This window comes from Amia ocellicauda, chromosome 22, assembly GCF_036373705.1.
Source record: "Amia ocellicauda isolate fAmiCal2 chromosome 22, fAmiCal2.hap1, whole genome shotgun sequence".
Classification (NCBI taxonomy): Eukaryota; Metazoa; Chordata; class Actinopteri; order Amiiformes; family Amiidae; genus Amia; species Amia ocellicauda.
This window is the reverse complement of record NC_089871.1, coordinates 14174749-14402452: the sequence shown is the minus strand read 5'-3', so window position 1 is coordinate 14402452 and position 227704 is coordinate 14174749. Positions and strand designations below refer to the sequence as shown.

The 227704-nt window shown below is 41.1% G+C and overlaps 7 protein-coding genes and 3 non-coding genes across 28 annotated transcripts; 4 read left to right on the top strand and 6 right to left on the bottom strand.

The window, feature by feature from the left end:
• Positions 1-7798: 7798 nt before the first annotated feature.
• Positions 7799-19723, bottom strand: safb (scaffold attachment factor B). Of its 7 annotated transcripts, none has more exons than XM_066696356.1 (22): positions 19430-19723; positions 18398-18485; positions 18019-18083; positions 17473-17757; positions 16949-17023; positions 16782-16809; positions 15372-15834; positions 14892-14938; positions 13687-13799; positions 13026-13175; positions 12774-12874; positions 12521-12579; positions 12074-12150; positions 11623-11768; positions 10921-11223; positions 10665-10799; positions 10001-10180; positions 9442-9484; positions 9260-9348; positions 9029-9084; positions 8645-8699; positions 7799-8435 (listed from the first exon to the last, which is right to left on the bottom strand). In XM_066696356.1, the coding sequence occupies exons 1-22, from the start codon at positions 19595-19597 to the stop codon at positions 8318-8320; spliced, it is 2844 nt and encodes a 947-aa protein (XP_066552453.1). In that variant the 5' UTR covers positions 19598-19723; the 3' UTR covers positions 7799-8317. The 7 variants fall into 7 exon arrangements, with proteins under 7 accessions (XP_066552453.1, XP_066552454.1, XP_066552455.1 ...); XM_066696357.1 differs by having other exon boundaries at positions 12074-12144; XM_066696358.1 differs by having other exon boundaries at positions 17473-17700.
• Positions 8772-8904, bottom strand: LOC136718627 (small nucleolar RNA SNORA42/SNORA80 family). Its single transcript, XR_010805299.1, has one exon. It is a non-coding gene; the product is annotated as a small nucleolar RNA SNORA42/SNORA80 family (small nucleolar RNA).
• LOC136718626 (small nucleolar RNA SNORA42/SNORA80 family) lies at positions 11341-11474 on the bottom strand. Its single transcript, XR_010805298.1, has one exon. It is a non-coding gene; the product is annotated as a small nucleolar RNA SNORA42/SNORA80 family (small nucleolar RNA).
• LOC136718625 (small nucleolar RNA SNORA42/SNORA80 family) lies at positions 13457-13592 on the bottom strand. The gene has a single exon (XR_010805297.1). It is a non-coding gene; the product is annotated as a small nucleolar RNA SNORA42/SNORA80 family (small nucleolar RNA).
• A 1438-nt stretch (positions 19724-21161) lies between the features above and the next one.
• Positions 21162-31963, top strand: cherp (calcium homeostasis endoplasmic reticulum protein). 3 transcript variants are annotated; one of them, XM_066695513.1, is made up of 19 exons: positions 21162-21307; positions 22289-22462; positions 23095-23133; positions 24845-25008; positions 25120-25257; positions 25422-25573; positions 25714-25825; positions 25934-26023; positions 26155-26359; positions 26879-27057; positions 27249-27666; positions 28659-28897; positions 29268-29401; positions 29601-29687; positions 29809-29967; positions 30371-30487; positions 30746-30840; positions 30928-31113; positions 31383-31963. In XM_066695513.1, the coding sequence occupies exons 1-19, from the start codon at positions 21283-21285 to the stop codon at positions 31418-31420; spliced, it is 2751 nt and encodes a 916-aa protein (XP_066551610.1). In that variant the 5' UTR covers positions 21162-21282; the 3' UTR covers positions 31421-31963. The 3 variants fall into 3 exon arrangements, with proteins under 3 accessions (XP_066551610.1, XP_066551609.1, XP_066551611.1); XM_066695512.1 differs by having other exon boundaries at positions 21163-21307; positions 29806-29967; XM_066695514.1 differs by lacking the exon at positions 23095-23133 and having other exon boundaries at positions 21163-21307; positions 29806-29967.
• Positions 31964-32082: 119 nt separating this feature from the next.
• c22h19orf44 (chromosome 22 C19orf44 homolog) lies at positions 32083-39695 on the bottom strand. Of its 3 annotated transcripts, none has more exons than XM_066695517.1 (10): positions 39593-39695; positions 37539-37661; positions 37041-37166; positions 36085-36681; positions 35332-35704; positions 35011-35102; positions 34402-34921; positions 33940-34029; positions 33630-33796; positions 32083-32473 (listed from the first exon to the last, which is right to left on the bottom strand). In XM_066695517.1, exons 3-10 carry the CDS (start codon positions 37146-37148, stop codon positions 32384-32386), a joined length of 2037 nt encoding a protein of 678 aa, XP_066551614.1. In that variant the 5' UTR covers positions 37149-37166; positions 37539-37661; positions 39593-39695; the 3' UTR covers positions 32083-32383. The 3 variants fall into 3 exon arrangements, with proteins under 3 accessions (XP_066551614.1, XP_066551612.1, XP_066551613.1); XM_066695515.1 differs by having other exon boundaries at positions 37041-37162; XM_066695516.1 differs by lacking the exon at positions 39593-39695 and adding an exon at positions 38238-39192 and having other exon boundaries at positions 37041-37162.
• Positions 39696-39776: 81 nt separating this feature from the next.
• On the top strand, positions 39777-45870 carry LOC136717937 (calreticulin). Its single transcript, XM_066695518.1, has 9 exons — positions 39777-39936; positions 41358-41459; positions 41998-42201; positions 42530-42624; positions 42949-43158; positions 43417-43530; positions 43788-43931; positions 44042-44134; positions 44420-45870. The coding sequence occupies exons 1-9, from the start codon at positions 39846-39848 to the stop codon at positions 44624-44626; spliced, it is 1260 nt and encodes a 419-aa protein (XP_066551615.1). The 5' UTR covers positions 39777-39845; the 3' UTR covers positions 44627-45870.
• Positions 45871-47102: 1232 nt separating this feature from the next.
• On the top strand, positions 47103-59426 carry rad23ab (RAD23 homolog A, nucleotide excision repair protein b). The gene is made up of 10 exons (XM_066695411.1): positions 47103-47330; positions 49790-49871; positions 50095-50174; positions 50481-50848; positions 51154-51200; positions 51405-51532; positions 52149-52260; positions 54008-54156; positions 54552-54695; positions 54888-59426. Exons 1-10 carry the CDS (start codon positions 47262-47264, stop codon positions 54999-55001), a joined length of 1293 nt encoding a protein of 430 aa, XP_066551508.1. The 5' UTR covers positions 47103-47261; the 3' UTR covers positions 55002-59426.
• Positions 59427-79862: 20436 nt separating this feature from the next.
• On the top strand, positions 79863-124197 carry eps15l1a (epidermal growth factor receptor pathway substrate 15-like 1a). Of its 9 annotated transcripts, none has more exons than XM_066696018.1 (25): positions 79863-79920; positions 87098-87139; positions 88792-88881; positions 89405-89452; positions 89542-89637; positions 90299-90364; positions 90788-90913; positions 91422-91481; positions 91619-91882; positions 93339-93496; positions 93709-93865; positions 94283-94345; positions 95997-96082; positions 100973-101005; positions 101178-101250; positions 101399-101560; positions 101760-101957; positions 104045-104209; positions 105571-105640; positions 107163-107302; positions 107968-108028; positions 109810-109892; positions 110586-110724; positions 115936-116141; positions 121372-124197. In XM_066696018.1, the coding sequence occupies exons 1-25, from the start codon at positions 79894-79896 to the stop codon at positions 121516-121518; spliced, it is 2760 nt and encodes a 919-aa protein (XP_066552115.1). In that variant the 5' UTR covers positions 79863-79893; the 3' UTR covers positions 121519-124197. The 9 variants fall into 9 exon arrangements, with proteins under 9 accessions (XP_066552115.1, XP_066552114.1, XP_066552120.1 ...); XM_066696017.1 differs by having other exon boundaries at positions 105571-105661; XM_066696023.1 differs by having other exon boundaries at positions 105571-105661; positions 115936-116034; positions 121372-121515.
• Positions 124198-130539: 6342 nt separating this feature from the next.
• klf2a (Kruppel like factor 2a) lies at positions 130540-133460 on the bottom strand. Its single transcript, XM_066695745.1, has 3 exons — positions 133010-133460; positions 131806-132748; positions 130540-131519 (listed from the first exon to the last, which is right to left on the bottom strand). The coding sequence occupies exons 1-3, from the start codon at positions 133079-133081 to the stop codon at positions 131344-131346; spliced, it is 1191 nt and encodes a 396-aa protein (XP_066551842.1). The 5' UTR covers positions 133082-133460; the 3' UTR covers positions 130540-131343.
• Between the last annotated feature and the right edge of the window lie 94244 nt (positions 133461-227704).

Below are 227704 nucleotides of genomic sequence, written 5' to 3'. Positions count from 1 at the left end.
CAATGATCATGAGAACGTTGAGGAATCACCCCAGAACTACACGGGAGGATCTTGTTAACGATCTCAAGGCAGCTGGGACCATAGTCACCAAGAAAACAATTGGTAACACAGTACGCCGTGAAGGACTGAAATCCTGCATCGCCCGCAAGGTCCCCCTGCTCAAGAAAGCACATGTACAGGCCCGTCTGAAGTTTGCCAATGAACATCTGAATGGTTCAGAGGAGAACTGGGTGAAAGTGTTGTGGTCAGATGAGACCAAAATTGAGCTCTTTGGCATCAACTCAACTGTTTGGAGGAGGAGGAATGACCCCAAGAACACCATCCCCACCGTCAAACATGGAGGTGGAAACATTATGCTTTGAGGGTGTTTTTCTGCTAAGGGGACAGGACAACTGCACCGCATCAAAGGGACGATGGACGGGGCCATGTACCGTCAAATCTTGGGTGAGAACCCAAAACACACAGCCAAGGCAACAAAGGAGTGGCTCAAGAAGAAGCACATTAAGGTCCTGGAGTGGCCTAGCCAGTCTCCAGACCTTAATCCCATTGAAAATCTGTGGAGGGAGCTGAAGGTTCGAGTTGCCAAACGTCAGCCTCGAAACCTTAATGACTTGGAGAGGATCTGCAAAGAGGAGTGGGACAAAATCCCTCCTGAGATGTGTGCAAACCTGTTGGCCAACTACAAGAAACGTCTGACATCTGTGATTGCCAACAAGGGTTTTGCCACCAAGTACTAAGTCGAAGGGGTCAAATACTTATTTCCCTTATTAACATGCAAATCAATGTATAACTTTTTTGAAATGCATTTTTCTGCATTTTTTTGTCGTTATTCTGTCTCTCACTGTTAAAATACACCTACCATTAAAATTATAGACTGATCATTTCTTTGTCAGTGGGCAAACGTACAAAATCAGCAGGGTATCAAATACTTTTTTCCCTCACTGTAACTGACAATGTCTTTCCCGTAACAAACTCATAGGGTAGGAGAACATTACTGAAGCACCTCATAATCAGCACACATAAGAACATAACCATCTGTTGCTTCAACTGTGTCTGTAACTTTCCTTCCCTTTGCTGATATTTTTATACATCTAATTCCACCACTTTCTAGTTGACAATAGTTTTTATCTACAATGTCCCTAGTGAGAAAGGGGAAATAAACTCATCATGTAGGGCTACTGGGGCCCTATCAGTATGTAATTGGCCATATCAGTAGCTCCAATGAGTCACAGAAGGGGCATGTGAGAAACACGGCTCTGGTGTCATTCCTAAAGCTCAGATTCTCTTTCTTTTTTGCACCGGTCGTCACTTTGCGCTCCTCCTGTCAAACGGTGCAGGCGAGGTGCAGATCTCGTCGACTGTAATGTTTTCTCAAGGTTATGACTCCTGAATTCTTTCCACACGCCGCTGCCTTCCCCACGACACCCGCCAACGCCTGATTGGCCGATCGGGACGGCCTGATCTGAAAGAGGGTGGGGCCAGCAAACATCACAGACCACCCTCCCAGGATCTGAGGAGGTTACTTTAGGGCATTGTCTGACAGGCCCAAGCCCCATACATTAAGAGTTCTGGGAGGGGCCTCCCAGACATCCCCTGGCCCTCTCCCCGAATTCAGCCCACAACACACCGTCTATAATGTCTTCAGCCCCTGCTAGCACTGAGACAAACCCAGAAGGCCAGGCCACCCCACAAATGCACTGGCTCTCAACAGCTGGCTTTCAAAACGCTTCCATATGGCTGGCGTATCTTTAATAAGTAAGACGAAAACCATTTCCATTTATATCTATATGATTCTGGTCATTTTGAAAATGTTTTTGGTTTGGATAACCAAGCTCCGACTGTAATCTGATATGTTAATTTGCAACAGTACATTCAGGGCACAGCGCTCCAGTCTTGGCTTTGCTCTACAAGCTTCCAGTTAGGGTGGCACATTAACTTTCAGAAGGAAAAAAAAACATTCTGTGTTGATGTCTTGCTATTTAATGACAATCAAGACAACCCAAATTACTGTAGGAAAATCAACAGTAACATCTGTGTACTAAAATTAACCAGTTTGATTCAGAACGTTAGAATGTTCCTTCTTAGCTTGTAACAAAAATAAAAATACAGTAGTTAATCGAAAACACTTCTCGACTTCTGCAATAATCACTGCTGATGACAGCTGCTTGGTGTAGAAATGCACAAGTGTTATTGTGTAAAATTGTAATGCTGTCCTATTCGTGTTGTGTGCTTTAATTTGGATACTTGGGTGTGGGTATTCCTCCAGAGCAAGATAGACCCTTATCATGTACTGATCAGCCGTGTTTACATTCCCTTGGCAGTTTATAAAGGGAACTCCCAACTTAAGACGTTCGTCACATAATTACCGTGGTATTTCACTTTCATGCTTAGCTCAGTGTGAGAGATCTTTACTCCATGCAAAACTCAAGCATTTTGCAGACAGCTCAACCATAGTGGTAACATTTTGTTTATTTCAGTTCGGTACAAAGGGGAAAACAGTCACGGATTTCCAAAATGTTTCAGAATTACAAAAGATTAGTCTGGGAACCACCTCACCCTTCACCCATCATTGACATCTAACCTTTTGAGCTGTAAAAATGCATTCAATACCTTCTTATTGAAAGGGCTTTTTTTCCACATAAATGCAGTTCCATTTACTCCCCAGCCAAGGTTAATTAACCCCTACAGCAACAGAAGTCCATCTATGTCTCCAGCACAAGTATTCCTTGATGTAGTGGGATATGCAGAACCAGATTTGTCATTATTCAATGGGGGTGGCTATTGAATCAAAGCACTGTATCCTATTGCGCATTGAATTATATGCGTAGTCGCTCTGAAGAATGGTGTCGCTCACTTCTCATCATAACTGCAGAAGACCTAACTCTGCGGAGCATTTCCAAACATGGCCACACAGCGCCACCTGCCTGTGGATCTCAGCCTCTCCAGTGAGGAGGCTGCGGATCTCACTGACCGCCTCTCAGTGAAGTTTGGGTTCATGTGATGTTAGTGGTCACTTCTTTTCTTGTTTAGGTTGATCCGATGCAAAGATTTCAAAAGCATCAAATCAAATTGCTCTGGTACAAGGCAATCAATGCCCGCCACTTGCCTAATGTGTAATGGTCGCGGTTAGAAAACCTTGAAATTGAAAGTGGTTACGGATGCTACTGTGTTTCTGTTTTTGGAAAATGAAAAAATAAAGAAAAAATCTGGGCGTCCTGTATATCACATATCAAAAAGTGCCCTTTTTTTTTTTAAAGAAAATATGATTGGCTTTAAACTAACATTGCAACAATAACCAGGAAACATGATAATTAGACACAAATGCATCGCCTCCCCCACATGGTTTGGTTTTGATGAGATTGAATTTTTAATATTTTAAAGGAAAAAAGTGAAACCTTGTAAAAGAAAAAAAAAATGTAATTCATAACAAAACCAGGGGTAGAAATGTCCTGAAAATGCTGTGTGATTGGGAAAGAAAGGGAAAGTTATATCCACAGGTTTCTTGAGTTTAAATCAACTGACTGTTCAGATAGCAAGGTCTAAGCTACTGCCAGGCCTTGGGAGGCACCACAAAGACACAATAACGCAACTGCAAAGATTGCACACTGCCAAACCCTTCCCAAAACAATATTCACATACCGTTTAGCCCCAGACAACAGTGAAAGCATGAGGTGATGTTTTATGGCTTTTACTAAACAGCAATCCAGATTTTTTATGACACTTTTTGTTCATCAGACACACACAGACGACACACAATTGGTAATTCAGACAACATCGGAAATTAGTTTGGATGGCACCAGATGAAGTTCCACAGCAAATCAAGTTATACTACAGCCTAGCCCTGCACTGAAAAACTGGCCCGGTCAAAAGCATGTGGGCGAGTGATAATTATCTGCATGTGACACATCGGTTGAAGGGGGAACAGCGATCCCACAATGCACTTCAAATCTCAATGCTAGTCCTCTGCCTGCGGTAGCTCAGACACACCTCCTAAGACCGTTGTTTTACAAAAGCCACGACAATGTTGTGAAAACTATTATCTGCAGTATCCATAACACAAAATATGCAACTGGGAGGAAGGAGGCTTTGTTATGATAAGAAAGTACAAGGACAACCACTCACATGGACTCCCAGCTCCCTGCAACAAACTTGCGATAAAGCATTTCTCAGAGAAGCTTCAAGGCTGCCATACCAAAGCAGGGTCTCCACATTGCTTTAAGAGGGAGGAAGGCAGAGCAAGAAAGGCAAAGGAGGACAAGGCCTCCCCCACTCTCTAGACAAAGAGCTGGGGCCCACACTAGCAGAGCAAACTAGCAAGATAAGAGTATATCTTTTATCATAAAACACACAATCAGCCAGCACCTCCTCTGAACAACGGCCAAACCAGAGCCGTGAGCTTCAGAAGCTGTAGTTGATATTTAAACTTTCAAAAAGACAGGGAATCGAGGCAAAGCTACGGCTTTCTTTTTGCTGGGTCAGCGCTCAAGGAGGCCAACTCCCCTAAAGCACTTGGGCCCAGATGTGAGAAACTCATAGATCCCTGCATGCCTATCATTCCAGTCAGACACCAACGCCTCGTCAGCTCACACCCTAATGGGCGAAGCGGGTCTATGTTTAAAATGCACGCACTGTTTCTCATGATGTTTCAGTCGGACATGCAGTGATTTCGTGCCCCAGAGCCCCAAACACTCCCTAAGCCGCCCCTGTCAGGAGTTTCAGTTCCCTTCACGTCCTTCTCCCCACCCAGTAAAGGCATGAATAGACAATAGCTGAATGCATGACACAGGAAAGCGACCTGTGGCCACTGACTCAAACCCTGCACTGTGCATGGTCTTAACTTAAACTCAATTTATATAATTGCACACATTCTGCATGATAGTTATGTCTATTTCTGTCTACATATTTCCCAACTCTGTTAAAAGTAACATGTAGTTTGATTTTGCAATGCATTGAAAGATGTGCTTTGTACATTCAGCAGGCCACTACTTCAACATTATTCATATAATTATTGTTATTATTTACTTCTTTTCATGTTCAGTATAATTGAAAAGAAGTGAAAATAAAAAAGTAAAGTAAGTAGATAAGGGTGATTCTTCAAGTCCCAAAGCAATATTTGATTAATAATGCAAAAATGCAAATGACTGTCACAACAAAGCACATGGATATGATGGAAAATATTTTAAATTATGGAGTTATGTTTATTATGTCATTACCAATCACGTCATAACAGAAGTGTATACGAAATATACAGTAAGCCATATATACATGATAAAAACCACCAGGTAAATATTAAGGTAAGATTATAAAAAATGAGGAACTTTTTATATATATATATAAACGGCTATTATTTAAAAACAAAACGAATTTCTTAGAAAACAAATAAGTGCCATCTTTAATATTATTATTTAAAGCAGTAGGCCTATCGCTTATATTTGCAAATAAATTAAGTTTCACTCGTTATTACATTAATTTTAACTTAATTTAAAATGTATAGACTTTTGCAATTGGGATGGTAATGACGTTTTTCACATCGACTTCCTGAAAATTGTTTAAAACGTATACATTCTAAAAGTTATACATCACTCCTGTCCATAGAATCATTTTTCTAATAACTGTAGCCAAATATTTCAAAGGATATATTGTATTTTGAACCACTTTGTTTTGTAAGCATTATGTTTTCAAATTAAATGCATAAACACGTACTTTAAACGACATACTTACACAGATTCTTTCCCAATTAAAGGTGAACATAAAAGCTACCACAAACATCTCGCCATGGACAGACGGCGGAGTTAATAGCAGCAGCGCCATCTGCTGGAAAGGAAAGGGATGGACTGTGATGTGATTTCCAGAATCGAAATTGTCAAAATGATTCCAAATAAATCCTGCTCCAAGATCATAAGGGTCAGGGTAAAATCGATAAAGATGTATAATTTAATGTATAAAATCTGATACTTTCCCTGTTTGATTTATTCATATAGTCCCTTTTAATAGGCCTGTTTTTTAATCAGCTTGGAAAGTCAAGGGAACTTTTAAATGAAAACTACGAACCATTTTAGTTCCAATTTATTAGCATAGTTTACAATTGAGAGACTCTCAAGAGCATCAGAAGGATGTGGGACCACCATAGCAATCCCGGGAATGCAGCCGTGACAAATATAACTCCTCAGCTGACTGGCAGCCCGAGGGCGAACACAAACACTAACGTATCCCAGCCCTGTGGATGGCACTCTGTCATCTGGAAGTGTCCATGTTGACATGTGAACCTCAGGAACCCAACCAGGAATAGATCCTTGACATCAGAACCACGGCTCACTTTTCCCGTGACCTCATCGGACGACTTGCCTCCCAAGAGTCCCCGCGCAGAGGAGAGGAAGACATTCCTGCTAGGATATGTCCTTCACCTGGAAACACATGGACCTCAAAGGGGGGACATCCAAACCTCTGCATTAAGAGTCCAAATATAATAATCACATGAAGCATTGTAAATGAGTAGGAGTCAAGACAAACAAGGATCACGCGTGTTAAGATACTGGTAACATTTAAACTCAGTCCTCACTCCCGCAGCTACGTGGACAGAGGTCAGAGGTCAAAAGAGATGCACGGCTTTGTCTTGATGCACATTTTCAATTGGCTGATTTGAAAGATCAAAGGTCATTCGAGAGATATTCTCAAAAGCTTTCAGGTGTGACTCTTGTAAACACTTTCACAGTTGGCCCAAGTATTACTGCTACTGTTCACTATATCTAGAATAAAGGGCTGGCAGTAGAAATGTCTCTGGGCACACAGTAGCCATATCTCTGTCCATCACATTCTCAAGAGCATCGTTAGTCTTGCCTCTGCTGCTCTGCTTTATCACTGGCAGCAACAGGAGGGTGATGGACGTCTCCCAGCAGCATTTCACATCTTGCGCTTTTGCCAATTGGCCTCCCGTGGCTTTCAACCTCACATTCCTTCCCTTTCCACACTCGACATTGGACTTAATCTGTGCGATGTGGTTCACTGGAGGCACAGATTGAGCAACGTCTGGACTTCCATGGAGATCGGGTCAGGGTCAGGGTCATTATGAAATCTGTCCCAAGTAGGACTATTGTAATGGATAGTCGTGTAAGTGAAGGCCGTACTGAGTATTTGTGAAGGTCAAAGGTCTTAAATGAACTCTACAGCGTATGGTCAACAATCATAAAACTGCTTCACTTACACAATGTACAAGTATTTGAATACATGCAGCTACCCGATAGCTACAATATATACAGGAAACTTGAGTACTCAGCTAGTGAGGAAACTTAAGAAACGCTTTCAATTTTGCATGTAGAAGAGATTTTTCCCCCCCAACTTCTGTAGGAGTTTTTCATTATTAAATCATTGTACAAAAGTATAGACTTGATTGGGTGCCAAGTATGACGCACTGTGGTGAGTAAAGAAACTGCACTTTTGTAAGCAACCTGGCACAGATACTGTGGTTTTCAACTACCAACATTTTGAAGGAATGAATATATTTAGATTATTGTTCTCTCAGTGATCAATTAAATCTGAGAAAACTATGAACTTAATGCAATGTGAACAAAAAAATGCATATAACCATCTAAAGCAAATTAACGGTTTTGTAATTGAGCATGAAATACCAAACTCATGTGTAATACTTCTTGGGTAAATTATGAAAATATCTATACAGGAAAAATAAAAAAACACCAAATGTTTTAATGTGTCTGGTAATCATATATGGTCATTAGGTACAGGGTATATTCCTTTGATTAATTCCAGTTTCAAACTGAGCACTGCAATACCATTTGAAACAGACGTTACAAGTCTCAAATTTATTGAAATACAACCAAAAATGTATTGTCTCATTAAGTCCATAAAAGTCCAAAAACAATATTAACCAATAGCCATGGGCCGCAGCAAATTCCATTCACAATTAAATATTACAGAACATCTGACCAGGAATTCCAACACTCATTGTACACTTTTATCGCATAAAAGACATGAAAATAGAAAAGAAAAAATATACAAGAAGTGGACAGTTTTCACACCGACTTGTTTTTCCATTTACTTTTAAAACAAAGGACATTTGGAATGGCAGTTGACATAAAAAAAAAAAAAAAAAGGGATGCTAAGGTGACGTTTAAAACCCAAGATCTAATGTGTGGTTGTGTTTAGAAAGTGGATCTTTGAGTGAAACCAAGGGTAGGAGGGGGGAAAAAACTAAACAAGTCACAGTTGAGTTCACAATGCTCTCAAAGCTTTATATACGCAGCAGAAGGTTAAAACAAAACTATTGTCACGAACACGTTCCTAAGAGGAGGGAAAAAAGAAGCTAATAGCGCCGACCAAATGCGCCACCTTGCATGCCGCCACTGGGCATCATCTGGTTCTGTCGATTCAAGGCTCCGGAGAGAGACTGGGACGTTCCTCCTTGCATGTAGCCCCCTCGACTGCAGGGAGGGAAGAAAAATCATGAAATCAAGTATCTGCATGGGTCAGCAAACCACCTTTCATTGTAGATTAGATTGACACTCAGATGTCATCAGCTTTGAAAACTATACACCTGTGTAAATTAAGAGCAGCAATCTTTTGTATCCATTTTCTAATCTTACAAGATCTCTTTAATTGTAAACCGTTAAGAGAGTCAAACAAATGTTACCTTTGCATTCCTCCTCTGGCCATGTGACCCTGGCCCTGCATCCCTCGGTCTCCACCTGAAAGGTAACGAAGGGGCGCGTCAGGCAAAATAAATGAGACGAAAGAATGACGAAAGCCGAAACTAGGTGTTGTGTTGTACTCACTTCAGTGAATCAAGCTCACATGAGAAAAGCCTGTCAATGGTTCGGAGTACTTTAATTTAGCATGTCGTACACTATGAGGGGACCATGTGGGGGGGTCCCATCATAAATCAAGTCATGCCGATACAAAGCGGGTACAGACTTAACGTCAGTGTAGGGATGTGCAAAATTTTGCCAGAGAACACCAAAACGCTTCCATTTAAGACCACCGACTCGAGGTTTAGAACTGGAATGTAGACTCTTACCTTGCCAGCCTCGCTCCCCCTCCATTTTTCGGCCGTGGTCCCACTCACGCCCGTCTCTGAAGGGAGGAGAAGAGCAGAGTTCCCATTGGACAACACTGTAGGGTTGTACAGCCCTCAAGCAACGAATATTCATACAATCTCTTGACCTATTTCTATGGGCTCAAGTTGTGGAGTGCTAGAAAAGCCTCTCTCACACCGAGCAGGACTGTACAAACACCGAGCAAGTCTCACCTGGATGGATTCAGGCCCCGCTTGTCGTATCCCCCACTCCAACTGTCGCGAGCCTCCCTGCTGTGCCGGTCGCTGCGATCCGAGAAGTGCTGTTTTGAGACAGAGGAAATGAGAATGATGAATTCAAAGTGGCAAATACATTTCAGTTTAAATATTTTCATTGGACTAGGAAATCCGTTTACCTGTCCATCACGCTCTCCCATTATTCCCCTGGAGCCTTCCCTCCTACAAGACAAAGTTCAACCATTCAGCACGACTGTCACACCATTTAAAACGTACACAAAACCAGGAAAAATAACTAAGATGGAACCCCTCCTCTAACCCCTCAAGCTAAGGGCATGTGAAAGATCCTTAACACAGATGCTCTTCCTGCTCCCATCCTGAATTTTCCACACCTTGAAACTGCATGAAACTGAGAGACTTTTAATGACACTGCAGATATCACAAACTCTGTAAACATGGTACTAAATACTTCTGCCACAAAAAACCTGGCCTAGCAGGAAAAGGACTGTTAGAAGGTGGGGTTAAAATAAAATTCACCTCACAAACATTAAAACAGAAGTCTATCCTTATCCCCGACTACAGGTCATCATGACCACACATTCCAATACATTTCTCAGCCTGTGTTGGTTTCAGACTCGTTTATCAGTTTGGTCTCCACGAGGGATCTAGACTGATGCCCCGTAACTGGCTGGCAGAAGCCAAGGCAGCTTTAGGTTTTGCTCTTTAAGATGTCCATACCCAACAGCTGCTGTGCCTGGTCTGCGTTCTGCTTTCCAGTCAGCCCGCTTGTTGGCTTTCTCATCGCCCAGCTTTGCTACTTCGGCAGGCCTCCTCTCCGGAGCGCCCTCGGTTTCCTTTGAAATCTGTTCAGCTCGGAGCAGAAACCCATTGCCCGAGAAGTTCGCTGTCTTGGCATTTCTGTCAGAGGTGAGGGGCAAACAGACTTTAAACCAACTTCACGTTCCCCCAAGTGCGATTCAAGCGTTTACAATGCCACAAGCAGGTGTCTACTAATCCTTAAGGCGAAGGGGGGGGGGGGGGGCAAGAGTGGTGAGGGGGTGTAGTTACAAGTTAGTGGAGTTACAAGTTAGTGGAAAATTCAGAATGTCGGAGTCCAGGACATCAGCGTGAAATTGACCAATTCCTGACCTCTCTAGCATTTTGGGGGGGTTTAAAACCTTATTCTTGTAAATGAGCATATCAGCTAAAAATTTTGCTGGAAGCAAAAGTACAGCATACGTGTTGCCTGCTAGGCTCTTACAGAGGTCTAGATGCAGCATGACTTACACAGCACTATCCTGGGAGAGTCTGGGTTCCCATCTATTTCCCCAACTAGAATCCCCTATTGTTTCTTCCTGTTTTGAGATGGCGGAAGCTCATTTTGCATTTTCGCTACACTCACCGGTCCATTAGCAGGTCGTCCTGGTAGCGCCCGCGGTCCCGGTGGTCGAAGTCTTGGTAGCGTTCTTGCCGGCCAATATCCGAGCGTCCATAACGCTCATCCAGGGCGATCCTCTTGTCCGGCCAGTCGTCTCGCCTGCAGGGGATTCACACAGTTCACCACAATGCCAGCTCCCATCAAGCCTAAACCTAGAATCATCATCTCTAGAATAGGCATTCAGGCTTACTTTAACTCAGAAGAGACGGTGTGTGTTTACCTGCCGTCCAGGTCGTAGGGCCTCTTGAGGGGCCGGCGCTCCTGCTCAAAGCGCAGCTGCTCCTGCTGCCGCCGTAGCTCCTCCCTCTCCCTCTGGATGCGCTCCTGCTCGCGCCGGCGCTCGTACTCCACGCGCAGCCGCTCACGCTCCAGGTTCTCGCGCTCCATGCGGTCCCGGTCCAGCCGCTGCTTCTCCAGCTCCAGCCAGCCGCGCTGCCGCATCAGCCGGTCCCTCTCTTCCTTCTCGCGGAACAGGCGGATGCGCTCCCTCTCCCGGCGGCTGTCTCGCTCCCGGTCCCTCTCGCTGCAGCACAAGAGCACACGACGAGGGCAATGATCAACACCAATCCCAGAAAACACGATCTCCCTGCGTAGGAATTGCCAGCGCTAGCCGCCACACTCAGGTTGCAGGAAAGGCATTTAGTGTTCGACTCACTTCAGCGAATAAGCCTACACGCAAGGCCACACAATGGTTCGGAGTCAAGAGTTTCCTTTAGCATGGAGTACACTATGAGAGGGTCACGGGGAGGACCTACCATAAATCCAAAGCCATGCAAACTTCGAGAAAAAAAATCCCTTAAACACACTACAAATGATAAGGAACCATCGATTGTGGTCAGACTGACAAGACAAAACCCTGAAGGGGGAATTTCTGGATGAGGCCTCTGGGGAAGGCCAGGGGGTAATTCTGGATGAGCCGTACCCAGAGTGCCTGCGCCGCTCCACCTCCCGGATCTCGCGCTCCCGCTGCCTCTGCCGTTCGCGCTCACGCTGCTCTTTGATCTGGTCGAAAGACAGGATGTCCTTCTTCTCCTTGCTCTCAGATTTGCGATCCCGGCTCTTGCTGCTCTGAATTACAGAAGAAAAAAACACCAGAAATGATTAAGTGCTCCACCTTTTAACGGAGATAGAAGCAACAGTGCTATGAAGCTATTAAAATGCCAAAGACCGATATTTCAGTCCTGTGACCCGAATAAACCATTTACACAGATCTGAGATTTTCAAAACTTCCAGATAATGGACTTCCAAGGACGGAAGACAGACAAATGAAACAGGACTATTTCCTCTCAGTGACAATTCCCTTAAGTACTACTGAGCATAACAATGGTTAAGAAAGCGTCAGTGTTTACTCATGATGATAAAACTCCACTTACTCGCTCTTTACTCTTGGTTTTCACGCTGATGACGGGCTCACCCTTAGACTTATCCATCACCACTGTCCTCTCTGTGTCTTGCCATGGAAAAAAAATAAAAGGCACTGAAGGTATTCATGCACATGCTTTACACACTTCCCAAAAATGAGGGAAATGTCACAGTATTGGGGCAAATGAACTTGTAGGACCCACATCAGTGTACAAAGCCTACGTACAGAGGCCAGACAATGGTTTGGAGTACATTCATATAGCATGGAGGACACCGAGAGAGAATAATGGGACATGTTCCCTCCTCAATACTCAGCCATGCAGTCTAAATGACTCGCATTAATTCACACCCCCACAAATAAAGCAATGTTAAGGGTGTCCAATTTAAATAGTAAAGAAATTCAGTCTGCAGCACAGACACTATGAATCCCGTGAGGTCACGATTTATTCCGGGCTTACCTTTCCCGTCTTTTCCGGCTTCCCCCTCCTCGGGCTTTTCCTCCTTGATGGCATCAGATCTGTAGGAATTCAAATTAACATATGAAGTTGTGAGGAGGTACCATACCCTAGTTTGTGCCGTTTTAATGGGATGTCAAAGAAAGGAGAAAATCACAGCCTCTTGCAATATGGATATTACACCTTAATATCACAATCAAAGCTCGCATTGGCACACAAAGCAGCTCATTTCAGGTAGCTCGATTGGGTCACTCACTTTTCTGATTTGGAGTCGGAAGAATGCCGCCGGTCGTTGCTGCCGGGCTTCTTAGCTTCGGGTTTTTCGGCTGGTTTCTTGCCAGCTGGTTCATTCTTCGCCTGAAATTACAGATGTTAAAATAACCTTCACGCAGTAGATTTGTTAAGGCAGTAAAAATTGAAAACGACCAATGACAGGGAGACTATTTTTTTCAATTTTGAGGAGAGCAACGATTTCAAACAAAATGGATTGTGTGTGGACATGACTGACCCTCTCGACAGAGATCATTCGTCCGTGCAGCTCGGTCCTGTGCAGGTGACTGATGCACTTGGTTGCTTCATCGGTTGAGGACATGGTAACGAATCCATAGCAGCGAGCTCCCGGACTGCGCGCGTTGGTCACCACTTTAGCTCCAACCACCTAAACAGAGAGTACCACCCATGAAATGGAGGGCAGCACACTTAATGTAATCACTTTACAATGTGAGGTGCAGTTGTGCCCTTGAGCAAGGTACTGTACCTAGACTGCTCCAGGAAAAACAGAGCTGTAGAACTGGAAAATCGTATATATATACAAATAACGGGATAAATAATAAGTCACCCTGGATATGGCAAGGAGAATTTTAAATTTTTAAGAAAACTAGGACAAGTGCTCAATTTTCCATCAGTATAAAGTGAAGTGAAGAAAACGTACACCCTGACATCTGTGCTGCTCACTTCAGCGACGAGACCTACAGGAACGAAGGCCGGTCAATGGTTCGGAGCAGACTTTACTCTGGCATGGGGTACACTATGAGAGGACGATGTGTAGCATCCTGTCATAAATCCAAAACCATGCCTTTCCAGTTCCTCTAGAGTCTCAAACTAAAAGCAACTAGACTGACAGTCTCAAGTACATTTTCAGTGTTTTTTTAAAGACTGGACAAACTGACCTTGCCATATTTGCTGAAGAGGTTCTTCAGGTCTGTCGCTCTGGTGGTGGAAGACAGGCCACTAACCCACAAGTTCCTCCCACTGCTCGCTGGGATGCTGCCACTGGCTGGGGCTTTGATAAAGGGAAATCCATCGTTAGGTTGTAACTCAATGACCTTCAGAGCGAAGGCCAAACACACTGAATTCACTTTACAACTTCTTGCTGCTCCTTTTGAGATGTAGAGATTTCACGTTGCAGGTATACTAGCATTACAGTTTAATATACAGTTAGAAGTATGTATCCCGATGTATGTGTTACTATACTGATGGAACAGTAATTCAACGAAGCACAAAAGGAATCATGCTACATTTTGGACATACCAATTGAGACACAGAAATTCAGCAAAAGCAGACAGAATTCACTTAAAGGAGTCAGTTTGCTTCTACAGAAGTTGGGTAATCAGTATCACTGTTTGGAAATGAAATCAGTGAATGGATAACTGGAAAAAACCCAAGTAATCCAAATTCAGCAAAACCTGTATGATTCAATGAGAAACTCTAGATATTATAATGTGTAAAGTGACATCAATCCCAGGCATTTCTTTAAGAACTACACTTTAATGTGCATCTTCTGGAAATGGGTTTAGACAGTCAGTGGAGCTACAATTGAAAAATGAATCCATCCAGGAAGAATTAGGTCAGATTCCTGCTGATTATCAGGCACACATGAGCACCAGGGGGACAGTCTTATCTAGTGCAATTCTACTGTGTACAACCATTATTTTCAATGGTTTTTCTGCTTATGACTGCTTTTCGGCTTATGATGGCTACCATGGAAGCGCAAAAGTAGATGACATGACATGGACGATCTCTGGCAAAAAAACAAATGTTAGTTGTGTAAGCAAAGCAGGGTAATAAATAAGCCTACTGATCTAATAACCCAATGGACTTAAATCACAAAAGTCACAGAAAAGGTTTGCTAGTAGTTTAAATGGAAACTGTCAGGGAGGCAGACAGGCCTAGGTAACATTGAAGGTCAGTTTCACAGCATTTCATACAAGATCACAAGGAAATCTCTTGGGACATTCACTTTGCAATACACAAACAAAATGATCAAACATGCTTCGAAGTAGCAGTCAGGAAATACAGAAGTGGATGGAAGAATGAAACCACTAATTACATGATACTACAGGAATAATTAAACAAACGTTTAAAAAAATCTTACCTTTTTCATCCTTTGATTCAGGCTTACTACCTTTTTCCTCATCCGAACTAAAGAGAAAAAATCAGTTGTCAGATATTTATTTCTCTCTTCCCTTTTTCTTCTTGCAGTGGGTAGGCCTGAGAGTCACTCATCCACATTATCAATACCTACCTCGAGGACAAGATCTGAAATGTATACTATGAATGCACACTGAATGTTCCGGGCTACAACAAATAAAGGACACTTAACAGCAGATCTCGCACATAACATTCGTGGGGCTATTTAGCAGCCTTTAAAGATGGCCAAACAGACTTCCAATTACATTACTATAATAAAATAAAAATAAAATAAACAAATAAAAAAGGGGGAGGGGCATGAATATTTGGAGAAAGAGACAGATGCGTCAACCAATTAGAGACGACCTAACTGCACCAAACTGTTAACAAAAGGAGCCAATGTAACAAAGATAGCGATTGTTCTAGTAGACAGAAAACAACAAACCTCTTTGTCTGATCATCGCCCTCAACAGTAGAGGACTCTTTCGTTGCCGTCGTATCAGCTGCGTTCTCTTCAGTCTTCTTGGCTTCTTCCTCACCCTCCCCAACCTCCGCTTTTGACTCCTTTTCTGACTCAATCGCGCTTTCGGATTGTTCCGCGCCCTGTGCGTTTAAATTCGCGGCCTGATTACACCCGTTTTCGGTGTCCGTTTCATCTTCTTTGACATTCGAATCGTTTGTGTCCTTGGATTCGGCGTCAGTTTGCTTCGCTTCGCTCTTTTCCATGTCACTAGCGCTTTCGCTCTCCAAATTGAGGGCTTCCTCGGGTTTAACGGTGACCGACACATTGTCCTCCTCCTGGGGTTTTTCAGAGCCCTCGATGGCAGGGGACTCTTGCGCAGAAGGCTGCTCCTGTGGCTCTTCTTTAAGCGGCTCAGTTTTACAAGACCCGGCTACTTTCTCATTTTCTACGGATTTAACAGGAATAGAATGGCACACAGTTTAATCACTTCTGAAACACAGCAATCATAAATGTGGAACTTGCAAGGCTGCAACAGGACGTGAACCTTTCTTTAGATTAAACCAGAGACTGGAAAAAAACAACAACCCAAAGAGACAAAGAAAAGAAAAAAAAAAAACAAGCAACTACTTTTAAAAACCCTACTCAAATATCGACCATTTTCTCATTTCACCTGATGCAGGGCAGAGAGGACAAAGTCTGAGCTGAAGAAAGCCAAATGCCCGGGGATGCGGTCCAGTGAGGTTGAGCATCTTCATGTGATTTCCGCAGATGAGATTTAAAGTGTCCGTGACGTTGCAACGATTTTTGATTGTTTTTTGTGGTTTGTTAATTAGGAAATTCAGAATTCCTCTGCAGTTGGCAAACAGGCAGTTAAGAGTTCAATAGGGATATCTCCAAGTTGTACACTACAAAAACTGAGTCCTAAAATGGAGCTTTGGCGCATTTCCTTGAACCGTTTCCAATGAAGGGCTCCAATCTTCTCAACTTGTCAGTCTTCATTTGTGGCAACCTAAAAACACTGCACAGTATCTGCAACAACTAAGTGAAGACCTCATTTTAAACACTAGTCCTGCTGTGCAAATTACTGACCCTGTGTTCGATTTAACTCACAAGTTGAAAAGGTTTTGCAACAGCAAAATCAGGATTGAAAAGCGTGGAGGAGCCACTACATATAAAGAAGCCAATTCATTCAGATTGCTGAAGGCAGACAAGTGCCAGTTTAGAGAGATGTTTCCAACACAGAGACAGTAATTCTCTTTGGATTTCCAGTCTCTATCGGGCAACAACCACTCAAGAGCATGAACACTCAAGTCAAGCAAATGCCTAATAACGAATTATAAACTGTGGGAAGAGTGGAAGTTAGTTTTTTTTTTTTTTTCCTTTCAACAGTACCTGTTTCCTCTTTAAGGTCTTCGGATTCCTGAAAAAGAAAGAAAAAGTTTAGATGGGGCAACTGAAGCACGTCAAGATACATCATTTGTCAAATATATGCTGTACAGACAGTAAATTCAGTATAGCTTTCACTGTTACATTAAAAAAAAAAAGAGCTGTAAGTATACCTGGTTACATTCGTCCACTTGGAGATCGTCGTCTTTTGAGACAGTGCCAACAGTTTCAGTCTCCATATTCTGATCCTAAAATTAATTAAATTAGGTTACATTTCCCCCCAAAATGACAACCTCACATTTTCAGATTTCAGATTAAATCCACAGCACCCAGGGGAACGGCAACAAGCAAAAACCTGGCAACGTTGTGTAAGGATAAGCATATGGATGTATGGCTATTTTATATTGTACCGATTGTATTTACTGCACTTAGTTATGCTTTGAAAATGTTTCTTGAGAAGACTAAGTCCCCGTGGGTAAGGATGTCTGCCAAGAAATAACACTGTAGGTCTCAATTCACAAACTCTACACCACTATAACAGTACTGTGATTTTCCGTTTTATACATCAAAAAATATATCATTTCAAAAACATCATGCCTGAATCTTGCCCTTGACGAAACTCTGTATTTGCAGCTCAATGTGAGCAAAAGTGGAAAATAAAGTATGGAATTAAGGAATTAGTATAGGCTGGTCTCACCTCCTCCGTCTTAATGTCGGGTTTCAAAGCCAGGTCTGCATCTTCATGTGAAAAGCTCTCCGGCAAGTCTTCGGTGTCATCTTCGTTAGAGAGCGAGTCCAGAACCTCGTCAGCGTCGTACTCGTCACAGTCCGCCGGGATGCCGTTATCAATCTCCGCCTCGTCCAAGACGCTCATGTCCATAATGTCCATCTCCTGCAGGCTGTCCAGGTTGACCTCCAGGTCATCCTGGAAACAAGAGGTGGTATGCTCTTCTTGATTTCCCAGATCACATGGTTCCCTTAACTAAGAATCAATAAAATGATTCTTAATAAAATCTATATTGTTGTACAGGGTATTACAGTAACTATAAAGCACAAGCCAGCCTGGTTACTGTGAACTGAGCTGTGGAAGTCAGATATAGTGGATTTCTTACATGAAAAGGGGTCTTCATACATCTCTAATGTAGGATATACTAGTGCTTTGTGAAACACCCAGATCTTACAGTTGTTAAGCATTTCTCATGTTCTCTACAGTCTTTGATGAGTCAGAGGCTTGCAATCTCACCTGTCCATCTCCCGAATCTTCTTCAATTGTACTGTCTTCAAGTCCGTCTGTCTCCTGACGTTTTCCTAAGTGGGGGGAGAATGTAAATATTTCATACAGGGGGAAACAAAAACAAAAATAAAAACAGGTACACTTACAGTGTTACTAGGAAATGCAGGTAAACCAGTTTGTTATCTTGGAACTAGTGTAGATGGAAACCCAAATAAAAGCATTTCCCAATAGAGAATAACTCAACAGTCGTCAGACTTCTGGCAATCTGGCTTTTTAATAACTTGGAAATGTTTTACGTGAGATTACAACATGCTGCAGTAATTTAAGACCAGGCAATGCTAGGCCACAGAGAAGGGCTCGGATAGTAGTCAATCGCAACCCTACGCACCTTTAGTAGCCCGCTTTGGTGTCTTCTTCGGAGCTGCGTCTAGTGTGATCACTATTTCATCTGGGTTCCCACCTTCTTCTTCAATCGCCTATGAGGAAAAGAAAACAGTCTTACACTGCCTGGTGCATTTAAAGAACTCACATTTTTATATACTGTTGGATGCACATGGGTTTGTTAACTGGCACATCAAAGCATCTTATATTGAGACTCCACACTTAAAAGCGAATTAAATGCAACACTTGGACTAACTATACAAACCTCTTGAAAAAATGCAAAGGCTGTATGTTGAAAATACCACCGGAGTCTATTAGTCCCACTGCATCAATAATGTACTGTACTCATCTACCCACGACTAGAATTAAACTGCTGCCTGAAGCACTATGGACTATTTCGTCCTTCAACCTGCATTTACTTAACACTTCGAGGAGACGGATCAGATCATGTAACAGGATGTCTGACTGCATATTCATCATAATTACATAACCAGCAGAAGAAAAATCCCATCAAAGATTGATTATATGTACACTAACACATCGATGTCGGACACATCCCGCCAATGCACAGCATTTTAAAACGGCCAGGCGTCAACTTCCAGTTTCGATTAATCCGATCCCAGCACTGAAGACAAACAAAATGAAACCGTGTTTTTCAAATCGCGTTTGAAGTACGAGCCACACGGAGGCGCGGAAGTGATTTATCTTCCATTACAAAAAATAAAGTCAGAGAATATGCTAATAACGCCTATAAAACCTGGCTGAACAACTGATCGACGCAGTGCAAACCAATGAAGCATTTCGTTTTAACAATGCATGAAGATCTTAATACCCAAAGGACGCTTACGTAAAATCAGGCTTATGACTGATGCCTATTTTGTTCATATTAAATCCAGTCCTTATTTCCCTTTAGATCCTACGAAACACAATGAATTTAAATACAGCGATTTCAATAAAAAAAAAACGCAGATGCATATTTATTAGGCCAGCAGTGCGCTTTATGCGAACATCCGGACACGGCCTAGCGCCCCGCCGTTACCTTTTTGAGCCTCTCGGACAGCATGCTCTTGTTGCCCGTGGAGTCGAGGTTGCGTTTCTTCAGCTCGGCCTTCAGGTCGATCACCCTCAGCTCGGACAGCTTGCGCACCCCGGCACCCTCCGGGATTTCCACAGACACCGGTTCTGCGGCCGACGAGCTTTCAGCCATTCTGGGTGTGAAGGAAACAACTAGGTATGCAACGAAATGAAATCAAACGTTTGAGGTCGTTATCCCGCACTGAAACGCGCCACCCCGGACAAAATGGCGATCTCTGAAGACTCCGGGAGAGAATGAGAATAGGAGGTTCTGCACATGCGCACATCGGTAAGCCCGTTGCGGATAGAGTCTGCGCAGTGGAGAGGTTCCCGCCTGTGCGGCGTGTGTACAAAAAAATAAAAATGTGTATGGTACAATTCCACATTTAAACAGGGGATTACGATTTACTCATTTAACAAATTGCTTGCCTATTCTCCACACGCCTGTCTGCAAAGATATATAACAATAAAGCTACAAAATACCCAACAGTTGCATTGGCTAAAGAGCCGGAGTTGTCGAGCTGTCCTACTTGTCGAAAAATACTACCGGACGGAGCCTTTGCCGTTTTTTTAATGAGAGAAATCAGTAGTCATTATGGTGTAATTTAGTGGCAGTTAATGGTATAATAACGCACTGTGTTATCATTTTATGGTTAAATTAAACCTTGTCAAAACATCCTACCTGCAGTATGGTATTGGGTAGCACAATTTGATAAGCAGACCAACCATAGTCTATGCAAGCTTTGACATTGATTATTTATAGGCCTATCCTTTCTTAGATGCATGTTTGATCAAATCACAGAACAGCATAGTTACATGAAAAACACATGTATTCAAACACATAAAGAACTTTAAATACATTTTGAACAAGTGTATGTTGGCTGGTTGTCACAATTGACACATTCAAAATGTCACCCCTCAGTGAAAATAGTTTGTAAATCTGCCTCGTTTAACAACGTCAAACATGAGGACGAATCAATTCCATTATAGACATTACTGCAGCAAGTTATCAGTGTTTATATAGACCTATCGCTAGTGCATAGCAATAACGGTATAACTAAGTAAGACCTAAACGTGTACTGGTTCTTGGCTACTTGGACAACCCGAACCAAAACAACTAAATAACAATGACATAAGTTAAATATCATGCTTTTGCAATTATAAATATATGCCTTAAAAATTAAGTTTAAATATATTAACCGTTTAACAAAAACAAATGCAGCAATCCAATGCAGTCCAGGCAGCACTCCAAAATCCTAACAAAAATTACGCAAATACCATGTACGCATGCGCATTAGCATTAAGAAGGAAAACTTGACGGGTAGGATGTTTCGACTGAAAACCGGCACACAATGCATTAAACCTGGAATCAAAAGTCTTTTCCTAGCCTTTACCTGGACATGCAGTAAATGACCCCCTATAGAAAGTGCTATGTTAGTATGATTACTTTAGTTCATAACGAGGGGCTTCCTGCTAATTCTGTACATTATTAAGACCAATTATAAAATATGCAAACCAAACAAGGCTGTACAAATGCGATGTTAAGGTCTTTAATTAAGAACCATTTCAAATTCCAGTTAATTACACTCTAATTTAATGATGGTGTTGTACTGCAGACGTCTCTGGAATCAGATCGACCACCCAGACAGAGACACCTCCGCGTCGCCAGGGGGCAGGACCACATTTCCTCTCCTTTTCAGGACCCGTCGCTCGATGACGTGTTTCCGCTGTGCTGTGCGGCCAGTGTTCGTGCGGTTGGTCGTTCAACTTCGGTCAATCTTGTGAGGAAACTGTCTCTAAATCGTGGCTTCTGTAGCCATGGACATGCCAGCGCCACCCGAGGGTAAGCATTAGCTACATTCATGTATTTAGATGGTCTTCTTGTGCTTATGTTGTGCCATGCGTGTTGTTTGCGCCTGATTTGGAAAGCAGGGCATGGGCCCCACGCCATCCTCCGATCACTGTGTTGACTGACACAAATGAATGGTGCTAACGTGATCAACTGCATACTCTCGTTTAAAACGGGTCACAAATGTGGCTAATTAACGGTGAGACGTGCTGAAACGTACTTCTCTTTGCTTTAAAAAAAAAAAAAAAACATAATGGCGCTGCCATCTCTACACACTTTCCCTCTGAAGATCGTCTGCCACTTGACACATTCGCAGTTGGCAGCAATTGTTTGTCTTGCATTTGCATGAGGGATCGGTGTCATGTCGTACGGGACAGTCAAATGCCAAAACATTTCACATAAAGCGTCCAATCAAAACGCCTGTGAACTGGTCTTCCTTCTGCAACTGAACTGATCATACAGTGGACATAGTCCTCAAGACAAATGGATCAGTTTTGAAAAAGGAATGGCTTTATTCTGTGCACTACTTACCTGTACCTGTACGTGTTTGAATGTATTAAAGACAGGCATGGTTATCTGTTATGACTAACCTACTGAAAGTTAGCACATACCTATTTCAAAGAATAATATGCACATCAAATGTTTGTTAAATATTATGCATGTCTGGTATTTATTTTGCATGCACGTGTTATATATACGTTTTCCTTGGTATGGCTGAAGCTTATGGCAATCATCTATCTATCTATCTGTCTGTCTATCTATATAGTACATTTGTGTTTAATTTATGGAAGCAGTAAAAAAAAAATATAGCAGTGTAAGTTATGTTTACTATAGGCCTTAAGTTAGCTTGTATAAGCCCATGATGAATGCTAAAGAAAGAATGGACACAGGGTGGATTTTGTTGGCATCCGTGAAAATAAATATCCACTGCTGTTTCTTCATTACCTTATGGTCTTTTCTTTTGTCTTTTTACAGACCAAGAGCTCCGCAATGTCATCGATAAATTGGCTCAGTTTGTGGCCCGAAATGGGCCGGAGTTTGAGAAGATGACAATGGAGAAGCAGAAAGAGAACCCCAAGTTCTCGTTCCTGTTTGGTGGGGACTTCTTCAGCTACTACAAGTACAAGCTGGCCATAGAGCAGCAACAGCGTAAGTTACTGAATGCCTAAGCTGTGCCACGTGTAACTCTTGCTACATGCCGTCTAACAGTGAAAGAATCTGTCTTGGTGCGCATTGGCTTGATTAACGAGATCTGTTTGTGTTTTGTCCAGGTTCACTTTCTGATTGTGATTTGTTTGTGTTTTAAAAGGTGAATACAGTATAGCAGGATTCCCTCCCTTCCCATCCATGAGGATAAATAACATTATTCTCTCTTTTTCAGTCAGCAAAATTGCTATTATAAATTGTGGCCTCAACCATCTCAGTTGGATGTACAATAATGCTGCATTTTATAAAGATGTTTCTCTATCAATCTTAATTGTACATGTCACTTTCACCAGCTTGATTGCCTGACGCATGTAGATTATCCAACCTATTAGTGGCAGACATGATCTAGGGTATTCGGAGATTGTTATTGCATCCCTCTTCCTCAGTGGCAAGCTGCAGAACACAGAGACCACCTCGGCAACTGCTCATTTTCTGTGCTCTCGGGTGTGTGCTTCTAGAGAACGGGAAAGGCAAACTTGCTGTCCACTAAGTTTGCCATCACGGTCTGTTCAACTGAAGAAAAACGAATCATCCCAGCAGTGTATTGTATTAAAGGTGTCCTTCTTTCCTTATAGATTCTACCACACACGAATGTGAGGAGTATAAATTGAAAGGTATTTATTAGAATGTTCCTCAGCAGTTCTATAATGAGCCAAGAGAACACAAACCTGCTCTTTTTAATCTTCATTTTTGGCATGACTGAAGCGCCCAGGCTGGACTGTGTTTCTATTCTCCTCTTTATTTGAGCTTTACGTTTCATTTTTATTTTTCTTACAGCCTAGGCAAGGGCTCTGACTCCTGATAGGCCAAGGGTATAATAAGCTAGCAGGGCTCTTTGGTAGGTTGGATTTCTCAGGAAAAGAGATCACATCAGTTTTCATAGGCCAACACTGAAATCGGTTTTAAGTGCCCTGCTTGGGAGCATGACTGCTAAAATGGACTTGCCGCCACCAGAGAGAAGGCTGTCCGTTTCAGGGCTTGTGTTAAAGTAAAAGCTAAAACTGTAGGAAATGTAGGCCTATCTGCCCTTTCCCAGTCCAATTTGTCTTTTGTCAAATGCAATTTGTGGAGTCTTTGTAACTTTTTGAATCACAAAATTGATTTCCTGTGAAATATTCTAGTGTTTTCAAGACACACACCCCACTCCCAGGACATAACATGGCTTTGATACAATTAATGAAACTTTTAGATCCAGGAATTTGGGCTGTATGAGGATATTTAGTGACCGCTAGATTTATTTTCATGATTTATGTTCAAAATCCATTGTTGTTGCTAGTGTTGCTAGACTATTTGCTCATGTGTTTTTTTTTTTGTTTTGTTTTTTTAAATCCCCAAAGATCATAACATCTGTTCAGTTATGCTGTTTTTCCACATGCATGCTTTGAGTTGTATTGTTCTGTCTCTAGATACAGTGCATTATACAGTGCTGTTTAAGCTGAGAAAATAGGTAACGATTCGCTTCGTCAGTTTGTCAGCAACAAGCCCCCCCCGAAAACCTTTAAAACATTAACCCAGAATACCTGATCTAATTTTAGTTTTTACATGTAGGTTTTGTAGCTAAAGCTGGCTTAGGAAGGTAATGATTAGTTACTACCATTTACATAGTTTAGATTATTGTATTCATTAGTTAAATGGCTCCAACCTATGATTTTTTTTTTTTTGGTTAACCTTGTTATGTGAGGAGAGCTGTGTATCAAGGGCTTATGTTGATGAGATTGACAGAATCAGGTTACTTTATTTCCTCTGTCCTAGAATAGAAGTTGCATTGAAGTTACATGTAAGAATATGCATTTTTGATGTTTTTTTGAGAGCTAGGCTATATCCTGAAATGACTGAACTTGCTCGGTGCAGTTTGTATTGTGTTTATCATCTGATTTAGCCTAAAGTGTCAGGAAGACATGTTTTCTGATTTTAAAAACTCCTGCTTATGTTGCCTGTGGAAAAATACTAGTGCTTTCCATCATTTGCATAGGTTTTTGTTTTTTTCTCTCCCCTGCACTCATTTTGGTTTGCAAATTGTGAGTTTTCTTTTTTGCTCTCCAATCCTTGTACAAGAGCCAGTGCAAGAGAGAACCAAGTTTTGAAAGAATTAATATGTGAAGACTAATGCAACAAGTGAGATAAAATGCTTGCACCTATATGTAATACATATAAGAGAGAGGGGATTTGATATTTCCATCTATAGACAAGTAGAGGGTGGGGGTTATGTCTTTCAGATGGTTTCTGTCCCTTGCGCTGGCAGGTTAAGGTTTCCTCTCGATGTTGTCTGTGTTGGGAAGCTTGTGAAGATGATGCACCATGATGTTGTTCCTTGTTTTTTTCCAGTGCTCTGTAAACAGCCAGGACAGGAAGTCCCTGATGCTCCTCCACCACTGAGCATCCTGCCACCTCCCCCCATCGCCCCGGCCACACCCTCTGTAGAGGAGCTCGTCCAGCAGAGCCAGTGGAACCTTCAGCAGCAAGAGCAGCACTTGCACAGCCTCCGCCAGGTGGGTCTACAGCACGAGCAGCAGTTTACTGTCAATAGACATGTTTATAAAGCAGTGGCCGCCAGTTCTCTCCGAGTATGAGGCCAACGTTGTGCTCATGGTCACTTCTAGGAGCAGGTGACGGCCGCCATCGCCCTGGCCATGGAGCAGCAGACTCAGAAGCTGCTGGTGGAGACTCAGCTGGACATGGGCGAGTTCGACAACTTGCTGCAGCCGATCATCGACACCTGCACGAAGGACGCCATTTCGGTGAGTTAGGGATGCTTTTCGTGGGAGATTATCTGAGAACTTTTTAGGCTTGTGTATTCCTCTAGGGGGATTTTTTGAAGCGAAATTGTATCTGTCTTCATATGTCTTGGAAATTAGATAGTCGCTCCCGTCCGCTTCATCTTTGCCCCTGTGTTTGACTGCAGGCCGGGAAGAACTGGATGTTTAACAATGCCAAGACGCCCCCGCACTGTGAGCTGATGGCAGGGCATCTGCGCAACCGCATCACAGCCGAAGGGGCTCATTTTGAGCTGTGCCTGCACCTCATCTATCTCATCAACGATGTCCTACACCACTGGTGAGTACAGGAGGCCAGGCCCAGGGTGTAGACTGGTGGAATGGAAGTCTTTAGAGTGCTCTTGAAGGCAGTGAATTTTATTATAGTAAATCTTCAAAACAATTGGTATGATCAGCTCACAGGAAACTTTTATTCTGCAGTCAGAGGAAACAACAAAGGGATCTTCTCGCAGCTCTGCAGAAAGTGGTGGTCCCCATCTATTGCACCAGTTTTTTAGCTGTGGAGGAGGACAAGCAGCAGAAAATTGCCAGAGTAAGTTGGTTCCTCCTTTCATTATGCGGCTCAAATGTGCAGTAGATCTGCAGGAAAGCGCCACCGGCTCTTGACTAACCCCAGTGTCGTTCCTCATGTCTAATCCAGCTGCTGCAGCTCTGGGAAAAGAATGGGTACTTCGATGAAGCCACCATCCAGCAGCTCCAGAGTCCGGCCCTGGGGCTGGGCCAGTATCAGGTGAGTGAAGGCCCTGCGATGCCTGCTTTCATATAGTCTGACTCGCAAGTCGATCCAGTGATTTTCCTGTAGACTAGAACCATCCTCTGTTGCGAGCGCTAAACAGTTCTCTCGCCTCTCCTCCGGTCAAGGCGTCGCTCATTACAGAGTATGCCGCAGTGGTGCAGCCCGTCCAGCTGGCCTTTCAGCAGCAGATTCAGACTCTGAAGACTCAGCATGAAGAGTTTGTTGCCAGTCTGAAGCAGCAGCAGACGGCAGCGGCGGCGGCACAGCTGGTGCCACCGGAGGCCGACTTGAAGCCAGCTACCCCAGGGACAGCTGTGACCTCCCAGCCTGGTGAGATAAATACACACACACGGCTGTAACTGAGTTATTTATTTACCCTTTAGAATTGTTTTGGTATTTTAACTGTATTTGGTTTAAGGTTACAAAAATTGGTGACTTGTTTTTATAAAATTTGTGCTATTGTATTTCTTCTGCTATGCCCTAGATGTCCTCCTAATTTATCGTAATTGAATTCCTAATGATAAAAAAAAAAAAAAAAAAACGCTTTGGCTAATTAGAAAAATAAGAACCAATTATGTTGAGTATAAATGGTAATTGAATAAATTGATGCATTAAAAGAAACCTGGAGAGACCTCAACATTGGGTCAAAAACATCTGAATCAAAAAGCATGTACTAAATAATTAATGTGTTGGGAGGGATGAAGTGCAGCCTTAGAAATGGGTTGCATAAAATGCAGGGCCCTACACATAAATTGGAGAAGACTGCATGTCCTACAGATTTGTGGATTTGCATGCTAGTACCTGTCAGTGAGTTAAAGCAGTTTCCTCTTTGCTGGTTGAATTGTGTAGGGGATGTCAAGGCGGCCCTGTCTGTCCCTCCCCCAGGGGAGTATGACACGGCCCAGCCTGGAGCTCAGGACCCCCTGGGCGGGGCCGCACCGCGAGGACCCGGAGACCCCATCCCCCCCGGCAAGCCAAACTGGTTTGACCCACAGCACAACCTCTCCGCGTGGCCCCAGCAACAGCCGGTAAGGGACTCCCTTGTCATGATATGGACAGAGCTCCTCAGTTCATGGTGTTTTGAGAATAACGTCACACATATTGCCTAACCTACATCAAGCATAGGAACAAATCACCCCAGAGTATGAAAATTACTCTCTTGTCAGAAGCCTATAACATTACTCTGTTATCTTACTTATCTGTTTCTATACATCAACAGCCTCCGTTTGACCCTACCCAGGGCCCCCCGCCGTGCCCGCCCTGGAACAGCCACGAGGGCATGTGGAACGAGCAGCGGGACCCGAGCTGGAGCGGCCAGCGGGAGAGCGGGCCCTGGAGCGGCCAGCCCGAGCCCCCCGCATGGAGCGGCCAGTACGAGGCGCCCTGGAGCAGCGCGCCCGAGCAGCCGCCCTGGGGTCAGAGGGAGCCTCCCTTCCGAATGCAGCGCCCCCCGCACTTCCGAGGCCCATTCCCTCCCCACCAGCAGCCCCCCCAGTTTAACCAGCCCCCCCATCCGCATAACTTTAACCGCTTCCCACCGCGCTTCATGCAAGACGATTTCCCACCGCGCCATCACTTTGAGCGGCCCCCCTACCCGCCTCATCGCTTTGACTACCCACAGGGAGACTTCCCTGGAGGTAAGAGACCCGGCCTGCCCTGGGCTGCCACCACCATCACTCACTGGTTATTGTTTTGCTGTTATGTGTCTTTTGAGTAAACGTGCAGACCTTTTCAGTTCTCAAAAATGATTAAGCCTTTAGTCAATGTAGAGATTAGTTTTTTGTACTTTGTATCATTATTTATTTCTTGGCAGACACCCTTATCCAGGGCAATTTTACAGGCTACACAAGCATTACAAAAGTGCAGTTAAGTACAGTTAATTAAAAAAAAAAAAAAAAATACAAATCACACATCCTAGTTGAAAGGTAAAGAGGCATAAGAGAAATCACAGTACACAACAGATCTAACAATGTATAAGTAAGCAGAAATATAATGAAATCATTATAAAAAGTGTAAATGTTACAGGAGTGCTGATGAGCTCTGGAGAATAAGCTGCTGTATTGCAGTTACAGTCTGAACCAATGTCTTGAGTCATCGCCTGACTTGTGGAAACTATACTTTCATGGGAACTGTTACACAGGCTTTATGGTTTTAATGTAGTGAAAGCTTTTTATTAAAAAAAATATATATTTTTTTCCTCATAATTTTGTCTTCTACCACTTGTCTTCTTCCATCCTGTGGTACCGCACAGCTTTTTAATTTAATTATTCCACCGAGTATTTTGCAAAGGAAAAGACTTGATGACTTTAAGGGATCAAATCCCAAATTGGGCTCAAAGCCACTTGCCTTGCTGCACCTGCAGATTTGGTTTAAAAGCAGTGTTGTTTTTATAAGTGGAAAAATAATCGCAAAAACAATAATTTGCAAAAATGGAAACCATCGGGGCCATCTCTGACCTGCCACCTACAGAAAGCATGTAGATACGCCTGCCTTTCCTTGCACAGGGTAATTAACTCGGGACAAAATCAAGATGGAAAATGCAATGCTGGGGAAGTAAACTAATCCCCATCACCTGAAATTTAACTAAGCATCCTTGTTTTTTGTGTTTTATTTTCCCCCACCTCCCTAGATCTGGGTCCTCCTCACCACCACCCTGGTCACAGAATCCCACCCCCTGGGATGGGAGAACACCCTCCTTGGGGAGGTCCCCAGCACCCAGACTTCGGCCCCCCACCCCACGGCTTTAACGGCCAGCCCCCACACATGAGGCGGCAGGGCCCCTCCCACGTCAACCATGACGACCCCAGCCTGGTCCCCAATGTCCCGTACTTTGACCTTCCCGCTGGACTGATGGCCCCTCTGGTCAAAGTAAGTGACCCTCCTCTAGGCATGTTGGGAAATTGGTTGTGTTTCGCCAGATTTCTTCCTCCTGCCTCTGCATTGTACTCTGGTTAGATCTACACCTGTGTTATACATCTCAGCTCTGGAGAAATTAAGTTGTTTTTAAAGGATGACTTTTTTTAGGTGAACTCTTCCCATGGCAGATCTGAAGAGGAAGGATCATATAACTTCAGTTCCTCTTATCCCATCTAAGGAGTGACTTATAGATTCATTCAGAGGTTTAATTAATACACAGCCAAGGAAGGAGACGAAATCACATAAATACAGTTGAGGAAAAAGGGATTCACGGCACACAACTCTCTCATTTTAAGTCTTTTCTTATTTTTAAATGTTTCAGCTTGAAGACCACGACTACAAGCCTTTGGATCCCAAAGACATCCGCCTCCCGCCCCCAATGCCCCCCAGCGATAGACTTTTGGCAGCCGTCGAGGCCTTCTACAGCCCCCCCTCTCATGACAGACCAAGGAACAGGTAACTCTTAAACCCACCATTTGCATTCTGGGTAGAGAGGCATATCGAAACAGCCTGCAGGCTCAAACACTAGCTAGTTTAACTTCCCATTCATCAGTACAAATCTTAAAATCTTATTCTCAATATCAAAATAGTATTGCAACTCTGCCTGCTTCCATTCTCCTGCATACTAATAAGTGTGTGTGTGCCTTTCCTGCAGCGAGGGCTGGGAGCAGAATGGACTGTATGAGTTTTTCAGAGCTAAAATGAGAGCCCGGAGGAAAAAGGGCCAGGAGAAACGGAACAGGTGAGCAACCCAGAGATGGACAAGATGGACGGCTCATACTAGAGTGAACTTGTCCACTGTTGTGTTTGTTGGAGAGGTATTTGTGTGCGTTTGGTGACTGTCTTGCTCAACCCCCCAGCAGTGCCCGGGGCAGCCGCTCCCACAGTCGCTCTCGGAGTCGGGAAAGGTCCTCCTCGCGCTCCAGCTCCAGATCCTCCAAATCGTCGCGCTCCTCTTCCGCCACGGGCTCCCACTCGCGCTCTCGGTCCCGCTCCCGCTCTTACTCCCGCTCCCACTCCAGGTAACGTCCGTCGTTGAAGGCAGTTTCTGTGAATCAATCCGTGCAGGTTTGCACAGCTGTGTTTGAGGAGACATAGTTAATCAAGGCTAGGGCTGTAGCTGTGGTCCTTGGATCATTTGACCTGACCCTTCAAATAATAAGACAAGTCTTTTTTTTTTGGCACACAGTTCAGAAGTGAGACGTGCACCTTTTTTCACTTTTCATTTTGAGCTTAAGGAATTTATTTTACCTACTGGTCTTTATCTAACTGAATACATGGGATAATGGTACAGTTATTACATTTAAAACCAGAAAGCATTTGGCCCCCCCATGAGTTCCTGTTGTTCCAGCTGTTTCCATTGAGCCGATAATGTCTGTCAAGCTGTAACGCTCCCGCTGTCCGTCTGTGATTTCCCCCCTCCAGGAGCAGGAGTGGCTCTCGTTCTTCCCGAAGCCGATCCCGTTCCAGATCCCGCTCCCGCTCTCGCTCCTACTCCCCCGACAAGAAACGCCGCAGCAAATCCAGGAGTCCCACTCCCCCGTAAGTGTGCACCCCCTGAGCCCCACTTTGTCTGTGGCTTCCATCCCAGAAAGCATCTTATTGAAAATCCATTCTGTGATTCTTCAGAGCCACATTTATTCATGCAGATACTAGTGCTCTCTAAGCTTTTGAGGTGGCAAAATGTGAGGCTGTTTTTTGAGGTGTAATCTGTAAAATGGGAAGTGAACACTAGCAGTCTTTGGCTTTTGCGTAGCGGTGTGTGAGCGTTTATCTTGACATCACTTTCCCCTGGCACAGCTCCACCTCCGGGCTGGGCGCTGCCCCAGCGCCGCTGCCAACCGAGCCGAGACTGGGTGAGGAGAACAAGGGACACCAGATGCTCATGAAGATGGGTGAGTGTCAGAGTGTGACTTTCATCACAATCTGTAGCCTGAGTGTCTCTTCAGTATCATGCATTGTGACCATTTGGTGGATTGCAGGCTGGAGTGGCTCTGGCGGGCTGGGGGTCAAGGAGCAGGGCATCCAGGACCCTATCAAAGGAGGAGAAATTCGGGACAAGTGGGACCAGTACAAGGGAGTGGGAGTGTCCCTAGATGACCCGTATGAGAACTACCGCAGAAACAAGAGCTACTCCTTCATCGCCCGAATGAAGGCAAGGGAGGAGGGTAAGAGCCTGGAGTTTTTCACTTTTAAATTCTTGGCAAATGGATTTACAACCCTGAGATGAGTTTTAAGACATTGGAGATGTAGGCTAAGAAGCCGCTTCCCGGGCTTAGTGCAGATGGACCCTGGGCTGCAAACATTCATTTTAGCCATTTCAGCATAGTTTCCTCTAGGGATGCTTTGGTTTGGAGCACCATTACATATGTGTGAAACTGATGTTTCATTCTCAAGACTGCATTGATGCTAAGGGTCCCGTTTTGTTTCCTTACAGTCAACCGGGAACCCCAGGAGCCACCTGCCCCAGAGTAGCCAGGCCCCAGCATCCCACACCTCTCCTGGATCCCAGCGGATTAGCTTCCTGAAACAGTCATTTTTGTATTGGACACTGAAGATCCAGATCCCTCCTCCCATGTCTGAGAATGAGAGCACCACAATGTGAACAGTCCCACCACCGAATACATCCGTTCCTCAGACTGCAGAATGGAAAAGGCTTCTTTATATAGATGGATTGGGTTTGGTTTTATTTGTTTTTAAAATCAGATCAGCCAGATTGTGAACTGGTTATAACAATGTACAGTACCTTTTCTAGCAATGTGATTATTATGTTTTTCCTTTTTGTATTCATTTTTTTTAAGTTTCACCTTAAAAACGACATGATCTAGATTAGAGATGGGCGTTTTGTTTTTGTTTTTTAAGGGGAACAAAAAGCTGTATTGGAATAAGCAAAGCCGTACAATTATCCATTTCTGTGCGTAGATTTTTTTCATTCAAAACTGTTGTGAAGTGCACTGTTTGACATTTTCCTAAGTGTGGTGTCACTGTAGTTACTGACCATAAAGGTAACTTCTCAAACGGCCTGAGTTTTGGTTAATTTTATACTGTGCCTCATGATGTACTATACATTTTAATAAGCGAGGAGGAGACTGGGGTATTACTCTACACAGGAACCACATTCAGTAAATAGTCGAGTCGAGTGATACTTGTGTTGTTTATTTGAAAAGTATATAAAAATAAATGTAAACACTTAAAAAATAGATTGACATTCATGCTTAAACACATTTTAATTTATGTACGTCTCCTGCAATCCTATTCCCAAGTTCCACTGTCTCATCTACTCTGTAAACGCAAGACCCAAGGACAGTCCAAAGATAAAAAATGTATTGGAATTGAATAGTCTTTTGCAAATGGGTGTTGGAAGATGTCACATTTTATGGCCAGGGTCCTGTTTTTCAAGCCCTTGCAAGGTGTCCTGTCCGCAGCCCTTCCCTCCGGTCAGATGTAGTGGTACTCCCTCATCTCCTGCAGGACTTCTTCCAGGGCCTGCTCCATGGTCAGTGGGGGGGACTTGCAGCGACGTATGAACTAGTAAAACAAAGACTTGCAATGAGGCCTGTACACTTCACTGCCTGTTCATTCTTAAAAGATAATAAAACAATCCCTCCTTAGAAGAATTTTACAAGGAGGTTTCCATTAAGTCTAACGGGGTAGGTAAAGTAATGTTTTCTTTATCTTTAATGCCACTAGTTACTGCATATTATTAATTTAAGTAAAACACAACTGTTCATTTTTTTAAAGTCATTATAGGCAGACATGTAAGTGAGGGATTGCAGCCAAATCCGTGTTTACAATGATTTCTAATCCAGGCACTTCGGGCAGGTGGACTGTTTGTTCAGGTAATGCTGGGACCAGTCCACCAGCATTCAGTCAATCCAATTTAAGGGAGTCCACCTTATCCCAGATATGTGTTTAAAGGGAGGGTTTGATCTGTGTGGTTTGTTACAAAGAGTGCTCTTTGCCTTCACAAACACTACTCCAGTTCATCACAACAGTTTCTCACTGGGAAGTACAGTCCTCATTATACAGGGTGTTTTTTTTTTCCCGATCATTTGTTTGGTAATGTAATAGAAGCCATTGTTTGCCCTCTAAAGCTGTTCAGATGTTATTGTAAGCTCTTTATACTGTGAGCATCACTATTAACAGTGAAGTGGCATATTCCTCCACCAACAATGATTTATTTTTTGATGCATTTCAAATTTAAATCTGGCCTGCAAGACTTGTTTTCTGTGTAGGTTATATCTTTGTGTAATGGTTTTGGAAGAGACTAGCTTTTTTTTATAATGTTGTTCAACTGATGAAGAGGAAGTTAGTGTTTCAGAAGCAAGTTGGCATCACATAACCACTCTGGGGTATTCTATTGTGCAACTCTTATAGATTTCTGCTGGAACATTGTCATCTCATTCCTATAGTCTTTCCATGTTTTTCCTGCAGTAATGTAGCTTGGCATTCCATCTAAACGAGAGATCTGCAACTATTTCAAAGCATCAATTTGGCAATTTATTTTAATAAATCACTATTGGGGAAAAAAAAAAAAAAAATCCAAACCATTTTCTCCAAAAGCAATTACCACAAAGGTTTACATTCAACCCGTTTAGGACCAAACATGCTGTAAATCGCAAAGTCAACATTAGCTGTCAAAGTGTTTGGCAATCTGATTTGAAAATTGGGATTACACAATTACCTCTTTGGTGTCCTGTAGCGTTGTGTAGTGGTAGTCTTCTGGGCCAAGGGACTGCACTAGTGAGGTGTGGAGGTGCCTGGTTGAATCCACAAATTGCCGCGTGAGGGCCAGCTGTTGTCTCAGCATGTCATTCAGCGCAAACACGGCAGGACTGTACGCAGTGAGGGCTGAGGAAACACGCAGAGCAAGCAGCAAGATGTTCAAGCCTATTCACCACTCGGCTCTCTCCAAAAATTATTAAAACTATTATAGGAAAACAACACTACATAATTCCATTAGGAAATTAAACCAGTATCTGGGGACACATTACCTTCCACCGCATCTGCACTGACAACATGGCTGGCGATAGGAGTGGGATCCATGTAAGATGCTCCTAATGAGGGGCCCAAAGCCGCCATTCCTAAAAAATAAAATTAAAATACAATAACCAATTACATCACAGTCCGTAGGGAAAATTCATAACCTCATTCTATTTTAAGTGACTCCATTATGGGTGGGATATGCAGTCTTGTATTATGTGCCAAATTCTCTATTGAATTGTATTGGTCTTATTTTGCTATCTGAAATAGAACTATGCTTTCAAACTCTTGAATTGGAAAATGCTCACAATTAAGGTACATTTCCCCAGCCTCATAAAGCACCAGATTAATATCTGTTGATTGGATTTGACTTTTTTTTTTTTTTTTTTTATCTCAAACACTTGTGAAATAAAGCATTGTTGAAGATCATTTTTTGTATTAGTACTTTCAAAACGCTATCAAAAATGGCACACCATGAGACCAGCTGTAGGAAAGCCCGTCTGCATGCGTCTGGACAGCGGCCTCCCTCACAGACTTGCTCTTGGGGGGTTCGGGGGTTCGGGTGCGGTCAGATGTTCCAGAGAGCGAAGAGGACAATCTTAAGTACGAATCACGGCTGCTGTAGTGAATGTCTTTTGACCTGTCCGTGTCGGACCAGGAAGAGTAAGATACCGATCTGTCCCTTTCCACTCGGGACTCAGACCCACTCCCAGAGTCCCGAGTCCGGTTCCTGCGCCGTGGTTTTTCGGAAACGTCCTCCTGGACTTCGCTTGCAACAGATGTGTCTCCAAGACGCTCCGATACGTCACTGCTACTCTTTTCCGTCTCGGTCTTGATCTCGCTCTCGAAGTCGCTCTCATACACGACAGCTTGCTCCACGGGCTGAATTTCTTCCACGCTCAGGAGCTCCCCTGCTAGGTCCACGATCCCTGTGTGAGAGAATTCCTCCACCTCTTCTGGACTGGCAGCTCCCCTTCTTCGACTTCTTTTTGTCTGACGAGCACAAAGGTAAAGGTTTATGGGTAAATCTTTAATTGCCAAAAGCTTTGCGATAGGAGATGCACCACAAAATGCTGAATTACCTCTTTGTCTTTCCCTTCCGTCTTTGGTTCTGCAAATTCTCCTAAAGTAGCTGGAACTAGATCATCTAAATTCATGATATTTAGCTTGAAATCTGAGGGGAAAAAAATAGAGATACAAGATTCACATTTTTTCATTTGAAAGCACAGATTTCAAATCCTCAAAAGACATATAACCAAAGCACCAATTTGTTAAAAGATTTTTTTCAAATCATTCCTACTGTTCTGCAAGGAACGCCTCTATGTAAATAACAAGAAAAGTAAAATTCTGCTTGGCAGCTACAGAAGATTGGGCAGTCACTGACCCCCCGCCCCGGGTCTCACCATCTGATCCTTCGCTCTTCTCACTGATCACGTCCTCGGAGTCCGGCACATCAGGGAAGAGCTCCTCCAGGGATCGGACATCACTCCGGGCGGAGAGAGACGACAAGGAGCGCCTCAGGAACTTGGATCTGGGCGAGGCGGTCCGCCGAGGAGAGGGGCCGCTGGGAGGTGTGGGGGAGGGCGAGGAGATGAAGGAAGCGGCCCTGACAGGAGAGTAAAGGGCTAAGCGAGAGGAGCTCGGCCGGGCCTGGGCTTGGCGCAGGGATCCCTGACTGGGAGGAGAGGGGGAACGGGACAGGCCTGCAAAGGGTGTCCTTCTGCTGGGGGAGGGAGGAGATGCCAGTTTGGCCCTTCCATCGCTCTTCAGGAAAGACTAGAAGGAGGAGGAGGAATCAGTCATCAGTTTCATCTAGGTGACATCACTGAGAGATCCCTACAGGTCTGCTATCATGTCTGTCTTCAGAAATTCCTCCCTACCCCATAATTTTCAAAGAACAAAGGACCCAAGCACTTTTTCCAGAAAAAAATTAAATACTAGATAGCTCAGCTTCACTAACATGAAAGAAAAGCCTTTAGGACTGCCCCGTTTTTTATTCAAATCAGTTTCTTTTTTTTTTAAAGAATGCTAGACATGTCCCCAGGATTGATGAAGATTTTGAGTGTCGATTAACCATTTTATTTCCATTTCAACAAGCCAAACCAAGCTGGCCAGGTTACATGGTAGGGTGGGGAGGACTGAAAGGGCGGAGGTACCTTTCTGACAGGCGGGGGGCTGTCCAATGAGCCTCCTAGGAGCTTCCTCATATCTTCCTCGTCACTGTCCAGACTGACACGTTTACTGGAGAACCTGGACTGGGAGGTGCAGGGAGCCTTGGTGAGCTTGGTCTCCACTTTGGGGCTGTCCGAAGCAGGCGTTTTCTTCTTCAGAAACCGCTGCCCCCCCGTGCTGAGGTCACTGCTGGACTGGACAGAAACGGGAGGGTCATCTGAAGCCAGCACATCTCTGTCTGTGTGCAGGCCCTCTCTGGCCAGCTTTTTGCTCATGATGCGGTTCTCTATGAGTGCCAGCCTGCTCAGCACCGCACTCTGGGCGGACACAGACCTGTTTCCATCTGGTCTCCCATAACCCAAGGTCTTGCTCAATGTTGGCGACTGACTGCTCTTCACAGACTGGGGGACTTTCTTTAAAAACCTGCTCCCCATGGCTGGCCTCTCAGCAGTCAGAGAGACGGCCACGTTCTCCTTGGTTTCGCTCTCGGCGTCCTCCGTGGAGATGTCGCTCAGGTCCTGGAAGGGGGTCTGTCTGCCTTTTAAAGTGTTTGTTCTTTTTGTAAGCACCTCCATGTAATCCTGGGTTGTCAAAAATAAAAAAATAATTTGTTTGCATTTAAATTTAGTTATATTCAATTCTAATGACCTGGGAAGTCTGCACAGTTGATTTGATCTTCTTTAAAGAAGGTTTTACCACCTTAAAGCTTTTAAGAACATACATTTAACAACAGTCCTGCTATTTTGCTATATATACTGGGAGGATCTTGCCAATAACTCTAGGACTCAATCCCCGTCCGTCCACATATTCACCAGGCAGGTAGGTCAGTAGGCCTTGGCAATCCCAATAAGAATGGATAGTGATGTATCCCACCGGTGGACTGACACAATCATTATGTATACGTGTGTGTGTCGTGTTTATCTGGGCTGTTATTAAATACCTGGAGCTCAGCCTTGGTATCGTTGGCCACACCGGACACTCTTTGACCTGACAGCTGCGCCTGCGCCCTGGACAGAGCCGAGCTCCTCGCCGCTCCTCGCTTCCACATTTTCGTCAACAGACCTGCCTCGACAACAACATTATAACATTCATGTTACGCTTTATTTCTATTTGTAAAATTACAATATTTTCATAAGCATAACCCAAAGAGCGTCTAACGCGCGAAATTACGGTAATTTGAGAGGTTTGTACTACAGTAGTCGGTAATGCAAATCTCATGTTATGTGCAACTGTGATAACACTTGAACGCCTGTGCAGAAATGACCTTATGCATTCAAATCTACAATTATAAATAGATTGTGTCGGTGTATATTGTTATAGAAAGCTATGTGTGAATGTATTCATGTTCTCTACTGCATTACAACAACATTTCGAACTGACTTTATCGAGCTATAAAAAAATAATAATAATAAAAACGTCTCGGCACATCTTCACTCACCTTCCCAAAACCAACCTAAAGAAACACAATCATATTAACTCGGAAAAACAGCGTCTCTCCGTTTCCAGGGGAAGAGCGTCCATCTCGCCCAGTGTAATGACATCATCACGCTGCGACCGTGTCCTACGGGATAACGGACCATATAAATGATTTAACAACAAACAATTGTATCTATACTTGAAAATTCAATGTTGCTATTGTAAATTGTTGCGTTGTAGTTTCCCATGCTTATAAACATTTGCAAATGTATGATTTCCCGTGTATAGAAACTACACTCGAGTTCTTGTTGCGAAGAGTTCCACAGATCTGCAGACTTCCACCGATTCCATTGGGGGAGCAGCGCAGATCTGCGTACATCTGCGCAACAAGAACGCGGCCTGCAATCCTGCGCGTCGCTAATGAAATACGTAGCTAGAAAGCAGACGGAGACGTGCAAAACAAAACGGAAGCATATGAGAATTGTGGTCGATCTGGTTTCGAGATAGATTCAAAGACTTTTGTCTCAAAGTTTCCATATTGTTTAATCGATATCGATTAACACTAATCTTTCATGTTGTATATACCTTATCTAAATGAGACAGAGTTGGCTATTGAAGCTTCAGAAATGGTGCTGGGAAAACTATTATTATTTTATTTAATGTATAGTCCTATCTAAACCCAAACTGAAAAACAGCAGTATGGCATTAGCAATATACTCACCATCACCACAGACAAACAAATCGATACTATTCCACGTCTGCCATATTATTGTTATTATTCTCTATTTACAGTCCATTGCCAATGTATAATAGACTGATTTGATTGCAGGTTCATGCAGAATAAAAATAAGAGCACGAAAGCGGCAGTAGTTTGTTTGTTTGGCGGTATTTTTTGCATAGAGCATTTGCATCTTTAAAAAACCCTTAAGTGTTTATTTTAATGTATTTATTTTAAAATGTAAATAACATTTGATCATACAAATAATGCACACTAATCGAGCACTAAGTAAGGAGCTTGGGCAATTGATGTAATTCATTAGAAGTCCCTAAAATAATTATTAACCTATAGGAATAGTTTGGCAAAGATGACTCAGCGACGAATCCACAATATCCTCTCATTTGCAGGTTCAGGTCGGTCCCTATACTACACAAACAAAGTCAAACCACTTACTTGTTTTTTGAAGTTACACCATAGACCACTATATTCATGTATATTTTCTATGCTTTTTATGCGTCTTTCTGTTTAAAACTTCCTATAAGAGCTAAACAGCATTTCACAATGGTGATCATAATTATACAATGTTTAAGATGCGTTGAATGCTATTTAACTGTTAAACTGCACATGAGAGATATCACAATCCTTTTTTTGAAGTTGTATGCAAGTTACATTGAATTAATAGTGTTCTTTGATGTTCATCTTCAAAGGCTGCACAATAAGTGACTGACAAAGGCAGCTATCATTACAGTTGTAAATGAGTCTGTCATAATCATGTGGCATGTGTTTCTGACTGCACAAACTATTGACACACCGGGTTAAAATGTATCTCAGTGGCAATTCTTTGTTGGTTTTGGTTAACCGGATTTATCTGTTGTTGTTTCTTACCAATTAAAATAAATGGTAAAAATCGACCATTCACAATGTGTACATTTTCCACCACATTTTACTACTTTGTTCTGGGATCAATACTTTTGCTGATATAGGTCCACAATGTATATAAATTGAAGACAAAGTTTAAAGCACTAATATTTGCATCTAAAAACATCTAATAATATATATATATATACATGTTTGTGAATGCATGTGCATTATATAATGGATATAAAAGTATACAAATAAAAAATGACTATTTTATCATGATTGCTAGCATCGCATCAAGATCTCACGCAGCTTTAAATGGACTGATTTAAAATTTGCTTTGAAAATATAGTGATAAAATAATGTTCTTTTTTTATCACAGTGCACCGTTTCAATCTGAACGGTTTGCAGTTTTTTCATTTGTTTTATATCAGAAAACACAACAAAGTGCATTAACTTAGGTCGCAATTTAAACAGGAAACACTTCTCTGTCTTCTCACTTTTTACCGTTACAGGTTTCAGGACTGCCTGCGGTTTCAAACATGGCCGCCCTCTGTCTCAGCGTGGTGTAATCCGAGCACTTCCGAGGAAGAACTCGTGGTCTCCGCTCATTGGCCAGGGCCCGGGCCAATCAGAGACGGCCATCTGTTCGGAATAGCAGTGAGAAATTCCCAGATTACGCGCAGTATAAACCGGGGCAGATCCGAGGGGCTGGCAGACACGGAGCTGACCTGGGCATCGAGAGGGGCAAACATGCGCTCAACCGCGGTACTGTTCTCGCTGTGTGTGGCGGCACTCACCGTCAATGCCACGGTTTATTTCAAAGAGCAGTTCCTCGATGGAGGTAAGGGCATCAGAAGTGTAATCATGATTGTGGTTTGAAAATGAAACCGTTTCAGCCATTGTCGATTTTCTTTTCTACTTCTTGTGAAAATCGCCATATAAATACTATGCATTCAAATTGCACTCTTAATAGATCCGTAATAATGTAGACTTGTGCTGATCTGTACGTGTTTAAGTTGGATTGAATGCCAGTGCAATGATTCGCCCGGTTAGAACTTTATTGCAATGTGAAAATGAAAGCTAGATTTGCCACAATGCAGTAGCACGTATTTCTGAATTATATATCTATATATTTCACCGTGTTTAACCCGACTATCCGGCAGCAGATTTGTGTATTTTTCATTTGTGTCGTCTGTGCTGGCCTTGCTCCAAAAATAATACGTTATTTTTTGTCAGGTTTTGCGTTTATCTTAATGTGAATAAAATGCATGCATGTTGGTATTGTTAAAGGTCATAATTAAGCATTATTCGACACATGCAGACCTATATTATAATGTATAACGAACCATGTGACCAACAGCGTCCAAATGAGGAAATGAATATATTTCTGGGGAGAAAAATAGTCTTCCTCGGCTGCACTATAATGAGCTAATATTTAGTCCCCAAAACCCCTTCATTGGCGACTTCGGTCGAGTTACAGTTTGCGAGGGGGGAGAAAAATGCATCCGCCTCGCTGTCCAATTTTCTCGCCCATTTCAAACTGAAACTTCGCTTAAAAGTGAAAGGCGAACAGCAACCCGTCAGCCGTTTCTTTTTCCATGTACATTTTCACTTGTCCTGCCCATGTCGATTATCCGCGGCGCACTTTGCCTCCATATTTCCACTGTTTTAATCCGAAAAGATGGTTAAAAAACGCCGCCCGAGGTAAGAGCCAGTCGAGGCCAGATTGGCGACCCACAATGCAAACTGTGTAAAAGATCATTGAGCTCCTTGTCGCCGCTGTCCACACGCTTTGTGGAAATGATGAAATGCTCAAAATGGTGTTTGATCTGGAAGGTGCAAAGTTGAATTGAAATCGACTACAATTATGTAATGTCGATGGTATCATCCCCTCACTGTCAGCGCTACACGACAGAGGAAACGCAGAGGTGGGGCCTGCATTTTTTTTTTTTGTCTTCCTTCTTGCTATGAGGTTGAGGATTTATTTCCTCCCCCATAGCATACATAGTTTTTTCATTGGCGGCATAAAACGGTTCAAACAGTAGTCTGTGCACGCCTTTTAGCAACCAATCAATCCTTAAATGTGTAAAAGCTCTTGACAAGCATCTGCATGGACTGTACAATTCCAAAAACAGGAGCAACTGAAAGCATTATATACAACTCAAGTGAACCAGTCCACCATTGCAGAACAGGTTTTAAAAATAATCCAGTGGTAATGGTGTCTAGTAATTACCGAGTGTCTTTGTTGCTTTTCCTTGGCAGATGCTTGGAAGAGCCGCTGGACTGAATCGAAGCACAAAACCGACTATGGCGAGTGGAAGCTGACCGCCGGGAAATTCTATGGAGACGCAGAGAAGGATAAAGGTGAGTGACACCCGGAAAACCTCCCTTTCTTTAAGCCTGTTACCTGAGCCGCTGGACCACCGTTGTCTGTGGTCTAATGTTCGTTCAGAGTACTGATTTCAATTGTGTTCCTCCAAGCACTTGCACAGCGTGTTTTGTGTTGTGAAAGGGGCGTAGAACTGCTTTTGGACATTTGACCCTATCTATCTCTTAATTATAATGCCAGCAGTACTTCAGCTCTAGATGTTCAAAGCCTTTCAAACCATAGCAGGTCCAATAATTCTTGCAAATATTTTGAAAATCAGAATTTGGGAACTGGGAAAAGTAGACTTACAGGTGTGTGTGTGTGTGTGTGTATATATATATAATATCTTTTTTTTTTTTTTTTCCATGTATTCAGTGATCCAGCTGAAATTGATAAGGATGTTCAGTTTTTTTTTTTTTTTTTTACAGTATTTTGTAATAAGCAAGTAATTGTGGCTGTTGCCAGACCCAACCAGAAATGGGCCCAGATTGGCACCAGAATGCATCCGTTGATGCCCATGCGGTGTATTTGCAGGTCTTCAGACAAGCCAGGATGCCCGCTTCTACGCGCTCTCCTCCCGGTTTGATGCCTTCAGCAACGAGGGGAAACCGTTGGTGATCCAGTTCACCGTGAAGCACGAGCAGAAGATCGACTGCGGCGGCGGCTACGTCAAGGTGTTCCCGGCTGACCTGGAGCAGGCGGAGATGCACGGAGACTCGCAGTACTACATCATGTTCGGTCAGTCTATGCGCCCGTGTGGCCAACATGCTTTCCACCACTGTTGGTGCCAAAAAAAAAAAAGGAAGCTGGAGGTCAATTTAGCCTGGTGCACAATTTAACACAAATTAAGTGTCGTTTAAGAAGGAAGCGGTTCAGTTCTATTCCTTTTTTTTTCCGTATAGATAAGATTAAAGAAAAATGGTTACTCAATCAAGCTCCTGCAGTCATGGTGAAAACCTCACACTTGCATGAATCATATTGAAATTGTAAATTTTGAATGAGATGTTTGGGGGAACTAGTGGCGATGTCAGTCCTGTTCTCCATTATTTATTTTTCATTTTTACAGGGCCCGATATCTGTGGCTACAGCACCAAGAAGGTCCATGTCATCTTCAATTACAAGGGCAAAAATCACCTCATCAAGAAAGAAATCAAGTGCAAGGTACATTTAAGTGTCCTTTTCCAACATGAAACAGTCACAGATACGCACAGTTAATGACCTGCAGATTTCTGTCTTGGTCTTCCGGGGGCTTCTGCACTGCGTCTCCACATTCCTCTCTTGATTTTTGCTGTATGACTGTGTCTATGGAAACCAAGTCTGAGCAAACCCACCAAGCATCTCTCCGGGGAAATTAGTTTGTCAGGATAAACCAAATCCTAGTGAAGATGCTAGGATGAAGAAGATCAAAGTGATGAGGTGCTCTTAAAATGAGTCTCCTGTTTTAACTGGTTTGTTTTTGTTGCCGCATCTTCTTGCGTCTCTCAGGACGATGAGCTGACGCACCTGTACACTCTGATCCTGCGGCCAGACCAGACGTACGAGGTGAAGATCGACAACGAGAAGGTGGAGTCTGGCACCCTGGAGGAGGACTGGGACTTCCTGCCCGCCAAGATGATCAAGGACCCCGAAGCCAAGAAGCCCGAGGACTGGGACGACCGGGCCAAGATTGATGACCCTGAGGACACCAAGCCTGAGGTGAGTCTCCAGCAGCAGGTCCAAACCCCTGGGTATGATCATGGTCTCCTTGTTTTGAGGGGTTGTTTTTTGGGATTGAAAACCTCTGATCCTATAGTGGGAGGCTGTGTTGAAGCAGGCACATGTGTGCAAACCTAACAATTTCCTGTTCCTTCTGCTCAGACCATTCCACCCACCTGCCATCTGAGGGAACTGCACTGGTACACCAAATACTTCTGTGAGGCGTTTTGAGTGCTGACCTTTTGTTTCTGTCTTTAGGATTGGGAAAAGCCAGAGAACATCCCCGACCCCGATGCCAAGAAGCCTGAAGATTGGGACGAGGAGATGGATGGAGAGTGGGAGCCCCCAATGATCCCCAACCCTGAGTACAAGGTAAACCCTGAAGCATTGCTGGTCCAACAGGAAAATGTGAAGATGTGAAGGCACAGGGTCCTCTGCTCTTTAGGAAAGAATGTGCACCACAAATTGCGCTGTTGGTTTCAAAACATCGAAGAGGAGGCAGCTCAGTACATCTCCCTGGTTTGGTTGCCAGGAAGCTTATTGCAAAATATTGAAAGTCTACATGGTGTTCTATAGCCAGTGCTAAGAGTAATGCTCTTATTAAATGGCTTTTTTCATTCTTCTTGAAGGGCGAGTGGAAACCAAAACAGATTGAGAATCCCAACTTCAAGGGAGTCTGGGTTCACCCCGAAATCGACAACCCTGAATACACCCCCGACTCCAACATCTACAAGTTCGACAACATCGGGGTGCTGGGACTTGATCTGTGGCAGGTGTGTTCAAACGTAGCATTGCAGTTCTTTTAATCGTGGGAGTTGGGAGTCTGTATGTACGTTCAGTTCATGTTAACTTTTTTTTTTATTTTTTGCTTTTTAACTCTTAGGTGAAATCGGGTACCATCTTTGACAACTTCCTGATCGCCGATGATGAAAAGGAAGCCGAGGAGTTTGGAAATGAAAGCTGGGGAGAAACTAAGGTCAGCCATTCCTTTAGAATGAGTCAGTCTGAGAATAAATTATGGTGGATCTTTCAGTCAAATCGGAGGATTAGATTTGTATTGATTATGTTTATAAAGCTTTTCACTGCTGGATATTTAAATACCAATTTGCATGTCTTGGGAGTGCAGTGTCTTCTGTATAAAATAGAGTAGACAGGATATACCTCAGATAAGTGGTTCTATTTATTTGTTTGGCTGCATATAGTGCACAAAAGGTTGCAGGAGTGGCTTCTTTATATAATGTATGTATATTTGATTTGGCAGGAAGCTGAGAAGAAAATGAAGGACAAACTGGACGAGGAGGAGAGGAAGCAGAGAGAGGAGGAGGAGAAGACCAAAAAAGACAAGGAACCAGAGGAAGAGGAGGACGAGGAAGACGATGAGGAAGAAGATGGGAAGGAGGAGGACGAGGTAGAGGGGGATGAAGACGATGGGTCGGATAACGAGACCCCAAGCAAAGACGAACTCTAAACTGTCCGGCAGGCCTCCACTCAGGGGACGGCTGCTGTGCACCTCCACTGGGAATCACACGGGAGTTCAACCCCCACCCTCTGCTGCACTCTTTCCCTCCTTCTCTAATTAGAATTTGTATAATTGACAAACTGCCCTAGCTTTTTTTTTTTTTTTTTTTTTTTTTTTTTTTTTAATTTAATTTTATGATTTTTATTTTGTTCCCCTAAGTGTAGTACACAACATTTTGGTGAGGTAACCAGGAATGGAGGGGTGGGGGAGTGGGGGACCCTCCACTTTACAAACTCGCCTCTTTGTAAAGCGCCCCCATCTGGTCCAGGCCCCAAAGCCAGAGAGGTCAGGGGTCAGGAGTACCCAGCCTCTCTGAGAGTGGCACCTGCTTCCTTGTGCCACAGTCACTGTGCCCTGCCACACCGCCTAGCCTGTCCAGACACCCTGGTGCTTCACTGTGCTGTCTTCAGTGAAGACTTGGGCTGCAGGCTGTTGTTCCCCCTTATAGACCAAACCAATCGACAACCACAACAAAAGTTTTCCAAAGCATCTGAAAGTTTGGAATTTCTCCTTGCACGTCTGGGTTATTCATTTAATTAGTTTTCCATTTTGATCCAAAAAAACTGCCAACAATTGCCTTTTAAGGCTTGTGTACATGCAAAAAAAAAAAAAAAAAAGCCCCTATAACAAGTGCGATTGGAGGAACTGTAATACAGGGACAGATTGCCCTTAGGATCAAGAGAACCCCAATGGTGCGCACAACCTGTCCCGAATGTACGCAGCTGCCGTGTTAGGAAATGGCATTAGGAGGGTGGGTTATAAAAAAATGATTAAAACAAAAATGTTTTTAAGAGGGTTATAGAAAAAAAAAAACCAACTAAAGGACCACATTCATGAATCCTGTTTGTATCTGTAAATTACTGGTTTATGTTTAAGGGCCTCGTCTTCAAATTTAAGAGATTATACTAAAGTGTGGATTATAAAACGTTTTGTTTTTTTTGATACAATGATCCCAAACTTTTGTCTTTTTCATTTTATTTTTTTTATTTTATGTGAGATGATTGTAACCCTTGTTCTGGAGGACTGTGAATCCTAAGCCATCAGTTTTACAGCTGGCTAAAATGGAAAATGTATACTTTTGATACACCCAACTGTGTAGAGGTAAAGGAAGAAGAAAAAAAAAAAAAGGCATTCTTAAAGTCAGAGTGCCACTAATTTAAAGTTTTGGATTAAAGTGAAACTGTTTATGAAGACCCATGAGACTGCTTGGTTTTATTTGTAAATGCATTCCTTTTGTTGCCTATTTAAAACTACAAATAGTGTATATTTTTAAATTACATTTGTTACAGCACTGAAACCTGTTCATACTGCAAATCAGATAGGTCCTGAATATATAAATCAGTTATAGCACACTGGTATCATAAAACATGTATAAGGCCTTTATGCACTAGTGAAATCAAGAGTCATGTGCACATGGTTTATGTATGTCCGTTGTTTGTATAGCCATAGTGGAAGTGCATAGTGTATGTTTCCAACCTTTACATAGTTAATATTTGATATATTTGTGCTTCTAATTTGAGTTCTTTGTATTTTGGAGGAGGGTAAGTGTCTTATTGTGTGATCAAGGGAGAAAATGTTTAATCCCTGTTGTAATTTTATTTTGGGGGAAGATTGTTTAAGTAGAGAAGGATGTCACAGGCACGGGAATACTTGAACCACATTCACTGTTGGATTCGATGTAAATACTAGTCCATTACAGACGAGGTTGACAAAATAGTGGTACGATATTTGTTCCGTTTTGTTTAGATTAACCGTGATTTGAAGTTTTCTGCAGCCAGAATGTTACGAACTCCAAAGCTTTATGAAATAAAAATCTAAAAATTAAAACTGTTCCTTATTCTTTTAAAGTAGACTGTACAAAGATATAAAACAGTGTATGGTAGATTTTTTAAATTTTTATCTATTCAATGCTTTTTGGACAAGACCAGCCCAGATCAGCTAGACCATATCTTTAAGGTATAAACCAGCAAAACAAATTACCCTAAATTGTATTTGGTATGAGAAAACTGACAGATTTGGGTCAACCATCAGATTCAAACCATACACTCTTAAAATGGATACTTGATAAAATGATGAAGGGTTGGGGAAGAGTTATTTATTTTATGTTTTGGAAAGGACTTGACACAAATGTCAGACCCATACATTTCTGGAGTCACTTCTACAAAGGGGGTCAATTGTCAGGTATGTCTGTGTATAGGCATGGGACATGGGGCAATATATGATATGGGGTAGTATGTGATGTCCCGGAGCAGCTTGGGTCGCACATAAATAAGATGTGCGGTTGCATGTATTGATACACATATGTACATGTGTTCTGCAGCCATTACCACTTCCACTACAAGCCGTAAAGTGTGACACGGGCTTTAAAAGAAAGAAGGGAGGGGGGAACTAGGCTACTATTTATTTCAGTGAACGGTCTGTGTTCATGTCTTGTCTCGACCAGCAAGTAGATGGCGTCTGACTGCGGTTCCCAGTCCACCAGTTAGAAAGCTGAGTCACAGAACTGGCGAGTTGGTAACGGTGGCCGTGAAGGAGCTGGGTATTTCGGGAGAACTTGTATCGATAATTGCCATTGCCCGGGAAGATGTTGACGATCACGCTGAAAACGCTCCAGCAGCAGACCTTTAAGATCGAGATCGACCCGGAGCTGACGGTGAGTCACCGCCGCCAGAACCCCGGGAAAAGGGGCCGGAGGCCGGGAGAGCGGGCTGGGAAAAGCGGGGCTCGTCGCGGCCTAGGCGTGGGCAAAGTGATGGTTGAACGCTGCAGAATTAGGTATAGGTTTTATCCTGTCGAGCAATGGGGGTTGCAAATAATAGGCTTTCTATTCGTGTAATACACGTCGAGGGGTGTTTGTTGGTTGGTTTTATGCATGAATGACGGTGCAATATCTCCTGATAATCTGGAGAAGTGCCTTTTCGCCTCCAACTAAAAATACATCTCTGTGCAGAACAGGTATAGTGTGTTTTCAAGTTTCTACTTTCAACACAAAATAACAACACAATCTGCGCACATCATGCACGTTATTGGTAAATCACAAGATGTCATGCATGTTACTATTAATATTGTTATGATGTTATGTAATATTACATCTTAAAAAAACGTGCTTACACAGTTGTATTGTTTGCTGAGGGCCATACAGATCACAAAAGTAAATGGTTTGGGTCGTCATGGGTATGTTGTCACTGATTAAAACTCCCATAAAAATGGACAGAAAAGCTAGTCATTGAATAACACGTGTTACAGTATGTCAAGTACACACATGCCCTTAATTCTAAACTTTGCCAATTTTGAAGTTTCTTTTAAAAAACAAATCACCATTAATTTGCCATGAGTATATATTTTCATGTAGTTAATCTTCCCACAATCTTCAGTAACCTCCATTCTCGATATAGGTCCCCTATAGGGGCTGCAGAAGGTTTCAGCTACAGTGTTGTACTATAATAACCATCTTTTTGCTTTGTCTGAAGCTCTTGGTTATAGATTATCTGAAGAAAAGAAACAGCTGTCAGGTGCCAGTGACCTTTCTGACCGAGAGCAACAGCTACACACACCTCCAGTCTGTGCAACACTTACACAAAAGTGTTTCCCACTGTCAGCTGCAAAGACCCTGCTTATATTGTGATTTTTATTTTACTTTTAGCTCCTTTTCCCTCACAATTAAATTAGGAAATATGCTGAAAACATATGGATTCACAGAAACCCTAATCCAGAGGAACAGGATTTGGAGAATGTTTTCCAACCTTAGTTATTGTCGTACTCCGTGCAATGCTGTGTTATGTTCACAGGTTTGAACAGCCTCTTTATTGGTTTAGGGGAAGTGCAAACGTGTCTTAAAACCTGGAAATATATTTAATACATTATTGGTCTTTAAATAAACCTACTCTGTGAGCAGGTGTACAGTAGACACCCACACTGAGATCCCTGACTACAGATACAGAGAAATACCCAGCATGCTGTTTGTTTTTCATGCGTGATCGGAGCCCTGTTGTTTGGGCTCCCCTCTTCGTAGGGACTTTTTACTGCAGCTGTTAGAGCTTTATTATTGAATATTACTTGAGATAATTATTTATGATACTGTTCTTTTGGTAGGTGAGAGTGCATTGAGGTGTTTTGGCAGATGAAGACGCTGTTATAAGTATTGATTTTGTTTACAACATGATCAATATTATGGAAGTGGGGATCAGTTTCAAAATTGCTCAGGATAAAGTACCAGTGAATGTGCAATATGGATAAGAAGTTGAGGTCAAGGTTGAGGCGATGGTAGCTGTCATCTGTGATTTTGGTCTTTGATATAATAATTTTTGGTGCTGAATTTGTTCTGTTCTGCACTGTAATCGTAATTCTGCATTGATTTTGGCTAGGAATGTATTGTAATCAAGTGATGTATGATTCTGTACTGTGATGCTGTAATTCAGTCATGCATTGTATTACTGTTCTGCTGGTCATGTAAGCTGATTAACTGTTATTATTCACATGACATTTCACTGGAATATTATTCAGAATTTATTTAAATGATTAAATGATAGGGGCACCGTTGTTGTTTGTTTTTTTGGCGGGACACCTTTTCCAGAAAATAAGGTAGTTGTTGTCAAACACATCTGGTAATCGTATACTCCAGCCAGTGTTTGAAGAGCGCACCAAGTAATAAAATGAAACTCTGACATGTTTCCAGTCTTGAATTGCTTTATTTTTTTCTGCGGGAGGTGCTTGAGAAAATCACTTCATAATTTGGTGTAGATTAGTTTACACTGAGTGTACCTCCTGGTGTATTGGCTTAGCTGGGCATAAATAAGCCATAACAAGTATATATGACACTTGAGGGCAGCAAGTCTAGACTAAGGCCTGGCTCGAATCCAGGTCTCATTGGTAACATAAGCAACAGCCTAAAACCAGTCACAGCAAGTGAGCAAAACAACTACATATAAAACTCATAGGGCACGATATAAACATCACACTCCTGGCAAAGCCATTCTCAGCCTGTGGGCATGTTTTAGTTTGTGTTTTGGAATCTGGTGGAGTCTAGATTTCCCAATATGAAGAGTATTTGATTTGTGGCTATCTGGGTTTTGAATGGTGTTGAGCAGCACTCTTATTTTCGGTCCCTTTCAGGTAAAAGCGTTGAAGGAGAAGATAGAGGCAGAGAAAGGATGCGATGGTTATCCGGCCTCTGGACAGAAGCTCATCTATGCAGGTGAAGCAAATGCTCTCTCTCTCAGAATCCAGGAAGCTCTCCCTTCTTCTGTCCTCAGAACATCTGTCCTTTGTAAATGTTTTGCTTATGAAACGTTGGTGGTGGTTTTTAGTTCGGCGCATATGTTGGAGATTCCCCAGTGTCTTACTTTGAGTGAAATCCCTGCTTTTTAGCAGACTGAGGGATGCTCCACATGAAACTCCTTTTTCTGTGCTTATTTTAGGTAAAATCTTAAATGATGACATACCTTTAAAAGACTACAAGATAGACGAGAAGAACTTCGTGGTAGTCATGGTTACAAAGGTAAGGTCCATGGAAACTGAAACTACTTTTCATGTCTTATTAATAACAAAACGCATTTTATAAGGTTTATTTATCAGAGAAATTACTGAATTCGTGTTTTATCATGAAGTCACCTCTGTGTTCAGTGTTCTTGGGGCTGTGTGGGTAAACGGGAGATTAAATTCAATAAGCGTTGTGGGGTCGGCATTTTCACCAGCAGTTTGCCCCACTTTGAGAAATTCGGATGCTGACTGACATCGCAAACTTGTACAACTACTTGTTTATCTGTTTTAGCTCATGATTTTGCTTTTCTCCTCTCCTCTGCAGCCAAAACCAACCTCCCCTCCACAGCCCTCCAGTCAACCCGCCCCACCCCCTGCTGTTGTGAGTGTGCCGCCGCCGGCTGCTGCTGCTGCTGCTGCCCCCCCTGTCGCTACCCCTGCCCCTGCCCCAGCTCCAGCCCCAGCCCCAGCCACCGCCCCCACACCTGCCCCTGCCCCCACACCTGCACCTGCCCCCGCCCCTTCAGAAGAATGCCCGCCTCCCAAGCCAGTTCCCCCGCCTGCAGCCCCCGTCACCAGCACAGACACAGCAGAGGCAGTGTCCGCCCCCCCCGACACCCAGACCGAAGAGAAACCGCGAGAGGAGCCCAAGGAGGAGCCTGCTGCTGCCCCCGCCACCCCCACTTCCTCCAGGTACTCGAGTCCTGCCCATTCACACCAGCCCAGTTTGGTCGTGTTCGTCTGTTTGTAATCTTACATGCTCTAGTTTGAGACCATCTGTGAAAGGTACGGAGCTTGTGGTCAACGGTGTAGCAGTGCACCTTCATTGATGGGTCCATTCCTTTTTCTCTTTCCTTACCGTTTGTTCATGGAAAGTAAGAGGGTCATGGTCCACGTTTCCATCACAGTGTGTCATGTATCTCTGGTATCTCTCATGTATTGGTAGCAGCTTGATCTCTCTCCTTACTCTGGTTTTGATGTGTTCTCTCTTCCTCCAGCATTGCGGAAGATCTGAGCCTTTTAGAAGAAGCAGCGTCTATATTAGGTAAGACGTGAACATCCTTATCAATGCTATTGTGTTAACCAGCATATCTGGCCAGAGATGATGGTGGTGGATCTACTTCAGTCCCCCTTGCTTTAGTTTTTTGTGCATTTTGTGTGCAAATCTAATGCGCCGTATTGTTATGAGAGCCTGTGGTTTTGATCTCGGCCTTTGATTTTTCCTGTTTTACTCTTCCCTCGTGTTCAGTTACAGGACAAGCGTATGAGAATCTGGTGACTGAGATCATGTCTATGGGCTATGAGAGAGAGCAGGTCATCGCGGCACTACGGGCCAGTTACAATAACCCAGACAGAGCAGTGGAGTACCTTCTCACAGTAAGGGTTTCTCTTGATATTAACGCTTGTAGATTCAGCTCTGCTGGGGGGTGGGGAGCTCGTCTTTGGCTGTTTTGCTGGCTTGCAAAAGTAAGAAGAAAGCTGTCCCCAGAGGTCAATGCGATTCAGTGTCCATGAATATGAAGTTAAAACAAACAAAAAAAGAACTCATGGTTATTTTAGTCCTATCAATTCCACATAAAAGCTCATAATAGGATGCATTTTTTTTTTAGTTGCATGCGCTGTCATCTATAATATTTTAGACAGCCACATCTCTGTTGATGTAAGGATGGTTTTCGGTAGCAGCATTCATGACATTTTGCTGACCTATATCAATTTGCAATGCCTCTGGAGTTGAGCAGGCGGCTTGCAGCTTGAAGCCTTGTTGTAACCTACAGAGTCAGATGCAGTCTAAGATTTTGGGCAGCGAAACATTTAAAAGCACCCCTTTAACATTTACCAAGTGGCATGTTGTTGGTTTTGAACTCTTTCCATACTTCAGTGCATCGTTCAATCCAGTGCCTTGCCATAGTTGAAGCTTTGAAGGGGGCTGGAGAAAGTGTGTTTCTCCTGCCATGAAATGAAGACACAATTTGTTTTTGTCTCTGTTCTGCAGGGCATTCCTGCCGAACCTGACCTCCCCCCTGGAGAAGTAGTGCGGCCCCCTCCCGCCACGAACCCCACCCCCCAGCCTGCAGAGAGAGCCCAGCCTGGCCCTGCAGCCAGTGGTGAGAGCCTTGCATATAGCTTTTACGTCTCCTATTATCATTTTTTGAATTGTTTAATCACCTGGAGCCGATTATAAGTCATTTTAATGATAGACACCTCCGGGGACGGTCATCTCCCCCTGCTGGAGCCCAAGTCCAAGATCTTTTAATCCTTTTATGAATGATTGCCTTTTAAAATGACTTTTAAAAATGAATTTTAACTGTTTTTAAAGATTTAGTTGTTTTTAAAATACCAGTTGTTTGGGTTTTTTTTGGTTTAGTTTTGTTCTATTTTTTTGTCAAATACATTGACCGTTTTGGATTTAATTTTAAATGCATTGGACCGTTTTGGTTTGTTTTTTATTTTTACCTGTTTTAATTGTTTCTTTATTTTGTCCAGTGCATTTTCAGTTATTTTCAATGTATTTGACCCTTTCGTTGGTAGCATTTTTTGCTTTAATCACGTTTGTTTTGTTGTTTTGTGCACTTGTTTATTTGAAGTTCATTTATTTTGTTTACGTTAAATCACAAAGATTTTAATTTTTTTTAAGTGATTTTAAGAATTGATTTTTAACATTTTTAATCATGAGTATTAAAATTTGTTTGAATGTTTTTTATTGTAATGTAAAATACTTTTACCAATAAAATAGTATTTAATGATAGACACCCAGTTAAGACAGTTGCATAAAACAGTCTTTCCTTAAGACTAGTCTTACTAATGCCTCGTTTTCACTGGCTTAAGCGTCCCTGCCAGACCTGTCTTCCTGCCTTTTAAAAACAAAGATGGATAACAACACTACGAGCGATGGAACCTGACGTGGAAAGGACTTTTGTGGCTATTTTATTCTTTCTGCTTTACATAATTGCAGACCGCTTAATAAATACACATTTCTTTTAAGAAATATTAGGAAGCGCTAAATGTGTATAGACATTTATTCAGACAAGCATTAACGTTACCGTAAGGGACATTTTCCATGTGCAACAATAATAATGTATAGTTGCTATTTATTATTATTATTGTAAGCATCAAAATACGTGCTTGTAGATATGCCTTTTAAATGGCACAACTTGACTCCCTTAACTTATTACTCTTAAGTAACAGCAGCTACAATATAGCAGGTTATAATTTAACCTGTGCACATTTTAGTCATGGTGTTTATGGAATTTGAGTTGAACAAATTAATGCATTTATTAAACCAGTCCTTAATGTTTAGATTAAGATCAGAACTGCTGCTTTATTTATTAATTTAATTATCTTCTAAATGGGCAAATGTTAACTATATCGAACTCACAGCCTGAAACGCCCTCCAGTTGTTCATAAAATAATAAAATAAATTTAATAAAATCGGTTTTTAAACTTGTCACTGCACACTGTCACTGTCCTGTAAAATCTGTGTTCGGCAAGTTTTTAATACACTCGGATATTAATTGGGACCTCCCTCAACTTAAACGAACCACAGAAGTTATTCAAATCTTTGGGGAGGAGTCTCTGTTTTGGGGAATTGCCGGTGGTCGGGAGAGTGGTCTCAAATTAAGACTTTAAGAGTCTGATATAGTTTTGTGCAGTTTGCCCCAGTATGTGATTGTACAGGTGCAATTGTAGGTGGCTGTCACTGAGCGAGGTGCTTCCATATCAGATACAGAAAACAACAGTGAAGTCTTAGTCTGTTAGGATGTAGTGGGCCTCCATAGATGGGCAGGGCTCTGATCTTGGTGTGCTGACCGTGATCATACAGTTCCTTTGGCTTTACCTTGTGTTTCGAATCAGGCACTGCAGTGTCGTCCTCTGGTAACCCTCTGGAGTTCCTCAGGAACCAGCCGCAGTTCCAGCAGATGCGTCAGATCATCCAGCAGAACCCGGCGCTCCTTCCCGCACTCCTCCAGCAGCTGGGCCGGGACAACCCACAGCTGCTCCAGGTCTGTGAGCTGGGCTTAGATATGGCAGGCCGTCCCCAAATACAGTTCTGCAATCATGCAGTGGCCCTGTTCCAGAAAGTTCAATAGATGGCAATGTTTTGTGGCTGTGGACATTCCTAATGCATCTTCAGTATTTCCTCTGCTTTGGTGTTTTTATGGATTACATTTGGAAAGGCATGTGTTCAGCTATTTTTTGTTTCAATTAACTAAGTCAAATATCGAAAAAACAAACCCTGAACTCACCATGGCAATTAAAATAGTCATATATATTCATATCCATACATTCTATACATTATTTTGCTGTATTACTGGCCCATGGGAAGTTTCAGTGAACTGTCATTGTGTGCACTAAAACCTGGGTGTTTTGCTAATTTTGTTTAAAATGTGCTTTACAGCAAATAACCCAGCACCAGGAGCGGTTTGTTCAGATGCTAAATGAGCCACTAGGAGAGGTAGGAGGGGAGGGTGCTGAGGGTCAAGGGGCACCGCAGACAAACTACATCCAGGTCACACCACAGGAGAAAGAGGCCATCGAGAGGGTGAGTATCTGAAAGACCGAGGACAATTCTTTTCTTTCTGTGGAAACTAATTTGGAACCTGCGATTTGTGATTTTGAATTCTTGACTTTCACAAATGAGGATAGGTATAGGTATAGGTAGCCTGGCCTGCTTTTCCAGCACAGTGTTGGTAAACTGTCATGTTTCCCTTTTTTCTTTTCCGTTTCCTTGCAGTTGAAAGCCCTGGGTTTTCCAGAAGGACTAGTTATTCAAGCCTACTTTGCCTGTGAGAAAAATGAAAACCTGGCCGCCAACTTCCTCCTGCAGCAGAACTTCGATGATGAGTAAAGACGCTCAGCAGGGAGAGAGCGAGGGAGAGTGGGAGGGGGAGCGTGCGTGAGGCCCTATGGGGACTGGGAATATCGCAGGGTCCCAGGAATGCTTTTTTTTTTTTGTTTCTTTTTTTTTTGTTCCCCGGACAAAGCCATGATGTGAAGTTCTTGAGCGAACGGCGCCAGCTCACTGTTTGAGTAATCTTGAATCACCGCGCTTCTGCATCGACGCTGCCATTCCTGCTGCTCCTGCTTTCACTCTAGGTTTACGGTGTGGCGATTTTTTTTCCTTCATTTTATTCGATCTATTTCGCATTTGCTTTCTCGATCGACTTATTCGTTTTTTTTTTTAATTGATTAATTTAGTTTTCTTGCCCCCCCCCCCATTCCAGCTGTTACCTGTTCTGAGAGAAAGAGGGGGGGAAGAAAACGCAAACATGACAATCAGATTCCGTACGAACATCACAGCTCCCGTGTGGCCGTAGTTTTTTCATGCCACCGATTATCCAATTGAAGCTACTGCTGTGTTAGTCCAGGCTCACTTAGTTGGCCGTTACCCTACAAAGAATGCCATGTATATGCAAAACCTCTTATCTGTATCATTGAGGCAAAAATAGTCAAACTCATTGAAGCCGTACATGCTTTTTTATCAGCATATCTACCCTAGACAGGAGCGATTTCTTATTTTTTTTAAAAGCTCTGCGTAACCCTACAGATACCTCCTCTTCCCCTTTTGCTAAAGCAATGGAAAAGGCAACAGCGCTTTCTGGAGTATTCCTGCTGATCCTATTGCAAATAAATGATGAAGTGAAGTATATGATATATTAGGCTTGATCTCTTCTAATGAAAATGTATTGCAGCTGTGCGAAAAGGGATCCGTTGTGTGCATGTGTGTCCATCTGACCAGGTGCGTAGCTGCAGGCCTACAGTATGAACTTTTGTGTGTCATCCGGCTAGTACTTAAACTGTTAATCTCCCCCCCCCCCACAAGAATATGAAGAGTTTTCTGATATCTGCGGGTTTCGGCTGGAGATTCTCTTTCCAGAAACGGAAAAGAAACCAAGCTCTCGATTTATTAACTGACTTGAGCCTTAAGCTGTATTGAAGTATGCATTTACCTTCTAGAAAAAAGCTTTTAGAAAAACTGTGCTTTTTCTATTCATGGATAGTATTGTCTAGGCTAATGTACACTACTTTTACCGTAATTTATTTACAACGGCACAACGTTTGTATGTGTTTGATGTGGATCCGTATTCTCCCCTCCAATGCAAATAGGTACACTACTTTTTTTTTTTTTTTTTAAGTGATAGTGGGTATTAAATGGCCTCCTCGTAATGAATCACCCAGCTGCTCGTACAGTATGAAGTATCTAGTGTTTGTGCATTTGACTTACAGAAATGTTACATTTATCTGAAATGTTTTTTTTTTTTATTACTATTATTTAATTTTTGTTTCTGATAAAAAAAAAAAAATGAAGCCACTAGGTAAAACCTTAATTGTATATCAATTTCACTGGCAGCTGTTATAAGGGAAATTGATTAAAAAAAAGTGAAGTCACGCTGTGGTTAAAATAAGCACAGATAGCATAAACTAAATATACAGACAACTGCTTTAGGGGAACTGCATAGATAATGTTTCACTTTTTAGACAACTACGATGCTGTGATTTTTGTTTAGGCTTGATGTTTAATTTCATTCTTTTGACTAGGTAATGGACTTCTCTCGTTCACTTTCTGAAGTCTGTTGTCATTTCTGTCTAGCCCTTTAGAGAGAGAGAGTAGGATTTGTCTGCATTATAACTCCTGTATAGATGCAGTCAAACCCTCGAGCATATAGGTCTCTCTACCTGTGGGAATCTTAACTTTATTTTAATTGTGTCACCAGTCCGATCTCTTTGAAAATGGTCTATATCTTGGGTTTGACTGTATTTTGCTGTCTGAAGGTTACTTCTGTGCTACAAGTACATGCATGCTCTTTTAAACTGATTATTCATCTGTGCTTTATACATTTTCAGGTCAAATTGAATGAATTTCACTTCCACAGTATTTAATAAGCAATTGCAAAGAAAAAAAAAATCTGCTGTATCGAAACAGGATTGCTGATGGGCAGAAAGACCAGAGATTTGTGTATTTTTAAACTGTGAAAGCAAGCCCCTTATAAACAGTGCTACTTTAACCTGTCTGCGTTGAAGCTGTTAATTGGGCTGAAACCCCTTGATTTATTGTAACTTGTCCATTGAATGTAACCAAAGAAAGTGCAACAGTGTAGAACATATCTGTCGTATACAATAGGAATCACATTTAATTCACATGAGCTATGTTTTAATGTATGTAAAAGGACTTTTCCATTTGTCTCCGTTTAGATTTTCAGTTGCCATGAGATTTTTTTCTTCTCATAACCAGTTTTTATGTATGTTTATTTATTGGACTTAGGCATCTATCCCTGGATTTTCAGTGCTGGAAGAGTGAAAAATCATAGTTGTGGCCGATAGGAAACCCGTTGGTGGGTGTTTTTCTTTCCTATTGAAAAGTGATTCGGTGAATTTGAGCATTTTGCCCCGTAGGCAGCGGACATCTCAATCAGCTGATGCAGCACATTGAGCTATCCCTGTCCTAAAATACACATCTTTAAAATAATCGTTCTAGAGTTGAGAGATTGTTCATCTTTCACTTTTGCTTTCTTTCGTTTATGTGCATTTGCCTCCAAAGAAATGTTTGAAATTAGGTGTTTTTTTTTGTTTTTTTTTTCACCTCCTTAAAAGCTTAATGCATCTTTCCGTGTGCAGTTCAAGTGACCTGCAGAAAAAACAACACTTGCACACCTTCACAGCAGATTTATGTGTACGTTGAAGACCTTTTAAGATATGCAGGCCTCACAAGGTTTGCTTTCAAAAACACAGCCTTGTTGATGCGTTCTGTTCATTCACACGTTTACGAAGCATCTTCCAGGTCAAGTATCATCTTTCCTCCCCCTCTGGTCTAATTGAAGTGTTGCTTTCATGTTTCATCAACATTCACCCTTTTAAGAAAGTGTCACTGATGTTTCCTAGGCAGTTTATGAAATATTCCAGTTGCAACAGATTTGCTTTTCTCTCATCATCAGCCACATGCATCACTGATCTTTGTTGCTTGCAATTAGGAGAACTGTAATTAGAATCCCCAGTAAACGTTTCCAAGGTTACAGATTGAACAGCATTGTTTGAGCGCTGCTGTATTTCTCTTCTTTATTTTGTTTCTTGCTTGTCCTGTCCTGCCTGTCCTGTGAGATTCTGTTGTTTCTCCTCAGATGATTTCCCATAAGTAACTATTAAAATGTGTGATTTGTTTCCTTCTCTCCTTTAAGAGCACGTATACATGATCACACTGAAGTGTCTTTCGACCTTGTCATCTAGTTACCACAAATCCTGTGGATTTTAAGTTACCTTATTTTATTGTTTTCATGTGTGTGTGTGCGTGTGTGTGTGTGTATAGGACAAGGCTACAATCTGATGCATACACATGTAAAAGACCAAAGGGACGAATTTGAGTTTTACACCAACCAAAGGGATCAGCTGTCTGCAATGGAAATGTCAACATTGAAGCGACGCTTAAGTTTCCCCCTAAATATTTCCTGTCCTTCAGTTCTGAAAGAGAACCCTTGCAATGGAAATTCTAAGCAGAAACAATTTTCCAGAAACGTGCATAACTTGTATACATGTAATTGGACACACAAGTCATTTGAATACATTTAAAGTCGACACGAAATGCACCTCTGTATTAGTGTAAACGTTTAAACATTGATTCTTTTTGTTTACTCCCTAGGTTACAGTAAAATAAGCTACAGTTCTTTTTTGAATGAGAACAATAAGGGAGATATATGTATGGTTCACTAATTATGCACTTAACAGTGCCATTAGATGTTAACAGCATAAATGTATTCGGCCTAATGATCTTGGCAGAGATACAAAAGCTTGTGAGATTGTCAGCAAAAGGAGAAAAAGTGACTACCACGCCATCGCATTATTAAGGGTGGCATTCTTACCCATAATGAATGACTCCGTCCCCCCCAGAGCTGCTGTAATATAGTGTGTTAATGATATTGAATTTTGCTGTTACAAAGATGGGACTTTAATTGTGAGAGTGCTGTCCTGGGAGTTGCATGTTTTAAGTTTGCTAGTGTTCTGTCTGTCCGAGCTGCAGCGTGCTGTGCAAACCATTCACATACTGCAGTGGGGGTGGTTTATTTGTTTTGGATTTTTTAATTTAATTTTATTAGGTTTCTTTATTTTAAGGTTTGAATTTTATGATTTGTCCTTTTTTTTTCTGCCTTTCTGGAAAAACACATCAAGTTCAGTTTTAGCCTTAACAGCATCACTTCTTCAAGGCTCGGTTTGCTGAATGGTTCTGGGATTCATCGATTTCAGCATTATGTAAAATAAATAGCTTTTACAAAGCTTTGAAAAAGATTCTGGTGTCTTTTCTTCCTCCTGGGCTCTTGGGGTGTTGGAAAGCTCTTGTCCAGTTGAACTATGAGGATTTACTATTCAGACTAAACTTTTAACAGGGGTTCTGAACCGAGTTTGTCTCCCACTGTTTTGTTTTGTTCTTTGTTAAAATCACAGATTTTAAAAATTTTAAGTGATTTTAAGGATTGATATTTTAATGATTTTAATCACAAGTATTAAAAAAAATTGAATTGTTTTTATTTATGAAATGAAAAATACTAAATTCAATAAAATAGTATTTGTCTCCCACTGTTTAAAGATGTGCAATTATAATTTTCATAGAGGGATATTTACTTCAGATTTCCACAAGGGCGCGCTCTGGATCAGATTGCAATGTAAATGCATTGTAAATGAAATATGAATCCTCAAATAGATTTTCATTGTTGGATTTTTAAAATTTAATACAACTGTTTAACTGATTTAACAGCATAACTGTAAAAATGCAATTATCTTATTTTCTCTAACTTTATTACAAAAACATAATCTTAATTCGTAGTCCCCTATGTGAAACAGTGAAATATAAGACTATGTAATAAGGCTTTATCAATAAAAATATGAATTAAATATGTCTTGTACATATGTTTGTTAATCATATTTATGTCCATAATAAGTAAGAAAACTTATAGAGAAGAACTCAAAGACAGAAAGTGTCCACATATTCTTATTAGTCATTCTCTTGGGCTTTTATGGTATTCTTTGCAGGAGTGACCAAACAATGCCTGTGAACAGTTGCTTATTACTAGTCCCCAACCCCACCCCCATAATCAGGGCCGTGGGGAGATGGTGCGGGGCCCACGCTGAATCTGCCCTGCGGGGCCCTACGCATTTTGGGTACGTTTAGTGTCATCGCTATTGCCAGCAGAGCATAACCCATGTTAACCAATGAAAAACTAAATCACTGCCATCAGACTGACTTTTATAGTTTTTCTCAATTGCTTGAGCACATTTCACCAGACAGAATGAACTTTTTCAAAACAATTTCAAAACAAACGGGCAGCCCAAACTGAAACACGTTTGGACAAAATGACACAGATCCTTTGCAAAATGCATTCAGACTCTCAAAACAGCAAATAGGCCTACATGCCACAAAAAGACAAAACCATATCATTTGTCATCTAATGAAAACACACACTGCAAACTGCTGTTATACATAAAACACTGAATTGTCAATATCCCATCTTTATCTAAAGCCTAGATTAAAATAGAATGGTATAGAACAGCAGCAGCCCCTCCATTTGATCAAATGAATGAATGAATAATACTAATACAACTTTATATGTACAGCATGAGTGGGGTGGGAGAAAAGTAGCTTAACACAAGAAGTCAGTTGTAATGCAGTTGTTTTAGCGACAGATTATACATATAGCAACATAGTGGAAACAATAGCTTATACTCGGGCTGAATCATCATGCATTTAATTAATAAATGTGTCTTATACATTTTTTAATACATAAATGCGTCTTACATATTACAGGGTGTAATCTGACACCTGCTGCCTTCCAGGGCTGACAGAGTCTTTGGATTGGCTAGATATTTGTAGAGTTGCGGTTTGTGATTGGGTAAAAAACATCAGATCTCTAGGGCTGATGCCCACAGTAATGTCCTTTCCATTGGTCAATACCATGCCCATGTTCTGCATTTGTGCATTGCAATGCCAACGCCAGGAAGTACGCGATGTAAACAAAAGGCATCACACATCAGTTCCCTCTGAATTAACACTTAGTAAGAGATGCCCCAATTTTGGGTGGATCTGCCCAATTCGACTTGAGAATAAAGATAAAATAAACATTTATCAATTTGTTAACGTTTAAAATGTAAACTAGTAACATCCCTATTAGCAGGACAATATTGATGTTGTGTTATCTGTCTTCCATCCCTGCCCCCCCTAACTGTCCTGCCTTCGAGAAAATCCTTTCTGCAGGTACAGACGCAATGACTCCCATGTATGTCTTGGCAAGCTTGCTTAGAGAGGGGAATGAAGTGGCTGAAGTGGCTGAAGTCTGGTTCACCGACTGCATTTAAGTGATGAGTTGCCCTTTCATGGGTTCAAAATTTGCTATGTCGCGGAACCCAAGGTTTTTAAATCTTGTGCTGTGGTGAAAGAAAGCTACTATAGCACTGCGTCTCTGCTGGATGTGAAGTAAATCAGAAAGAGCCTTAATGGAGTCTTTTACCACTAAATTTAAAGTGTGTGCAAACCGTGGATAATGTGCCCAACCTGCTTGGCGCACCGCAGCAACCATATTGGCACCATTATCTGTGACTACAGCCTGAACTTTGTCAGTTATGTCCCATTCATCAGTTATTGTTTTTAATTCTGAGCAAATGTTGTCAGCACTGTGTTGTCCTGCAAAACTACAGGTATCTAGGATATACGCTTGCATTTGCCAGTTCTCATCACTAACATGTCATGACACAGTTAAATACGCCTCTGTGGCTCTTGATGTCCACATGTCTGTTGTGAGTACAACACTGTTTGCACCATCCAGAGATTGCTTCACTTTTGAGTGGCATTCTCCATACATTGCTGCTACTTTCCCTTCCTTTAAACTTTTCCTACTTGGAATCTTGTAGTGTGGATCAAGTGTCCCTCATCCTCATCTTCAACCACAGAGAGAGGTTGAAGACCCTTTACAATCATTTCTGCAAGGGTTCTTGTAATATCCAGAGCTCTTGGGGAATCACCTAGGTGAAATAACAAAATAATTAGGTCTATAGCATATGACTGTCAGGCCTGCAGTTTTCAACCTCACCACTAGATGTCCTGTGCTCCAGCTTTTCAGTTATTTTCCTGATTCTCCTAATCATTCAATCAAATCACCTCACCTGACCCTTATTTCCCTCCTCTTTAGCCCTTGTATTTAACCCCCCTGTCTCCCCATCTAGTTCCCTTATGACTACTTTTCTGAGCATTCTACTGTGTTAGTTATTTCTGTGTTTCGACCTTGCCTGGCTTTTTGACTTTGTATTTTGGATTCTCTACGTCGCTCTGTTACTCCATTTGATCGACCTCTAGTCTGCCTCTCTGATTACGAGTTCTGGATCTCCCCGTTAATCTAGTCTGCCAAACTCCTAGCCCTGTCCCTGTTTTCCCTTCTCCCCCGATAGCCCTGCATTTGGATCCTAACTTCAGCATGAATGATGTGACAATGACAGAGCTGAGCTATATTTTAGGTTTGAGGTATATTTTTTTCAATTACATTAAAATAAGTAATTTAGATAAGTTTCAGTGGGCTGAAAATATTATTTGAATATCTGAATATAGTCTATTTAATCAGTCTACTGGATATTCCTTGCCTCTCTGAAAAAACTGTGTCGGGGGTCTGTCTGAGGCATTTCCCTCCCGTCTTTTCTGTTGCAGCTCAGAGTTCTCTTTCTCGTGGGTTTTCATACATTTAAACAAATTGGTGGTGCTGCCACAGTAGCAAACAACCTTCCTACATACACCAATCAGCCATGACACTATGACCACTGACAGGTAAAGTGTATAACACTGATAATCTCGTTATCATGGCACCTGTCAGTGGATGGGATATATTAGGCAGTGAACATTTGAAAAGTTGATGTGTTAGAAGCAGGAAAAATGGGCAAGCGTAAGGATCTGAGCGACTTTGACAAGGGACAAATTGTGATGGCTAGACGACTGGGTCAGAGCATCTCCAAAACTGCAGCTCTTGTGGGATGTTCCTGTTCTGCAGAGGTCAGTACTTATCAAAAGTGGTCCAAGGAAGGAAAAACGGTGAACCGGCGACAGGGTCATGGGCGGCCAAGGCTCATTGATGACGTGGGGAGCGAAGGCTGGCCCTTGTGGTCCGATCCAACAGAAGAGCTACTGAAGCTCAAATTGCTGAAAAAGTGAATGCTGGTTCTGATAGAAAGGTATCAGAACACACAGTGCATCGCAGTTGGTTGTGTATGGGGCTGCGTAGCCGCAGACCAGTCAGGGTGCCCATGCTGACCCCTGTCCACTGCCGAAAGCGCCTACAATGGGCATGTGAGCATCAGAACTGGACCACGGAGCAATGGAGGCCTGGTCTGATGAATCACGAGTTCAAGGTGTTGACTTGGCCTCCAAATTCCCCAGATCTCAATCCAATCGAGCATCTGTGGGATGTGCTGGACAAACAAGTCCGATCCAAGGAGGCCCCACCTCGCAACTTACAGGACTTAAAGGATCTGCTACTAACGTCTTGGTGCCAGATACCACAGCACACCTTCAGCAAAAGGGGGACCTACACAATATTAGGCAGGTGGTCATAATGTTACAGCTGATTGGTGTACATCACAGTTTGCGATGTTTTCATTTACAGCTGTAAAATTAGCTCCATACGATGCTCCTCTTTCGTTCAGCCATGGCATTCATGCATTCAATTAATGTAGGCCTATGTGTCGGATTGGCGGTTGGTGCTTAAAAAAAAAAATCGCCCCTTCTTCCCTGCCTACATGTCGACCGGTCCACCGGGATTTCTCTCATCAACCATCAGCTACTTCACAATGGCACAATAAACACTAACTATGAGCATCAATATGACTGCTTTAATCTGCTGGATATGGGTTCTCCAGGATTAGTGAGGTACTGTGTCAAAGACTTACTGAATAAAAGAGTTTAATCCAACAATCTTCCATTTTATTCTCTGATCTAAAACATATGCTTTTAAAACATGTCAAAAAGCACACGGGCCCCACTGTGGGTTCCGTCTCCTCCAGGGCAGAGTCTGTATGAGGGTTACTAGAGAGCACGTCCCCCTCCCGAGTCTACCGCTCACTGTCCTGCTGGGAGAGGAGACTGAGAACTGAGAACCTCCTCCAGAGGGCCGACGTGGCTGGAGCCCAGATTCCGAAAGCCCGAAATTGACTTTAAAATATCTTCAAAAACAATTACAATTGAGGCTTATGTAAAAAATGTCCTGTATCCATCAATGTTGTCCACCCACCCACCCACAACGCATGACATTTGGGTTGCAAATGAAAGTCTGAAAATGAGGTAATTGATGGCAGGGCCTCTGCCAGTTGGACATACTGACATTTACAGAGCTTGTATAGGCGAGTCCAATCTAGATCTAGATCTAGGAGTGTGTCACTGTATACAGAAGTATATCAGTACGGAGCGTATGTGCCACGGGGTGAATTATGTCCCTTACCACATCTCACCCACCAGGAAAATTACTCAGGCACCACCTTCACACAGCACAGCAACGAGAAAGCAGCTGGGATCCACGAGAGGAAGCGCTGAATGAGCATCCTTCTAGAGGCGTCCTTGGCTGTGGTCGGTGCCTCCCCAGCCCCTGAAACACGAGAGACACACGTCATTGTCTTTCCCCCTCCACAGCCTCCCAGAGACCTTCCTGCTACTGTGGCTTCTGGATTGTGTTCAAAGCTCCAGTGTTGCAGTAAACTATGGGAACAACCATTTCTACACCTGAGAAACACATTTACAAATGGTCCTCATGAAAACAATACAACCCACTGGACAGTTCAACATGCTTCCCACTGAGAGACTCGTCAGATCGTACCTGCAGGGAGATCCTTAGGCTCCTCCCTTCTGGCCTGGCCTGCTTCCCCTGACTGTGGTGGCAGATCCTGTGTGCAGACAGGGTACAGGTGGATATGAGAGTTATCTATACTCTGGGAAATATAATTCATATCAATAGAAAAAAGAGAAGGGCCCAGAAGTGGCACAACCTTAGAAACCAGTCGAGGTCATGATATAAAACTATCCGATTTTATGCATTGGATTCTGTTGAACAGGTAGTTCTGAAACCAGGCAGAAGAGTCAAAGGCCAATGCTCGAATCGAGTGATCCAGTCTCAAAAGCCTTTGACAGCACAAGTTTTTTATCCAGACCTGTAGTAATGTCATTCAAAAAATTTAAAACTGCTGTAACACCCATGACCAGCACAGAAACCTGACTGAGTGTCGGTAAAAATGTTACTTTCTAGAAAGAAACTGAACTTATACACAACTGATTCCATAATCTTAGAAAGGCAGGTAAAATGGAGATCAGTCGCAACCAATCTAACTGGAGTAAACCAGCCATGCTTTCTGTCCATCACTCATTAATTCCTGTTCAGCTAAGTGATGGGATAACAATCCATCCTTCGGCTCTATGAGTGTATTTGTTCATGCAGCTGTACGTACCTCAGTGGGCCTCACAGACAGGCTAGCAGGTGGCTGCTCCTGTCTCCTTGTTGCCGGGCTCCTGGGGCTCAGCAGGTGTGACAGAGGCGGGGCGCAGTGGCAGGGTGGGTATTTGGATGAGCAGCATCACGCAGCCCTCACAGCCCTGCAGGCAACAGCCCTGCAAGCAACATTGTGGACTGGTTCAGCCTTAAGTTCTGTATGATACTCCCTCAGCTGGTCGTAGACCATGTCTCTGTCCGGCCATCTCTGGACAACCTGGAGAACCTGTCTCAATATCTTGTGCCCCAGCCTCTCCCGCCTTCATTCTAATATGTCCATCAAATATAATGTGTTAAAGTAAACTCAGTGTAATTGAATATAATTCAGTTAACATGATATGGTGAAACAAATTTCATGTAAATGAATTGTGTATCTTCCAAGTGATATTATCATGTCTTCTTTACCTGACTAATTCCTTAATAACTAACATTATTTGTTTGATTAGATTACTCAAATATATTATGGACAAGGTTCTACATGATCTATTAATGTAAACACAACATGATATTCTTCTCTTGTCTACAGTAGTGTTTGGTTTTACAAATAAAAGAATAGGGAAAGATACATACATCAAGAGATGAAAAAGTATATGAAAAAGGAGTGTGACCAAGGGACAAGACATAATTTGTATCATTGAAGAATGCAAAATGCATTTCTGTTGCACAAATGTAAATGTTTATTCAAACAGTTCCAACTGTTTCAACCTGTTAACTCTGTCAGAAAACAAAATCCAGAAGGAAAGTTCAAAACAAGAGTTGTCCAAACAATTAATGGATGCCCTCTCTAATGCATTTTGATAATTGAAAATAGTCAAAATTAGGTCATTAAGTTTCATATAGAACTTACTGACAAATAATGTCAGTATTGTAATGAAAGTATGTGTACGGTATTTATGCATGTCCACAAGTGTGTCTGCTCAAAATGACATACAAATAGTACACACAATTACAACAATACAACTCCATATTTGAACATGCTCACTTTGTTGCAGGAGTTTTGTAAACAATCTAACGAGTTGAACATAAATCAAAACATACTGTGTCCCTCTGTATCAGTCTGAGACCAAAACAGCTCACTGAAACAGCCTGTTTTTAAATGCAAGAGCTTTGTCAGAAAGTTTGTCCCCATTTAGTTTAATCAAAATCTTCTGAAGGACTTCAAAGGTGTAGCGGAGCTCAGTAGAGTAACTGAGGTTCATGGCATACATCAGGCCGAACAGCATAGCGACAGCAAATGCCACATTTCCCAGATCCTGCAGCACCGACGCCTTCGAGGACAATCCCAGTGTCCTCTGGGTCCTCACTCGCAGCGTGGTCTTTGATAACATAGATCCCAGAGGGACAACATTTAGTATAGTATGTTTTATTCTTGAAGCACTGGAGCATGAGGAGATGAAATATATAGATATAGATCAAGACTGGAGTCTGTAGAAGTGTCAACCAAATAAAGAAACACTGGAAATGTTTGAAGACCGCCCATTACAAGGCTGAAAGTCAAAATTAAAGAGGATCCAACCAAGTTTTCCATTCTATTATATCATAAATCTATTCCGATTACATTTGAGACATGTAAACACATGGACACTTATCACTGTATTTAGCATTCATGTAAACAAGCCAGGAGTCTTTATTCGGAATAATTAAATTTGGAATAAAAAATATTGTACATGTAAGCGCAGCTAATGATAGAATGGAATAAGTTGGGAGTGGAGAGTATACAGTAATAGAATAGTTAGTGATAGAAAATAATGGTGGCATGGAATAAGAAAGGAGGAGAACTTCAATGCATTAACATACCACATATCCTCTAATGAGGTTTTCTGGGTCTTCACCCATATATACGCATGATGCGCTCGTCCAACATCTGCGTTGCCATTCTAAGAAAAAATAAACATTTATTTAGGTCTCATTTCACCACTTTTTGAAGTCAACTATTGGTGTAGACCCACATATGAATGAATATATTTTTAAGCATCAGCCATAGGTGCCGTGATTGATTTGAGTTTTCTGCCCAGCTGTCCTCCTCTTTTTTGGAACAACTTCATTAGGTTATCCGAGTGAATCTCAAGTTGAGAAAGAAATTTGGACTGGAGCAGGATTGTGGTGATTACTCAGCATTGACCTGAAAATAGAAATTAAACAAACAAATTTGATTCAAACACTACAGACAGAAAAACAGACTTGGAGAGGACACCCTCACATAAGCAGCAAACCAGAAGGTTCCCTATAGGGAGACATAACTAAGCAAAGAAAGGCAGAAAGGAACATAAACATGCACTGGCAACAAGTTAGGATAAGCATACAGAACAGGATAATGACTTATACCATAAGGCATAATAGCCAATGTATTACAATTTACACTGGCTTCTACCTTCACCAACAACAAATCCTGGATAACAGACTCAACAGATCAACAAAAAGATAAGCATGGCTAACTTACCTCACTGATTTCAAAGAGTGCAGGCCATCTTGCCATGAAGTCCTCTACCATGGGTGCATCACGGACCACTGCATGTCTCCTGTATGCGAACGTCTCCATTTTGATCTTCACTGCCTCTCTGTTGTCCCTCCTCTTCACATCAGACAGTAGAGGTTTCCGCATGTCCTCGAGGCTCTCATCAGTTTCTCCTGAGGGATACGTGGGGCAAAAGTTCACTTCTGCTCTCTTGGCTTCTTAACACCATAGGCTGCACTTGACTTCCATGCAGGTTTGTGTTTCAAGGAGTTTATGGTCACATCTGGACATCCCAGTGTTCTCAGGTGAGTGCGGTAGTTTGACAGTTTTTATTTCAAACTGGTTTTCCATCTGCTGTATCTGGTGATGGAACACGGCCCAGTCAAACATGGACGCTTTTCGATAAGACTCTGTGCATCGTTTTCAGATCTATTTTCTATTGCTTGGGCTGGCATGCAAATGAACTGATATTCAAGTAGTATGGGTTGAACATACTGAACCTCTTATTGGATTTGCCATTTCAAAGTCACCATGCGGACTGATCCAATGATGTAGTCAGCCAGTGGATAACGGACTGCCAGTTCACCGAGTGACACTAGAGTGACATCTTGTGGGAGCTGGACTAAGTTCAAAGCCTCTATAATGTTCTCTGTACCAACCACACAGTTCCTTGGCAATGAAGAACACACTCTCATGCAAAATGCAGATTTGGACAATTTCACCAAAATCTGGTAATCAACCTGCAGATTTATGGGTAACTATAATACCCTTCCTGTAGGTTATGCCCTTACTTGTCACACACTGGGCAAGATGAACCTCAGGCGTGTCAGGGTACTTCTGCCTAATGGCTTGAGCGATTTCCTTTTTGAGTAAATCTACTGGGAGAGTGGAGACAGTTGAGACCTCAAGTTTAGACATGCTAAGATATGGAAAGCTCAGTTGGTAAGCAATATCATCTGATGCTTGAAGGCTAAGGAAAGAGGCTATTGTTTGTCCATAGCACTACAAGAGGACCAAAAAACCTAGTCATCTGGCGGTAGTGTTCCAGATAATGGTGCTTTGGTAGAAGCCTAATGCCAGGGAACAACTCTTTGTATCTATGCCTGTGCTCAATTATTTTGCTTTCTAGATAAGAAATACACTCATCACTATGCACAGGGGTAACAACAAGCTCAATTATGTCCTTCAGGTCCATAAGTATAAGCCATGCTGGCTCGTCTTCAGGTACAAGGGGACCAATCAAAAATGGCAAGAACCTTAGCAAGCACCAGTTTTCATGAGCGTTCCCACTAGGGTTGCAAATTTGAAGAATTTTCCTTAATCGACCATTGACATCGTTAAAGATCAATCAATTGATTAATCTTATTAAAAAGTGGGGGGTTTTTCCTATGGCAGAAATTCTCCAATGTGTGTTTTTTCCTCAATAAAATCTTTATTTTAACAAGACATGGACATATTTGACACCATGTAGATATACACTCACCTAAAGGATTATTAGGAACACCTGTTCAATTTCTCATTAATGCAATTATCTAATCAACCAATCACATGGCAGTTGCTTCAATGCATTTAGGGGTGTGGTCCTGGTCAAGACAATCTCCTGAACTCCAAAATGAATGTCTGAATGGGAAAGAAAGGTGATTTAAGCAATTTTGAGCGTGGCATGGTTGTTGGTGCCAGACGGGCCGGTCTTAGTATTTCACAATCTGCTCAGTTACTGGGATTTTCACGCACAACCATTTCTAGGGTTTACAAAGAATGGTGTGAAAAGGGAAAAACATCCAGTATGCGGCAGTCCTGTGGGCGAAAATGCCTTGTTGATGCTAGAGGTCAGAGGAGAATGGGCCGACTGATTCAAGCTGATAGAAGAGCAACTTTGACTGAAATAACCACTCGTTACAACCGAGGTATGCAGCAAAGCATTTGTGAAGCCACAACACGTACAACCTTGAGGCGGATGGGCTACAACAGCAGAAGACCCCACCGGGTACCACTCATCTCCACTACAAATAGGAAAAAAAGGCTACAATTTGCACAAGCTCACCAAAATTGGACAGACTGGAAAAATGTTGCCTGGTCTGATGAGTCTCGATTTCTGTCGAGACATTCAGATGGTAGAGTCAGAATTTGGCGTAAACAGAATGAGAACATGGATCCATCATGCCTTGTTACCACTGTGCAGGCTGGTGGTGGTGGTGTAATGGTGTGGGGGATGTTTTCTTGGCACACTTTAGGCCCCTTAGTGCCAATTGGGCATCGTTTAAATGCCACGGCCTACCTGAGCATTGTTTCTGACCATGTCCATCCCTTTATGACCACCATGTACCCATCCTCTGATGGCTACTTCCAGCAGGATAATGCACCATGTCACAAAGGTCGAATCATTTCAAATTGGTTTCTTGAACATGACAATGAGTTCACTGTACTAAACTGGCCCCCACAGTCACCAGATCTCAACCCAATAGAGCATCTTTGGGATGTGGTGGAACGGGAGCTTCGTGCCCTGGATGTGCATCCCACAAATCTCCATCAACTGCAAGATGCTATCCTATCAATATGGGCCAACATTTCTAAAGAATGCTTTCAGCACCTTGTTGAATCAATGCCACGTAGAATTAAGGCAGTTCTGAAGGCGAAAGGGGGTCAAACACAGTATTAGTATGGTGTTCCTAATAATCCTTTAGGTGAGTGTATAATATATAATATATATATATATATATATATATATATATATATATATATATATATATATATACATACATACATACACACACACACACACACACACACACACTTCGGATAATAACTCCTTTATTTATTTTCACATTAACCTTGTGTTCTGGTATCGGGATAGTGCTCCCTGATAGGCTTATTCTCAATATAAAGTGCAAGTAAATAAATAAAAACTCTGTAGCTATCTGAAAATATATGTGGTTCATTGCGGTTTACTTTAGCGCTCAATAGAAAAAGACAAGGTTTAATTATGATGGTGTTCAGCTAAAGCAGGAATTAACCCTAAACAAATAATGTTGGGGCACCAGGCGAATATGCGTCAGCGCTGTTTAAAATCGTAATTAGCTCCACCCCCACGTTACAGACTTCTGCTCTCACCTGACCATGGGCAGTACAGTAAGTAATAAACATCAACTTTTGCATCTGAGCCTGGGACACAACAGACCATGAGACCAAGTAACAAATGTAAGTACACAAATGTTATGGTTTATTAGCTATTAAGGGAAGTATAAAAAACACCCCACCAGTAAACCTATATAGCCATTTCAATAAATCCAATGACGAGGATGGAAGGGCCACAGTACCAGATTTAAATTTGCCTATGCATTAGCAATAGGAAAATATATAACCATACCATAACCCAAAAACAAGGAAAAGAAAGAAAAATAATCAAGAGATTGTAAATATATAACCTATGTAGGCCTACATAGTATGTAAATGAATGGCAGTATAGATCTATCTAAAACAAAAAAAAAGACAAGGTGGAAGACTAAGATGACATTTAAACAAAACTAAGAGCAGAAAATAACGTTAAACTCACCCCCTAAATCTTCCCTAAGCCAGCAAAAACCAAAATCGAGAACATATGCAATAAAAACTATACACAAAGTACGGAGACCAAACATGGGTCGGCAGTACGAAAGCAGCAAAACAGCAAAACTAACACTCCAGTGCCATGCTGCAAAAAAGTATTTAACCAAACCAGAAAAAAGGCAAACAAAAACAAAACATGCTGAGTAGACTACACCAAAAAACTCAGCCGGCCTCTTCCTAGGCAATGAACGTTGCAACGATCACATTGGAAAACAATGCAAGTCACTGCTACCAAAAAACACCAGCCTTCAGCCCATTTGGGGAAAACTCAGCATACTTCCAAAACATAGTCCCACACAGCATCACAGTCCAGAACAGCTTCCAGCAAAACTTGACCTGTATCCAATCCCAAAAAACAGGTCCTCCGTGCTGCCATCAGGAAAGTTATATGGGTTTGGTTAAACAAATAAATAAAGCCCAAACAATAAATCAAAAACACCACCTTCACTTCCAGCTTCCTGGTCAATAATCCACCTACACACATATAACTTCTCGGTTCAGCACCCCAAGCAAGAAAGGAGACTCATTACAACAATCCACACTCACTTTTATCCTTTTATCCCAGTGAACAAAGACCTCTAGTGGTGGGAGTACCCCCTAACACCCACACACAAATTAAATGCAGTCACAATACATAAAACAAATCAATAAGAACAGCAGCACAGTCAATGATTAATACCTAAAATAATAGTGCACTCAGGTTTCAGAAAATAACATACCCAGATGGGACAGTTCCCCCTTCTACACTACCTCTACAGAGCACTCCAAGACTAATAGGTTAGTGCAGACATACACAGTGTTCAGATGTTTGCTTTTGCATTCACAGTGGCATTTGTAGGACTGTCATGATTCATTGAGTAATTTGATTACAAAAAACCCTCAATTCGAATTGCCTGCCTCCGATATTAAGAGCAAGCAAATCCTCAAGAGATGAAACTTGAGCATCAGTGTAACAACCTCTGGGACAAGGATGGTGGATCCAATTGCAGGCTCACTATTTAGATGGGAGAAAGGCAAACAATCCAACAAGGGGGAAACGAAAGGCACAAACAAGGACAGTCCAGGGGTCAGTCAATTGGGTAAACCGGCTAGACAGGGAGTTCCAAGAGAGGTAGTCGGAACAAGAAGGCAAAGGTCAAAACACAGGCCGCTACAAAGATAGGACTAATGCTCAGAAATGACTCAAGAGAATGCAAGACTTTAGGAAGTATCTGAGCAACAGAGGGGAATATATACTGTGTAGAGGGAGGCAGCCCCTGTTTGTGAGTGCTGGACCAATGGGAAGAGGAGGAGGATGGAACAAGTGCACATGGTTGAGAGGAATGTTAATTGGATGATTGATCATGGTGCTGGGGAAATGAGAGAGACAGGGTTTAGTATTCAGGTAAGGATGAGCTCTGGTGGTGAACTGATGTAGAGTGAAGTGAAGCTGTGAGAATTAGCTTCCTAAGGAGAATATTATATATATCTATATCTATATCTATATCTATATATATATATATATATATATATATATATATATATACACACACATTATATTATTTATACAAACAATTTCATACTATAATGTCAAACAGGTTGTTTTCTTGTTCCCTGTGCATTGCAACCGACATAAGGATACATTATTCAAATTGTATTGCTATTACTGTTGTAGCAGATGCTTTTATCCAAGAGAATTTACTTCCAAATGTAGAATTACACAATGCATTGAAAGAATAAACCAGACCATTGTACAAACGTGCATTTAAAAATATTATGAACAGATTAATTTGAAATTTGAATGTATTACTAAAGACTGCACAATGCCATAACAGTAATCTACAAGAAGAGTGAATTAGTAGTATCCATTTCTGTATTAATAAATTCATTGCAAATAGCAAAACAGCCATGTAAAATACTTACATTAGGAGAGAAATCCTGTTCGGGTAGCTGGGATTTGCAGATCTGTCAAATGCTGCTCATCCAACGTGCATATAGATACTGCACACTTCTCTTCAGTGGGATAGATAGAGCAGGGGGGGAAATTGAATAAATATAAAAGCATCTTCAAATGCACTTATTTTTGTTGTTGTCGTTATTACTACCAGTAATATTTAATCATAACAACAATATTAATAAATGTACATTGCTTACTTTGCATTGATTACAATCGCATGAGTGTGCCGATCTTTCTACTTTCTACTCCATTACTAGTGTGTATTTCTTATTTAAACTTAGCGGTTTTCTTGTGTCAGTTCTGTAATTAGGGTTTAAAAGGGGATTCTGACATTTAGGTTGAAATAAACTAGAATCGTCTTTATCTGTACCTTCACCCCCTCGCACCCCCTCGTCATAGACCTCTGCCCCCCCAAAAAAAAGAAACGCTGTTATAACCGTCTACAATACTGAACAATGTACCCAAATAAAAGTTTACAATAATAAAACATTTGCTTTATTCAGTTTTATCGGTCTCAGAAACAGTAAAGTGTTCAAAACATCCCTCATCTGACACCCTTAAAAGCGCGCTCATTTAGTGAGCACTTCACCACGCCGCCATTTTCCCCAACTCCCCTGAGCGACGGGCTTGACCATTGCTGTTAGGACAATTTTAAAGCAAAATTAAACATTCAAAAACAATCAATGCTAAGGAAAATATGTAGAAGGCAGAAGTCTGCAAAATACAACGTCGACTTACGTAATCACGTGGGTTGACAGCTGACTGTCGCTGAAACAGACTGCACTGCGGACATGCCACAGACTGCGCGTCGTGTGAGGTTGTTCCCCCTTCAACCGGTTGCAACGTTATAACCAGCAGGATCCACCATAACTATGATCACCACCTTCCCTCAGACAACTCCGCCCTCAGGCTCGTCCGATTTGCCAACACTTCTCACGTGTCACGGAATCGAGTCATGTGATTCACAAACGCCATTTCGTGCCCATCATGACAACAATTTTGTGGACCGAATGTAAAACGTACTTTGCCTTCAGTGGACAGAATGAACACAAGAGTATGCGTTATGTCCGCAAAATGTTGTAAGGAAAAATACATTTCGTGCACAAAATGTAAAAGTTGCATTTCATTTCGTGGACGAACTGAAACCCCTCTTTCATCATTCCGTCCACGAAATGAATTACAGATATTTACATTTAGTGGGACGAAATGTGTATTTCGTGCACAAAATAGCTTTCGTGCACGAAATGATGTATGTTTTTTTCCTCTAGCATTGGGGTGGTTGTCCGTATCTGACATCCCGTCATCAGCTCCGCTGGACTTACTCCAGTAGCACTGATGGGGGTGACCCAATAGCACATCAGACTGCTGACTTGTTATAGTAGATAGGTGAGCTATTTCTGTGTCTCTGGAGTAATAGTCCACTAATATAAGATATTTTTGGCCTTCCAGCTCACACAGGTCTGCCCTGATCTTTTGCCATGGACCTTTTGGTAAGGGTGTTGTCATTACTGTCTCTTTCCTTTGTGTAGGTTTCTTCTCTTCACAAAAGTTGCATGCCATTACTGTCCTAGCGATGTCAGCACTGATGCCCGGCCACCATACGGACATCTTGGCTCGTTCCCGGCTCTGGTGACCATCACGAATCTGCTGTAGAATGTCCCCTTGATGTGAAGCTGGGATGACGATCCTGTCTTGATACAGCAGGAGGCCATCTGAATCTGATAGATGTGCTCTTGCTGTATAATATCCATGTAGTGTATATGGTATCTGTGCCATTTTCTTAGGCCAGCCATTGCGAACAAAGTCAATAACCATCTGGAGTTCTGCGTCATTCCGAGTTGCCTCTCCGATGTCATCCAGCCTGCATGCAGACACAGGTCTGCTCCTCTCCACAGCACATATGCTTTGACGTCTTCCTCTGTGTCTCAGGTGTTCTCATCCATCAGAGGGTTGAAGGCCTGGTCCTGGGAGTCTCCCCACATCCACTCTGCTCTTTTTTCAACAGTTCAGTGAGCACAGATGACAGGCCAGGTAAATATTTTCCCAGGTAATTCACCATTCCAAGCATCTGGCAAAGCTCAGTAATGTTTGTTGGACTAGGTAGCTTGGTGATTGCTTTCACTTTATTATTGTCTGGCTTAATTCCATCTTTTCTGATGCTTTTACTAAAATACAAAATCTCTGATTTCCAAAAGTGGCACTTTTCTTTATTCTGCTTTAATCCTGATTTTGTATTACAGCACTCAAACGTTTGTCATGAGTTTCTTTGAATGACTGCATTCATTTCAGTTCCTCCTCCACTTTTGGTAGAATTGGAAAAGGGACCCAGCGTGGTGTTGTGAGTGTGTAGGGTATTGCATCAGCCCTCAATTCAATTTTCACAGGCTCGCAGTTCAATAGCCCTATATCTCCAAACACATCTGTGTTTATTTCATCAGCTTTATAGACTAGACCCATCTTGCATGCAACAGTTCTGCTGAGTAGGTTATTTGCATAAGGTGCTTGAATCACGTGTATCCAAAATTTGTACTTCTGTCCCTTCCATTCACTTTCTGCTAGAAATGTTCCAATGCACTCCAGTCCAGCTGGACTACGAACATCAGTTCTTGATTCAGACAGCTGGGGGTGCTGTAGCATGTCCTGTGACACCACTGTAGTGTCTGCTCCTGTATCAATCTTAAACTTAGCCAATGTGCCATTAACTGGAAGCTTTACATGCCATGCATCATCAGAATCTGACTGTTTTGTTAATGTCCCTAAAAAGAATGCCCCTTGTATTCCCTCATCACTAACAGCAGTCAGCTCTTTCACCATTTTTGTTCTACATGCAATTTCGAAATGTTACATTTTGTTACATTTCCTGCACCTTTCATTTCGTGCTGGGCATGTCTCTGTTGTGCTTGATTGCACCGTGTGCAATTTCCTTGCCTTGTTTCTCTGTTTTTGTAGTTGAACTGCTTACTCTGGCCGCCTGCATTCGGTCTAGAATATTAGGAGTGCTGTTTGATCTCATCCACTTCTTTTTCACCTCTCATGTCTGCATGCTGTTTTTTAATTTTTTCTGACTGACGAGCGATCTGAATTCACCTTCTTTTGTGTCAAGTCAGGCTCCAACTGTAACTTTTGTGAAACATCACTGTCCATGATGCCGATTACTAGTCTGTCGCGTATCTGTTTGTCTTTTGTTCCCCCAAACTCGCAGTGTTCTGCAAGCTAGTAAAGATTCCTCACAAACGATTCCACCATTTCTCCCCCTTTTTAAACTTGTTGATGGAGACTTGCATGCACATGTATTACGTTGCGCTTAGGCACAGCAAGCTTAGTGAGAACAACACTGTAGTTAAACACATCCCCTTCCTCAAAGGTGAAAGCATTGTAAATTGCCTCTGCATCTCTCCTCATTGCATATAATAAGGAATCCACCTGCACTTCACGGCTCTCTTTGTCGAGTTTCATTGCAACTCGATAGTGTGAGAACCTCTGTCTCCATATTGGCCATGCTGACAGCTGGGAGAAACCGAATGGCTCCAGTGGGTTGAATTTCAACATATTTTCTGTTTCATTTTAAGGAAGATTGTGAGTTCTTCAATTCTGACACTATGTCGTGTGAGACACCAGGACGCAGTGGGCTGCAGTTCGAACACTTAATTTGTAAATCACAAGCAGGGTGCAACAGTCAGTCCACAGAGTAGCTCTCTCGGCCATTCACTCATTATCCTAAACAACGCCCTTCTGGCTGCGTAAGCTACATTGCATATCCAATCAATCATTGATAGAGCAGACATCACGGCACTGACCATCATATAGCATGATTATATGGTGACCTCCTGTTAGTATTAGACTGTTTCAGAGAACAGATGAAAGCCCCAGGACATACAGTACAACAGCCCCAAGGGCCCATTAACACTCCAGGACCCGGGGAGTCTATCAATAATATAGCAATCCAGGCGGCATTGGCTCAGCAAAACGTTTTTGTGGACACAAAGCAGATGAGAATACTATAGGATACTGTATGAATATGTTTCTTTATTATATGAATTATTATTCCATGGTTAACACCACACAATACATACATGTATTCTTGCTTTACAGTAACTACAAAATGAGGGCTGGGCTGTGGTGTCCTAAGTCTCACTTTCCATTCCTTGGAGAGAAGGTGGGCGGTGGTTATTTCCCTGAAGATTTAAGAGAGGGGCAACAGAAAAGCACCCCCCACTTCCAGATTGCTGGGGGCTTTTAAGTGAAAATAAATCAGTACTCTGTGCCCTGACAGAAATCCACTAATGGTTGCAAAGTCATATGAGCCTCATTTTAACAGACGATATAAGTCTCAGGCAATCAGTGTGTTTGAGTGATGGATGTGGATAAGGCCACAACCCGGTGAGGATTCCAGTAGATAAGTTACCTCTGGGAATATGTTGCATTGCATGAATAATTATATTAATATTGTTATGATTTTAGTAGTAGTTTGCATGTCACAAAATGTACTCTTGCATTATTATGATTAAAATTAATGATTCCTTTCCGACAATTATTATATTACATGTGAATAATAAGGATGTATAATAAGCTTATTTAGCTGAAACTATCACTAACTAAGCAATCATATAAAATGAATGTTGGCTGTGTGCTAGCACACTGTGTTGTCCACTACAACACTTCTTTAGACTCCTAGGACACTATTTTAGTCGCATATGTCCCTTTTCTTCCCCGTATGACATTATTTGTTCAGGTAAGACATTTGTTAGTCCAGTATGGCATTTTATTGTTCCTGAGTGATAATGTTTAGTGATATATGAAAAAAATGTTTTTTGGTTACCATTTGTTGGTTGCATATGTCAATTTTTGGTGGCATATGGCATTTTATGGCAGGCCTGCACTTGCTGCCTTTTCCTTATTGGCTTATATTCGTATAATTACAACAATAGCTTAATGTGTCTCAGGGACCACTTCCCAGGTGTGGGGGTGGGGGGAAAATATAATACATAATGCTGTAGTATCACTGCTTCTGATGTATATATGTAAGTATGCATACATATATAGCTCTGGAAAAAAATCTGAAATCAATGTTAAGTGGTCTCTTATTTTTTTCCAGAGCTGTATAGGTATAATTACATACTATCATGGACACTACTACACTTATTTCCATATATAACCTTCCATACAATATGACAATCATGCAAAATGTACTGTCAAATGCAGACAATGTACAATGTTCTGAGGTAAATTCTAGTTCTGGAAGAAGTAATGCATGAGAAAGACCTAGGAGTCTATGTGAACTCATCACTTTTATCATCCAAACAATATGGGAAAGTAATAAAAAAGGCAAACAATGCTAGAGTATATTGTCAAAAGTGTAGAATTGAGAACAAGGGCAGTGATGTTCAGACTGTACAATGCACTAGTTAGAGCTCATCTGGATACTGTGGACAGTTCTGGGCTCCACACTTCAAGAAAGATATCGCTGCTCTAGAGGCAGTTCAGAGGAGAGCAACCAGACTTATTCCAGGTCTGAAGGGAATGTCCTACTGAGAGACTGAGGAACTGAACCTTTTCACCCTGGAACAGAGGAGACTACGTGGGGACTTGATCCAAGTCTTCAAAATCATGAAAGGCATCGACCACATCAAACCAGAGGAGCTTTTCCAGATCAGCAGGGACACACGCACCCGGGACACAAATGGAAATTGGGCTTCAAGGCATTCAAGACAGAAAACAGGAGACGCTTCTTCACACAGAGAGGCATCACAATCTGAACAAACTCCCCAGCGATGTGACTGAAGAGGCAACTTGGGAGCAACATTCAAAAATAGACTGGAGAGGATCCTTGGATCACTTAATGGACACCAAACGAGCACGATGGGGGGAAAGGCCTCCTCTCGATTGTAAACTTTCTCATGTTCTTCTTGATATTTCCCCGTTAATAGGATATAGATGTCGTATATAAGTGCTAGAGGTGAACCATACCCATACCCAGCATGTCAATATATCTACAACAACCACAGGAGCACAAACGGGAAGGCACTGTGCGGCGATTCCCAGCTTCATCTCTCTGCTGTGCTCGGAAGTGCATGTTGGTGGCTGCAATACAGTTACCGCCTGCTTTGCATTTAAACAAAACTGGCATTTGACAGAAGCGGGCAGCAGTCTGCCAGCCCCACGCGCGCTCTCGGACGCGTGCCCGCGCTCAGCCACGGGCAGGCGCGCCGCCGCAGACAGGCAGTGCGCGCTCCCGCAGCAACAGGGGAAGATGGCGGCGCTCACGGCTCTCACTCAGGTACGGTGTCTCCGGTCCCTGTTTTTATCGGTCGGCAGCCGGGAGATTGGCGACGGAAGGGGGCGAGGGGAAGGCCAGACCGTCCGTGGCTGTCGGCGAGGCGATCGCGGTGAATCCCCGGCACGCAGGGGCGTTTTCTGCACACGTACGGGGGGCGAGAGGGCAAGGCCTACTGGGACATCACAGCGTCTGATCGTGTATGAAAATGTTTCAGAAACGCGAAAGAAATCCGTGTGGCGGTGGGGCAGATCGCGTAAGGTGACAGGCGACGCCGAAACGAGGTCTTTTGATGAGTATATCAATACGCAGTGCTGTTGGCATGTGGGCTGATGTGTTGAGCCAGTGTTAGATCAGGCACCCAAACTGTCAGATGCATTTGGACCATTTTTGCTCTGGTTTGAACCATGAATGAACGCAAAGGTGGTCGTGTCTTGAAGTGAAGCCCCTAACAGTATGGCCAGGTTTGGTGCACCCGGCTCCTCCATATTATATTTCTTCATATGTGTGTCTGTGGACACCATCCGCGGAGGTATGTGCCATAAGCTGCCATCCACCACAATGTGGGCATATTGTTGAGACCCGTGTAGCCACAACTTTGGTGTGGGCGTAGATCTGGCACCTTCTCCTTGCCAGCTTGCACCTGTTTACGATAGTAACAGGATATTTGCTGAAGTTGCATGGATGTATTGTAACATTTTGGGCTGGCTTTGGAGCTCATCTTTCTAGTATGCAAAAAGATCACCAGTCCGGCTAGGTTCAGAGATGGTCTGTTCTTGTTTCGATGTTGTGAGTCCCTGGATCCAGCTGTTGCAAAGCATGGAAACTATTTGTGGTGTTACTGTTACACAATACAGACTGTCAAAATGCGGCAGCCCCCAGGTCTCAGTTTGTGTATGTGTGTTTAGATGCACATCCAAAATGCAGAAGTGGCTCATTTGTATGTCATAAGATAACAGGGCAATGCATCTTCATTTCATACAAGGTACTTTTCTTTTCTAGTTATACTGTACCTACAATGTGGGAGCTCATTTCTAATGCCCTATTGTTTCAGGTTGGCTTATTTGGGTTGCTGGAGCAATGTTATGGTAGTTTTAAGATGACAGGTTTACTAACTCCTATGTTTATCCGGTTTCAGGAAGTATAACTTTTGGCGACGTGCATGATCACGCTTGGTGGTGTTGGTCAATGCCATGCTTTGAATGTATTCTGAAAGGGTCAGGTCCTGCTATCAACCTTTCACTGAATATCTGGCCTAGTGATGTGTGTAACTTTTTTGATGGCTTTTGCAGTACCCGAAATTGTGTCTTCTGTGACTATTATTCCCTGGATTAAATCAGAATCGTATACTCTGTTTCTTTGCTGCCAGGGTTTACAGTTCAGTTTTTCAAGTAGTGTGTCTCCTGTTCTTATCACTACAAAAAACAAGTAAAAGGACCATTATTGTTGTGGTAACAACTATAATTACAGGTTTAATGAATACATGATAATTTCAGGCATGGCTTTTAGATCCCATTCAAATAGAAGGCCTCTTTGGTACAGTATGTGAGACAGAAAAGAGAAAACATAATGCATTATTATTTAAAACACACTGGAAGATCCAACTGTCAGAATATACTTTACATTTTTTATTTATTTTCCATTCCTGGCAAACATGTATCCTATTAACCCCCAGATAATGTTAAATGTTCAGGAGATCAGGACAGCTATTGAAGACAAATACATATCCACATTTAAGATTAATGTAATTTCCAGTGCCTTGTTTATATCATAGATAGCCTGCAGATCCTTTAAATGTCTGAAGTGACTTTGAAGAATCGTTGAAGCTTAAGATTAGGTCATGATGGGCATTTGAAACAGTTAAGTGAATAACCTCTTCAGACCTTGTGGTAGAATAGAAGTCAGCAGACTCTGTGGTTGTTGGCTACACCGTGAGGGGGGTGGACCTCTGCTTTAATACTCCTTAATTCCCCGTCTAGTCTCAGCAAAAATATTTTGTAGAAATGACTCTGATCCCGATAGATCACAGTGGCTAGTGCATGCATGAAGAGCAAGGCCTGTGAAGACATTATGGTAATAGAACAGTAACTGAATTTAATCTCAGGCGAATTCCAGCTTTAAAACATGGACTTTGCACTGTTTGAAAGCCTATTAAATCAGCCACTGGGTTTTGTTTTCTTGAAATTTCAATAAAATGAACCAAAAAATAAATAAAATGTGTGACTGAATGAATGCTCTCTGTATTCAGATGAATCTGTTTTTATCTGAACAATAATTTTATTCATTCCCACTAAAGATGGGTTGTTTATTTTACAACAGCCGGCAAGAAAATCCGGCGCACACATACAAGTAAGAGACACTTTAATTACAGTGTAATTTCGTGTGGCAAAATGTACTTAGGGCTTATTTGAATGTAGATTTTAAGAAAAAAAGCTTCGACTGAGTGGCAAAGATGAGCATTAGAAGGAGGGTTTGATCTAGCTTATGGTATTTAGGAAGCCTCTTTTAGATTAAGCTATGTGAGGGGGCTTCAAGATTGTTGGTGGAAGCTGCCAGTCACTTTAGGTACCCAACAGAAGCATGGGATGGCCTTCTCTCATAGCCCTTTTGAAGATATCTGAATAGGTTGGTTCGTTATTTTGAGGAGACAAATCGATTTAAAATCGATTGTTCCAAGTTGCCAAACAATGAACATCCATTTCATATTTGACACTGCTGTTCAGAAGATCTGGCAAAGAACAAGGTCCGTTCCGCCAGCAGCTGCAACGCAGGGAAATCTGGTGCAAATCCAAGCAGCTTTTTGTCAACTAAAATGCCAAATGACCCCGGAGCAGTTGACCTCCCTCAAACAATTCAATCTGGTAATGGACTAATCGGTTCAAGGAGCACCAGTAACAGGATGTAAGACGGTACTTTTCCAAATGCACCTGATCCGGTGGGCAATGTGGTTACTTAAGACATGAACTGCTGGGAGATGGGAAGGCAGCAGGTTGGGGCGTGGGGGGGTGCCACCATTATGTGCTCTGATCACATCCCTTATGATTTCCCGCGGCACAAATGAAGTCAGCGTTTCTGAAATGCAGCCAAGATTACACAAATGTGCGGAAATGTATAATCTCTGAAACTGCGCCAGAGAAATTGACCTAGGGATTTTACAGAAAGGCTTAATAAAACGTGCTATATACTACAGCATGCCATCAGACACAAAGGATGTGTATGTTCTGTGGATTATCAGGGGGATGGAGGGGTGGGCATGCCCTTTGAACCCAATGAACAGTGTAGTTAAGTTGTGGCACTGTACAGTCTGAGATTGGACTGAATGCTCTTTTATGTCTTGAATTGCAATTGTCAGAAAGTTAAGCTTTACTGTGGCGGTTAAATAAATAGGCTGACAGTAAAGAATTGCCACAGTCTGTGTTATCGGAGTGCTGCCGAATACTCTCTAATGAGTGTGACCGTGTATGATCTTTTTAGGTGGCAACAAAGCTGGCACTGATAACAGATACAGTGCAATCTCATTTTGTACATACCTGAAGAGAGAGCAGTTGTGAAATGATTTTGCTTTCCGAATAAGACGCTAACCCAAACTTCACTGCCCATTTTCATGTGTAATTGACCTGTCCTAAAAGTAGAATTGTGGTATAAATCAGTACCCATGTATTTACCTTTTGTTACATTTATATAGTGTTATCTTCTGCAGCTGATTGCTTAGATACATTTTTCCAGCAGCATCCATTGTTTTTGGCCAAAAGATTGACATGTGTAACATACTGGAATAACTTGAATAACCATAATGCAACTGGGTAGGACTGACTTCCTCATTCTTTAAAGGATTATTACTCCTGCATTAAGCCAGCCATGCAAGATTAGATGGTGAGTCAGTGTAACATTCTCAAGTCAGTGGTTTAATAGTTTTTACAGCTGTCTGAAATCAAATTTAGCCCATGAAATTGGACAAAATGCATGGTTTCACAAGGGGGACATCAGGCAGGGCATATTACGATATTAGGGTGAATTTAAGGTGAAAGTAAATCACTTGTTTCCACAAAAATGGCAGGAGAGAAGGTTTAAAGCTGGTTGCAAATCACAAATCAAGTTTTGCATAATCACCTTACTGTTCAGCCAATAAGCATGTGTCTGTCCAAGCTCCAGAACAACATTTAATGTTTCCTGATTTGGGACAGGAAATCCCACTCGGGTGGTGCTGAAGTGTTTCTGTGAGACGGGGAAATGATAAGAAGGTGGAAATATCATGGTTTCATTTTGAAATGGTTTATTTAGCTGGTAGACTTCCTGCACATTTACAGTTGCATCGAAAGGCCTGTGATTTGGTCTGTTTGGGGTGAAATTGTTGTCTTTGTCTTGATGATATAGCTGTAGGTGTAAGCAGCCGGTCTTGTGAAACATCCTAAACTGTGTGCAGTCAGAAGTCCTCCAATGTGAATTGTCTCAGGGGAAATGGGTGGGGCGGCAGGAATTGAACAGGCAGTTTTTTCCCTTCATGGATAGATGCTTCCATGCCATTACTTTGATGCAGTCTTGGGGTTTTGCAAATGGGTTTCCAATTTGTATTGTTACTGGTAGAACTCTTTGCAGAGAAGTGAAGGATAAAAATAAAAAATCTCCTTCTGGTTTTGCATATATAACCATAAAGAGCTATTAAAAGCCTGATTTTAGAAGCTGATGCCCGGTGTGGGCGTTAGCCTCGCGTGAGTGATGCTGTCTGAAGTGCTAATGTCCTCAGACCCATTTGTATTGCCTGCTGCAGCGCCGATGTTCCCACATCACTGTAAAACAAGTCTCCGTGAGTCACAATTGTCTGCCAGTTCAAATTAATGCTGTAGTACTATTGATTTTTGCGTTATGCCTGTAAAGCCTGCAGTCAACGTGCTGTGATGCCTTTGGGTTTTTCCTCCCCTCATCTAATTTCTTATGCTTATCTCGTTAAGTTGAAACATTATCTGGCGGTTAAATTGCATTCCGGGAGATTGCTTAACCAATAGGAAATTATTCCTTGACATGCAAAGCTCACAGACAGATGTGCAGGAAGCAGAAGCGCTTGTGAGGAATCCATTTTCAAGAGAAATATGCATTGTTCTTTCAAAGGGGTTCTTTTTCTTCCCAGGCATGTCTACATGGATTCATTTTGAGCCCATATGCATTAAAGATCCCAAAATGCTATCAAGTTGCCCATGGGGGGGGGGGGAAGGGTAGAATCAAATCAATCTCAAGACAGGGAGATCCTAGCACTGCTTTTGTTGCTGGGAAAAGCATATTTCCGGTCAGTTTACCGAGTGAAACAGTGAATGGTTATTTCTAGGTTACTTTTAGGAACACAAAGACTCAAAGTGTACAAAGCAGTCTGTTCAAATAGACACGCACACACTTCTTGTTCTGTAATGTTATATAGGTCAGCTTATGTAGTTCCCCTCTGTTCTGGTGTCAGGTCCCTGATAATATTGCATCCCATCTCCATTAGCTCAGCCAGTTTTAGCGATGTGCTATACTTGTCTTTCCTGTTTCACCCGATTCACGAAACAGTTGCCTGGCTATATTGGAGGTTTTTCACAGCAGGTGACTGTTTTTAATTGGTTTTATACCTGAATCTAAACAATTACACTGTATGAAAATAATGAAATCACTCCAATAAATGTTATCCTTTTACCACATGCATTTAATAATCTTGGAATACTCTGATTTCTGTTTAATTGAATCCAGAAAGCATTACAGTTGGTTATTTGCAGTATTTCATGAGGCCGTGTGCAGTGGCTCAGATTGGACTGGTTAAGGAAAACCTTGGGAAACCCTCAAACACGCACCCCCCCAGTATCTTGCCAATCTTCTTTCTTGCTGCGCTGTGCTTGTCAAGTCGAATTGTATTGAACAGTACCCACCCTGTGTGAAAATCCCTACAGTTGACCCTACCGCGTTCCCAGAGCAAGGCTTAGCCAACTAAGCTGTGGTGTTCAATGGGATCCCTTGGCTTCTTGTCGGGCTTTGAGCCTTTTGTTCAGCCCTGTAATGTTAAAGCAATTATCATCATATTTGGGTAAACATGTTGACATGAATCTAGAGACGCACAATCAAAGAGAGGGCAGCACGTCCAAAAAAAAACAAAAACACTGAGGGTCTCGCGAGTGTGGAGTGCCCCCAAATGCATAAGCACCCTGACAGGAATCTGTTGTAATTGGTTTTCTCTGAAGGGGAGGCTTTGATTATTTTAATTGTGTGCCTCTTTTGGAAGGGAACAATGGATTCCTCTCAGTCTCTCCTTATGGCTGTAAAATGGCATTGCAGTGCTGCAGTCTGTGTCGGACAAATCTGTGCTTTAACCCCTGGAGTGGTCTGATGCTTCAGGAGCAAAACTGCAGGGGAAAAAAAAAATCTGGAAATGAGTGTTTGGGCGGCTTGCTGTTGGAAATAATGATTGAGACACGAGTTTCAGTCAATCAGCTTTATTTATTGCAACTTATTTACATCTTACATTAGAAACTCTTTATCTTGACCCAGAATGTAGGAGTTGCTCAGCACCAGGCTTCAAGGTCTTGTTCCCACCAAATGGGGGGATTGCACTTAAACGGTGTGCTTTTTGCACGTAAACTCACACGCACAGAAGAACAGCAATGGTATATAATTATAAAAAAAACAATGATTATAGAAATATTAATGTAATTAAAATGGATAAGAGGATCAGAATCGTTCAGCTGACCTCAGTGTTGTGTGATAAGACAGTGGCAGCTGGCAGCTGTCGTTTGCCATCTCTTGCTTTCTTATCAAGTTTGTGGCAAGTGTCTGAGATATCCGCCACGTGTCTCTCACCCTCATTAGGCCTGTACCATATTCTTGCCTAGGGACTGGAAATAATACCTTCATCTGCGATTGTGCTTCAGTGGCCATGTTTGTTTTGAGCTTGAAGATGCTCCCACAGTATCGTCAGTCAGCGAGGTGGAAAAGATTGATTCTGACAATATAAACATGGTCTTAATAATTCCCTCTATTTCCTGCTTTTATTCATTGTTTGAATACTTAGTGGCCAGTTGAGCTTTACATTAAATGGTTGAAAATTATAAAAAGGAGAAATCATAACGCATTGTGTATCTCAATCCCAACTGAACTTTCTTGTGTGTTTTTCTCTTTCCTCAAGCTTGAGAATTAATTGTTTTATTTATGTTTTTTTCAGCTTTCAAGTGGGAACCCTGTCTATGAGAACTATTACAGACAGGTAAGGTCATGAAGAGTTTCTCTATTTTATCAGGTTGCAATATGTTCAATATGTGCTTCTCAAGTCTTAAGAGGAACAAGGACATATGATCATATTACTCCTGTGTTGGCCTCTTTGCATTGGCTACCTGTGTGTTTTAGAGTAAAATGTAAGATTCTTCTTCCTTTTAAAGCATTGCATGGATTAGCCCCCAGTTATATTTCTGAATTGTTGCACCCTTACACTCCTTCACGGTGTTTGTTCTCAGGTGATAATGGTTTGCTATCCCCTCCCAACACTAGACGTGCTACTTTGCGAGATAGGGATTTTTATTCCATTGCTCCAAAGTTGTGGAATGACCGTCCAATTCATAATTAGACTGTGTACTTCTGTCAATGTATTTAAGACGTGACTGAAAACATATTATGCACTCGCTTTTCCTGCTTGCTAGTAATTAGGTGTGGTTTTGCTCTTTTATTTTACTTTACTTTATGTATTTGTTGTGTGTGTTGGTATTTAATGTGTTTACATTTTATTGTTTAATTGTAAAGTGCTTTCTGATGTCTTCAACATGAAATGCACTATGCAAAATAAAGGTTATCATTATTAATTGACCTTTTGTTAAAGGTGAATCATGTTCAAAAGTGAAACTGCTAAAAAGTAACGTAGGAGCAAAAGTTCTCAAGGTTTAGCTGCGTTTTGAAGTTCTAGCTAGTGCACATCAGAGTTGAAGAGTGCTTATGTTAGGGGCTTGCGAATTAGGCAGTATAAGACTGCAGCAAAAGACGTTCAGCCCAGCGACAGTGTCAACGCACAGCTGGAGCAGTTAATCTGGGTGGTACGTTTCTGTAGATTTGTCTTCTTTATCTTCTGACTAGCAAAAGGCAGTAGCAGCAGGTATCTGCCAGAGATTCAGGGCCAATAGGGCCGAGTCATCAGCCGCCTCAGGACTGGGAGGAAGATGCACGAGCAGTCTTTATTCCCCCAGACGTATTAATTATAGTCCACGTGGTGGAGAACTGACGGGGACATTGCCCAAAGCTGCGTGGCAAACCCATCACTCCACACGCCTTTTGTTGAAAACTGGCTATCCCTTTCTTATTCAGATCAGCTGCAAATATGTGTCCCTATATGTGCTCTCCTAAAAAGCGACAAAACTGCATGCTTGTAAAACCACTGGGACATATTTTCATGCGCAAGGTATGCGGTTAAGACTCATCATCGTCTCAGAATGATCATTGTGAACAGTTGAGAATAGTTTTCTATATAAAACATTTTGAAAGATGTGATGGTAAAGTTTAATTAGGCATACAGATGAAGGTAGAAATGGCCTTTCGGTTACATATGGTTGTTCAGAGAGAATAATTTTGAGTAATATAGCTTACTTATGGACTGAAATAAAATTTAGCAATCGAATTAGGGTTATATTTTGCTCCGCGCTAACGTTAGGGTTGCTTTTCTACTGACTTTACTGAAACGTTTGTAGATTTGTATCAGCCTAGCTACGGTGTTGCCCAGGGTTGGGATTCAGGCTGCTGTTTGGTCTTAAAATGGGACGGGTTACCTCAATGTCCTGCAGATGACAACGGCTGTTTTTTAAATCAACATTTGTCCTTGTTTGCAGTCTTTGTAGCAGACTGCCGTCATCTGTGTTCGCTTGTTTGTCCTTGCAGGTTGATCCAGGCCACACAGGGAGGGTGGGCCCCACGGAAGCTGCTTTGTTTTTAAAGAAATCCGGTCTCCCTGACACAACCTTGGGAAAGGTGGGTGAAGTGCCCTCCACAGGTAACAGCTGCAGGCTGGTACAGAGCACACAGATCTCAGGCTCTGGTGAGGCCTTGTCACTGGTCTACTGAGATTCAACCCTGCATTCATATTTTATGCGGTCTTCTGTTTCCTTTTAGTTTTTTTCTTTTGATTCTCATCAAACTCAAAGGCCTAAAGTAATTTTACTTAATCTCAAACTAAAAAAAACATAATAATCTGATTTAGCATTCATGGCCCTAGCAAATTCAAAAGCTAAAGTATGAGGGCCAGTCAGTCACACACTTTTCTCACACAGCCAGCTGGATGCCATTAATGCTTGTACGTGAGAATTGCTGCCTTTTTAGAAATACATTTTTGTTCACAGTACCTGACACAGAATCTGACTTGCTTCATTGAGGCACATGTGTTACATCTTATATATTTGTATTTATGCAAATCTTGTCTGTAAGTATAGTTTACATATGTATGGCAGACTATTTAAAAAAATGTTTTTGCTCTTTTTCCCCCTCTCTCCCCAAGATCTGGGATTTGGCCGACCCAGAAGGAAAAGGCTTCTTGGACAAGCAGGTAGTGTAAATCATTTTCGGCTTCTGATATTTGTGTGTGGTGATGTGTGGGGGGGAATGTCCTGAACTCTTCTTTCTGTTTTCTTTCAGGGTTTTTATGTTGCTTTAAGACTGGTCGCATGTGCACAAAGCGGCAATGACGTGAGCCTTGCCAGCTTAAACCTCACCGTCCCACCCCCCAAATTTGTAAGTTGTTGCGCTACTTCCTCAGACTGTGTGTGTGTCAGTCTAATCCTTTAACTTCCAATACATACCAGGTTGTCTTCTTGTACTTGAACCCTTTTGACTTAAAGGACAAAAATCCCTGTAGAATGTTTAATGTTCAGCTTCCAGAAGAGAAAGGGTTGATTCTTCACCGAGTTGAGCTGTTAGACAGCAGAGCAATCACCTCCTTCATAGATTAATGAATCATGAAGGAAACGCATCATTGCTGTGCCTGACAGAGCTCAGATGCTTTTACATCCAAATGTAATATTTCCCACAGTTCCTTTGCCAAACCCTTCTTTATTGGATTGACCTCTGTGCAATCTGTGCATCCAAAAACATAAAAATATGAAAGATTGAGGAAGGAATGTGGTCGATGGCAAAACCTTTCTCCTCTGTTCCTCACTTATAACACTAATGAACTCTTCTTACCTCATAGCTACTTTTATGGTTTCTTTTTTATGTGCTCTTTGGGAAATATGCATGAAATAAATGAGTGTTGGTAAGCATAAGCAGAAAAATATATGCAAAATGTCCTGTGCTGAATTCCCAGGAATGGTGTGCTTTGACTTTACTTGACCTCACTCCCTCTGCTGTTGACGCCACTGGTAATTGACCCGTTTATCTCTGGGTTTATTTGCAGAAGGATACCAGCAGTCCCTCACTCAGCACAGCATCATCATCAGGGGAGTCCCACTGGGCAGTGAGGGTAAGCGAACCCCATTCTTCCGTGAATGTGGCCATTTTGTCCCGTCAGCAACCTGGACGCCATTTTGGAGCTCTTATTAAACCCTCTAATGAACTCCGATCTATAATAAACTCTGACCTTTAACGAAACGGTGATACATAATGAAAGTAAGATGATGACGCAAGTAGAAAAATATTTTCTGTAGCTGGTTTCTTTTGACCTCTGATATCCCTATAGAAAATGCGCCAATGTTTTCTGTAACAGTTTTCAGTATAATTTTATCTGATGAATATACAGGAAATTAGTACATCGATAACATGACAGAGATAGATATTGTATGCTTTTAGTCCTTTCTCTTAAGTGTATTGTCCTCTCTAGGAATGTCGATTTCCTTTCTTGGGGTCATTGTTCTGATGGTCCCTTTTATTATTATTTTTCTTATAGCCGGAAGAAAAGGGGAAATTTGATGGGATTTTTGAAAGCTTAGCACCGGTCAACGGTCTTTTATCTGGAGAAAATGTGAAACCAGTTCTAATAAACTCCAAGCTACCTCTCGATGTCTTAGGAAGGGTAAGGATACTTTTTACATTTTACGTATTCATCTTTTTAAACCCTCTGCATAATATGGGTGTTGCATTGATTTGCTATATTTTGTTCCCCTCTACACTTCATTTATAGCCAAACCCGGTGAATTTTAGTGTGTGGGGTGGTCGGCATATATTCACTAGTTGAACAGAAATAACCTCTATAACCTCTAGGCGTCGGAAATCTGTACAATTGTAAGGCTTTTTTTGCCGCAGCGGAAGGTTTATCTGAGTACAGGCAACGTGTGACCCCTCCCAGACAGCTCAATGTGACTAATAAATCTCCGATACTGCAGCTCTTCCCGTTACGGGCCATTTACTGTTCAGATGGCTTTAGCAGTATTGCAAGTCATCTCCACGATAACGAGTTTTACATTCACAGGGCTGTACGTACTTGTGTGAAAACATACAGGAAAATCATGAAAGCTAACATAATTAAGCCATATTCATGCATTTAATTACATTTTTGTATTTATTTTCCCCTCCTCCTCTAGGTTTGGGATCTTAGTGACATTGACAAAGATGGACACTTGGACAAGGACGAGTTTGCTGTGGTAAGTTTTGATTTTATCCGAGAGCCCACTATGCTCACCGGAAATTTGAGACAATCCCCCTGAAAATGGTGGAAAATAAACTACCAGCCTTGTTTTTCTTCCGTCTTTTTGAATTTCGTTTTCCGCGGTACTTCCAGGCAATGCACCTGGTCTATCGAGCTCTGGAGAAGGAGCCCGTACCATCTGTGTTGCCCTCCTCCCTCATCCCCCCCTCCAAGAGGAAGAAGTCGGGCAGCGCTCTCCCGGGCTCCATCGCCGTCCTTCCCGGCGTGGTTCCCGTACTCCCCGCCAGCCCACCACCGCCGAAAGACAGTCTGCGCTCCACTCCCTCACACGGCAGCATGAACTCCCTCAACAGCGCCGGCAGCCTGTCGCCCAAACACACGCTCAAGTCCGCCCAGGTAGGCTTCGATTTGCCCCACGTCACGCCTCCAGGAAGCAGAGTTGGAGGTCTTCCCTAACACCATCTGGGTTCTTGCAGTGTTTCTGTTGGATGCTGTCATTCTCTCGAGTGCGTACAGTGTTTATCAGCCCATCTTTCTCCTCAACAGAGGTTTTGTTTGTTTTGTTATTTAATAATTGTTTCCCTAACTCCCATGACTCACGTAAAAGGACTGAAACACTTAAAAGCAATGATTGATCCAAACTCAAATCAGTTATCTCTGCCTTAAATGGGTTCATGTTTTGAGTGCTTTAATGGAAAATGTTTGATAGATTACAATTTGAGTCCTCATATTTGTGTGTGTGTGTGTATATTCATTCCCCCCCCCCACCCGGATTCGTTTCCTGTAGCGTATTTAAGCTCTTTGTCTCCTAAAGCCCTGCTTGAATTCAGGCCAAGCAATGAACTATTGAGCTCGAGCACAATTAGAAATGTTTACATGATAACCGCCCAGCTGTAGAGAGAAGCTGGAATTTCTCCTGGGTTTGTGTGTGACTTCATAGCAGCTGTAATATTTGAGTTTTCAGTTTAAGCTTGATAATGTTCCCTTTTTGTATTCCAAAGGTACTCTGATCTGGACTATAGCTAATTTAAAGCTAATTTAAACTGGCTTTAGCCATTGCATAAGTTAATGCAATGCATCTCAACCAGTAGTATATAAGCTGATAACTAATGTTGCATGACAATTTGTTCTGAGAGAAATTTTGGTGGGATTTGAAAAAGGGGAAGTGACATGCTTATTTGTACACTTTGAAGTTCTCCGTTCTGTTTGTTTTTCTAAACCTGTATTTCTGGCCGTCTTGGTTGTGAATATTTTGATTCAATTTCTTATATGAAAAGCTTTTCTCGCATGTCCACATTCTTGAGAAAAACATTGAAAGTGAACTTGATGACTCAAGGGGCCTGCCCATCTAACTACTTAAATCCCAATTCAACCTTTATTTAACCAGTTAAGCCCTTTGAGAACAAGGCGAAGAGGCGGCATAAATACAGCCGTCAACAAATACACAGCAATTAAAAACATCACAACAGAAACGTGTAGCAGAAAATAAATCTAAAATATGGAGTGGCTATTCTGAGTCCAGTTCTCTGTACCTGGGCTCTCTTTGAAAGCTCAACTTGAGAGCTTGACAGATTGCTGTGTTTAGTTCTTCTTGGTCTCATGGGGGATTTAATGTCTTGAGAAAATTTTCCCTTTGCCTCATGGTAAACAATGTGACAACATTAAAACCGAAAGCTGGTGATTCAGTCCTGGAAAATGAAACTCCTCCAGAGATGCAGAAGAGCGCACCGCAAGCATCACAAACATTTCATGTCAGACAATAGGTCAGTCTGCTCTGTGGTACCAAAACACAATTAAGTGTTATTGCTGTACATTTTCAACCATTTGCTGCTTCTCTCATGTCGTTGTTTAGCCAACAGTGAACTGGGTGGTGCCGGTTGCTGACCGAGGAAGGTATGACGACATCTTCCTAAAAACGGACGCAGACTTGGACGGTTTTGTCAGTGGCCACGAAGTCAAAGACATCTTCATGCACTCAGGGCTTCCTCAGAACCTTCTGGCACACATATGGTAAATCAAGAAAGAAGACTTCAATCACATTCAAGAGCCACTGAATGGTTTATATAAAATGTATTGTAACACAGAGATGAGTTGGAGGTGAAGATTAAATTGCAAATCCCATATCCCCGTTTTCATTGTGTGCCCCTCCCCTGGAAGATGTACTTTGCCATCCAGATGAAGTCAACTTTAAACCCTTCCTCTTTCTTGTTGTTTCTAACCAGGGCCTTGGCTGATACCAGGCAAATGGGGAAGCTGACAAGGGAACAGTTTGGTTTGGCCATGTACCTCATCCAGCAGAAAGTCAGCAAAGGGATTGACCCCCCCCAGGTCTTGACCCCAGACATGATCCCTCCTTCAGAGAGAGCCACGCCCGTTTCCGTGAGTGTCCGCTGTCGTCTCTAGACTCTGCTATTTTTCCTTATCCGTGTAGCAACACGTTCACATTTAACAGTCATGAGATAAAACACATGTATAGAATGTTTAACTATATTTTCAACAGTCTATAAACTTGACCCCTGATACAGTCCATATAAACCACAGAAATATGCTTTTGATGAGCGGATTAGAAGCTATAAGTATTTTTCCTCTATGAGGGAAGGGAAGTAGATCTTCAGGGCACTTTCTGAGCATGTGCATGTGAGCAGCAGTACAGAACTGACACCTTGACCTCATTCTTCCTGTGATAACTGCAGCCATCTTGGAAATGTCCAGCCTGGTTTTCTTTTGCCCTCTGGGGTTGTCTTGTCTCGCATTTCTTCTCAATGCTTGTTCCATACCACCTTTCTCTCTTTGTAGAGTCTTTCAGGGTATATGACTCCCGTAGGATCGGAAATCGCTGCGCTTTCTGAAATGCGTCGTGTGAGTAACTACTTCTGACCTGTTTCACTGTGTGGGGCTGTCCTCCCTGCCTTGCTGTCATGTCCCTGTTTTGTTGTGTTGTTCCTTTTCTTGCACATCCACTCCTCCATTTTTTTGCACTTGACTAAAATGCATCCTTTGGCTGAATAGTTGTGCATTCCCTCTCTGTTTCTTAGATACATTTTTTAAATCTGCCGAGTCTTTACTAATGAAAGCATGTCTCCATATGTTTTTTTGGCCTGAATTCCTGAACACAAACGCATTGATTCATTTTTTTGGTTAAAAATAGAAAAGTGTTGCCCCCCCAATCCTCAGTTCTTACACTACAGAGAGCCACTGTCCATGCTTGCAATATGGGGTCTTGTAAGTTGTGTAAAAGTTTAAGTTAGTGTTTGTTTAAACTTACGAACAGTGTTTTACACTTTGCAGACTATGGTCTTTATGTCTGCCAAAGGACCACAGGTATTGTTTAAACCCTAACGCTCCCTGCTGTATTTTCCCTCGTGAATATCCGGTGTTATTTTATTTCCATTCATAGTGAACTGTGAATGTGTTGTCTTTGTCAACGTTCTTCTATATGGAACTCTTTCTATATTTCTATATTATATATCATTTTGTATTTTAATTTAATTTTCCACAGTCTTAGCCAAGTGGAAAAACCCCAGAAATGCAAACAAAACATTAAGTTGCAAAACTAGCATTTAAAACTGTGACTACATTCATGTCCGAGTAACAATAATTTACAATGAGCTCCACCCTATCAAAAGCACTTGGTTTGTTGAATTCCCCTGCAGTTTTTTAAGCAGGGATTTCCATAACATCTGACTTCAGATTCATGTTGCCTTGAAAATGTAACGAAAAACTTGTTCTTTTTTTGTTTACTATGTGAGGCGAATGCAATACTGCCCTCTGCTGGACATTCCAAGCACTGAACATGAACTGGTGTCAGCAAATATAAGCTTTAAGCGAATTTTATTTAATATAATTCCATGTGGCATCCATATGGAAATCATCTGTGATTGTAGCTACGTTTCCTGTTTGGTAATTAACCTGAACAGAGGGAAATTTTATTTTGAAATGTTTAAAGATATTTCTGCACAGTTTCAATCGTTTACACGGTCAAATGTATTCTGAAATAAATCCCTGAACTTCGGTGAGTACGTGATCTGACTTGTCTTTGGAAGACCCTATGATCCTCAGTGCACGTGATTTTAAATTTTTATAAAAATGTTATGTATTTTGTTTTCTCAACGCTGCTGATGTTTTTATTACAAACCTCTATCAGGCAATTATGTTCGAGTTATGGGTATGTAATTCAACGTCCACAAATGCTTTCGATGGTTTGCAAAAGACGCGTGCTGTCCGAGGCGAAAAGCATTTGTGAAGCACCCGGTGCTGTGAAAAGTGCTGTGACCCTATTTTTTTCATTTCTGTTTTTTCTTCCGTGGAGGTGACAACAACAAAAAAAACACAATTGCTGGTGCTGTGGAGTTATGTTTTCCCTTCGTGGTTGTTCTCTCTTCCCCTTGTTCCCGCATTGCTGTGTGGTAATGCGCCTGCTGTGTAATTCTGCTGCACAACACGTTTGCCTTCCGAAGTCCACTGTTTTGTGGGCTTTTGATAACTTCAGACCCCTTTTGTCTTCCTACAGGACAGCACGAGTTCGGTTGGTTCGGGGGAATTTACTGGAATTAAGGAACTGGATGATATAGGCCAGGAAATCGCTCAGCTACAGAGGTAACTCCTAAGCACATGTCTTCTCTGCAGCCGTGTCTAAAAAGACAAACGTGAAAGGAGTGAGGTCATCTATTGTTGGAAAAGGAATACAGGCAGCCCTCGACTTACAGCATTTTGACTTACGGCATATCGCACTCATGGTTTACATCCATGTTACTATTTACAGCACTTGTTCCTCACACTTACATCATGACAGTATCTCAGACGGTGCACAAATGTAAATATAGTCAGTCTACTTCCTGTGGCTGGTTGTACTAAAACTAGTTAAGAAAAAGCATCCGATCCCCAATCCCCGATCGGCTAACCGTGCCCCTGAGCCGGATCAACAATCAATCCTGACTTGTAAAGATAGAGGAAGTGAACCTGCTTTGCTTTATCTGAACTAGACAAAAAAAAATCCAAATGTTTTAAGCAATCTATTTTTCAACTGGCGGTTTCAGCAAGTTGTGTGTGACATTATTGACGATGATAAATCCACAGACGGTGATCAATCTTTCTTGAATTAATCATTTTATCTGCTATCTGCCAGCAACCACATAGAAGGAAAAAAAAAAAGCTAGTATGAAAACACTATGTGAATAAAAAACTATTCTATACGAATGAATTGCTACTAAGTAATGTTCAGGCCCCTGCAACATATACCAGGTAACCATAAATAGTCTCCAGCACTGGGTTGGGGGGATTTACAATAGGGTAAAGCAGACAAAGTGATAGACAAGACATCCTTCTTAAACATTATGCAATCGTTTACATACATATGCTCTATCTATATTCATTTTCCCGGGACGTAACCTGCTGTAAGTGTGAGGACTGCCTGGGGTTTGTTTCTTTCCTCTCTCCTCTTTGTTGTACGCTGATGTTGGCTCCATTTCCCCAGCTCCTTGTGTTTCAGGTTTCGTGTCATTCCACTGTCCACAAACATGTGGGGTAGTTAAACTGCTAATGTTACGCATACTTCTCGTTATACTTCTCCCACTTTTGAGGGACGCAGACGTCAGAATTTATCCTCTGATCACACTTGCTCTGTTTAAGACACGGCTTAAAACATGTGCTCTGACTGGGAGAAGACACTGTAATTATACACGATGACTAGTCCAGTACAGGAAGCATGGGGCTGCCGATATGCTTGGATCGCTAGTTTTCCAGGGGCTAGAGGCTTTGCAGAGTTATCCTCAGCTCTCGTTCTCCAAACAGTTGGGATTTACTCATTGCGTATAAATATCCTGTAGGACTCTCTTGTGGTTCTGATAGAACCAGTTGTCGAGGAGAGAAAAGACCCACGCACATTTCTTGAAAATTAGTAATTTGTTTTGTAATGACCACAGGAAATACAGTGCGATCATGTTAGAAATACAGAAAATCAACCTCCCTTGGTTCAAATAAAAACATAAAATAAAATAAGATTAAATGCAAGCAGTACAGTCCCAGCTTTTGAGAGTGTTGGTTTTAACTGTCAAGGGAGTTGCTTCAGCATTGTATTTGCAATGTTTGGAGAGAAACATCTTTAAGCTTTGCTTTAGAAGTAAAACATACTACCTGCCTGTCATTGAGTTCTTTGACATGCCATTTTAATGAATAACCTGCTTTGTTCTTTCAATTTTTTGTTGTTCTAACGCCTCTGTAAGGAAATGTTGGCATGGTTTTAACACTAGAAGCGCCGACATTTCGAACTACCTACAAGCACCATAGCCAGTCATTGTAACCGATAGCTCTTTAACAGCTGCAATATGACAATCAAAGGCAAACCATCATATAAAACTCATAAATTTTATTCATGAACTTCAAATCCAACATTTGCATAGCACAAATGTAGTATTTAACTTGAAATATGATCATAAAACATTAATATTATTGCTATAAATAACAACACACTTTTTTTTTAAATGCGCACACTGCAGTCAAAACATTAATAACTATAGTCTACAATAAGCAAAAATCTCAAAAACGGCAAATAATAAGATAATGAAACAAGTGTAAACGTAAATATTGAAATAATTCTCAAAAGCAATATTTTATAGTTTAAAAATAACTATTGCATTTATCAAAACATAATTGTCCACTAAAGTAAACATTTTCAACACTGTGTAAACTTTGTTTTCAACATACAGTGCTTGTATTCACTGTAGTTTTGTATTTCAATAAACTATTTACTATATATTTATCCTGCATACCTGACAGCTCGGCACAGTCCACACAGGACACGTTTCTGCACTTTCCCTGCATGAACTCGTACTTCACACTGAATTTTTACAGCCTCTCCAGGTGAATACTTTTGCTCCATGAATATATACCATCGCAATAAATGCTCCTCTGTTGATAATGTCTGTGAATCATTATTTTGCGTGCGATGTGTCTGCGTTGTTGCTCTCTGTACTGTGGAGTAGCAATCGCGTATTGATCAGTGGAGTAAAAGCACTCGGTGCCATTTGGACCTGCGTTTCACTCACAATGTTTTCACAGCACTGGCACAAACCCACGAATGATCTGTCATTGCCAGTATCAATGATGCCCCTGAGCCAGTCATGTTCATATACACGGCATTTCCAAAACGAACTATGTTTCAAATCTATGTGTATTTACGGATAATCACTGTGTCGGCTCAATCTGAATACAGCTGTAAGAAAACACCTGTAATGCTGTACAATGTGTGTGTTTTTCAAACACATGAAAGACTGTAGACAGGTAGAGATCGCCACTGGAGCACCAGACTGACTCTGTTGTAAAGGGCAGGCAGGATTTTGTGTTATATTTGAGTAATTATGTATTTAAATGACCGGTCAAAATAACCCGATTTTGGCTATTCTAGGTAAATGTGTTTATAACTTATTTATTTTCACTTTTATCCAGCTAAAACACGGTAGGCATGTTTAATACATATATTTAGGAAAAGTCACGAATGGGTATGTGTGTTGTATTTAGGAACACAGAGTAATTCAAATTTTAATAACCAAATCGGTCAAATTGACCGGCTCGGCGCTGCTAGTGTTAAGTGGGGGAAAAAATCCCCAACACAAAAAACCCCCCTACCAGAAAAAATCTGTGAATGTTTCTGTCATATTCTCAAGGATGCGAAGAATAAAATATGGCAGAGTTGCAAGCGCATTGCGATATTTATTCTCCTCGTGCGTCCGCCCGCTCCAAACCTTACTGAGCACTTTGCAAGAGCCGATGTCATATTTTACCTTTGCTGAAATGAGATGCTTTTCACGGGGCGACCTTACATATCAATCAAAGCTGGTTTGGTTCACAAGGTAGATTTATCAAAGTGATAGCCCTGTATAGTTCTAGAAGCTTAATCGTTTAACGCCTAATGTTGGGTGACACTTTTTAAAGCACCTTTTAGATGGGTTTCATGCACCTCTGTGCCGGGACCATATCATATGGCGGCTCTGGGCAATGTTCTTGCCACGTGTCTACACTCGGAGAACCTGTTGGTGTTCATGCTTCAAAAACTTCTGCTGTGTATCTGGTGTCGATGCCTCGGCTCAGTCCTCTACTTCCATATTTTCAGTGTCGGATGTAATATTTCCATGCCATTCCATTCCATTTGCTGCCGGCCAGGTGTCATTGTGGGTGTCCGCAGGTTGATTTGTGTCACAGGATACGTTGCCTATTGTTCTGTTTACTCCGCTTAATCTTCACTAGGGCCTGGAAGCATATGCGGGAAATGTTTTCAAATTGTGCGGAACTCTACTTAAATTCTGCAGAAAATCTTACAAATTATTATATCGGGTTTATTGTTCATTGTTTATTGGTTATTGCCAGTTAGATTTGAAGTGTTTTAACAGCGTTAACTGGTCAATGACAATAGGTACTAAAATGTAATCGCCATTTTTATAGAAATCTCATGGATATTAACAAATGCGATCGCTGGTATTTTGCCGGATATGTAATTTTTGATGGCATCACCTTCGCTGTGCTTCTTTTTTCCAAGTGATTTGAGAGACCGAGGTCATCTGATACATGAGTGGTAATGTGGTAGAATCCACTGTTTTATGGATTCATTTAATTGTGATTATATTACTTTATTATGTAATGATATTACTTTTGTTATTTTTGTGATATAGATGGTAATACTGTCAGTTTGTGCATCATTTTAATTAATTTCAACCTCTGTGAATTTGACTATTTGTTGATTTTCTGCGCGTTTTCCTCAAAACTCTGTAGTTGCTCGTGCCATCATGGCCCTAATCATCACATTCTCCTTAAGCCATTGGTCTCGCAAAGCACAGCTCATTAATTAACTTCCTCACCTCGTTGCCTTCCTGACCACTAGATGTCACCATAGTCTAGTGCTGTACTCTCATTTCAAATCACTCCCATAATGTAAGAGATCTCCATTGGTCAGAACTGTGACCTAATGGGAGCTGTGGCCCCTCCTTAGCTTGCATTTATTTTTATTTTCTCCCACATCTGTTTCTTTCAGTGCACCTCTTTGGACAAACTTACTGTTATGCCTACTACTACATTTACATTATATTCCCTTGATAATTCAATCATTTATTACTTTCCATTGATCTCTAGTATGTATCCAATCTGGTTCTTCCCTATTATTATTATTTTTTTTATTTTTATTTTTTTTTTAATTTAGATTGCTGATGTGAATTTGCCAAGTGTTTTTCAACTGGTTTATGCCTTTTAAAGGGTTGTGATTTATATGTTGGGAACATGATAGAAAGCTCTTCATAAAATGCACACTTTAAAAGGAAAAGAAGGTAAAAGTGGATTTTTCCGTAGGTCGAAGTTAAAGGGACGAATTGTTCTCTATTTACTGCTGCACCGTTGGTTTCCCTCAGCTGAAATGATTTGTGACCTTTTTCCCTTTCCTTTTCTGTGTGTATTTTATAAATCTGTCTCTTGTTTTCACCACTTGCTCCCATGCTGCCATAGCACAATTGCTTTTACACACTGGAATACTCTCAGGTAACATCTCTTACTGGCTGTCACCCTCTTAAGACGTAATTTATGAATGTGTATTAAAATGCTGTCCTTGTTGACATTCTGTGGGATTTTTTGTGTGGAGTTTTGGTGGGGTTTGTCTTTTTTGATGGATTGTTTTTTATTGGCTGAAGTCTGTGTGTTTCTTTCTCTGCAGGGAGAAATATGTGCTAGAGCAGGACATCAGGGACAAGGAGGATGCTATCAGACAGAAAACTAATGAGGTTCAGGTGAGGCACACTGCCAAAGAGAGTTTTGTTTGTGGTGTTCAATTTAATTTGAAATATACACTTGTAATCGAAGACCTCAGAGTTCAGTCTCTATTAAACACAGGTCTTTCTACCAATTTTAAACGCACCAACTTCTATGTTGTGGCAGGAGATGCAGAATGATCTGGACCGCGAGAGCTGCAGTCTACAGGAGCTGGAGTCTCAGAAGCAGGACGCCCAGGACCGGCTAGAGGAGATGGACCAGCAGAAGGCCAAGCTGGAAGACATGCTGAACGACGTGAGGCAGAAGTGCCATGAAGAGTCTCAGATGGTGAGGGGCTCTTGACCAAAAGCATTCGTTGGCATTGTTCAGATTGCTGAACCCCTTCAAAGAATCGCTGCGATTAAAAGCGGACATCAAACGTGCCACGACATCTGGCCAAAGCAGTTGTTGGCCAACTTTTCTTATTGTGTGCTCAGTGTGTGTCGTCTGACCTCTCCCTGGCTTTGCCCCCCTGCCTCTCCTCCAGATCTCCTCGTTACAAACGCAGATCCACTCCCAGGAGTCGGACGTTAAGAGCCAGGAGGAGGAGCTGAGCCGGGCCAAGGGGGACCTGAACCGCCTGCAGCAGGAGGAGACGCAGTTAGAGCAGAGCATCCAGGCTGGGAAGGTCCAGCTGGAGACCATCATCAAGTCCCTGAAGTCCACACAGGATGATATCAACCAGGTAAACCCAAGTCTTGGACCACCAGGGCGCCCAACATAAGGGTAAACCGAATAAGTTTCCATTGAGTAGAACTGTGTTCTTATGTACGGTTGTTTTGAAGATACTCTCACAACAAACAACATACAAAAAACAACACAGGATATAGATATTAATGTTACACTTGAGTTTCCACATTGTGTGTAGATGTTCAAGCTGGGCCTTCAGTGTGGCTCTACTTTAAAAAGTTACTTCAGATGGAGGTGATAGCTACATGGCTTTAATGGCTAGTGATTCTTCAAATCTGTGGTTCTCCTCTGGTTGTTCATGCCTGCCGATTATTTGCATTGTTCTATCAAGTTTTGCAAACGAAACAAGCATGAAAGCTTCAAATCAGTTCTGTGGCAGAGGTTTCCTCCAGAGCTATAAAAAAGCTCACTGCCGTTTGTGGTTGACAGCAGAACCCCACCCCAAGCTTCAAGAGAGGTGTAAACATTGTGGTTTAGGAGTAGCGCGTACCTGCTAAGCTGCTTCAACAGGACACGAGACACTGCGATCGCAATAGCGCCCTGAACAACAGAGGTGTTTGTGAAGTCAAGAAAACAAATCGTGGCAAATTCTAGCTGTGCCTGAACCTGATTGAGTTCAAGGGAAACGGCAAGCGTTCAAGACGAGTGTTTTTGTTTGTTGACGAGCCTTTTGATTCTCTCTGAACTTTCGATTTTGCTCTTCTTATCTGGGAGAATTCAAAAACAAATTAGCCTTAATTGTAGAATATGGTTGTGGTCATTATGGGAGTGTAAGATTGAGTTCACTTCAGATAATGTCTAAGTCTTTTTTGATTAATGTTTTAAAACAAACCCAGTTAGTATTTCGGTGCTCTTTAAGAGAAACAATCCAAACAAAACAACAATTAAAACCCACTGACTGTAATTTTATGAAACTACCACTAGAGGGCTGTGTAATTTTGTCAAAGCTGTAGGTGTGTCGATTTAAAGGTATTAAAGGGACTGTTGACACCCTGAGTATCTATTCCTCTGGAGAGCATGAAAGACAAACAGCTGAGAAACCCAGAATGGTTCATCATTTCTATACGGATACCTCTAAACTGTTAAAAAACAAAAACTGACATTTTAACACAGATACATAATTTCAATATGTGCGAAAGAGAAAAACAAAACCATAAAATTAGATTTCACCTTAATTGATTTCCCCCTTGTTAGACATCTTTGCATTTCCTTTCCCCCTCCGCTGTATTCCACTTTTTAAACACACACACTTCCCAGCACCCCCCATGCTACATTAACACTGAGAGACTTTCATTCACACTGGGCAGGGTGTGTCAGTTTCTCTTTGAGTGATTTCGCAGCTTCCTCCGCTTTTCTCATCCTGCTCGGGACATCCTGCTTAATTTCACACGGTCGGTATGAACCTGACGCACCGTGTGAGCCTCACGCAGCTTTTTTCGAAACCCAATTTGTAGAATCCTAATGCCAGGTCTGCTCGGGCAATAGGACCCAGTCGGGGAAATGAAATAGGAGTGGCTGAAGGTATCTTGACTGTAAAATCTCTTTCTGGAGCAAACGATGCCCTTGGCTGCTAATAAGTACTATGTTGTTTAATTTTGGTGCCTTTTTTGAGTGCCTTGTTTTTGAAAGTGGATGAAAGTAAATGAAGCAGCTCTTCACAAAAAAAAAATATATATACTAGTATTCTGTGCATTGAAGTACATGCGTATAGACTGAAAGTTCTGATTTCTGTCTGCGTTGGAGGACAGCACCAGACTTAACACTTTGGTTGGGAGGGACCTCTCACACTGGCTGTGCCATTCATGCCGGGAACGTGCCAGACTTGTAATATTCGTAGTTGAAGCGCTTTCACAGATTTACGAAAACGAGAAACTCTGGCATTGATTCCAACACTGCTTCTACAGACCTATTATTATCAAATCAATCCAATCATGAGTGACAAGCATTGCCCAACCATCCATGGTGTTTTCTTGCTACCTCTCCAATGTAGTTGTTATTATCATTTATATTGAATATTTAGTTTCCTCTGACAGCTGGTCTCTGGGACTCTAAATTGCTCATAAGCTGTTTTGAATTGCTCAGGCTCGGAGTAAACTCTCCCAGATCCAGGAGAACCAGCAGGAGGTGACGAAGAGCATCGATCAGTACAACAGTGCACTGAACGGCACGCACGGCGGCAGCATGACCAACCTCGCCGACATGAGCGAGGGATTCCCGGAGAGGGAGAACGGGGGATTCGGCGCCATGGTAAGGAGGCTGAGGGCGCACGGGGGCCCGGCTGGCATCACAACCTTTATCCAGTCCGCCCTCGTGCCAGTCCCAAACCAGGTTCTGAGGCATCTACCTGCCATCATGTCTGGGGATCTGGTGACCGGCTTGCGGGGGGCGTATTTAGATTCATTGTGGGTTTGGTCTCAGATTTGATGCTTTATTTTGACTCTACACTTTTGACTACACTTTCACTGCATGTTTTTGTAGGCAATATGTTTAAGGCAGGGTTTTTTTCTCAGTGGGGAGAAAGGGAAAATATTTGGGGTGAATCTTAAAGTGTTCTAAGGTTAAGGTTGCTTTTAATCGAACAAACAAACTTTTACTTTAGATTCTGTCTGGTTGTTTTTCCACCTTCTACATATATGGGTGCAATGCAATACATCTGAAAATGAGTACATATCTTTTGAGTGATTTGGCCATAACTTTGAGTTGCTTAACTGTTATTGATTCCACTATCAATCATCAGATAGCAAGTACACAGATAATGATTTTGAGCACGATGTTCTAATGCCTGGAAAATGCTGTACTTTTATTTCTCCATTTCTTGTTTTGTGTTACCCATGCCTTTAATTTATTCCTGATAAATTATGACACTATATTTACAGTTTAAATTAGACCTTTTAATTTGCATTGCTTAGTTATCTTTCCAAAATAAAGAAAAATAAGCATCTTTATAATATTTTACATAATTCCACCTACAGTGCTTGAATTTCATGTATTTGTATTGAAAGTAATGGTAAGGTCAATAGAGTGTGTATGCATGTACATGTACATCCCATTTGGAATTCTCCTACAACCTCCTAATTGAAATCAAAATGACACCGATAAAAATTAAATCTAGGCATTTAAAAAGAGAGAGAGCGACGATTTAAACAATTACAAAATAAACTGATCATTAAAAACAATTTGAGCAAATGCAACACTTCTCCCTTTCTTGGAACACTATCTGTTTGTGGTTGTCAGTTCTTTTTCCGGCATTTTTGAAAACAAAAGTTGAGGTCAAGATAAATGCTCAGATCAAGCTAAAATTGTGTTTCCAAGCATCAATTGCTTAATAAAATGTCTTCAAGAGCTGGTTTTGCACAGAGAGGGATTCGCTGGTCAATCGGTGAAACTTAAGCTTGTGTTTTTTATTTATTTTTCTTATTTTACTTGCTCCGTTAACACCTTTAATACCTCACTGTGCTCAAATTGACCAGTAGTGTGCACCTGTCTCCCCTGCAGGTTGTGAGAATAAGCATTAAACTAAAGAAGTAGGTTTCCCAGAGCTGTAGTGAATGTTGATGCTTAACTTGGCCGATGGGTGAGGGAGAGTGACGAGCTGTCTCTTTTTGTAGGAGGATCCGTTCAAGGCCAAGGCAGATCCCTTTCATTCAGAGGACCCTTTTAAAACAGACCCATTTAAAGGTGCAGATCCTTTTAAAGGCAGTAAGTACGCTTTACTAACCACTGCAGCGTCCGCAGTCCCCGGGGAACCCGCCTGTCCTCCCAGAGACCCGTCTCCAGTGGCCTGCATCGCCTTCCACCTGCTCACAGGTCCTCCGCCTTTACTTTTGCTTTTATGCCTTGCCTTTCTTTCACTCTCCCTTCTTCTATCCCCTTTGGGTTTGCATCTCCTCCTTTCCGCTGGGTTTTTCTTTTTCCCCCGATTTTGTTTTTGCTTCTTACAGTCCAGTTCAGCCCCCCGCTCGGTCATACTCTGTTGCACCCTATTGCATTTTCATCACTAATGTCACCCTTGCATTATTTTGACACCCACCAAATTACTATTACAGCGATTAGTGTGATTCCTAGAAAACCAAATTTGCATATCTGTATCTCTATATCTCTTTGTATATACAAGTCTTTCAAAATTTCAGTGAAAGTGTTGTGGATTGCAGCTGTAGTATTATTTTTGTGGCTTTCATGGTAAGCTCCCATTTCCTTTTTTGGAAACATGCTGACCCCCTGCCCGTCGTTTTCCCTGTTTCTGATAACTTTTCAATTTGCACCTAATACGTTGTATTGTCCGATCTAATTCCATGTTTTTTGTGCTCATTTTCTGAGGGGTTTTGTGTTTCCTTGATGATTTTAATCATCACTGACTCACAACAGAAATCTGTTTTGCGATGCGATCTGTAGCATTGTTCATTGAAGCATGTTTATTGATCTATTTATTTGTACGAACCCTCACCCTTCCCCATCCCATTTTAAGTTCCACCTGAGCTGAAATAGTTACTGATGACTATTTTTATTTCTTCCCCCACCCAACTTGGCTTCTCTTCATTAGGTGACCCTTTCCAAAACGACCCTTTTGCAAAGCAGCCACCTCCTACTACAGGTATTGATAGCCGATTTGTAGAAAAAGTATTACGATACAAACTAATACTAATAAACAAATGTTACAGACCCCCCAAAAATTAAACATGCTTCAAAATGATTGAGATGCAGACTCATTCATTTATAGTCTTAATAGGAATCCATGGATTTTTAAATTAAAGTCTTAAATGCTTTAAATGCACAACTCTTCTTGTTGCCCATGAAACTTTCTAACATGTTGCATTCTGGGAAATCTGTGTTTGGTTTTCTTTTGTGAGTATTTTCTTCAACTGCCTGTGTTTATAAAAGTAATTGGATTCAAATAACAGTTGGAAGAAAGACTCATTTTTATATTGGAAAGTCAAAGTGGTCAACTTATTGGATAAAGCACCATTTTGTTCCAGAATTTAAAAACCACGCACCTATTTACTCCCAGAGCAGTTGCATATAATCGGCACTGAGCAAAGAAATCACTCGTTCTCTACACGGAATGGTGTGAACCAAATAACGTGCAAAAGGTCTTGACAACACCCACAGCTTTTGACTCACTCCTTGGCATGGATTTCCAGTTTCCAACGTCGGTGAACACCTTTGCCGGTGAGGAAAGTAAGCTACTGTTTCCTACACTCAGATCCTTTCGGCGGAGATCCTTTCAAAGAGAGCGATCCCTTCAAGAACTCATCGTCGGACGATTTCTTCAAGAAAACGCCCAAGGCAGACCCCTTCACCTCCTCCGATATTTTCAGTAAAGGCGCCACGTTGCCCGCGAAGGTAGTGTAGCAATTACTGGCCCCTCCTGCAGGCTAACGTTTGGGTCCTTTCTTCCTTTATGGACAGCCTGCTTTGATGATGGACTGTCCCTCACAGTGCTTCAGTTATTAATTAATTGACTTATTTGTATTATTTTAATTATTTAATCCCAGACACCCTTACCCAGACTTATAGTGCAGTACTGTGAATAACATTAAGGTGGAAAGGAATATTACGTGTAGGAATAAGCATGACACAATGAGGAAAATACAAGCAGATGCCATTGATGAAAACTGGATAAGATCAGTAAATGCAATAATTACATTTTCCCTTGATTTAATACCAAGCATCTCTGAGTAATAGACAGAAGAAGCTGTCAGGTATTAAATGGAGAGGGTGGACAAACTTTAAACTGTGTTTCATGAAGGGTGCACATCTCAGATCTTTAGCCAAAGTGATGTTTTAGGGACGTCTGTTCTGGCATCTGGTAAAATTGTCTCTGATTCACTTACTCAAACTGATAGTTTCTTATTGAGATCAGGGGGGAATTTCAGAATGACATTTTATTCAATTGGTGTTTGAAGGAACTGAACTCCCCACAGAAAGTAAAATCTGTAAAATGTAAGAACGTGGCATCAGTGGAGAATGTTCACCTTTTTTCTTGCTTCTCTTTTTTCCTCCCCCAGTCTGGTCACTTCGGCAGCAGTGATCCTTTTGTATCTACAAGCCCAAAACCCAAAGGACCAGGTATGGCAGGTCAAGTTCTTGATAATGTCCACATCATGTTCCACTGCACCTTCAGTATATATATTCATAGACACGGTGATGCTTTCTAATGTCGTCCGTGTTCATATTACAGCACCGTAGTTTCTAATTGTGTCGGTCAGATGTCCACCATTTGAGCGCAATGAGAAAAATCGGATTGAGGCAGAATTAAGACGACACCTCTGCTGAGACGTAATGTTTTCCAGCTGTCTTTTGATTTATCGTAAAAAAACGCAAAAAAAACTTCCTTTTCAATTGTTCTTCGTGGTTACATTGACATGCAGTGTGAATTTCTCATAGCCATCGCAAAAAATACTCACACGTTACGGAAAGAGTGATTTTGAATCTGCGGGTTGACCGATACCATACAAACGCAGAGTTTCGTGGACGTAAGTGTTAAGTAACTGTTACAGAATGTACCAGACCCAAAATTTAGAGTCTTCTGAGATTCAGAATGTGGGGTTTCTTTGCTGCAGGGCTACAGGAAGCTTTAAAAAAAAAAAAAGCGAATAAAGTGACATTTTATGAGATTTTTTTTTTTTTTCATGAAATCTGATCAGTTCACATTAGGATAGGGCTTTCTTCCTTCATTGTGTAATTCCTCCTGTCTCTTCACCATGTTTGTGAGCACCCATCCACCCACAAAGAATGATTTGTAATTATCCAGGGCTTCCCTTACATTAATTACAGACCATTTCGTATTAGCAATTAGTGGTTTTCTCTTAAGTTCTCATTTTATGTGGGTTACACATTTCTGTATTATTCCTATATTTGAATCGCAAATTCTATATATAGTGGCTCTTCATCCTAAAATATCCCCTGGTCTAAAAATAGCCAGTGAAAACAAGTGGAATACTGTGGCTAAATATAGCAGGAGTTAGTTTGGACGTGGCGGCCGAAGTACAACGTGAGCGCCCGGATCCCGTACTGTGAAGCCATTCTCAACCGAGTGTTTGTTCACTCGTGCTGAGCTGGAATACTTCTGTTTTCCAGGAAATTACTTTAGTTCATAGGAAACACATTGCTTCATGCAACACTGAAACTTCATACCTAGTGAGAGCACAAGAGCAGCTGTGTTCCCCTTCACTGCGGGTTACCAAACAGCCCTGTCTTGTGTTTACTTTCCTCTTGCATAAATAACAGCAAAAAGAGAGATGCTTTATATTCAAGGCTATTTTAGAGTTTAATACTCCAGACCTCCATTCTTATTACTACAAGCAACCTGCGTCACAGTACTGTATTTGATACACATTTGTTGAATAAAATTAAGTTAGATAAACACCCCGCATGGAATGGCTAATTACTCCAGTATGCTGCATTGAGTTGTCAGCTTTAACCCTTTGACTTCTCAATGTGTGAGGCAGACATACGAGAACCAGACTGTATGGTTGCCGAAGCGGGCGTTTAAAAGAAAACTGTTGCCAATCTACAGGCCTACACACACGCATGTTGGCTTATGTAGTTCTGTGTGTGTGTGTATTATAGATAAGATATCGGTTGTTTTCCAGGTTGGGCTGATTTAACACGAACGTAATTGCTTTGGTTAGCCAAATTCATATTAAGTGCTTGAACTTTTAAAAAGACATATAAACTAGCTCTTCTTTGTATGATTGTTTGTTGTTCGAATGTATATCCGTTATACCAAGCTTAAAAACCTAAAGAGGCATCCTACAGCTTTTTAAATCATGAAAAACAGCTAAATAAATGTTGATTTTCACAGTGTACGCTTTCTAAGCATCGCATTGTTTCGTATTCCCATGCAGACCTCTTTGGCACATTGGACCCTTTTGGAAGCGGCTCCTTTGGAAGCAACAGCGGGTTTGCAGACTTCAGCCAAATGTCAAAGGTAACCGGGGACTCCTTTCCGCCGCGAGGGACATTTTGCACGATCATGCTTTTGCTGTGATGCGTTCCTTAAAAGCTGAACTCCTCCATATGCAGATTTGATTCTCGTATCACTGCTGCAGCTGGAATTTCCCTACCTTATTCGATAGTCTATTCTGCTTGATGTGGGTGGTGGGGTGTGAGAGAGTCTTCATAACCTTCAGCTCAAAACATATCGACCCTGCCCCTACCAGCCATTTAAATTGATTTTATTAAATTGTTGATTTTCCTGTTATCGGTATCATTGTCTAATTTGAACACCATTAAGCCATATTTGGAGAGAGATGGACACACAACATGGGTCCTATCTCTGTCCCTGTCTGAAGTGTACAAATGTGGACACGTGGACCTCTCACTCAATCTGGCGTTTCACTTCGTCGGTGGTTACCCATAAAGATGTGTTGCAAAGCGTGGGAATCAAGTGTTGCTCTATTTTAAAGCAAATGGGAGTTTTCTTTTTATGTAGACCGCTTGTTCGGGTGGGGTTTTATGCAAGCTTTTTTGTCAGATCACTAATCTTTCATCTCCAATATTGTTGTGACTCAGTAAAGCACTCTGCGCTTAAGCCTGTGAAGATTTTTTTAAGCTCTGACACAGCAACAGTCAGAAGTAATAATTACCAAAAAATTTTTTTTTGTAATGTCTGCTTTGGCAGAGCCCAACGCCTCACGCGGATCCGTTTAAATCATCTCTCGGGGGGCAGGGGTTCTCGGAGGACCCCTTCAGAGGAAAGCTGGACACCCCTGCACTGCCGCCCAAGAAAAACGTGCCTCCACGACCGAAACCTCCCAGTGGTAAGTTGTGCTTCCTGTGGGAGAGGGGGGTCACTTGCTTTTATCTCCAGGTTGACCAGGACTCGAGTTGTGTAAGTTCAAATTGGATGTTGTAGAAGAAAAGCAGTGAGATCCAAACCTTAAAATGTTTCTGTTTATTCACGTATTGAACTCTGTTTATTGATTTCTCAATCGAATACTAAAAATGAAGCTTGTGTGAAAAGGGTTCGGTGTCCTGTGTGGAGGCCGTTGGGTTTAGGGAGCCTTTTTAAATGGGAGTAAAGGGGGATTGAGAGGAAATTGGACATCCCCAGCCTAGCAGAGACTTAAGAAAAGCAGCCTGGTAGTCTAGAGATCTTTTATTTCAGGGAAATCGTGTTCAAAACATCCCGTACCCATTGTATTTATCATACAAGACTTGTGTTTTTATCACATCACAGCTTTTTTTGGCGACAACTTAAACAGCTCAAAAAAGGCAGAACAAGTCTTTAGTTTCTTAATTGAGAAATGTGTGCTACAAATTTCATTTTGACGTAGGGTACCTCACTGATTCCACATTGCAGAATTTTTTCCCCCTAAAAAAAAGAACAATTTGAAACTTGTTGAAAAGCTTAATCTGAGGGCACTTCGTTGTCATCTTCACTGCCCCCTGTGTTCCACAGTTGGCAGTGCATCTCAGTCTCCTCGTGTTAAGTGAATTCATTTTGTTTTGCCCCCCGACTGTCCATTTCTCACCTCGAATACGTCTCAGTTTTGGTAGCACACCAGTAATTTCCTGCATGGCGTCTCAATTCCTTACCTTTGTGTTTGTTGTAGTTGTGTACAGGACGGCACAGAGTAAGTACAATGCATTTGCACCAGCGCTCCTGCAACTAGGTAGCTCATGAGCAGGTGTTATAATTTAACATATTCTAACTGCTGTAGGCATGTTTGCTAATGTGTGTGCCCTCCTCTGTTCTCTTTAGCTAGGTGAGTGTATTTCATTGTGTATTTCAACCTGTTGGGGAACTGTTTTCAAATTCTATTATAGACTGTCCATTTTTCACATCTGCAAATATTCTGAGGTCGTGTTGGTGCTGACCTCTTTCCTGTTTACAAGTCAGAGATGTGGTTTTATGTAAGAGGGTGTCTTGCTAAAGGGTAAAGAGATTTTATCTAGGTGCCTGTTTGGTGAGCTGAAGTGTGAATATTTCCACAACCATTGAATAAGTAACAATTTTACTTAAACAAGCTTTTTAATTTCATCCCTGCCATCCACCTTGAGTGCCACAGTGGTGCCGAACACAGTTTAGTGTCAAACCTGTTCATACGTTTTGCCGACATTGTCTTGTGAGAAAGCATTGTCTTAGACCCATGAAGTCTATCAACACGCGTTACCGCATCATGTATGTGCCCACTAGTAGAAGGCACTGGTGCATAAACCTATGGAAACATTAGTTGAGGGCAGCTCGGTCAAATGTAACGTCACACCGGCGCCCTTATGGTTTAGCGGTTTATTGGATGAAGTAACCCTGTTGTGCAGGTGAAATATTGTGCACCTCATCTCCTGATGGCAGCTTCCAGTTTCCATACTTTGGATCGACCTGTTGAATAGGTGTTTAATCTGACTTGCTGTGTTTGGCAGCCCTCTGCTTACCACAGTGCTTTGGGGCCGCATTGCTTTGCGGAGGAGGCTGTGGTTCACTGCAGGACTCTTTAGTTAGTGACTGTGCACCCTTGGGGATTGTCAAATGCTTGGTTTTATTGGAAGCATTTTGCAGGGTATACTGGCTAGTTGGTGACTTGGTATTTGAATGGGACGTTTGCTGTGAATTGTGTTCAGGGCTGTCATAGCATGTGACATAGCTATTTTGATTCAAACAGTTTTTAACATTCTCTCTCAGTGCTCGTTAGCCCCTATAGCACTTTTCTTCTCTCTCAGTGCTTTGTTTTTTTGTTTGGTGGTGGTGGTTGTTTTTTGTTTTTTTGTTTTTAACAGAAGTGTCCCAACTCAGGAAACTCAGATAAGATTCTCATGATTCAAAGGTCTCCGTGCGCGTGAATAAACAACGGCTCGTCTTCTCACCAGCCCAGGTCTCAGCATTGTCCCTTATGAGAAGTTGAAGGTGGGCCCTGTTTGCTGTGAACATGGGCACTATGACGAGAGTAATGATTATATGACTCCGGAAACGCCGTGGGTGTCGATTCTGTTTTATGAGCTGCACTTTATGTGTGCTGTGGTACTCTAATATTGGGATGTGCAGCATTTTCTCCACCCTTACCCACTTCCTCTCTAGAGCTGCTCTGATCAACAGTGTGACTTTTTCAAACACCGCTATCAGCTAAATTCGGTAAATGTGCCCTGATCTTGACCACACTCAACCTTTTCAACTTGTTCGTAAAATATGCCAACAACGTTCTTTCACCTTTTCACCTTTCCACGGAAAAAAAAAACATGAGAAGCAACTCAAGTGCCTTTGCGCCCCGTGCCTATTATTATTGCAATTCTTTGCTTTTTCTATCCTCAGTGGCATATCACACCTTTTTATGCATTTACATTCCCAAAAAGCCAATAGTACATGCCGTCCTTTAAAAACTAAAATTATAATTAATGCAATGGATATCAAAGTGCTTTTGTGTGTTATCATGCTTTCCATGAGCTTTATGGTTGAGGAGGTATGTTTATAGACTAGTAGTAAAGAGTGTGATTTTTTTTTTTAATGTTTACTTATATTTAATATTTTAAACTGTGTAGTATAAACTTTTTGTGGTAATTATTTTTTTAATCTGAATACTGTATACTGTTTTACACTATATTAATAGTTTATTATTATTCTGATATGTTATTATTTGATGTTGATACTGTGAATGGTCCATTGGTGTATGCCACTCCAACCCTGACCTGCTTTTAATTCAGATTTTCCTTCGATGTCCTTGTTAAAGCTAAGGTCCTCATTTGTTTAGTCCTGAGCAATAGAGATTTGGGCACACATACCTTTTGTGCATAAAGTGGATATGTCTACCCCACTAATATATGAATATGCTGCTGTTGTGGGTGCCAGTATTGCAAAGACTGTACATGGTAGGGAACATAAATAAATAGCTGATGGTACTGTTCCTTTGCCCTTAACAGAAAGAGAAAAACTGATTTCCTGGCCGATTAGTGCTGCTGTGAAATGCAAATCTAGTCTCTGGTTGCACGTGTATAAATAACATGTCAATTTATGAAGTGGTTAACACCTTTTCTGATAAGTGAAGACCAACTTTAACTTTCCCACGCTTGCCTATAGATGCCATCTTCTTCTTTTCGTTTACTTTCACACAGTGCATCTTGAAATTTTCCTCTGCAGGGGAAACATGACAGTTCACTGATGCCTTCATGAGCTCGGTACAAATGTAAACAGGTGTGGTCTCTTGAGGTTGAAACTCATTCTGATTCTCAGCTCAATCTAGACCCTGGGGTTAGATCCTTCCATAGTGGAAAACATCTCTTGGTGATAATAAACATATGATCACTTTTTGTTTTTGTTTTTAAGCAGGTGTTGGAAAAGAACAGGGTCAAATATTTGATTTCTGTTAACAGATTTGAAAACTCCATGTGCATTGTATGCTAGAGCATGCAATATAGTTTAGAGTGGATTTGAAAAATAAAATGACTCTGTTAGCTTCCAGTATGATCTTAATTTGTATTCCTATTATGCTTTATGATGTATCCTAACATGATTTCTTTACGTACAGTTTTGTTTTGGCACATCCCTTTAAAAAAAAATAAAATAAAACAAAACAAAAAAAAAATAATAATAATAAACCAGGATCTTCCTTGCCTATACTATATATAAGCCTGTGATTGTATTGTTAATAAAAGTGTGGGCGCATGACTGCTGTTTTCAGATCATTGATCCTTTGTGGTGTTTGGTGTAAAATCTTGTTTTTGCTGAAATTGAACTTCACCGTGTGGTTTTGGTGCACCACTAGCGTAGCTGCAGAAACTGATGTGGTTTTTAGGAGGAACAGGAGTGTAAATGACTTCACATTAAAGTGGTATCTTGTGTGCCTACTAGAAACACCAGAAACACGTGCATCAGTACCACTGGTTAGATAAACAAGAGGTCAGGGCTGGAATCTCAACTGGGCCCTGTCAGGTACCCAAGGGAGGTAATCCTGCCGTCTCCTTGCTTGGAGATCAGCACACTGCATAGGAGCAGGGGGTATTTTGGTGCATCTGGTCTTCTCCTTGGCCAACCAGGTGATCCAGCCTGCTATCAGAAACTTCTGTCACTGTGTGGTCAGCATCACCATCAAGGTGGAAGCCACTTTGATACAGATCTCACCCTCATTTCCAGTAAACGGAAGCAACCAGTGCGATAAGCCAGCCATCAAAAATGGTGTTAAAAGTGAACATCTCCTGCAGTTGCTTGATTTAACAAATGGCTTCAAAAGGGGTGTCGAGAACAACAAACAAACAACAATGGTTTCAATTTCGCATAGAGCGCCTTTCTAAGAAAACAATCTATAGACCATGAGCATCCTTAGCTAGGAAGAAAAATAAGTCACTAAAGGTGTACTGGTCAAGGAACTGAAGTATTGCTCCTGCCTTCTTCAGATTTCTTGTCAGGAAGAGCCCATCTGAAGTGTCTTGTCAAAATGATGCATGCATGTAAATAGTCTTAGGCTACTGTTTACTTGCTGCTTCTAGGCTCGATAGATGCATGATGCACGGTCTTTTCTAAAGTGTGAATAGCATTTCAACATCACTAACAGGAAGGCTATGCATGGTGTTGTTGAGTATTATTATATATTTCTTAGATGCCCTCATGCAGAGTGACTTACAGTTGTTACATACAGTTACCCATTTATACAGCTGGGTTTGTACTGGAGGATTCTGGGTACAGTGCCTTGCTCAAGGGTACAACAGCAGTGTCCCCCACCTGCAGTCCAGAGGCTTAACCCCTATGCCACACTTCCACCCTTTATCTTGGTATATCACAGGAGAAGCCTATTTATACCTATGAACTATCAGCCAGGTGGGAATCTGGGTGAACGAACTAGAACTCTTTCAGTACTGTTTTTATTCTGGTTAAAACAAAAATCTTGTTCTTCTGTAAACTGAATTGTCTTTCCACTCACCTCTCATTGCCTGGATTTTTTTGACGGGTGGTGGGTGGGGGGGAAACCAGCAATCTGTGCTCCCACGGGCTGTCGAAGGGCATCTCTTTTTGGGGAAATAATCTTTCTTCTCTCTAAACCTTTTAGGTAAGAGTACTCCAGTAAACCTGCCTGGGTCTGGGGACTCGTCCAAGCTGAGCGATCCTTTCCAGCCGTTTGGCGCTGACGCCAGCGACCCGTTTCAAAGTAAAAAGGGGTTGGGAGACCCGTTTAGCGGCAAAGATCCTTTTGCTCCTTCCTCCTCAAGTAAAGCTTCTAAAGACTCTTCCTTGGGTTTTGCAGACTTCAGCTCTGTAAGTTGAGTTCAGTGATACTCTCTCTGTCCAGTCCACCCTTCTGCTTTCTGCTTATAGTGATCATGACTTTGACTGAAGGACCTATAGCAGAATGCACCACCAGCTTCTGTACCTCTTTGCTGCGCCTCATTGTGGCCACCTTCATGCTAGAGACATTGCTGTTAGTGAAGAACCCATTCTTCTCAATCCTCCCCACATCAAACCTGGTCACCAATCCAAACGGCTTTGGTCCGGTGGGCCCAATGGCAAGAGTCAGCTTTTTTGACTTGGGATGTGATGTCATAACTCATGTCTCAGTCAGTGAGACCCCAGCTTAATTTGGGTGGTCCTGCATTCTCTCAAAATATAGTTACATTAAAAGAGACTTTATTTCCCCAAAGACTTTTGCAGAGCAGTGTATTTGCGTATATTAATTAATGATATCCCTGTTTGATTTCCTTTTATTTCAAAAAGGGGGAAAACAAATTGCTTTAAACATTTACATTTCCGTAATGCTTTCATACACAGTGCTGTGCAGAAGTCTTAAACTTAATTTGTTCGAAGACTTCTGCACAATAGGGTGTGTGAAATATATATATAATTTTTTTATTATATATTTTTAAGCAGCAGCTGTTATTTATGCTTCTTGGTAACACAGGTAAAACTGCAGTAATTGAATGCAACCCACAGTAATAAGTCTGTGGCTTCATATACCAGACTTGAAAGACCTGCCTGTACCTCAGATGAATGCAGGAAGATATTTTCACGCACCACATGTTGCGTGTGTGAAGGGCTTTGATACAAACGCTGCACTGGGCAGTAGAGCTTGCTTGTCATTGGATCCGCTCCTCGGCTGAAGGTTAATTTGGCACATTTGGCATGTTTTTGGGGGGATGGAATATTAAACCAATAGTCCAAAAGTTGTGAAGCAATTTCTGCTTCGTCGGTCTATTCTAATGGTGGGATTGTCGCTATCCTTCGACCGTTTCCAACAGTTTGCGGGTGCTTAAAGGACAGTGTCAAACAACCAGGCTGCTCTTATGGGCTCTCTTTCAAAACCAAGCAGGGGGGCTGGCTCTTACTTTTCAAATCCTCCAAGACGGATGATGGATGATTAAGCTAAATTGCCCTAACTTGAGTATCACTATCACCATTCCCCCTTCATCCCCCTCCTCCACTAAGGCCACTGTTAGAATGACCTGCCTGCATCACATAAGGATGAGATCAGAAATCCTCACATCTGGCCGCTGGAGAGACTAAGCTTTGGACAATGGGATGTCAGGGTTTTAATCTCCCTTGGCTTCTCTCCATTATCAAACTTTTCCCCTCCCAAAATGTGGTTCTTTTCCTACTTTGTGAGTCAGAGCTCACATAAAGTCCCGGTGCCTGTTCACAATCACGTCCACAGCCTCTACAGTAGTCCTGTTGGGCCTGTGCTTTGTGTATGTGTGCATTTGTATTTTGTTATTTATTTATTTAGTCTAGAAATTAAAACTATTTTTCCATTGACTTGGTAACTGAAAAAGGTACAGAAGCTCTTCTAGGACCACACCAAAGACTCCCCTGCCGTCTGAGTGTAGGCGTATGCAAAGTCAAAAGGGTTTCCAGACCAGATTTTGAGCGACCATAACTATGTGGGGAGAAAAAATAGAAATGTTGACGTCCCTGACAAACCAATGAGGATTAAACCAGAGTTGAATGGGTCTTTTCCATTGGCATTCCTGTAGTGCCATTGAGCTATTAAAGGAATTCCACTGTCACTATGAAATAAAATATTCCATAGAAACTAAAATTACCTTTTGGTTTTCTGAAGGCCGTTCCCTAAATTGTTTATTCAGTGGAAGCCTAGTCTTTGCTCACAGACGTTGTCTTTTAATGGACCGTGAGTGGCTATGGAAAAATATGTAGGCCTCTTGGAAGTTCCCCTCTTTGCAACAGAATCTGGGCGGAGAAATTCCTACTGCTTGCGTCCCGTGACCTGGGCAGCTTCGATGACACTGTCTGCGTGGTTTTGAGGACGGTCCAAAAGCCAGCAGCCTTTGGTTTGGTTTACATTGGTAGCAGCAGTATCACTACTCAGCTCTCAGTCCTGAGTTCACAGAGCATGTAATTGGTGTGCATTCCAGTATCATCTAAAGCAGACCCATTTGTTTCTTCTTATGTTCTGTATCAGTGGTCTTATTTGCCCCCTCCCCCCCCCACACCCCACCTGACTTTCTGATGTATTCATTGCATGGCATTGAGGGATTGGTGCTTGCTTTACCATTTCTGACTCTATGCTTTAATGTAGGTCAGGAAGGAGGGAAGGTGTTAAAAAATCTAATAAAATCATGTGTTGGGGGGGATTAAAAAACGGAAAGTACATGATAAGGGATTGACCAATCGAAATTGAAGTCAGTTTTCCATCTGATAAACATTTTAACATGGCCTCGTCCTTGCTTAGTGATAAGATTAATAATTGCCTTGGAGCATTGGAAATTTCGAAAAAGCAATGATCGTGCACTTGAAAGAAACTGACTTGATTGGAAAAATGGAATGGAATGAGCGGATGATGAAGAAGATGATGATTTAATCAGATATTCTTTCAATTCCTCTTGTTGACGCCTCCAAAAGCACTCCTACGATTTAATGACTAAAGACATTCCATTGTATACTTGAAAGGAGAGTTTATTACCTGCCTTTTGCTTAATGCATGGACATTATACTCCAGTTGACATCGCAACTATCGACTGAAACATAAAAGCCTCAGATAATAGAGGGACACTCCGAGGGACTCGGCGTGAGCGAAGCCTTTTGGTTTTAACAGACTGTGGCAGTTTGCCCGGGCCGGGGGACTGTGCCACAGACATTCCAGGATGGTTAAGCAAATCCTTCACAATTTGCATCAGTGGCCGGTGGATGTGGTTGCATGTAGTTGTGCTGTGTGCCTAGTTGTGTGTCATGTGCCCTAGAGGCGTGTGTAGACTCCCTGTCAATGTCTCATGTTACATCCGATTGCCATTCTGTTCCCGCTGCATGCCATCATTGCATTTTGTCTATTTTATTTTATTTTTCTGCATTCCAAAACAAAATCAGATCGGTTTGTGTTTTGTTTTGTGCCATAGTGATTTGTTTCCTCTCGTGCTAGATGTTCAGGGGATGGTGTGTGGGAATTGTAGTTGTTTTTTTGTTTTTGTTTTTTTTTACTTTTTTTTTTCCCAGGCAATGAAAATGTGAAGGTAAGATTATATCAATATGTGATGGTGCATCTTCTTATTCCTGTTGTTATATTTGTGTTAGTTTTGATCTAGCATGGAGATCCTGTGTACTGAAAAGCTACTGAATGTGCATTAAAACAGTGAAAGCAACCAGCTCATTCAAAAAGAAAATCACGATTCAGTCTTTTATAAGCAGACGTTTGAGTTGATGCCCATACACACCAGACAGAGAAGCAAAACAACAAATGTTCTTTAGAGAAACAATTTCTAAAATATAAATGACAAATAACACATTTCGTTTAGCCCTGTGACATTTACTCTACAGCTCTATAATACATGGAGTTGCAAAGTGGTTTGTGGCTACAACTTTAATAGTACAGCTATTCTTTATTAACTAGGTCACATGCACGTGTGCTTTTCATATGCACCGAAACTGAAGAAAGTAATAAAGCGGGTCTTGAACAGCTTCTAGAAAGAATCATGTCTCAAAGGTATTATACAGTTCTCACATAGTTATACCCAGATCATGTCTTGAATATGCACCAATTCACCATTCATATGTAATGAGAATGAATGAATGAATGAACCCTCCTTTAAAAAATACAAATAATTTATAAACAAAACAAAACAACAACAACAACCAGTACACTTTTGCATGAATGTTTTTTGTCCCGTCATTGAAACTCAACTGCATGACGTTTTCGACACAGTGAATTCTGAACTCTGAAATGGAGTTGGTTTTCTAACGCCTGATCTGGTGTTGAAAGTGCTACAAAATGTACGATTACGGCCTTGACTGCGTTGCCAACTAGTGATTTTTTTTGTTTGTTCTGTCTTTACTTTTAATTCCCTAAAAAGTTTTGAGGCACTTGAATCACTCTTAATTAACAATCAAGACCATTTCAAATCTCCAAGTGCATGTGGAACTTACGGTCAATGTATTAGTTTTGTGTAATTTGCAAGGTAAAACAAATTATATAGATATTTATAGATATTTTCACACTTCCCTTTTTTTTTTTTTTGTTGTGTCGCTTCATTTTCTCATAGGGATTTTTTTTTCTTCTTCGGTGTAAAGTGAACTATTTATTTTTATCGTTTTAAGTTTGTTTTTAGCCATGCATGTGTATTCAAATTTTAACCTAGCCCTCTATATGTATATCCTTTTCAATTCGTTTTCGTTTTGGAAGCACGTGTATTCAAATTGAAACCTCCTTTCGCATAGCATTGCTTTTTAAACGGGGCTTAAACAACCGATTTATTGCTCTATTTTCCACCACTTTCAAAAGAGAAATATAAAAAGACGTGTTCGAGAGCACACAGATTGGACTGGTGCCTCTCACTGTCCTTCTTAAGCAGTGACCTAGTCCTATTTTGTAATATTGAATGACACTAACTATATTAATTTAAGTCTTTGCACTTTATGTTCAAATGTAATCGGACTGTAAAGCATCCTTTAACAGCATCTGAAACCTGTCAGACTTATTTCACATCCAGCACTTAACTATGCAGATGTTGGCTGCCTGATATAATCTTTTGATTGGCCGTTCTTTCCATCCAGTGGAAAGTGTAAAAAGCTGTACTTTATGTGGACTGTGCCTAACAAATGCTGGATTTCATATAGACAGATAAAAGAATCCGAAATAATACATATCCCTCGGATCAAAATCCCAGATGGGCTTGCTTGTGATTTATAAAAGTCAGCAGGGACCTTTAAATCCCGAAGAAAGCAACTAAAAAAAATTAAAATAAATGGCCAGTGTTTTTATTGCCGCAGTATTAGTATTAGGATGATTTATTTATGACATTTGTGTTTATCTTTTTGTCCCTATTGACTTCAATCGCCCAGCTGGCTTGTTGCTTGGCTACCACGAAGGGTTCAGCAGTTCACTGTGTTGTGGTGTGTTTTGTTGCTGCGGAGGACTCAGCTGCCACACCAGTGGGGGCCAGGACCTTTGTGTGCGTGTGTCGTCTGTGTCTCTATGGATGGATGAGGGTCCTGGGGTGGGAGGGGGTAAGTGGTGTCTAAAGTGGCAGTGTCTCCTCTCCCCCAGTTTGGAAATGAGGCGCAGCAGTTGGAGTGGGCGAAGCGCGAGAGCGAGCGGGCGGAGAGGGATCGCCTGGAGCGTCTGCGGAGACAGGAGCAAGAGGACCTGGAGCTCGCCATCGCGCTCAGCAAGGCCGAGATGTCCAACGCATGAGCCCCGCTCGGCCGCCGCACTGGAGCCAACGCATCAATGTGTAAAAAACCTCACAAAACAACTCTAATACACACAACTATCAGACTGAATGTCAAGAATTCAACAGAACACTGAGTTGGAAGAGAAAGGAGAATCATGAATGGGTCTGTTTTACGATGTATATCGGGTGGGTGGGGTGTGGGGGTCCTCTGTGGGTTGTGAATGAAGTGATGCACTGTAAATGCACTGTATAAAACTGTACCATAGTTGCTGACGTTGAAGGCCGATTAATTTAAAATAAACTCCGACTCATGCTTCAGAAATGGGGCCTCAGCTTAGGGGCTGGGAGACCCCCTTCTCACTGTAGCTCACGGTTAGTGTTAAGGGTAGGAGGGGAATGCTTTTACATATTTGCAAGATTCGACATTAACAAAACTTATGACTGTAAGAGAGGTCTTTTGTTGTAATTGTTCGTGGAAACCCCCACCCCGAAAACCTCTGTCTGTGTGAAAGTCTTGACGACCGTGGCGACTCACACCAGCATCTGCGGCGGGTTTGTGATGGGCACCTGAGATCAGCCTACTGCGCCCGTCTTTGAGATCAGGGGGTGGGGTGGGGTGGGGGGGATGAGAAAGAGGAAGTGTGAGGACTGCTACAACTTTTACTTGTTTGGGGTTTTTCTTCAAAGAATCGAATGTGTTGTAGTCATTGAGGTACGTCGAAAAAGAGACGTTTTTCTTTGCGTGCGAAGCTGGGATGGACTGGTTTAGTTTTGCTGCTTGGCGACTACGCTGTGGTGGAACCAAGCCGTGGATTGGGGTTATCTAGTTTGTCCCATACTTTGAAAGCCAAGAAAACAACGAAAAACCTTCTAAATTGCAACATGAATAGAGAAAAATATTGTTTTAAAAAAAAAAAATTAAACGGATTTAATTATTCTGACATGCTCTGAATATCTTTCACAGATGTGCAGCTACTGAAATCTCAGCGTACCCTTTTCAGTTTTTTGTCGATGCATAGCCTGCTGTTCATTGGCATCTCATTGGCTCGACACGCACGCATCTGGGGTTGGTATCGCATCCTCGACAGTGCAGTGCAGCGCGCACAGGACTCTGGACAACAATCTGACAGGAGTTTCCTCTGATTGGATGAGATTACAGATACAAAGATAGATCATTTTTAAGCAAATAAATTTGAATCTTGGTATCCAAATACTGGAATTCTGTTTCTGGGAGCGGGAAGGGACAAATCGCACAGCATTTAGAGACACCGTTCATTTTAAAACCTCTTGCCTTCCTCGTTGGTACTAGTTAGTCAGATAATTATATAATAACGTCTCATTTCTGTGGGGGTGTTCCATGTTTTAATATTGAGTATAATACCTGTAGCTAGTTTCCTTTCACTTTGGCCCTTATTATAGGTAGTTACTGGAAAAATGAGCTTTTAAAGTCATCACAGTAAAAGAAAAATAAATACACTGTGTGCGCCCTTTTATTACACCTGTGAAATCTTCATTCATTGTCATATAATTTTCCTAGCAGCGTCCAGTTTGTCTATCCAAATCCAAAGTCTGTAAAGGACTGAGCTGCCGGGTCACTTGAATTTGTATTTTTTTTGGTTTATTTCTTAGGTACAAGTAGGCGTTGAGTTGAGTTGGCATTTCCTCTCCCCCCCCCCCGACCTCTGACAATCTTTCAACCATTTGGTTACTTACCAGTTTCCTTTTGGTCTCTGTCTTTTAAAACAGGTTATCTTTTTCAGGCTGCTATACGTAATCGACTTTTGCTGTTTCTCCACTCACCGATGTATTTCTTGGTGATTTTGTGGTGTTTTAATCACAAGGAACCACTTACGAATACCAGCACACTCCATGGTGCGTTTTGTTGTGTGTTTTTTATGTGTTTTTGTGTGTGTGTGTGTGTCAGTATTGCATTGCAGTCTGTGAGATCCTCCTCGCATTGCATATCCGATCACTGTTCTGATCGACATTTATAAAACATTGTCACATAAACTGGAAAACGTCACTGTTGCTCTCCAAATGCAAGTCTTTCATCTTTTCTCTGCATTTCACTTTTCTCTTTTTAATATGTATTTAAATGGGTTTTGATTTCAGTTCTCACAAAACGCCTCTGAACACTGCTGGGATTTTCCCTGTCATTACAAGTTTTTGATTCCTCCCCCCTCTCCTCTATAGTACAGTACAGCAGTCTTTTTTCACTGCTGGTGTTCACAATCATTGATTTTTATTTATTTCTTGTCCACTTTGTTTTGTTTTTTAAGTCCTGTTTTAACAGAAACTGAAAAAGTTTTGTCACTGCCAAACGAATTCTGCTTCACTTAAAACAATAAAAATATCATTATATATTATTTTTTTCATCCTGATGGGGGTTTGACAGCATTTTTAATCTAAAGCCTGTAGCATTCCTACCCTCCCTCCTGACCTGCCTTTGACTTTTTCCTCTCGGTAGATAAGCGAACAAATGGAAAAGCCAAACTGTCATAGTGAAAATGCATTAAGGTGTATGCAAATTATGTACATTACGGTCTGTTATATTTGTCCTATAAAAAAAAAAAAAAGATAATAAGAACTAACTTAAAACATTTACGGTTGAGATAAAAGGCTAGAATTTCTTTGGAATTTTAATCCTCTGTACATGGTTATTGTTTAATATAATTAAAGTTAAGGTAACATTCCAGGTACCATTTGTCTGTCTTTTATTTTTGTTTTGCAGGGGACACTCTTGGGCTCCTTTCTTTTCAATGCATTACGAGTTTAAGGATGTCATGCTTATGGGTATAGAAAACATGCATCTGTAGGTTTTCTGCTGTTTTCACCTACTTCACTTTATTTCCCACTACAATAACAGGTTTTGTAGCTGTGTAGCAGCTTGTAGTCTTGTAGTGCCTAGTTTAGATCACCCCCAGTTTTCCCTTTTTTTATTTTCATCTCCATCTGTAATTTCTTGTAGCGATTGAACCCTTATTTATGCATGTACTTCTTTTTTATAGAGGATCGGCAGTATTAATACACCTCAACAGTTGTCAGCGCTTAGGAAGGGTACTATACTTCTGAAACCAGCGTAGAAAGGATTGCAGGTACCAATTTTGTGGGGGGATAAACAGTTACTTAGTAATTTCTGTTTTATTCTTACATCCGGTACTAGGTTTAAAGCGCATTCATGCAGACTGAAGCCAGGGGGTTTAAATCAGAAGTAACATCAAATAGATGGTCAGAGTAAATGGTCGTGTTTGTTTTTTGTGTGCCAGTTATTTTCCTAGTTAAAGAAAACTCTTTTCTGTGGTGGCCGTTTACAACTTGCCTTAAATACGTGAATGACGTGCAAAAACAAATAACAAGCAACAGAAATGTGTTCCTTGGATGAAAATAGCCTTCCGTGTCACAGGTAAAGTGAAGTTCAGTCTAATCTGTAGAAAACGGTGCTTGTAAATATATTGGATGACATTTTTATTTTAAACAAGACATTCATTGATAATCTCCAGCTTGGTGGAGGCAGCCAAAACCAGACTTAAAAAAATGTGCTATAAATTACAGTATTTGGGGTTTCAAGGATACAGCTGCAAGTGCGAAAATAATTTTGTGTCAACAGAGCACTCATCTCTTTGCATGCTGCAAAACCAAAGTAATCCTGAGTGTTGGTATGTTAATTACCCTCGTCTGAAATAACAGGAAATTCCAAGGTAAGATTATTATTATTTTTTTTTATTTACTTTATGTTAATGGAAACATGAAGTGAAACTACTATTGCTGCAAAGAAGGAATATGGGTTAAAATGACTATGTAACCAGACCACTGAGTGGATTCTCTATTCCACAGTTATAGATTGCAGAAAAAAATCATATTTTCTATTCATATTTAATACACAATCAATCTCACCCTGCATAGCAGTGCAAACGGCAGGCTGAGCACTGTGTATTTAATCAGCTGTGTGAGGGGGTGTAACCTTACTCTGAATAATGGTACCCCGGGGATATTGTGGTACATTGGAATAAAAAAAAAAAAATCTGTTTCTAAAATGAACCGTACAGGAGGAATGTGGGCTAAAATAGTCCAGATGGGCTCCTTCCCCCTACTGACACACAAATAAGAGTTTCCATTAGTTAAAATATTATCTTAATACAATCTTTCTCTTGTGTTGTTTTAAATAATGCCTGAAAATAAACATTGAACATGCGGTATGAAACAGATCTGCTGTTTCTTGCTTCACACCCTGATTGCTATCTGTATCTGTGCGGCTGTGCAGGATGGTGTCTTTTGTGACTTGCACAGAGCCCTGCCGGATTAATAAAAAGGGGCCTTGATGCAGAGGTACTTAAAGTAAAAAACACAGTGCACAAAATGGAGCAGACACAAACACCCCAGGAGCTGGGCAGAGCGGCCTCTGCAAAGGGCGTCTGCTAAGAAATAAATAATAATAAAGTGGACGGATGGAAAGATTTGTAAAAAGCTTATTTATACTGCAGGCATGAGAGTTAAAATGGGACAGTGCTTGCTAAATTGGGTGTGCTTTTTTTTTTTTTTTTATATATATATATATATAGTTAGACTGTACAAAACAGGGACTTTTGTATTCAGAAAAAGCACCCTATATGGTTTGAGTGCTTCAAAGTGCCAGCAAAGCATTTCCAGTTACTGTACTGTCGACAGAAGTCATGCGACACTACTGGGGAAACCAACACAACCATGTCCCATTTGTTTTGCAAAAGTACGCATTAACATACATGTGTAATATAATGTGGACCATTTTATCTCTTGTGGATGTGAAATACCAGCCTTGTTAATGGTGATAAGTCATCATATTTGGTTTGTGTATGATTTTGAAATATGTGTAGTAGATAATTATGCAGCTCAGAAACCGTTGGTCCTAAATGAGGTTGACTTCAGCGGTCCTAATTTTATAGCAGAGCTTTTGACTTCAAGACTCCTCCTTATAAGTCTGATGTACCTGATTTCGATGCATCCGTTTTGCATTTCCAAAAATGCCATTGGGAGCTCCGAACACAACAGACATAACCAGCTGCATTCCCAGACCTCGATTAGCACTATTCTTGGACGTCCTTGTCTAAAACGCCATCGGGTAGTCCACACACAATGAGTGGGATTGAGAAAACCAGCCCACAGTGTGCGTATTCAAAACCCCGAAGAGAAAGACAGGAGTGGGAGAGAACTGCTTTAATTTTGGGGTTTCAAAGGAGGGGTTTGGTGATTTAATTTAAAAAAGCGAATTAAAGACAGCTTTGCCTATTTAGACTAAAGCTCTTGTGTAGGACCGTCTTGCCATAAGTGCCTGAAAGGAAGTGCCCTTTGTGAATCGGTGACGGTTTTGTTTCTCACAGCTTCTGAAGTTATTCCAGTAGATGGCATACTTATCCTGCAACATTCCCACACTTATCACAGAGAAAGAAGCCGCTGCCTGTTTGCTCAGCGTATTCTTTGCAGATACTGCTTTTAAGGCAATATTTCTGTGGTTTGTCCCTTTCACAGTTGCTGTTTTATTTGCAAGCATTCCTCACAATCTGAACTCGGGGCTTCTATCACAAATGTTTGCAGACAAGGTTGTCACGGAACCAAAGCCCAGACAATACTGTAAATGCTAATCACATACATGTTCATGTTTTGGCAGAAGGCTGTGATTGCACACGTAACAGCGTTATCCCGATCTTTCGTTTAATGACTTCTGTGGATATGGGATTTTTAACTAATTATTATTATTATTTATTTATTTTACAATTGCACGTTTCAAACAAATCAAACCGTAGATCTGTAATTGCTTATGGCTGTGGTGTACATCCTGGCGGAGGGACAGATGTATATTTATAGCCTTCCTGATCTACTTGTGATATGGATGTGTCCCCACAAATACACGAAAGCTCTTTGAACTAGTTGTGTTAATGTTTCCTATGGAGAGATTGTTTGCCATCTAGGCCTTTAGCGTTCCGTATAAAAATGTTTTATAAGGTTCCTCCAGGTACATTCCTAAGCAGACGATCATAAAGGAGAAAGCATTGTCTCCACTTCTGACTAACCCTGCCAATCTTTACCACGTTGTTTCAAATCATCTACTTTTAATATCTCCATCTCCAGACCATTATAAATGCACTTCTGCGTTCTGTTATCCTGGAAACATCTGTTCAATGACTTTGATTGACAGGTTTGCTGATAATCTCAAAGGAAGGGGTGCTGGTGCAATTATATTAAAACTCTCTGGCATGGGTGTGTCAGGAGCAGAGTAATCCGTAACGAATTTATATCTCGAGAGTTGGATTGTGTAATTCACACTCTTGCAAAAAGTATTGGGACAAGGTATACATTACAACAGACGATGTTCATTTTGCTTTCAGGAGTGTCTGCTTTAAATTATTTTCATGGATAGCTGAAAATCCCATCAATGCTGGCAGTACAATCTCACAATGCTTACAAGTGGTTGTGCAATGCTTCACAAATATACAAATTTAAACTCATGACATCACACAGCAGAGGAGTCTTGTCCGGTTACTTCTAGTAGTAAAGTGTGTGTATATATGCATATAAAAAATTGGTTTTATTCAGCACACTTGATTTAATGCCTGATGTAAAGTAGACTTGTGGACTAAAGTAAATGTGGAAGCAGAATTAAATTTAAAGTGCATCTGCTTGCCTTCACATATTTAATTTTCAAACATGGTGGAAATGTATAGAAAGATCATCTTTAGGAAATGGATTCATGACTCTTACGTTCTAGAGAAGGCGTAAGCAATGAACACACTGCTTAATAAGAACAGAAAGGCTTGAGTCTGTGGAAATGAAAGCACAATAGTGTTTTGACTAAGCGCAGAAGTGAACAGAATTGATTTTCAAATGGCGGGGGAAAGAATGCTTTTTACGCTCCTGACGTGTCTAACGTCTTCTGACTTGCAGTAATTTCTGCAAGTGCGAAAACTTTCATGCTTCACGGTCCTAAAAATAGACTCCACTTTCATCTTTTCTGTGAAGTTAAAGACGCCACTGGTAGGAGGCCATTGGCTGAAACTGCCCTTGATATTGCGAGTAGTTTGATAAGGGAGGGTGTAATCAAAATATCCTCGTACAAAAAATATGGTAGGGTTATACATTCGTTAGCAAAAGGATGATGCTCTTTGCAGATGCATGTAAACAAAAACAAATGGGAAAGTGTGCTGCAGCTCAACAAAAAGAGCACACTGCTATTTAAGTGCTTAGCATAAATTAAAATCTTCTTGACAGCCATACGGGAGTTGAACAGAGGTGCAGACTCAGCAGGACTCAACAAATGTGCATTACTTAATCGAAAAGAAAACGAGAAAACTGGCAGTTGAAGGGATTGTAGAAACAGTTTGCAGTTCATTAGTAATACTTAAGTGTAAATGCATAATCTTAGGGTGTTCGAGAACAAAGCAGAATAGAAAGAGGAAGTGGACATATTATTAAACACTAAAAGAGAACATTTGTGGATTTTTTTTTAATAAAAAATAATATGTCAAATGTAATGGATTTATTTTTAACTTTAGAATTCTAAAGTGTAACTGCATTCTGTAGAGCTAAAAATACATGTTGCACATGCTCGGATATCTGTGCCTGTTATTGTTCAAGTTCCCTTTCCCTGACCTGTGCAGTAAAAGTTGTAATTGTAAGAAGAGAAAAAAAAAAGGGGGAAAAAAGTGAAATGAGAAAGTTTGTCTTTTCAGTTCAGTGCCCTTTTCTATTAATAGTGGTTTGTGCTTGAGTAGCTGTGCATTTTGGTGCATGATCAAACAGCCTACAGTATGCAATTTCTTATTTAAATGTATTCTAGTGCTCGTTTCGACACATTAAGAGAAAATTAAACAATTAGCCACAGCTTGCACCGGAGGGGGATTTATTAAGAAGTCAGCAGTATCTATTGCTCTCTTGTGACCTAAATAGATCACCTTCTTCCACTTAAAAAAATTGCAAATGACAGCTCTGCTCTGTGGAGGGCAGGAGATTTATAATAACTATCTCTTCTATAAATGTGTTCAGTGTTGGAACTTATTTAGATACTTGATAGTTTTGTGCGTGTGTGTTTTTTTACTTTTGTGATGCTTCGCAGTTCCAATGCATGTACAGGAAATGGTCTAAAATAAGTGAAGACCTGCTTTAAAAGATAGTCACAATGAAAATGTGCCTCGATTCTGTGGTAAAAAGATCCATCACTGGAGGACACAGTTGTACTGTAAATTGAACAGTCTTGCGTATCAGACTGCTCTGTGGTGTGTTGACCCGTTCAATCGTCTTTTTTTTATTGTTCTTTTTTCTTCGTGTGTGTGTTAAAGCAGCCCTGTAAAGATCTGGTCCCACAGCGTGCTTATTTTAGCCTAGAAAATTCTGGACTGCTTGGAAGACTTTCAAAAGATCTCCCATAAAATCAGAACTGCTGAAGTCAACCTAATCCGTGGCTGAACATGGCGAGCTCGGTCTTCATCTGCGTCACCAGAGCGTTTAATAAACATACGATCTCGACTATTTCGTAATCACTGGATTCTCTCTTCAAGCCGAACCCCTTCCTTCCCCCCAACCCAAACTCATTTCATCACTTTTTTCGTTGTATCTTTTCGAATGGAAGCTGGGCACTTGTTTGCTGAAGTGTGGTATACCCCTGTGTCCAGACGTATCTAAATTGAGTCTCTGTAATTATGTAAATGTAATGTTTATATTTATAGGCACAAGCCACAGGCTACTGGCAGTGGCATTCCAGCAGCTGGAAGACATTACAGACTAAATCATAATGCTAACTCCACAAGCTTGATCTGGGTTTAAAATAGTAGCTTGTGCCCCTGCCTTAACAACAGGTCTGCTAATGGCCCAGGATTCCTATATATTAGGATGGTATCAAGTTCTGTCTCCTCTTTATAGCTAAAATATAGAACATAATTTTCCAATCTACATCAAAGCTAGCTTTAAGAAGAAGCAAGCTGTAGTTTAGTGAGCTGTGTGTATGGGGGGGTAAAAAAAAACACCTAGAAAAGTTCATTATACTGATATTAAGAAAAGCAGGAGTCACCAAGAGATATCATTCAAATTAGTTTAATATTTACATTAAAATAAAATATTTACAATATACAATATGTACATTCTTTATATAATTTGCATTAAAAAAAAAAAGTTTCTATTTACAAGACATCTAGCCCTGTATCAATAGTGTAACTTGAAGCTGGAACAGACAACATTATTGCACCTTTAAGACACAACAGGTTTGAATAGAAAACTTCTTTTAGAAGACTGAAAGACCCTGACTTCATATGGCATTCAAGATACATATATAAAAAATATTACACATTCAATTTGTGCCACTTAGGGCAGAAGGCAGTTTTAAGAACAAAACATTGTCTATTTTAAGCTTATTTCTTGTGCAGTTTACAGTTATATCAAATATAAACTTGTCAATTTTACCCCATAGACAGTATGGCATTCATAAAATACAGACATGGTATAGAAAGGCACTATCGTGGCTAATAAAATATATCACTTTTTAATATATGTCATTTAAATGTTTAGGTCTAGTTCCAGTTGCGTCAGAGGTGGGAGGAAGGCCAGCCTGGCAGATCAAGTTGTTTGCACAAATCAAACATTTCAGTAATGCTCTACATAAAAATAAAAAACCAAACTTCGCATTTCTGTTTTTTTTTTTTTTTGCCTTACTAAGTAGTACCAGCTACATTTAAAAGAAAATATTTATATATAAATTTGTACAGTCGCTCATTTTTTTTTTTTTTTCAATTTTTTTTAATAACCATTAAATAGCAGATAATATATTTGATGTTAAAAGAAAGTCCAGATTTTGCATAGTCCGTCCACAGCGGCCGTGCCCGGCTCTACATGTGGCGCTTCATGTGCAGCGCCAGGTGGTCGGAGCGGGAGAAGGCGCGCTCGCACAGGTGGCACTGGAAGGGCCGGTGCCCGGTGTGCTTGCGGAAGTGGCGGGTCAGCTCGTCGGAGCGGGCGAACTTCCAGCCGCAGCCGTCCCAGCTGCAGTGGTAGGGCTTCTCACCTGCACACACCCAGGAAAGGGGACAACAACACGTTAGTATTCATGTATATGTACTTGTCTGTGTCCATTCATTTCATAAAGCGCCCTGGCAGAAAGGCTACTAAGGGGATGCACTGTTCGGCAGTGGTAGTAGTGCAGTAGTAAATCAAATTCAACAATTAAATAACCCTCGCCAAAACAATGCGTAAACACACTTTTCCTATGGAAAGAACCGCCGCGCACGACAACAACAGCAGCCGCCGAAAAACAAACCAACCCCAAAGCCACATCAAAGCCCGGCGCTTACCCGTGTGAGTGCGGTGGTGCGCCTTCAGATGCGAGCTCTTGGTGTAGGTCTTCCCGCAGCCCGCGTACGTGCAGGTGTGGGTGGCCGTGCGCTTCCTCGGCCACGACCGGCGACCCCTCTTGGGTTTGGCGTCCAGCAACTCCAGGGGGGACGACGGCGGGGTCAGGAGCACCCGCTGCGCGGACGGAGCCAGGCTGAGCGCCTCCTCGTAGCGGCCGTACGGGTGCGCACCGGGGTAGGACAGCTGCAGCGGCGGCGGCGGCGGCGGCTGCGCGGGGTGGGAGTGCGGGTAGCCCGGGCCCGAGTGGAAGCCCTGCTGGAAGCTCATGGAGTGGCACAGCTGGCTCTGACACTCGGCGGCCATCAGGTCGTCCGGGCTGAGCGGCGGGGTCATGTTGCCGGCCGCCTGCGGGGAGTTGGCCAGTCGCGGCTGCTCGAAAGACATCATGCACGACACGTTGCCCTCTTGTTTGATTTTGGGGCAGCTCTGCGGGACCATGCCCATGACCGGCCCGTACCCGTCCATGCTGGGCTCGACTTTGATCTCTGCATAGTCCTGAGTCGGGAAAGCCGAGGAGGTGACCATGAAGCGGCCCTGGATGCTGTTGGGCACGCTGTGTGGCAGGCAGTAGCTGTCCACTTCGGATCTGAGCAGTTCTGCCATGAGACTGGAGGAGTACGGGGGAGGCGGGCTGTTCTGTTCCTGCAGTGGGTAGGCGGCCGAGGGGTTCCCCGTCTGGTACATGTTGGCCGACTCTGCAGATGCCATGGGGTACTCCGCGTTCATGCCATCGGAGCCGGTCGTGTTGGACAGAATAAACTCCAGATCCAGGAAATTGCTGAGATCCTCGTCGTCTCGCCTTACTAAGCAACTGTCCATGTTAAGTGTATCAACCACGGAGCAGCTGGAGTGCCCGGGCTTGTCCATCTCACTTTTCCACCTCTGCACCAAGACAGGAGAATAACTCGTTAGACAACTTGCAAATCACATACATCATAAATAGAGAACATTACAATGCACTGGATTATAATTATAATCTGACATTACTCCACTAAAACAAATGGAAAAAAAAAAATCACACTAATAGTCAAAGACAGTGCAGCTGCTATCACCACAAAGCAATACTTTGAATTTCTCAATCACATGCTGCGGAGGAGGAGAAGAAAACAAAAAACTGCTGAAAAGTTGAAAAGTCATACTCACGTTTTCCCAACTTTTTTCCCTGTGGCTGGCAAACGTTGAAATGGAAGGTAAAATGGTGGCACTTAAGGCCATTTCCAAACGTCGTTAAGGCAAAGAAATGTTTCTGTAAAAAAACAAACAAACAAAAAAAAACCTCTCTGTCTATGTGTATATAAAAGTGTATAAATAGATGAACTTGGTCCACTGCACTCCTCTGGAGACTCAGTCTGAAATAGTCAGGCAGCTCGTCCTCTGCTATCTGAAGTAGTGTTTCAAAGTCATGTGCAACTTTGATTGGTAGGAGATCCTACCTTATAAATATTGCTGCTGAAAAGCTGGACCAATTGTACGCAGCGGAGGAAACACGTTCAGGATGGAGGTAGCGCACCAATCGTCCTAAATTTAGCCGGGGTATATAAGGGAGCTTTTCAGTGCCGGCTTCCGTCTGCTCGACTGCTCTCCGGCGCTCCGGCGCGGCTCTTAAACCTGCTGGATCCTCCCTCTCGATGCCATAGAAACCCGTTTAACAAGTCTAACATGACGCAGAAGACCTGCCCCTTTCTTACAAAAAAACACGCACTTTGGCAAAGCAATAGATCTACACTACTGTGAGCACCAGCCACGGGTTATATAAGAAACTTCACAAAGTGTGCGCCCCCAGAATAGAAACATGTTACCAATGTGCGTGTGTTTATATAGAAAGTCTGTTTCAATGTTGCATTCCCCCCTAGGATAACATCGATCTGATAATAGGATACTATTCTGTGACTTCATAATGATATACAGGATCAACATGATTTGTGCGCGCATATTAACTGGATCTATATGGTATGGTATGTACAGGAGTGCCGTGCGTTTTTGGATTGATTGGTGTTCAAATAATTAGTTTTTGCGTCAAAACGCTTGGAAAGTTGTGTAAAGCTAACTACAAATATGCACTTCAGGTTATAAGAGAGTGGGAGAATAGCATACATGCGTTGCCCGGTTCATATGTTAACGTTACGCGTTCCAGAAACGCTTGGAGTTACTGGTTTAAAAGCGTCCAAATGAGGGCAAACGGGTTTAGTTATAATGTGCCTCAACACATCAGAAGCATTTATCCAGTATGGTTTAAAAAAAAAGAGTTTTTATAGCTGCATGGCCCCATTAACGAAACACGGTTGTGAAAGTGCTCGTAATGTTTACAAAAGTTTATTCACAAACTTCCAGGACTGCATTTCCCAGATAGTAGCGCTGATTGGCAAGACACCAAGAGCCAAGTTTCCTTGACGTCAAAGAGGCTGGGATGTTAAAAGGGAAGAGAGTTGTTTTGGTGCAAAACACTGGTAACTAATGAAATAAAAAGCAATGTATAAAAAGTGCATCTTTCGTTCTCAGACTATGTATTTACAGAATGGACCATCTTTACAGTCTGGTCGTGCATATTTAACGGGTCTTTTTATATATATATATATATATATATATTTTTTTTTTTTTAAGTCTACTTGTCTGGTGTTTTTTTAAAGACGAGCCGATCTTGGAGAAAAACGCATGGTTGTGCAGTTGTAATAAAAGTAGTCGTAACAGTGACTTGGGTCAAGCATGTCAGCATGTTGATTTGTTCATGCGTTTCTTTTTGTTCAGTTCCACCTGTGCCAAACTCCGGCGCTTCGCTCACAGCCGTTGATTTGCGCATCCTCATTACGCAAAGAGGCACAGCAGGTATTTCAAAACGATGCCCAGCCAACAGGCGCCAGGTACTCGGGGACCCTTTCAGGGCTTCAAACGCCACCTAAAAGACTTTGCTATTTAAGCATTAAAACCCCGTTTTGCAGCGCCATTCAGGTGCTAATAACGGGTCTGAATGGACGGGAGGGGAGGTGGGGGGCGCCTGCATTGTTCCAGGTAGCATTCACATTGGGATCGGGAGATTATTGCAGAGACAGTATCGACGACAGCCACAGAGAAAGAGCCGCTGGATTTCAGCACATTGTTTTCTCCTGCGCATGTCATTATAGATTCACGACTCCGGACACTTTGTGAGATCTGTGATACTAGTTAAGTATGTTAAGTGTTAATCACTTACTTAATGACCCCCCCACACACACACACACACACACACACCATTTTAATTTAATTATCACATGCATTTGGAAATTAAGATACATACAGTATAACATTAGTTTTAAAATACTTAGCAAGGAAAGGGTTAATGTATGCACGTCCAATACTATGCTCCAAAACTTGTGACTGTGAACTCCAGGAGGGGGCAAAACATTTTAGTTTCAGTGTTCATTGTGTCATTTAGTGTATTATGAAAAATTTGGTAATATGCTTGTGATTGTGATATTTCTTCTCCAGTTGGAATGATCTCTTAAGGTCTGTATCTGTCTGCATCTATAATTAACATCTGCTAAGGATAAAATGTGCATTGCGCCCACATGAAGACATATTTGACTTCTGTATGCCTTGTAATGGATATGTTTATTTTTTATGAAATGCAATTTGCCCATTGACAAAGCGTTGAGTTACATATGGCCACTTGAAAAAAAACAAAAAAAACCACTATGCCATCTTCTGTCAGTAAACCCCAGTTTTTGCAGATGATGCCGAAGCAGCAGTGCACAATATGACCAGAAGGGTCCGTTTGCATACATTTTACATTGGCAAAGACAATATGGACTCTAATAAGACAACATTCAAATGTGTATGCTTGTGTAAAAAAAAAAAAAAAGAGAAACTCCAGATCTAACATCTATATTTAAGTGAAAAGCAAAGCAACATTCTCTGTGACGCACCTTTCCAATTGTCCTTCTCCACTTTATACATTCAGCATTACATTACTCAAATACCAATGGAGAATGCAGGCTATGGAACAACACATTTTTGTAAACCATGCTGTACGTGATTAGTGTCAGTTTTCTCTTTTTAATCCACATAGTGCTTGTGGCTCTTGTGGCTTCCTTTTTCCCATTATTGGGTGTCTTGATAGGAACCAAAAGGCCAGTGTAGTGCAGATAATCTTAATTATGCTAACTAACTAATACCTAACACTAACACAAAAGAAAAACCAATATTGCTTCCGTTTAAGACTAACCAGTAGTTTTGTAGCATTTCATTATGAAAAATGTCAAACACAAGACCTTGGGTTAGGGTTAGAGTCCCGACCAAATGTAACATTTCATTATGGTTAGGCTAGTTAGGCTAGGTCTGCTTTTCTGCTGACTTTACTGGATCTGGGGTGGATTTGTATGGGCTGAGCTTGTATTTCTTATGTTAGGGTCCAGGCTGCTGTTGGGCCTAAGATGAGGGTAGGTAACCTATTCATGTAGGTAATACAATTGTTTATAGTGTCACATTTCTCCTTTCAGCACTACATTGCTGCCTCACAGTTCAGAATAAAGATTGTGACCATTTTTCAGGTTTTTCAAGTGAATATTTAGTGTACAACTTAACTTCACTTAACTTTAAATATTTTGTGGCCGTTTTTATATAATTCCACCAGGAACGTATTGAATGTATTATTATTGTATTTATTATTAACATGTTATTATTTGTGTGAAATCTCTATAACTCTGTGGCACATCTGTTTATGCCTGATGATACACCAATGTATCACAGCACACTGGCTGAGAAACACTGCCCTGAATTGTTTCCATTGAACCTCTTCTGTTGCCATTTTCATATACAGAAATTCCCCTGTTGTTATATAAATGGAAAATTAATGTACAAAAATAGCAGCTTAGAATGATTACTACTACATTAATAATACTGTCCTCACTTTCTTCCAAATAGAGTAGAGCTGACTTTTAAGGTTTCATTTTAATGTGTGATTGTAGACGTAAGAAAATTAGTTATTTTTTAAATGCAGTATTATTATTATACACTAGATTGGCTATAATGGCTTTCAGTGTTTACTGACGCTCTGGGTTTGCCATGAATAAGCAGGGATAGAAAATACCTAAGATTTTTGCTTTACAATTTCCAACGGCTGTTCTGGCACAGCTACGCAATGCGCCTTCCTCACCATTAAATTGTGCAATGAAAGTGGAAAAGGAATTTTCCGCTGTAATTATCGTACCTCAGATGTATCATTAATGTTTGTGAGCAAGTATACTGGTTGCTAATACAAAAAAAAACACACAAACCTATAGAAAAGGAAAGGAGTGTTATTTTACATGCTGTACTTCACAGCTCATTCTGCCCTGCAGCCAATATACACTGTACATATTAATTAGCCGCCGCCTTAAAAGCCTTGCATGTTTTTGAGGCTTTGAAAATGTTGTACCTGTCGGAGTCAGGAGTTATGAGTTGTGAGGTTTTACACTGTTGCTTTACTGTGTTCGGTGCATTACTCCGCTGTGGGTTGATTGAGGTGGGAATTGCGTAGAGTTCACTTAGAACAGGATTTAGTACAATTTCTTGTTTTATTGCTCATCTGTGTGACAGAGAGAAGCAGAGCACAGTTTTTTGTTTTTAACCCTTCACTATTCCCTGAAATGTGCTGCCAAGGGAAAGGTGTCTGGGAAAGCCCTGGGGTGTCATGAATGTAAGTCTCGCTTATCTTCAGATCTGTGTCTTGGTTAAAAAGCTGTCGGGGAGTCGAATCTTCTAGACATAGACACGAGCAGAATGTTCTGTAGTAAAAAAATAAATTGCATCAGAGGTTACCTAAGGTTTACTGTTATGTATAAATCACTTTATACTTATTTTACCTGTATAACTAAGTGCTCATGATTGGTGGAACAATTCTTCTAATTATTGATGTCACTGAAAAATATGACTAGTGTTGAATAGTGTTCTCTGATTCCTGTGATTGAGTAACTACAGAAAGCTCTGGTTTTAAAACAGTTAGATGCTTTTTTAAACATAAGACTTACAGACGAGTGACAAAGGAGAAACCAACATAAAGCGTCTCAGTTAGGCATTGGGCACCACGAGCCACCAGAACAGCTTCAGTGCTCTTGGCACAGATTCTACGAGTCTCTGAACTCTACTGGAGGGATGAACACCATTCTTCCAAAAGATATTCCCTCATTTGGGGTTTTGATGATGGTGGTGGAGAGCGTTGTCTAACACGTCGGTCCAAAATCTCCCATAGGTGTTCAACTGGGTTGGGATCTGGTGACTGCGAAGGCCATAGCATATGATTCGCATCATTTTCATCAAACCATTCAGTGACCCCTCATGCCCCATGGATGGGGGCATTGTCATCCAGGAAGAGACCCAAGTGGACCCAAACCATGCCAGGAAAATGGCCACCACAGCATAACAGAGTCTCCGGACCCCCTCACTGTAAGGAATCCAGCAGTCAGGCCTGTCCCGTTCTCTTGGTGTCTCCACACATGCACTCGCCCACTTGCTGGGCCTGTTCAGCATTTTTATACATGCCACAGAGCATGATGGGATGTTAATTGCTTAATTGTATCATGCAGTACACCTCTTTGGAGGCATCTGCATGTGTTATGTTCCTCCACTCATTTATTCAAGTTTTTCCTTTAATTTGTCACCCATCTGTATGTGATCACACACTTGATTGGCTGTTCACAGATCTTTGTCCAAAGTGTTCCATCTTGGATAGCTTGAACCTTCCCAAATCGGTCTCGTACTCAATCTTTTTTATTTTCAGCTCAGATTAAATATATTACTGACGGATAATGTAAGATGTTTAGCTACTCAAGGTGGATTTCAGTCACTGATTTGGATCTGAACTATAATCACAGTGATTACTTGTTTGTGTTTTTCCCTTTTCTCTGTGGACAGTAGTGTGGAGTAGTGGTTAGGTCTCTGGACTCTGGAGCACAGTGTCGTGTACCGTTGAGCAAGGTCCTTTATCTAGATTGCTCCAGTAAATGTCCAGCTATATAAATGGGTAAATGTAAAAAATAATGTGATATCTTAAAACATTTGTAAGTCACCCTGGATAAGGGTGTCTGCTAAGAAATCAGGTAATAATAATAATAACAAAGAGATGCCACTCATCTGATTTCCAAGAGGAAAGGAAGTATGGCCAGATAAAGCAGAGCTATTGGCAAATCTGAACCCATGACCTGTACTGCAGGGCTTCTCTTATTCTATTAGTGAGAGTTTGTTGAGGCCTCAGAAATTAGCTCAACTTCCGCTAAGAAAATGATTCAGCAGTATAAAACCATGACAGACTTTCCACTTGACAGCTGCTTGTCCAGTCTGTGCGGATCAGTTTTTTTATGTTTAAAAAAAAAAAAAAAAAAAACCATAAGTGTCTTTAATTTCCAACTTGTGTAAGTGCGCCTATTGCAGCATTTACATCAGATAGTAACTGATAAGTTCCAAATGTGAAATTGAAATGAGCTATTACATAATCCCAAGATCATCAAGTCTTCAGTGTGTTTGGGAAAGAAAACGACTGCTGACATGGGAGTTGGATGAATTTCTGTAGTGCGTGTTAAAGTATCCGTTTTGGGATTTAAATCCTAGTGCAAGGTGTACGTTTCTATGGGGTTTCGGTATTGTGGAAACTACTCCTGATAAACATGCTTTAATAATGACTACTGTCCTGTGATTCAATGGTCACATCTTCGTGTCAGTGCAGCGTGTGGACTGCAATGGCAGTGAACATTTTTAGACCTGACTCAAAGTAAATACTGTGATTTCTTGCCACATTACTGTTTTTCCCGTAAAATTATATTTCTTGATTGCGTATAATTATTTTCAAGCAATTATAACACTTTCCAAAGCAGAAGCAGAAGTTTGTGACGGAAGGGTTTTAGCTGACGTTTTTGCATTCAGTATTTTACTACGCTGTCGATGAATGTACTGTTCAGGGGGGAAGAAAAATCTTGCATAGCCACCTTAAAAAAACAAAACAAAAATTCTGGCACATCAATTCTTATTCTTCCTGAAAGTTGTACACAGAGATAGCATTAGCCTCACTGGTTTATTTCCTGTTTGGTATACAGAAAGCAATACAACTCAAACATCTGAATGAGAGAAAAGAAATTTGTGTATGGCATGTCCACACTGTATACCATCAGACTGGAAGCAAAGGACACATTTCTGTTCAAACCGACAATGTTGCAGTTCAGACTCAGTTCATATAGAGCTGATTCAAAGATCCCGTTCTGTGTCACCCCTCCACTTCTCCTTTATTAGCAAGGAAATATGAGGTTGTAATAAAACTTCACTGTGGTTCTCCCACAATACTGAATAACTCTTTACTGTGGTGCAATAGTTGGTTAGATTGTGCATCTTATTGTCCACCTATTATCACACAGGCTTCCAAAATTTAGATTTTATATTGATATGCATCTGTTTTAGTTGCCCTGTTGACCTTTTTACTGCAACTTCCCTTTCATTTCTGCGTAAAACACAAAGCAAAAACGGAATTAGAGATTTCAACTGAGTGTAAATTGCCCCTTTTGAAATCTCTAATCTCTAACATCAGTAGAAGATTGTGATCTGATTACAGGGAGATTTCTGATCCTAGCCTTAAACTAGAAATAAAAAATTATAAATGTGAGCTTTGCAACTAAGACGACATTTTTGCTGTACTGATCATATTTGTATTTGCTATAGAAACTATAAGATTGAAAATAAGCTTCACAGTTAAGACCAAGATGGCCCGTATGAACTATATATGTAAGTAAATTAAATGTGTAATATATGTAGCCTACATTTTTATTTTCTTAACAGAAATTTAGATTCAACATTAAAATGTACTGTGTTTGGCCTAAGTTGACACATTTAGATTTTGACACAAACTATACCTCACTGCATGTAAGTATACATTATAATATATACAAAAATATAAGTTGGCCAACCCCCCTTAATCAGTATTATAAGAAAAAAAAAAACGAACAATCACAGCAGTTTACGTTTGATCCCTCTTGGCTCTGTTTTCCTTGGTGAGTCAGATACTTGGTGTATGGTGACTGTGTAGTGCAGTGATGTCATGTAACTTATCATTATAATCTCGAGGGACTCCATTTTCAATCCAATTTTGGTGTGAGCGATAAAAATACTTGGTGAACTATCACCAAAGTGAACATTTGTCTGTCCTGACAAACCAGAATAGTTTGGCTGAAAATACTAAAAACACACCAGAGCAGTGTTTAAATGTGGCCTGTCATCATTCTGAACTTTCTGGGAACACCTTGTGAATCGCCGCCTTACACAGTTTGGTGGCTTTTTGGAGCCTCTTGTCCAAATTGCGTAGTTGTTTACTATGTGAATTTAACACCTTTCTCAGTTCATGTCCAATTATGAATAACTACAGAAGTAAAGTGATTTCATTTTCTAAGGTACCGCATCACCATTGTACAACTTGGCAATTGAAGACTTCTTTTTCACTATTTCCACTAATCTTCAATGTTATTATTATTATTATTATTATTATTATTATTATTATTATTATTATTTTTATTTCTTGGCAGACGCCCTTATCCAAGTGCAAACAAAGTGCAAAAATACAGAGAAGTACAAGGCATCAATCATTACAAATTCAATTTATAATTCTGAATGATGCAAACCCATTACAGAGAAGGGGCACATCCGCTGTCATAACTATCTGCATTTGTCTTTTACCGTCTCCTACCGTAATTGACTCCATCTTTCGCAGCACGTGTTCAAACTGAGCCAGTCGTTTCTTTGCTGATGTTTGAGCCGGTTTGTGCTCAGGAGCCGTCGGTTTGAGATAAATAGTTCTGAGTATTTTGGGATCGGTGTAATAATTCCCTAGACTGGACTGTGGGGGTGAGGGGGTCACTGTGATTTTGATGGGTTTAACAGCCAAAGAGCCTAAAACACACAGAGTTCTGTGTTGTATCTATTCAGGGTTTTTGCTTGCGTTCTCCAGGTAGACAACACTAAAGGGACAACAGAAGCTGCTCAGTCTATGTAAAAGACCCGTCATTGTTAATGCCTTAAGACAACTTAATCAAGCAAACCTGTATGAATAGTTCAAGTTTGATTCCTTTACGTAGAATTGTGCCATAATTATAAATCAAACTGCATCAAACTACCTCTGCCCAGAATCCATGCATTATTCATAAATGGGGGAGTACAATTCACAATCGGATGGTTCACGCTTGTTGAATGAAGACATGCATTTCTTGGTATTCGTTTTCTAATAGGTTCTCTTAAAAAAGAAATAGAGAAGAAATAATATTAACAATCTCACAATAATATAAACAATCCAATGCTCACAATACATGTGAATGTAGTTCGAGGGCCGCCCCCAGAGCATGGCGTGTATCATCAAAAAGGACATGCTACATGCACTTTAGCACCATTTTAGGCAGGCGCCAGATCTGAGGACTAAGGCTTGATGGATCTGCACAATTGAGGCCTGTGTGTCAGTCAGTCAGTGCTGGTGATTGGGAAATCTTAATTTTCAGTATTTTTAATGACATGGACAAACCTGTTACCTGACCAGTAACTGACCTTAAAGTAAAATGACTGGTTATAGTGCATAACTGACAGCTTAGACTGCACAAACAAAAGTGAAGGCCCTCTTACTCTAGAGAGACAGTACGCCGAATCTACCGAGTGACCATTTCTCTTGGAAATGGTGGGAAATGATCATAACCTCAGCAAGGGGATGGGATGAGGTTTCACACTCCAAACAGAAGAGTTCTTCGTTCTGCTGTATGTGCTATAAACAGCTTTTCCCCCCCTTCCAAATAATGATCTTTATGGTACTGTTGTTGTTGTTTCCAGGGTTGTGTAACTTAAACAGTTTCCTATTCCTTTCTAGGAAATAGTGCAATGGACACTATTTACAGACTGTTTAAAGACACTGTCAATCTGAAGTAGGCTTCAAAACTCAAAGTACAATCATCAGAGAAATGCACAATGAACCACGGTCTTGTATTTTTAAATTCCAAGACACTTGTCAACAATATGTAAATAGATGGCAGGACTCCCACTAGTTGCATGCACAATGATGTTAAACTGACATTTAAACTCCAGATGCTATCGAAATGCCACCTAAAAATATCTCCTCATTGTTTGATATCAAAAATAAATGATTCTGCCTTCTATGACCGAAGTTCACCTTCTATTCCCCTGCAGCACAATTTACATTGTCTCCATTTCAATTAAGAGTCTGCTCTTGGCTTTTGTTGAATAACACATTGTACCCTCTGCAGTGTGGTTATGTCACCGTGCAGATTTTTTATGGCTTTCCGTCATTGTGAAGGCCAAAGTAAATGTTTAAAACGGGAGAAAACGAATTACAGCACAAAAGACATTCCAGTGTTGGTTACAACCATCTCCGCTGTAATCATTAAGGGTTTGATGGTTGCACAGCCTGGCCAGACACACTAAGTTGTGTATTCCAGTCACATGGCAAGGACTTTCAGTAAGTTTACAATGCCTCCACACACGAAATACACCTGATTTAGGACTGACCAAAGAACACAACTCCCGGTTAAAATCCTAGAGCAGAATCAACATACGCTTCCCCTATGGTGGCCACAACACTGTTTAATACACTAATGATGGCCTTCACATTTAAACATGACAGCAACAGAGAGAGCTCCCAACCAATGGATGTATAAGAATATATATTTCACCACCCTGGTTTTCATCATCCAATATGAAATGCTTGCCAAAGACTAAGCGAAATATGGAAAAAAACAAGCTTTAAATAACTGTAAAATGCTTTGTACTTTGTTCTAAACCAAATTGGAGATTGTGTCAAGTCCAATTAACAGCAGAGTGTTAAGCCTGGTTTTTAATTAGTCATGTGCAGGGGCTCAATGAAGCTGCAGAGAACGTTTCAAAAACGTTTGAAAACTTTCTCACATTTCTATTTACAAACAGGAAAAAACAACCCCTGTGAAAGGCTTTCATATACCAGACACTATTTTAATATTGAATATCAGAAAGACATCATTATAGCCCTGTTCAGCTAAACGTTTGGTTGCTGATACACTTTCATGTTTAACATTGTTTTTTCTTCAACAAATCAATGCCATACACTTTCTTTAGAACAGTTTCCATGTAATCAGTGAAAGAATTAAACAATTTTGTGGGAATAAAAAAAGTTATTTGATCTGATGCTTAACGTACAGCTTTTCTCAAGTCTCCAAAATCCCCTATAAAGTGTCTCCAAAATATGATTAAGATCAAGCAGCTCCAGCCCCTCATTTATTTACAGGCCTTTTTTGATGAAATCGCATGTTTTGTACATTTGGTAAAGGAGTTATCATAATATGCCGTTCCCCCCTGTCCCCCATTCTTGAAAGTCAATGCCTGTTTTGTATGAGGTAGTGCAGCAAGAGGCATATTTTGTGCTTGAGTTAAGCTTGTTGGAAACACCTGCTCGCTCTGGAAGACTCGAAGCCAGTCGCGGCCGCCTGTGTGTGTGTGAGAGCGAGCGAGCGCGAGAGCGGGACGGAGAGAGAGAGAGAGACCCTGCCAGAGCCTGTGTGAGTGAGAGTTTGAGAGTGAGTGGGATTCTGCTCCGGCCTTTTATACCGGGGTTATTTTTAACCACGGTCTCCTTGCTTATTACAGCGTTTCCTCTCTCGGCCGCTCAGGAAGAGCATTTGGCTCCATTTCCTGCTCACACGCGGCCTGATTCAAAGGGAATCGGGGAATGATACAGCTGAGACTGCCAGGCTCCATGAAAAAAAACACAAGAAACCAGGGGTAAAAGAGGAAAAAAAAAGAAAAATCCAAAAGAAAAAGCCTGGCGCGTGTCCAGGTCCTGACAAAATGGGTTTCAAAGACCTGGGCCTCTTCCAGACCTTGTATGCGCGCACCTCAAATATCACTGAGGAGACCAGACTGAAATAGCTCTGTTAATAGGCAAACTGCCTGTGTTTACATTTTTGCTTGGGGAATCGGTAGCACGGAGGAGCGTCCTGTTGCCCAGTATCACGCGCCCTTGTGGAGGCGCACAAGAGGTTCCCTGGCGAAAGACCACTGCAGGACGACACAGAGGCCTAGTGATTTTTAATCAAAGCGACTGAATAAAACATCAACAAAGCTTTTACTCATGTCAGCCTCTTATGTAATTAAGTGTACTGTCAACTGTAATTGTTTCTCTCTTTATCTGATTGACATATCTGTAATGTGTGTGTGCGAGAGGAGGTATCTGTTTTAGTATTTATATATATATATATATATATATATATACACTCACCTAAAGGATTATTAGGAACACCTGTTCAATTTCTCATTAATGCAATTATCTAACCAACCAATCACATGGCAGTTGCTTCAATGCATTTAGGGGTGTGGTCCTGGTCAAGACAATCTCCTGAACTCCAAACTGAATGTCTGAATGGGAAAGAAAGGTGATTTAAGCAATTCTGAGCGTGGCATGGTTGTTGGTGCCAGACGGGCCGGTCTGAGTATTTCACAATCTGCTCAGTTACTGGGATTTTCACGCACAACCATTTCTAGGGTTTACAAAGAATGGTGTGAAAAGGGAAAAACATCCAGTATGCGGCAGTCCTGTGGGGGAAAATGCCTTGTTGATGCTAGAGGTCAGAGGAGAATGGGCCGACTGATTCAAGCTGATAGAAGAGCAACTTTGACTGAAATAACCACTCGTTACAACCGAGGTATGCAGCAAAGCATTTGTGAAGCCACAACACGTACAACCTTGAGGCGGATGGGCTACAACAGCAGAAGACCCCACCGGGTACCACTCATCTCCACTACAAATAGGAAAAAGAGGCTACAATTTGCACAAGCTCACCAAAATTGGACAGTTGAAGACTGGAAAAATGTTGCCTGGTCTGATGAGTCTCGATTTCTGTTGAGACATTCAGATGGTAGAGTCAGAATTTGGCGTAAACAGAATGAGAACATGGATCCATCATGCCTTGTTACCACTGTGCAGGCTGGTGGTGGTGGTGTAATGGTGTGGGGGATGTTTTCTTGGCACACTTTAGGCCCCTTAGTGCCAATTGGGCATCGTTTAAATGCCACGGCCTACCTGAGCATTGTTTCTGACCATGTCCATCCCTTTATGACAACCATGTACCCATCCTCTGATGGCTACTTCCAGCAGGATAATGCACCATGTCACAAAGGTCGAATCATTTCAAATTGGTTTCTTGAACATGACAATGAGTTCACTGTACTAAACTGGCCCCCACAGTCACCAGATCTCAACCTAATAGAGCATCTTTGGGATGTGGTGGAACGGGAGCTTCGTGCCCTGGATGTGCATCCCACAAATCTCCATCAACTGCAAGATGCTCTCCTATCAATATGGGCCAACATTTCTAAAGAATGCTTTCAGCACCTTGTTGAATCAATGCCATGTAGAATTAAGGCAGTTCTGAAGGCGAAAGGGGGTCAAACACAGTATTAGTATGGTGTTCCTAATAATCCTTTAGGTGAGTGTACATTGAATATATACACACATATAAAATGTTTAATTTTAGTTGCCAAGTAAGTGTACAGTTCCCCCGATTTTATTACTTTAGTTGGTACCCTTTTCTGCAATTAGAAATTTACATCAACAACTCGGACTTTGAAAACGAAAATAATACACCTTGAAATGTTAATTTAAGACTCCTTCTGCATTAAGCAATGATTTCTCTCTGTTTGAAAGCTCATTAGTCCAAGAGAAAAGGTGTTAATTAATGCTCTGGAGCAAGAGACCATTTGAAAACAACCAGCATGAAAAATGCAAAAAATCCCCACATAGTATTTTCTGTAATTACCCAGGCTTTTGACTTTTTAATACCTTACAGCCTGAACACAGATAATAATGCATGTTTAGAAAAGTACCCTCTATTTAAACCTTGCCCACCAATTAAATGCAAAAAAGCAAAGAAATGTTAGTTAACAGCTGATAAACCGTAAGGCAACGTGGCCAATTAAGAGTGTTTCTTAAAAGTCTCTGAGGAGGACGTTTGCGTATCAGATTCAGTTCTTTAAAGAGTTATTCATCTTTCCTTTTGCCTTGTGGAATAATGGCTACCTTACACCTGCCTGGTGGCCTTTCCAATTAGCAGCATAATGTAAATACCCGAGCACTATCACTTCAGATACTGCTAGGCCATTCATTAGTTAAGTAAACAGGGCACGATTCAGAACACAGTCGATTGGGCTTTGGGAATTTTCTGATCAAACCCACGGTGGAGTCATGAATAATCTATGAAAGGAAGAGAAGAGTTTATCTTTTTCCATTGCCAACACGTCCCTCGAAGGGATGATTTCACGGCATGTTCAGCACATCTTATTCAGCCATAGCTGCGATCGCTTCCTGTGACATAGTAGCCCACCAATACACAACAGATGAAATTGAATTGGGTTAAATCTTGGTTTTAGTGTCTGCTGTTGAATATTACATTCTTTTTTTTTTTTTTTTTAATACAATTCTTTATCTTCTTTAACTTCAGTATTACTATATCAATTTAACTTTTTTTTGGCTTGTTATTTAACATTCTATTGCTATGTGTTATGGACTCCCTCCACACTTTATAAACAAAGTACTGTACTTATTCAAGATTGACATACTCTAATGAGTGCATGTGGATCTAATTGGCACAGTAATTCACAGGGGAAAAGGCAATTTATTAGCTGTTAACACCAGAAATCAAGCAGGTCATGTTGTAGCAGGGACACGTGTTGTAGTGCTGGCTGTTAAAATGTTTTCATACTACAGAGGTTATAGTCACCTTTCAGTTAATTAATGTAAATGTAAGGAGGCTTACACTGGAATATTTTCCGAGTTGCTCATCAACAATGTGACATGTTGAATGAACTTTAGTTCTCAGTTTCTCAGTATTTTCTGGGAAATCCTGCCTCAAACTCTTGAAGGGAAACTGTATCTTGGAATGGTAATACTGTGGGAGATTCCCTCTACCTTACAGTAGGACCCTCGTGTTTTTGGGGGGGAAGAAAAAGAGAAAAGAGCTTTATCTTTGGTCAGCGTGACACAAAACAGGCGTGTTACACACCACATAAGCACGAGAAATCTCGACCTGGCGAAAATGCATGTATGTATTTATAGATTTGTTGTTGTTTATATCCACATTTCGTCTGCACAAACAATTTCCCAGGGTGGGAGGGGGAGTAAAAAACTGCAAAAAACAAAAGACAAAACCTTCAGAATGGGAAATTATAAGCCTGAGTTGAAATGGCTTTGGAGTCAAACCTGGCAGCGATAGTATAATTTTAACATTCTAAATTTTCTTCGTTATAAGTCTCGAAACCACAGGATTGCGGGATCGTCTGCCAAAAACAGTCCGTCCTTTTTATTTGGGATCGGGAATTACAGAGCAAGTCGTTACAATGCAGAGTTAAGTTTCTAAAGCAGGGGCAGGCCACAGAATTTTTATATACAACTGTGACCACAAACTTGCACACACTCGAACATGCTGCCGTAAACTGTGCCAGCTGTAAAAATATTATATCTTCGGCTGAAACACAGGTTCTTTTTTATTTCCACTTTGAAGTTTATCGTACGATTTCTGCTTGTAATGCGCTATGTAGTTTATACTCCGAAAAAAAAAAAAGTAGGTGTTACTAAACCACAAATTAAGAAAGCATTCCTCAGTGTAGAGGTGAAGGAATGTTCCAGTCTTTTTCTTGTGTGTTTTTTTTCTCTACCCTACCTGCACATTATTTTTCTTTGCACAAGCCCCAATCCCAAAAATATATTCTTTTAACAGCCTACCAGTTTTGAAAGCATTTTTTTTTTCATCTTCCCTGTTGTAATTCCCTCACAAACAAATATGTATACTTTAGGAGATTTCAATGGTGTCTCTAAGGAATACAGTTGTTCCTATTTCCTTGACCTGAAGGACGAATTGTGTGTGGTGGCCAGTTACCCAAGGCTACCTATAGAAATATAAGGCTGCTTTCTCAGTGGAGTGGGTTTCCTGACTGTACTTAAAGGCACCTTGTTCATGCATTCATTTGGCCATTTCATATTTGACAATAATTCCATATTACCTTGAGTGGTTGTTTTCTCTCAGGTTTCCTTTGTGGGAGAGCGGTGTGAAGCTTTGGTAGTCGTAACGTGATCACATGACCAGTGACTGAGTTAGTCTGAGGGAGAGAGGGGCAAGAAGGGAAAACACCTGTGACAGAGCACATGAGAGGAACTTAAGTAAAATGTCATGGTCAGTAAGTTACAGATTAACAACCAAACAAATCGTACTTCTGCTACCCACATGTGAACAAGAGAGGGTGGTGAGTGTCTTGTCATCTCATTTTGTAGACAGGTCCTCTTTTCCCCTGGCAAGCATAGAGGCTGGAAAAGGCTGAGGCCTGGAACACTGGGCTCACAATGAGAGATTTCCACCTTGGCCCAGTGTCGGCTCACTACACGTCACCATGAAGACTCGTCTCCACATCGCTGCACAGTGTTAGAAGTCTCTGTTTAGGAGCAGGTGAAATCCCAATAGCAATGAAATACAAACCAATATATAAATAAAACAAACGGCCACTGCTGTTTTTTTTCCATTTTTGCCCCAGTGTTTGGAATGTGCTGGCCTTGTAAAAAATAACAAGCTATGCAAAAACTAAGAATACTTGATTTGTGTTCCATCTAGCCCTATTAAACCTACAAGCATTGTGCAGGGGTAAGTTCTTTTCTTTATTATTGTGAAGCATTTTTAAGAGATGGGGGATATGGTGTCAGTCTGCTAGTCCGAAAAGGAGTCTCTCTGGTCATCTGTGTGGATGTGAGTTTTGTCGTAGGTGAGAACATTTCTGTGAATGAGGGTTCTTCGTTTGTGTGACATCATTAAAGCCTCTGACTGCTCTTGAAAGACTGCAGTTTTTAGGCTGCCGTGTGGATTTAGACAAAATCCCTCGCAACTGTGGGCGCCTTGATTCGGTGCCTGCGGTGAATTCCCCACGTCTCGCACAGATTGTAGGCCTAGTGCAGTGCGACGACTCTTAGTCCTTCTAATGGGAGCCAGTTGGCCAAGAAGACACGCTGGCAGACCCGTGCGCGTCGCCGAGTCTGTTTGATGAGCGCACTTCCCCTGCCACGGCAGAGAGCTCCCGTCAGCAGGACCGCGGACGGCAGACTTGGCCGGCCAGCTGGCCCGCATTGTGTCGAGGCCGCAGTCGTGTCAGAGGTGTCTTCCTTCCAAGTTGAACCCACGTCCTGTGCACATTGGAGATCCCGTTTGAGATGACAGAAGAGACATTAACCTTGGTTCCCTGCCCGTATATCAGATTTATTTGAAAAAGGAGGAAAAGTGTCGGAGTGCTCGGCATATCCTTTGTCATCGATTCAAAGAACACGAACGTGACCAGGATTTCTCTCACACCTTTCCACTTCATAGGAATGGAAATACTACAACCTAATGCCAGTAAAAACAGAAAACTTTCCATATATCAGCGTAACTCTGCTGGCATTCCTTAGAATCCATTCAAAGCGCTTTTTTTTTATTTAACCTTTATTTAACCAGCAGGTCCCTGCATTCTTTAGAATATACTCCCCTTTAAAAACCTAAAATGCTTATCGGAAAAAAACTTCTAAGTGAGTTCCAGTAATTCTGCAGTGATTATGCACAAGGAGACCCGTGATTTCCTTTTGGATGTGGTCTGGATGACATTGCCGCCTGTCCGCACTGTCATCCTTCAAGGCTAGCATTCATTATATCGGATCACACATATCTATCATACAAATTGTCTATCAAAGTCTCCCACTCCTTTCCAAAGAAGGCCCTTTGCTTTATTATGTCTGCATTGCCATGTGTTGTTGTAATGTACAGTGCATGTGCTCCCACTCATTATTAAAAATATCCTCAGTTGTTATATATTGCTCTGAGTTCGAGCCCCACCCCCTCTGACACAGCCGGCACGTACCAGCCAGATGATTGGCCAAGTGATTAGCAAGCCTCCAAGCGTACTCCACGTACAGACTTTGTGGTTAGTGACATGAAGAGGAGATGGTTGACTGCGTTACAGCTGTGACTCCTACACTGTATTACTCAAGGGTCAGGGAAGCTTCCCCACCCAAGGCCAGATCATACAGTGTTGCTAAAGAGAGGCCTGTGTCTGGGGGTTTCTTTATTCACTATGCTGCCGAGTAAGTGTACTAATGTCTGTGGAGCTGCATGTCTTCAGATGAGGAAATGCTACAACTTGTTGAATCACACTTATTCTTGGGTTGGGTTAAAAGTTTAGTGACCTTTTGCCTTCAGTTTCTCTATTATTGTTTAATAGATGACACCCTTAGCCAGGTGACTGATAGTCACAGAGTGTACACATTAAAAAACAAAAAACAAACATAGTACAGTAAGAAAATAAATAAATACAAATAATGATTTAGTCTTGGTTCTTCTAATAGCTCTGGAGATTTGATCATGCAGGCATCTCTCCCTTAATTGTGTGACTGGGTGATTAAAGCACTGTTACAAGCTCAGCCACTTATAATGATTTCTGAGAATACATATCTTGCATCTTTGTAGATGCAGGAAGTTTTGTAAAGTTTCTGCCTGCAACTGACTTTTTTTGGTTATCCTACCCAGTTAAGTTTCAGGTTGATACAACATAGGTGTTAATATGGGTGTTACTTATACTGTCCATGGACTAAGCATCAGATTTATTTTTTTGGTTTCATGTCCGTTAGGTTCCCTTTATAATCCAGATGCATACATTTCATCATACTTTTATCATTATTCATACTGTGTATCAACAATTTAGTTAAAAGCACTTCCCTCACAAAATCTAGTAACTGGAACGTGAACTGTTGGTGGTGTGAGGAAAGGTCCGACTCCCAGAATAGTTCAAAAACATTGTTTGGGATCCAATATCTCAATCTTTTCTCTAAATGTTTTTTCATAGTACAGTGATGTGCTTTGTCTTTTTACTGCGCCAAGAGGAAGGAATTCTTATTTGGTGTGAATTACAACTTATTTATGAAAAACAGACGTAACTGCCAATGTACTGCATTATAATACACCATTTAGTAATGTCTTTTTACAAGAAAAAACATCTAGAACTACAATTGAACATCTACAATTTGACTTGTTTATGAAACCCAAACAGTACACTGAATGAAAACAATTTGAATATTGGTAATTCACTCTGCCATGCCTGCAAGATGCCAATACATTAAAAAAAATAAACAAATGGCTCTTTAATCATGTGACTTTATTAGTTTTGCAGGGGGCTTTTGTTGAGATGTTAAAAATGTGTGTGAATGTGTGTCCTGGTGTAATTGAATGTGTCTTTATTTGACGATGTAGCGCCTGGCTTTGATCCTGCAGCTCACACAATGTAAGAATTAAGCCCGTCCTCTTATCCTCCGTCTGACAATACACACGTCTATGGACTGTTAATGGAGTCATGGTGACAAAACTCTGCAGACAATGATCCTGGCAGGCCTGATCTGACCCAGGTGTGCTTTGCAAAGTGCTGTGAGCTGAATAGATACTCTAATACCTCACATATGTCTGTGGCCTCCTTGATCTGATAATGCAACTTCTTGTTTTAGCTTTAGCTTACAGGAGCACTGCGTTTTTAGGTAGCAAACTCATGTATATAGGGCCCAAATGGTGTTTAATAGCAGTCTGCACAGGGACAGACACCTAAGCATAAAACCTTTTGGTATCAAACTGTAGTGTATTGTAGTTCACAATGACTAGAATCTTTTTTTTTTGGTCGGGGGGGGGGCTTAAAAAGTTAAAAAATGTTTTATGGACGTTGGAAAGGAAGCTCAGCAAAATGCCATAAAAGGAAAATCTTCAACAAACAGTGGCAGGTTGTGTAATTTGTTCCTTGGCAGGTGTGAGTTACGTTAGAAAATGGTCGTGACAGGAGAAATCTGACAGTTTCTGCTGATTTCAATTTAGTAATTCTGAGGTTAGAGTCTGGTTGGGCTGTGCCGCAGGCCGCGTGCCGGCAGTGTTATGGTTGTAGGGGAGTGGCCCCCGAATGCGCAAACCTGGCAAATATCAACAGGATTTCTTTCTAGCGACGGTTGTGGAGCCGCGATCTCAGGTGCTGCTGCTTCGTAAATCCTTTCTCTAAACCTGTGTTTTTCATTTTGAGTCTGAACCCCAGATATGCTTGCGGTCTCCTCTCAATCAGATAAATCAACCTCCTGTTTCATTGGTTCACACTTTCTGTATTAGTGTTCGAAAGTAGTTTCAATTCAACGTATCTTTAGCCTTGGCGATTTGCACAAGTGACAGGAAGCTGGGTTTGTTAACCACAGTTTTTTTTCATTCTTTTTTTATGCACAAACTTTAAGTACCTGCTTCAGTGGTTTACATCAGATAGCGTAAGCGATCCTTGAAAATCCCCCACATCTTCTTCATAGTAATAATGGTCAAGTGGTTTTGATTTAGAGATGTGCTGATATCAATCATGAATTAACTGATACCTTGCACTGCTGTATATTACCAGGAACTTTATATTACATTACTCTGAAAACCCAGAACAGTTCAGTACAGTGTTTTGTTTAGCAGAGTTAATGAAAATGAACAATAATTTTGGAATTTTGTGTGGTTATTAAAGGACTATTATTCAAGATATAGGATTTCAGAGAAAAATTGTGCATGTAATCTCTCACCAGTTCAGGCACAGATTTTGCACTATACAATAACTTTAATAATTTTCCGACGTAGGCAGTGAGCTGGATCCAATCGCCATGCACAGTGAACACCTCACAATTCACTGGTATAGGACTAGGGAATTTGCGAAGCCTCGTTTTATGGGGTAGTCCTCTCACAGTCAAAACGAGAGAGCTATGGGGCAGATGTACAGGGGGTGGGCAGCTGTCTAGGAAATGTACTAAGCTTCGGCCTAAGCTGCTTGTATCGTCTGTTATTGTTTTGGAACATTGGCATATGGAAAAAAGGCTGAGTATAATAACAAAATGAAGCAAAAAAAGCAAAAGGGCAAGTCCAGTTTTATCTGCATGACACAGATAGTAAATCGAATTTTTTAAAAACAAGCCTTTTTTTGTACTCGGTATTCAGAGGAAATGGAAACTACGGGTCTTCTCTTGTGAGGTGGAACTTCATAGCAGCCAGAAGTTGCTGCCTGACATGAAAAGTCACACTCAGCCTGGGAGCAAGGCAGCGTTTGATCGGACTGGAATGAAAATGCTGACTCTGTTGAACACACGTTTGCACAATGAGTGTTCTGAGAATCACAGACTTGCACTGGGTTTCATCATCTTTTTCTTTTTCCTTTTTTCTTTTTCTTTTTCTTTCTTGTTCAAGACTCTCAAATGATCCTCGGGAATCCTCCTCACATCATGCTCGTTTGGTGTCCATTTCCCATTCCAAGCTCTACTAATCCAATTAAAGCAATAACAGTTGAGTTTCACATATATATATTATTATTATATTATTATTATTACCATATTATTAAGAGCATTTTAAACAGTAAAATCACACAGTGCAGCCACTCTGAACATATCAGTTTCCATCTGTGAATTTGCTCTGTGACTTTGATACTTTGCTCACAGCCACGGCTCTGTGTTGTCTTCAGCAGCTATCAAACACATCAGACAACAAACATACGGCAGGAAACACCTCCTGCGTGAATCTAAGCTTTTTAAGCAAATAACCCTTAGGCTTATTACACACAACTTTAAAAACTTTTCAGGATGTGAATGATGTAAAATGATAAGGACCGCTGATCAACGTGCAGTGATGTATAGAATGACGTCTTTATCAGAAACAACCTGTTTGCGCTTTAAACGTTTTGACTGAAGTTAGAAATCAGAAGACAGTTGCATATAGGGAAATGGAGACTTTAAATAGAAAAGTAGTTTTTTGACATTGTTTTCAAAAAGTTGAACTGAAATAGCAGACTAAAACTAAAACCGAAACACAAATAAAGCTACTTCAAAAGCTATTACAGTTTGCAGTGGATCTAGGTTGCTATTGGTAAAAAAAAAAACAATAACCAAAAAACAAATCACAAACCACACTGTTTTTAAAATGCTTTAACTCAACTAAGGGGGGTTTTAATGGCTGTCTTCTTTGGGCACCCCTGGACAGCCTTCATGAAGCTTTCAGAAACCCTCACCTGCATCTGCCCCTGGGGGGGGGTTCAGTCCCAAAAGCCCTTTAATGGACAATGTGTCAGCTGAGCTCAGGCCTGGACCGGGTAACCTGTTATTCCTGTGGACAGATGATCTCAGTGTGTTCATATTGACACTCTTATTTGCGTTTGTTTGGTTAAAGGTGGGTTAAGATTCAAAGTGGTCTTTATCTGACACCTCATCTAACCGTCGCCTGATTTAATACATTGATTTAGTCTTTCCTTAAAGCTCCAGGCACTAAGGTAGAGGAAAACTTACACCCCCTCCACTCCCTTGCCCCGTCGGTTAAAATCTCACTGTGTCGACTCACTCACTCACTTTGTTTGGTTGTGTTTCTTTACAACTCGCTAGGTCAACTTAAAACACTACTGTCCGTTTGTTTTGGTTTTGTTCTCTTCTTTTCATCCCATCCGAAATGAACGCACTCTCAAGAGAAAGCAGAGGTTCAAAGTCAAATCCCCCCCTTGTCAAAGACACCAGACTCAATAAGATATATACACCTAAGTTTCCATGGTCGTGCTTTGATTCAGGTTTGTTTCTATACATGCTGGCCTTGTCATGGCTTTCTGAAATGCCTGCCTTTTTGTGGCCTCGTTTCCCTTCGTCTTGATCACAGACAGCCTGCTTTATTAGTACAGTAATTACAAATGAGATTGTGAGGGGAGGGGTCTCAGCTGTCATCCTACAGTGTGGTAGAACTGAGGGATCTAGATTTCATTCAGTCCCATATTACAGCTCTTTCACTTCCTGATTGAAAGACTTCAAACACACACGCATGCTCATGTTCTTTAATAATCTGGGTCTTCTCTTTTATCTGTGGCACATCAGCCTCTTCCTGAACGGTGCCGTCTGTCCTGGCGTGGAGATTAGGGTTGTAATTTAGTGTCTGGGTGAAAAAAGAAAAAAAAGAAAAGCAGTGGTAGAAAATAATATTGTGTTAATGGTCTTCTGCTAAGTGCCTAGGAATGCTGCACATGCTGGGGCTTTAAGAGGTGGTAATTTTGAAATGAGGAAGGAGCATCATTAAGTTAAACATCCTTGCGCTGAAGGTCTGGTTGAGTGTTCTTGAGAAAAGGGGGGAAATCTGAAAATGATGAGCGTTACCGACCAACTTACATTTATAGATTGAGAAATAATATTTTTAGTGAAAAAAACAACAATTTGTACATGTTGAGATTCTCACTGTATCTTTTTCTCATCTTGATTGGTGCATCATGAGAACAGATTTAGGAGTCTGAGAGGTCACATGACCCTGTTTTACAGAATGAAATGTTCTTACATGTCCCACTGAGCTTTTCTATTTTTACCAATCTTTGTATCACTCTTGAAGGAAAGTGCAATTCTGAAGGGTGATTTTCTCTCCCGTCTTCCATTGAGCACATCTAATGAGCAACTGAGTGCGTCACACACACACACAGACACACACACAGACACTCTCACTCACACACACACACACACACACACACACACACACACAGACACACACACAGACACACACACAGACACTCTCACTCACACACACACACACACACACACAGACACTCTCACTCACACACACACACACACACACACACACACACACACACACACACACAGACACACACACAGACACTCTCACTCACACACACACACACACACACACACACACACACAGACACACACACAGACACTCTCACTTACACACACACACACACACACACACACACAGACATTTCTCACACAGTCACACACACATACACGGTAGGATCTGAAAGTGCTCAATTTAAACAAACTAGAAATTCTTATCAACAAATTAAGTGGGAATTATATTTTAAAGCATGTAATGGAAAAATCATTCTCTCCCGTCTTCAATTGAGTACATCTAATGAGCAACTGAGTGTGTCACACACACACACACACACACACACACACACACAGAGACACTCTCACTCACACACACACACACACAGACACTCTCTCTCACACACACACACACACACACACACACAGACACTCTCACTCACACACACACACACACACACATAAACACACACACACACACATACATGCAGACAGACACTCTCTCACACACACACACACACACACACACACAGACACTCTCAATCACACACACACACACACACACACACACATACATGCAGACAGACACTCTCTCACACACACACACACACACACACACACAGACACACACACACACACAGACACTCTCACTCACACACACACACACACACACACACACACACACACACACACAGACATTCTCACACAGTCACTCACACATACACGGTAGGATCTGAAAGTGCTCAATGAAAACAAACTAGAAATTCTTATCAACAAATGAAGTGGGACTTATATTTAAAGTATGTAAAGGAGAAATCATTGCTATTAAGCACCCCCACTCTACACAACACGCACACACAAACCGTACACACTCACACAAAATGGATTGTTCTAACGTGTGTACAGGGCCACTCTGTCAAGGTTCGCCCCTTGTGTTAGCAGAGCCCGGGCTTATGTGTTAAGCCTTGTCTGGTGCTCTGTTATCTTGATCAATCTTATGCAGCTGGCCTCGTGCTTTCCACTGTTGATCTAATGTGATTCAATTGCTTGGCGGGCCCTCGCTCTATTTATATGGGCTCTGGTTACTCCCACTGGAGACTCGCAAGCGCTTTGTGACATCACCAAACTGCGGCAGGGCTCTGTGTCTTTTATTCATTACGCAGTGATGTCAGGACCCGATCGATGTTATGATATAATCATGGTATGTCGTCCTGGCATCGTGTCTGTGTCTTTTACAGACCAACTCCTATCTCTTAGTCACGCAGCGTGTGCTTTAAAACGTGAATTTCGTGGTGCCAAACAGACCAGCTGTCCTTGTTCCCGTCTGGTTCTGTGTTTTGCGTTCGGTTTGGCCAGCGTGGATGTTAAGGCAAAAAAAAACTTCAAGCTGGGCTTCCCAATTTGATGACGACAGAGGGAAATCGTACACAGATCTCCGAATGTCCAGAGACCTGTATCACACCTGAGACCTCCCGCCTACCCCACTCTACAGGTGCCTTGTTAACTCTATAGAGTCCTAACCTGTATCAGAGATCTCCACACTTTACGTTGTATATAATAAACCGTGGTTGTGTAGTACGACTTTATTAAACACACAAGGACAGACACCACTTTATGGGACGTCAGCTCCACTCAGTAACACTGTAAGTCTTGTCATAAACAAAGCTTCATGGCGTTTACATATCTCTATGCATTTTTAACGGCATATTGGGGGGACACAAAAGCATGTTCAATCTCAGGCTGTGTACCCCAGCATGCTAGTGTAGATAAACACACTCTGAGGTAAATGTGTTCGTGGTTTCCCCTCATAGCTGTATATTTTCCTGAGCTACAGCAGGTTTGAATAGCTTTATCTGATTGCTGACAGATTGTTTAGTCTTTCTAAGCAGCTCTGTGATTGTCACCCCCTCCCACCAAGCAAAACATATATGTTTTTAAAGTGGCATATGAATAAAATTAATAATCAGTTCTAAAGAAAACTACTCCACTTGTTGCAGTGCTAATGTGCTTTATTTAAATGTAACCTGAAGGTTTGTGTTTTTTTTAAGCAGTCCCCTTAGTGTTTGATTTCATGTCATAGTACTTTTTAGTGATGCACTGAGGAACTTTATTTATGGTTTGTTTTTTGTAAAACCATGATCATCAGGAAAGTGAACAGTGAATGGATCATCATGTTTTTTCTGTGATTTAAAATGCGAAAAGGAAGACTATACCAAGACTGCAGAATTAAAAGATGATGACTTTTTCATTCATTTACCATATATAGTATTCTGTCCTCTGCAGTACTACTCCTTGTCAACAGCAGCACATACCAACCTGCATACTTTTGTGCTTTCTTTGAAAAACGAGAGAGAGGAAAAAAAAAACAGAACAGTGCTTTCTTTTAATCTGTGTACAACAACCACTTCCTTCTCTGTGCAACCCTGCATATTCATCTTATGTGTGGCAGTTTTTTTTTCTCTCTTTTATGTATGTTTTAGTGTTTGACTGATCACTTGAGTTTGTACCAGTAAGTTACAGAAGCTCACACCTTACCCCATTATGAGTAATCAATTAGTCTTAGTCGGGTAACAGGCTGTTTGGTTGTTTAAATATGTAACTTACGTTTCACCACCAACAGAATCGGGATAGAATGAAGAAATTACTAAAAAAGCAACTTGCTTCACTTAGTGGTTCACTGTTTTTTTCTTCTAGAGAGATATATATCATCAGACAAAAAGTTTCTATTATTTGAGTCGGCAAAAAAAGTGTATAAAGGAATATATACTTTGTCATTAAAAAGTTTTGTGTTTTAGGCTTTGGTTGTATGTGTGTGGAGCATTATTAATAGTGAAGGAAGTAGGTGGCATTGAGGTGAATGATTCAACTGTGGCAATACTGAAAACCATCTCTGTGGTGAAGAGAGAAAAAACAACACTATCATGCAGAAGTGAGTTTTAGCTAAACTGGGTTAAAAAAATCCCCTTACAATTTGATGAAAAAACATAAAATAAAGTCTTCACATTGGAACCTCCTTTGAAAGAAAAGTCTTGTCATTGCCACAGAAATTCTAGCTGCAATTCACAAAAGTCCTCTTTTGCATAATAAAATGGACATCCTCCAATTGGCCAATGGCACATTTTAAAACAAGTCATTGGCTAAAATCAGATCAGACCCAAGATTAAGACTCCAGTGTTACTGAAATGAGCAATCAGATTCATCGGTTCTTCATTTTATAATTCTGGATTTATTTTCATCCGCTCTAATCTGATGAGAAAAAACACAAGGCAAGTGCAGATGCTTCAAGCTTAATTAGCCATTCTGTTCAGATTGATTTACTGATCATTTGAAATGCTTGCAAGTGTCAATGCACGTAAAATAAAAAAAACTCTAGTAAGTGGAAAAAAAAGTTGAGAGAAGTGCCAGAAGTGCCTCTTAGGACACATGATGTTTCACCTTTTACCTGGTTCGAATGAACACAGAAATCGCGACCTCTGTGGCCACGCTTCCTCAGCAGGCCTGCTCTCGGTGTGGCTCTCCACAGAGCCACAGACCTGCAGAGGTTTGGAGATCAGTTAAAACAAGCTGCTGAGGTTAAAAACAAGAGCCTTTTCTCGGTAAACATGCTCTGTTATTTCAGTGCATCTGTGGCCGGCCACCACTTTCCTGCAACAGGCCTGCACCCAGTGTGGCTCTCCACAGACCCTGCAGAGGTGAGGAGATAAGTTAGGGCAGGTCCCTGAGGTTAAAAACAAGATCTGTAGGGGGGGGGCAAAAAAAAAGAAGTACAGAATGTTGTTTTGCAAGAGAATGATGAGCTGCATTAAAGCACAGCAAGGACAACAACATCAAAGGCACCGCATAACAGCAACAACATCAGCAAAATTAGATCCGGACTGGTCATTGTTCTTCAAAAAGAAACAGAACGAAACCCTAATTTTCTAATTCTACAGTTGTGTTTGGGGGAAATACAGACTTATTTTCTTCACTGCTGACTGTGTGTTAGAGCTGGCACACATCCAGCGACATCAGGTGATGGATAGTTATCTTTAGTTGTTCCAGTGCTGAAACTGAGATGATAGATAAAATGAGAATTGGTAAATTGGTAAATGTGAATGTGCTACCAACAAGAGTGCAGCAGCAATGACAATGGGGCACTGCAAAAAAGAAAAAAAAAGACCACTTCCTGTTCAAGTCATGCACTTATGAAACAGTTTTGATACCCCCATGGCATTTACTTGCTAAGATGATAAATGGTGTTACATTGTGGCACAGACTTTGTTAAAGTAATGGCCACAATAAATAAACAGAGCACTTTTTCTTCTGATTTCTTCTAATTTCCTAACTGGGAAAAGGGAATTGCCTCAGTCCAGGTTTCTGAAGACAGCCTGCTGAAAATTACCAGATGAAATGGTGCATTACTTGCGGAAATGTTGTGGAAATTTTAATAACTGCTAATAATGGAGAATTTAATTATGCTTCATTGCTTAGTGTTTATATAGCAAAGCATGGTCTCATATGCTGCATTTGAAATGTTGGTGAGGTATATATTTGTATTTTTAATTGTGTTTATAGTATATTGATGAGACTTAATTTGGGCAGCTAGGAAGCTTAAATGCTGTCAGATGTCTTGAGTGTTTTTGGTTCCTATTTTTGGCAAATAGGCTTTGTGGCACCATGGGCTTTGTGCATCTGTCTGTTGAGGTGTGTGCGGGCCTGGTGCTCCTTGTGCCTGCTGCCACAGGTGTGGTAGAGTTGACAAAAATACCAAACATATACTCCATTATTGTAACCCCTGTTTCACAGATGGTAAGAACAAGCAGTGAACCATGCAGGGATGTGGTTTGGCTCATGTCACATGAAAACAAAACCTTGCACAAGTTCAGAAAAAGATGTGGTGCCAGCTCTCCACACCACCATCAAACCTCGGCTCTCCCCCTTTCTACAGCATCTACCTTATTTTGAAAACGTTTGTTGCTTGCTTTAAAGGGCGTAAGTGGAAGGTCTCCACTCCACTCCACTCCACTAATTCGGCTGATACGGTCCTCCTAGCTCCAGTTGTAGAGTGTGAATGTAATGCCAACACCCTGTTTAGTATTTCAAATATGTTGCAGAGCACTAATCATATTTTTTCCCCCCTGATGTGTATAACCTTCACTCACATGCCTGCAGTTGGCCTTGCCCTATTTTTCATGTGCCGAGTGTATTCTCTGCTGGGGGCATGGTTCGCTTCTCTGCTGTGCCTTTTGGACCCTTACCAGAAGAAATGATGAATGCAAAGAAAAGCCCAACTCAAAAACGAGCTTCGGTTTATTATCATTGTTCACATGCCATGATGTCATAGGGATCAGGAAAGCCACAAGAGCCTGTATATTTTTTGTCTTTCTTCTGGAGGGGGTCACAGGGCAAAGAAGAGAGGGAAACCCACCTCCCCATACTGAAGACACAGTGCATGAAACAAAAAACACAGAGAGATAGACTTCAGTGCTTTAATGTAATAAACTGCTGGTTATGAAAAGACAAATTACAGGTAAGTTTCTTAAATAGCTGAAACTGGTTGTAATTTTTGAAAACCTCCTACGTGCTTTTGGATGATTCATTCACACCTCACCACTCACTCACTCTGCTGAGCAACTTGTGTGATGTTGTTTGTACTGTGCATTGAATAATTGCATTTTATACTTTATTGGTAATAAAGGTGTAACTACAGAACTATCAGTGTTTTAGAAAGCCCTGAAGGAATCAGGTACAAATAAATGAACCAAGAGCTGTACATTTGAAGTCCAAAGTGTCAGGTATGTGGCATCCTAGCTATAGCTATAGGGCCGGACTTGATGACGGCTGTAAAGTGAGACTTTCGTCAGAATTGCCCCCATTGTGGGAGTTGTACTTGTAATAGGCCTGTGGGCAATTCTCCCAATAACCAACTGTGCGTTCAGCGGGCTACAGCAGGACAAACGGGTTTCTCTTTCCCTCCGACTAGTCCAGCTCGTCCAAGGGGTTGTGGCCGTGGGCTTTTATGCTCTCCTCAGTCAAAGTCTCCATTGAGTCCACTCTCTCCAGACTATGCTGTGAATTTCCTGTATAACAACATGCAGGGAGAAGCCTTTGTTTCCAGAATAAGACCTTTCTTCAAAAACCATTGACCATTGTGCTCAGGTTTCCCCCCAGCCTTTTATCTTCTAGGAAAACACATGCAAAACGTCTCATGAACACCACTGTGGGATAGAATGTAAAGCTCCCCCTGCCACTCTCTGTTTCTTGCAGGCTCTTAGATGTCAGATCAGACCTCATGAGTTCTTCCATAGGTTTCTGGGAGTTTAATAAGTGGTGAATGTTAAATAGATCACTTTAAAGATGAAGGTCAGTTGCAGGAATACAGGCTGAGCTGTGGGGATTGCCTCAACGCTGCATTTAGTATGGCTCGCCCCCATTGGTTGCACATCTGCAGCATATTAGACGAGGGCTGTTCTGGACCCTGGAGCCTCATTGCATGATGAAATTTTTGTTCATTCCCAGTGTGGGGTTCTGATTGGACTCCTGACAGGGAGGGTGTGCTGGCCAGCTCAGCTCTGTTGCAATGAAAGCTGTGTAGTAAAGGCAGATGCTCAGGGCTTCCTCTCATTCTAAACATCTGCCTTAGCACAAAAAAAAGACCTGTTTATGTCTAATTGCTTCATCTTTTTGTTTTCATTTCCTTTTTATTTTTTGCATTGTTTCTGCATGAAAGAAAACACAACACAACCACAAACTTGATCCTTTTTAACACCTATAAAGACTGCTTGCGTTTCTATTTGTTCTGTTGTAGATTGTTGCACTTGTTTGATTTTTTTTCTTTCTTTCTTTGCAGATTTCTGTGGCAGCCACAAGTTCATGGGACCCCTACAGGTTTGCTAAATTTTCATCTGAATTTCTCTATACCAGCTATCAATATTTAATATAACTTTCCTGCAACAGAAACAAGTTGCTGGGAAACTCTCAAAAGTCTCAAGCCCATCGTAGCATTTCATTGTGCATTGCACCAACAAGAAAATAAAACTGTTTCATTTAAACCTACTTTATCTGTACATTTTCAATCAATTGTGCTATTTCTGTATGCTTTTGAGCACCCAAAAAAATATGAATGGGGTCATACAGTTGTAACATCCTCTGGTGTGCAGGAGCTGTATAACAATTTCCCCAGTGTGTTGTTTTTTGTGACACAGAGAGTTACATCCTTATCTCACATCAGGAGATGGCGGAAGAGATAGAAACCAATGTTTTCAAGCTCTGCTTTACAGGCTTGATGTTTTTGCCAACTGACGCACTGATAAAATAGCACCATTCTCGGAAATCTAGTTAAATTCACAAAACGAGAGAGAGAGAGGGGGGGGGGGGGAGGAGAGGGAGAGGGAGAGGGGGAGGGGGAGGGGGAGGGGGAGGGGGGTTGAGGCTGGAGGTAACCATGCATTGCTAGTTGGAGGTGTCATGTTGATATAAGTGCTCTGTGTGCGCACCACATAGGTAATCCACACCTGCCACAACCCAGCAAGCGCGCTCATCCTCCCCTTAAAATGTACATTAGAGACAGTAGTTTTTATCAAGGCGAACATAGCTCTGGTAAGCTCCGCACCATGTTTTTTATTCAGTTTATTTCAGATTATCTCCAGAGGTGTTATAAAATGCAGCTGTGGTTAATAAAAAAAAAAGACACATTGACAAACACACCTTTCTCTGCATTACTAGTTTATATTAATGTATTTGAGGTCAGGACACTAAGCTTTAACCTCATGTGCATGCTTTGTCTCCTATCTGAGCAGAGAAGACTCTCACCTAAAGCTCATTTGTGTCTCTGTTCCAGCTCTAGTGCACCGTACGCTTTTAAAACCATCCCAGGTGCAAGCGATGTTTTGGTATATTGGTTCCCCTTACGGAAACTTCCAATGGAGACATTTGGTTGACAGTATACTAATGAACCTGCAGATTGTTTGTGTAATAACAAACTACTCTCAGGAAAAACTAAAGATTTATTTGAAGCAATAAGGTAATGACGCATGCTTTTTCACATAATTACTGGTAGTGGGGCATGAATGATGCAAGACTTTCGCACATACATGTAGATTTGCAAACTTCCGGACTGATTTATTCTTCTCGCTTTCTGATGGTGTCTGTTTTTGCTGTCATTCGCCTAATTCATTAACTGTGCATGAGCCCCCCCCAGAAAAAAACAAAGATCCCCAATAACAGGTGTATTTCCGAGTGGATAAATGAAAATAAAGTTGGGACTGGCCATTTAAGTTAATTTGATTTTACGATGCCATTTAAATTGTTGGACTTTCATTACTGTGCACTCACATAAACAGATGTTTATGTATCATCTTCAGTGTTTACAAAGAACAAATCTCCACACCTAGTGAATAAGGTGCTGACAGCCTACTAATGTGCACCAATCAAAGCCTCACTCAAATGCAGATTTCACCCTCAATTAAACATTCAAATGAACCCTAATTACCCCCCATTGCTGTCTCTGTGCTCTCGGCTGAACTGGAACAGAGGATGTTCCTCCAACTGGGCAATTTAGTCTTGGGGTCTAACTTCACTAAACTTAACCTGTGAATGATTATTACAACAACATTTCTAATCAAAAATCCTATGAAGTTAACAGTTACACTTCTCTGTCAGAAAATTGCTCGCTCCCATTACCCCCATCATCCTCACTTGTTACTCTGGGATCTGTAAATGATGCCCCTGTGAGCTTTCCTATGGGCAGACACCAATACCCTGTAGAATAGACTGGAGACAGCAGTCACTTATTGACACGGGGAGCCAACAGATCCCAGACATGATCGACATGTCTTATCCCAGGGAAATGTATCCAATATTAAACACCTGTTGGAATCTCATCCCTGTCAATGCTCTCAAATTAATTCAATGGGAATGGCGGTAGAAAGTGACCTTGACTAGCAGGGAAGTGTAAGGAGTGAGAAGCCACAGCGTGAGAGAAATGTTGGCTCTTCTACAGGGACAATGGACCAGGTCTCATAGACACTGGAGGAGCAGCAGTAGAAATGCCACAGTGTCAGGTGGAGGCTTGTAACATAAAGGACTCTGTTGTGGACCAAGGGCCAGATGTTAGAAAAAACAGGAACAGTTGCAGACGGGAACAAATTTGGTTTCCGGAAAAATGTATAATTTATTCATGATCACTTGTTATGAAACACTGACAAAAGGAATTAAGTTTCTAACACAAATTCAGTCCAGGATAGAAACAAAAACAAGAAAAGAACAAAAGAAACCCACAAGCAGGATAACTAATGCCACAGAGCTACCTAGGCTCAGGTCCACCTTTACATTCAACATAGGCATTCTGACTAACAGATTGACTAACTCCTTGGTCCAGCTTTTCTACTGTTGTCAGCTTAGCCCCACCCCTTGGACCTAACCATTAGAAAATAGGGGTGGCAAAAAGAAAGATTAAATCATACAACCCCAAACATACATTTCCAAAATAAGTTTACATAAACATAACAAACTTATAATTTAAAATTATATTCAATTGAAAACAAATCTAAACATAATAATCCAAGGAAATAACACTCCACACAATAACCTTAACCCCCTCCCCATGTTAACGATAAGGTGACGTAAGTCTCTAAAGTCCTTTACCAAGATGGCCTCTGTAACCTTCCCCTACTTTCCCCAAGATGGCCGCTCCACTACCCCACCTCAGGTAAGCCATTGTTTGTCTGGAAGGTTTTTCAAACATCTTAACAGAGGGATGGGCCTACTCCATCACAGACTATATATCATTCAGGATCATTAGCAATTTATACTTTTCTTCGACTGCTAATCCGCTGTGAAAATTTCATGCGTTACATGAAAGCACTTTTCTCTCTTCTATCCCCTGTGAAGGTGGCCGTGGGTACGGTATAATCACGAATACATCAGGCATGACCATATCTGTACACGGAGCTCAGTTTTTGATGTGAAGCTCTGTTTAAGGCCAGGTGCCTTTCATTTAGAGAATGAGGAAGTCTTATTAAAATGCAAATGCAGAAAAAGCCCTTTTCTGGGCCTGGTTGCCATGGAAAAAACAAATGCATATTTTGCAAGAGTTTGCTAACACTAATAAATCAGTGTTTTCATACAAGATTCTAGAATCATTACTAACAGTGTGCCAAGTTTGTATTATTAAATCAGTGGGAGAGAAAAACAAAAAGCTATAAGGTTGGCTAAATCCTTTTTTCTTATCAAAATTTCTAACCTTAGGAAACTCCTGACTTTCTTACGAGTGCCCAGAGCAGAGGGAGTCACACCTGGTGGTTTTCTAGGCCTCTCCCAAATCAACAATCACTGAAAAGCTTGAACACATGGGTAATTCTGACCAATTAAGATAAATAATTGAATAATTTAAGTTTGGATAAAACAGACAGTAGACACTAGGTTTGGGCAGCTATGCTGGAGGAGTTAGAGGCGTGATTTCCACAAGCAGAAGTATGAGATGTCAAGTGTTGACAAAGCAGATAGTGGAGTGTACAGGTCAGGACCATGCAGAGACTCATGGTATCTATAACAATGGAACATATTCCAGGAACCTGCGATCAGTACGCAACGTTCATCTGAAATGCAGTTCAACACACTCCCATAAGGGGATACAGAGGGACACAGAGGTGATGCATGCTGCAACAGCTGTAATTCATCAGCACTGCTCACTTCAAAGTGTGAACCACTTGTCTTTAACAGGAGAGTTGGGGGGGTTATTGTTTTGTTAACGTTATTCATAATAGTGTCTAATTCCAGTGCTCTCCATCCAGCCGTCACACTTGAGTAATGGAGACGTAGAAATAAAATAAGATTGTAGAGAGACCTGAATTGCTTTTCTTTTAAATCTAAAATGTATGTATTATTTGGCCTTTGTCCAAGATAACTTGCATTCACCACAGCTATGGTATTAACTTAAGGGAAATGTAAAGCTTTGCACAGGGCAAAGTTACATATTGTACAGTGGTTTAAAAATGTCACACAGTGGAATAGGTAAGGTAAATCAAAATACAGTTTGAGATGCAGAAACTACAAATTAGCTTAAGGATTGCAATAGAATATCTCGGAGCACATAAACAGAGAGGTCTGTAATTGGTCAAATTATGTAAAAGGTAAAACGGTGTTCTTCTTTCGTCACTGTCTCTGAGACGGAAATGGAGCCGAGTGAAAATAAACCCTCATGTTCTGCCAACGTTCCTTTTCTGTCCTAAGAACTATACTTGGTCCATTATCTGCCACTATAGTTGTGCGACAGCTGGCAATTTCAGAACCTCCTACGTAAAGTATAATAAAACCCCTTTGCAAACATCCAGGAAGATATATTTGGATTTTTTTCCTTCCTCAAGAGTTTTTATATATATATATATTTGTTATTTTATTTTATGGAAACTGCTTTGTTTTTGCTGGTGGGCGGTAAGCCACGGGGGCACAGTACAAGTGAAAGTTATTGTTCTGAAAGATTCTTACATAATGACTTTAACATCTGTCGTGTCCCTCAAAAGCTAGACCTCTAGATACAGTGTTTTCATCCACAGCTTCAGAAGAGAAATCATTTAAAACACAGAATACTTCATGGAACAAGATAATCATTACGGCTGATATACAAATACAAATATACATATATAAATATACTTTTTAAAGTTTTAAATATATTGTAAATAGTCATGGGTATAATAATGGATCATTAATCAGTATGAAAGCCTAACACAAATTGATGCAGACTTTATTTATAGGTATTATTATTATTTGTTTTATTTCTTTATTTCAGATTCCCTTAACCAGCGTGACTAACAGATTACTATTGAAATTAGAATACAATAATGTTTATAGTATTTTGTTTGGAATATAAAACTATGAGTTTTATTTGGTTGTTTGCTACAGCAGGGTCTCAAATGATTAGTTTCGCTCCTTTTCTTGCAATGTGCGCCAGGTTTCTGACTGAACTCTTTCCTGCCATTCTGAGCTCCTTTGTTTGAGTTCTACTGCAGCTAATTAGGGAATTTGTCTGAAATCCTATTGTACTCTCGTACTCTCGTAATCTATCTGTAGTATTTTTGGCAGAGCCGTGGTGCTTTCCACTTGAGATTTGAATGACAAGGCAGGCCAAAAAAAAAAAAAAAAATGGATTTCCCGCTGATAGAGTATAATTGCTGCTGTTGTGACATCCAGTAGGAGCAGGATAAAGCGTTTTCTAAGATGTTTGGCAGTTTTTAATCTCCATCACCCAGGTGCTGAAAGACTGCTGTTTACACAAAGAAAGATGTACTGCAAGCAAGCCTAATATCTTGTGAATTAACAAAATTGGATTAAATTCAAACATTTAAATAAATATACACACTCCCCCCCACCCCCTCTTTATTCTGAAGTTTTATCTTGTAGCAGGCTGTCTGCAGCTAGCTCTGATAACACACGTAACACAACTTGTTACAGGCTCTGAAATACAGTCCAAAAGGTCATGCTTAGCACAGTTTCAGACCAGAACGCTCTACTGGAAGGAGATCTGGAGGCTTGTGGTGTATATATCTATTACCAAGGTCTCCGCTATACCCTGCAAACAAACCATGCCCCCACCAGTTTGACATTATTGTCCTGAAAACCGCAAGATACAGGGCTTTTAATTCATTTTCTTTTTTTTTCTTTTTTTTTAAGATGAATCACCCTTGGATTTACTCGACTGAACTTGTTATTCTCAGAGTTTGGGGTTGCCCATGATGGCCTAAACATTTAACGCAACTCTTATGAATCCCCTTCTATAGTAAGTGGGCTTGTTTTTTCTTTTCCTCACAGACTTTTGAAAGTCAACTCCCCTTCCTGAAACATCAAATGCACACTGCTGGGGACACCCCACCACAACGTCTTTTTATGCCCAGTGATATGCGCTTGGAGGGGGCGATACATGACGTTCTGTTTTTTTCGTCATGCATTGTTGGTCTGACGGTCATGGCTCACCTTTTCATTGAAATGTGTGCAATAGTCTGACCAGGGGTTCTGTCATGCTTCCGCGATTTGAGAACACCCTTGCAGGTCTAATCATGGACTTAAAGGACTTCCAGCAAAAGAAAGATCTTAGTTTCTGCTGACTGGCTGATGATGTATTGTCCTCTGAGGTCTTTAAAAACTCTAGGGTTCCCTTCAAAGCTGTGGACCAGGTCCTTTATTTTGTGAGCAGATGCACAATGTACCCCCCCATCCTCTCCGATCACCTGTCCTGGTCTCTGGTTTGTTTCTGAGGTTCACAGCTCTCTCTCCTCACATGGTTTCCACGCTCGCCCTGCCTGAACTTCCACTAATAGCGGTCTCCTGTCTTTCAACAGACACAGAAATCATGTCTTTAAATGCACATGGCTTGCTGCAGTGAAAATATTTACCAGTTTATTTCTTGTAGTCTTGTACTACACCATTGTTTACTTGATATGTCAAAGCTTCGTGTGGTAGGATGATACTATAATCAAAGGATGGCAAACAACATTAAACTTTAAAGTATAGTTATTGTAAAACCTCTCTGAGGACAGACAAATAGCACTTGTGCTTGTCTTGATGTAATGCTCTCCAAAATAAACTTCAGCCCAGTCTGCGATCTGCTTTATTATCATGCAAAATGTACATAGTGAGGGGATCACGATCTCTCTATGATGATTATCAATTAATTTTGTGGTTTTTGGTCAAGTGAATCAAACAAGTCCTCTCTAAGTGTTTTAGGGATTATGAAATTTGATAAACTTTACTTGAGGCGAAACAAAACCAAATAATTATTTTTATCTCCGAAAACATTCAAATTCTATGCTCGTCCAGTTTTATCAAGAGAACTGCAGACATCTGCCTGCATTACAACCAAAACCACAGACATGGGACCATAAAATAGCACTTTATATATGTCTTGTTTAATCTAGAAATTATGATTAATGCATCTTTTTATTACAATATTAATGCTCTGGATATCATAAACAAGTATTTAATCTATATTAAATGTGCCCAAAAACTGATCTGAAGGCTGCTAAGTGCAGATTGACGGATTTTGTTTATATTCACAAGAAACACAGATCGAATAGAACCTCAGTCATTTGTGTGTGAGATCAAACTGACATACTCCAAAAGGCACAGCATAGATTATTAGTTTTGGCATTACTTTTATGGTAGCATCTGCAATTAGGTAAATTAAACTGTGATAAGAGATATCGGACAAAAAAAGCTAGCCCTCCATTACAATCAAATGTTCTTGCAAACGGAAAAACAGTTTTCTTCCAGTATAAAGATGAATGATTTACATCTTGGCAGTTTCTTCACTTTTGTCACGGACTGGATCAACAAGAGTTTGGACTAGAGACAAACTTCACATAGTATGAATACTCTCAATACTGTCTGTTTCATAGCAGTAGATTTGCCAGTAGCCATTTAGTATGGAAACACATAGCTGATGCTTTATATAAGTTGGCTGTATGGATTTCATTTATCAGTTAACATCGAGTCTTTTGCAATCGATTGCTGGGGGTTTCCATCACTGCAGTTGTGCTGGCCTTTGCTAAATAGTCAGTGACCCAGAAATGTGTACAGAGGGCAACAAGGAAGGGGAAAATTTGGAGTCAAAACATCATGGTTTTGATTCTTAGCAAATGTGCTGTCAGTGTGAATGGTGCGTGTCTGTGACTGCTTCTGGAGTGGCTCTACTTCCCTTTATACCCCCGCTTAAAATATCCAAGCTCCCATTGGCTGAGAAAAAGTTCTCAGAGAATCGGACCAGGCCAATTAGAGAGCAGCACTTCCTGCACTGTGAAAGATGTTTCCTGTTGATAGTAAGCGCTGAGGGACAACATATTGCAAGGCTGCCAATGTTTTCATGACCTTTGGCGGCCTCTCGGAAACGTTGACGGCGATAAAAACTGTGCAGCGCAGACCGGCACATGGCCTACACTGCTGTGTGAGAATAAATGTTTGGATCGGAAAGTAAACACAGGGACCAGCGCATTTGTCTGCTGCACGTGTAGCCAGCACTCCACAGAGTCCAGGCTGACCCTTATTAGTTGTTGTTGTTGTAGTCTTCCAGTAGAGCCTTTTGTTTCTTGCACTTCTTGGCATTGTGAAACTCTCAGATCTACCAACACCATCGATCCCCACAGCTGTAGACAAATACATTAAGTGTGAGTCTTCCCTTGGAACTGGGCCTAAGAGAGAATAACTCTCTCCCTCCATTGTCAGATTCCTTTGCCTGCTTATCCACGTTGGTATTTGCCTATACCTTTGTGCACAGAGACAAAGGTCTTGGCTCCTAGTTGAAAATACTGTTAGTATTCTTTTCTATTATTGTTCTTTCTTTTGGAAAAACTTTTGAAGAACAATGTATCTGAACTAGAGATCCTTTCAGTAAACCTTGATTCAAATCCTGTAGTTGCTTCAAGTGAAACCTGATTGTTTTCTTCTTTCACTGATGGAGTTGAAATACAGTTCCTTTTGACCATAGAGAAAATGCTTCCAGGCCAGTAGTTTTTAGTGTATTTTCTTAAATAATCAAATCTGTTTCAATGTGTGATTTCTACAAAGCCAAAGCTGGAGAATGCAGAAAAGAAAAAACCCAGGTCACAAGAAAATGGCTTGTGATCTTATCTTCTGTAGTGTGTTAGCATGACGTATTCTAGTGTTGGTTATAACACCTTATAAGTTGCAAGGCAGAGAGAGACGTTTTGGAGTGGAGGATTGGGGGGGGTGGCTTTTGATACTTGCTCCTTGCTCTAGTGACTGTTTTGGAAGAAGCCTGACAAACATGCTTTGTTTTGTGTGGTACAGTTATAGTTCTGTGGGAAGCTGTGTTCATACTATATTTTCAAGACGAAATCGCCCATGAATGTGCCTACAACATGGGACTGCTCTGACAACATGCATGCTTTAATTGCAGGCCCCTCCAAAGTGTTTACTTTCATGTTTCCTAGGTATTTGTCAAGTCAAAACAATGACGCAAAAAATAATATAAACTGCATTTCATGGATCTCTCGGAGCATGGGGTTTATGTTGGGACTTACTTGCGTCTCTGTTTGTCACACAGTCATAAACACATCTGGCCAACGCTACGGCCTCTGTCTCGATCTTTTTATATTAAAGCAGCATTAGCCAAGGAGGTGGATAGTGTTCTTGAACTGGGCGGCCATTGCAGTGGTGTACAGAACCAGACACAAGGCCTCCGAAAGTTTGTATATTGACCAAACAATCTCCATATCTCCTTCAGACTGTATTGAAATCCTTTTAATTGAACTGGCCTATGCAAATGTAGTGTAATTGATACAGATAAACACCCTTGACATACATCAATAAATCTTGTGAGTCACATACTTTCCAAATGTGTATAACTGTCAAGCTTTTTTAAATTCCCTTTAGGATGTCTTGCTGTTAACAGCTTTGTGTTGAGAATGCACTGGAATTAAAAGAAGAAAAAAAAATGCAATGTAGTAATTTGAATCTGTCTGAAGGACTTGGCTTTCCTCATTGATCTCAGGGAGTAAGTGCTGTTTACCCCAAGATAAGTACAGCGATATCCTGGCAGCTGGCAGCATCTACAGACACTGTTTCAAGGAATGTGTGCCGTCGGGAGGGAAAGTGTAACCAGCTGAAATCAGCATATTATTTGCAGGGGTGGGATTTAAAAATTCAGACTGTAATGCAGATCTACAAATCCTATGCACAGAAAAAAAACTTGGCTCGCAAAGTTCGGTCTTGCAACTGGTGTGTTTGTCCAAGAGAACACTGGGAAATTTGTCACTTGCAGAACCCAGAGTGGAATCATGCTGCTGGCTTTGTGAAAAGACACCCACCTGTCAGCTACAGATCATACTGACTATTTATAAGTCATCAGACGACTGTCATTTATGTCAGCTAAAGGCTTCTGAAAAGGGTCTATATTTTCTAAGCGTTTACTTCGTTGCTTTAGACGTTCCCCTGCATCAGAAGGCAGGTTTCTCCTGGGTCAAAAGAATCAGACCCTTTTATGAATATTCTTCACACCTTTGATTTCAGGGTTTTGTCCTGTATTTTAGTTTTGGTGGGAGGAAAGGGTACAAAAGTATAAAGTCCATTTTCAAACTTGTTATATGACATATGACAATAAACTGAATGGATGATATTTTTGACATATATGGCCTAACAATGTTTTAAACTAATGAAGCATCTCCGTCTCTCGCACCGCACACACCTTCCCAAGCCTCACCTCAGCACCGGTGCCCAATGTGCTGGCTGCAAAACTATGAAAGGAATTCAGTTAACGGAGACGGAGAGGGAGCTGCGAACAGATTTCTCCTGAAACCCGAACTCTGCAGGAAGCCCAGGCATCAGGAAGCTCTGGAATTCGGTTTCCTTTCTGCTCCGGAGTGGCCCAGACGGCCCTGAAGAGAACGCAGGCTTCGACACAAGGACCCCAGTGTTGTGAAGTCTCAATTAATCCAAACAGTGGCTTTCGACTGTTTGGAAAGAAAGAGGGGGTTGCATAAAGGTACATTTCATAGAGTTTTTATTAAGAGAAACTGTAACACCTTCAGACACAATCATGAGAGAGGAGGCCCTTGTTTACGAAGCGCACAGTTGTTTTAGGATTTTAGTTTCACCCTAGAATCTGTTTAATCGAGCTGTGTTCAGGTTTTTTTTGGTTTCTTTAATAAACTCTTTCAATGTGAAAGGTGGTTGACTTACAAATGTATATTTAATTTAGTGTCCGTCTCAAGCACTGATGAGAAAAAGCCTAAATACAAATTAATGGATAACCACTGATTGAAACAAACAAAAAACTATATTCCAATCGTTGTCTCTGCAGTCCACATTATTGGACGCCACCAGTGCATCACATGCTGATTGGGAGGCCGGCAGGGTCTCTGACATGTGGTTACAGGGAGGGCTCAGTGACCTACGATTGCCCTCACACCCGGGCTTCACTTGATTCTAGTGATTCATAATGACCCGCTTCCCCTAAACACCAGAGAGCTGGAACTCAATGCTCATCAGATCCTTCCTATAAGAGATCCTGTCTGCACACATTCTCTGTGCAAAACATTGATTTGCAAAGGATTATTAGAAGCCATGGAGTCCGATGTATAGATCCCACTGATTGATCAAATTATCCAGTATTATTATAATTAGCATGATATCCTGTTTTTTTCTTACATTCTATCTTAGTATGAGGAAATGCAGCAGTGTCACTCCAGAAAAGTATAGTGATGTTGACTGTATGTGGAAAAGCCAGGCCAGATCTCTGTGATTGACAAACACCAGAAACCGTGTCTAGTTTGCCTCCATAATGTCGGTTGATGTGTGTGTTTTCGCTGGATGTGTCCCATAGTGATATGTGGAAATGTGGTTTGGAAGTTTGAGTCATGGATTTCATGGAGCTTTTGACCTAAGTTTGTCAACTTCAAAATGACTCCGTTTCAGTTCTCCAATTTTCAAATTTTCAATTTTATGTTTATCTATATGCCTACAATAATCTTTAACAAATTAAAACAATTAAAAGTGGTCTGATAGCGTTTTAATATTAATATTTACATTTAACATTTTATTTTTGTACTTTGTCAAATGAATGTACTAAATATATCAGCAGCGGGGTATATTACTAATGCACAGAATTGTGTGTGTGTTGTAAATGGGCATTTGGAGGTGTGAAATCCCCCCCTCCTCCTCTGGAGTCTGGACCTTGACTATACCTTGACCAAGAAAATTGAACCCGACCAAAAATAATTGACTAACCATGACCTAGATGATACAAATGATGTGTTTGTGTTATCACCAATGGTTTATTGTGAAGTAATATGGAGACCCCATATGACATTTGCAGTTAGGAGTATTCTGAGTGCCATCATTTTTCATTGACACATCTCTTTGCCAAACCCGGAAGCCATCAATGGCAAATTGCAAGGTGTTCTGTTCTGGCACCTGCCTGGAAGCAGAAGATTGAGACCTTGCTGGGCTGAACGGGGACTCAGTTAGCTCGGGCATAGCCAACGTTCTGGTGTTATTGTTATTTAAAACTGCTCCAGCTCAATGTAAGGACCGAAGACACCCCATTCCTGAGAAATGAATGTGCGCTCTTGTTCCAAATATAGTGTTGGTCAGCACCAAGCGTTGACATTGCTGCTCTGGGCTTTTTAATGAGTACTTTGATCAGAGCTGGGACTGTAGTTTCTATTTGCGCGGCCAACACAGAGAAACCTCAGGGCTGCACCAGTCTTCCCAGGGCCCCACTGTCTTCTGGTTGCAAATAATGATGACTAAAGAACCAAAGCCCCTGACTGACTAGGAGATGTTAAAACCAAACAGGAAGGACATTTTAGATTTGGAATTCCATACACCAACCACAGAGTGCTTTCTCTCTCTCTCTCTCTCTCTCTCTCTCTCTCTCTCTCTCTCTCTCTCTCTCTCTCTCTCTCTTTCTCTCTTTCGTCTTTCATTTGCTCTCTCCACTTTATGCTTACTTCACATATTGTCCCTGCTCCTTTCGGGTGTTCTGCTGCAGTCATCAGTTTAGGATTACCAAAGTGGTTCTCTATCTTTATAAGAATCATCATTCTCCTGTGATTGCTTATAATTTACTACCAGGGTCTGTTCCAATTCCCCTGTTCAGACCCATTCCAAATTCCGATTCCAATTCTTTCCGCCATTAGGCTTTACTGGAACTGGAATTGAATTCACAAAGGAATTACAAACAGAGTTGGAGTGGAAAACAGTAACTGACCCCACCCTGTTTACTACCTTGACTAAGTTTATTGATTACCTCTTTCCCAGACACTTTTTACCATTACAATACCAGACTATTTAAAACATTTTCTATTCCACATTGCTTTGGCGTTACTTTCGAATTCAGGATCCTTATCCGGACAGATGGACTGAAACAGGTCACCTGGAAAGAAAACAACGGGAAAGTCTGATTTGCAGGATCTGTAATATCACTCCATATGCACTGGTAATGGATTACAGCTGAACTCTTACCTCACCGTGGCTCAGTTACTACACTAGAGCCTTGAGGATGAGCGAACGATGTTATGAAACACATCCATTAAATGGCGTGATCTTTCTTTCCCTCTGAGTTGAGTAGCATCTCCCTGGAGTGTGATATCAGGTCTGAATATGTTTTAAAAATGCTCTTAAAATGAGAGGCACAACACATGAAAGACTATCCGAGCTGAATGAATTGAAATGTGCAATTGTCCCTACACAACCATCTTTGAGCATGTGATGTCTTCTCTTTGTTTTCCACAAGAAGTGAACAGCAGCCAAACAATGCCTGAGCTGATTGTGACAGACCTGCAGATTGTTGAAAATCTTTGTTTGAAGTAGAATGGGGTTTCCTTCACAAGTATGTATAGACAAACATTTTTCTTTTCCTTTTTTCTCTGTAGGCCGACAATGGCTGATTGCTCTACCGCTGTTTTGGCCCTACATTACAGCATTGTGAAGGCATTTTAGTGGAGGACTTCATGCGTGTTAAACAAAGAGCGATGAAGTAATATCCTCTCGAAGGCCGGCGAACGTGTGATCTGTGTTTACAGTTTGTGACGGTGCAGCTTTCTCTTAAGAGGAACACAAGAACAAAATATGTATATAGTGTAACCCGGTTGATGTCACCTTGGCTTTTATAGCCCACATTTTTCATGTTAAATTAAATCTGTGTATATGATGTAGAAACCCTCTTACTGTCATGTTTTCTGTCAAAGCTTCTTGTTAAAATGAACCCATAAGACTGTTTTGATCCTCCTAACCTAAGGTCCCCTAATGTGTGGCATAACTACTGTAGAGGTCATTTTCAGTTATTATTTTCCAACATTACAAATGTTATGCAATTACTAAAATATATATATTTAACAATGGAATTGTATTTTTGTTTTACTTTCATGTAAAATACATGTCTGTAGATATACACACCATCAAAACATTATTTTCATTCAATTTGGTTTCCTCTCACTTGCCATAGAAAAACATGAAACCCTATTTATGTCATAACCTCTTTGATGTCAACAGTTGTGCCTGCAAGGCAAGGGTGACAATACCCGGGGTGCTCTGTATCCCGACACAATAATCTTAATCTGCAATTATTTGGCAACGAGCATCTAAAACTCATGAGCAATATATACAATACAATATATAAAACAAGATTACTGTAGATATCTGTAGATATTCTTAATTGTGGATGTCAAATATTGTATTCTTTCCCTGAAATAGAATACATGACATTTTTCATGTCTGCTCTACAGGTAGGTTTGTAAATATTAGACCCTTATATACCTGAATATCAGCGTGAGTGGTCTTGCAAATGTAGTGCTTATTTGCCTTGGATTTTTTTTTTTTTTTTAATTTAAGTTTCCCATCTGGATATTAATCTTGCTTTAAAAAGGGCAGCATTGTGTACAATGTACAGTATAGTGAAAGAAAACAGCCTATCGCTCGGTAAATACATCTCTTAAATATTGACCTGTGCCCAGCTGATAGCATGGTTTATAGATTAGGATATTAATCTTTATAATCCTTGCTGAGTAAATGGCTGCTTTTTGTGCTCAAAGGAATTCCTACACAGCTGGGACAAATACATTTATCTCCATTCAAATATCCTCCCAGGAATCTGTGTGGAAAGTGCTGTGAAATATTGAGTGGGCCCAGAATCAATCTGTTGTCCCATTCAGAGCTGCAGGGGCAGAAATATCTGGAGGCGAACCCGAAACCTAGTTTCAAATACAGAGTTTGCATTTGGGTGACTTACATTTGTAGGGTAAATAGATGGATAAGATATGTCTGCTTAGGAGTGGGCTCAGTAAAGAAAGAAAGGTCACAGTTATGCTATTAAAGATGTATGATTGATGTATACTTCATTTTTGTTTTGTATACAATAAGTATTTTACTGCCCCATAGTAAGAGAAAAGAGGAGTGGGAGTGGGGTGGTACTTCCCAGCGCAAACTTATCTTCCTAATGTTCAAGATATTATTGTATTGGATATGTGTCCCTGAACTCAGCCTGCAAGGAATTGACAGGTACTTGCAGTACTGGAGAACACCGTGTACAGTACAATAGGTTTCAGTGCCCTATCTTGGGGGCAGCGTGGGTTTAAATGTTGGGTGGCCTTGTCATGTGTTCAAAGGAATCCCATTGTATTTTTCTTGCGAGCTACACACCAGGCATGTGTCTAATGCATCAAAGAATAAGTCGCAAGAAGAGACAGGAGCCAACTGCTTATATAACTTGCATCTTCTGAATTCCTGAAACTGGTACGGCAAAATTAAAACGATCCTGCGGTTAACTGGATCTCACTTGTTGCTTTCATTTCAACAATGCTAAACGGGTTGTTCTTTCAAAATATGCTTGGCACCTGTTGCTAGACAAGTTCAGAGACTTGCGGCTCACACTGTCTGTTCCAGTATTTAATTTATAGTTGACAGGGAGTACTAACACTGCTTTGGGCGCTTTTTTGTGTGTTACGCACCACGGTTTGATGCAGGCTTGTCCCATGTGAACATAAAGGCTGTGGGCCATTCGGTTTCTTTACGACCTGGTCTGCCTTCAAAGGAAAATGTGGAGGGACTTGATGGGACATGAAAACACGTCATCGCTGTAATGGGTCAAATAGAAGAAAGGTTGCCTTGACTTGATTGCCTAGCAGATAGAAAAGATTGAACTCTGTGTTCCCCCCTCAATGTTATCATCAATATATTAAAATACTGTTCAATTACCAAAAGTGGTGAGCCAAAGTAAACCCATAGCCCTTATAATTACAGACTTTCTGATGAGAAGCACTCGGTGTACTGAAACCTGATGTTCTACTTCCAGTTGTCTCAAGCGTCCTTGACTTCTGTGCCATACACTACAGATGCCTATCATTTACCCACGATTCCCTGCTGATGTCATATTATAAAGCGGGAAGAATGCAAACACAAAAGGAGGTTAGGTATGTGGTAGCGTGTGACATAGGAAGGTGTTCTGATTCGTTTCTCTTTTTAAATGATTTTAACAAATTTAATAAATAAACAGTGAAAAAACAACTGTGTCAGTGGCAGCGCGTTATCTTTTCATCCAAACAGAGCTTTCGCCAAAGGGCAAAATCCATTGCATCACCGGCCCAGATGTCTAAGTAATCATAAATTGCACTTACACAGACAGTTTTGTACCCAGGTGATATCGTATCATTCAGTACATCTCACACCTCAGATGTTTCATTAAAGAACCAAACTATTTTTTTATTAAGCTAGACAACCTTGGGTGGGAAGTGCTAACCGAAGACCACACAATGTGAGTGTAGCACTGTGGACCACAGACACTGGAGCAGTTTCCAGAATTAAATGTCCTTGACTTCGAAATAGGACCTCTCTGAAAGTTGATGAAACATGAAGCAAACAAGTTTAGCTGACAGGATTATATTTATTTATTTTATTTATGACCCCATATATTTGTATACTTTAATTCACCACTTCTATTCACAGTATTTGTTTTTGTTAAGATTCACTTATCATACCTGCATCATTTTCAAATGGCTAATTAATTAAAGTATTAAATAATCATTAACCAAATGGTACCTATAACTGTCAAACTGGAGGCTTCCAAAAATAGATTGTCAGATTAAATGTTTTATGTTTTGTTTTGGTGCCCCTATGATTTGAGCTCCTACAGTTCGGCTTGCGGCTGTCGAGAATATCTGTCAGTCAGCGGTTTCTGGATACACACGCAATTGATTCCTACAGATCATCAGTATAGTTGTAACAAATACAATCTGATCTCCGGAGAGATTCCAGCTCTCACATAGACCACATTTTTCCCCTGTTTGATTACAGTACTCTAACACATGAGCAGGTGTATGGAGTCTAATCTACTGAAAACTTCCCAGGTGCGTGCTTGGATAACATGTGAGGTTAAAAAAAGAAAACGCATAAAAACAGAAAGAGAGAAAAAAAGAAAGAATGGCAGAGGAAGGCAGTGCCAGATCTCTGCATTCATAAGAGCAATTCTATTGGCCCATTGTGCGGTAAAGGCTGGAGTCACAAACACATTCCTTTGAAAATTCGATGGGAACTTCTGGAAGAAACGTCTCTTGTGTTTATAGAGTGATTCACTCGCTGCATAGGTACATATTTGCAAAGGGCTCATAATCAAAACAGTACAGGGGTTCATTGAAGAACAGGTGGCCAAGCAGGATCTTCTGCACACACTTCTTTTGCTAGGGTGGAAAAGTACCGTGGAAACAGTGCAGTCGTGCACATGTGTGGTGCCACAGCGCAAACTCATCACCTGTGGAGTGCAAAGTTCCTGTCCAACTCTCAGCAGGAATCACCAGAGCCAAAAGTGCAAGTTTTAAAGAGATAAACTGCAGGTCAGGGTGAACAGGCGAAGAGCACACAGCATTGAAAAGCACTATTAAAATAGCAATTACAGAAAGATAACGACGCTCCACTATCTCCCATACAGCGTGGGGGGCCTTATACTATTACTGATGCTCTAGTACAAATAATACTACTAACAACTGGTACTAAATTTGCATTTAAATGGTGATTTGTATGACCGAGGGTTACAGATCACGGACGTAGGAGGGGAATCACTTCAGCCCCAGCTGTGAGCCTGTGGATTAGCTCTAATTTGTAAATTTTGCTTGTTTCTCATTAACATAATTGATTGACGCTTTGGCACGTACCTGCAAAGCTCTTGAGCAGGAGAGAATGTCCCGTAATCTTTAAGGATGCTGTCATTGGTTACAAACCTCTCTGGCCCCGCCCCTGACTCAACAGGTTGTCCCTATCCTCTGTAATACTGACTCAGAAGTCTGACGTTGTTCATAAAGTGAACTGGAATCAAATCCTAAAATGGCTGAGATTGGCTGAGGAGATTTTCTTCCTCAGTCCGCCATAGCCACTCCAAACATTTATGCCATCACATCATAGCAAAGTCAGTAGTATGTGGATGCATGCTGGTTTTTCTGTTTTTATTGTATTTTATAGATATAATATGTGGGTATTAAAACTGTATCCACATAGGATTCAGTTAAATACTTGCGCAAAAATGTTTTTTGAAGCTGTTTTCCTCCACTATAACATTATTGTGACAGGTGGAGGTATTCATTAGGTGCACACCGACGCACAAGCTTGGTGACAAGATAGAAAACAACTAATGATACAAAGCATAAACACAGCCTGCTGGCGTTCTCAGAGGGACTAAAGCCATGTGTGATTATTTTTCTAAACCCTGGGCCAATGTACACACAAATCGTCGTATGGCCTTCTGCTGAAAATTGCAAGAACCTCCTTCAGAGAAATCCTCCTATATCTCCCCCAAGCCTTAGTTACCAGGAGCTCTTCTTTGACAGTTTTTTTTCCATTTTTTGCAAGGTTTTGAAAATTCTGTGTCAGTAAATAAATATAATAAACAAAAATGTGAACAAAAAAAGCACTTGGCCCCCAGTACACCAACTGAGGACAGATTTCTAATATTTTGCTAGGCTTAAAGATGTTTTTATTGATTATTTTTTTCAAGCCTCGCATGCACGTTCGATTGTGACACAAATCACAAACAATCAGGGGAAGCCCAAGAACAGCATTATGTAAATACCTGTGAGATTTGTTCCCTGTGGTTTGACTCTGGGCAGGATGTCATACCAGATGTGAAGTTTGTCAGCTCTGTGTTGGTGTACAAATGAGTTTAAATCACACCTGATGGTCGGGTAACGGCAACATGTACCGATATGACACCTCCACGTGAGGCTAAACGGGCCGATTTGTACGTTTGCAGGGAAACGCGATGTTGGAAATCAGGTTTCGTTTTTCTACCGCCAAGCTGTTATGTTCTGTCTTCAGGGTGTTGTTGTTGTTTTTTTTTAAGATGTTTTTTTTGTTTGTAGCTTCTTTTTAATCTGCTCAAACACCTGTCAGTAATGCATAAGTGTTATTCAGCGAAATGTATGAACTAAAGCAAAACTAAACATCTTCTAAAACACCTCTGGTGATGTAACAATCATAGCAAATGTATTCTCGCCCGGGTGCGGATAAAGACTGCTGAGATTGACTAAAACACATAAATTCTTTGTGCACCCTTCCTTGAGTGACTGATACGTTACATCATAAATAAGAGAGTGCCAAGGGACATTGTAAAGTCACGTATTTCAGAACTGGTGGCGCCGTTCCCCCCCCCCCACTACCCCGAATCTGGGGCAAAGGTTCCCGAAAGGTACGTGTGCCTCTGCAGAGTGCCGTTCCTTGTGGGGCTGAGTTGGCAGTTTTTATCAGCTGGCTTGTGTGTAGGCGAGTGGCGCTGGGTGAGTTGTATCGTGACCCAGCTTGACACAAGTCAACCACCCTAGAGCGCCTGCAGGTGCCACAGATCGCGGGCACTGAGGTTTATCTGCTGCTCATCCACCGCTCCACTGGGTCTCTCGTTTGATTCCCGTCTTTGTATATACAACACTAAAGAGATAAGAAGATAAATAAATACTGCTAGCGTGACTCTGCCCAAGGATTCCTCTTTATCAGTTTGAGCTGCTTTATTGCCCCATAATGACCTGTAGGCATGTTTCTCCGTTTCCTAGGAAATAAGCAAGGTTATCATTGGAATGTAGACATTTTAATAGTGAGTCGTGGAGTCCCGGAAAATATAGCTTTATAGTTATACATGTTGCTACAGCTGTTTGGGTAGCATACCTGTCATTTTTCTTTCCATATTTAGCACCATAATGTTTGTATGTTTGTTTTGGTCTAGTTTTATCACCGTAAAAGGTTCAAGTCTATCTCTTTCCGCTTTCAAACTGTCTGTTTTGCCCTTTGACCCCTTCCAACAGAACGACTGAATAAAAACAACCGGAGAGAACGTGTTTTGGTTCCATATTATTGCCACGTACTGGGACCGCCGATGAGGTCACGTGCCAAACTATGCTTAAAATGTGCTTGAAGGAAATGTTTACAGAAGGAGAGTGATTTCAGATCCCTACCATAGCCTTGTTCACTATGGAAGGAGGAATGCCTGGTATGATACTTAAAACAGCTGTAATGACCCTTAGGGAGGTATAACATAACAACAAATCCTTATATGACAGTTACTGTACTGCCTACAACTAAAATGTAACCAAAAGATTGATTTAACTTAAGGTTTATTGTCCATCTGAGCACAATGCATTTAGTTTTAATCAAATATCATAAATACTTCTACAATACATTACAAATGGGCCATTGCAAATCACTAATGCTTTATTAAGAATTTTTGTGTTGTTATCTGTTTGGGTGGGGTCCTATCATAATGACTGCTGATTCATTCTGCTAATTTAGTTCAGGTCAATGTTTGAATTGCACTAATGATTTGATTTGGAAACACAAAATAGGATGTCAGTTTAATGAGTTTCTGTCACTGTTCTCAGATTCAGTCAGCATTCTCAGCTTGTTAGAAAACACCACAGGAGAGAGACACAACAGGGCCGTCCAGAAAAGTAAAAACATTGATCTGATTATGATTCAGCAAAAGGCTGTTTCAGTCATTTCTATAAGAAACTAGAAAAAGAATCTGCCAGACAGCTGTTGTGAACAGACTTGTTTCATTAAGTTACATTCATTAAATGATGAGCTGCGGATGTATTTATTTTCAAAGCTTTATTCAACAGGGAGTGAAGCACACAAATCCAGATGCATTCTGTTAATTCACCTTAGAATCAGTGATTTAAATCAAGTAAAAAGTGTAATAGAGAAATGGCAGAGTAAAAAAGAAAACCCCCTAGTTATATACACTCACCTAAAGGATTATTAGGAACACCATACTAATACTGTGTTTGACCCCCTTTCGCCTTCAGAACTGCCTTAATTCTACGTGGCATTGATTCAACAAGGTGCTGAAAGCATTCTTTAGAAATGTTGGCCCATATTGATAGGATAGCATCTTGCAGTTGATGGAGATTTGTGGGATGCACATCCAGGGCACGAAGCTCCCGTTCCACCACATCCCAAAGATGCTCTATTGGGTTGAGATCTGGTGACTGTGGGGGCCAGTCTAGTACAGTGAACTCATTGTCATGCTCAAGAAACCAATTTGAAATGATTCGACCTTTGTGACATGGTGCATTATCCTGCTGGAAGTAGCCATCAGAGGATGGGTACATGGTGGTCATAAAGGGATGGACATGGTCAGAAACAATGCTCAGGTAGGCCGTGGCATTTAAACGATGCCCAATTGGCACTAAGGGGCCTAAAGTGTGCCAAGAAAACATCCCCCACACCATTACACCACCACCACCAGCCTGCACAGTGGTAACAAGGCATGATGGATCCATGTTCTCATTCTGTTTACGCCAAATTCTGACTCTCCCATCTGAATGTCTCAACAGAAATCGAGACTCATCAGACCAGGCAACATTTTTCCAGTCTTCAACTGTCCAATTTTGGTGAGCTTGTGCAAATTGTAGCCTCTTTTTCCTATTTGTAGTGGAGATGAGTGGTACCCGGTGGGGTCTTCTGCTGTTGTAGCCCATCCGCCTCAAGGTTGTACGTGTTGTGGCTTCACAAATGCTTTGCTGCATACCTCGGTTGTAACGAGTGGTTATTTCAGTCAAAGTTGCTCTTCTATCAGCTTGAATCAGTCGGCCCATTCTCCTCTGACCTCTAGCATCAACAAGGCATTTTCGCCCACAGGACTGCCGCATACTGGATGTTTTTCCCTTTTCACACCATTCTTTGTAAACCCTAGAAATGGTTGTGCGTGAAAATCCCAGTAACTGAGCAGATTATGAAATACTCAGACCGGCCCGTCTGGCACCAACAACCATGCCACGCTCAAAATTGCTTAAATCACCTTTCTTTCCCATTCAGACATTCAGTTTGGAGTTCAGGAGATTGTCTTGACCAGGACCACACCCCTAAATGCATTGAAGCAACTGCCATTGAATTGGTTGGTTAGATAATTGCATTAATGAGAAATTGAACAGGTGTTCCTAATAATCCTTTAGGTGAGTGTATATAATGACTAGGTTGTGGAATTCCAGAGATATCACTACAATTGTAAAAAAAAAAAAGGCGGATTATTTATCTTATTTTATTATTCTCTGTTGATTTTTATAGGGCTTTGCAGTTTCAACCAGGGATTTAACTCCCACCTCAGAGCACGCCCATCTCTGGACTTGACTGCAATGTGAGTATAAAAGCATTACAGATGTTCCTAAACTGTCTGCCATAAAGGCTTGGCAGAGATATTCCCAACGATCACTGGAGATTTAAAAAACAAAGGATAACCCAAAATCTGTGTAAGCAATTGAAATATTTCGAGTCATTTACATGCATTGGTAAGAATTAGAAGTCCTTCCCCAAAGAAAGAGAAACAAAGTCAATAAAAGGCCTGACAGACATTGCCCTCAGGTGACACTTAAAGCCAGGTATATACTTAAGTGTCTGGCAGAGTGTGAGAGGAATTCGGAGGGATCAAAAGGGCACAGTGACCTTTCACCTCTCGCGAGGCCTGTACCCTGGGGGCGGGAGAAAGCAGGTAACATCGGAAGGATGACATCACAATGCATAACAACCACCTTCCAGGCGGCGCGTTTCTAACGACCATATCGAAAATGGTTCTTGTTTATTTTTTTTTGTTTATGACATGCGTGGAAAAAAACACATTACAATCTCTATTTACTATCTTTTATGTCATATCGATGTGCTATACTTTATCAAGCATTAGTGTATCAGACAAATTAGACAGCCTCCTCTGGTCTGTGGGCCAGACAGCGGGGTGGACAGTGCCAGGCGAGTTCATGTGGTCAGACGATAGGCACATATTACATAAACAAAACCCAGAAAGGCATTTTCTTGGGGGATTGTTTGAGGAGACTTGGGCAGTGTATCACATGAATTTATTTATCAGCCACAGGGTGTTTTTGTGTATCATCTCTGCATTTCCATTTCCGTTTACATCTCCGAGAAGCATTTTTCCAAGTAACATATCAAACATACGCATCCAGCAGTCTGCATGTAGTGTAATGAACTGGAACTAGAAAGTACTTTAGCTCCCCTGTATCTTTCCTCACATGGTTCAGTGTCGATCTTTGCCCAAGTCTTTTTGTTTTTCTTGCACGTCCCTTACCTCATATCATGAGGATGGAATCCCAACTGTAAAATTCAGAGCCTGTCATTACAGTTCAGTAAATAACCCAGGGGGGGAGATGGATGCAAGGGGGTCATGTCCAGGTTACAGAGGCGATTGTGCAGTCTCTGTGTTTGTGTTGCATCAACAACAATGAAGGGTTAGGAGTCCAAACTCCCAGAGGACCCAGACGCCGAAACGTTTAATGAGCTTCAAAAAGGCTACTCTTTACCAAAACGGCAAACATTTACAGTTGTAAACAGCATTTCATGACAAATTACAGCTTATGCAAAGACTACAGGCTTTGAGACGGCAATGCGCAAGAGAAAAGAGAAACCGCAGAGATGAGTGAGGAGTTTCGGGTAGGTATGAGAATGCAGGGGGTGGGGGGTGTCAAGGAAGAAAAGCTGCAGACTTTACAGGGTATATTAATACGTTTTGTGTTTGAATCGCATTCCACAGCTGTTTTTGCACACACAAACTCACAGCGTTTGTGTGTTGTAGGTGCCACGAAAGGGCCCGTGCTTCCATGTCTGGCAGCTTTGTTTGTGTGTCAGTCAGCCGCCCCAGTTTCTCATTCAGACATCAGGAGTGTTTTCATAGAAGCGATGTTGATGTGTGGGCTTAAAAAACTCAGGGCAAGGAAAATATGTTTTCTTTGTGAAAGGTGTATTGGAAGACTGCTTATTTAGGACGGCACGCTACAGGCCCTGAGCTGGGAATTTGCTGTTGGAGATGGGGACGTGGGGGTTACCTTTTCATCTCTTCAGAGGTCAAGTTCACCTTATATCCAAAGTGAGGATCAGTTCAAAACGTCCTCTTAACCACAAATGGATACCCAATACAGAATACTGGCAATTATCTTGAGCATATTGAAGAATTTAGTTAATCCTGTGATAAAAGGAATCACGAATGTAATGTTATATATTGACATACCAGGTTTCTTTTTTTGTTGCGGTTGTTTACGAAGAGATGCTGCCTCGATTGTAAATATGTAAATGTGTGCCTTTGATTATTATTGAAAACCCCTCGTGTTGACAATGGTCAACTTGTCTTTCTAGATTTGCTAGTTTGAGGATATCCTGTTTCACAGAACACAATACAGGGCAATCTGAGCCGTTTACACACGCTGAAGTGTTTTCAAACATGCAGTTTGGTTACTGTACTTGGATTTTAACCAGGGCAGTTTCTTTGACTTGGATTTGCGCAGCAGGAATTCTCGAAGGTTTGGGATGTCGAAATGGCTTTGATATTGTCAGATCAAGAGGTCACCAGCGATGGCGCAGGCAAGAATATTTCAGAGGGTGGAGTTGTTGCTGTCATTATTTCAGAAGTTTATTGAATGCTAAGGTCTGAGTTTTGTTCAGTTTGAATACGTTCAAATACTTTAATTTTTAATTTGTATCTGGCCAGCAAATTAAAAAGTATAAACAGTTTACCATGGCAAACGCAGTGCTTCACTTATTATTGGCAATATTAAACTTCCTTTTTTTTCTTTTTACTCCGAAACACTTGCAGTTTTGAGATAAGAACGCTTATCAGGTTGGTGGATAATTCCCTTCCAGTGCTTTATATTGGAGAAACCTATGTTTTCTACAAAAACTGCACATTACCCGAGAATGACCTTTTTATAATACAGTTAGCTGACAGGAGTGTTTTTCAGTGGTTGTAAAGTAAAGAGAACACAATAAAAGATGAAACTTTTCTCTTTTTCTTCTTCTTATTTGTCCTGCCAGTTTATAAGAATACTGCTGTCAGTAATGCACTGCAGTCACCTTTGTTACACTCGTAAAACTACCATTCAGCTACTATACCGATATATTGGGGGATTCTGATAATAAACCTGTTATTATTTGCAAGCCTTCAGCTGCTTCAAGTCAGTTTGAGCCGTGGGAAACACTAGTAAAATACTGTGGTAAAAATAATTAAAATGCACGCTTTCTGTACAGTTTTGTAAATCCGTACATTTTCTTCCATAAATCCGCAAAACCTCAGGCTGAGCTCTAAGAGAGACTGGTGCAGAGAGAATTTTTCAACTTTTCAACATATATAACATATATAATAGAATTGCCACTGCACAACAAGTCGAAGTCTTACGGCAGAATAATCAGATAATGTGGTCAGTGGTTCCTTACTCGATTAAATGTGGTGCGAAACTACAACACATGGATTAAGTTCCTCTTTGCTGTCTGTTAAATTAGTAGTAAGTAGTACTAGTAGGTAGTTATCTAGGATTTCATATGCCGTAATATATTTTTTGGTTTGTTTTTGTAATGTTTGATTGGTTGTTGTTCAGCTTGATCCCAACTACACAAAAAAGGCCTACTCAAAGTGACATCATAGGAACCAACTGTTGTGTTGTAACACTTCTGGTTAAGACGCTGTACAAATACTGTACATATTGTACACAAGCTGCAATGCATACCTACCCTGAGTTGAGCTGGAGTCTCCAGGAATTAGAGATTCATATCTAGAAATTGCTAGTCTGAACCCTGACCCTATTCTCTCTATTCCTCTCCTTATGTTTAAGGCTTCGGCGCAGGCTTCAGTTTTGGGTTAGGCCAGCATTATGGATAGATTCTACTGCACACTTCTATATTCGGATGAGGGTTGCAAGTTTTTTCATTTTATTCTTTTTTTTTTTGACCAGGTTAACTGAATTACAAACTTGGTATGGCTTAAAATTTTGGTCTCGGTGAGGGTTTGGGTTTCCAGTTCCTTCAGGGTCATTCCTTATATTAATTATGTCATTATGTCAAAAGTTCCCAACCACATTACTCCAGAGTTGGCAAACCTAGTGACACTTAAAGTAGCTAATATGTAACTGCATACAGGTTATGGCCTGCATGTCTTCAGCGGTTAAAATGTACTATAAGTTGGGCCTGGTATTGTCACAGCAAATTTTATATTTGACATCCTTGGCTAGGGTACAAAACAGGCAGCAAAGGAGTCTCTTTCAGATTCCTTTCAAAAGAGCATTTTAAACACCCTCTGTGGTAGGAATTACATGTTCTTTTATGTTTTCTTCCTCTGTGAGCTACTAGCCACAGAAGAACAAGATCACTGAATGGGACCCTCTTATAATGTTTTTTTCCCCTTTTAAAGTAGTGCTAGCACACACTGTTTTACTTATGGATAATGTACCCGCCTGCAAAGATTAATATCCCCGGCTGCAGTTCATTCTTCATCCCGAATGTGAGGAGATCAATGGCTGTAGTGTGCCAGTGCAGGTTTATTGAGGAGTATAAGCTGTTATTTGTGTTTTCGTGCTTGGTGTTTGTTCAGCATAATGGCAGCTCTCTCCGCAGGGCTGTCAGTGGGCCTTATTGACACCCCTCTGTGGATTGATTGGCTTTTCAAGGAAATCCTCTTGGTGAACGAGGGTGAATATTTGCTGTTGAAATACTGTATTCACTGGGAATGACAGAAAAGCTGATAGGAGAAGAAAGAGCTGTGTGTTTTCTCTGCTCTTGTTCGCTACACCTGAGCTTTTGTATTATGAGCCAGACAGGCCCTTCAGAATTGCAGTGTTTGCCTTCTGCTGAACATATTTACCTTTACTTATTTATTTTTAATTTATAGATATATACATATATGAATTCAAACTCTACAGAAACCACAATCACAGTGGAGCAAATTATTTCACTATCAGGAGTGTTAGCTTTTCACTCCCTGTCACTGTCGTTGTTTTTCTGCCTGTTGTATTTTTTTTCCCCTGAATCAGTACATAGAAATAGACGATGGGAGTCTAATAATATCTCATGCACTGGGATTTAGGAACTGCAATCTGTAGAGGTGAGAAAGGGTGGCTACAGTTACCACGATCTCTACTGCGTTGTGCGTTTCAGGTGTCAGTGGGACAATAGAGATTTCTGAAGGCCATTGTGTTGTGTGCAGAAATGTGAACAGTATACATACATACACAAATACACGCATATATATAGACACTTAAAATAAATGCTGTTTTGACTGCATGATTGATTTACTATTTTATTGGTTAGTAACAGGTGCAGCAATAGTATCATGACAACTATAACTCTACTGCAGGAGATATTTGATCCTGGTCTCTTGTATTTATGAAACAAAGTCCTGATCTGAAACTGCTCCCAGCTCCCAGAAGAAAGCCGAGATGTACACACATCTCACACCAGACTGCCTGGCTTCTTCATCCCTGCTTCAGTTAAAGCCCATTATGATGTAATGAATTAACTTCACAGCGCCTACCTGCTGGGAGCCGTAGGAGGCCCCGAGGTTGCACAATGGAAAGCTCCACCTGAGAATGGAGACCTAATGCAAGGAGAGAAAGGAGAGACGTTCAGAACAATGCACCGGGAGAAGAGAATCCAAGGACATGCTTTTCATTGAGATTTACTACCATTCACTTGCCAGGTACAGACCATTCCTGTTCTCTCCCGGGGAGCTAACAGGAACAACATGTTTGGCATGTTTGTATTTTTTTTTTATTTTTAAAAACAATAAAAACAGGCCTGAAAATATGACTTCTTTCTCCAAGTGTCAACCGTCCCATAAACCTACTCAAAACGGAAATAATTGAATGGTAAATATTTCACATTTCACATGTTTCTGAATTGAAAGGCTGAGTTGCATGAAATGTGTTGGAGGGGATTGCGTGTAGTGAGAACATATCTATTTCCGCGACCGCGCTCAGAGTCCCAATGCTGTGACTAGCTGTCTAGCCGGTTTCAGTAGTTTTTATTTGCCGTGGGGATGGCTGCATTTAACAGAATTGCTGGAAAGAGGGTAATTATAATAATGTGAAAGGGGGATACGGTGTGTTTTGACTCAGCCACGGAGTAAACATTCACCAAACAACTGGTCTGTAGCAAAGACACTCATTTCAGTTTGATCAAGTTTTTCTTCTTTTTTTTTCCTCTCTCTTTTTCTTTTTTTTTACAGTTTCAACCTTGGTGGGCTCTGGAATTGAAGCCCTCTTTTAAAGTCAGGTGTAGACACACATATGTAATTATATGCTTAATACAATATCAAGTTACAGTCCCAACGCACTGTCTTTAAAGTGTGGCCAATTTTAGGGGGAAATTGAATTCCAGTGGCTATTACATTTTTATTTTTGCTTCCAAATAACAAAAAGGGGTAGTGGTGGGGGGGGGATTAAAGTCATACCAAACCACCAGAGACAGGCAGGATGTACCTGGTTGAAATGAAAGGCATTTCAGACGGGGGGGACAGAATGAACAATTCACTGTTATTCCACTGTCTGTTAGTCTTGTGTTGTTCTGCAACTGTTACAAGCATACCACAATGAAATAAATGCCTGAAATATCATTTAAACAGAGAGCATCCATCTCTTGCTCTTTAAAAGTCAATGTGTGTTGTTCACTTGGAAAAAAAACCTCCTCTGAGGTTAAAGTGGCAATCAAATTACTTTTACTCCACATCCTGGAATTCATATTTTGAATGTTTTTTAAGTACATCTTTTTTTGAAGTGTATATTATAGCTAAAGAGAGTGTAATACACTACTAGGATTCCTTTCTCGTTGCCGAATTGTTTAAATTCTGCGTGGTAGAGGCTATTTATGTAAGAGAGTCCTTGGCCATTGACACACATGGCCCCCTATTCTCTCTCTGTCTGCTCTAGCTTAACCCTGCATTTCAAAGACATACTTTACAGTGCATCACATTAAATGGTGGTGTATTTAATTCAGGCAATCCGATCCTAAACCTAAATTGAGCTAAGCATTTCAGAGTCCATTATGGGCTATAAGTAGCTCATTGTGTATTATGTCAGCAGGGGGACAAACATAGTGACTGTACAGTTGACACAGGCAGTTAACACAACTAGAGCTCTGACAGGAATCAGAATATATCACTCAAAATATATCACATCTGTATATTAGATGCATTTACTTCAAATCAAAGTGTACTAATGGCCAAATACAGTATTATTGTAAAAAAACGAATAGATTTGTTATGAATTTGTGTGACAAGACTTTTGTGTCATCTAGCCTTTGAGTCAGTCTTTCCTTCTCTGTCCCCTCCACTTAGCACAGCTGAGTGTTTTAATTAATCAAGGCTCTTGGCAGTCCCATTGCAGATGTTGTAAATACTAAAGTCTGCTTTCAACAGCCAGACGTATCACACAATGCAGCCGGTAGCGGTGGTCCCAACTTCCTCATAAAGAGGCACAGATCAGATAAAATCACATATCAAAGACAAGCATAAATATGGTTAGATTTCGTAGAGTGAAGTAAAGAGAAACTATTTCTGCATTGTCCATTTCCGTTTTCATCATGGGCTGCTATATTTAACGTGGGGGGGGGGGTTCTGGTATTAATAGATTTCTGAGATAAAGATGTGTGCATTGTTTTGTTCTTACTGGAACAGATCAGTGTTTTTTTTCTTCTCTTTGGTTGTGTAGCCAATCCACGCAGCGATATTATAACAACAATGCCTGCTGATGGAGGGACTGCATTTTGCAAGCCCCCATCACGAGGACAATACTGGGACAGCTTATCTGAGGAGAGAACCCAGGGCAGGGTACCAGCAGCAGAGCAGGACACAGAATATTTAGTTGAAAACCCAAAAAAACTTTACAGTGAATACAAAATGAATCGACAGAGATTATTCCCATACCTCCTTCCAAACGAAAAGACAGACGTTAATAATCTTACTTCACGGTCTCAGCTCCTCTCTTCCATTGGAGTATTTGTGTGTGTGAGTGATTCCCATAGACAGACAACATTTTCTTGATCATTTTGAAACAGGTGTTTTTCTGTCATCACATCTAGTCACTTGGCAGGCTTGGAAACCAGACCTGAAGTTGCTTTGATCTGACAGGTCTGCTGACGTTTATTTCGGTGAAGTCATGTGTTGGACGCAACAGCAGCGACTCTGCGCCTCTGGGTGAGGCCCTCATCAGTTTGTACTCCCCCAGGTCTGAGCTTCTTCATTGTTACTATTTCGTAGAGGCCTCTATCCAAGGCTCCTTACAAGGTTTACAATGTATTTGATAAACAATACTATATTGTCAGCATTACACAATATAACACAATACATTCTCTAAGAAAAGAGCAGTAATACTTCAATTCATTTACTGGTATTAGTGTAATTTCCACTTAAATGTCCCTGAACTCTGGGTGCTACTGTTTCACAACATGCAGTCCTAAAATGTGTAAAAAAACAACTACTTGCAAAGGCTAACACAACCACCTGAATTTACAGAAGGAATACTAGCTCTGATAAAGAGGAAGAGAGTTATTTTCGAATGAGGTCTTGATTATACAGCACTTTGGAGAAGAGTAATAGAATGACTCTGCTTGAAAGTGTGGCAGAAGAGGCGCAAAAGATTTGTATTCGGCGTGAAGCAGGAGTCACATGACCTCTTGTGCTGCAGGGGCCGATCTGGCTTGTGTCCAGGATTGTGTACCCGGCCTAAAGGCAAGCGTGGTCGGTTGGTGAACTGCAGCACTACACAAACAAAAACCACACACCTGCTCCACCCCCACCCCCAGACACCTCGTTTTTCAAATGCCTGCTTTCCCGGTTATGTCTCGTGTAAGGATATGGATATAGGATGACCAGAGTCTAATTAGTGTGGAAATTCAGTGTATTACCATATGTTCCTTTTTCCACATTTGTATTTTACTGTTGTATATCAGCGCCGGTTCGGTTCAGAAATGTGTCCTTCAGCAGAATGGCTATCCCCACGGTCACTCAGCGAGCCGGCGGACACAGAGAGAGATGTATTTTTACGATGCCCTCATTCCCATATCAAAACTCTCCCCCAGAGCTATATTTGCCATTTGCACTTGTATTTTCCTGCAAAATCCAGTCTTGCTTGTAGAAGACAGAGCTCTGACCTTGGGTTCATAAGATTGCAAGCTGGCAATAACTTAATTTGCCCCACCCCCTCTCCGTCCCAACCGTCAATCCTTTGTTGTTTTATTTTTGTAAATATAAATGATGTCATGTTTTAATTTCCATATCAGTTTGGCTCATTTCAGTGCATAGACTAAGTGTCCTGCAGCTGGAATGAAATATTTGAAACTTCGGAAAAGTTTGAAGGTTTGATTTTTGCCATATGATAGATAGATGTGTTCACAATAGTGAGGCAAAGCCCACAGGGACACCGTTGAAGGTGCTCATGTAATTGAACTAGTAGTCTTTCAGGATTATGAATCTGAATGTCCTGCATGGTGCCCATTGACTGCGCCCATTGTATTACATGGGAATGAGGACACCAGGAAACCTATCCCCTTTTCAGATTAATTTGTCATAGATGATGCAATAGCAGATACATGCCAGGTTGTGTGCTATTGGAAGCTTATCATACTATTGCGCCACAGTATTAACACGGCAGGGAATTAGAGAATTTCAAAGAGAAAAAAAAAATCAAAGTGAATCAGCAACATTCCAACGCATCCCAGAAAAACACAGCAAGACTTTAATGATATTTAATTAAGAAAGAATACCCAAAGAGGGTCTGTCAACATATGACAGCTTTACATCACAACATGGCTGCAGTCCAAATATTGGCTTTTTTGTGGCTTTGTGGAGTTTTGTTGTATATCACAAGATCTGAAGGATCTCTACCTAGCTGCGCTGTGTGCAGTATCATATTAATCGTAATTATAATAATAAGAGGAAGAGAGCTCACGGTACAAACACAGCAGAAGACAGTCATTACATGTGGCAATTATTAGATTCTCTGCCTGCTTATCAATTAATGCTAATTGATATGTCATTAAAGTATGGGTTCCCCTCCAATTAAAGATTGAAATGGAAGTGGTTTTAGTGATTATAACATTAAAGGGAAATTGCTGACAGTTATAATAACAGCCCGTGTTTCTTACCAACTCTTAATCTAAGTGTGACGTAGACTATGTAAGATGCATTGATAGGATTGGTTAACAAAGCTTATGTGATTTTCATTAAACAGAGTCCTTAAACAAAATGGCAACAGTCGTTATCTGGCTAGTAATGTTGTATGATTTAATATTTGAAATCCTATTTGTAATTAGTAATTAAGAGAAAGACGTTTTGAAGAAAGCATTTTCAGAGCACCTTCATTAGCAGTTGGAATCCACTATTGCAATGCTTCGTTGCTTCAGGCTGAATTGATAAGCAGGACAATCACTGTATGAATTAATATACACCTGTAAATAATATTTGTGTATGTCTGCCAGAATGCAAATGTATGGAATTGCGACTTCAATAAAAAATCTTGGCAAAACCCGGGCCTACATGATGATTTTGGCACCATCAGCAAATCTGTTTGATGAATCTATAATTAAGTCATTTATATAATGAACTGGCTGATTGCCGGGATTGTCCTATCTAAAATAAATGCACGGTCATTCCAAACGTCCCGAAATCTGTATGTTCTAGGAATCCCCTAAACATGGTACACAGAAGACCTGGCTCAAACCTATTCACAAAGATCCACAAACAACGTGAAATGCATGAACCGGCATCTCAAACATTAAGAAAAACTGGCAGATTCAATGCTCTTATCGGTATGCACGTCCATTCGTGTGAAGATCCACTTGGCATTTACAAGACTCCTTTTTTTCCACTCGTTCTATTATGTAGCACGCCAAACTGACATTAATTACCAGGTGCTGTGACCCCAGGCGCTGTTTTGAGGCATTAGTACAGGGAGATCTCTGTGCATGGTTTGTAAATGATCTTGTACGGAACAACATGGGGGGAAGAAAAAAGAAAAGAAAGGCTGACTACAAAGAAGGAGCATGTAAGGTATAATTCAATCATTCAATGTCAAAGAAATTATTATTATTTCAAAGGGTGAAAAATGCATGAAAACCACAATGACAATTCCCCGACAGAATGGGAAACCCAATGTTGTCCAAGCAAACCCTTCCCCCTTTCCTTTTAAGAGTTTAAGTAGTTATATCTGCCTTATATCTTGGTGGCTCAAACACTACATTAACATCTGTAACTTTTCTCCTGTGATATTATCTTGGGCTGTGTTGGTAGCAGCATAATATCAGAAATCACCCAAAATCAAAAACCTGCATCTTATTTTCGATGTTTCTTACCCACAATACCCTGCTTCCTTCTCCATAAACAACCAAACACTTGCCGGCTTCATACCATAAAATATAAAAACATAAAAAGGTCAAGAGGTTTACTGGCACCGACCCCTGAGGAGGCAGCGGGGAGACGCACAGACTGGTGGGCTGAATGAGCGAGGGGTCGAGCGCAACTCTTATCAGCATCATCTGGCAGACTCATGTGCATCACAATCCCCCCGGCCGCAGTCTGACTGGGCCACGGCTTCTCCTCTGAAGCTCAACTGGCCAGGGATCATTTCAGTTTTTAGGGGGCCGGGGTGGGGGGGTGTGTGGAGACAATGAGCAGGCATTATTACAGTGTTGTGAAAACAGCTCCCTTTTACAGTGTGAATAGCCCATTTTCAGAGACAAAAATGTATGTATTTGTTTCTTTGTTTGCTTGTTTGTTAGTTTTCTCAAGTCCTTTGATGCGTTTAAAATCAAATAATAGCGCACCTCCAAACATCGAGCTGAAAATAACATATTTAGTCTCCCTTTAAGGTATTATTATATAGATTATTGATGTAAAACTGCATTTATAGTATATGTATAGGTGTTAACTCTCATCGTTCTTCATTCAACACCCCTGATACACAATTTTAAAAAGACACAGGACTCTTAATGTCATAAAACTCATACCGTTGGCTTTCCCAGGGCTTGCTTGACCTCCTGAGTTACAGGAGAGGATAGGCAGCCAAAATCTTCCCGTGGGTTTGAGGATACCGGGCCCTTCTCTCGCATTGGCCCCTGACGCACAGGAACTCTGGTCAGCTCTGGGAGAACGCTCTGTCCAGCATCAACACCTAGATGTCCTGCGTCACAGGACAGTCAACCCTGCATCCTACCTGCACACACATTTCCCAGGGACTTGTTTTGCTGAAGACCACAAAAATTACAAATCCCTCCTTGTGGATGTCTGTTGACACTGGCCACGATGTAAAAGATGGCAAGGCATGAATATCAATAAGGCTTGAAGAAAAAGAGTGTGAGAGGGAGAGAGAGCCCTCTAGTCAGAGCACAGGTTAAGACAATAAGCGGTGGAGCGCAGACGGTGCATTCTTGTGCTTTGAATCCAGTCTTTCCCACAGGCTGACACTGGAAACCTGGAGAGGGAAAATATTTAGTTTGGAGATTCAGAGGCCTACGCTGCAGTCCAAGCAAAACCATATGCAGGATGGCGATCGCGCCTGCGGGCCGGGCTGAATGCACTGCCCCCCCTTGCCTTCATAACACACCACCTTTGCCATCTCCATGCCACCTCAGATTAGACCTGGTCCATCTTTCCCACCATAAAGATTTAAAACACAAACTGAAGTACCTGAAGTCTGGACCTAAATTGAACCTCTCGTACCAATAGTAAACAATCTGGAAAATGTATTAAATTTCCGGGATATCGGTCTGACAAAAGACAAACCGAAAAAGCACTTCCTTCGGCACGAGATTTTGCATGGAGGTCTGTAGTCCCAGCACTGGGCAGACCTGACCCCTGCTTAACCTCTGACCTCTCATCACATCTGAGTCCTTAGTGGTACACCTGGAGGTAACCCTTCAGCTCAGTGCCTGATAAGAAGGCCAACTTAACATATATAAGAGTGAGTACTTTACCGCTTAGCTTGTCGGGGGCAGATTTCCAGAGGGGTGTTGGATTTCAAAGAGATTTGAAATCGGGCTGAAACCAAATTGTCTTTCCAATTGAAACTGATTATTTTCCCTAATCTTTTAGACAAATTCAAATTAGGAGTGCTAAAGGATTTAAGACCATCTTTAAGTGATCGGACTCTACTTACATTGACAAGGTGCATTTCTTGGTTAAAAAAGCAGTCCATTACTTCAAGGTACCTCAGGTTTATTAGGTACCCATTATATTATTTGTACTTTAAACACAATCTCACTATAAAGACTCCAGTTGGATGTTTGACATTATTCAGGACTTAGACAAATTCATTCCCATGTCTGCACTGACTGACGATTCAGATGTTTAAGAAAAAAATCACATAAAAAAAAAAAGGGAAACTACAAAATTAGAAACTTGACAAAGCGAAATTGTAATTGGGGAAACAGATGAAGGTAGGAATGGTCTAATGGTTATATGTAGATTGTTTAGAGAGGATTATGTTGAGTAATTTAGCTAAATGATGCTCTCAAATTAAATTAAGCAATCGAATTAGGGTTACATATTGGTTCGGGTAAGGGTTAGGGTCCCCAGTAAACTTAGGCTTTTAATAAGGTTAGGTTTGCTTTTCTACTGACTGAATTGGGTGTAGATTTGTAGCTTGAAATGTTGGCGCTGGCTAGGTTGGGATTCAGGTTGTTTTTTTAGTATTAAAATATTGCAAGTAATCTAGTGAGGTAATACAATACAATCTGCACTGCAAAATGCAGTATAATAGTTCTGAATAAAGTTATTATTTAGGTGTTCAGTTATATCAGTGTTCAGATTTCAGTGTTAAAGGCAGGCAGGTAACCTGTTGATTAAATACAATAAGGCACCTTTTATTAATTGATCATTCTTTCACACCAATCTTAGTTCACTTTTTTCCAGGAATTTATTTAATTGAAATACAGGAGAAGTTTATTTTTATTTATTATTTTATTTGTCATTGCCACACCAATGTGCAACAGCGCACTGTTGGCTGCTATAACTATGACACGCTGTACCCATTTAATGCTAAAATAAGATCCTTATTTTAGAGATGCCAGATAAGAGTCAGTAAACTGTTATTATTCTCCATGCCGCGCAATGCAAACACAGAGGGCAAATGCACAGCTTCAACCAATTTCAGTTCATTTGTAATCAGATAGACTTTTTTAACCCATGTAAGTAAATAGAATCAGTAGAGTTTTTGAATTAAAGCGAGAAGAAGAATACATCATCATTTAGGAATAGGACAAGGATGATAAACACATCTAGCAATGTTCTGTAAGTCTTAAGATTATATGGTAGATTACCCATTGTGACTGTATAAACAGTGAGTCAGTGTCTGTATTTAAATAAAATGCTATGAAAATTTATTTTTTGGTACTTGACGTTTTTCCATTAGGTCATGAAATTAATCCTTGCAGCAAAATCCTTTAATTGCAGTTCTACCTGCAATGATCTTTGGTAATGCGCTCATGCAATCTTGGCATTAGGTGTAATTTTTTTGCATAACTCGGAATTTGCACTATAAGAAAAACATAATAAAACGTATGCGATACAGACCCAGGTCACTTCTGCCAACTGTGATGTGTTGATCCGTGTGTCATGTGGGATGAAAATGTGAAAAGAAGCAAAAGCTATTATAATAAACAAGACAATGGAAAAGCATAGCCGTTTCAATCACTGTTGACAACATAGACCCTCTTTGCCTGAGATTTTGTTTTTCTAGTTAATTCTGAGGTTTTATTGATTTGCAGAAACCACAGTCTTGCTTGATATTGTGCAACAAGTGTCTGCTTTAAGCCCCTGGATTTCAAATGATCTGTGAGTCAATTTCTGGTTTAAATTCCATCTCTTGCTTACAACTCTATCATAATGTAACAATGTCAAGAGAATAAAAGGATGTGCTGCGGTTTTGCTATATTTATTTGTCTTTTTATTGCGATATATTGGATTTTTTTAAATATGTTAGAATCACAACAGGATAGTAATTATACTAGTAACTGCCTGTACAAGTAGTTTTCTATTCCAGGTTGAATAGATTCATAAAGATCAGCTAAGAAGAGTCTAACGTTTATCAATTTATGTGCTTGCTTGCCTTGCTGTTTTGTCATGTGTTATGGCTGCCGTTATTCAAACACTTTATGTGTTGGGTGCCAACATTTAATCTACAGTCCTAACAACTTTGGGAAACGGCGCACCTCGACATGATCTAGAGACACTTCAAAGCGGCTGAAGTCGTAGTAGTGATTAGTGAGCAGGGAGTCAGAAACAATGACCCCTTTAATTAGAAGGAGCGCTACTGTAGATAAATACTGACCCTTCAGCCCCCTCCCCTTCAAACGTGATACCATCAATACAGAGACAACAATCCCGATGCCTCGCTGCTGTTGGAGGAGATAAGGGTCCCCATCTCAAGCAGAGGTCCTGTAATACCTGGGGATTAGGGTCAAAAAGTGTTTTTCATGAGCAGAGCACTCCCGTCTGACTAAGGAGGGAAGAAGAGGCCTCGGAAAAGCATAAGCCCCCTTTTTGTGAACGAATAAAGCGTGTCTAAACCTCAGACTCCTGATAGCCTCTGTATTGTTTTCCTGTATAGAGCACAGCACATACTGCTCATACCAGAACTTACTATGCTTACAGGAAAAGGGGCAGTGTTATTTAAGATCCTACTTGGATCCCAGTCAAGCCGCCCCGGCCCTCAGAGGAAATGGAGAGCGACAGGTGTTCGGCAGAAGCACGGCTGGAAATATGCAGGCTTGGAGATTTCTGTTGTTTTGACCAGCACACTGCGATGGCTTGGCACACTAGCGTATTAAGCTAAATATTTATCCACAGGCCGATTCCCATGGTTTGAAGATGCACGTCTTACCATCCATCACAACCGCCTTGCCATTGTTTGCTCTCCTAGTGTTGTTTTAAGGATTGGAAGTAGATCAAACTTTTATGTGGACTTCATTACTTTTTTCCTCCCCTTTATCTCGAAAGGATCTTATTCCTTTCTGGAATACGGCTCTGCTCTGTGTACGTTAGCTCGTTCGGTTATACATATCGATGACTAAAGAGTCAGTTCTCCAGCTCTTACAGAGAGAGTTAAGTAAGTAAGTCAATTATTACTTTAATTATTAGGTCATTGTAGGAACAGTGTTTGTATTTGTTTCTGGCTTGATCATATGTTAGTTGTACAAGGTGCAGGTACCAGAAAGACAAGAAATAATCACAAAATAAATGTGTAAATGCATTCCAATAGAGACTCTCTTATTACAATGTTTATTGTAATAATGGATTATGGATTTATATGATATCTTACAAGTTCATTGTGTTGTCGTTGGATTAGGAACAAGGTTTAAACCTACTGTGCTGCTAAAGTTAATGAATTTGGTCCAAAGATGGGCATTACATACCCTACACTTTTGTGGTTGTGTGTAAATCTGGTATTGTTGTGGGCATTGAGGGCTATTGTTATCTTTTCATGGTGTCCCTCAAGTGAGCTCTGTCACTAATATCTGCTTATGTCATTTATACACACAATCAGAAAGCCACTGTATTTGAAGAATTCTTATAACTAAATTTGATTGTTTACTGTGTGTCTCTACCTGACCTACAACCAACACCCAAACCCAATTAAAAAAACAACCCTTTTATGAACCCGTTGGCACCAGACTGCCGTCGTCTCAGGGTATGTGGGCTAACGTGAAGAGTTTAGCATGAGGTAGATGTATGTACAGTGCACTGAAGCGACAGACACAAAGAGACACTGATGAATGGGTGGATGAGTGAAGGCCCATCTGGGTGGACAGACCGATCAGAAAGACAGATTGAGATGCCCAGATTTATAGGTAGATATAATCTTCTATAAATACACACCTGGCTTTCTTTGGGATTGACAGGGTTGATCCCTGAGAGTCTGGGGAGAGGCAGTACAAAAGAAGATGGATTTGGCACTGATTTGAGCTGAACTACATTTATTCAAAAAAAACACTAAAAGATAAAAAAAAATTACGTTTCTAAAACTGACCCTCCCTTACCTTTGCAGACTATATCTTTATCCAATCCCATAATAAAGTCAATTTTTCCAAATGAAAATGGGCTTGGCCCTTTTTCGTTTTTACAGTTGGTTTATATATAAGTCCAGCTATTTTCCAATATGTAATCAGACTTGGCCTTTGAATCTCCAGGTTGCACCCAATTCTAAAACCATCTCTAAAATCTGTATTTAGAGCTGACTGCTTTGCCGACAGCTCCTATATACACATCAACAAAGCTTTCTACCGACGAGGGACTGGTTTTACAAGAAAAGACATTATGGCAAAATTGAAATGTGACCAGCACTGGCATGGCAAACTAGAGTATTCTGGGAATTTTATTTTTGTTTTTTATTGTGGAATGTAGTTTCAAACATTAGAATTATAGTTTGCTAACAGTATGCACGTGTTTCTTCTTGTACCTGAGCAACAGCTTTTTGACCACACAAATGTAGGAGGGTAATTGTGCAACTGACTTGAAAATAACTGGATTGAAATAATCCCCAGTGACCCCATGATATATCATGCAATGTACAAAATAATTCAGATTCATTTGTTTTGTGTATTTAGTTCACACTTTGTAATAAGACAGCCGTAACATATTATCTTCTTAAGTATGCTTTAAAATTACTTTTACATCCAGTTGCTTTTCTATACTGTTTATGTCTCCTACAACAATATTGAATACTGCCCAAACTCTTCTCTACTGTTTCTTTGTTTGTTTAGTGCATCTGTTGAAGTAAGCCTGGAGTCAATTACTAGATCGTTTCCTTTGCAAAAAAGATTGTGTAGCAAAAGATTGACTTAAAATCCTTTTTGAAGCTACAGCCTTCTCGCTGCTTGGTGTTTGCAGTGGTGCATGTGTTGCTCACCAAACCACAAATGAAACGGTCAAAAATCTGATGCACAATTGAGCAAACACCTTTGAGCAAGTCTTCAGGATAGGTGAAAACAAACAAACTATTAATAAAACAAAATCTAAACAGGATCAGATGCAATTAAGAAGCCACAACTTGAAGCTCATGGCCCATGTGTATGAAAATTGTGTGTCAGACCTGCAGCGGCGAAGACTGGTGTTATGTGAAGTCGAGGAGGCTGGCAGGGGTCTGTGTGTGTGCCATAGTCAAGAGCAGTGGAGAACAACTTTCTGGAGAACAATGACAGAAACGGGAGGGGGGGGTTGGCAGCAGCCCTGCACAGCTGTGTCGTGTGTCTTCAGTTTTCCTCCGACCTCTCGGCCCTCGCCAATGGCTGCAGCGAGAGGAGGCACACACTCAGCTGTTTCCACTTTTCTGACGGCAGAGCGCGGTCTCCCGGGGCCCGGGGCTTCTCACAAAGCTGTCAGCGCTCCGCGATTTATCACTGCGACGAGCTCCAAATTACAGCAGAGCGCTGCGATCCACTGACGACTGCTCTCCTCATTACGGCGCAATAATTCACCCTGCGCTCTGGAGGGAGTTTCACTTATTAACACAGGATATCTTTTATCTGTGCAGAGGGACCAATCTGGGATGCCAAATGGAATAGCCTAGGGATACCCTCACAACATTAGCATTTGATTTGGGAATGGTTGGTGTAGTGAACTGTCAGGCGTGGCCCAGACTGAGGACGGCATTGTTAGTCAACAGGCGAATAAATTAAAACATGATGGTGGTGAAAGTGTTGTATACATGAAGACACCCATCTGCAGAAGGATTTAAAAAAATATTAAAAAGATGAAAATCAAACTGTAGCGTTGCAAAATGACACAGATTGATCGACAGTGATTATTTACTGTATATTTCACATAGGCCACAGTTTATTCAAGCATCATATAGAAGGATTGATGAGTTTGCTATACTGTTCTGTTTTTTATTTTTTGGAGTTTGAAGGGGCTGAATTGTAATTGAAAGTGAGTACATTTCTCTTGCACTATATATATATATATATAGCATATGGTATATGTACATTCGAGATCTACACAAATCTGATGGAAAAAACACTTGTTTTATTGTTACCAAGGAGACATGAACAAAAACAGTCCAAAAGGAATGATCTGCTGTACATTTTATTTATCCATTCACATCCACAGAATGACAGGGGTCATTTCCCTGGGTGGCTTTAGAGGGAGTAAAGTCGTACTCGGGGTACTGCAGGGAAATGCTTTTCCTCCTCCGGTGAGTGATGGTTACAGTATAGAGTGACACTCTGCAGCGCTGGTCCTGGAGAGTGACGGTGTCTTTCGAATGTCCTTTCAGACTGACTTAATGAACCTCAGGAGACTTCATTGGGTACATTTTGTTTGGGATTAATCTATAAATGTAGACGCAGAGACGATCCCTATTGCTTAATACCAAGCCATCTCAAAACCTTAATTAATTCAACACACACGTTATTATTTATTCAGTTATATTTTAACTACAAACAGAAGGTGTTTCTTTAAAGTGGCCAAAAAGTACAGGCACCAACTGAAACCCTCCATCGCAGTGGAACCGATGTGCTGCGGCTACAGGCAGATGTCAGGAAAAGCCAGGTTACCACAAGGCTGGTTCTGGCGGGGCGGCTCCAGGATAAGCCGCAGTCCGGTTTTATTCAAGTCTTTCCCTGTGCTGGAGAATCCTCCTGCATTGCATTAAGCTCTTGCATGTGTCTCTCGAGGGAATCCAGCTGAAAATAAGACATTGATACAGTCCAGTGGGGTTCCCCAGAGCAGTAAAATACGCTAATAAACTCCATCTGTGGTTTCGTTTGGCATCCCGCCCTGCATCTCCATTGAGCGAGCCTGCTGCCTCTCTCTCCCTGCTACACAAGGAGCGAGTATTGTAGTGGCGATGGCTGAGCTGGTTCCCTTTATTTCTGCTTTCTTTTCCATCGGCACCTGGTTAGTATGAAGGGTTTATTGGGGGCTAGCTGTCCTATGAAATCTGGAAGCATCCCATACTTGTCAAATGAAATGGTTGTCCGTCCTGATCCTCTTAAGCTTGTCTAACTATCGAGGAAGATGGACCCCTTTATTCAATGGATCTAATAACGAAAAGAAAAATAAATGGGGAAGGTTTGACAAGACTTGTGGGACACCGTTTGATGAATCGGTTCATGACAAAGGAAGCATACTCTGATTGTTAAGAAAAAAATCAAACCAATCGAACAATAATCATAATAAGAAAACTCTTGGTAGTTGTTGTGCTCTGGAAAAGTAAGAAGGAATGAAAGAAAGTGTATGTAACTTGAAATGTCAAGGGACCAAAACGAAAATAGGTCACTCGAGCTTTAATAGGCTAATGACATTGATAGCCATTGCTTTAAAGTGACTCATTTTACCTTTTTTGAGAGCAAATGGATTTACGGTGTATTCAAACCAGGCTGGCGATGAAAAGCCTTTTCACTCTTAAGCTCTATTAACACGGACGGCTTGTATGGCGCACGATTGTCTACCGGCCATTTACTGTACATATTCTTCCAGTAACACAATAGTTCACTCTGTAAAAAGAATCACGTTTTCTGTAACAACAGGTTTATTGTTTCCAGCAGGCCCCAGGAGAGCCATGTAGGTAATGGGCATATTTTTAAACAATTACAGCAGATGCAATACACTTGGCGCTCTTTTCCTAATAGATTGTTAGGATAAGCTGCAGGATTAATGAAAAACATAAATTTATTTGGCAGAACTTCAGTGAAGAGAATGCAAAACCTTTTTTTTTTTTTTTTTTGGAAGGGGGGTTGTAGGATAATAAATAAATGCAGAATTACAGTTTAACAACGATTGTATAGGCAGAAAAGAAAATGACTCTTTACATATTAATAAAACCACAATTAAACCTGATTAAAACCATCAGTTAATAAGTCTGAGACCAAACGAGTCCAGAAAAAACAGCTGGCTGTATTATTGGACTAAAGTGGTGTAAGGGAGAGCTTAGTTTATGAAAAGAAGACACAGGTATCTTCAAATCCATTGTAAGGAGGAAAAAAATCCTCGCAAACAAGACTGACAGAAAAATATGTTAAACCTGATACATTGCTCTACATTAGCCCACAAATCTTCCGAATACTGTCTCGTGTTTCGGCCCTCCACAATGCCTCCGACATGGGTATTGTACTGCAAGCAAGAAACACTTGTTAAATAGTGTTCTTTCCATAATCCCAGGTAGCAAAGGGTTGCAAATGACCCACGCTCTTCCTGTTTTGCTATAGTAAGGAGAATGCTAATAACTTTAGAAGCACCTATCAGGTAATTAAGGGCTTAAGAAGCTAATAAGTACCTGCAGGATAAACGTTGTCCAAGTACTGTTGTTTGCGAAGTGAAGGCAATCATTAATGATAATGTTATTGTTCTGGAAAATGATAGTGGCACAGCAGAGCCCAGAGAAGCAGGGAAGCAGTCTCTGATGTTGCCTAAAAAATGAAAAACATTTCAGTTGGATAGGTATTCCGCAATAGAAAGGGGGAGAGACGGTGGTGTTACTACAGAGAGATCTGAATAAACCACAGGGCATGTTACAAATTTTATGGTCATACTGTGTAGTAGCATGAATGTGCCCTGTAAAACAGTTGTCAAGAATCAGTACAAACATTGTGTGTGTGTGTGTGTGTGTGTGTATATATTTATTGAACAATTTAGCATATTTTTTCACTAGAATTTAAGGCTCAAAGTAGGCTTGGATTTGGCCTTTGGATTAGGTAAACATAGATCTCCTTTAGGGTTAGGATTGCGTTTCCCCCGCGGAAACTGCAACAAGTGTCGTTTCAGATTAGACTTCTAAGATAGTGTTGGAGTTCCAGTTATTGTTAGGGTAATTATTAAGGTAAGCGTGTGGTTATTGTAAATAGTGATGTTTATGCCCTCGTGTTATCGTCCATGGAGATCTGGCCAAGATTTATGTGGGCTGCAAAGGAACACGTGTGGGAGCCACTCTGTTGTGAGAGTTGTGAAAGAGAGGCTGTGGAGCGTCTGTGTGGAGATTACCAGGTCTGTGTGAAAGCTAGTGGTGGAATTAGCGCTTTAAAAACATAACAAAACCAATGAAAATAAGCCCGGATTTCAACCAAAGATGAGTCGCTGACAAACGCCATGTGACCGACACAAACTGCTCCAGTGATTGCAGTATAATTAACGATACTACAGTATTTCATAGGGGCTCCTCAGGTGCAGTTCTTGAGGCCCTTTAAATAATCAAATTGCTTTTAAAGTTATTTATTCAGAGGTAATTTGGTGACTGCAGCTGAGAACACCTGTTGGCCATGGAGCATCCCTTTGAAACAGACTCCTCTTAAACTGAGAGCTCTTAAGCTTTGCGAGAGAGTTGACTTTGACCGTGTAGGAATTTCCAAGAAACTGATTTTTATGTTGTTTGTTTTTGAAACGAGTGCTTGCCGCTCATATCTTTCCAGTGCACATCCTTATCAGCTTCCTGTGAAGCACCAAGCCAAGGAAAAGATTGTTTGCATCCATTAGGCAGGCTATAAAAATCCCCCTTTCTTTCCCACGTTCCTCCTGCAGCTCGGAAAGAACATTTAAACACCAAACCAAACGAGCACATCCACTTCAGCCCTGATCTCTACGGCAATATGTGAATATACATTTGAGGGTTTGTTTTGTGATGAAACGGTAATCCTAGAGAAATGCCGTGTGTGAAAAAACGGCACTTGAGTTTCAGCATTTATTGGGAGGTGTGTCCATATCAAGAAAACGTTTTGTTTGTGTGCTACAATGTGACACCTGATCCACACGACCCTGCAGAAGATGAAAGCGCACGGCTCATCTAACTGTTTATTTAGACGCATTCTCGTGAGTCTCTGCCACCGAGGCCAGGAATGTGCTTGTGGTTCAGAACAATGGCTGCCATTCTTCTCCAGACAGAAGTATCAAGTCTATGGGCCAACATCTCCAGTGGAAATCCATCCCAGTGGAGACCGAGGGTTAGCGTGATTGTTTCTAAATGCTAAATACTTCCCAAGTGAGCTGTCTTCGTTGGCATGCGATTGACGCATCACAGCAGCCGCTCGTTATGAAAGCTGACGTGGCTCATGTCTTGGGTCGGTGTGTGCAGTCTTCCCCCAACCACATAGGAGCTGTGCCACCGCTGTCCTTTTTATATAATATTTTCCTCTGAGTGTGTCATCCCTCTTCAGTCAAGTACCAACGAGTGTAGAGTGTTGAACCGGCTGAACCCTGAGCGAAAGGACTTTATTTATTTATTTACAAGTAACCCCCACATGGCTCTGCTTTCTATTTACTGTATGTTACTTTGAAAACCAAAACATTAAGTAGTCTTGCCTGTTCTCTTTTTTTCTTTCTCCGTGAGATAATTATAGAATTACATCATTTCGGCGGTGTTAGTGGAGATTAAGGATTGTCTTCGAAGCGACGGATTTGCTAAGACAGGTCCATTCATTTCAAGTACCTCTCATTGTTGAAATAAATTGGTCTTCGGGTGCATTGAGATATATTCTCAGAAGTCTTAACTTTATGTATTCATCAATAGTCAACCAATTCATTAATTTAGATTATCAAAGTCCTGTGTTTTCTTTACAATAAAAAATAAATAAAATAAAACAACATACACTAAGATTTTGCTGAGTTTCATTTTGTGAAGCAGAGCAGATGCTTATATCCTAGAAGAGTAAACAAAGGACTCATTATCTCTCACCTCTGCTGTCTGAAAATGACATTTCTGAGCAGCAATGAGATTTGCAGAACAGGTAAGAGGTGAACAACATTCCTAGTCAGTTTAGCTCTGTATGATTAAGTAATTAATCGGTCCGTGTCCTAATTTTGTTTGCCTTTTCAAAAAGAATGTGCATATTTTCACAGTCACATCCTGTACAACCTCTTGGAAGAACTCTTGCGTGAATAGCAAGGCACTGTCAAAATAATGGATTAAAATAAGAATAATACTACTATAAAAACTGAAACAGATCAGCTGAATTAATACTTCCTTCACTGTCTGATTCAATAAACTCAATCCTGCATCACAACCCAGCTAGTGCCCGAATAGTTCTGTCCACAGAGCCAGTGGAGCGTGATTTTCTGAGGAATCTGACACCTAATCTGCTTTAATGATAGGTTCCCCTTTTGAACATCTCGCCTAATTTGATTTAATTGCAGGACAGGTTAATTGCACTTTCCTGTTGTGCCAGAAACTCTGGCTTAGCCTATCCCAAAGCCCTCACACCACCAGCAGCCAGACCTCTCTGCAGGCAGGCGTGCTGCAAAAAGGTAGAAAAGATCTTTATTTTCCTCACTCACACACATAACAACAACCCCCCCCCCACCCTGAATACCCTCTCTTGCAGTCACAGGGACCACAGTTCTTCCTGGGGGGTCCCCACACCTTTCTCCAGTCAAGTCGACTATTGTTTTTGTTTTTGCAATGTACAGGTGTTTTTCTTTCCTACAAACGAAATGTGAATATTAAAAGCCACACAGAGTAAACTTGATGCTTGACTGAAATACGAGGAGAAGGGGAGGCAAGACGCACTTCCCTGTGCAATTAACTGGGAATGCCAAACAGCATTCTTCTCTTTCTTATTAATGAGTTCCGTGGCTGCAGACAGTCAACAAAGTCAGGCGCTAGTTTTGATGTATGCGGCAAAGCAAAACAAGCTGCGATACAAAATGATTTAAAAAAAAGAAGACAACAACCACAAAATGAAAACACAGATGGATCATTTAATATTCTGATTAGACTGAAACATCGGAGCAGGCGCAGATATCTGTAAGGGATTGCCCAGCCCTGAAAAGGATGGACGACTTATCATTTCACGGTTACAAAATATGGCTGCGACAGCTCCGAAATGATTAAGAGAAAAAGAAACCAGCTGTCGTTTTTGCTCTTCGGGGAGGAGAGGAGAGCCCTCAATGAAGCTCCATGCTGTGACAATCCTGACAGATGATTTGATGGCTGTTACATAATAGCTACAGAAGTGGTGTTTGTATTGCCAACAGAGATCCCCACCACCGGGCTGTGCAATTCCCACGGACTTTAAGAGCGAAGACGGCGCTGTGCTACTCCTGTGATCTGAGCTCATATCTGCAGGCAGAGTCTAAAACATTCCTCATATGAAAAACAAATAGAATCAACCTTGTTTTGCTATCGCACATTGCTACATGAAAAGCCGGAATGGGCCATACCAGCTAAAGCAGGTTTTTCCCATCAAGATTGTTTCAAAAATGCTTTTCTGTTGTGACAGCAAATATTTCTACACGTGTTTTCTCAGTAAAGATACCTCTCTTTTTCCATCACAAAATGCAGAATAAATATCTTTTTCTTTTAAATTCATCCCAGGACCCGCCTAGGCCAAAAAAAAAAGAGTACAAAAATAAGAATGTCTATGTCAATAGTGAGTCATTTTGGCAAATCAGTCTGGAAGATTACCAGCTATTGAATGAAGAGTAAAGCGCAACCGCTGACAGAGACGAAGACAAAAACAAAGTGTAATTCGCCAAAGCGCCTTTGCATTCATTCCCTTAAGCTGTCAAATACTAAAGAAGCAGATCTTATCAAACAGAGAGAGAAAGAGGTAAACACAAACAGTCCAGTCTGCAGTGTGCAGGAGCGGCATGGTGCTAATTGACCTGTTAATAGGTGTTTGTTATCCTACTACAGGAAGGCATGTACTTCACTTGACGTGTATTAGCTATGTGTCTAATCAAACCATAATTACAGTGTTAATAATCATATGTATGTATTTATATATTTGAATAATTTCAAAATGAAATGTCTGTTGTGAAACTCGTGCAAAGGTGGGTAATTAACTCCCACTGGGCTTCTCCTCTATTATATTGCCTATTTTCACATGAGAACCCGGCAGGATGCTTTGTTTTAGCCTTCGGAGATCTCAGTGTGTTTGTGTGCGTTTGTAATTGTGTGGGAATTACCATTAAGTCCTATTGACTGCGTTCCCAGCAGGATATGACTAGAAAGGGAATTCTCAGCACACCTGAAACCTGGACCCCAGCACCACACTCCTAATGGACTCAGACCGCCCCATCCTCCGGGCCTATTGTCCCCTCTCCAGTGGGGGCTCGGGGATCCTGTTGGGATTGTCTGCGGCCTGTGGGCTGCAGTGTGCAGGGCCCTGTGAATGGCCTGACTCGGGGGACCCCTGCGGAGAACCTGTCTCAGGTGTTTGTTTGGGGCTAAACAAATGCTGTATTGTGTGGCGAGAATGTTTATCGGAGTTAATCAAAGGCAACAACATTGACAGTTCGAATGGTTAGGGATCGCTTCAGTGACCACTTAAAACAAGGGTTGATAGATAGATAGATAGATAGATAGATAGATAGATAGATAGATAGATAGATAGCATTGAATTGTTTGCAGGGAGCTTTTTTGTCAACTTGTAAGCAGTGATTTTTTGACTGAACTACATGTTTATTATATATATATATATATATATATATATATATATATATATATATATATATATAAATAAAAACAGAATGAAAAGAATATGAATGAAGAAGCATGTGACAGCAGCACAGAATCACATGAACAGTCCAGAGTAAACATGTGCTAAGTGCTTTGCTGAGTTATTACAAGATTCAAACTGTGATGCAGGAGTATAATCACCAGGGGTATAAAACAGCTGTATGTTCTCCAGCCGGTCACGTGACGTCCTCAATTACTGCTGTAAGGGGCGACGCAAGTCACAACACGCCTGCTCTCCGTGCTCATTCCTGCACTGTGCCTTAACCCCAGCGAGAACAGCTGCTGGAGCATTTCAGATACAGCAAGATTTCATCTCCCAAGCAGCTACAAATTGAAGTGACTAGGACAGGCAGGAGGTGGCGATTTCTCCTTCAGTCTGGAACTTTTTAATTCGTCCGTCACTGTAATCGAAGGTGACTCCTTTTCACGAGCAATTAGTGGGAGATATAAATAAACAAAAAAACAGGAAACAACAGAATGCAACAAAATAATAATGCAATATATTAACATTTATACAGAGGGAATCTAGTAATTTAGATCCTATGTATTTGTTACTCTAGAATTCCCAGGTTGAAATGATCAATTCTAAAGTTTTTTTTTTATTATAAATAATGGCAAATGCTCCTTTAGCCAGAGCTGTAACTATACACCCCAGTTAGAAAAACCATTGTAAGAAACTCTTGTCCTAGCGCAGTGCCTAAATCAATGTTGGGAAGTTTGCACAGCTGACTGTTACTTACATGAATAAACTAAAAAAGATGTGTGCTGCAAAATTTAACATCTACCCTTAGAAAGACACTGTGTAGTTTTGACCCCAGCCTATACTATATAAGTGCATGATGGGAGGCTATAATACATTTATAATGACCAGACCTCGACATTCAAATGACAAGAAAACAAATACAAATTACAAGGTCTTCACCAGCACCAGCTTGTTATGTCCAATCCAAACAAAACAAACCACAAAGACGGTCCACGCACTGACAGTGTTAACCCACACGGGCCCACGTGTATTGCTTAAGAAGCTCACAGCCTGACTGTATGAGTATTTTCTTAAAGAATGCAGGTACCTCAGTCTAGACAGTCCGTTCGGATGATCCTCCTGTCTGCCGGCAGCCTTGCCCTCCCAGCAGTGCTGTCAGCCCCCCAGGCGCAGGCCACTGGAATCCGCTTTCCCAGAAGCTGCCGGGGACCCAAGCAGACAAAAGACACAAAGCGGTGATGCGCTTAGCTGACATTATATTTTGTAACTTCAGCTCACGTTTCTCAAAGCGCTGCGTGTTTTTGGAATGGACGCACTTGGATTGCCCGGTTTGTTTTGGTACTTCTCTGTGCTTAGTTTTTTTGTAAGAGCTGAATTTGAAAACAGACTAACCAGTCTCCCTTTGTGGAGCTGAAACGCTGCATGTGAGTCCAACGGTTTTCTTTCAAAACATACGGCAACAACCGGCAAGTGGAAGGCAAGATTCTTAACTGGCTTTGAAAAATCTGCATTATTCTTCTCTCTGAACCATTGTTACACTCACAGCTTTGTGCCATGGTATATTCCTTTGCTATTAGATTTCCAGGCCCTCCCCATAAAATTCCAACATTAGTGCCAATACAATGTTGTCCAAAATATCTCTGGTGGTCAGTGTATAAACAACTTATATTGTGCAAAGCATTCTGGGAGCTTTCTGTCTGTGCTTGTGGTAATATAGGGGGTGTTCCTGAAATATAAATAATCATGAGGGGTCCACTGATTTTGTGAATTTCCTCGTAATGATTTCTGTGTGCTTGACTAACTGTGATAAGGTGCATATCTCCAATAGTACTGAGGGGGGGAAGACATTTTTAATCATATTTATAATAATCGCACCGCAGAGCTATGCAAAAAATTTAGACAGAGAAACCACTCAGTATGTGTAACCTTTCAGAACAATTATCCAGGGCAGTCTTGTGTCAGTCATGCTTGATGCATGCAGCCAAACAACTCGAAAACAGCAGCGCTTTGTGGGAACAGAACTCCAGAGGAATGCTTCGGTTACAGCAGCAGCCAAACTCAAGTGCACATTAATAGATACCACTACAGTATCCCCAACAAATAGTCTGAACCGTGCACACAGCGTATACTGTATACAGTGCATTGACATCTTATAAAACAGGCCGCAGACAAAAACCCATTCAACGTATACTTAAGCACATAAGGGCAGACTCAAACAAATGTGTGATTTCATTTAAAGAAATCCTTTTTACTGGTGCTGCTAATATTTTAAGGGTGATTTAGGTCAATAAATGTGGAGCAAAAACTGACGACATAATGAATTATACAACGCCATTCATTGTTGTGTCTTTTTAAAAGCACATGGTTATTTGTGTCAAACTGATGGCATACAGCAATGTGGATCTCCAGGATTTTTCAGTATGTCTTGTCCAAGAGCCAAAGCATTATAGAGACTAAAACGTTGTGCATTTATTCAAGGTATATTAAAGCTCATGGTTTTGTTTCATCAGAGGAACTACAGCTGACATAATTACACCTGAGTATAAATGTATGGCCAAGTATAGGGGGTGGGTTTCTCAGGTTAGAGATGCAGGATTGTAACTGAGCTCAAACGTAGGTTTCTACATAACAGACATACCCGTGCCAAAAGACAATCCCTCAGATTGTTGATAATATCGCTTGGTTCTGGTTTTGTCATCTTGAAAGACATTGTTTTTGTGTTTCAAAGCCTCTCAGTGGAGCAGTGGTTGCTAGTAATCATGCCAGACTCAGCTGAGGCTGAATCTGAAATCACGTGTTGCATGCTGTGGAAGGGCCTGGCAGCTGGGGATGTCTTTCAAGGACATCCAGGAACCAGAAACAGATATCTTATCGGAGAATAAAACAACGCAGATTCCTGATAGGGAGAACTACCAAAAATAATTTGACTACATACCTACCAACCTGTGGAATTTCTTTCAACAAAGTAAAGGGAATCTAGGAGGACTGTATGTGCTTCCTCTTTTAATGCAAATGTAAGATCACTTTTAAAGGGAACGTGTGTACAGCTTATATACCCCTATGTCTTGCATTATATCATGTGGGATTCATCGTTATTGTTTCCGGGGGACTTTTCTGTTGACCGATTATTCCGGGAAAGTAAAAATCAAGCTCTTTTCGGTGGCATTGAGAGCTGAGGTGATGGGAGGGGGACGCAGATTAATGTAACACCCAGGACTCCTGTGTTGGCCTCTCGAAGTACCGTGCACGGCTAGTTTGCGTCCCCCCACACACTTCCTCAAGACTACTGCGTTTTATGAAAGCGTCCTTGTTGGGGCAGTGCATTTACATGACAATGTACAACACACATGGAAGTGAAGGTCTCACGGGACTGAAATAACACAACAGCACTGACTGTAAAGACTTCTCTGGCAATGCATAACAGACAATCACTGCACACCATGTCCCCCAGACAAAGATTGATAGATTTCCTTCAGGCTCACCGTGATGCAATTTAATTGACCTCACTTGCACTTTTTCACGTTTTTTCATGCTCCGTACAAGTCTTAACATAAAGCTTCTTAATGGGATTTATTTATGTATGTACTTTGCGGATTGAAACGTTGCTAAAGTGAAGAATTTTGTAATAGCCGTAATGCTCACGTGAAATATTGGATCCAACTAGTGGAACATCGCTCTGGGCAAATAGATTTCATTTTCATGAAAGAGAAGCTGCTTATTTTGGCACGACCTGCAATCTAAAGTAGAGCACACCGGGTTCTGTTCTTCCCTGATGTATCTTTAATAGCTTTTTTATAGGTGATTTCAAGCAATTACCTGCCGTTTAAATGTCCTGTCTCCCCGGAAATCGGCTGACTCGTCAGTACTGCTTGTCTCGGTCACACGAAGGGGTTCAGCGAGTTTCTTCACAGGAGTCTTGTCAACAGGGGAGAGAAGGAACAGTTTCTGTGCTTCTGTGATGGCCACTCTGCTTAATTAGGGATTGCTCTACCTGCACAACACAATGGTGACACAAAGTACAAACAGACTAAAAATATAGGACTATAGAGTGATGTCTGTGGTTGATTGAGCTGAACCAAAATAGGATCTGTCTTATGTTCCCATCCTGCCCATGTGACTCACTGCCTCCCCCACAACAATGCAAAGGAGATGTTTGCACATAACACGTGTTTACATCTCTGACTTGTCCTGCGTGACATATGTTGATCTCCTCACATCAGGTGAGACAGGACGGTTGACATTCCCGCGAAAAGCTAAATTCTTAATTTTTGGTGAGAAAGTACAGTATGCCCGAAAGCTCCGATAGCCTGTGATGTTAAGGGGAGTTGACTTGTTTTTACTTTGCCTTTTTAGTCGAGAAATTCCACTCGAAGATGATCGAGATTTTCATACAGGAACCTCCAGTTGTGCAACAGCCCACACAAACCTCAACAGTCCATGTTTCAGCTCCTCTGCAGAGAGTTCTGCAGTCAAGCATGAAGAGGCTCTTACATCTTACTGAAAAAAACATGTTTTCCGTATAATGGTTTTGTTATCCTGCACTTGTCCTACACCTGCCCCGTGCAGCTCATCTCACTGATTTGCTATAGATACGGTTGGACTCCGTATCTCAATGCAAGATGGACTAGACTAGATTAGACTAGTGCGGTACAGCTTTTGTAAATCCATAGATGTGTGCAAATATCTTCACATAGAGATGATTCTTTTGATTGATAGGGACTCCAAAGCATGGCACCTACTACTATCTCCTTTTAAAGCGTATAAAAATGTTCAGAAAGCTACATGGACATTTGTTTGCTAGCTTATCTTGCATAGTGAGCATAGAAAGCAAAGCTCCCTGTCACGGATCAGGATGCATACCTGAATCCAGATCCGAAACACACCCTGCCCTGCATTCCTGAAAGGCCCTGGGGCAAGACGGCCAAACAAAGATTTTGACAAGGCTCTTTAAGGTTCCCATTGATGGCGAAGTCATCTGAAGCATTTGCACACAAAAACTCTCACATACATATTTATATCGACGGAGAGGAAAAATGTTCAGGGGTAAATATACAGAACTGTGTGTCTTTTGTGGTGACCCAAGGGTTTCTGTGCCCAGAGAAAGGGCCTCTTTCCTGGTTTCGCCAAGGATGTTTGATGTGGTAAACCATGATATCCTGATGACTGGTAAGAACTGGTCCCTGACCCAGACCATAATGGACTGCTTTTACCCACCGGAAGAAAATTATAGCTGTACAGAATGTTTTTTTTTTTTTTTCTTCCTCCTCTTCTTCATTTTCTTAAAGAGAGATGTGAGACGTGATCTCAACAACACTGGAAAAAGAAAGCCTTTCTAAAGCCATAATTGACCAGAATTAGGAGGAGAGTTATCTAAATACCTCGGGAAGCCAGCAGTGCCTGATTAGTGCAGACGTACGGCATGGACAGAGAGAGGAGAAGATACTGAAAATACAAAAAGATTAATTGTAATTTAACTATTTTTCTTACCATACAGTTGAGGCAAGTTTACTCTATTTTGGTATGTATTGGATGTATGTAAGCTACAGAAAGAGGTTTAGCTTTGAGAAACTTCAATGAGATCTGAACTCCAGGAGGGTGTGTTTGGGACAACAACATGGTTGATTTCATGCAGAGTTTATTATTCAGAATAAATTTAAATCCGAGCCCAGACAATCCCGCAATCCCGCAGTCTGCACACATGCCACCTTCCCAGATTCCTTCCTGTCAATACCTGACGATTTGTTGTTGGCACAGACCTGCCACAGCATTACTGAAGGTGATCTCTCTTACATTAACATAATGAAAAACAAAGGCAATGTGATTGTTTTGGAAGTGCGGTTTGGGCACGTTATAAAAGACAGAATTGCAAATAAGAGTTGGATCTGTGAGCTTCACTTGATTTGGCATTACAGGTGAATGGGGTTGTTTCAGAACCTGCAAAAACTGGAAAAAGGCAAACATAAAAGTATGTATGGTATGGACAATGCTGAAGCACCTCGGCTGCTCCAGATATTTGTGTTATTATGATTATTATGCATATTTGTTTTATTATATTTATATCGTACAAAATTGTGATATTGTATGGTAAAAAATCAATGAGTTTACAGTGTGACTAGATTATGCAATGCATCTGGTAACCTCAGCTGAGTTTAAAAATGTGTTGCTTTAATTAAACAAAATGATTGTAACACTGCCTTAGTCTAATAGCAGCATTCAGAAAACACCTGAGGTACTGATTAGCATACATGAGTCTTTCATCTGTGGATGTCATTTACCTGGCAGGGAAAGGTGTTAATTATTTTCATTATGCTTACTGTAGTGAATACACCTGTGAAAATTCCTGAAACATTTAAAGTTACACACCCGATGTCTGACTAGGAAAAGTTGACAACAGCAATATCTGTATTTTATTTATGTTAATCTATGTGACAGATAGTATTACCCTGAGCTGTAAAGATAATGAGTGAGAGGATCCATTTATTAATGACAGAGTCCGTTGCTGTAATCACAGCACTGCTGGATTTTAAAGAAATGCTGTTGTTCTCTAGTCTCTGGCTGTGCTTCTGAACCCTAAAGCAATACTCAGTGGACTTTGTTTAGTAGTGTCAGTGTCTATATACGACACAGCACTGGTACCTATCACGCACTAGTCTCGTGGTTGATTGGTCTTATCTTCTCCAAAATTGAGTTTCAGTGTTTTGGTTTTCGTTTCATTTCTTACTTCTGGGATGGGTTATCGGAACCTGAGATTTAAATTGCCGTAGTGTTCTGGCAATGGGCACTTGAGCAGAAACAAACTGAGTTAATGCCAGTAACATGGGCATTGCCATCCTCTTCTGCTGAACTCACAGAAGAGTGTGAAGCAATCGTTGTCAATTTCAGTGCCCAACTAGCACAGTGTCTACTGTTCTAGCACAGTGTCTACTACCTGGAAGGCACTATGGGTTTCTTTTTGCTGAGTACTATATATATAGTACTGTGCAAAAGTTTGAGTCAGGTGTGATAAAATGCTGTAAGTAAGAATGCTTTCAAAAATAGACATGTTAATAGATTATATGTATCAATTAACAAAATGCAAAATGAGTGAACCGAAGAGAAATCTACATCAAATCCATATTTGGTGTGACCACCCTTTGCCTTCAAAACAGCATCAATTCTTCTAGGTGCACAAAGTCAGGGATTTTGTAGGCATATATAGCGAGGTGTATGATTAAACAATTATACCAAAAAAGGTGCTAATGATCATCAGTTCAAGATGTAGGTTGAAACACAATCATTAGCTGAAAGAGAAACAGCTGTGTAGGAGGAATAAAACTGGGTGAGGAACAGCCAAACTCAGCTAACAAGGTGAGGTTGCTGAAGACAGTTTACTGTCAAAAGCCGTACACCATGGCAAGACTGAGCTAAACTTTTGCACAGTACTGTATTTATATATATATATATATATATATATACACACTAAATGTAAAAAATATTAGGAACACCTTTCTAATATTGAGTTTTGCCATCAGAGCAGCCTCAAATCGTCAGGGCATGGACTCTACAAGGTGTCGAAAGGGATCCAGAGGGATGCTGACCCATGTTGACTCCAATGCTTCTCACAGTCGTGTCAAGTTGGCTGGTAGTGGATCTCTACTACAAATAGCTTGTCCAATCTCATCCTACAGAGAATTCACTGTCATGTTCATGGAACCATTCATTAGCAGATGGATACATTGCTGCCATGAACCTGCACCTGTTTGGCAATGATGTTCAGATATCCTGTGGCATCAAATGTTGCTCCACTGTTACCAAGGGGCCCAATGTGTGCCATGAAAACACACCCCACTATTACACCACCACCAACCTGCAATATGCATGGGCGGTATGATGGATGCATGGACTCATGCCACTTAAAAGCACTTAAAACTTTTGTCCTGCCCATTTACACTCTGAATGGCACACATACACAATCCCTGTCTCAATTGTGTCAAGTCCTAAAACTCTTTCTTTAACCCGTATCCTCCCCTTTCATCTAATCTGATTGAAGTGGATTTAATAGGTTACATTAAAAGGGATCATAGCTTTCACCTGGATTCACCTCGTCAATCTATTTCATGGAAAGGGCAAGTTTTCCTAATGTTTTGTACACTCCGTATATATACACTCAGCCCCTGCAGTGTTTTTCGTGCCTTGGCATGACCCACTGTTGTGTGTAGGTGCTGCTTGGCCCTGATAATATTTGTGTATAATTACATCGTATCAAACAAAAATGCAATAACAAATAAAGCTCCTGTCCATGCAGATTCTCCCAGTGTGACTACAGAGTGTGATTGGATTTGACTTTGCTGTATTCTGTGTCACGTGACGGTCCAATTAATGTCTAGCAAGTCTGTTGAAGCTGTTAATCGCACCATTGCCTTGCTTTGATTGTACATATATCTCACATTTTCCAGTTCATGCACTAATGAAGAAACCAACTCAGCTACGAAGAGAAGAGACAGCACTTACACAATACAAAACCCTACAAATCTGCAGTGCTAAATATGGAGAACCATAAACTTTTATTGTTAGGACTATATATATATGTGTGTATTTTTTTTGTTTTACTTCATATTGGCGAGGGGTGGCCTTGTTTTATAGACCTCCATTTTATAGACAAAGCTCTAGCAAAACATCCTAACCACAAGGGCAAACTTAAAAGTAAACCTCGGCTTGGCTTGTATGAGAGCAGCATCTGGGAAAGAGCTGAGACCTTACATTAATGTCAGAGCCGCTTCTAACCCTAATTATGAAATGCCTGGCAGGCTTGGCAGATTAATTTAGCAGGTAAGTACTTTGCTTTTATCTCCGGCTCATTGTGTTCAACAAAATGAAGGCAAATTAAATCGAATTTTATGACTTCAGATCTTAAATCCTAGCAGGTATAGTAGGGATTGGCTTAAGAAGCGGTACTTCTCTATATTAAGCTTACATATGGAAGCTATAAACTAATTATCCGTGAGTGAGTGTTGGCGTATCAATGCACAGTATGGTGTCTTGGCAATATTTGATGATCTGATGCATCTTGGTAACATCAGTTCTGATCCACTTAATGACCAGTAGATGGATTGATAGGATCGACTAGGACTGGAGTCATTACCCAATGATATAGTAATAGACAATACATAAAAATTAGGCACAACAGTGATACGTTTATGAAAGACGAGAAGATGGTTTTGGAGATTTGAAAAATAAAACTCATTGTGATTTGCGTGGGACAGGGGGTGCAAAGCATAGCTTGGCAGGGGTCTCAATGGCTCACAGTAGCACTAGGCAGGAAGTGCGTGGCATCAGAAGGCAGCGAACAAAGCCTCTCACTTTCTGTCAGGTTACAAAAGACGACAGCCATGGCAATAATTCCCCCTGACAGGCGGCTGCTGCATACGGGTGCACGGCCTCCCCTAAAAGTCTGTGCCAGTTCACAGACGAATCCATGTCAGTGAAGCACATGCTGTTCCTGCCAGGCTTAGAAACAGGTAACGACTCCTTGGCTGCTTGCCCTGGCGGAGCAGAGCTGAGCCGAGGGAAAGCTCTGCCTGCAGGTGAAAACTGTGTGCAGCAGGGACTGTCTCCCAACCCGACCGCAGATCTTAAGGAAAGCAATCGGACAACCCATGCAGGTGACTTACACATAATTAGGGATCTAACTGAGCTCACTGTTGTGAAGAAAAAGAACAGTATGTGCCCCTGCTATATAGAAAATGCTTTAATACAGCTTCAGGCAGTTTATAGAGGCACGCAATGGGTCATTAAAATGTCTTATTCGTTCCCATCATCAACTTACGTTTTTGGAATCCTTACAAATACTTGATCGGTGCTCAGAATTTCATCCGGGGAGAGTCTTGCTAGATGCAGAGTTTATCCATCATGATTTTTTTTTTTTTTGGGGGGGGGTTATTATTTCACTGCCATGCATGACTTTGCTATTCATCATTGTAAGGTTGCATTCCACTAAAAATAGAATACATGACACTTTTAACTTTGAAGAATATGTAACTTTCAGAAGGCCCGAGTCTCACTCTGGTCCACAATAGGCCTACATCTGCAGACAAAGGCCTCCATTCATTTTGAAGAGTGTGTAAGTAACATATTAACTAATAAAGTTTCATTAACAAAAAGACAATATAAAGATAAGGAAATATCACTGCGGTGCCGGGAGACATGACTAACAGAGATGTGTACTGAAGTTCAAAAGGTCTCTAAAACAAAGGAACAATTACAACACGGCCAAGGTGTTGGCAGCCTCACATTAAATGTAATCAATCGCATGTTTAATATTTTGCCCATAGTCATTAAACATTCTCAAATAAATGAAATTTAGGCACAGACATTTAGAAATTATGTAACGTGGTGGAAAAATAATACTAGTACTTTATCTGTACTTTATCAACAGTTAATGACTGGGATATAACAAAAGGTAGAACAGGGATTAAACTGTGTTAGCATACCTGCTTTTATCACAGATTGGTTTGTGGTATTATTTCTGTCTAATTCATAGTTCCAGATAGACACGTAAGTCACGTAAACTTCAAAACTGACAACGTCAATGGCATCTTAAACCACAGCACTAGAGAACTGGGATTTTATTGGTTATAAATAAAATATGGAACAGAAGGCCAGTGTGTTGCAAAGGCAATCTCACGCCACCTGAGACACCCATCATTCACTGAGTCAAATGGTTTTTGTTTTTAATTTCCAAGAGGATGAAGTAAGACCCTAATGAGACTGCTGTTTATTATGGTTTCTGATAATGGCTTAATAAGTGTAATGAGGCAACGAATGAAGTTTCAGGTGAAAAGAATTGAGTGACATCATAATCGCCACCTCTTTGTCTGTGCGAGACAAAGCTTGTTAATTCTGAGTAGCAGATTTAAATTGCTGAAGAGGGATGTGTAATGTGATTATTATGTAGTTACCTCAGGATCGGTTGAAAGATAGGAATTATGCAAGAACACAAAATCCTGAATAAACAAGGATTAGATTTATTCATGGGTATGAATTGTTCAGTGTAAGTAAACTAATTCAAGCTTCCCACAGCATTACACGTTAATACTGTTGACAGTTGACAAATCTTTATTTACTTTTGCAAAGTGTACATAAAAATACAACTATATATATATATATAAATTATTATTAAATTATTACTCTGTATAAAACATGCTGAAATCAATCATATGTTTTCTTATTGTGTAATGCGTAACTTGTTTCCTAGTTCACCAGAAACACAAAGAGTTTTCTTTTTCAGTGTTCAGTTGACCTCTTTCTTAAGCGAATGCTCCCAGGCTAGGTCCAGCTTCAACACTGCATGAATCATTCATAAATTTGAATATTTCTCTGGAATTGCCTACAGTCTTCTGATAAAAACCAGATTGATTTACAGCAGGCAGGCAGTGTACATAAAATCCTTCGTGCTACTTGATTCTGTGACTCATCCGCAACATCCTGTGTGACAGAGGGACCCGTCCTATTGTTTCTTCTTCACAGATATTTAATGAGCAGTATACAGTATTAGCTGGGTCTGATGTGATCCGGGAGAACTGTATGATGAATGCCAGAGCTATTAAAGGTGCGTCATCACATGAGATTGATAAGATTGCAGTTTTTTTTTTCCCTGATCGTTTAAAAACTGAAACATTGTGCTACTTTCTCAAGCCAGTTCACACAACACTTGAAACTGAAACTTAGTTTGCAAAAGCATATTTAAATTGCAAAATGTCTCTAATGCTCTCCAAATATTAAATACATGTCCCAAAATGAAATAGGACATCAGAACAATACAGTTTGTCATCTAATGAAAAGTCTGCATCGTCCGCCATTCCACAACGGTACGATAACTAAATACAAGCCTCACTACAGCATGTTTAACACTTAGTGCACACTTTCCCGCCTTTGCCATCTGTTTTGACGATCAAACTGTACAAAACAAACAAGTAACTTTTCTAGTAAGACCGATGTATATTTTCTTTCAGTGCACTCACCTAAAAATAACTCTGACACGTGACAGCTTTTATGCTCGGACAATGAGAATTGTTTTCATAACAAAAAAGTGTTTCTTCATTCCTTCCTTTTTTAGGGGTAGACCTACCTGCTGACAGTACAGCACAACACTCATAAAGAGAGAGTTGTGTCAGCTGGGTCAGGTTCAGGTTGGCTGAAATAGTAATCTAGTGGATTTCATTGTCAGACATGTTGACACAATCGATAACAGTCGCTCATATTTCATTTCCACGAGCACGTTCCCCGGCCTCCGCTATGCCTTCACACATGGCAGCGTGGTTTAGGGCTTTGGCATTGTGAAGGCAAACTAATGAAATGTGTGAGCAGTTTAGAGGAGTGGGACTCAGTTTAGATGCTTGCTTTAAGTCTTTTGAGAAATGTGTTAATGGTTTTTGACTTTAACAATGGAGAACAACTGTATTACTTCCTCATTGACAGGAAGTCTAACCGTAGTGCCAGGATCACAGACACCTTGTCCTTGTCCTGGCCTCTTTAATTCCTGATTAAGATCTGATGGGTGATTGAACGGTGCAGCCGTTTGCATTCAGATGAAGTAGACAAATGCAATTGGAATCGATTGCTCTTTGCTGCGTACAAATGCTTTGATTTTGTTGAACACGACTCATTCAGTTCAATGTGTGGAAATGTATTGAGTGCTTTGCAAAAAAAAAAAAAAAAGAATTGCAAGTGGTGTGAAAAGAACTGTAAATGACTGACAGTTATGCAAAACATAACAGATCAGGTTGCGTAGGCTTTGATATTGATGTTTTCATTTGTTTCATTAACATGGATCAAGCAATCTAGAGAAATTGTAATTAGTAAGAAAGTCCGATTCGAATGATGACTTCATATCGGTTTCAGGGTTGACATTACATTGATTTCCGTTGCATTTCTTTAAAGCGAGAAAATCAAACCAATGAAAGCGAATTACCATTCATACACTGTTAAATAAATGTAGTAGGACTGTCCAAGATAATTAAAAACATATAAGGTTCTAGGGGTATAAGAATTTGATTGTTGATTGTTTTAGGAATTAAGTACAATTAAGTACAAGTTAAAAATCCCTGTTAGTAGGAGTTAATCAGCCTGTTTAAATAAATGAATCACTTTTGCATGGTTACAGTTGCTGACAAAGATCGGGGGGTTTATAGCCTTAGTAGTTAGTGTCCCAAAGGTTGAATGTGTCATATCAGGGACACTAATCACTCAAACTACTGTATGGATGTAGCTATTGCATATATGCAAATATTAATTCGCTGCTGGCAAGTGTATTTTTATATGCATGAACGCTCTTCTACAAAGGTAGTTATGCTATTGTGTCAGTTATCCTTTTGACTGATGTATTTGTCAGGGCAACTAACAAAGCCAAATGAATAATCACTCTAAGATGAGAGCTGTACTTTACTTTTCAGTAGCATTGTTTCATTGGTAAGAATCTCCCCCTCCCAAAAAGAGGAATGTATTTAAAACAGCATCTCATGAATCAGTTGCCTTGATGCTGGCATGTAAGACAGGATACTATTTCTCTTGCAATCTCTTTTATGGTCACTGCATCGATATTGGCCAACATCTTGTTCACACTGCTCAAAAGACATAGTGACTCAGCTGTGGCGTGGATCACTTTTTGAATGTTCAAAAGCTTCCCTTGACACAAAAAAACAATGAAGCCTTCAATTGTTCTCTGTCCGAAGGCTCCCTATTTCCGTAGAAGTGTTGATGGAGAATGGTCGGCACTTGCCAAGTTTTCTCGGTAGTCGAGTATCTCTATTAAAGCTCTGTGGGATCTTGCTTGCTGAGTCATTGGTTAGGAGACTCGTGTTCTGTAACTGACCGAAATGAAGGGTGAGTTATGGCGTTTGTCGTCCTGTTTCCAGTGTGTTCTACTTGGAGTATGGCTCAGCCTGGACTCTGGGAACCTTCAGGGGTCTGCAGATGTGTAGGGTTGCCAAGAGCTTCCTTAAAGCCAAACTCATTCAATGAAGAAAGAACGGCACAGTGAAGTACCTAATGTTGAATTTAAAGGATTTTTTCAAGGTTGATGCTCATGTGTGAATGAAAACACGCTCCTGCCATGTACTGTATATATAAAATGCGTTTTGTGTGGTAAGGCATATTAACAGTTTAGATTTTATTACATAGGTGCGCAAAAGCAAACCGCCAACATGATGTCAAATCAGTTGGGAAAGAGAGATGCTTGGCTTCTGGGCCATATGGCTGTCATCTCCTCAACACCCACGGGGAGCCGTGTGCAACATTGCATATGACACGAGGAAACACTCACACCATTACTATTCGACAGACTTCCCTAGTATCATTACTTTGGCTCAGCGGTGCCGTTTGAGTCATTTTTGGAGTGCCATGCCGATGCTATCTGCTAGATTCCTTCCCTCCATGTGACTCAGCCTATTGTGTCACATTAAATTGACAATTGCAGAAAATAAAGGAGTGTTTCATCCAACGTGGACATTTCTAAGGTTGTGTGGTTTGGGGCAGATATGGTACTTTAAGGATTGCCAACCCCAGTATCCCACTCACTTTACAAGGCAGGAACTGGCTGCCAATCAAGTAGGACTTGAGAGGGGCTAGGCATGGCACTCCCTGCAGCAGCGAGAGGCCAGGTGTGACTTGAACATGGGCTTATCTGGTGATGCAATGAGCAAGAAGGCTTTTCAGTATTGCAGCAGTTAACAAATGCATTGTCAAAGGGGAGTGTGGGAGGTGATTTTTTTTTCTGGCCTCTTTATTAGTCATGTTATAAAAAGGTTTCAAAAAACGTGCTAGCAAACTGATATCTGATTAATTAAATACAACGGGTTTAAGATATGCAAAAATGGATTAACGTGCTATTAAGCATTTGTATCTTTGTCGAACAGTAGGTACAACATGTGTAACCCTTTCTTCCTTTTATGGTTTATTTATTCATTCATTCATTCATTCATTCAATTAAAAAACAAATGATGTGCAGTACCCTCACTGTATGCACAGTCTTGTTGCTGATTATTCCACTCAAATGTCTTTATATATTATTTCAAAAGTCACTTTCGTCCCAGATAAAACAGTCTAATTCAATAAATGATTGGTTTGGTTAAAGTGTCATTGATAGTGTCAGCGATAGATCAGTCAGAATGAAAACTCAGAGATGTACTCTTGGACAAGTGTTGACAACCTCTGACCTATTTTTTCTCTGTAGCTCTTTTTCAAAGAAATGACACCAGGCCTTCCATGTCAGCTGTGACGAAGTGAACCCTGATAGAAAAAGCGTTACAAAAAATGGGCTCTTCCATAGTAATATATCACAGGGAATTTTGTATTTGTAGCGTCTGGATATCGCACTTTTTGCGGATCTGTTGGTAAAAAGCAACATCATAAATGTGTGCTATTTGTAGAGATTATTTTGTGGGTTTTTTCTTTTCTTTTTTTTAAGCAACAACAAAAAAAAATACCCCTCACTAGATTTTTACACAGTCCTGTATACACGGCAGAGGAGCAGTACCCTCTTATTTGATGGAAATAATCTGTAAATTGCATGCTGGTTATGCCTAATCATAACAACTCAAAGTAAATAGGTCGGAATGAGTGCCTCTTATTTTTCCATCAAATGAAAAGCACATGTCTCTGAAGGGTTTATTTTTACTTTTCCTTTAAGCAGTTACGGCACAAACCACTTCAGGGCCATAATGGAGAGTGGGCTCTCTGGAAGTGGGGATGAAATTATGGAGAGAGTGCACATGTCGCGCAGACTCCTTTCTTGCGGCCGGGGGAATCTGATTCAGTCCCCAGATGGGAGCTGGGATTCTCTCTGGCGGAGTGGGAACGGGCCATGGCTTCTCTATCTTATGAATGACACCTGAACCATGATGAACTTGGCGTCTCCCAGGGCGTCGTTGCTCTCTGCTGTATTTGACCTGAAGGATTTGCGATCGCGCCTCTTCTGTCTCCAAAACAGTGGGATTGTGCTGGTGTTGTTTAAACAATTTCCATAGAACCTCAAGCAAGAACATTTTATTTCAATGTTTTACTGTATTTCCCCCTTCAAC

What these genes read in the sequence shown, in the direction of transcription:
- safb (XM_066696356.1), bottom strand. Translation starts at nt 19,597, where the DNA reads ATGGCTGAAAGCTCGTCGGCCGCAGAACCGGTGTCTGTGGAAATCCCG. An exon ending in TGAATCAAAGGATGAAAAAG is followed by an intron (nt 13,800 to 14,891) that starts GTAAGATTTTTT and finishes CCTTTATCAAAG; the next exon opens with CCCCAGCCAGTGGCAGCATC. An exon ending in GCCAGAGGAGGAATGCAAAG is followed by an intron (nt 8,436 to 8,644) that starts GTAACATTTGTT and finishes CCCTCCCTGCAG; the next exon opens with TCGAGGGGGCTACATGCAAG.
- cherp (XM_066695512.1), top strand. Translation starts at nt 21,283, where the DNA reads ATGGACATGCCAGCGCCACCCGAGG. An exon ending in TGGGGCTGGGCCAGTATCAG is followed by an intron (nt 26,024 to 26,154) that starts GTGAGTGAAGGC and finishes CCTCCGGTCAAG; the next exon opens with GCGTCGCTCATTACAGAGTA. An exon ending in CGTGGCCCCAGCAACAGCCG is followed by an intron (nt 27,058 to 27,248) that starts GTAAGGGACTCC and finishes ATACATCAACAG; the next exon opens with CCTCCGTTTGACCCTACCCA.
- c22h19orf44 (XM_066695517.1), bottom strand. Translation starts at nt 37,148, where the DNA reads ATGTGGAAGCGAGGAGCGGCGAGGAGCTCGGCTCTGTCCAGGGCGCAG. An exon ending in ATACCAAGGCTGAGCTCCAG is followed by an intron (nt 36,682 to 37,040) that starts GTATTTAATAAC and finishes TTGACAACCCAG; the next exon opens with GATTACATGGAGGTGCTTAC. An exon ending in GCCCCCCGCCTGTCAGAAAG is followed by an intron (nt 35,705 to 36,084) that starts GTACCTCCGCCC and finishes TCCTCCTTCTAG; the next exon opens with TCTTTCCTGAAGAGCGATGG.
- LOC136717937 (XM_066695518.1), top strand. Translation starts at nt 39,846, where the DNA reads ATGCGCTCAACCGCGGTACTGTTCTCGCTGTGTGTGGCGGCACTCACC. An exon ending in AGAGCAGTTCCTCGATGGAG is followed by an intron (nt 39,937 to 41,357) that starts GTAAGGGCATCA and finishes TTTCCTTGGCAG; the next exon opens with ATGCTTGGAAGAGCCGCTGG. An exon ending in AGAAAGAAATCAAGTGCAAG is followed by an intron (nt 42,625 to 42,948) that starts GTACATTTAAGT and finishes TGCGTCTCTCAG; the next exon opens with GACGATGAGCTGACGCACCT.
- rad23ab (XM_066695411.1), top strand. Translation starts at nt 47,262, where the DNA reads ATGTTGACGATCACGCTGAAAACGCTCCAGCAGCAGACCTTTAAGATC. An exon ending in TGGTAGTCATGGTTACAAAG is followed by an intron (nt 50,175 to 50,480) that starts GTAAGGTCCATG and finishes TCTCCTCTGCAG; the next exon opens with CCAAAACCAACCTCCCCTCC. An exon ending in ACAACCCACAGCTGCTCCAG is followed by an intron (nt 54,157 to 54,551) that starts GTCTGTGAGCTG and finishes TGTGCTTTACAG; the next exon opens with CAAATAACCCAGCACCAGGA.
- eps15l1a (XM_066696017.1), top strand. Translation starts at nt 79,894, where the DNA reads ATGGCGGCGCTCACGGCTCTCACTCAG. An exon ending in ATGAGAACTATTACAGACAG is followed by an intron (nt 87,140 to 88,791) that starts GTAAGGTCATGA and finishes TTGTCCTTGCAG; the next exon opens with GTTGATCCAGGCCACACAGG. An exon ending in ACGACCGAAACCTCCCAGTG is followed by an intron (nt 110,725 to 115,935) that starts GTAAGTTGTGCT and finishes TAAACCTTTTAG; the next exon opens with GTAAGAGTACTCCAGTAAAC.
- klf2a (XM_066695745.1), bottom strand. Translation starts at nt 133,081, where the DNA reads ATGGCCTTAAGTGCCACCATTTTACCTTCCATTTCAACGTTTGCCAGC. An exon ending in GGGAAAAAAGTTGGGAAAAC is followed by an intron (nt 132,749 to 133,009) that starts GTGAGTATGACT and finishes GTCTTGGTGCAG; the next exon opens with AGGTGGAAAAGTGAGATGGA. An exon ending in GCACCACCGCACTCACACGG is followed by an intron (nt 131,520 to 131,805) that starts GTAAGCGCCGGG and finishes GGGTGTGTGCAG; the next exon opens with GTGAGAAGCCCTACCACTGC.